The sequence below is a fragment of the Emys orbicularis genome, chromosome 1 (genome assembly GCF_028017835.1).
Source record: "Emys orbicularis isolate rEmyOrb1 chromosome 1, rEmyOrb1.hap1, whole genome shotgun sequence".
NCBI lineage: Eukaryota > Metazoa > Chordata > Testudines > Emydidae > Emys > Emys orbicularis.
Window position 1 is genome coordinate 87,344,586 of NC_088683.1, and position 288,358 is coordinate 87,632,943.

At 45.0% G+C, this 288,358-nt stretch overlaps 6 protein-coding genes and 1 non-coding gene across 8 annotated transcripts; 3 read left to right on the forward strand and 4 right to left on the reverse strand.

The window, feature by feature from the left end:
* The first annotated feature begins 64,310 nt into the window (after window positions 1-64,310).
* SNRPF (small nuclear ribonucleoprotein polypeptide F) lies at window positions 64,311-67,832 on the forward strand. 2 transcript variants are annotated; one of them, XM_065413368.1, is made up of 5 exons: window positions 64,311-64,393; window positions 64,574-64,699; window positions 65,486-65,550; window positions 66,411-66,477; window positions 67,334-67,832. In XM_065413368.1, exons 1-4 carry the CDS (start codon window positions 64,391-64,393, stop codon window positions 66,475-66,477), a joined length of 261 nt encoding a protein of 86 aa, XP_065269440.1. In that variant the 5' UTR covers window positions 64,311-64,390; the 3' UTR covers window positions 67,334-67,832. The 2 variants fall into 2 exon arrangements, with proteins under 2 accessions (XP_065269440.1, XP_065269430.1); XM_065413358.1 differs by lacking the exon at window positions 67,334-67,832 and having other exon boundaries at window positions 66,411-66,521.
* CCDC38 (coiled-coil domain containing 38) lies at window positions 67,283-122,016 on the reverse strand. The gene is made up of 14 exons (XM_065413345.1): window positions 121,950-122,016; window positions 121,552-121,646; window positions 118,719-118,893; window positions 117,724-117,791; window positions 112,139-112,302; window positions 111,962-112,042; window positions 99,527-99,795; window positions 88,723-88,834; window positions 87,369-87,432; window positions 86,839-86,990; window positions 80,724-80,859; window positions 77,471-77,676; window positions 69,849-69,942; window positions 67,283-67,393 (listed from the first exon to the last, which is right to left on the reverse strand). Exons 1-14 carry the CDS (start codon window positions 122,014-122,016, stop codon window positions 67,283-67,285), a joined length of 1,794 nt encoding a protein of 597 aa, XP_065269417.1.
* Window positions 122,017-126,980: 4,964 nt separating this feature from the next.
* Window positions 126,981-148,766, forward strand: AMDHD1 (amidohydrolase domain containing 1). The gene is made up of 9 exons (XM_065423331.1): window positions 126,981-127,117; window positions 135,481-135,587; window positions 137,374-137,438; window positions 139,891-140,168; window positions 144,208-144,433; window positions 145,421-145,545; window positions 147,226-147,319; window positions 148,075-148,235; window positions 148,661-148,766. The coding sequence occupies exons 1-9, from the start codon at window positions 126,981-126,983 to the stop codon at window positions 148,764-148,766; spliced, it is 1,299 nt and encodes a 432-aa protein (XP_065279403.1).
* A 10,875-nt stretch (window positions 148,767-159,641) lies between these two features.
* On the reverse strand, window positions 159,642-179,257 carry HAL (histidine ammonia-lyase). The gene is made up of 20 exons (XM_065414225.1): window positions 179,011-179,257; window positions 178,548-178,608; window positions 178,347-178,374; window positions 177,729-177,803; window positions 177,556-177,628; window positions 177,395-177,461; window positions 177,161-177,198; window positions 176,950-177,075; window positions 172,062-172,201; window positions 170,966-171,013; window positions 168,741-168,888; window positions 168,559-168,654; window positions 168,385-168,443; window positions 167,619-167,699; window positions 166,697-166,762; window positions 166,446-166,611; window positions 162,508-162,642; window positions 161,280-161,388; window positions 161,108-161,177; window positions 159,642-159,785 (listed from the first exon to the last, which is right to left on the reverse strand). The coding sequence occupies exons 1-20, from the start codon at window positions 179,255-179,257 to the stop codon at window positions 159,642-159,644; spliced, it is 1,977 nt and encodes a 658-aa protein (XP_065270297.1).
* A 21,094-nt stretch (window positions 179,258-200,351) lies between these two features.
* LOC135878497 (leukotriene A-4 hydrolase-like) lies at window positions 200,352-232,341 on the reverse strand. Its single transcript, XM_065404217.1, has 9 exons — window positions 232,261-232,341; window positions 226,329-226,481; window positions 213,432-213,562; window positions 209,005-209,125; window positions 207,003-207,071; window positions 204,837-204,941; window positions 201,759-201,811; window positions 201,458-201,531; window positions 200,352-200,435 (listed from the first exon to the last, which is right to left on the reverse strand). The coding sequence occupies exons 1-8, from the start codon at window positions 232,339-232,341 to the stop codon at window positions 201,522-201,524; spliced, it is 723 nt and encodes a 240-aa protein (XP_065260289.1). The 3' UTR covers window positions 200,352-200,435; window positions 201,458-201,521.
* Window positions 232,342-236,294: 3,953 nt separating this feature from the next.
* LOC135876507 (leukotriene A-4 hydrolase-like) lies at window positions 236,295-276,394 on the reverse strand. Its single transcript, XM_065401745.1, has 19 exons — window positions 276,231-276,394; window positions 271,859-271,989; window positions 267,293-267,413; window positions 265,662-265,730; window positions 262,640-262,744; window positions 250,470-250,522; window positions 249,499-249,571; window positions 249,033-249,173; window positions 248,784-248,807; window positions 246,586-246,656; window positions 246,362-246,473; window positions 243,441-243,585; window positions 243,246-243,349; window positions 242,311-242,381; window positions 240,505-240,559; window positions 239,472-239,567; window positions 238,561-238,643; window positions 237,340-237,444; window positions 236,295-236,920 (listed from the first exon to the last, which is right to left on the reverse strand). The coding sequence occupies exons 1-19, from the start codon at window positions 276,381-276,383 to the stop codon at window positions 236,788-236,790; spliced, it is 1,845 nt and encodes a 614-aa protein (XP_065257817.1). The 5' UTR covers window positions 276,384-276,394; the 3' UTR covers window positions 236,295-236,787.
* A 265-nt stretch (window positions 276,395-276,659) lies between these two features.
* TRNAD-GUC (transfer RNA aspartic acid (anticodon GUC)) lies at window positions 276,660-276,731 on the forward strand. The gene has a single exon. It is a non-coding gene; the product is annotated as a tRNA-Asp (tRNA).
* The last annotated feature ends 11,627 nt before the right edge of the window (window positions 276,732-288,358 follow it).

The following is a 288,358-nucleotide window of genomic DNA, read 5'->3' on the forward strand; positions in this document are numbered from 1 at the left end:
GCCCCCTTAACCCAGGGCCCTGCAGCCCCTAAAGCCCCTGCGTTCTGGGTGGCCCTGCCTACCGGGGGGGGGGGGGAGGGCAGCTCCCAGAATCGCGGCTCCCAGAATCGCAGCCATGGGGGCGGTGCCATGCTGCACAGAGCCACCTGCACACCCCCTGCACCAAACAGGAGCTGCCCCAGGTAAGTACTCTGCACCTCCTGCCTGCCCCAGCCCTGAGCCTCCTCCCGCATCCCCACCCTGAGTGCCCTCCCGCACCCTAACTCCCTCCCCGACCCCGCATCCCACCCTGAACACCCTCCCGCACCCTAACTCCCTCCCAGACCCTGCACCCCCAGCCCTGAGCCCCAGGGGTAAGCCAGGGGCACCTCCCCACCACAGTACAGTACATAATGCCTTTTGTCTGGCCCCAAAAAATTTCCTTGGAACCTAACCCCCCGCATTTGTATTAAATCTTATGGGAAAATTGGATTCGTTTAAGTGAAACGATGTTAAAGTTGCATTTTTCAGGAACATAACTACAATGTTAAGTGAGGAGTTACTGTATTTGAGGACAGAGGAGACCTGGCTCAGGGGAGAGCTGGGAGCAGCCTTAGAGCCAGAGTAGCAGGCCAGAAACAGGAGCTTGGGAGCTGGCTATGCAGGGAAGGCTGGATAGCAGACAGCTTGGGAGCGTGCAGGGATCCAGAGGATCTTACTTCATTCATAGCCTGCAGTCTGAGAGCTGGAACTGGAAGGCTTGAGAGCTGGATAGAGACACACTGTGTTGCTGACAGGAGGCCAGGAGTAGCCTCAGCAGGACAAAGGGCTGCAGTACGCAGGCAAGAGGACTGTGTGGAGGGGTTACTCTAGGATGTCATTCCCCTGTACTGGGCTGCCATCTGTAACTAAATAATTGCATCTTTGATCTCAGGCAGCCTTAATTAAGGAATCCCCAGTTATTTCTTGGGAATCTGGGAGCATTTATGGGAAACCACCCAAGAGCAAGACAGTCTGAAGGGCCTCGGGCTTGGAACACCTACAGTGCTTCCCTCCAATCATGTGGTATACCCAGCATGATGATGAACATGTCCATGATATACTACTGAGCTGGGAAATCTTTCTGCGGGTACTACTGCTTTATGTGAATCATGAAAAAGCCCCCCACGCCTACTCTAAACTGCAAAGTCTTTATCAAAATCCTCTGAAGTTACAGTAGAACCTCAGAGTTACAAACACCTCGGGAATGTTCGTAACTCTGAACAAAATTTTCCTGGGTCCCAGTCTTTTCTTCGTCTTCTATGTCTTTCCCCAGATCCCCCATATATTTCCCTCCCACCATGTTCTGTATATTTTTCCTCATTGTCTAGCTCCCCACCGGCTCTCTCTCCCCCTCTGTATCCCCAGGCTGGCAACAATTCTTTACCTGCCTTTGGGGGGAGGGATAGCTCAGTGGTTTGAGCATTGGTCCCCTAAACCCAGGGTTGTGAGTTCAATCCTTGAGGGGGCCACTTAGGGATCTGGAGCAAAAATCAGTACTTTGTCCTGCTAGTGAAGGCAGGGGGCTGGACTCAATGACATTTTGGGGTTCCTTCCAGTTCTATGAGATAATATAATATATGGAGATATACCTATTTCTCTCTTTCCCTTCCCAGGGTTCCCCCCTCCACATTTCTTTTGCCAAATTATGTTAGGAGATTGTGTGGGAGAAATTATTGCCAAAGAGTACAAGACAATTAAGTAATAAGGGAGACATTTTAAAGCATGACAGACTATACTTTTCTGGGCAATTATTACATATCTCGTTTTGTGGTATAAGGCACGAGTCCAAAAGTCAAATCATTTTAGGTTCACAAGAAAAGAGAACACTATTTCCTTTTTTTTTTTTAGGCTAGGGACACCCCCCCCCTTTTTTTTTTTTAAAGGAATTTAGATCTAGTGAAAAGTGCCCTGTGACAGCCCTGAAATCCTCTATCCTCACAACTGGGACAGCTGTGATAGTGGTAGCGCAAGTATCCCATACAGTGTCTCACCTTCAAGTCACTTCTGCAAGGACCACTTCCAAGGACAAGAGGGTAGTTTAGGCCCCCATCCCACAAAGAGTTACGCTCATGCTTAACTTTAGGAACTGTGAGGAGTCCCATTGAAGCCAATGGACCGATCACTGTGGGCTAAAGATAAGCACATGCATAAGTATTACTGGAGCCTAAGACTTCATGCCCAGTTTAGCGCAAACTGCTGAGCCAATTAGTGTACTGGTATGTTTTTACCTTAAAAGCTCTATCATAAAATATAACAAAAATTGACAGCATGTGTAAATAATAAGAACACAAGAATGGCCATACTGGGTCAGACCAAAGGTCCAGCTAGCCCAGTATCCTGTTGTCCAACAGTGGCCAATGCCACGTGCCCCAGAGGGAATGAACAGAACAGGTAATCATCACGTGATCTATCTCCTGTCACCCATTTCCAGCTTCTGGCAAACAGAGGCTAGGGACACCATCCCTGCCCATCCTGGCTAATAGCCATTGATGGACCTATCCTCCATGAATTTATCCAGTTCTTTTTTGAACCCTGTTATTGTCTTGGCCTTCACAGCATCCTCTGGCAAAGAGTTCCACAGGTTGACTGCGTTGCGTGAAAAAACTCTTCCTTTTGTTTTAAACCTGCTGCCTATTAATTTCTTTGGGTGACCCCTAGTTCTTGTGTTATGAGAAGGAGTAAATAACACTTCCTTATTCACTTTCTCCAAATCAGTCATGATTTTATAGACCCCTGTCATATCCCCGCCTTAGTCGTCTCTTTTCCAAGCTGAAAAGTCCCAGTCTTCTTAATCTCTCCTCCTACAAAAGCTGTTCCATACCCCTAATCATTTTTGTTGCCCTTTTTGGAACCTTTTCCAATTCTAATATATCTTTTTTGAGATGGGGCGACCATATCTGCATGCAGTATTCAAGATGTAGGCGTACCGTGGATTTATGTAGCGGCAATACGATATTTTCTGTCTTATTATCCATCCCTTTCTTAATGATTCCCCAACATTCTGTTCGCTTTTTTGACTGCTGCTGCACTTTGAGTGGATGTTTTCAAAGCACTATCCACAATGATTCCACGATCTCTTTCTTTGAGTGGTAACAGTTAATTTAGACCCCATCATTTTATATGTATAGCTGGGATTGTGTTTTACAATGGGCATTACTTTGCCTTGATCAACATTGAATTTCAGCTGCCATTTTGTTGTCCTGTCACCCAGTTTTGTGAGATCCTTTTGTAGCTTGGGACTTAACTACACCTCTACCTCGATATAATGCTGTCCTTGGGAGCCAAAAAATCTTACTGCGTTATAGGTGAAACCGTGTTATATCGAACTTGCTTTGATCCACCAGAGTGCACAGCCCCGCCCCCCCAGAGCACTGCTTTACCGCATTATATCCGAATTCGTGTTATATCGGATCGCGTTATAACGGGGTAGAGGTGTATCTTGAGTAGTTTTGTATCATCATCTGCAAATTTTGCCACGTCACTGTTTACCGCTTTTTCCAGATCATTTATGAATATGTTGAATAGCACTGGTCCCCATACAGACCCTTGGGGGGACATCACTATTTATCTCTCTCCATTCTGAAAACTGACCATTTATTCCTACCCTTTATTTCCTATCTTTTAACCAGTTACCAATCACTGAGAGGACCTTCCCTCTTATTCCATTGGTGAGGGAACTTGTCAAAGGCTTTCTGAAGTACACTATATCCACTGGATCCCCCTTGTCCACATTCTTGTTGACCCCCTCAAAGAATTCTAGTAGATTGTAAAGGGAAATCATGCCTCATCAAAAACCATGTTGACTCTTGCCCAACAAATTATTTTTATCTATGTGTCTGACAATTTTATTCTTTACTATAGTTTCAACCAATTTGTCCGGTACTGAAGTCAGGCTTACCGGCCTGCAATTGCTGGGATCATCTCTGGGGCCCTTTTTAAAAATTGGTGCCGCATTAGCTATCCTCCAGTCATTTGTTACAGAAGCAGATTTAAATGATAGGTTACAAACTATAGTAGTTAGTAGTTCTGCAATTTCACATTTGAGTTCCTTCAGAACTCTTGGGTGAATGCCATCTGATCTGGTGACTTATTACTGCTTAGTTTATCAATTTGTTCTAAAACCTCCTCTAAGGACACCTCAATTTGGGACAGTTCCTCAGATTTGTCACCTAAAAAGAATGGTTCAGGTTTGGGAATCTCCCTCACATCCTTAGCCATGAAGACTGATGCAAAGAATTCATTTAGTTTCTCTGCAATGGCCTCATCGTCCTTGAGCATCTTGATCATCCAGTGGCCCAACAGGTTGTTTAGCAGGCTTCCTGCTTCTGATGAACTTACTTTATGAGTCTTTGGCTAGCCGCTCTTCAAATTCTTTTTTGGCCTTCCTAATGATATTTTTATATTTCATTTGCCAGAGTTCATGCCCCTTTCTATTTTCTTCCCTAGGATTTAACTTCTGTTTTTTAAAGGATGACTTTGTCTCTCACTGCTTTTTTTACTTTGTTGTTTAGCCACGGTGGCACTTTTTTGGTTCTCTGTTTTTTAATTTGGGGTATACATTTAAGTTGAGACTTTATTATGGTGTCTTAAACATTTCCATGCAGCTTGCAAGGATTTCACTTTTAGCACTATACCTTTTAATTTCTATTTAACTAACTTCCACATTTTTGTGTAGTACCCCTTTCTGAAATTAAATGCTACAGGATTGGGCTGCTGTAGTGTTTTCGCTGCCACAGGGATATTAAATGTAATTATATTATGGCCGTTTTTCAAAGAGACATTATTAAGGGCACAAGAGCAAACTATCCCACTGCATAGGAAAGATAGGAAGTATGGCAAGAGACCACCCTGACTTAACCAGGAAATCTTCAATGATCTAAAAATCAGAAAAGAGTCCTACAAAAAGTGAAAACTAGGTCAAATTACAAAGGATGAATATAAACAAACACCACAAGTATGTAGGGACAAAATTAGAAAGGCCAAGGCACAAAAAAGAGATCAAACTAGCTAGAGACATAAAGGGTAACAAGAAAACATTCTACAAATACATTAGAAGCAAGAGGAAGACCAAGGACAGGGTAGGCCCGTTACTCAATGGCGGGGGGGGGGGGGAAATAATAACAGAAAATGTGGAAATGGCAGAGGTGCTTAATGATTTCTTTGTTTCGGTTTTCACCAAGAAGGTTGGTAGTGATTGGACATCTAACATAGTTAATACAGTGAAAATGAGGTAGAATCAAAAGCTAAAATAGGGAAAGAACAAGTTAAAAAATACTTAGACAAGTTAGAGGTCTTCAAGTCACCAGGGCCTGATGAAATGCATCCTAGAATACTCAAGAAGCAGACTGAGGAGATATCTGAGCCATCAATGATTATCTTTGAAGAGTCATGGAAGACAGGAGAGATTCCAGAAGACTGGAAAAGGGCAAATATAGTGCCAATCTATAAAAAGGGAAATAAGGACAACCTGGGGAATTACAGACCAGTCAGCTTAACTTCTGTACCCAGAAAGATAATGCAGCAAATAATTAAGCAATCATTTTGCAAACATCTAGAAGATATGGTGATAAGTAACAATCAGCATGGATTTGCCAAAAACAGATAATGTCAAACCAACCTGATAACTTTCTTTGACAGGGTAACAAGTCTTGTGGATAGGGGGAAAGCAGTATAGGTGGTATATTTTGATTTTACTAAAGCTTTTGATACTGTCTCGCATGACCTTCTCATAAACAAACTAGGGAAATGCAACCTAGATGGAGCTACTAAGATGGGTGCATAACTGGTTGGAAATCCGTTCACAGAGTAGTTATCAGTGGTTCACAGTCATGCTGGAAGGGCATAACAAGTGGGGTCCCGCAGGGATCAGTTTATACAGCATTATTCATGTATTTATGTTTTAATATGCACGCTCTGATTTATGTCTATGTGATATCTTTTATTATTTACCTGGGAAATGGTAATGTTATAAATTTGTTAAAATCACCATCTTGAATGGTGGCTAGTAGCTGTTTGGCAGCCATGTTGACTACCCTTCTCTTTGGAACTTGGCGCCCTATGTTTGAGTTTAGCACTCTTCTGTGGAAAGGCGGGAAAAGGACTGGTCAGGTGGTCACTAATCTGCCTAGAAACTAGAGGATATAAAAGCCCCCCCCACAAGCTCTAGGGTACTGTCCTCCCTAGCGGCAGCCTGCACTCACCTCGTCGGATCAAGAACCACCAGAAGATCTGAGAGAAACCACCAAAGCTACTTACCTGAGAAGTGATCCTGATCCTAATCCTGGTTCAGCAATCATCAAAGGTCTGAGATCCTCCTGCGCCACCTGTCATCCCCAAGCACAGTGGTAGGTTCAGATCCAACATCTCCAGGCCGAGGCAGACGATCAGATGAACTTTGATCTGTAAAGTATAAATATCTTTGTCTGTCATTTGTAGAGGGAGAGGGTTCTGGGCTTCATGCCCATGCAAGTCACTGAGATATTTTTAGTTTACCTTTTCTTGTCCCTTATCCTTATTTGCACTGAGATCAATTAGATGATAGATCCTAATTCAAGGACAGCCATACCTGTGACTTCTTAGTAGGGGTCCATAACATCCTTAATTTCTTCCCCCACATTGATACATTGTAACAAGTTCTGGGTCCGGTTCTGTTCAATATCTTCATCAATGATTTAGATAATGGCAGAGAGAGTACACTTCTAAAATTTGCGGATGATACCAAGCTGGGAGGGGTTGCAAGTACTTTGGAGGATAGGATTAAAATTCAAAATGATCTGGACAAACTGGAGAAATGGTATGAAGTAAATAGGATCAAATTCAATAAGGACAAATGCAAAGTACTCCACTTAGGAAGGAGCAATCAGTTGCACACATACAAAATGGGAAATGACTCCCTAGGAAGGAGTACTGCAGAAAGGGATCTGGGAGTCATACTGTATCACAAGCTAAATATGAGTGAACAGTGTAACACTGTTGCAAAAAAAAAAAAAAAAAAAAAAAAAAAAAGAAAAAGAAAAAGAAAAGCTGAACATCATTGTGGGATGTATTAGCAGGAGTGTTGTAAGCAAGACACGAGAAGTAATTCTTCCGCTCTATTCTGCACTGATTAGGCCTCAGCTGGAGTATTGTGTCCAGTTCTGGGCGCCATATTTCAGGAAAGATGTGGACAAATTGGAGAAAGTCCAGAGAAGAGCAACAACAAACAAAAAAATGATTAAAGGTTTAGAAAACATGACCACATGGTATATTTCAATCAAGCAGCAAGCACACCACGAACACACACGCTACAGACAACAAACTTACACCAAGGGTCACGTGATCGTTCCTCCTTCACCTGGAGAACTCCCTCGCAAAACTCCCCTATTAGCCGCTCCTGTTCGCAAGAGAATTCCACACACAATTTTCCTTCCTGGAAGAAAGAATGAACTACACCTCTACCCCGATATAACGCGACCCGATATAACACGAATTCGGATATAACGCTGTAAAGCAGCACTCCGGGGGGCCGGGGCTGCGCACTCCGGCGGATCAAAGCAAGTTCGATATAACACGGTTTCACCTATAACGCGGTACGATTTTTTGGCTCCCGAGGACAGCATTATATCGGGGTAGAGGTGTATATATGACAGATGCTAGTCTTATCAATTAATGCACTTTGAGAAGGCCCTCACATACTGTAGTGAAGGGCACAGTATGAGACCTTGAGTTAAATACAAATAGACCAGTGGTTCCCAAACTTTAACAGCCTGTGAACCCCTTTCACTAACACGTCAAGTCTCGTGAACCCCCTCTTAAAAATGAATATTTCCAAGGTTTTTCTCCTTTACTTGAGTATAAATTATAAAAGCAGTGATCTTGGAAATATAAAATTTGTTTTTATGACATGCTTATTACACACTATTAATTATTATTTATCATTACAGTATTTTTATTACATTATGAAAATGGCAACACTCTTCCAAGATCTCGCTTTCGTAGCTTATATCAGTTTGAATAAGCCTGTTATGAGACAAGGCTCCTATGTTTCATCAAGGAGTATCAGATGTGAAACAGCATGAAGATATTTAAGAAGCCAATTCAGAGAGTTCCTCCTATGCAAGCATTCAGGTCTTGAGCAGTCCAGGCAAACAGTGCACGTTACAACAAAGCTTAAACTTGTTCTTCATAATAATTTTAAAAACCAATACTAGCTGCCTATTTAATTTTAAAAACAGCAAAAAATATTCACCTCCCTTTCCGTTTCTTATAAGGAGTCTTGAAGTTTAAATCGCATCAGTGTGATAGATATGCTTGCTTTGATCTGCTTAGCTCTTGGAAGTCAAGGGGCTCCGGGCTGCTGGCCCCCTACTGCCCTAGAGAGACACCCTAGGGACAGCTCTGTCCGCCATTAGGGAATTTTTTCCCCCCGAGAACCCCCTGTAACATTTCGCGAACCCCCAGGGGTTCATGAACCCCAGTTTGGGAACCACTGGCTTAGAGTGTCTTCATTAAAGTGCGGTAACTGCACCGATGCAGCATTTTAAGTGTAGATGTGTCCTAAGGAGGGCTAAGAATTGTCATCCTTCAGCAGTTTAGGTCACGTTCACAGCAGCTGTCTCCATTTTCTGTCCAAATGGTTTAAAACACAGTACATGTGATTTGACAGTGGGACAGATTTTCAGAAGTAGTCACCTAAATTCTGCATGTTCAGTTTAGACATTCAGCTTCTGCTAAATATTTTGAGTTTGACAAATTGTCATACAAAAAATGTGGTTTCAAAATTCCAATCAGCTCTCCTGATTATTCCATAATTGTCCACTTGGGGATTTGTTACACCTTTCTCCGGTACTGGCTAGAGTCAGAGACAAGATACTGGCCTAGATGGACTGGCATTCTGATTCGGCATGACAATTCTTATGTTCTTTAATAGTTCCAAGAAGGAAGGCACCAGAAAACTGAAGAGAAAGAAGTTTAACCCAGGGTTTTAGGAAGAAATTAGGAATGAGCCAGGAATTTATTAGGTTTATAAATTTGTAATCTTAGTGATATGAATGTACTTTGGATTTTGCCTAAGGGATGAGATCACAAAACATCTGGAGAGAAGTGAGCTGATTAGAAGCTAGTCAGTGTGGTGTAAGGATGAATTTAGAAATCTAATGATATGTTTTAAGCAAAAACCACAGAAATCAGATAGGGTGAAGCAACGGATTGCTAAAAGGAGATTGACTCAGTTATAAAATAGACTAGAACACTCAAGCTGCACTCGTAGGGCATCATTTTTCAATGGATACACAGATGGATGCAGAGTCACAGTAGTTTAAGATAAGTTAGAAAGTTAACAAAAGGACCAATGCTGCACAGTGCTGAGAGCACCCAGGACTGGATTAAAACACTGCCACTATGGACCCATTTCTAGGGTACTAACTCCTGGAGTCCTGTGATAATTTACAAAAAAAAAAATCTCAGTTTTAATTAAAATTTGTTTCTAACTCTCATAGTTGCAGCACTAATCTTGAAATAATGAACAAAGGCATCTGCCAGAGTCTGCAGAGAGCCTGAAACAATAGCTCTGAGAAGTGTCAACTGCCTGCCTCATCTTACTGGGTTGTTAACTCTGAAACCCTGTGCCAAAACTACCCTAACAGAGGGCTCTATGTGTGTAGTGCCCTCACTGTAACTAGTCCCTCATGTCTCTGCAGGATATTGTCAGAAGGGGCCCCCATATTCAGAGGGGTGAATAAGGGCTGAGTTCTCCCTCCTCCAGGACGTATCCCAGGCTGCCTGAAGAGATGGACCAGAGGTCCAGGTAGTGCAGAGGCTCACCTGCTCAAACAGCTTTGGTAGGCTCCCATCAACCCAACAAGACAGCTCTTGCTTGAGGAGCCCCTACTGCTACCATCTCTGGGCGGGTTAGGGCCCTGCTGGAGGAAATCTAGTCAGGACACCAGGGCAGGGCCAAAGGGGATCCAGGTGAGGTTGTGCCTCGATTGCCTTAATCTTACCCTGACACACACGGAGGTTCTGCATCATCAAAACACAAATAGGATACTTAAGAAGTGTTGCGCCAGCCAGAGAGGCCATGGTAGATGATGTCACACCAGACAATTGTGTAGTGAAGTTCTCAGATGTGGCTCAGTCCTGTGAATCCACAAAACTCTGTGTGTGGGGGGGGGCGGGGAGAGGGTTCTCCCCGGGGCAACGCCAGATTGGGTCAGGGAGTGTGCCCGTTCACATGTCGATGGAGAGTTTGAGAGCATGGTGTGCTGGGGTGTTTTTGTCCATCCCGGTGACATGGCTGAAGAGCATGCAGTGCCAGTTTTCAGTACAATGATCAACTGAAGGAAGGCCAGATGTCTGCAAGGATTATGACTTTTACAAAGTCAAACCAGTTTTTGCTAAGGATTTGGCGCTGACAGCACATAGGAAATGTGCTTAGCTGCTCAGAGTCTGACTGTAAGAGGGCCCAGGTTTCTGACCTTAATAGCAATACAGTTAATATGCAGGTTTGTTAGATCCTGAAGTTTGTCTCAGTGTGAAGACGTTTGTGTGTCCATAAGCAAGACAGAGACTTCAAGCAGGAAGCAGTGAGACCTGTTTGTCAAAGAACGTCCTGTTTGCTGCTACCATTTGAACTCTGTTTGCAGGGCCGGCTCCAGGCACCAGCTTAACAAGCAGGTGCTTGGGGCGGCCAAGGGAGAGGGGCGGCACCTGCGGCAATTCGGGGGCAGCAGGTCCCTCACTCCCTCTAGGAGCGAAGGACCTGCCGCTGAACTGCCGCCGCCGATCGCGGCTTTTCTCCGCCCCCCCCCCCCCAATTGCCACCGCCGATCGCGGCTTTTGTTGTTGTTGTTTGGTTTTTGTTTGCTTGGGGCGGCAGAAATGCTGGAGCCGGCCCTGTCTGCTTGCAGCCTAGGTAAATGAACTCATCAATGCTCTCCATGGCATTTGATCACACCTGCACCAGCGGTTCTGGTATCCTAGCTCTGAGGTTCTGGAGTCTTCTGCCATGAGGCATTCAACCCCATAGTGTTGGCAGCATCTTTGAGATCTTTAACTGAAGTGAATTTTCTTCATTTTGGATTGACTTGAAACTACATTTTCCCATTCTGAACCAATTTCAACAGAACGTTTTGACCAAAATAATGTTTTCATTTTGTTCTCAATTTTTCAAGCAAAACATTTAGCACTTATCTAGCTGTTTGCATCTTCATATCACTTCATAGCATTAATCCTCACAACAGGGAAGGAAGCAGGTAAGTGCTGTATGTATTGTAAAAATGGGGGAATAGAGAGAAGTTCATTGAACTACCCAGGAGTACACAGCAAGTCAATGGCAGAGCCAGGATTACAGCTGCAGAACAGAAGTTGGGGGGGAGGAGGGGAATTATTGTGGTACAGTACTTTATGTGGGATTTGTTAGATTATATTGATAATAAAATGCCCCTTTCTGTGCACACTCAACTCCCATTACTCTTTATCTCAAAGCATAAAAGTCTTCATATTTCCATTGGATTTATTATTTCAGTGAATAATGCTTACACCCTGTATATACATCTTCCAAAGAAAAATGTGGGTTTGATTCTGACCTCTCATACTGAGGGGTACTGTACCTTGTAAAAGCAACATTTATTGCAAATTCACAACTGGACTGCATAAAGCAGTACCTTGTAAAATCAGCTACTGCAAGTGGCTCTGTGTGTATGAAATATGCTTTGGGATTTATGTAAGTATAATAAATTCAAGATTTCGTTAAAGAAGGAAAATAAAGCCAGTAAAGAAACAACTTAGTGTTTCCATAGAAACAACACTGATATTGTTACTGGGACGTGGGGTTTCTTTACATTATCATAGGTTCTTGGTGTAAGAATTTTAATTTATGAGTTAAAAGCTTGTGCTAGCTTGTACCCAAGACCTTGTGTAATATTAACTGAATTATGTCAAGCATTTTCTGTCAGCTATGAGATTTGTCATAAATCACAAGAAATCTTGTAATAATGTAGTTCTGGGTTTTATGTCTCCAAAAAGCCCCTTTCATAATGGGAAATACTGACTCTTATGTTCTTTAATGTCTTTCTTTCCTCCCTCCCCTTAGGCTATCCTTTTTTCTTTCTTTCTTCCCTTTCAGGGGAGTTAGAGCTTTTCCTTTTGAATGACTGGAGAAAAATCAAATATTTAGTTCAAATCCATGTTTGTGTCTTCTCTGTCACTCTGTAATGGGACAATTTCCCAACACTTGCACAAGTGTTTTAATACTTGGGGCCCCATTTCAAATTTGAACACCTCCAATCATTCCATATTTCAGCTGTCAAAGCAGCACTTACGAATCAAAGATAGGTTCACACTGAACATCTGGAATTGATTACTTCTGCACTACATTCACACCTGAATCTCAATCCAGATTTGAATCCAAACTTTGTGGCTCTACAATGACTTATACCAACATTGCAGATCCAGACATCCCCAAATGTTGTTGAAGTTGGTGTGACGTGCTACTTGCAGATTCCCCTAGCGTAAGGCTAATTCATGGGGATCATTGTCATTCCTATATTCTCTAATAAGGCCAAGAAAGAAACCACCACCTTTTTGACACAAAGGACAGAGGAAAAAAAAGTAACATCTGCACAAAACCAAGGAGAAAGAACTAGACTGTGCAACCTGCATACTGGGGAGAGCTTACTCACACAAGCAGGTCCTGGGCATGCTCGCTGTTGTAAGAGTTGCAGAGTTCAGTCTATAATGCTCAAATGCAGGCCAACCAAAATAAATGAGACTTGCAGCATGTCCAAAAGGAAGCCACTGAGAGGACTCCCTTTGGAAGGAAGTCCATACTGGAGGACCCCAGCCAGGAAAGCCCTGCTTTGAGCTGAAGCTAGGGACCAAACACAGATTTGTTTCAGATGACCATAACCGCTAGGCAATGATATAAAGCAAAAGGCAATTGCTTAAGTGTTTATGGCTGTACAGAGGCCAGCCACCTCCTGAGCAGCCCCATGTGGCCTGTCTGTGGTGCCATACTACCAATTTCTCCCTTATTCAGGGCCCCTTAACTCACACTTTACAGGTACTGTAATTTAAAACATTCCCCTCCTGGGGTCCCATTTACTTAGTTCTTAAAAACTGTCTTTCCAGGTCCCCAACCTGAGTTCATTCACTCTCTCTCTTTAGGTAAGTCAATCCCTAGCCCTTCTTCCCAGAGGTAGGCCCCACTCATAGTCTCTCTGGCTTTACCTGTGTGGAGCTCAGCCCTCTGACTTCTAGGCCTCCAAACCTTTCTACTAATCAGTATCTTTAGTAGGAGCTTGGCCTAGTACTTACTGAGCTGAAAGTCAGCTTTCCGGTTCTGGATTCCAGGCCCAAACCTTTCTCTCAGTGAGGGTCTCTAGGAGGAGTTCTTCTCTGTTACAACTTCCTTAGCTTCAGAGTCACAATTTCCTGTACTTCCTTCCTTTATTACAGCCTCCTGCTGCACTTTATATGGCAATCATTCTGATCTCTCCCAACTGTGACTTATTCTGTAATCAGGGTTGGCTAGCTCCAGCCCTTAACGGGCAAGCCACCATGTTACAAGATCCTAAATCAGAAAGGGCTTTTTATTAGGGTTGCCAGGTGTCTGATTTTTTACCAGAACGCCTGGTCGAAAAGGGATTCTGGCAGCTCCGGTCAGCACGACTGACCGGGCCGTTAAAAGTCCGGTTGGCGGTGCTAAGGCAGGCTAGTCCCTACCTGTCCCGGCTCCGCGCTGCACCCCAGAAGTGGCCAGCAGGTCCAGCTCCTAGGCGGGGGAGGCACAGGGCTCTGCATGCTGCCCCCGCCCCAAGCACCGGCTCTGCACTCCCATAGGCTGGGAACTGCAACCAATGGGAGCTGGGGGAGGGGGGACTGTGCCTGTGGGCAAGAGCAGCGCGCAGAGCCTCCTGGACCCCACACCTAGGAGCGAGACCAGCTGGCTGCTTCTGGGGCGCAGTGCAGTGCCAGGACAGGCAGGGAGCCTGCCTTAGCCCCGCTGCTGACCGGGAGCCGCATGAGGTAAGCCCGCGCCCCAACCCTGAGCTCCCCACAAACCCAGAGCCCCCTCCTGCATCCCAAACCCCTCCTCCTCGGCCCCACCCCAGAGCCTGCACCCCCTCCCAAACCCCAAATCCCTGCCTCAACCCATAGCCCCTCCACATTCCGAATCCTTCGGCCCCACCCCCTAGCCTGGAGTCCCCTCCTGCATCCCAAACTCCTCATCCCCAGCCCCGCCCCAGAGCCCACACCCCTAGCCAGAGCCCTCATCACCTCCTGCATGCCAACTCCCTGTCCAAGCCCAGAGCCCCCTCCCACACCCTAAACCCCTCATTTATGGCCCCCACCCCAGAGCCCGCACCCCCAGTTAGAGCCCTCATCCCCTCCCACACCACAACCCCCCTGCCCAAGCCCAGTGAAAGTAAATGAGGGTGGGGGAGAGTGAGCCACTGAGGGGGGGAATGTAGTGAGCGAGGGGCGGGGCCTCAGGGAAGGGGAGGGGCTAGGGTGTTCACTTTTGTGCAATTAGAAAGTTGGCAACCCTACTTTTTATAACAAAACTGAGACCCCATGTTTGATCCTGTAGCATATTGATAGCCAATGCAGGTCTGGAAAAGTAGGAATACTAGGGTTGCCAACCCTCCAGATTGTCATGGAATCTCCAGGAATTAAAGATTAATCTTTAATTAAACATTATGTCATATGATGAAACCTCCAGGAATATGTCCAACCAAAATTGGCATCCCTAGGATGGAATAACACATTTCCTTGCCTCAGTGCAAAAGAGCAACTATATTTTGCAATTGTTGCAGCCTCTGAACCAGTTTAAGTGGAAGCCTAATTAGTCTGGCTTTAACTAGCCAAAACGAACACAGGCCAACTTGATAGGGAGTTTGTCTGAGCCCCCCCTCCAACCTCCTCCTGGATCTCAGCAAGGGAGACGTACTAGAAACAGAATCAACCCAGCGGTTTTTCAACCTAAGCAAATAATTGACCATCATAAACAATCAGTTAAGCTCAGTACCTTATTATTCCCAGAGAGCGCTAAGGTACAGTACATCCCAATTTCAAAATATGAAATCAATAAATTAATGAGTCCATCAGATGTAGAAATCTCCAACATATTCTCCATAGTAGAAACAATGAGAATTCAAGTTGCATCTGGTTTGACTTGATTATAATAAATACAGCTTGCTGGTCCATATCAAATAAAAAATGTAAGCATTGCCATGAAAGTTTACCCGACATTTAGGGGTGGGGGCAGTGGAGGGAAGTCAGTCTTGAGGTCTAATATTTCTTGCTTATAAAACAACAGCTGCCATTTTTCAAGTTTATGTTGGCCTCGAAACATTGGGGAGCAAACACATTCTTCATCAGTGGGAGAATGCATTTCTGCAGTTGAGTCATATTTTAAGAACTCAATCACAGCTAAGTCTTCAGGGAAAAAATGAGCATCAGCATTCTCCTTTGGACTTGTCAGGTCCAGAGGTCTCTACAATAGCATTCACAGATGAGCAATTTTCCATTCTGTTCCTTTTCCATGCTAAACCACACATCTTATTAGCTGCACAAAAATGTGGTGGTCTCTCTCCCATCCCAACCAGAGATTTAAGAGCAAAAGTTGTAGTGAAAACCTATATTACTAAGAGTATTTTGCTCAAATATATTATACTACATTTACCAGGAGGATACCAATGTATTATCCTCAGTTAAAAGTAAACTACAACTGGAAAAATAAATGACATCTTGTGATGCATAATCATTGCTTTTTCAATGTGTTTGTCTACAATGACCCTGCTTCATCAGTCTATCCCTATTCAGCAAAGCATTTAAGCACTGTGCTGAATTGGGACCTTAGGCCTGATGTACCACTGAAGTTCCATTTAAGAACTAAAGATGGCTTTTAGGGGGGGAATTAAATGATATGCATAGGCTTTATGCTGGCCCTCTGCAGAGGAGTGAATTACACCCTCTCAGAGCTGGTCAAATACTGTATAATGGATTTCAGCCATTTTTGTTTGTGAATCATTTTGAACCAATCTTGATTTCTGTGCACTTGTTTGTTGACTAGCTGGGCAAATTATTTTCAGACTCCGGGTGGCTCACAAACTGTTCACTACAAGTACTGACTAATCATTATCTGCAATTCATGATGCGTGAATGCTGACATGGTATTGCTTTTGATCACTCTCTCAATGACTAAACTTTCTAACATGAGAATGACAGATGGTGAATAGTGACTAATAAACACCTGGTATGAATCCTTGACACTTTTGGGATACACAAATATTCTGAAGAATTCTGGCAGTTACCCAAATATTTGCAAATCCTGATCAGTTTGCCACCATAGTTAGCAGGGAATTTAATCTGAATTGTTTATTCACCTATATATTTTCCTGAAGCTGTGTTTTCTATCATACAGCTACTTGCTAATTTGAAAAATTCAGTAATTCTCAGTAGAACTCCAAGTCATAATATGAATCAGTGAGGTTCTCCTATACCTATATTAAATTTTTTAATCTGTAATCTTGAACTGGCTTCAGGGATACGTATTTTACTGACTCATTCTCCATTCCCCATTGTGTTTGGGGAAGTTCTCGCTCTCTCTTTCTTTTCCCCCCATCCCAATCCATGTGGGTGAAATGTTCCCAAGATAGAGCCCTCTCTCTCCCCTAATACATCCTTGGATGGTAGTGGTCAGTAGCTACACTAGGTGGTCCATAGGCCACTGAGCTATGGTAGCAGAAAGGCGAGGGGGAGCACTGGTTTGACCAGTACTCACAGTGGTGATCAGCAAGTTGAAACCCTATTTCTTCCTCTGCCTCCCATGTGCAGCACTCAGTCATTAGACACTAGCAACAGTAATGTCAGCTACAACAAGCAGCATAATGGAAGAAACCCGGCCAAAATGTTGTATCAGTTGAGGCCTTGTGTTTTGGTGTCTAAGTGAGGCAAGATGCATCTAAAAAGGGTATTCTGTATTTTCAGGCTTGGCAAGAAACGCTGAATATACTCTTCCTGTGACCGTGTATTTTAAGTCAGGCTCTTGTATTAACATCTGTACTAGTTAAAGCTGAAAGAATTTAGTTTACTTTTTTGTCATCTAGCAGCTGGCTGTTTGGGAGAGGAGGGATTTATCTGGAATATCATTCAGCTGGGGAAGTGACGCTAGGCTGATTTGATGCAGGGCTGCATCCTGTTCACTTCATTCGTATGAGAAGCCCCACTGATTTCTATGGATCTACTCCTGTAAGTAAAGCAAGCAGGATTTGCCCCAGGATTGGTTTTGCCTTCTAATGCTCAGGTGCTAGCAGAATTCTGCAGAGTTTGGATTGCAAATAAGGGAGGGGGATGTTAATTTTAGCTTCCCACCCCTAATCCCTCCCGCCCTCCCCCAATAAATTCTTATTCGGATAAAAAAATGTAGGTTTTGTGAATTCTTTTCTAGGCTAAGAGGGAGATTTCCAAATGTACCCAAGAGATTTAGGAGCCTAAGTACCATTTTCAACAATGAATTAGCCATTTAGGCACCTCAATCTCCATGACTTTCAATGAGATTTAAGCTCCCGAATCACCCTTGAAAATTGGGCTAAGAGCTTGTCTTTATAGGGAGTTATTATGGAATAGCAATGCCTGAGTAACTCCTGAATAACTCAATGTGCAGATGCTCTTATTCCAATTAGCTTAATCCACTTTAAATTCACACCCTACCTAATTTGTACCTTGCATGTACAAACAAGCCTTTAGATGCTTTTGAAAATATTACCTTAAGGCCTGATTCTGATCTCACTTATGCTAGATTTACACCAGTGTAACTCTATTGATTTCAGAAGAATGAGCCCAGATTTTCACCAGCATAAGTTTTAAAATCAGGACTTTCTTTCCATGTTAGCAAAGGTATTTTTCTGCACATCCAGCTTATGTTCCACACTGCCCTGTGAAAGTAGAGGAATGACATGCATTTTAACAAGGCATGTGTGTGAATTCCATGCAGGATGGGACTAGGAATGCTGCCTACAGGTTTTCTTGTGCAGATATGCATGGGAGCCTTACATCCACCTGAACTCTACTTCTGCTGGGCCATCCCATCTGTTTCTTAATTTTTGTAAATGATAAAAGGATTTAACTAGCACACTAAACCAAAAGAAGAGGAAAACGAAAGGTTGATGTTGCCAGATGGAATCTTGTGTGTTTTATTCTGCACGCAGTAGGCACAACAGCTCTAGCCTTTATATGTTGCTCCACAGGACTCAAGCTCTTGGTAGCTTGATTAGCATTACATCATGAGAAATAAATAGCCGATAATGAGAGGGGTTGAGCTGATGAGGTTCTTGGGCTCTCCTCAGAAATAGAAGTCAGGCAGGGGCAGACTTGGTAGTGGGGTTAGGGCATTTTCTCTCAAGCATGGGGGGGGGGGGGGGGGGAGAGAAGAGGAGACCATGCTTCATGAAACTCCTTCCCCAGCAGGACACATCAGCACAGTTGCTTTTCCTCTCTGTGGCTGAAGATGCCTATGCCTGCTCTGCTCCTCTCCCTAATGCCAGCTGGCTCGCTCCTTGGCTGCAGATGGGGCCAGCTCAGGCCACCAAGATATCTGGGGGAGGGAGCTGCAGGCCTATAATAGCAAAAGAATTTCCTTGGCAAGTGACATTTTAATGCTGCTGCAGGTGTTGGCCTCTTCCAGGTGCAACATTAGAAGACGTCAGTGGTGGGGACATTCACCTAACAGCATTGCCCTGCTGTGTGTGCTATTACTCACTTTGGAGGACAATAGTACGATCTATGTGCCTGATCCAAAGTTCCTTGAACCCAACGGGAGTCTTTCCATTGACTTCGGATCAGGGCCTGTATTTGGTCACATGACCCATTTTTTACCACTAGGATTTGGAAAAATAAATCCCCACAGATGATAAACCTCTCTCCCCCACAATGGAGCCTGTCATGGGGAGCATCCCTCACTACCAGACTGGTGCCTCCTCCTGGTCACTTTGGGGATTAGCTCAAGGCCAACGCCCCATCTCCAGTTTGCACACCATTGCTCTGACTCTCCGTCTGATCTGTGGCCCCTCTCTCAGCCTCAGGAACTGCCACATCTTCTTCATGACTCAGGCCTCTGGCCTTGCCACCATACATGTTCCTTCCTTCTGGGAGAGGTGAGAGGAAGGACATATCACAGTCTTATTGTCCAGCCACTTCCCCAGAGGCAAGTGGGGGGGGGGGACCCAGGCCCACAAGGGACCTCAGGGCACTCCGCTCAGCCCCACAGCCAGCCAAGAGCTCCCTCTTGCTCCCCCAGTTCCTGCCAGCATCTGCTCTGTCCAAGGTGCTTACAGGTCTCTCAGCCCTCTAGCAACATAGTCCTTACTCCATGAGCTGCCGGCAGCAATTGACCCTCTCTGGCCCTGCAACTCTTTTTATGTGAACTCACTGGGCCCTGATTGGTTGCTCCTTGTATCCTCTCCCTGATTGGCTGTGCCTTATGCAGCTGCTTGGAGCACTCGCCTCCCCTGCTCCTTCTGAGATAGGGCATAGTTAACCCTTTCTATACCTGTGTGGGGTAGGAACCTCATCACCGAGCCCCTGATGTTTTTGTCATGAACAAGCCAGAGTTGTAAGGGTTTTCCAAGAAAACCAGCAGCATTTAGCTAGAAGTGCCTGCTGGCAGCAGCTTGGCATTAGGTTTCTTTGTCAAAGGATGACAGAGCTTAAGTTTTTCAGGAGAAAGTGAAGTCCTTTTGATATAATACTATCATGCCAGGCAGACAGCCCTGCCTGTGTAATCCACTTTGTGCACAATAACACATTGTCGCTTTAGTATTGTTTCCACCTGAAAAGTGGTTATGTATTGCCTGGCCAAGGAAGTTATCCTGACTGACACATTTAGACACGGGTACTGTGTGTGCTATAGATTCAAAGGCCAATGGAATCCACCAGTTTAAAAAGGGAGGCCTCGGGGGTCTGAGCGCAGGGTCTCTAGGCCCGCAACTTCCTTGCTGGTGTAGAAAGGGTACCAGATGCTTCCCATGATATTGTACCCCCACTTCCCCTGGACACTGCTGAGAGCCCTCTGGGAGGTTGGGATCAGTGGCTTTCAGGGTGGCAGTAGGCAGGTGTGGGAGGGCAAGGTTTCAGAAAACCACACATCATTGCATTGTCTTTGCTTTTTACACGGTATTAAGTATGAGGAAACCGCACTGTCACAGCGGGGTGCCAAATAACCATGCTTACTAACTATATACACACATACATGGCCTAGTTACACATGTATACACTGCTGCTCTGTCAGAGTTCTGCTGGCACCAGGAATAGAAGACGGAGGCCCATTAGAGAGCTTCCAAACCATTTAAAGGGATGCTGTCCAATTCCTATACACTGCCAGTCCTCTCTTCACCAACCCTGCAGCCTAAGGCTGTGTTCATTTTTGCATGGCCTCTCTCCACACTATGGAAACCGCCCCTTTGAGGAGGAGGAGGAGGCGTTTCCAGTGATATCAGTGGGCAGAGGAGTCACTGGCTGCGCATCTCTATTAGCGTTACACTGCTAGGGAGTTGAAGGGATGGCAGGGTTTTCCCAGAGCTAGTGCAGAGGAACTCGGCCTCTGAGAGACTGGCCACTGCCTCTAGTACATGAGCCTCTAAGGGTACATCTATACTTACCTCCGGGTTCGGCGGTAAGCAATCGATCTTCTGGGATCGATTTATCACGTCTTGTCTAGATGCGATAAATCGATCCCAGAAGTGCTCGCCGTCGACACCGGTACTCCTGCTCCGCGAGAGGAGTACGCAGAGTCGACGGGGAAGCCTGCCTGCCACGTGTGGACCCACGGTAAGTACCTTGTAGTTCGAACTAAGATACTTCGACTTCAGCTATGTTATTCACGTAGCTGAAGTTGCGTATTTTAGTTCGAACTGGGGGGTTAGTGTGGACCAGCCCTAAGACTTGTAGGTTCAGGGAGGACAACCACTGAAGAAACTCTGTGAGGGAAACCTTGGGAAGGGTTCTTCCTTCTCAGTTCCCTCCAATGGGTTTTCAATGGGGAGCAGAGGGGGTGATCTGACCCTAACATACAAGAGGCTCTGGCTGTGTATAGGCTTTTTTTAGGCCAAGACTGAGGGTTAAGATCTCCACTCTCCCTAGAATTACAGTTACAGTTTATTAGCTAATAATCAGAGTGGGGTACAAGCTGCAAAATTTGAATCTGGCAAATCGTTTTCACCTGTTGAGGGGAGACTGAGTGCCTGCAATGGCTTGGGGAGGCCTGTTTTTATTAATCAGACACAGTTTCACTCTAGGCTCTAATAGATGTGATTGTACATTTCTTTGCATTTTATAACTCAAAGTGACAACTATAATAGAATAATTGTATTATTTAATTATAATAACAGTGTGATGTAATAATATAGGCTCCCTGCACAGGAGCACAGTTCAGCACGTATTTAAAGTTAAGCATGAACTTATGTACTTTCCTGACTAGGGTTGGCGGAAGTGTGATGAAGTGGGAATTTTCTGTAGTATTTTTATGAGTTCTATTTGTGCCTTAAGTTTCCCCCTATATGTTGCATGGCTACCTGGTGTGGGTAGTGGGAGGACTAAGTTTGCGCTCAGCACAGACTAAAAGACAAAGGTGGGTGTGTCACCTCCCTGTCTGGGTGGAATGAAGAGTCCATCAGGAACTGGTTGAAACTGACCCAGATCAACAAGGTGGCCCGAGAGACAATGCTAGCTCCAATGACTCATGGATTGCCCTGTCTCTCAGCAGGAAAGCTGAACAGAGACACCAGCTTCAGAACAAAGGACTGGAATGTGTGAGGCAGGGGAAGCTGGGAGCTCTCTCAGCTGGGAACTGACTGAGAGAGAGGGGGGGGGGGAGCCTAAAAATGGAGTTTTGTTACAGCTTGTCTGGAACTCCGAGCTGACCAAAATGGACTGTGCTTTAACCTGCATTTATCTATGCTAACCTAATGCTATGTTAACCCAATGCTGTGTTTCAGTTGATGACTAAACCCTACTGTTGGGGGGGGGGGGGGGGGGAATGCTGCCTGAGTATCTCTGTAAATACTTGGTGAGATGCATTAATCCCTGAAGAGTGTACAAATCTCTACCAAGAGTCTGGCTCAGTTGGACTCACTGACTAGACCTCACAGTGTGAAGCAGGAGTGCTGAAGCCCAGAGGTTCAGTTTCCAGCGGTGGGGAGACCACCTGGCCTACCCTGCAGGAAAAGCAAGAACTCACCTCTTGGAGTCTTGCACATGGAAGGGGCTCCTGCTAGAGCCTGTTCCAAAGCTGGAGTGTAGCACTGATCTTGTGGATCCGGGACAGTAAGCACTTAACTACGGAGCTCATCACAGTTTGCCAATCATGGTTTTGGAGGATATTGTGAAAAAACATTTCCTGCTAGTTTTTGTTTGTTTTTTCAATGAAAAACGGAAACTTAATTTTTTTTCAGTTTTTGAAAAACTTTGTCAGTAAAAAATATTTGATTGGAGGGAGGGGGAATAAGCAGTTTTCAAAAACCAAAAATATTTAGTGAAAATTGAACCAAAAACTGAAAACGTTTATCAAACAGCAACATTTTTACTGAAAATCTTGGTTTAAAAATTGGGAAACAGTGTCCAAAATGAACAATTTAAATTTTGCTCAAAAAGCCATTTTTCACTGAAAAAATGTTTTGATGAAAAAATTTCAACCAGCTCTGTTTGTTTTCCTGAATCAGGCTCATAATAATGAATAAATCAGCTCTCCAATGGGGCTTCCTTTCTTTTTAGATATTGTGATAGACCCAGACCAGTTGGGAACAGCAGAGTAGCAGAAGGGAGATATACTGGCCACTGGATAAGTAGTTTTCTGTTCCCTGAGTGACCAGAGCAGGGGCTGCTCCAGGCTAAATAGACCACCTGACTCCAATTAACCTGCTAAGAGTCAGGTGAGGCAGTTAAGCACCTGACTCTAATTAAGGGCCCTCTGATGCTATAAAAGGGCTCACTCCAGTCAAGCCAGGGGGAGTGGAAATGTGTGAGGAACTAGGAGCAAGAGGTGCGCAAGAAGCTGAGAGTGAGAGGCGTACTACTGGAGGACTGAGAAGTACAAGCGTTATCAGACATCAGGAGGAAGGTCCGGTGGTGAGGACAAAGAAGGTGTTGGGAGGAGGCCATGGGGAAGTAGCCCAGGGAGTTGTAGCTGTCATGCAGCTGTTACAGGAGGCACTCTAAACAGCTGCAGTCCACAGGGCCCTGGGCTGGAACCTGGAGTAGAGGGTGGGCCCAGGTTCTCCCCATACCTCCCAACTCCTGATCAAACACAAGAGGAATTGACCTGGACTATAGCTTCTACCAGAGGGGAAGGTCTCTGGACTGTTTCCTGACCCACAAGGTGAATCTGTGAAGTGAGCAAATCTGCCAATAAGTGCGGGACCCACCAAGGTAGAGGAGGAACTTTGTCACAATATATGAAGTCACAGCATCATGCCCCTTCCATTTCTTTTTTATATTTGTTGTACAGTAGAACAATAGTTTTGCTAGATTTGTAGTAGAACATGCCCTGGGCCACAGGGCCGGTGCAACCCATTAGGCGACCTAGGTGGTCGCCTAGGGCACTAGTATTTGGGGGGTGGCATTTTGGGTCCTTCGGTGGTGACCGCGGCGGCCGGATCTTCGGCCGCCCCGGTTGTCGTCGGCATTTAGGCAGAGGGAGCTGGGGCAGGGGGGCGTGGAGAGGGCCGCCTGCGGCAAGTAAGGGGGGGGGGAGCGCGGCACGCAGGGGAACTCCCCGCCCCAGCTCACCTCTGCTCCGCTTCCTCCCCTGAGCACGCTGCCCCGCTCTGCGTCTCTCCCTCCCAGGCTTGCGGCGCCAAACAGCTGATTGGCGCCGCAAGCCTGGGAGGCGGGAGAAGTGGAGCGGCGACGGTGTGCTCGGAGAGGAGGCGGAGCAGAAGTGAGCTTGGGTGGGGAGCTGCCGCATGGCTCCCCGGGCCGGGGGGGAGCTGCTGTGGAGGGGTGCCCCAGGGCGGAGGGGGTGGAGAGCTGCCACAGGGCTTGGGGTGGGGGTGGGGCACAAGGTGGAAGTTTCGCCTAAGGCGTGAAACATCCTTGCACCCTCCCTGCTGGGCCAAGTTCTACACAGAGTTACATTGGTGTAAAACTGGAATAACATCACCACCAATGTATATCCAGCATAAGCGCTATATTTGCCCCATTTTCAAAAGTTGCTCAGACAGTGGTAATGGTAGCAAAATACCCATGTGCAGCTGTATTAGGAGCCGCATACAGTATGCCTGCCTGGTGGTGGTTGTTGACTGCATTGGACGTGTCATAACATACTCTATCATTAAGCAACTGCTTTTGATATGACATGGCAAGAGTGAGTTTGAACAGCAAAAAAACAGAATCAAAAGCTCATGCCAAAAACAAAACAAAACAAACCCTCTTTCAAGGGTAATACTTGGAGAAATATTATCAGGAACTTGCTAATGCCTCTGTTTGGAAGGATTCAGGTAGCAAGATACATGTCCCACCCAAAAACATCCTCACTCCAAACATACTTTGGCTCAGCTGAAATCCTGGTTACCTAGTGTAATAGCAAAGCTAGTTTGTAATTATGGTGTCAAGCTCTGAGTACTACTACGATATTATCTTTTCATATTATCTGTTTCTTCTTTTTCTTTCTGTGTTTAACAATACTCCTCATTTCAGAAAGAGAAAGTTCCTTTATTCGTAGGGTTATGGTGATCGACAGAATGTATTTATTAGTGTACTTTTAAGATTGCCATGGGTGCCCAGTTTTGGGTGGGTGCTCATATATTGTAGATAAGTGGAAATAATAAATAAATATTAGAGCATTGCATATCAGGTGAACCTGTCATTACAATTTACTATCATTATGCTGGTCCACTGCCATGTTCAATCAAATATTCTAGATATTATAGTAAACAAGGGAAAACATAAGCTAAGCTCTGGTAATTATGTACATTGCTCACAAAGAAGAGAGCGCTTCTTTTAATGTTAAAATGGAAACATGATAGTTTCTGCCTATCTACTATCAGACTTGGCTGTAAGTTGCATGCTGATATTCCTAGCATTATGTAAACAGAATTAGACTTCGCTTGCAAAATCTTGATTTTTATTTTGTGGTCTTTAGCAAATAACACTAATGGCTTTTGCTGATTCCCAGCTGGTGAAGAGCCAAAAAGTTGACACAGTAAAAATGCCTGATGATTATTTCTCCTTGCAAAGAGTTAAGATAGAATTGTGCTCATTTTGGTGTGCTGGAGTTTGCATGAACACTTTTCTTTGGTTTATATCGGTCAGTTTGACCCCCTCACCTTTGCTTTGAGTTTCAGTGAACCCAAAATGGAACTTAGTTGAAATGATGAGATAGTCGAGGTTTCAACACAAAACCACCAAGTGGCCCAAGTTTGCTGGAAACTGGACTCAGATTTTCTGAAAAGGTTCATGAGCCCTAGTAAATGTTTGGCCACATCTGAGTTGAGTTTCATGTTTGTAACAAAAGCAGGTGAGTTTCATATGCTTTGGGGCTTTGTAACAAATGTTTTGCTGCATAGCTTTTAAATAAACATGTTCTAACCTCTCCTCTAGTTGCAGAGCATTAGTCTTCAATGAGAGTGCCTCTTGGGGTTGGTGTTTCTTTACAGCCCTAAGCTGTTTGCAAAACCCACAGAAGGCCAAATTCTGTTCTGTTACACTGTTGTAAATCCAGCGTAATTCCATCAGTTCCACTGAAGCCATATTTAAGTGGTAGAAAGGTCTCAGGCTGGCCTTCTACAGAAAGGTGAGTCATTCACACCACAGAAAGTGGATAATGGTAGCACAATTAAGTGAATCTAAGGATTTCATATCTGAGCAGGAGTGCAAGGGGAATTTAGGTAGGCAGAATGTCTCCATGCTGGAATTTAACCAGGGCACTGTGGTTAGCATCCCTTCTCTAGCAAAAAGGGCTATTAATGACCATAAGTGAGCTGGATCTTATTTTTCCATCTCATTCAAAAGAGGATCTCCAGCAGCACAGCATTTGCTCACACCATTATTATTATTTATTCATAGAGGGGGATACTGAAATCCACCCCGTGCAGAGAGCCAGCACAGGCCCATGCATCACTTAAATTCCTCCTAAATCCTACCTTGAGGACTTACGTGGTACTTCAATGGTGACCAGGCCTTGTACTGGCCCTCTCCATAGGGATGGATTTCACCCTCAGCACCTAGAAGTGTGCTAGGTGCCACACAGACAAATAAAAGAGGTGCTGTTCCTGCCCTTTAGAGCTGTCAAATTAGACTGGGGCATTGGTTCAATATTGATTTAGAGGGAAAGAATCACCTATTGAATTTCCCAGACCACTCCCCAGAGCACCATGGGGTTTTCCAGTACTTCCCACCCAAGCACTGACCAGGCCTGAACATGCTTTACTTGTGAGATCTGAGGAGCAAAAAGCCTGAGGTTGAATTATCACTATTGCATAGTGTGAGTCCAAATTTGGAAACAATGATACATGCATAGCCCAGAATTTAAAAGCAGTATGTAAACTGACTTAGACTTTGCTTGCAAAAACTTGATCTTTTCTTTATGATAAGGTTAGAGAAAGGGATGGGGGAACATACAGTAGATGCGAAAGCTTTTGTAAGTTAGAGAGAAACTTTAAAAAAAAATGCTTAATTACTTTCTGTAAAATATGTCAGACTACAAGCTTAGACATCAGCTCCTGATCAAACACAAACTATACACTGACGTGGGTATTAAGTTCCAAAGGTTGCAGTGTCTTTAGTCATAGCTGCATGAGAAAGCCATGGATGTCCTAAAAACCAGGATTCTGCAACTCTGTGCAACAAACACATTGCTTGAAATGTATACCAGTATGGCCCCCTATCCAATGACCATCAGTTCCAGCAATTATCACCCTTAGTGAGAACTCTGAGCTAACTAGAATTCCCTCATCTGTATTTCCTGTTTAGAAACGGGTGAATGTCTGCTCTTTCTTATTTTATCCTCCTTTCCTTTGCTAACTTATCTGAAGATGTTTGGGGGATGGGGTGGGGAATGAACCTTCCAATTGACGAACAAGAGACCAGATTTGATTTAGTTACATTCACTCCACTCAAAACTATCCAGACTTTTGTTGCTAAATTGGATCATTAAGGCTAAAATACTCACACACTGTTTTCATTATTCTAGTGAGAATTATTTGCTATGTACTTATAAAGAGCGGTCTGAAAAGTATTTTCCCCCTATATATAATGAGCAGGGATTTTTTGTGTGTGTAAAGATCTTTACAGACTACAGATGTGATTTTGCAGTTCTTGCCTCAGACAGATTAAGAGAGAAATATTTTAATCCTGAAAGGTATCTAAAATGTTATAAAAGGGGTTAGAAATGACAATGAGAATTTAGGGCTGTCCCATTTTCTTGAAACTCATTCAGACAGTTACAATGAAAGAAATGCTTTAACTTCTGTAAGGAGTGTTTAATGGTCTTGGAAGAAAGTGCACAAAAGCTAAAAACATCTCCTGGAGAGTTTAAAACCCACCCTCCTTTAAAGATTTTTTTCCCTATTGAAAAGTACTTTCAGAGGAGCACATTCAAGTGGTTGTCTGTAGAGGCTTTTCATAAGTAATTAGAAGTTTGTCTGTAGAGCCACCATATCATAAAGTGGTGGTGGTGGGGAGAAGTCCTTCCCCCAGAAATTGGTCTTTCTATGCTAAAGCACATGTACACGCAGTAACTGTAACTTGTGCATATACCAATAGACATAACATCTGCTTCTCCCTATGAATAGTTTCCCAAGCTGCTCAGGCAATTCACTATTGGTCACATTTGTCTTGTGGTTTTGTGCTGACCACAGCCTTTAGGCTTCTGACCTTATTTCCATCTCACTTGCAAATCCTTTGTCTGAAGCACAATGAGGTGGCTATTGGTGCAGATCACTTGATTTGAAATTATAAAATAATAGTGTCCCTGGTGCTTGCACCTAAGACACTAACAGTTGCTCAGACATGCAACTCTACAATCTTTGTTCTTTGGAACTTTTTCTTTGGGTTATTTTTGGCCTGGTTGAGCTTTGCATTTTCCCTCTTTCAGTCTCTTTGACTCCACTTCAGCTTTGATGCTACAACATGAACAAGACACTTTGAAATGAAGTTTGTTTTCTAGTTAGGGCTGTAGTGCTGTAAGATGCTGCACCACCAAGTAAAGCCCATCTATCTGAGAGTGCAGAAATCAATTTCAAATGATAGTTTGTATCAACAATCCAATGCCTTCGAAACCAGAGGCTGATGGCCTTCAAAACCTGACTGATAGCAATATGAGTAACTTTAGGAAAATGAGGAATCTTTAGGAAAATGAATGATTTCCTTCTTAGAGGAAGCCTCAAAAGGTCAGGAGATGATTATATCCAAACTGGTTTCTCATTCCTGGATCAGAGTAGCTCCTTGGGAACTGGATATTGGTGCCTGGGCTGAGATTTCTGGAAAAGAGGGGATTGTCTGCATGCTGTTTGTGAGTGTCTCAGTTCTGGGACTGGCGTGTTTGTGTAAATAAAGTAAATTTGACTTACAGTACACCCGGACTCCATATCATTGATTTCTTTCATGGGGAAGTCGATCTGCAAGGACCTAGAATTCTGCTACCACTTGGCAGAGGGATAATACTGGTGTCACAAGAGGGACACTGATGTCAGAAGAACAAAACAAGAAGTTCTACTGGGAAGCACCTGAAAAGAGCTGAGAACAAAAAATTAGCCCATAAGGTTTGCAAATTTCTAGGCTGGATTATAACTATGAAATGAATCCGGAACATTTCAATACAGATTGGCTGCTTCAGACAAGGAGAGCCAGAACTTCTCACTGAATTCACAATTTATGCAAGAGACTAATACTGCTGCTTTATATTTCCTTATCTAAACAAAATAAGCTCCCAAAGGCACCAAGAATGGTGGGGTCTATTGCACAGAAACCTTTGAATATTAGCTTCTGTTTCAGTTTTCATGTGATATTGTATAACGGGACACTCACCTCTTGAGCGCCTCCTGCAGCTGTGTGTGGTACTGCAGTCCTTTTCCTACTCCTGGCACCCCTGTAGGTTATCGACCTCGCTTGGTGGGTCTTCAGTGGCGTAGCCCCCTGGTTGTGTCACACCGTCAAAATGTGGGTAGCAAAGAGTCCAACAAATAGTCTATCTGCCCTCACTAGGGTCTTCAGCCCCAGCTCTGGGTCCTTTAATTTCCTTCCCAGCAAGCCTTGTTTCCTTCTTAGGATTTATACCATTTCGCTGGCGGGGGAACCTGGGCCTGCCCACTACTCTGGGTACCAACCCAGGGACCCTATAAACAGCAGCCACATACTGCTCAAGTCAATTTGTTGCTGCTACTGCCCTGGGCCTCTTCCCACCTGGCCCCTTTATCTTCCCCCTTAGCTCAGGGTTAAAGTTCTCAGGTCCTCTCTCTCCCAACTTAAGCAAATGCAGCTAGGACCAAACTCTGGCTATCCCTCAAGTGCCCTTGGCCATCTGCTCCCAGCCAGTCACTGACCTCCTGCTAAGTCCCTGCAGCTCCTTTTATCTGAGCCTGATGGGCTCTGTTTGGCTACTTCCGTGCAGTCTAGGCAGGCCTGGAGGACCCATTTTGTTGTTCCTTTCCTGGGGTGGTGTGTTGTAGGACGGCAGGGCCTCTGGCAGGTGGCCATGAAGGCTTGATACACCCTGTCACACACTGGTATTAGGAACTGCAGCAATCAGAAGTTTATCTAAGCTTTGCTATATATGCCATGGGAAGGTAGACCTCATGCTCTTCTTAAAGAGCTGGACTGCTCTGTCACGTGCCTAGACTTGGTTTTCACTACTCAGAAAAGCCTCATTGTTTGTACACTCATAAGCTAAGGATTTGGATTCTGAGCACATGAGTTTTAAGACTGTTTTGAGTTTGCTCAGGCAGGACCACCTCCATGCAAACATAATTTTATTTTGCTGCAGTCACATGCATATGTTTTCCCATGAGTATACGCGATCATGTCCACTTGTGTTTATTTCAAGCTCTTTTTATCAAATGGCTTCTGCTCTGGAGTTGAGGAGCATCTTTGGAGAGAATGATCCATCTGTTCTCACTGGGGGTGAAATTCACCACCGTGCAGACAGCCAGAACAAAATGGGGTCATAAGTGTTGCACCGGCCTGCACTGGCTGGCACTTTGCACAAGGGTGAATGCCATGGTGTTTTAACTCTGGGACGTAAGGCTGTGCTTTTTTAATGACGTTGTAATTGTGATTAGAGAGAGACAATCTCATTTCAAGTCCTAGAACAGCTTGGAGCTCAAAAGATATCGATTGCTTTTGCTGCCCTATCACAATCCAAACGTATCCATTTTGCTATCTACTCTCACCCCAGGTCGCTTTTCTCATTACTGCTTTCCAGGTTCCGCCTTCAAACTGAATGGCCAGATCCTCTGCCATGGCTGAAGAGCACATAGTGCCCGCTAGGGGATGAAGGGATGTAAAGGTGAAGTAAAACTTACCATTGCATTTCCCGGCTCCACTAGCCCCAAGAGGCTGAAACAGGGAGAGCCCAGCCATGCCTCCTTTCCGCCAGCCATGCCCTCTATGCTGGTAACAGGGGATAGGTGGCTGAAGAGCTTCTATGATATCTCTATGCTACAGATGGCTTCCCCTACATGGGGTGATCCTTTCGTGGCTAATTCCACCAGCTGTATGGCCCACCAGTAGTATGGACCAAAGCAGCTCCACTACACCCAAGAACCTCAGCCAATACGTTTTGCTTACTTTTCTCTAGATGAATTTCATTCCATTAGTTCCTGTCCATGTTGATAACCTCTGCACCTACCTCGGTATAAAGTTGGCTATCAGCACAGGTGTTTGCAACACCTCCAAATTAAGCATCATCGGTTAATTTAATTGCCATGCTGCTTACAGGTCTCCATTTCCAGCTCATTAAGGAAGATGTTACGTCCTCTCAGAAGCTTTCAGTATCATATACTCCGGGTTGTTGCTCCAGTGTCTATGGGAGATTACTGGTGTGCAAGGAATGGCTCCATTGTGGCTGGAATATCTGTGCGTCTCCATAGTTCAAATCCTGCCTATGAGATATGAACTATACACTGATTTTGAACAACTGTGCACAGACTGTAAATACCTAGAGAGCGAGGCCATTCTTCCTCTGTGCTTGCACATCTCAAGGAACACGAGTTCCTCATGAGTGCGGTGTTTTGTGGTTTAGATTACTTCAGGAAGTGTGATTCAGGAACGTTTCATTATTACCTCCAATACAGCTGATCTGTAGCAATGGCCCACTTTAGTTCACCTTCCCCCTCCCTCCCTGCATTATTAGCCTAAAGTATTTCTCCTTTAGCATCATCACTGTCAAGTTGTATCTCACTGGCATTTATGACATTTGTCATGTACAACAGAACCTCAAAGATACAAACACCGAGTTATGGACTTACCGATCAACTGGACACCCTGTGAAACTGGAAGTCATCAATCAGATAGCAGTGGAGACCCCACCAAAAAAAAAAAACCAAACAAACCAGCAAATACTGTACTGCCTCGGGGCTTTAGCTCTGGTGCTCGCGGCTTTAGCCACGGGGGGTTGGGGCTGCAGCCGAAAGGGGGCGGGGGAGGGTCTGGGGTCCAGGCAGGGCCTGGGGGCTTCTGACCCTCAGGAGCATTGGGGCTCAGGGCTTTAGACCAGAGGGAAGCACTGGGGCTCGGGGCTTCAGTCCCACAGCTCTGTTCACGGCTTCAGCCCCGCGGGAGGCGCCTGGGCTTAGGGCTTCAGCCCCGTGGCTCCGTTCCTGGCTTCAGCCCCGCAGGGGTCACTGGGGCTCGGGGATTTAGCTACGAGGGGAACGCTGGTTTCAGCCCCAGTGCTCCCCCCCCCATAGCCAAAGATCCGAGCCCTGGCGATCCCCGGCCCCGAAGGGCTGAAGCCGGGGACGGATCCACGGGGCTGAAGCCCCAAGCCCCGGCACCCCCTGCAAGGCTGAAACTGGGAGTGGAGCCATGGGACTGAAGCCCCAAGAGCTCCCCCCAGGTCTAAAGCCCTGAGCCCTCTGCTGGGAGTCCTTGCAGCCCCTAGGGTCAGAAGCCCCTCCCCCCTCCCCTCCCCTCCCCCCCGTGCCCGGAGTCAGGGTTGTCACTCCTCAAGGATTGTTCTGGAGTCTCCAAGAATTAAAGATTAATCTTTAATTAAAGATTATGTAATTTGCTGAAACCTCCAGGAATACATCCAACCAAAACTGGCAATTCTACCTGGAATCCTGACCCCTCCACCCCCCGGGTGACTGTGGCCCCAACTCCCTCGTGGCTGAAGTCCGTAACGTCATGTTCAGAGTTACGCACCATTTCAGAGTTACAGACAACCTCCATTTCCAAGGTGTCCATAACTGAGGTTCTACTGTACTGCCATCCCTCACTCTCTTCTTTCCTTCCTATCTGTCCTCTATAGATCGTACCCGTCAAGAGACAAAATAATTCTGAGAAGTTTTGCAGTAAGCCATAATTACTACTAACAATAATTCTTCTTGTTCTTACTACCCCATTCCTTTCGTATATAGATACTTCATCACAAAAATATTAACGTTCTAATACATTTTCTGTTGCAGAACACCTCTATCTGCTGTATTATTTTAGTGGTTGTAAGTTTATACTGTACAGGTGGAGTTACAGTAAGCAAAGCTGCCTCTCTCACCCTTCCTATCGTCTTTAAAGCCAGCCTAACAAGCCTGGTTTGATCCCAGGCTGTTAATTTAAATCCTATATAGATATGGGTTATTTTCCTTTGAAATGACAGAAATTCTCAATTACAGCCACTGGGCGCTTTCGAAGATGTTTTTAACAGAGTTACAGCAAACTTTGATCATTTTCCTGTGATCTAGGTTTGCGGTAACACTACTGAAAATCAACCTGAGGAAGGCTATTGTATCCAAAACCCAAAGGATTTCTTTAGTTACAAAGGAGAGTCCAATTCTCTTCTTTGATATGCATAAAAAGCTGGTTTTCTTAATGGGTTGTCAATTTTGCAATACAGCATGTAATGTAATGAAGATATGGAAATAAATGAAGATACTTCCGAGAATGGTTTGACATTTCTCTACAAGTATAGGCCAACGTTTTCAAATTTGGGAGCCTAAAGTTAAGCACTTAAATCCATTTTTATGCACCTATATGAAAAGTAGCCTACATTTCTGATGAGTGGAACAGCAGTAGATGTTCCTGCTGCTGCTAATTTCAACATGGTTGCGCTGCTGAAAAGGGCTAGTGACTTTCACTGATATATGTACACTATATTATGAATGTTCGCAGTATAAGAAAGAAAAAGGCTTTTCTTAAAAGTGAAGCCATTTCTCTGTGTGTGTGTGTGTGTGTGTGTGTGTGTGTGTGTTAGAATTGGTAGGAAACAAGATGTAGTTCATCAGACCTTAATTACTCACCAGTGATGAGTCAATAGGGAGCCAGGGGGAGTACTCAATAACCACAGAGTTTGCACTCTGCAAATTCAGATTAAATATCCATCTTCTCTGTTACCAGCCTCTAAGTCTATGACAAGTACCATATTTCAGGCCCTCAGTCTGTGCATCAAACTTGTATTGACATCAAGAGAGTCCAATATGTGACAAAGGCAGCATGTGATCCTTACTTATGTCTCAGGTAACCGCTCACAGCGGATTAGAAGCAAAAACATCTTTCTCAAATATAATGAATATTTTACTTTGCAGTATCCTTGTTAGGTTCTTAGGTGAAATTCACTCCTGTGCAAATTCCTTGCTCTCCCCTGCTTTAAAGGTTTGTGAAGTACTAGCTTAAAGTTAAAGTGCAGTTATAGTCAGAAATGACCACTTCTGGCTTACCTGCTCCTGGTGTATGCTTTTGGGTTAGGGTTACTGCCAAAAACAAGGTTTTACTCATTCACATTACAAACAGCACAGCTGGGGAAGAGCAAGTTTGGGATTCTATTCTGCCTCATGCTTCATCAGCAAAATCGTCAGCTAAGCTCTGATTGCAGAATCAGAATTCCTGGTGATTATGCAACTGACAGGGCACAACCTGACTTTCAGACTGCCATCACAGATAGCAGTGAAGTGCTATCACTTAGGTAAATCATCTTTTGACTTGTGAATCAAGCACGTTTATTATGGATGTTACAGAGGTAATAAGTATGGAGCTCCACGTGGCAAAAAATTTTTTCACACTTTAGACAACCTTTAATTTTGAACTTTGGGTGTGCCAATGTGGATGGACAAGGTCACATGCCATCAGATGTGGGGTCAGAAGGGCCCCTGGTAAACAGTGGATCATTGCTAGAGCCCCATGTTTTTTGCTAATGTGAAATAACATTAACATGCAATAAAATGAAAAACAAAATAAAACTAAAACTTTGTCCCAGCAACTTCTGTAGCTCCTGATGATGCAGAGAGTGGACAGGCCAAATTTGAGTGAGGGCTCCTGTGACCTGGTCGATGGGATTGCAGCGCCACTCGCTCATATTTGGCGAGCCACCCCCACTGGAGTGAGAGAGGCCAAAAGCCGTGTAGAGTTGGACCTTGCGAGGGGAATTAAAACCAATAGTAAGAGGTTTTATAGCCATATAAATAGGAAGAAAACAAAGAAGAAGTGGGACCGCTGAAGACTGTAGATGGAGTGGAGATTAAGGATAATCTAGGCATGGCACAATATCTAAACGAATATTTTGCATCGGTCTTTAATGAGGCTAATGAAGGGCTTAGGAATAGAGGCAGCGTGACAGAGGGGAATAAAGGAGGGGGGGTTGACATTACCGTATCCGAGGTAGAAGCCAAACTCGAACAGCTTAACGGGACTAAATCGGGCGGACCGGAATATTAAAGGAACTGGCACGAGAAATTGCAAGCCCGTTAGCGATAATTTTTAATGAATCTGTAAACTCGGGGGTGGTACCGTTGGACTGGAGAATAGCTAATGTGGTTCCTATTTTCAAGAAGGGGGAAAAAATGTGACCCGGGTAACTACAGGCCTGTTAGTTTAACATCTGTAATATGCAAGGTCTTGGAAAAATTTTTGAAGGAGAAAGTAGTTAAAGACCTTGAGGTCAATGGCAATTGGGACAAATTACAACATGGTTTTACGAAAGGCAGATTGTGCCAAACCAACCTGATCTCCTTCTTTGAGAAAGTAACAGATTTTTTAGATAAAGGAAATGCGGTGGATCTAATATACCTCGATTTCAGTAAAGCATTTGATACGGTACCGCATGAGGAATTATTGGTTAAATTGGAAAAGATGGGGATCGATATGAAAATCCAGAGGTGGATAAAGAACTGGTTAAAGGGGAGACTGCAGCGGGTCGTACTGAAAGGTGAACTGTCAGGTTGGAGGGAGGTTACCAGTGGAGTTCCTCAAGGTTCGGTTTTGGGTCCGATTTTATTTAATCTATTTATTACTGACCTCGGAACCAAATGTAGAAGTGGGCTGATAAAGTTTGCTGATGACACAAAGTTGGGAGGTATTGCCAATTCGGAGAAGGATCGGGATATCCTGCAGGGAGATTTAGATGACCTTGTAAACTGGAGTAATAGTAATAGGATGAAATTTAATAGTGAGAAGTGTAAGGTGATGCATTTAGGGATGACTAACAAGAATTTTAGTTATAAGCTGGGGACGCATCGGTTGGAAGTAACGGAGGAGGAGAAGGACCTCGGAGTCCTGGTTGATCGCAGGATGACTATGAGTCGGCAATGTGACGTGGCCGTGAAAAAAGCTAATGCGGTCTTGGGATGCATTAGGCGAGGTATTTCTAGTAGGGATAAGGAGGTACTGCTTCCGTTATACAAGGCACTGGTGAGACCTCATTTGGAGTACTGTGTGCAGTTCTGGTCTCCCATGTTTAAAAAGGATGAACTCAAACTGGAACGGGTACAGAGAAGGGCCACTAGGATGATCCGAGGAATGGAAAACCTGTCGTATGAAAGGAGACTCGAGGAACTCGGTTTGTTTACCCTAACCAAAAGAAGGCTGAGGGGGGATATGATTGCTCTCTTTAAATATATCAGAGGGATAAATACCAGGGAGGGAGAGGAATTATTTCAGCTCAGTACTAATGTGGACACGAGAACAAATGGATATAAACTGGCCGTCGGGAAGTTTAGGCTTGAAATTAGATGACGGTTTCTAACCGTCAGAGGGGTGAAGTTCTGGAACAGCCTTCCGAGGGAATCAGTGGGGGAGAAAGACCTCTCTGGCTTTAAGATTAAGCTTGATAAGTTTATGGAGGGGATGGTTTGATGGGATAACGTGATTTTAGTCAATAGGTCAATAACGTGCCATCGCTGGTAATTAGTATCAATTGTCAATGAGGGTCTGGCTGGAGAATCTTGCCCACATGCTCGGGGTTCTGCTGATCACCATATTTGGGGTCGGGAAGGAATTTTCCTCCAGGGTAGATTGGCAGAGGCCCTGGAGGTTTTTCGCCTTCCTCCGCAGCATGGGGCAGGGGTCGCTTGCTGGAGGATTCTCTGCGACTTGAAGTCTTTAAATCATGATTTGGGGACTTCAACAGCTGAGTCAAGGGAGAGAATTATTCCAGGAGTGGGTGGGTCAGCTTTTGTGGCCTGCATCATGCGGGAGGTCAGACTAGATGATCATAATGGTCCCTTCTGACCTTAAAGTCTATGAGTCTGTTATCATGATGGAGCCTCAGCTGGGCCAAATCTGAGCAGTGTTACAACCCTATGTGCCATGCCCAGAGCAGGGAGCTGGGCCCAGCCCTGCGGGACAGGAGCTACAGCAGTTGCCACTGTGGGATGAGGTTTTCGTTTTATTTTGTTTTTCATTTTATTGCATGTTAATGTTATTTCACATTAGCAAAAAAGACAGGGCTCTAGCAATGATCCACTGTTTACCACAGGCCCTTCTGACCTCACACATCGGACTTCAAGTGAATTATCCATCCACATTGTCACACTCACAGTTCAAAATTAGACTGAATCTTTAAATTAGACTGGAGCTGCTGCTATGGGGTGAAGTGCAAAGACAGACTTGCTCTGCATTCTCCCAGGACCTTCCCACCCCCCAGGCCTCCCGCACCTGTTGGGCAAAGGACCTGACCCCTGGGAGGGAGGAGAGTTGAGACAATGAAATGCCAAGAAATCCCCCCCACCACCACAAAAAAAAACCACAACCCTATAAACAATACAAAGAATTTCAGGGGCTGTAGTCATTGGCAGGATTTTTCACACCACTGACTGACGCAGCTATGTGGACCTAAATGTTAAGTGTAGACCAGGCCCGTGACTTGGACTACATGCCTGCACATGGGAGTAAGAACACTCCTTACCCATGGGCGGAGGTTAGAAGGAACATGGGGGTGGGGGAGGTTGCCTCCCAAACTGGATACGTCACACAGGTGACATGGGGGGGGTACCCAGATTTCTCCCTTTATTTGGCCCTGCTTCCTCCCCGCGGAGGAACGTCTGGGGGAGCAAGTGGTGAGGCCGGGAGCTCTGTGCATCCAAGTCAGTTTCCCCACGTGGGCTGCATAAGGGGAGGGCAGGACAGCAGCTCCTGACACCTCACAGCAGAGCTCCAGCTTGGGACCGTTTCAGTTTTACTAGCCTATAAAATAAGAGACTTGCCCCAGAATCACAGACATCGAGACACAGGGGCCACATTCTAATCAGCACCGGTAACATTGTAGCAAGTGAACATAAGCTCTGAGCTGCTTCCCACGCGCCTGTGTAGTTACAGCATTGACTGTGTCAAGCCCAGTGAGTGACAGTAACCAGGGAAGGTTAAATGTGAGTGGAATATGCTTAGGCAGATGGGCAAAGGGGCAGGCTTTAGCGATGGATTTGTTTGATATGTGCATTGCATGTTTAAAACTAGGGAGACATGATTCAGAGCTACATGAAAGTGCTCGGTTCTGGTTATACTAGAATTTGTTTTTATGCTCATGTTGATTTTTAAGTGGTAGCCGGTAAACATGGCAAATACTTAAGTTAAAACAAAAATTAAGGGTGATTAAATGAAGGTAAATTGTATTTGTGATTTCAAGTGCACTGTAATTGAAATACCACTAATAACTGGTAAAACCAGAAGTTAGACCTATTATTAATAGTATTAAGCCCCTTGCTCCCCCTCCCCAAATATAGAAGTCCAGCTTATGCCTGTACACATTTGTGTGAGCTGCCTGAACCTTCTGTCTGCATGCATAGAGTGAGCACACGCTGTGTTCTTAGTTAATCACACAGAGCAGGTGGGTGGAGAGTGCATGAGGAGGGCAAATGACTGAAGCCTTGACTCCACCTTCTCTATTTGCTTGCCAGTGCAGCTGAACCAGCCTCATAGTGCCATAATTTTCCACTGCTATAGACCAGTTGGAAACGTCTACCCCAACCCCCGGAGCAAGGAGGGAAGCAGGGGGGAATTGGGACTCAGAGGAGGTGAGTCTTTCTCCCAGCACCACTCCTGAGGGGGTGTGACTTAAAAGCCACCTCACCTATTGCTCTGGGCTGGCCTAAAATCACAATCTAGCCCAAAACAATTTTTATTTTAAAAGACAAAACACGGCCTCTAAGAGTAGGCTAATGCCATCTCCTCCCTGGGATATCAGCTGTTTTTTATTTCTTTTGTAAACTAACATTCTGACCTTGTTTTCTTGATCAAACAACAAAAAGAAGGAAAGAGACCGAGAGAGAGAGAAAACACACAATAAAAGTAGACCCAGAACATTAAAAAGTGTGTGTAAGTAAAAGCACACACTGTCCTTACAGCCTATTGAATAACTGGTTTTATTATAATCTCATACAACCCCCTACTGGCCTCAATTTTTTTTCCTGTGCATTTCTTAGAATCAATCTCTCTCTTATATTTTTATTGAGGCCAGTAGGGGGTTGTATGAGATTATATATAATCTCAATATTCTTCACTGAGTCACTGTGTTCAATATCTCTTCTCTAAGGGAAAAGGATAGTTTTATCAAGCAGCACTGGTTCTCTGTACTGTTCTGCCATTTATCCCTCTGCAGCATCAAACCCTGTTGTCTTATATTATTTTAAGTCACATTAAAATCACAATGGCGACATTTGGCAGGAATTGACTATATCCCAGTCTAATGAGTTGTCAGAATTTCTGCAATGTCACTCGTCTTCCAGGCAGGTTATTATTATGAAGGCTGTCAGAGGCGGGTGAGGATGGGGTAAGCAGTACATTCTCCAGTCAGCGGGGAGCTGAGACTCTGTTCACATGGGATCAGCAGGGAGCTGTGGGAACATGCCTACCATGCAAGCATCCACCAGGACTACCATTTAAGAGAGCTCTATGGGTTCATGGAAAACTCAGTGAGGTTTCCTCTAATGTATGCCCTAATGAGCCTTAGGAGGGTGTTCTGCCTGCCTGTATGCCTTTAGTGTGGTAAAGCAGAGTGGACATTCTCATACAATAGTAGGCTTAAATTCAGCTTCTCACCAAGGCCTAATTCATGGGTGGAACAGCTTTTCTAATACCTATAGAACAGAAGTACAGTAGGTCATTTCAATAACTAATTGGAGTTGACAGTTGCATATCTATCCATCTCTCAGACGTACTGACACATTTTGAATCACGGGGGTGCTGTATTCCATTGACACTCAGCCACTTACGGAAGAAGAAGATTTTGTATTTACATGAGCCTAGATCCTCAAAGGATCAATGGGAGTGTGGTGCCTAAATTCCTTTGAAGATCTGGACCATGGTGCTTCACATGTTCAAAGAGTTTTACAGACATAAGCAAATTAATCCTCACCACACTCCCGTGCAGCAGGTAGATCAGTTAGTGTTGTTATCCCTCTGTGCCACCAATCCCCATCTGTAAAATGGGGATAATAATGCTCCCTTTCTCCCTCCTTTTATCTTATAATCTCTTCAGGGCAGACACTGTCTCTTGCAATGTATTTGTACAGGGCCTAGCACAATGAAGCCCTGAACTGGTTTGGGGGCCTCTAGACACTACCATAATGCCAGTAAAATAACAACAACAATGCTGCTTTACAGATAGAGATGCTAAAACCAGAGATTACCAGATTTATTCGAAGCAATCTGCCAAGCCTGGGACTAGAAACCAGGTCGCTCAACTCCCAATCCCATGCTTAATATGCTAAGTTGTAGTGTAAACAGTTATGGCTTTTTATTCTGCATTGGTTGATTTTATGTTGGGGGACAGTTCAGCCATCCTTTATCATAAAACATCATGTCCACCTGCTAGTTCACACACAGATATTGCTACTGGAGCATGCATAAAGTCAGTACGGTTGACTCTTCCATTAGAAAGCAAGCATGTATCACCCAGATAAAATAGTTAACATCCACTTCACTGAATTCCTCAGTGAAGAACCTTGTAACTACTTTGGAACACAATTCTAATTACACATCGAGCTGTCAGTCTTCCTTGTCAATATAACAACATCAAGAATGTCAACAACAAAATCAAGCACAGTCACTTTACATGTGGAAAGAAGCAATCTTCCCTCCGGGCAGGGCCGGCTCCAGCATTTCTGCCGCCCCAAGCAAACAAAAAAACAAACAAACAAAAAAAAGCCGCGATCGCGATCGGTGGCGGCAATTGGAAAAAAAAAAAAAAAGCCGCGATCGGCGGCGGCAGTTCAGCGGCAGGTCCTTCGCTCCTAGAGGGAGTGAGGGACCTGCCGCCCCCGAATTGCCGCAGGTGCCGTCCCTCTCCCTTGGCCGCCCCAAGCACCTGCTTGTTAAGCTGGTGCCTGGAGCCGGCCCTGCTTCCAGGAGTGGTTTGTGCTAGCTTGGGGAATTTTCACTTTGTGTTTACTTAAGTCTACTTTTTATGCTGCTGCCCTTGAAGCTCTCTCAATAAATCGCTCATCTCAAACAGCTGATATTATAAAATCATTTAGCTACATTTTATGCTTCTTCAAAGCCTTCTTCATCACTCATTAATAGTTCATTCCACACCAGATAAGAAATGTAGAGTATGCCAAATTGGTTAGCACTTTGTTCTGGGACCAAAGGAGACTGTATGGAATATAATGCTGCTTGCATTCACACAACAAACCAGTAACATGTCCTTTCCTTATCCACAAAGTTTTAATTGCTATTGATTTTACAATCTGCGATTTTTATTGCGCTCAGATATTACAGTGATGGGCAGCAGTATAAAAGCCTAAAATGGATAAAACAGGGGCCAGGTAAATGATCTATGATTTGCCCAAAATATTTTCACATAAGGATCATTTGGAATACAAAAATATATCAGAATTATTCTTTTAAAAAAAACAAACACTGGTAATGTGGGAAATACGTTTTTAAAAACCAAGTAAATGCAATACACACTGGTAAAGAGAGCTCAATTTTGTTATGGTGGTGTGATCACAGAAGCTTTTGCTACCATACAATTTTTAATTAGTCCCTCGAAAAATTATTCTGCTTCACTTATACGGAGTACAGTAAACAGCTGTATAAAATGCATGAGGAATTAAGTAAATAGGCTTTGTTCATATGTGTTGACCTTTAGAAGACAAAGATGATAAGAATGACATTTCTGTTTCCCCTTGTATTTATCGTGTAGCAGGTCAATGTTCCCTCATGAAATATACAGTGATTATGATAAAAAAATAAACTCAAGTGAAATTCTTCGCTTCACACTTCAACAATCTTCCAGCCGTACAAATGCATTCATGCATGGATAGCTGTCATTTCCAATCCAGACAATTTTTTAATAGCTTTAGTTATTCTGAGGTGCTGCCAGTTTGAGTGACAACCCTGATACCTGTAACTAAATGATTAATCTGTTCACCATTGTGAATGTAATCAGTGGTCTGAGACAATAGAATTCCAGATTTTTTTGGTGTCTGAAATAAAATGGTTTAGTAACATACATACATTATATATGTATATTATAACAGAGAAAGAGAAAATATATTTTAAAGATGATCAAAAAATTGATTTTCTTTTTGCCAAAATGATATATTACATGTAAGATTTAAGGCCTTGGTCTGATGTCACTGATCCATTATGGATTTTTTAGTATAATTGAATGTCACATTGCAGTTCCCTTATTCCAATCTCCATGAATGAATTTAGTGATATTCTTGCCTTGAAAATGCTGTGACCATTACAGGAATCTTACCAACTGTACCAAGACACAGTGCGCAGTCCCAAAAGTGAGAGAAGAAAAAACAGCAACAGTAGAGGGTATGTAGCTAGTTTTCCTCTCTGTACATTTGGTGCATATGCGACAGCTCTGCTCAGGCAGCTGTAATTTGCTGAGCTGGCAGCTCTGAAGCACATTACCTGAGGTCTTATTCAACTTGGCCCATTACAAAGGTTACATTTTTCACTTGGATGAGCTATTTTATACCAGTACATTTTTCTTCCACATCAGACATTCAGGTCTTCGCTATTTTCCACTCAACCTGTCAAACATACTAATTTTGACCATTGCAAGACACACACACCCCATCTCACTCAATAACTGAACTTTCCATTTTTCTGACAGTATTTCATGGCCATAAGAATGGCAATACTGGGTCAGACTAATGGTCCATCTAGCCCAATATCCTGTCTTCTGACAGTTGCTGGTGCCAGATGCTTCAGAGTGAATGAACAGAACAGGGCAATTTATCAAGTGATCCATCCCCTGTCATCCAGTCCCAGCTTCTGGCAGTCAGAGGTTTAGGGACACCCAGCGCGTGGGGTTGTGTCCTTGACCATCTTAGCTAATAGCCGTTGATGAACCTATCCTCCAAGAACTTACCTGATTCGTTTTTTTCAGCCCGGTTATACTTTTGGCCTTTACAACATCCATGGGCAACAAGTTCCACAGGTTGACTGTGCGTTGTATGAAAAAAGTACTTCCTTATGTTCATTTTAAACTTGCTGCATATTGATTTCATCGGGTGACCTCTGGTTCTTCTGTTATGTGAAAGCCTTTTTGACTGCCACTACACATTGAGCTGATGTTTTCAGAGAACTATCCACAATGACTCCAAAATCTCATTCTTGAGTGGTAACAGCTAATTTAGACCCCTTCATTTCGTAGGTATTGCTGGGATTATGTTTTTGAATGTGCATTACTGCACTTGTCATCATTCAATTTCATCTGCCATTTTGTTGCCCAGTCACCCAGTTTTGTGAGATCCCTTTGCAACTCTTTGCAGTCAGTTTTGGGCAATTTATCTTGAGTAATTTTGTATCATCTGCAAATTTTGCCACCTCACTATTCACCCCGTTTTCCAGATCATTTATGGATATGTTGAACAGCAGAGGTCCCAGTACTGATCCTTGGAAGACCCCGCTATTTACCTCTCTCCATTGTGAAAACTGACAATTTATTCCTACACTTTTTCCTATCTTTTAACCCATTACTGATCCGTGCAAGGACCTTCCCTCTTATCCCATGATTACTTACTTTGCTTAAGAGCCTTTGGTGTTGGGCCTTGTCAAAGGCTTTCTGAAAGTCTAGTACCAGGGCTGGCCTTAGAGAAAATGGCCCCCTAGGCAAACTTGTGTTTTGGTGCCCCCCCCCCATCACCCCTGGGCCTCACGGGCTTCCTGGGCTCCTCACCTCCCCCCCCCCCCCCCATCACCTCCTGGCCTCACTGCCTCCCCTCCAGGGTTTAATTTGTATTGAAAGAGGTGCCAGAACTCAGACCCGGTACAAATTAAGTACTGGAAGGGCAGCCTAATAGCAGTGGCTGCTGGCTGGGCACCCAGCTTTGAAGGCAATGCCACTGCCAGCAGCAGTGAGGAAGTAAGGGTAGCATGGTATATGGTGTATTGCCACCCTTACTTCTGCACTACTGCTGTGGCTTGTGGTGCCTGGTGCTGCATCTTGCCAGAGCCCGCAGCCCTCTGGCCACTCCTGGCTCAACAGGGGTGCCATTTCAGATTTTTGAGGGATGGGGGGCAACTTTAACTGTGATTCCAGGGGCAATTTAGACAATCCCAAATAATCCCAAACATACTGTATAAGTAGCAGATTGGAAGAACTGAGTGTGACAGATGATAATTTAGGAATTAGCTGACAGGAGCACTGTATCTAATTCCTATATAATGAAAGAAAAAATATATACAAAAAAGCCATCTAAAGCCACATTTTAAGTTTATATGTAAATTTAGAACAATCAGGAGACAATACAGCAAAATATTCCCAATTCCAAAGCTTGAGGTATCAGTTCTGGAGCTTTAACACAGATATCCGAAACATACGTTTGATACTTAGTACACTATCTTTAGTAGAGGTAAATACAAATAAATAAAATCTGTTTAAAATCTGCTTACTTGGTCTAACAGATAAATGCTATGCTACTGCCATTATCTACTTTATTTTAATCAATTGTCTTTCACACCACTAAAAACATGTTTATTTAATTTTAACATATGTCATTGAGGTTTTTTTCTCTTTCATGAAGATAGGGAATTAATTTTTATAATTATTTTGGCATTTATGTTTACTGATCAGTCATGTACATGACTCACTAACATTTGATTCCATCATTGCTATTAGTATCATACTTGCAACTGCATTTATTTCCATACAAATTTTAAGTTATTTTATAGCTATAACTAAAAATACTATTTGAAAATAAGCGACCTTCATCTGCACAGTGTCTAAAGTTGTGTTTAGTTAATTTTTTTTAAATTGGCACTGCTAAGGTGAGTACAATCTAAATTTACATTCTAGAAGGATACTAGTATTTGATTGTTCCATTTTAAATAATGAATGACAAAGCACAATATGGTAGTAAAAGTAATAATGATAATTACGCCAGCCAAGACAGGTTAGGCATTTTAGAACTCACGAATCAAAGAATTAAATGTAAACATAAGAGGGAAATAAAATTATGAAAGGCACAGACCAAACTCTTAGGTAAATACATCTGGCAGTGGTGACTTATTACTGTTTAATTTCTCAATTTGTTCCAAAACCTCCTCTATTAACACCTCAGTCTGGGACAATTTCTCAGATTTGTGACCTAAAAGGAATGACTCAGGTATGGGAATCTCCCTCACATCCTGTGCAGTGAAGACCAGGGCCGGCTCGAAGCACCAGCGCTCCAAGCATGTGCTTGGGGCGGCACTTTCCAAGGGGCGGCACTCGGCTCCTTTTTTTTTTTTTTTTTTTTTTTTTTGCTTGGGGCGCAAAAAGCCGGGAGCCGGCCCTGAGCGGAGGTGAGCTGCGGCAGTGGGGGGGCCGCAGGAAGTAACCCTGGGGGGAGGGGGGCAGAGGAACCGCTCCCCCCCAGCTCACCTCCGCTCCACTGCCGCCCGCTCCCCCGAGCGCGCCGTCACTCCGCTTCTCCCCCCTCCCTCCCAGGCTTGCTGCGTGAATCAGCTGTTTTGCGGCAAGCCTGGGAGGGAGGGGGGGAGAAGTGGAGCGGCGGCGGCGCGCTCAGGGGAGCAGGCGGAGCGGAGGTGAGCTGCGGTGGTGGGGGGCGTGGGGAGTGCTGCAGGAAGTAACTTGGGGGAGGGGCAGAGGAACCTCCCCCTCCCCCCCCCCTTATGGAAAGGCTGTATATACACTGGTCAAACTAGGTTTTCGAAAGACCAACAGACAAAGAAAGGGCTTTTGACATAAAAAGACTGGACTTAAACTGACTCAAGACCTTCTTTCTGATCCAGCAAATGGACAGTACCTTCTGTCCAAGAGGGCCCCAACCATTGTGGAAGGATTGAAAAAACTTTGGCCTATTAGGGACCCCCAAGCCTGATGGGTGACCCCTGGTAAGCTTTTAGTATGCGCATAGGAACTTTTATTTTTGTATATGTTTTTTCTATAATTCTTTTACATTAAGCATAAAGGTCCTTGCTTAGAAAGAGCTGTGTAGTAATCTATGGGCAATACACTTGTCATAGTGCCTGGAGAGAATGCAAAGTGCAGGCACTGGCCTTTAGGCAGACTGGTTTGCTGAGGATATCAGTGTAAGACAGGGAGTTGTGCAGCTTTAAAACCCTTGGTCAGAAGGGAGTGGGACACGGGTTCCTCCCCAGAGACAGGTGATGGCTGGTCTTGACTGGGACACCAGAGACTTGACTGGGCACTCTTGGAGTGGACCACGGAGGGGGGAATACAGGAGCAGTTACCCTGATACTGTGACACTGAGGTCCATCAAGATCTACCATGGAGACTTACCATGTGGGATAAAGCTATGTGAGCCTGATGAATGATTCTTACTCACAGCTCCCAAAAAAAGCAGGGAGGAAAAAAAAAACAGAGCTAGATTCTGAGCTGTGCCTCCTGAAAGGTAAATTAAAGAAGGTGCAGCCTTAGACAGCACTGGGGAGTCTGCTATAACTGAAAGAAACTCCTGGATTTACTGTAACTTATATAGGAGGCTATTCTGGCCTCAGCGCAGACTAGAATGTGGAGGTTGCCAATGTGGCTTAAAGCTGACTTTCTTTCCCTTTTCCCCAGGCTGAACCTCTGTTAGTTTACCTCTCAGCCTACTTCCCATACCTTTCCAGTTGGTGCTGCAAAAATATCAGTGACATATAAAAACCGCGGCACTGTGAGAACAGGATATAGCAAAATAAACAACACAGGGGCTAAAGGACCAGTAGTATTACTTTCATATTTAATTCATTACATGAGGCTGTCACAGAATTCCCAGTCTGCAGTGCCAGATAGGCACAGACTCTGGGGACCTTGCCCCAGGAGATACAGCCAGCTTGCTGCAGAGTGTCTTGGGCTAAAGGACCTACATATGTGGGTTCATGCTCCAGAAATATGGTCTCTCAGAACAAATGCACAGTGAACATTGATAGACTGTAAAAACACTAGGGTATTTTTTCAACTAGGAAAAACCCCTCTACGTATGCTAAAACCCAAACACATTCTGCCTCAGCTTAATCTCTAGCTGCTCCTACATCCTGGCTTCCTCCTTTTATTTCCCCTGGTACCATATTTTCCCGGGATGCCTGGTACTCAAAAGATGAAATAGCTTAAACGGTCACTAGAGGGAGCAATACTAAAAGCAAACATATAGGAATAATAAAGGCATAAAGAGGTTACCTTTGATTTAGAGAGTAGGCCCTACGTTTGAATAGTGATTTTGGGAAGCTACTTGAGAAACTTGATAGACCTTTAATAGGGCTTAATTAAACATCAGCCCCTTTAGGGTGTCTAAAGTTGATTTTATAAAAGGAGAAAGACACTTTCCATATCTTGGGTTATCACCTTGTCCTGGTGGGAAGCACCCCAAGTCACTGCTGTTCCTTGTAAATAGGGCTTACCTTTCCCTCTTCATTTTTGCATCAGGTGTAATGAAAGATTAGGGTGGCTGAAATATAACAGAAACTGTTGATGTTCCCAATGTGAGCTGATAAAAGCAATATTTGTCTTAGGTATATCTGTAGGGCCCATCACTATAGTAACGCTGTTCTTTCACCAAACCTGAGAGAGGTGCTCTGGGTTGTTTTGGTAGCTGCAGTTGTAGTAATTATAATCTTCTCTCATTGGCTATTTGCAAAGGGAGAAGCATTCCCTGACAATGGGTAGGCTGGGATTCATTCTCCTCTGTCCCTCTCCAGCTTTCTAAAGTTCCCCTTTGGGCACTGTCACCTACTTTGTTTCTAGAGTTGCCAACCCTCCCGGTTTTGCAGGGAGCTTCCCGGAATCAGGCTCTCTCTCCCAGAGGCTACTGAAACCAAACTAGGTGACTTTAGGCGCTAAAAATCTGGCAGCGCAGCAGGGCTAAGGCAGACTCCCTGCCTGCCCCGGCTACGCACCACTCCTGGAAGCGAACAGCACATCCCTGCAGCTCCTGGGGGAGTGCAGGGGGTCTCTGTGTGCTGCCCCTGCCCCGAGCACTGACTCCACGGCTCCCATTGGCCGGGTATTGCAGCCAATGGGAGCTGAGGGGGTGGTGCCTGCAGGCAGGGGCAGCGCGCAGAGACCACCTGGTCCCCCTCCCGCCTAGGAGCCCCTGACAGAGGGATGTGCCGGTCGCTTCTGGGAGCCACCCGAGGTAAGCGCTGCCCGGCCAGAGCCCGCACCCCTCACCCCCTCCCACACCCCAGCCCTCTGCCCCAGCCCAGAGCCCGCACTCCTCACCCCCTCCTACACCCCAACCTCCTGTCCCAGCCTGATGAAAGTGAGTGAGGGTGGGGAAGAGCGAGCAACAGAGGGAAGGGGGATGTAATGAGTGGGGCCGGGGGCATGGGGAGGGGGCAGGGCAGGGGCATGGCCTCGGGGGAAGGGGCAGGGCAAGGATGTTTGGGTTTGTGGGATTAGACAGTTGGCAACCTATTTGTTTCTGAGGGTCATGAATGGAGAACAGCACCAGTGTAACTGAAGTCAACTGACCGAGGGCCTTAAAGACTAGAGGGTCACACACTTTGTTGCTTCCTTGCATCCACCAGGGGCTCCTTATATTGCTCCACTCCCCCCCACAAGCTCCCTCTGTGCCACCCTCCTGTAACGATCTTGGGGTTCATTAAACAACAAACCAAATGAATGAGAAAGGAATAAAAACTTTTAATAAAACAAACTGGAGAGTTTCTGGGGTGAACTGCTGCACACAGCCACACAGTGTTCCCCACCCCTGCCAGGGCACAGCTCTAAATTCCTATGTTCACAATACTGTCCCTTATGATTGAGTATCTCTAAATTATAATCTTCTATCAACATATCTCTACACCTCCCCTCTCCCTCTATTTAAGGGATTCCCTGCATCTCTTCACCCCTTCTCTCATGCCAGAGGCTCTGCGTGCCCCCATATATTCTTCCCTCCATACAATTGCCCCCCGTTCTACCCCAACATGAGGGGCACCGTATGCCCCCATGTCTCCTATTCTCCCCCCCACCTCCTTCCCCCTACCAGGGTCCCATTCTTCTCCACTGCCAGACGTTCTGTGTGCCCCCCATTGTCCCTTCTCCCCATACTGGGGTCCCTCATCCTCACCTCCACTATGCCAGAGGCTGTGTGTATCCCCATTCTCCTCTCTGCTACATGCCAGGGTCTCTGTGTGTGTCCCATGACTTCCTCCCCACATATGGGGGAATATTGGACCCTGGTATGCAGAACAGGGGGGCATGGGGGAACACAGAGATCCTGGCATGTCCTCCATTTTCCCCTCCCCCATGCCAGAGGGTCTGTGTGCCCTCCATGCCCACCTATTACCCCCATGTCCTCCCCCCCACCCAATCAGGGGTTCCTTATGTTCACCCATTCCTACTCCCCGTCCTCATATGTTGTGCAAATAGAAAAAGACACAACCACCCCATATGGGGGTGCACAGGGGGATACAAAGCCACATCACCTTAGATGTTACTTTGAGAGGCACAATCTCTTCCCCACTTTCCTGGGGTGCAGGTGAGGAAGCACCCTGCACTGTCCTTTGGGCTAGTACACCCTGCTTCTTTAAGCATTTCAGACTAGCTCTGTGGGCCAGTTCAGGGAAGACAGAGCCAATGACTCAGTGACATTATTTGCATGGGTCACTGCTATTCAGCTGAAGTAAAGGGTGCAGACTCAGACCTTAAGTGGCTAGATAAGTGACATACAGTAAGACATGGCAGACCTATATAAATTAGCAATGACTCGTGAGTATTTCTGGAGCAGGAGTAACTTGACAGAGGAGGATGAGGATTACTCAGTATTGATGGATAAGAGAAGAGCTCTGCTTTTTAAATGCATGTTAGCTAGTTAAGATTTCAGTGTCATGTACAGATAAAGTGCAGTATTATTCCTTTGACACATCATTTCCCCCCCAGTGTTAACTACCATGCTGCTGACTTTATAATGAATTGTCTGACAGGTTACTTAAAGTGAGATTATTCAGCCATTAAAATTCTTTGGGTCTCCACACAATAATACAGTTGATTAAAACAGGATTGTTTATCCTTGGATTTGACATCTACTATTACCTCCATCTTTAATTGTGTCATTTAACCCTCTAAATCTCCTTCCCCAGAAGAAAGACTGAATAGGAGCTCTTCTTTGTACATTTACGGCAAGAATCCTTTCCCCACAAAACCACAATATGAGCTGAGGTGTTTTAAACCCCATCCACCTATGCATGTAAATCCATAGAGCGTCACAGGTATGAACTAGCTTTCCCCCCTCCTAATTACGCACCTGAAGCATTCTGTCAAAGCAAGTAGTCACTTGCCTTCTGCAAAGTGATATCAAAGTAATATCGCATCATTTAGTTATTTTTATTTTCATTGCAATCCACGTTGATCAAAAACAACAGAAATGCTGATTCCTAAAATGTAAAATCTTTGCCTAGTAGTGCTCAGAATTGTGTACAGATATTCTAGGTGGCTATTGGTCATTTAGCAAATGCAATACAGCAGCTTCAGATCCAAGCTGAGATATAGAGATATTAGATATAGACAGAGAGATAAAGATACAAGTTGGCTGGCAGGATTACCTGTTATTAAGGTTTCCTGACACTTCCCATATGTCACAGCCTTAGTTGAGCTCTCTCTGCTGAACACTCACCTGGCTGCTGTGTTTGGGTCCCAACATGTTGGGCCCGTGTACTTTTAAGATTCCCCGCATCTGGGTAGGCTGCAGCACGGTCTCTGTCCTTGCTCCCACTGGCACACTTCCCGGGTGCAGATGCTCTGTCTGTCATCCCTTCATGGAAGTGGGACCTCCCAGGCCATCTGACTTAGACCCCCCGGGATTAGTGCCAATTGCCCAGACTCCCAAGTTGCATAAGCACGGCCGTTCCCAGAGCTCCGACCTTGTGGGCACTTGGGATTATAGTTGACCTCTCCACATGGTAGTGGAAGGGCACAGAATTCCTCTTGCAAAGTCTGCGTGCTAACACAATTGCTCTTTACTTTTGACAGCACAAGAGACATGCAGATGCAGGCAAAACCATAAAACACCTGCCCACCTTTCCTTATTTCAGTTTTCTCACCATGCTGGAGAGTTCTTTGGCTTAGGTCAGAGTCCTCTGGGATGTCCAGCACCCTCCTGCTGCACACATAGGCGGAGGGTGTCATAGGCTGGGGAGAGGCTGTGCCTCCCCCAACAGCTAGACGTGGCCCCACCCATTCTCTGCCCTAGACTCCCCCTTCCTGCTTCTCACTCCGCATGCCTGGAGTCCAGTCTCCCTGTGGGGTGGCCCCAGCTCAGGCTGCACCACCTGTCCTTCCGGTGCTCTGGGGCTCGAGAGAGCTAGCTTGGGGCGGGGGCCAGCAGCTGCAGTGGGGAGGAAGGGGGATCTGTGGTCAGGCGCAGAAAGGGCAGGGCCTTGGGCGGAAGGAGTGGGGTTGGGGGCTAGCCTCCCCCAGCCAGCAGTTCACATGCCATTCACAGCCTTACTTTCTGCTTCTGGTCTCTTCTCTCTGAACTGGTTGGTGAAAGAGTCCTTATTTTATATGGTTGCAGACTACTGTTATGTGACCCCCTCAGGTGTTCAAACTACATGACTAGATGATCCATTGCCTAGTTACTAGCCCACCTGGGGGAAACCAGCTGTCTTGGTGTGTCCACCGTATTTGTCCAAAGGTGAATTTGAATAGAAAACGATCAAGGTTTAACATCCCTCTATTGTTAGCGCTGTGTCACCACCCTTTGGAATTTCCTTGCCAGATGGAGATAAAAGAGGTCGCAGAGAAGGCAGACTAGCCTTACAGTCAAAATGGAGTTTATAGTTTGTTAAAGATCTATACAGAGAGTTCATAATCTCACACAGAATTCATTAATTGCACATAGTCAGATTCCCCAAATCATCACACCATTCTAAAACCTGTTTTCAGTTGCTTATAACTTTTGCCAAACTGTAAGTTTGGGCTGAAATTTTCCATAGCAGGTGTCAGTGTCAGGCTGACTTCTTTTGGAAAATTTCAAGAAAGAAAAAAAGCTTAGACATTTCCGAGAACAAGGCTAGAGAAAAATGCATTGTTTTGCCCATGTGAAACAATTCAGGTGGCCTTTTCTTTTAAAATCGCTAAAGCCCCAATTATTTGGAGCAGGGATTGAGATGTGGCGAAGACATGACTTTTACCATCACTGGGAAAATCCACCCAAATTTGGCCAAGCTATAAGCCTCTGAAAAACCATAGTTTGCACGTGCTCAGTGGATACTCTCATATTTTAGTTAAATTCGTGGAAGTATGGCTCGGTATGCAAGGTCCTTTCTTGCAACTGATGCTCTGGGCTGTGCTGGGTCTGGATCCAGGCACCTGAACTGAGAGTAGGGAGCCTGTCTCCTTTGTTTTCAATGCCCCCCTGGCTGGGCCAAGGCAGTATGGAGGAGGAAGCTGTCTGATTCAAATGGAGAGGGGACAAGAGCTGCACCTGCAGGGCATACAGGGCAGGTGGAGTAGATTGAGACAAGGAGCCTGGTATGTCAGGAGACTGTGACTAGGGGCTGGTCAGGGGGGAGAGGGAAACTGGGACTGGGAGCCCGGGGTGAAATTGGTCAAGAAGCCTTTGAAAGCAGATTGGGAGTAGGAGCCTGTGGGGATAGGGAACATGGGGAGGCAGCGGAACAAGGGAACTGGAGGCCCAGGCAACCTTAATTCTGGCATTTCTTAACTGTTGAGTGCTTGACTTTGTAATATCAAAGTTCTTTTTAACATAGTGTGTGTGTGTTGTGCAAGATCCTCAGCTAATGTAAATGGGCATAACTCCATTGGCTCCAATAGAGCTACACTGATTTACAGCAGCAGAGGACCTGGCCCTTTAATTACTATCAGACCCTCAAATTCTTAATTTTTTTCATACAAATTAACAAAAATCCTCAATTCAAATTGTGCTTATATTTTTAAAAGTTCTGCAATTTTGTTCAGCTACACTAATGTTTGTGACATATTGCCACCCCACCCTTATAGTTTTGAAAATCTGTTCAGCAGCACTGTTAAAAGAAAGTGTAAACTTAAAAAAAAGTCTTAGATAGATGGAGCCCTGAAAGTGACTGATGAAATGACAGATTTGTAATAAATATAGTTAACATTTAAATATATTATAAGATGTGACCCAAATGTAATCCTGGCTGTACTGCAAGTCAAAACACTAATATACAGCCCCGTTCTGAATTTCTAGTGCAGCTCATTTACAACAGGGAGGCCTCAGGCTTTGTGAGGAAAGTCTACCAGCAAATCCAGCTCTCTTGAAGAATGGCACTTCTGGACTGATGTGATGCTTGAAATGACCCATATTCAGACTGCTCAAGGGGCAATACATCAATTACACCTCCAAAAGAATCCCTTGTTAAGGAGAAGCAGCCAGATCCTATTCTTAGTGATTTTAGCAAGAGAAAATGTCTGCTTTATCAATTGTTTAACATTGGAGATTGCCCTTTGAAACTGAAATAAAAAGTTACCTACCATATAGGTTAAAAATATCAATGGAAGTTAAAAAAAATAATCAAGAACAATTTAAATATTACTTCAGCTAGAAATGAGTAACCAACAACAGTATGTAAAACCCACTTGTATGTTACAGTGATTGTCAGTCTGACTGACAATTGTCTCTGATACTTTTAATGGATACTTCGCCAACCTCATTTTCAGTAGTTCTGAAAGAGCAGTGACTTTTAAAACTATTTACTCTGCCTTTTAGAAAAAGATAATTATAATCCAACATATCCCACCAAGCAATGCCTGTAAGATTTGGAATTATCCTAGCCTAGATTCCCTATGCTAATAAAATCCTGTTTGGTGCTCTCTTGGCACAAAGCCAGCTATGAGTTTCTGTTGAGAAAACATTTGTGTGAAAGTGCAACTTCCAAATTCCTTCTGTACAATGCTTGATTTCTTCCTCTTCTTTGACCGGCACAAGAATTCCATTTTACTTTTCATACCAATGATTTTGTTTTCCCCACTACATAATATCAGTTCCAAATCTTTAATGTCAAAACTTAAAAGAAACAGCAGCCCGTAATACAACAAAACTTTTCCAGAGGCAAAAGACAACAGCTGATAATTAAGGAAGTCCTATTATTACTTGGCACAGTATCCAGTGTTTTCAGAGACTTTTTAAAGGGCCTTCCTTTAATGCAGCTGCATAATTTGTGTGCACACCATTTGCATATGCAAATGAAGGTTTTAAATATGAAATCAATATTTATGCATATATGGTGTATAATACTCACCAGTTGTAAGAGTTTTGTTCCTTTCCTACCACTATACACACACTTACACTCACATATCCTTGTGTAGAAACATGCCCGTGAAGGCTTCTGAGGTTCAGCTTGCCTACTCTGTTTTGAGTATTGTTGTAGCCTGTTGGTCCCAGGATATTAGAGAGACAAGGTGGGTGAGGTACTATCTTTTATTGGACCAACTTCTGTTGGTGAGCAAGAGAAGTTTTGAGCCACACTGTTAGCACATATTGTAAGGGACCATTCAAGGTAGGGTGTGCTAACTACTTATGCTAAACAATCTGTTCTGCCTGGCATTTTGCTGTGACGCTGGGAGTTCCTTTCCTAGGCCTGAAGAAGAGCTCTGTGTAAGCTCAACAGCTTGTCTCTCTCACCAACAGGAGTCTCTGTGATACAAAATTGAGCCAAATGGTCTGACTGCATTTGAAAGGCATGGGGGCTCCTGGCTCCCACTCCTCAAGTCCTTTCAGTCCCAGGTTCCTTAACCCCACAAGAGGCAGAAGATAACAGTCCCGACTGCCTAACGTCTCACCTTGGGGCTTGCCGAACCTACCCTGACTGGCTGGTATACCAGAGTCTAGTGTCTCCTTGTAGGCATGGGGGAGATCAGTGGGTGACCTTCTTGAGGACAGTTACCCTGAAGCTTTCCAGAGTCCCTCTTGGGAGCTGTAGAGCTACTGTGCTCTCCCCCAGAGCTGCCCAGCAACTGTCTGGAACTTCCTGCTTTTAAATCCTTAGTCCACCCTTGACATGATTGACAGGCTCAGAGGGCAGGGTCAGCCTTGTCCATGGCAGTTCTTTAACCCCTTTGTCACCAGTGCGGGGTTTATACACTTCGTCACACCTCCACAGCTGAAAACAGCAGTGAAGCCACAGCAGCACGGACCCTGCATGGTGTGTACAAGCCTGCCTGGAACCCTGGATCTGTACTCATGTTGCTAGCCCACGATAGGGGCCATGCCACCATGTCCTCACTGTACCTTTAGCCAGGCCAGGTAGATTAAAGCTCACACAGGTATGCATACATAAGTGAAGCCCTAACCTAGGCCTAAAATTTGCTGATACAGCGATACCCACAAAACTCGCCTAGTGGAGACACAGCTTATAGCAACAAAACGGTGGTTTTGCCAGTTTAGCTTATAATGGCAAAAAACACTTTTATGGGGGTATAACTTCACCTACACCACAGCTTTTGCTGGTATAGAAATGTTGCAAAAAAATAGCACTCCTAACCGACACTGCTTGGGTTCCTGCAGAGAATGCCCCTTGCCCAGTATTTTCAAGACCCAGGTGTTGAGACCTGGCAGAGGCAGTATTCCCAATTTGTGGCCCATTCCTAAATTTGATGGGAGACTAGAGAGCCTACCACTCTCTGATCATATTGATAGGCGCTGCACTTGGTGTGCACTGAGAGGCTGATGGAAGAGGAAAATTCTTTCCCACAATTCTCCCCCATCCACACAAGAATGCCTTTGCTGTCCCTCCCTCACACAAATTCATAAAGGTGGTTGGTTGTTTCTATCTCCCTTAGTCTCTGATACGCCTCTAACCTTCTTCCATGATCCTTTGCAAACTAATGCTCCTCCACTTCATCTTTCAGTCTCTTATTTTTGCCCAGCCACTCAATATTCTCCTTTGTCTTCATATTGTCCATTGGTCTTTGCAGCATTTTTCTTCCTTCTCCTCCATGTCACTCTCTCTGGCTGTTTGTAGCACTGTCTGTTAGCTGGGCAACAAATCCCGTAATAACTTTGGTCTTATTCTCTGAAGGGGAAATGTTCAGATGAAGCTGAAACACTAAATGGAATTAATGCTCCTTCCTAGAATGAGATCAGCTAACTAAACTTACACAGTTCATAGCCCACATTTGTGACAGGCTGTTACTTTTCTTTGATTGCCACAGGTGCTTATCTACTGTGGGTTTTCTGTACCAGTGTAGCTAAACCAAAGTAGTTGCACCACTGGTGCAACCTCCTAGGGTAGATGCATTGTACAGGTGTAAAAAGTGACTTGCTTGAAATGAGAGTAAGGTGCAGCATTCAAAATTACTATTTACACCAATGCCCCATTTGGGGAAGGTGGAGGGTGATTTGAACAATAAAGTTTCAGATCAAGAGTTGAAAAAGGAACTTGGGTGGCTCTGAAGTGAGTCTAGGGCTGGCAGAATGGGATTATTGCTGGAAGTTCTTTCTCAGCAAATTCAGCTTCAACCAGGAAATAATACTGGACAGCTCAACTTTCTCACAGCAGTGAGAGCTGAACAGGAACCAGCCCTCTCTGGCTGATATTACAGGGTGATGGTGTGTGAGTGATGTCAGTCAGGGTTTGCACTTGCATAGATAACATAGTATAACGTATTTCTACATTGAAGTGTCACGGCCATCGGATATCCTGCTGCTTAATGTGTTTCCTTAGGAACAAAATGTAGGCAGTTGGGTTAGTTTCCCATCCCTGTGCATAGAAATAAAATATCATCCATACACAAGGTTCAAGGGTTGTATTAATCTAAAACAAAAGCTCTTTCCTGATCATTTCCTGTTGAGTATTGGTCTAAATATCCTGGTCTAATGTCAGAGAAGAATGCAAGTTGTTACCAAACCAGGGAAATTACAGAGGACAAAGGGTGAAATTCACCCCTGTGCAGAAGGACAGAGCAAGGCCCATGTAAGAAAACTCTCCAACTCAGAATGATTTTATCCACACAGTAAACAGCAAATTGCTCACTGAGAAAAATGAGTCCATTTCCAGATCAACCAAGCTATGGAGTACTCAGAAGAGTACAATGTAGGACATCATATACAATGATGCATTCTATACTTTCGGACAAACATCTCTTTCCATCAGTGTTTCCATCAACAGCACCACACAAAATGGCAATAGACTCAGTTAGTGAGACTACTGAAGTGTGGTTTAGTGCTCTGATGATGAGACTGGGAGCCTACCGACACTTCTTCTATGACCATGGACAACTCACCTAATTTTTTTCTGGTTTGGCTTCATCCTTGGTAAAATGGAGCTAATAATAATTATCTACCTCTCAGAGGTGTTGTGAGGATTAAATGGGAATGCACCTGATCCTGCACCTAACTCCCAAAACTCTTTTAACAAAGTCAATGGGAGACATGAGTGCTCAGAGTTACGAGCGCTCTCCTGCCAACAAAGCTAACGCCGCTCGCGGGGCTGGAAGTATTTTGTTGGCAAAAGTGCCGACAAAGAGCGTTTACACACGCTGACTTTTAGCAACAAGGCTGTGTCGACACAGCCTTGTCACTAAAAGCTGCATGGTGTAGACAAGCCCTGAGCGTAGCTGCCTGAGGGAGTAGAACTCAAGTACTCACACACCCAATCCCACCCACCCAACTTTGCAGTGGAAAAGGATCTGTCCCACTGTATGTAGAGAACGAAGCTTTGATCCCTAAGCCCTTTAGCACCCATCAACCCTCAACCAGGGAGTGGGGCTACTCAGGAAGACAAGGGCTTTAAAAAGCCCGCTCCTAAGAGACCAGAGGAGCTAGCGAACAGGAGTGGCTAACAGGAGTTTTGCGAGGGACGTTTCTAGAGAGTGTGTGTGGGGAGGCTACATAAACTTAACATTCCTTAAACTTCTTTAAACTTAAAGCCAAAAACACCCCCTGATAAAAACAACAAAAATAACAAAGGAAAAAGCTTCAGGAGTAAAAAGAGAATGCAGACAGAAGTCCAGCAACCGAGTGGGGGCTACCCAGTTTATTGCACCCAATGCAGCATGTATGATTATCTGCCCAATGGGCAGGTGGAGTATGTGTGCATTTGGTGCAAGGAGCTCCTGGCCCTCAGAGACTGTGTACGGTAGGGTTACCATATTTTGAGTGTCCAAATACAGGACACTCCACGGGGCCCCGGCCCCGCCCCCAGCCCCGCCCATGCCCCCGCCCCAACTCCACCCCTTCCCCAAAGTCCCCGCCCCAACTCCGCCCCCTCCCCTGCTTCCCGTGAACATTTGATTCGCGGGAAGCCTGAAGCAGGCAGCAGGTAAGCTTGGGGGGGGGGGAGGAGGCGCGCCCCCCCCAACCAAGCGGCTCCCTCCAACGGCCGGCCCCAGCGTCTCCAGCCTGGCTCGGCTCGGGCCCTGGGGTGCCGGCCCCGGGCCAGCCCCCGGCTGAGCACCCCCAGCCCGGCCCAGCACTGCCGGCCCCCGGCCCGGGCCCCGGCCCAGCACCCAGCAGCGCCGGATTTTCCCGGACACGTTCGGCTTTTTGGGATTTCCCCCCGGACGGGGATTTGAGGCCCAAAAAGCCGGACATGTCTGGGAAAATCCGGACGTATGGTAACCCTAGTGTACGGGCTTTGGAGACCAGGGTGGCTGAGCTGGAGTAGCTAAGGGAGACAGAGAAGTACAAAGATGAGACTTTCCTGGACACAGTAGAACAGTCCCACCCCCGGTCTGACAGCCTCTGTGCTGTTGAGGAGGATGAAAGCCTCAGGGAAGGAGAACATCCAACTGGAGCAGAAGGAAACGATTCCATAGTTGGGACCCTCTGTGACGTTTTTGACATGAACTGTGACCGTATAGATCATTGTTGCAACCAAGGTCCTATAGTTGCATCAAATCTTGTACAAAGGAGGTCAAGTAAGGTGTCTATGGAAAGGTTGTAATTTGCTGGTTATGATTATGCTGTCTGCATGTGTGTATCATTTTTGTATTTGAAGTTATGAATATTGGCTATGTACTTGTATCTCAATGTGTTTGATCCTTAGTAGCAACAATGAAGCTTTTGGTCAGCTTCTTGAGAAAGGACTATTCTGAGTAAGTACCCAATCAAGAAACACTTAACTGACAATGGACTTTGGGAGACACCAATCCACATCTGAGCTTTCCTGGGAACATTCAAACTAACATGTAAACAATGGCATCGGCCTACAAAAAAGCTGAATCATTCATGGACATGTGACTTGCCCAGGTGGCCACAAACCTCATCTTGTTGCTGTGATTTTGCACAGAAGAACAAAGGGGTTTCTGCCCGCAAGAGAGAATATAAAAGGCCCTGGAAGCCCCTCCATTTTGTCTTCAGCTGGTTTAAGAGATGGCCTTTCCACCCAAAAGAGATGCCTGAAAGAAACTGGAACAAAGGTCTGTAACTACGGGGGTGTGAGTGATTGCTGGATCCAGGCCATTAGCCACAATGGAACCAGATTGCTGGCACTTAAAATTAAAAAGGTCGTAGAGCAGTTTTTAAACTAAGGGCTGGGGAAAAGCCGACAGGTGCGAAGGAGCACGTGGTTTGGACAGAGACATCCCTTAGGGGAGGATCTATAAATGGAGATTCCCTATGTCCTAATAAGGAGAAGAGGATGGGGGATGATAAAATACAGGTAAGATCTGATGAGAAACAATCAAAAGAGAAAAAAAGTCCCATTCAATTAAATCATGTAATGGCAGACAGCTAATTGATTATATATTCTATTGATATAATAGGCATCGAAACTTGGTGGAATGGGGATAATCAATGGGACACAGGAATACCAGGGTACAAAATATATTGGAAGGACAGTACAGGTTGTGCTGGTGGGGGAATGACACTACAGTATATGTGAAAAAGTGTAGAATCAAATGAAGTAAAAATCTTAAATGAACCAAACTGTACCATAGAATCTCTATGGATAGTAAGTCCATGCTTGAATAATAAGAATATAGCAGTAGGGATATATTACCAACCACCTGACCAGGATGGTGATAGTGACTGAAATACTCAGGGAGATTAGAGAGGCTATTAAAATAAAAAACTCAATAGTAATGGGGATTTCAACTATCCCCATATTGACTGAGTACATATCACCTCAGGACGGGATGCAGAGATAAAGTTTCTTAACACCTTAAATGACTGTTTCTTGGAGCAGCTAGTCCTGGAACCCACAAGAGAAGAAGCAATTATTGATTTAGTCCTACGTGGAGCACAGGATCAGGTCCAAGAGGTGAATATAGCTGGACCGCTTGGTAATAGTGACCATAATATAATTAAATTTAACATCCCTGTGGTGGGGAAAACACCACAGGAGCCCAACACTATAGCATTTAATTTCAGAAAGGGGAACTACACAAAAATGAGGAGGTTAGTTAAACAGACATTAAAAGGTACAGCATCAAAAGTAAAATCCCTGCAAGCCCCATGGAAACTTTTTAAAGACACCATAATAGAGGCTCAATTTAAATGTATACCCCAAATTAAAAAACATAGTAAGAGAACCAACCATGTTGTTTAACCACCATGGCTAAACAACAAAGTAAAAGAAGCAGTGAGAGGCAAAAAGGCCTCCTTTAAAAAGTAGAAGTTAAATCCTAAGGAGGAAAATAGAAAGGAGCATAAACACTGGCAAATGAAGAGTAAACATATAAATAGGAAGGCCAAAAAAGTTTTGAAAAACACTAGCCAAAGACTCAAAGTAATAGCAAAAAAATTTTTTTTAAGTACATCAGAAGCAGGAAGCCTGCTAAACAACCAGTGGGGCCACTGGACAATCGAGATGCTAACGGAGCACTCAAGGATGATAAGGCCATTGAGAAGAAACTAAATAAATTCTTTGCATCGGTCTTCACGGTTGAGGATGTGAGGGAGATTCCCAAATCTGAGCCATTCTTTTTAGGTGACAAATCTGAGGAACTGTCCCAGATTGAGGTGTCATTAGAGGTGGTTTTGGAACAAATTGATACACTAAACAGTAATAAGTCACCAGGACCAGATAGTATTCACTCAAGAGTTCTGAAGGAACTCAGATGTGAAATTGCATGACTACTAACTGTCATCTGTAACCTATCATTTAAATCAGCTTCTGTACCAAATGACTGGAGGATAGCTAATGTGACGCCAATAATTAAAAAGGGCTCCAGAGGTGACCCCGACAATTACAGGCCGGTAAGCCTGATTTCAGTACAGGGCAAACTGGTTGACAATTTTATTTTTTACTATAGTTTCAGACACATAGATTAACATAATTTGTTGGGGAATAGTCAACATGATTTTTGTAAAGGGAAATCATGCCTCACTAATCTAATAGAATTCTTTGAGGGGGTCAACAAGCATGTGGACAAGGGGGATCCAGTGGATATAGTATACTTAGATTTTCAGAAAGCCTTTGACAAAGTCCCTCACCAAAGGCTCTTAAGCAGTCATGAGATAGGAGGGAAGGTTCTCTCGTGGATTGGTAACTGGTTAAGAGGTAGGAAATAAAGGGTAGGAATAAATGGTCAGTTTTCAGAATGGAGAGAGGTAAATAGTGGTGTCCCCAAGAGGTCTGTATGGGGACCAGTCCTATTCAACATATTCATAATGATATGGAAAATGGGGTAAACAGTGAGGTGGCAAAATTTGCAGATGATACAAAACTACTCATGATAGTTAAGTCCCAGGCAGACTGCGAAGAGCTACAAAGGGATCTCACAAAACTGGATGACTGTGCAACAAAATGGCAGATGAAATTCAATGTTGATAAATGCAAAGTAATGCACATTGGAAAACATAATCCCAACTACACATATAAAATGATGAGGTCGAAATTAACTCATCACTCAAGAAAGAGATCTTGGAGTCATTGTGGATAGTTCTCTGAAAACATCCACTCAATGTGCAGCGGCAGTCAAAAAAGCGAACAGAATATTGGGAATTATTAAAAAAGGGATATATAATAAGACAGAAAATATCATATTGCCTCTATATAAATCCATGGTACGCCCACATCTTGAATACTGCGTGTAGATGTGGTCGCCCAGTCTCAAAAAAGATATATTGGACTTGGAAAAGGTTCAGAAAAGGGCAACAAAAATGATTAGGGGTATGGAATGGCTGCCCTATGAGGAGAGATTAGTAAGACTGGGACTTCTTAGCTTGGAAAAGAGATGACTAAGGGGGGATATGATAGAGGTCTATAAAATCATGACTGGTGTGAAGAAAGTAAATAATGAAGTGTTATTTACTCCTTCTCGTAACACCAGAACTAGGGGCTACCAAATGAAATTAATAGGCAGCAGGTTGAAAACAAACAAAAGGAAGTATTTTTTCACATTACGCACAGTCAACCTGTGGAACTCCTTGCCAGAGGATGTTGTGAAGGCCAAGACTATAACAGGGTTCAAAAAAGAACTAGATAAATTCATGAAGGATAGGTCCATCAATGGCTATTAGCCTGGATGTGCAGGGATGGTGTCCCTAGCCTCTGTTAGCTGGGAGTGGGTGACAGGGGATAGATCACTTGATGATTGCCTGTTCTGTTTGTTCTCTCTAGGGCACCTGGCATTGACCACTGTCGCAGGACAGAATGCTGGGTTTGATGGACCTTTGGTCTGACACAGTATGGTCGTTCTTATGTTCTTATTGCTGTGGCCTCAGAGAAGGGCACATGATTTGGCCCATTAATAATTTAATCAGGGGAAGTACTATTTCTTTGAACAGTATGGAGACAGAAGGAATTTGCCAATTATTTGGGGGGATATAAATACATAGGAGTGGACACTGCTTGGAAGTATAGTTGTTTACTGAATATACACATTTTACACACAGAGTTGAATATATTGAGCATTAAGCAGGAAAAAAAATCATACATACTGTGTACAGTAGCCTCAGTTTCAAAAGGACCGGAAATTCTTGTCTGGTCAACTCCTGCTATGAGACTGCAATGCTAACACATGGATTACTAAATGTTAGAAAGACAATATTTATTAGGGCTTAAGGGAGTTAGGAGTTATAACTACAGCAACCCAGCTAAAGTTCATTAAGTGTAAGCAAGTCAGGAAGGGCATTCTGGGCATTCTATTGCCAAGAGAAGTAGTAATCGTTCTATTGCTTGAGGTTTAAAACTATACTGCAGCTTCCAATCCTGCACTGGCGGGGACATAGACTAGATGAGCTAAGTGGTTTTTTCCAGTTTTAGTTTTGATAATTCCATGTCCATATTAATTAAAATATCCTACCCTATACACTACTCTTTTAAAAAGAAATCCAGTTCACTATGCTTTGCTCCACTTCAACATATTGCAAGAGACACGGAACTGGAAAAAGCTGGCTTTATGTGAAAAGAGAGTATAACAGAGTTTCTTACCAGAAGGCTCCACCATATACCTCTAGACAGGCCTAATGCAGGCTAAGCACTGCCACCTTGTGGATAAATATATACACTCACACTACATTCATTTCTGGGAGGAGACTGAATCTGGTTTGCAGATTTGTAACCCTGTTGTTCCCAGTAAAAAGAACAGGAGTACTTGTGGCTCCTTAGAGACTAACAAATTTATTTGAGCATAAGCTTTCATGGGCTACAGCCCACTTCATCGGATGCATAGAATGGAACATATGGTATGGAGATATATATACACATACAGAGAACATGAAAAGGTGGGAGTTGCCCTACCAACTCTAAGAGGCTAATTAATTAAGATGAGCAATGATTCCCAGGTTATTACAGAGACAATGGGGGTGAGGGAGTATCTTTTACTGCCAGGATCAACTTCAGTTGGTGAATCGGATGTCTTCCAGGAAAATAAAAAATTAAGTTCTAAGAAGGTGGCAATGACCCCTTTAGCCCCAATCCTGCAATGAGCTTTCGTTTTTTAAAAACATTTTTTTACTCAAATTTAACAGGTTCATTCTCAGCTCAGGAATGAATTGATCATTTATTTGGAAATATTTGTAGGCAAAACGGTTGAGTAGTTTTCAAAAACGAAGAGAGCAAAATAAATTCCTTAAAGTTTGTGAGGCACTTGGCTGCTCTGGCCATGGGGGAACTGGAGAAATAATGTTGCATGGGGAAGTCTATGAATTAAATAATCAAATTCACAGCATTGCACGGCGCAGTTCTGCGCACTGGGTCAGGCCAGGGCAAGTAGTTTGCAGGGAAAGGCCCTAACCCTGCAATGGGCTCCACGTGCTTTGGCTCCTCCCTGGGCCTTGGGGACAGTCTGTCTCCTCCCACCACCGTCATAAAACCGCTAAGAAAGCGCAGGTTCAAATTCCAGCCTCCCCATACACACACACAGGATTACGGTACGGAACCAGCTGCTACAGGTCGCCCTAACGCAGGGGACGGGGCGTGGCCTCCGACGCTTCCGTCTCCACGAGGGCCGCGTCACCGCCTCCGGTCCCGCCACTCAGCGCCCGGCTTTTCCGTTCGCGCGCTAGCCCCCGTGCCCAATGGGACTCAGGCTTTCGTGGGCAGGGAAAAGGCGAAAGGTCAGGGCGCCCTCCCGGAAGTGGAGGCACGGACGTCACTTCCTGCTTTTCTTTTAGACTCCAGCGGGCACACGTGCGGCCCTGCGAGTAATTTTTGGTTTTACCGCTGCCTTGTGCCAGGCCGCGTTACCATGGTGAGGGGGGCGCTGCCGCGAGGGGGAGGGTTGGGGGCGTCAACGGGGGCGCCCTGGGGCGGGTGAAGTGAGGGGGGGAATGGCCGGAGAGAGGGGGCGGGGCGGTGCCGGGTTGGGGGCTGTTCGGGAGTCGGGCCCCTCGCCCTGACCCCGCTGTTGTGGTGACGTTGCGCCCCGCAGAGCTTGCCCCTGAACCCCAAGCCCTTCCTGAACGGACTGACGGGGAAGCCGGTGATGGTGAAGCTGAAGTGGGGGATGGAGTACAAGGGCTACCTGGTGTCTGTCGACGGCTACATGAACATGCAGGTCAGTGGGAGCCGGGACGCGGCCGCCCCGGGGAGGCCCCAAGGGCTGCGGGGTGGGGTGGGGGCTGTTCAGGAGGGACGGGGGGCCCCAGAGCGGGTGGGGGGAGGGTCAAAGCTGGGTGTGTATCAGGGTTCAGAGAGGACCCAGAGGTGTGGGTGGGGGGGGGAGTCTGTGTGTCATGGTTGTTCAGAGGGGATGGGGGTCCCACAGGTGGTGGGCGGGACAGGGTTATTCAGGGGAGCTCATAACGGGGGATTGACTTTCCTGGTATCAAATAAGTCATCTGACAGGTAGGCAGGGAGCCCACTGCTCCTGCTCTTGCTTAGCCCTGTGCGGAGTTACCCACTCCTGCAGTGCAACGGAGCAGCAGCCTTGTCCAAGATGAAGGTAAGATTGGATTGAGAACTGATTAAAAAGGCTATACAAGAACTGATTATTATTATTAGTAGGAGTAATTACTGCTTTGATGCCTGATGGCAAACATAATTTCCTCAAAAGAACACTTATAGGAAGTTTAAAAGCAATAGTTCTAAAGCAGTAGACAATATTTGGCTATATATTACACACTTCTGGTCAAATTCTTAAATGAAAAGTGAAACATAATAAGCTACATGCATAATAAAATGAAGCGCTCTAATGAGGTACAAGTTACTATTGAACAGACCCAGTCTCCAAAAGGGCCCATTAACCCTTGTAGAGTGACTTTAGCCTTACAATAGTTTACTGATTGCTGGCTGAGAATTTTCTTCAAACAGTTGTGCTAATATTTTCTTCCTTTTCTAAAAGCTTGCAAACACAGAAGAATACATAGATGGTGCATTGTCAGGACACCTTGGTGAAGTTTTGATAAGGTAATTATGAAATTAGAGTATTTCATAAGCTACAAATGTATTATTTACATAGTAGACATGGACATAACTGTTCAACTCCTAATACTCAGCCTATAACAATCTGAAAACTTGCAATGTTAAGGACATTAATTGTAGTATCCATTTCTATGCTAAACGGTCCCAGACAACACTTTGTTAATATAGATTTTAGTGTAATCCTTTATTGGGGGAGGGGGAAAGTAACACTAAAATACACAAATGTTTCATAATTTCTCCTTTTGTAATGATGTCTTTCATTAGTTCTCTGGATTCTTATTGGATATGTATATGAATCTCTTGTCAATAGCTGAGGAAAATCTCACGCCTATTCAGGAAGTTAAATAGGCACTGAACAATTTCACAGAAATGAAGGGTCCCTAAATAGGGAGAGGTATCAGCAGGTGGCAGAGACCTCAATGAGTGTATGTGTGTGTGAGGGGGAGGAATTTCAACAGAGTACTAATAAACTATTACATATATATTAAGGCCCGGCTCCTGCAAACACTAATGTGCTTGAAGTTAAGCATGGGCATAAGTTCATAGGATATGGGCCTAAAAATAAATTAGTCGAGTGTACAATGAATGTCATTCTTTTAATAACTTATTTTCTCTGTTATAATGGACAGCTACAAAATGAACCATCTGAAAAGCCCTTGGACTGTGGGATCACCATCCACATATGTTAATTGGTTGGCCTGATAAACTTGATGTTTGGAGGCTTTTTTAAGTAGTTGGTCCAAGTTGAATTTGGAAAACGCGTAACTTAGTTAAAAGCTAGTGTTCATCTGGGGAAAGTCAACAAAAACGTTTAAAATTAAGAGAACTTCTGGTTCTATTTACAGATGTAACAACGTCCTGTACATCAGAGGAGTAGAAGAAGAAGAAGAAGATGGAGAAATGAGAGAATAAGTTTGTATATTTCTGGAAAATAAAGATCAGTTTTTCACAACTTTTGTTAAGGAGTCAAGTTTTACTGTACACATTTCTATAAAATTCATAACTTGTTCGTTTGTTTAGTGTATTATCGTACAGAGGGAAACTTTGAACTATATAAACCCATTTAATTTAAAGTCAAACTTTTTTAAAGGTTGTTGCAAGATTAATGCTAGAGAGGAAATCTTTCGGTCTGAAACTGAAATAAGATTACATAGTTGATGGGATGAAATGACATTTTAAAATACTAATATGTATTACTATTATTATTTATTCTATTCTTAAAGGTGAACTCTTGCATCTAAGTGGCTTCCAATGGTAAACTTTATCTTTAAAGTTGTGCATATCAACAGGATTGTGGCATATCATTTTATGTAACAAAGGGTGTCCTATCTCTTTCATTGCACTGCAGTCATATTATAGAGCAGCTCAAAAGTCCATGAGGATTTTTTTTACTGTTGCAAACAGCTGTCTTTCTAAGCTGACTACACTGGAGTGTACTGAAGGAATTGTGGGAATGGCATTTTTCTCTGCTGATAGGGGTAATAGGTGTAACAGAATGATCAGTAAAGACATTCTGGGCTTTTTCACATCTGATGTACAAAGTAGGTTTACTACTTACACTAAGGATCCCGGCATGTTAGTGATAACTCCTCTTTGTTTGTAAGTTCTGTTAAACTACAGTACAGAATATTAATCTTTTGCTCTAGATGAACTAAGTAGGAAGATACACCTACAACACTGTAACACTGCCTTTAAGGAGGTACAACTACTTTTAAACTCAAGTGAGAAATAACATGTCGTCTTGCATTTTTGTGCTGATCTCTTTCAGGCACACCTCCTCCCGTCTAATCTCTGGAGGCTGTGAGCGAAATACCAGTTTTCTTCCCATCTGAAATGTTGGAAAAGGAAAATGTTGAACACAAACGTATACATCTATGGAGACTCATATTTTTATCATAAATTCTATTAATAGACTATATAGGGCTGCATTGTGAAATACTTCCACAGCTCCGTGTTGGGTGTGGAGTTGCATTATGCCCCAATGATTCCAAGAGTCATTTTGCCCTGAAGTAGTCAAAGCCTCCTGAAGTTTGGCTGCTGTATTACCTATAGAGAAAATATGGCCTCAGTGGCTGGATGGTGACATAATGGTGATAATCCTCAGCTGTTGTACATTTGCATAGTTCCATTGAAGTCAATGGAGCTATGACAATTTACAGCAGGTGAGGTTCTCTCCCCAGGTCTCCTGGCTATGCGTAGGTCTGGCACAGCATAGCCTTAGTCTGACTTATAACATGCAGATTCTTGCTTAAGAATATAACTAGACTTAAAAATTTTAAAAGAATAAAACTGTTAGTTGATGGTTGGGGTTTTGTTTATTTAAAAAAAAAAAAAAGTCCTCAGCCCAGATGTGCATCTGGGCTGAAGTTCACAGCTGCTTTGTTGTTATCACAGCTAAAGACCATGACCCTTCTGAGGCTGTGATGGCACATTACATCTAAGAGTGTAAACCCCTATGGATTTAGTTCAGAATGGTAAAGTACAAACCAGAACTAAACTGCTGGGGGTGTTAGTGGAGTATGACAAGCATTAGTAGAGGAGAGAAGGGTGTGTGAATGCACAGACTGTCCGAAACTGGAGCACATAACAAGCTATAAGCACCAGCTAGTTGCACAGGAATGAGAATTTTGAGTGGCTTAGTGCTGGGATGGCTCCTTCCCATGGCAGTACCATCAATATGTGGCACTTACTACCTTCTCTTTGATATGGCAGTATGCGGTCTTTTATTCTACCATTTACATATGCGTTAATGATCATTTCCTAGCATGGGTCCCAGCCTGAGGCTATGGAAAGGCTTCCTTTCCCCACTCTGGAAGAATCATCTCCCAATTCTAGTTTGTCAGCAGGCCTGACAGTACTGCTGTTAACAAGATTAGAGGTAGAGAACAGAGAGAAATTGGAATCTACCACCGTCACTTTTCAAAACTTGTATTAATCTACACTCTGTAAAAGACTAAAAACACCCAGCTTTAACTATCATATGTCTGAAAGTTTTACCTACTTTTATTATATGCCACCTAAAACAACTCACTGAAACATTAGAAATTACCTGTTCTTCAGTTTACTCTAATAACTTGCACTGCTTCTGTCATAATCAATTAAGGCTGGATCTTACCAACACACATATGCATAATTTTACCTGTAGGTGTTACCCCTGTACACAAGCATTTGCAGTACCTTAGCTTGCCCGTGAAACTCATTTTTCAAAATAGAAAAACATGCCTGCAATACCCCAGCATAAGTAGAGCACTCACAGCTATTACATCTGCCTAATTTAAAAAACAAGACTATGCTTCAAATTGTGTCTCTCTGAGGTTGAGATAAAATCAGACAATCTGGAAACTGCCCAGGTTTTTACATATTAATAGAGGGTCACATTAAATTCTCACACAACCCTGACAATGTGACACTGTATAACAAAGTGAAAATTAATTACACTTATATAATCTTAGATGTGTAATTAGTGTTACTGCATTTGCTTCATTATATAATTAAGATGCATCTTAATATATACAGTCAGAGGGAAGAAATAAGGTTGGGGTGATAATGTTCACTCAGTTTTCTGATTTTACACTGTTTTTTGACTAATTGAACAGATACACAACTCATTCTACATTTACAGGCCTACTCAGTTTGAGTAATGATGCTAGCAGAATGCAGAGTAGTACTAGCATCCAGAAACTATTAACCAGCTAGTATTGTACATTTTATATATTGCAGTTGAGGCCATGGAAACAGTTCAAGTATCACCCTCTTGAAATGTGAATTCTCTGCTGATTTCTAACTGCTAATGATGTGACCTCTTAATTAAATAAAAGGACCTTGAACTGGATTATACCTTAAATTTCCCTCAACCACTTTCAAGTACTATTTTACTGAAATATTCAATTAGTTACTATTCAAAATAAGGGCTAGATATTTTCACTTAATCCACTAATTGGCTGCTTGCATATTTTAGTGCTTTATAATTGAGTTTTCACCAAATACTAGTTAGCTCTTATTCAAAAAGGCCTGTCTGATGTCAAATAAAAAATGACAGTGGATTAACTATTTTTAGTGATCTACTACTACTGCAAATTTTGTAAATTTATTTAAAAGAATAGGCTAATGATCAGTGGTGTTTTATGTTTTAGTCATAACTACATGCAAATTTCTCTCCTGCATAGGAAAAGTAAAGCTAATCCTAATATTTAACTTTAAAAGTGCTATAAAGGGACAGGATTTTTATTAAGAAAAATACACATGGTCTCAGACTTTTCAGAAAAAATAAACTAAATGCAAACCTTCTTCTTTGGTGCTGCAGTTGCTCTTTTCAGAGAACACTGCAGTCGTTCTTCCTGAAATTTTGTTTCTTGTTTCTTTTTTTCTTCACGTAACCTGCAATGGCGAAAAATGAAATTTGCTAGTGACTCATAAGGTATTAATAGGAACAAAAAGGTCTGAAACTGTAACACAAACTCTTTTTGCTTCTTTAAATTTAATTTTGGAGGCAACAAACAGTAGTTTTGAAACAGTAGTTAATTATCTTGGTTCAAGGAAGGTGTTTTCCTGAACTACCAGCAAAATGACTAAGGAGAATGAAGTGGGGCAGGCTTGCAGATTAGAATTTTTTTAAAATAATCTGGGATCCTATATAGCTTCTTGTTTTTTTACTAGAGTAATATTACTGTTTCAGATATCACATGGGATGAGTTGTCCTGGAATTTGATGGAAGCAAAGCTTATTTCTTATAAAAGGGCATCATGTCTAACTTGCAGAGCAGCGGAGAAAAGGGTACCATGATGTTATTTCCACATAAGGCAGTCGTTGCCTTTAAAAAAAAATTTCTCTTTAAGCCTTTTTTTTTTTTTTTAAACCATACCTTCTTGTGCTGTGATTACATCATCTCTCACAAGCTATGTGATGTTGGTCCTAATCAGCACTCAGATGGGACACTTCTAAACAACTGCATGACATAGAAAGTGTTTTGACAGGATGAGACTCCTCTCTCTCCATCTAAATTGAACTAACGTCACAGACTGGTGAGAAGGGGTATTGTGCTGCTGGAATTGCTGCTTTTGGAGACATAATGCATGACCACAATCCGTGAGGACCTTAACATTCTCATGGGACTTTTTTGCAAAACAGAAATTAGCCAAACACTGACCTATCCAAATCCGAGCATGGGTAATCACACTGACATTTCAAAAGGAACTTAAGTAGTGCACTGTTAGATAGCTGCCATATTCTACCCCAGAAATGACTATACATGTGTATAACTAATAGGTTCCAAATACTTTAGGAACTATTGCTGAAATCATTTTATCCGCTTCTAGGATGGAACATGGTAGCAGTTTCACAGGGCAGTGACATTATTTAGGTTAGAACAGGAAGCAAATACTAACATATCCTCTTGAAACTGCAAGGTATGTCGGAAGGGGATGGGAAGGCAGGAGGCAGATACAATATAGTTACCCAAATTGGATTTTGGTCAGAACTAGCTAAGTTTCTTTTATCTCTTCAAAAAGGGCTACAAAATCTTTACTGCGTGTGCTCAGGTGTGGGGTTTTATGTTTTCTCTGAAAGATGGCACATCCATCCAAAAGTACAATCTGTCCCTTCACATCATGCTGGGGTATTAGTTTAGTAATGACTCAGAATAAAGAATGGCCTTCCAGCTACATTACTCTCCTTTTTTTTCCAGGCATACTCTTTTGATGCTGTGTGCTTTATTTATTTTCTGTGGTGGGTGTACAGTAGACTGCAAACGGTAACTTACCAAATGTACGATATTAGGAGAAAACAAAGAGGCTTTACAAAATTCTGGTCACTAATGTAGCTAATGAACAAAAAGTTTTGTATACAGTACTATTTAAGTATCTCATATACTGATAAATCCCATAAGGGGGCAGTACAGTACAACTATTCACTATATTAGACATCACACCATAGTGTTAATGCAAAAGTGTCACTTAAAAACAAAATGGTGACTTTGCAACAATGTAGTGGAATCCTTAATTATTGCTAAAACAAACCAACACATGAACTCAAGTTTACTCACTTCACAACAGGCTGCCATGTAGAGAATCAAAGCTCTAGCCCCACATTTAAGCTCTGATCCTGCAAACCCCTATGAAGAAGTTCTTAAATTACCAGGGATGATCATGCAACCTCTCTCCTCAAAAGAGCAAACCAACTTTTGAAAGAATTGAAACCATTCGAAAAAATTACCACAGTAACAAAATGAGCTACTGGAGGTAAACTACCTGCATTACATCAGATACGTTTGTTCTGAACTTTCATACAAAACTCCTTAAATTTGTAATAATTTTTTGGTGACCAGACGTGATTTTCAAGGCAGGAACATAATATGCCTGCCAGGTCTTTTATCTGTTTTTGCTGGGTAATTTAACACAAGGACAAAGCTCGCTGTAACTGCCTTGACATTTATTTAACTTTGGAATTCAGCTAAAACAGATGCCAGTTTCTTTTCCCAGATAGCTACTGCCTTATGGCATCTTGTGGTGTCACACAATAGCAGTAACTTTATTAATTGTCATTATCTATGCTCCCACACCCCAAGTCAATGCAATTAGCACTGCTGTGATTGCTACACAAATACTATGTCTTGTTCTGGTGTCCACATTTCAAGAAGGATGTTGAAAAATTGGAGAAGGCTCAGAGAAGAGCCCTGAGAATGCTTAAAGGATTAAAAATCATGCCTTACATTACAGCAATAGACTCAAGGAGCTCAATCTATTTAGCTTAACAAAGAGAAGGTTAAGGGGTGATTTGATTACAATCTATATGTACCTGAATGGAAAGCAAATAGTTAATAATGGGCTCTTCAGTCTAGCAGAGAAAGGTATAACATGATCCAAGGGCTGGAAGTTGAAGCTAGACAAATGCAGACTAGAAATAAGATGTGCATTTTTAACAATGAGATTTACCATTGGAACAACTTACCAAGGGGTCATGGTGGAGTCTCTCACTGACAATTTTAAAATCAAGATTGGATGTTTTTCTAAAAGATCTGCTCTAGGAATTATTTGGGGAAGTTCTATGGCCTGTGTTATAGGAGGTCAGACTAGATTATCACAATGGTCCCTTCCGGACTTGGAATCTATGTAGCTAGTTTCTCAACAAAATGGGACTCCTCGTGTGTGTGTTGGCAGAATCAGCAGGGCCTTAGTCCCTTGCTTCTGTGAAAGTAATACAGCAAAGGTAACATGCTCAGCCCCTCTCATCAGGAAAAGAATCTCTGCCTTTCAAAGTCAGTTCTCCTGCTGATTCATGGCAAGGAGCATATCTCCTCTGAATCCCTTCCTCTTGGGCTGAGACGTCTGATACATGCTAAAGGTAGAAATAGCATTTGTCTTCTGCTAGAAGAAAATTTAGTGCACCAGGGACTCTATGGCAGTGTAGAACAAGTGGGAGCGTTGGGACTTGAAGGACACTTCCAGCTGCAAAGAAAAATCTGCTGTTATTTGGAAAAGCCAAACTGTGTTTTTATGTGTGATGTTTTGAACATGGTTGACACTCCCTAATTTTAAATGGGCTGTTGGTGTTCCAGAATAGACATCCGGTGCCATGCAGCTGGGGAGTAGCCGTATCTCCGCTTTATTGTTTTTGTAATAGATCATCTAAAAGCAACTCATAGTCCTGAAACATTTAAATGTGACCTTGTTTCAACAGATACATCTGGTGTATTGACAGAAAATAAAAACCTTTTAGCTACTTGTATTTTTATGGTAATATTCATACAAAAATGTCAACTATGATATTCCAATATACCACAGTATAAATATTTAACTCATGATTTCACTTCCCTAACATAAAACAAAAGCATTTTTATCATATAACAAAACAAGTGTAGACCTGTTACTGCACCAAAAGTAGAAAAAATAATTCCAGAAATGCTTAGAACATAAAAATATAATTGGGGCCTTTTATGAGATCAGTGTTGTATTAAAATAAATATTTCTGAGGGGCTTTGTACATTAAACGGTTTATGTTATGATTTTTAAAAAACACATGTGTGATATCACATTAAATGAACTGTTTTTCTGACCTGTGGTAAACCCAGCTTTGAAATATAGAAGGCAGCATTTGGCAAGATGTTTGCTCCCCTGAGAACTCCAACTCGATACTATCTCATTGGCACTATTAGCATATCACACGCTGTCCCCCTAACTCTATTCGTTTAAAAAACAAGTAACAGGAAAAACAGGAAGAAAAAATTGCCCAATCCATTTGTTTCCATTGGTGCATAGCTGTACAAATATAATACCTCCAGATAACAAATAGTAGGCTATTGAGGACCAACCAGGCACTCCCACGTACAATAGGGCAAAAAGTTGAACTATAGTGCATTGTTAACGACTATAACCTGATGGTGTTCCTCTGTCACATGATCACTATAACACATGGGTTAGGGTCTGCTCCCTACTCCGATTGACTTCAATGGAGCAGGATCAAAACCTTAGTGACTTCCCTGGTTGTTTCTATTGTTCTAGGACTAGATTGCCCATCAAGTCATACATTTTTGTCCATTTAATAAAAGTAAAAACATCTCAGTTTGCTAAACCCAATAGATTACACATCCACTGGTTGACATTAGACACCATACAAGTCCTTCATATCCCATGATCAGAGGTGGATTAAGGTTTCCGGGGGCCCTGGGCCAGAGCAAGTGTGGGGCCCCTCCCCACCTCTTCTGTCTGTGGTCCTGCCCCTGTTCTGCCCCTTCTGCCTGTGGCCCACCCACAGCCCCACCCCTTTCTGACTCCTCCCCGGGACCCAGCCCCTGTTTCACCCAGGGCCTCTCTCCCATTCCACCCATCCCACAACCCGTTTGCTCCTTTCTGCCCTCCCCCCACTGCACCCCAAGACCGGAGAAGCTCTGTCCCCATGCCATGGCCCCAGGGCCATAGCAGGGAGTGAGAGCCCCTCCAGTCCCAGGACCGCAGCAGGGGTCCAGGTGCTGGGGCTTCCCCTGCCACCCTCCACACTTCTGCAGGGGACCAGGATTGGGGCACTGGGGCTTCTCCTGCCCCGTCCGCCTGGCGCTTCTGCCAGAGAGTGGGTTCGGGCACGGGGGCTTCGCTTGCTGCCCTGCGGCTTCTGCCGGGGAGGAGGTCAGGGGGGCTTCCCCTGCCCCATCCGCAGGCAGCAGAAGCAGGGGGGGCCCTAGTTGGCTGGGGCCCCTGGGCCCAGGCCCTGTGGCTAATCTGCCACTGCCCATGCTGTGCTTCTCAGAATGTTGGCTTTATTTATGTCTGAAGGTGCTGTCATCTGCCTTCCCACATAGCTGAAGATCCGCTGATATATGCCTCTCCTCTAAAAGAAAAGGTGAATCTCCAGCTCCCCCATACCATCTGCATTTGTACTGGAGGAGCATCTATTAGAGCAAAAGTGGTAGAATCAGCACAAAACACTAGTATGCTGTCATATGTAATCAAAAAGGGTGGTTCTGAAGGGAAAAATTAAAGCAGAATTGAATGCTGACTTGAGATGGAATAATGTGCATGTCAGCATCTCTGCAGCTGTGTTGTCACTAGGCAGTTGTCTAAGACGGATTGTTTGATTTTGTTTTGTTTTTGTCTGTTAGCTAAATAGGAGATGCAAATGAAAAATCTAGGATTTTGGATTATTATTATTATTATTTGTATTGCAATAGTGCCTAGAGGACCAGGACCCCACTGTGGTAGGCACTGTACAAAACACAAAAAGAGACAGTCTCTGCCCTGGGAAAGCTGATGATACATGTACTTATGGCAATAAAAAAGTTCATGAATTATAGAGAGACATAAATATAGCATTTCCATCGGTGACATATAACAGAGTATATTAGGGTGTGGGATCTAGACAACTTATGCCATACCCACACTTCACAATGCTGCCAGTTGGAAGGGGGGGAAAGTGTGTGTGTCCAGGGGGAGGCATGCCATCAATTTTTATTGGGGAATCATCACTTATTTGTGCATATATGATAATCTTTCTACAATATGGTTATTAAAAATCACGTAGAGTAGTACATTTTCACAGCAGGACATTGCCTGATCCACAGGGCTTCCAGGCTTAGACCAACAAGACACAGAAGCAAGTCAAGGGATGCAGTTCAAGAAGGAGCAAAGGAAGCGTGTTGGAGATAACAAGGAAATTCTTGGAAGAAATGGACTGGAAGGGATAGAGGGGGAGTCTCATAGTAGAGGAACTTGAATATTGTTCCAAGCTAAGGGGCAGGCAGCATAGTAAACAATGCAAAGCTTAAAAGTGGGGAAGAAACAAAAGGACTCGTAAGCAGAAAGGACTGAAGGGAGCAGCCGGAGAGAGCTGGAGGAGGAAATCGGAACATTTATTCCTATTATGTAAAGAAGAACTAAGGATGAATCAACCGAGAACTTACAATTTGGCATAATATGATGCTCCTAATAGGATGAAGTTCCTGTTTAAAAGGGGGGGGGGAGACTGGAAAACAGATTGTGACTCTCAGAATCACAATCTGCTTCCCAGGCTGCTTCATGGGCAGCAAAACAATAGCCTATACCTAGCATCTTTCCTCCAGCATGCCAGTGTAGCTATCCTAGCCAGTGCCTTGAGAGATGACGGGTGGGACTGAGCCCACTCCTCACCCACCTGCACGGGGATGGGATATAGCAGCTCTGCAGAGACTGTCCTCTTCTCCATGCTGCAATCTGTGATGTGGGAGCAAGCACCAGAGACAGAGGCCTGGTCTATACTAGAAAATTAGGTGGGTTTAACTACATCAGTCAGGGGTGTGAAAATTCCACACCCCCTGAGCGGCGTAGTTAAGCCGACCTAATTCTCCGTGTAGACAGCACTAGGTAGACAAAAGAATTCTTCCACAAGCTAGCTACCCCCTCTTGGGGGTAGCTTTGGGAGGGAGGGGAAGGAGCGAGGATGCGGCATGCAGGGGGGAGGGAGAGGAAAGAGTTCAGACAGGGGTGGGGCCTTGGAGGAAGGGGTGGAGTGGGGGCAGGGCTTGGGGCAGAGCTGGGGGTGAAGCACCCCCGGATACATTAGAAAGTTGGCGCCTGTGAGAGAAGCAGATTCATTATGAATTTGGAAATAAAATCATAATATATGGATTAATAACAAAAGAAAGAGTGTACTGGTTACCTACAGATAGATCAGCTTTTAAACCTTTCAAAGTTTTGGGGAAGATTTTCAAAATCACTCAGCATTGGCCTAGTGGAAATTTTAGCACTGATTTCTATGGGAGTTAGGGCAACACTGAGTGTTTTTGAAAATCCCACCCCCAGTTATGAATGCCGTTTTTTTCCTTATAGTTGTTTTTCTGAGTGCAGTGAGAAATCGACCATTGCTAAAATTTATTGATTATAACCAAGCCTAGGGACAATATATTGTATTACTGAGAGAAACATAATTCAGTGCTTGGAAGCATCTCACAGGCCTTGTTTTCACTACAAAATAAATGCATGTTCTTAACTCAAGGTAAAATGCTAGTGAATACAAAACAACTTATAGAATGGGGAGCCTAGTCTTTAAATCAACTTGCTAATGCATGTGAAAACTACCAACTGTCTTGTTTTCACTACAGTTTTACCTCAAATTAAGAACCTGCCTTTTTGGGTGGGAGTAGTGAAAACTAGGCTCTAGATGTCTGATGCTGAACACACCAAAGGTGCACTAGGAAGGCATGTGCAGTTATTTTACTATCTTAAGTGCAAAACATTATGCTGCCCCTAATGTGATGCTATGTAGGTAAACATCTAATTTATGCACATCCAAAATATACAGACACATTTGTTGTCAGAACTTCCACATTTTGCAAGATTAAGACCAATATTGTTAGTTAAATGCTCTAAGCCCACAAAGATTGTTCAGAATACAAATCAGGAAAGAGCTTGCTCATTTTATACATATTGAACATTCACTTTACCTTTGCCTTCTTTCTTTCATCTTAATTTTCTCAATTGCTTCAATATTTTCTTTTGGAACTGACTCCAACAATTCACACAGTTCTTCAATTCGATTCTCTATTCTCCTCAACATCTGAATGGAGTTAATACTTGATGTGTCTACTTCACCAACACTAACTCTGTACACTTCTGCAACCTTTTTAGTAAGTGAATGTAGCATTTTGTCCTTAGATTAAACACAAACAAATCTGTAAGAGCCTATAAAATATTGCACGAGTGATATTTGAATACAATAGCATTTCTGCAAATGCCTTGAAAGCAGCAGACAATATACACGTGTATTTACTATCAATCTGACAGCCACATGTGATCACATCAATAAGAGGATGACTTTTGCGTTATGTGAATGGTGAAAAAACAGAAGCATTTTAACCTTATGAAAAACAACAAATACGCAGCATTGGAATTCAAGGAGATTCCACCTTAGGGTTTTGGTGATAAATACCTCACCCTTTCCTGAGCTACGGCCCTAATTCAGCAAAGTACTTATGTACATGCATACGTGTGTGTCAATGGGACTTCTCACATGCTTACAGCTGGGCACATGTTTAAGTCCCTGGCTGAACTGTGGCCCCAAAGGGGCAGCCCAGGGATCACCTGCAGTAGCTATACTGAGGTAAACTACAATTTATCCTGTTTACACTAGGATTTTATAACGTGTTATCTATCAGGTGAAATCTACCTCATTACAAACAGCTGTCTTTTTTTCTGGTGTAGACCTGGCCTTGGAACCAAGAAGCAGGTTTCTTTCTCAGGAGATAAGCTATGACAGTGTCATAGCGGAATACTAGCTCTGCTACAGTTAAGGGTCAGACCAGTTTTCTGTTCAAAGGCGGACTCTTCTAAGTCCTCTAAAATCCACAGTTACTCAGATTTCCTTGAAATATGGTGTGCCTTATGGGGGCATGGGTTAGTGATCCAAATTTAGGGTCATTGGACCAAGGGATTCCTGAGACACAGCACCCTCCTTCCCCCCCCCCCCCCCGCAAAAAAAAAACCAACAGCTTTTCTTAAGGTTGACATATTTTACCAATTTTTTTTCCCCCCAGTTGGAGAGATTAAACCATGGCTCTGAGCCTGGTCAAAATGATCTTAATCACTGGACATTTATGTCAGCTGGTGCATTGCATCCATTAACCTTTGTTAGCAAAATTGAAAACGGTAGTGTCAAGATAGTTAAGCTTTCAAGTTAGGCGCATGCCTAATGCGTGGGCACTAAATGGATTATTTGGAGCATGTGTGAACATAATAACCAACAGGGTTTCTAGCTTGTGTGTTTTCACTGCAGGTGGATAGCTCAATGGGATATACAGCAGCCATTAAACCTGACTTCTAGCCAGCGTCAGTTTGAGCCCAACTTTGGGTAGAAATCTAAGAAAGAATTTAGCACCATGCCTTCAGACCTAGCTTTGTCAGGGATGTGTGTTATTTTGGGGCAATGTAATGAAACATGAGAATGCTTGCTAGGGGCGGGGGAAGAGTGGCAGGGAGAGGTTCTGGAGTTGCACCAAGAGAAAGGGGAGGATTTTGGGGATAGAGGGGCCTCGGGTGAGGGAAGGTGGTGGGGTTAGGGACAGCTAAAATCCTCCAGCTGGGTGACCTTGGGCCAGTCACTTCACCTCTCTGTTCCTCAGTTTCCTAGCTGTAAAATGGGGAGAATGATGGAAAGTACTTTGAGATCTACTGATTAAAAAATACTGTAATGGCTAGTTCTTTTTGTTATTACCTAACCGCAACAGCATATCACCTGCAAACCTAAGCAAGATCTACAACTGCCTAAATCCCCACTAACTCCTACAACAAGTCTTTCTTTCTTTCTTTCTTTCTTTCTGTTAATAAAAAAACCTAGGAAATTCACTGACAAAACTTTGTGAACACACAGAGTTAAGATTTCCTGGTGGTATCTCATGCTCTTTGTCAGAGTCGCTGGGTGGCCGGCTGAGGCAGGAGCAGAGGTTGGCCAGGGGCTGGCTCGTGTGGAAACCCTTATACACATGATGCCCTCTAACACTGTACTTTCACTTACCCATCATCAAACCACCCTAACTACTGACAAGCCCCATGGCATGAAGATCCCTGTGTCCCACTAGTGACACAACCTACACAACACTGTGCTGAAATGAGGCATATTGGATCTCTCAATGTACAGATGCACCTCTTTCCTTTGATCACACACATGGGGGCCAGGTAGAAGGGATCACCCTCACAGCAGCATACCCTCTAGATTGCAGTTTATCACAATCACAGCTCTTCCACGCTGCTCCAGATAATCTCTCCACCATTCAATACAGCTAACACAGTGAATGCAGTGGGAGTGCAGGCAGTTAATTCCTAGTGTCTATTACCAACTTCCGGGGGGCAGAGTTAAGGTTACATGGGCCTGTAATTTAACACTTCATTTACTGGTTTTCAGAAGTTTGAATTTTGCTTGTTGAATTAAACTTTCTGGAAGAGTACGATATATCACCAGACATCTTTAACTCGGTGTTAACAAAGTTTTTTGTCAGTGAATCAGCATTATTATTATCCAAACATGCATTTATTTACATATGTTCAATTCCTGAAAATAGACTGTGAACAGAATGGATTTTGGAAGCGAGGTATCACAATTCAGGTTTGCACTGAGAATAAAGCAAAGATTTATGTTACTGGATCTTCTTGATCTCTGTGTATCTTCCTCTAGCACAACCTATATGATATTTTTATTGCAGACTCAGACCCCCGTCCCAACCCCAGGGACTATGACTCATATTTATATGAAGTAATTGCACAATTGCATAAAATGTATGTTACATTCATCTATCTTTGTGCTCAAATACTTGAAGTATGTAGTCTAAGGGAAAAAAATATAGTCTCAGATTATCCCTTTCCCCCCACAATGTTACCTAGTCAGATTTACTGTACCATATCTAGAAAGAAAAAATTGCTGACTTCTACATCAGCAACTTGAATAGCTGCAGATAGTAAATGAAGTAATAATAATAATGAAGTATTAGACACTGCACAACTGATGCTGTTATCTAAACAGGAACAGATTAGGAGAGAGGGGAGGAACCACATGGAATACTTTATGCTACTATTTATTTCAAGGCATAAGAAAATCCCCATTTCAGCACTTCTTCTTTTTCCTCTGTGATAAGAATAAGATTTTTTTAAAGATGTAATTGCAAAATTTGTTCTCTTGATATAAAACGTGTTTTGCAAAAGAATTACCTGGATTTCTGGATTAAACTCTCCAAAAGAAAACATTTTAGCTCTTAGTGCCAAATCTGTGCGTTTTTCCTCTTCATTGATGCAGGCAGCTTTAAGAATTTCTTTATGTCCTACAACAACACTTACTTTTTCATCTCTGTGGGGAAAAAGAGATCTAGATTTTAGTCATATATTCTGTGGATTCATTTTGTTGTGAAGTAACTACCACTCAGCAGTTTAAAATGTTCTTTTTAGACAACTGCTAACATTGCCGGCCCACAACATTTTGGCACCTGAGGCGGGGAGCTCAAATGACATCCCCATGCCCCCTTGCTTGGGCCAAAACTTTGAAAGGTCTCAATTCTGCCTTTTTCCTGTTCTACTCTTCTCATGGTACTGCTCTGATACCTACCCCAATAAAGGAGAACTAACAACTTAAAATGCCTTGTTCAAAAATTTTAAGTAACACTTAACTTTCAAACGCCTGAACAGCAAATGTAACTTTTCTTGTCTGCATAGTAAACATTGGCATTTTTATCTGTTTGAATAATCAAAGTAGTGCTTTCCCATGCCTTCTTGTTTGCAAAGATTTGAACTGCTTCCTGCTGAAGGTCCACAGTCTGGGCCAGCTCATGGTCTATTGAGATGGTCGCAAGGCCGACCAGCCTCTCCTGTGTCATTGTGGAGCGTAGATGTGTTTTTATTAACTTCAGCTTGGAGAAGCTGCTTTCTCCACTGGCAACTGTTACAGGAAGTGTTAAACATATGCGCAGAGCAACAAAAGCATTTGGAAAGAGGGTGGTCATCATATTTGTGCACATATATTCCAGAACAGCCTTTGGAGTTGATCCTGCTAAAATGTATCTTGAAAGGGCTTTCAGTTCATCACCTAAATCACTCGCATCAATATCGCTCATGTTATCATGTGTCAACACTGTCTCTAGTGCCCTGCATTGCTGGTGTAGGTCTTCTTCAGGTAGAGTGAGGAGTTTTGGAGTATCATACAACCTCCCAAATATACTGCTGTGTTCCTTGAGCTGCATGAAACGTTCTTCAACTGACTGTATTGCACAATCTAGCACCGGGTTAAAGAATTCAACTTTGAATTGTTGTTTGGGGTCTCTGATGGGATTATCCCATGCCTCATAATCAAAATGTCTTCTTCTTCAGTGACTCTTGTATTCTTGAATGGGTGGGAAAATAGCTTCAGTGTGAGGTTCCTCTGTCAACTTTTGTGCACTCTTCAGAACATTTTGAAATCCCTCATCTGACCGGTAAGACTGTAGGTATGACTTTGCTTTGTCCGGTTGTTCGATTGCTCCAGATATATCAAGGTGAACACTTTGGAGTCTCTTGCTTACAACATTTATTTCAAACAGTATGTCATGCCAGAACACTAAGCCACACAGAAATTTGAAGTTACGTATGTTTCTGGTGATTCCATTTCCCTCTGCCAATGTTCTCCCATGAACAGTTCCTGTCATAGCATTATCCTCCATAATGGCAACTATGGCATCATCTATCTTTCCAATTTGGTGTTTGATAGGCTTTATCGCCTCCACTCGACTTTCCCATCGTGTGGCACTCAGTGGTTTCAGTGTCAGAGAGGATATTCCCAGATGTTGCTTCAAAATTTGCCATTGATGCAGAGAAAAATACATAGATGCTTCGAATTACATTAAAAAACTCAGCAGCCTCACTAGAAACTGAGGCTGCATCACTGACCACCAAGTTCAATTAATGAGATCTGCACGGGACAAAAAATGCTCGAGGGTTTAACTCTTGGATCCGTGTCTGCACTCCTCTGTTCTTTCCTCTCATGTTGGCACCATTATCGTAGCCCTGACCTCTCATGTCAGCTATCGCAATTCCCGTATCTTCCAGCTTTTTAAGAAGCACATTTGTCATACCAGCTCCTGTAGTATCACCAATGTCAATAAATTCTAGAAAATGTCCTCTGACAGTTACCATTGCAGGGACATTTTCACTAGGTTCTGTTGTTGTTACAAAACGCACCATTAAAGTAATTTGTTCCGCATGGCTGATGTCAGGTGTGCAGTCCAGAATAACAGAGTAATATCTTGCTGACTTCAGATCTGCCACAATCTTCTGTTTGACTTTTGTTGCCAGTAACTGTATGATCTCATTTTGAATTGTTTTTCCAAGGTAGTGGTGTGTGTACATTTCTTAGGTGGTGACTCTTCTTAGATGCTCCTGGAGTACAGCATCAAACTCAGCCATCAGCTCCACAATTTTAAGGAAGTTTCCATTGTTTGGCACATACAGCTGATCTGAAGTGCCACACAGTGCTAGGTTTTGGGTAGCAAGCATTCTCACAATGGCAATGAGCCTTTTCAGAACATTTTGCCAGTAAAGAGACTCTGATGCAATCTTCTCTTGATGCTGATCATCTATGGTGGCCTTTAACCTTAGTCTCATCTCAAGCTCTTTCCACCTATGGAAGCTCTCTGGTGATTTGCTGCCTTCTCATGGCATGCCAGATTTCTAGCCAGATTTTTCCAGTCCTTTGTTCCTGTAGAACCCAATGTGGCTGGAACATTAGACTGGAAGAGTTTGCAACAAAAACAGTATGCAGCATTCTGGGTTTTTGAGTACATAAGCCATGGACTCTCCACTTTGTCACCATTGGGGATTTCATGCCAGTAATGTGTTAGATGGTAACTTCTATTTTCATTATCTTTGGGGAACATGAAGTTTTTCACTTGCTGTGGCCCATGGAGTACAAGGAAGTCCCTCAGGCTACTGCTCAAGTGGGTCCACAGTCCTGGATCATCTAGATTTAAGGAACTAAACTCAGCAGCAGCTGTTTCTTGCGCCTCCAACACACTCTTCTCTGATCTATACTTTTCTTCAGGAATGTACATGGTTACATCCATTTGAGATGGAGATGTGGATGCTGCAGTAGCTGCCAGGTCATCTGCACTCTGACTAACTGGTAGATCAGGCATCTCCTCACCACTCACATCCTCATTGGGGCCGGAAGGTTCACCGCGAACATTTGTGTCTATGTATCTCAGGAGAGCTCCTTCCTGCTTAGATAGAAAAGCTTCCTTTGCTTTCTTTCTGTTTCTGAATGCTGCCCCAAAGGGGCGTTTTCTTCTTTCACTCACGACTGCTGTTCTGTGCCAGCTATAGTGGCTCTCAACACTCAATTGAAGGGGACAAATAAGCAGGCTGGTAGCAGGGCCTGAGTGAGGGAAGATATCAGCGTCTTACGGGCCTAACTGGCTCCTACTACTTCAGTTGACTGCCTGTTCTCCTCAAGTGGGTTCAGGGAAGCTGCAGGAAACAGGAAGCTCCCTGAGCAGGGCCGGCTCCAGGCACCAGCCCACCAAGCATGTGCTTGGGGCGGCGCCTGGAGGGGGGCGGCGCGGCGGGGCGCTCCGGCCCGAGAGCGGGGCCGCGACTGGGCTCGCCGCCCTCCCTGCGGCGCTCCGGCCGCCGGGGAGAGCGGAGCCGCAGCGGGCTCGCCGCCCTCCCCCGGCACTCCGGCCGGTCGGGGAGAGCGGGGCCCCGGCCAGGCTCGCCGCCCTCCTCCCGGCGCTGTGGCCGCCGGGGACAGCGGAGAGCCCCGGCCGGGCTTGCCGCCCTCCTCCCAGCGCTCTGGCCACCGGGGGCTCTCCGCCCTCCCCCTGGCGCTCTGGCCGCCGGGGAGAGCGGAGAGCCCCAGCCGGGCTCTCCGCCCTGCTCCCGGCGCTCTGGCCACCGGGGGCTCTCCGCCCTCCCCCCGGCGCTCTGGCCGCCGGGGAGAGCGGAGAGCCCCAGCCGGGCTCGCCGCCCTCCTCCCGGCGCTCTGGCCACCGGGGGCTCCCCGCCCTCCCCCCGGCGCTCTGGCCGCCGGGGAGAGCGGAGAGCCCCGGCCGGGCTCTCCGCCCTGCTCCCGGCGCTCTGGCCGCCGGGGAGAGCGGAGCCGCGGCGGGCTTGCTGCCCTCCCCCCGGCGCTCCGGCCGGTCGGGGATTGCGGGCCCGCGGCCGGGCTCGGCGCCCTCCCCTGCCGCAATGGGGGGTGGGGTGGGGTGGGGGCGGCCGGTGGCTTTTTTGCCTAGGGCGGCAAAAAAGCCAGAGCCGGCCCTGAGAAGCTGGTGTTAATCAGTCCAGGTTCCTGGGGGTGCTAGAGGGGTACATAAGAGGCTCCTCCTCTCTCTCCCTGCAGCTCCTGCTGCTTTCTGTTATTCCCTCTCATCTTTTGTCCTGCCTGCCTGTTATGTCTCTTGTGCCCTCCTTCCTCCAGCACAGCACTCCACCATCTCTGTGCATCTTGAGCAGAGAGAATACATATGCACCAGCAGCAGACACAATTTTCTACACTCTGGGTCCTAGTGGCGCCCCCCCCTCACAGTCTGGCACCTGAGGTGGCTGCCTCAGTTCGCCTCATGGTAAGGCCAGCCCTGACTGCTAATATCTTAGAAACTGGCTATTCTAAGAAAAGGAAGACTTCAAAGCTCCAAGTCTAAACAATAAATCAGTTTACCTCTTGTATGGGGAAAGAAAATGACAGGAATTCTTTTTTCATATAAGTTAACATTTGAAAGCATTCTAGGCAGCTAGAACAAATCTTGGCATTATTTAAACTTCACTACAGTGACTGTCATCAGTCATTATCAATTGATACTATAACAAATAAGCATTATGCACTGTAGAAATTAGGCAATTAAATAGAGAAAATGAACAAAAATGGATTTTAAAAACTTTGACATTAATTAAAAAATAAAACACAAATAAGCTGTGCATTTGTGAAAGGATATTAACACAGCTCACGTGCACCATTAGACAGAAGGCCATAAGGCATCTGTGAAGTAATATCTGCAGCTCACAAAGTAGCTTTCCTCCTAAAGTGCATACAAAATAATATATAGGTGTCACTTCACCTTGCTGTGGGTTGGAACACAAAAGCTATTTAACAGCACTCAGACACATTACACAACCCAGTGGGGCAGGAAGTGAAGAAGAATCTCTTATCCAGCTCAAAATGGGAATGTAAGTAAAGTAATTTTAATTACCCATGTTGAAATTTAGCAAAAGTGCCATAACCACCACACTGTCTAAAGTGGATCCTGATTGCAAAAGGGATGGGGGCATGGCCCTGACTCCTCCTGCTCCCCCTGTAGGTTGAGGTGTATTCCCACAGTCTGTTGAATGGGCCGGGAGGAGGAGGAGGAAAAGAGCCTCCTTGTGCCCTTCTGTAGGAATATAGGCCCTCATTAGATTTGAGTGAATTATGGTTTTAAATTGAGTTGGGATATTAGCATGCACGAAAGGCAGAAAGCCTGTGACCAAAAAGAATGAGATCATGAAAAAAGAAGAGGAGTTGTGTTAAACTTGTAGTGAAACTTCAAAATACCTGTGTTATCTTATTTAAGGTTTGGGCTGAAGTAATAGAAATAAAACATGGTTAATTGGGTACCAGGTGCATTACATAATTGGCAACATAAGAAACTGCTTCACCTGGCCTTAGCTAAAGTCTGAGACTTGGCAATGACATCACTTGTTTGTTAAGTGGGGTATACAAAAAATAAACTCTGAAAGGGTTCATTGCTAATCCCTGCCTGACCATGTTGGAGCTGACCAATATGTGTCAAAGCACCCCTTGGTTTAGCCCATTTGTAAGTGTTCTGTTAGAGCTTGGATGTAGTAAACTGCTTACTAGTTAGGCTTTTTAGGCATGTTTAGAGCAATTGTATAAATACCATTCAGCCTTTGTATTTCATAAAGGAATTTATGGTTAAATGAGTGTCGTGGTAATATCCTGCATAAATAATAATCCCAGCATCTTCTCCTCCACTCCGTCACACTAGGCCAGGGATTATATGGACCTTACTAATTACAAATGGGACATACACAACATGGAGCATATTTGTCTCCCCAGTCTATCTCTTTGCCACCCAAAAATGCCAAGCTTGTGTAGTGAAACTGCTATTTTCTGTTATGTATCTACCTTATTCAGAAATTGTGCTCCTTCAAAATACCTTATGAGCCATACTTAAAGCATGACTATGTTGAAAATGTCTCTGCTTTGCTGTTCAGGGAATAGGTCAGGTAATCAAAATATCCAGCGGTGAAGAGGTACCAACTAGCTTCTGAACTACATATTGCTCTCTCTAGTTCAATAACTTACAGTTTTGCCTTTATAATTTTTGCCATCTGCTCAAGTTCATCCATAGTTTCATCTAAGTCTTGGTTATTTTGGATCAATGCAAGATTTTGTTCCTCTAGCTCTGTGAAGATCTGAAGTAACTGTTTTGGATCTGTGAAATATATTTCTGGCACCTAAGATAGAGGAAAGAAAGATACATAGCATCTACTTGAAGAGGAGCTACACATATGTTAGGTAACTTCAGTTTTGCTGCAAATAATTCTTTCTAAAATTTAAAACAACAGAAAAATGTTAATGACATGTACAGGGGGAATCTTAAGGGGCTGATTAAGAATGGTCTGTGGCTGATTTGAGCTGTTGTTGTGATGCAAAGCTGCTGGAGCAGAGCTGAGAACCTGGCCAATGGCTTGAACATGTGCAACCAAGTACACAATCTAGCCCAGAATTTCTGCAGTTTTTGCATAAGAAAAATCAAGTCATTAAAAGTAAAAAATAAATAAATCTCATTTTCCAGAGGACACATGTTCAATCGAGAAGTATAGTTTCATTACCATATCTGTGTCCAAGTCTTTCAAGGAATCTTCATGAATTGCACAATCACTTTCGCTTTCCCATCTGATATAAAAGGGAAGGAGAAAAGGAGTCAGTTCCTGGTTTCTAAGCCTAAAATCCCAATCCTACAAGAGCTTTCTGATTTCAGTGTGTGGAAAGGGAACTCCCATCATTGCAAAAGATGTTTTCAGCTCTTTGAAGACTTAGGCCTTAGTCTTCTCCACATATGCACAATAGTCTTGTTTTCTCAACAACAAGAAAGCATGCAGTGGAGAGAAGGTAGGAACTGAAGCTTTAACCAACAGGATTAAATTTGATTTTATAAAGCAACTCTCACACCCATTCCTGCAAGGAAACTATTTCAATGCACTGTCCTGTACTTACAGATTCTTCAGGACTCTATTGTACCTACAAGAATAGTTTCTGCCCTTTTCAATAATAGCTGCTTTATAAGTGTTTCACAAAGTTGCGTGTTATACACAGGTATTAATGGACTGTGTAGGCAAACCGAGCAATCATTGTGAGCTCAATAGCTCACATGCTGCCTTGGATATATCTATTTTTTTAAATTGGGACAGCCCTTCAGCAGGTTCCAGCACATAATCAAGGGCAGAAACATGGCAAAACGGATGGGCAAAACAGACGTCTATCTGCAAAGAAAAACAACATTAACTAAAAGAGGATGAAAAGGACAGTTAACTATACGATGCTAAATTACAGTTCTCAATTCCCTCCAACTCTGCTCCCCTTTGTTTCTCCCAGTCCTCTTGTCTTTCTACTCCACTGCTCTGTAACCAGTGCTGCACCTCCTGTGGGAGCCCCTCAGCCAAGCCTAACTGTGAGCTTTCAGCCACAAGACAGTTAATTTAGCTGTCCCATCACAGGCACCTTCACCTGATACTGGTCTGGCTCCAGATGTTCACTGACAAAATTTTCATTCAGTCATCATACTTCTCCTGGTGTGAATAATCACAACAAACTCTTGGGCCTTCATCCACAAGTCACCTTAATACTAAGTTGTTGATTTAAAGTTGCTAGCATCGATGATTGTTAAATCCTTCTATCTACCAGATGTCAATGCTCAGAACAGAGGCTGACCTGGGGGCAGAGGATCACATAAATGTGGATCCTTCTAGTTGGCTTTGGCCATTGGTACCACTACCAAATCACTAACACTATGGAGGTGGGAGAATTATTGATAAACTTCCTTACTATGGTATGTAGGTATCTGTTATAATTGCATTTCTTATTTTCATTTGCTCTCTTACTTGATATATTTTCTTCTTATTGTACACAGGAAGATGGAGAAAGCAAACTGAGAATGGAGAAAGCAAATTTTGTCTGATACTATACCTTGATGTTGTCTTTTTTTTATCAGTCAAGATGGATTTGCACTCACTTAACATTTTCACTTCTTCACCCAAGTCTGCTTCTGTGAGCTTTCTAGAAGACCTGCGTTCATTTTCTTCAAAATGTGAAGAGATAAAAGGATAAAATTGAAAGTAAATATGTATCCAAATTATAATATTATTCATCTATATGAACATGAACTTACACACTAAGGGGTATATTCTTATCTTGATCCTTGGAATGTTACCAGCAATGGTCTCCAGACGTTAAGAAGGTGTATTTTACCAGTTTGTCTATAACTATCATATAGTTTCTTTCTAAATATATATTAGATAAATACAAAGAAATCCTGTTTTCATAACTTGTAAATGAAACCAATGTTATTTTAAGGCTTTTGAATAATAACAACTTCTTACCCACTTTATAAAAGTCATTTGTGATGTGTTTTCCTTGCTTTGGACTTGAGGCACCAAGAAATTTTTCCTCTGTGCTATGATTCAGTTTCTTTTTTCAGTGCCTAGCAGTGAAGCAGCTAAACTTCACCTCCATCTATATGTAGCTCTCTAATCAATACATGTTGATATTCATCTCATTATACTTATTTTACAGATGTCTTCAGTGAGGAACAGAGTATTTAAGTGCTTTGCCCATGGCCACATAGTGAGTCAGTAGCAGAGCTATGTAATCTAGAGTTCATAGCTTTTAAGGCCAGAAAGGACCATTAGATTATCTAGCCTGACCTCCTATATGTCACAGGCCATTGAATTTCACCCACTTACCCCTGCATTGAGCTCAATAGCTTGTGAGGGACTAAAGCATATCTTACAAAAAGATGGTTCTATTCACCAGTGGATTGCTTTAGCCGCTAGAGAACATTATCAAGTAACTCTTCAGTTACAATACTTTTAACTAACTATTCAGTCATATTTCAGAGTAGCAGCCGTGTTAGTCTGTATCCGCAAAAAGAACAGGTACTCCTGTTCTTTATTCAGTCACAAGTTTTCTTCATATTAACTTTCTATTATAATTTTTATAAAATATCAGAACCCTGAAAAATACAGTAGAAAAGATATCTCATCCAAGTTCCATTTCATCATAAAACTTAAGTCTTGTCTGCACTGCATTTGCATAAGCAAATTATTTTGTATTATTATTTTCCATGGTGTTTTACCCTCTTTCGTTTTCCTTCTCTAGATATGGAAAGATGCAAAACTAAGTCCTAAAATGTTCACTTAGGTCTGATCTGGAAAATGGGTATACACATGCTTAATTTACCCAGGAGTAATCCCATTTACGTCAATGGGACTACCTGCAGGTGTAAAGTTAAGTGCATATTTAAGTCTTTACAGGTTTGGGGCGATACGCTGCAAAACAAGGAGCAGAGCATGGTCCAAAATAGGGATGTAGAGGTTCTAATTTTCCATTGTTTATTTGTATAATCACCATCTCTCATACATATGTTTTGTCAATGTAACCTAGGCCTATATTTTGTAAAAGTTTGCTCAGAAAGGGAAAATTCCATTGACATCTCATGTAACTCTTTGAAAAACTTAAAAAACTATCCTGGCCACACCTCCTACTTTTTCCTTCCTAGTTTTGGCTAAAGTTTTGAGTAAACATATTTGCATGTATTTGGAGAGGGTTCAGAAAAGAGCCACAAGAATGATTAAAGAATTGGAAAACATGCCTTATAGTGACAAACTCAAGGAGCTCAATCTGTTTAGCGTATCAAAAAGAAGGTTATGTGGTGACTTGATTCCAGTCTGTAAGTGTGATAGATTGACAAGATCCTGAACAAACCTTGCAGAATTAAGATAAACTTTACTGAATTAAGTTAAACCTTATTGAATTAGGGTTAACACTTTTGGAGTTCACGGCATAACAAGTGCAAATGTTTATGTACTATTGTGAAATTGTATGGAACTTCTTTAACAGAAAGACAAGATTAATGCAGTCCCTGGAAGGTATGAGGAAGTTCAAAGGTTTTTTTGGAACAATACTTCTGAAGTGGATTTCCTTAAGAAATATATTGAGGTGAAGGGAATGCAAATTCTCCCCCTACAAAGCCAACCTTTTGAAGATATGCCCTGGGGAGAGATTCTTTGTATACTAACTACCTGGTTCCGGAGACTCCAGTTCAAAGACCCGAACCATATAATAAGGGAACTGAACATGTTACGAGGGTGCTTGTTCTGTACTGAAGCTCTGAACTTATAACCACAAGGATGTCCCTAGGATGGGTATTAAAAGACTGCACTTGTCAGAACCCATGTGAGAGTTGGGACGAACTCTGGTAAGCTTATTACCATGCATGTATGTTCTCTTACTGTTTTTAATGTTTTGCCTGTAATGTTTCTTACCTTGAGAAAAATGGGTTTGCTTAGAAAATACTATGTGGTAACTTATATGTGTAGCAATTGCACTGTTCTCTGTCTTTGAAGAGAAAGCAAGCAAGCAATACTTTGCCTCAGTCTTTAATGAGGCTAATGAGGAGCTTACAGATAATGGTAGGATGACAAATGGGAATGAGGATATGGAGGTAGAAGCCAAACTCAAACAGCTTAATGGGACTAAATCGGGGGGGCCAGATAATCTTCATCCAAGAATATTAAAGGAACTGGCACATGAAATTGCAAGCCCATTAGCAAGAATTTTTAATGAATCAGTAAACTCAGGGGTTGTACCGTATGACTGGAGAATTGCTAACATAGTTCCTATTTTTAAGAAAGGGAAAAAAAGTGATCCGAGTAACTATAGGCCTGTTAGTTTGACATCTGTAGTATGCAAGGTCTTGGAAAAAAATTTGAAGGAGAAAGTAGTTAAGGACATTGAGGTCAATGGTAATTGGGACAAAATACAACATGGTTTTACAAAAGGTAGATAGTGCCAAACCAACCTGATCTCCTTCTTTGGGAAGGTAACAGATTTTTTAGACAAAGGAAACGCAGTGGATCTAATTTACCTTGATTTCAGTAAGGCATTTGATATGGTTCCACATGGGGAATTATTAGCTAAATTGGAAAAGATGGGGATCAATATGAAAATTGAAAGGTGGATAAGGAACTGGTTAAAGGGGAGACTACAACGGGTCATACTGAAAGGTGAACTGTCAGGCTGGAAGGAGGTTACTAGTGGAGTTCCTCAGGGATCGGTTTTGGGACCAATCTTATTTAATCTTTTTATTACTGACCTTGGCACAAAAAGTGGGAATGTGCTAATAAAGTTTGCGGATGACACAAAGCTGGGAGGTATTGCTAATACAGAGAAGGACCGGGATATCATACAGGAAGATCTGGATGACCATGTAAACTGGAGTAATAGTAATAGGATGAAATTTAATAGTGAAAAGTGCAAGGTCATGCATTTAGGGATTAATAACAAGAATTTTGGTTATAAATTGGGGACACATCAGTTGGAAGTAACAGAGGAGGAGAAGGACCTCGGAGTATTGGTTGATCACAGGATGACGATGAGCCACCAATGTGATATGGCCGTTAAAAAAGCTAATATGGTCTTGGGATGCATCAGGCGAGGTTTCCAGTAGAGATAAGGAGGTGTTAGTACCGTTATACAAGGCACTGGTGAGACCTCATCTGGAATATTGTGTGCAGTTCTGGTCTCCCATGTTTAAGAAGGATGAATTCAAACTGGAACAGGTACAGAGAAGGGCTACTAGGATGATTAGAGGAATGGAAAACCTGTCCTATGAAAGGAGACTCAAAGAGCTTGGCTTATTTAGCCTAACCAAAAGAAGGCTGAGGGGAGATATGATTGCTCTTTATAAATATATCAGAGGGATAAATATCAGGGAGGGAGAGGAATTATTTAAGTTTAGTACCAATGTGGACACAAGAACAAATGGATATAAACTGGACATTAGGAAGTTTAGACTTGAAATTAGACGAAGGTTTCTAACCATCAGAGGAGTGAAGTTCTGGAACAGCCTTCCAAGGGGAGTAGTGGGGGCAAAAGACATATCTGGCTTCAAGACTAAGCTTGCTAAGTTTATGGAGGGGATGGTATGATGGGATAGCATAATTTTGGCAATTAATTGATCTTTGATTATTAGCAGGTAAATATGCCCAATGGTCTGTGATGGGATGTTAGATGGGGTGGGATCTGAGTTACTACAGAGAATTCTTTCCTGGGTGCTGGCTGGTGAGTCTTGCCCAAATGCTCAGGGTTTAACTGATTGCCATATTTGGGGTCGGGAAGGAATTTTCCTCCAGGGCAGATTAGCAGAGGCCCTGGAGGTTTTTCGCCTTCCTCTGCAGCATGGGGCACGGGTTACTTGCTGGAGGATTCTCTGCACCTTGAGGTCTTTAAACCATGATTTGAGGACTTCAATAACTCAGGCATAGGTTAGGGGTTTGTTACAGGAGTGGGTGGGTGAGATTCTGTGGCCTGCGTTGTGCAGGAGGTCAGACTAGATCAGGGGTCGGCAACCCACGGCACGCGAGCCGATTCTGAGTGGCACGCAGCTCCTGCCGCGGTCCCGGCCCCCAGCCCCACTCAGCCCCCCCCGCCCACCCCTGCGGGGGCAGGAGGCAGAAGCTTGGTTCTGCGGCAGCCAAGCTTCCCCCCTCCCCCGCTTCTTCCCCCAGCATGGTGCTTTCCTGCCCCTCCTCCTCTCCGTCCCTGCGCCAATCAGCTTTCTGCCGCTCTTCCCCCTCCCCCAGCCTTCTGCCCTAGCGAGGGGGAAGGGGAAGAGCGGCAGCGTGCACACAGCTCCGTAGAGGACGTAGAGAGAGGTAGGGACGGAGCCTGGGGAAGGAGGTGGAACAGGGCATATGCCTTCCAGCCCCCTGCCATGAGCCGCTCATGGCAGGGGGCTGGGAGCACCCCCACGAGCTGAGCACCCCAGCCTTCTGCCCTGCACCCCCCACCTCTCTGCCCTGAACCCCCCCAACACACACCCAGCCTTCTGCCCTGCACCCCCACAGCCCCATCCCTCTGCCCTGAACCCCCCCACACACTCAGCCTTCTGCCCTGCACCCCCACACCTCCCAGCCCTCTGCCATGAACCCCCCACACCCCAACATACACCCAGCCTTCTGCCCTGCACCCCCACACACCCCCAGCCCTCTGCCCTGAACCCCCCACACCCCAACACACACCCAGCCTTCTGCCCTGAACCCCCCCACCCCAACACACACCCAGCCTTCTGCCCTGCACCCCCCACACCCTCCAGCCCTCTGCCCTGAACCCCCCACACCCCAACACACACCCAGCCTTCTGCCCTGCACCCCCCCACACACCCCAGCCTTCTGCCCTGAACCCCCTCCCCCAGCTCTCTGCCTTGACCCCTGAAACACCCCCCCCCAGGTCTGGGGTCCTGGCCGCAGGCCCTGATCAGCCCGCTGCTGGCCTAGGTGAACAGAACCCCAGGCTGGCAGTGAGCTGAGCAGGATGGTGGCGTAAGATCAGCATTTTAATTTAATTTTAAATGACGCTTCTTAAACATTTTGAAAACCTTGTTTACTTTACATACAATAGTTTAGTTATATAATATAGACTTATAGAAAGAGACCTTCTAAAAACGTTAAAATGTATTACTGGCACGCGAAACCTTAAATTAGAGTGAATAAATGAAGACTCGGCACATCACTTCTGAAAGGTTGCCGACCCCTGGACTAGATGATCATAATGGTCCCTTCTGACCTTAAAGTCTATGAATCTATAAGTATCCTAGGGCATCTATCTGTGCTGGGAATGACACAATGGAGACAGGGAACTGTCCAGCCTGGGAATGCCCTGGGCAGAAGGAAGAGAGACTGGTGTCTCCACCCAAGAGAGGCAACATCTGGGGTGCTGAAAGCCAAGAGTAGATTCCCTTGCTGAACTACTGAAATACAGGTGCAGTTGGCCTTAACTGTGACAGTAAGAACCTACATGGGGAACAGAAATTTGATAACAGAGGGCTCTTAAATCTAAGGGACAAAGTATAACAAGATCCAATGACTGGAAGCTGAAACTAAACACAAACTCAGAATGAAGCACAAATTTTTAACTGTGAGGGTAATTCACCATCAAAACAACTTACCAAGACTTGCGATGGATTCTCCAACACGGAACATTTTAAAATCAAGATTGGATGTTTTTCCAGAAGATATGCTCTCATTCAAACAGGAATTAATTCAGGGAAGTCCTATGTTATACAGGCAGCCAAGTTAAAGGACCACAAATGTCCCTTCTGGCTTTATAATCTACGATTTTGTGAAAATAGTATCTTAATTCCTTAGGGGTTCATTTGAGGAATAAGAATCGGGAATACAATCATAATCCTCTGTTTCCTATACCATAAATGCAAAGAGGAGATAGCAATCCTCTATTTTGGGGTACATCAGAGGCAACTTGAGTTCTAGTTTCCCCAGTCTGATCAATTTGAGGTAAACTTGCCCCTCTCTTCCTTCCACCCCCACCACAAAAAGAGATTCCTTCCACTATAGGACATTTCCTCAAGTTTCTTCCCTACTTGCAGGAATAACAGTACCTAGACTTATAGATGTGGCCATTTAAAACATCAATTCTAGTTTCTGCTGCCCTCATTTTCAAGTCAGAGGTCTTAAGGGCTGCCATAACTCAGTGCTTAGCCAGGTCCATGCATGCTCTAAAGTACTGGCATCTTAAACTACTTCGGTTTTCTTGGTAAAATCATGAGTTTACATGCCCCGTTCAACTTCTCAGATTGGAACTTGACCATGCCAGCAGAGAGCTAATGATGGAAACAAGAAGCACAAATAACTATTAATCATCCTTTCATGCAAGTAAAACGTTACTCAATTTTACCTGATTCTTGACAATGCAGCTTCAACTAGCCAACTCCTGAAGTACTGTAGTAGGTGGTATCCGTGTTCCAAGGGAATCAGCACACAACAAAAAACACCAATAACACTTTCTGGGACCGACACAGAAGAGGTCGGATATGTCATATAACTTGGCACTGTAAGTGCAACAGGTTGAACAGACAAAGACATTACAGCCAGAACGGCGAAAGCCAGACATGCCTTCATAATGATAAAACCAATCTGGAGGGCAGAAATCTTGACCTCCAAACAAAACTTCAAATTAACACCACTACTTAGTCGGTCTTACTATCTGGCACCGAAACTTGCGAAACTTGTGAAGACCTTATCATCTAAACTCCCATGTTTTCATAAACAAGTGCATTAGACAAATCCACAAACAAAGAGCTCTGGAGGAGGACAAAACAGAAACTGATAGGACAGGAAATTACAGAACGAAAGTGGAGATGGCTAGGACATAAATGGAGGAATGACCTGAACAACATATCCAAGATAGGTGTTGGACAAGAAACCCCCCACCCACCCCTAGGGCAAGAGGTGATGAAATAGACCAGGATAACATGGAAATGCACAACAGAAGCAGAATTGAAAGCTATCAGATTGACATGGGAAGAAGCTAAGATTGCAGCAAGAGTATATCAAGGATGGAAGGCTGTGGTGCAGTTGTATGTTCTGGATGGCATAGACATAAGTAAGTCAGAGTAGCCCAGGAGGGAATGCATACTTCCTTCACTCAGGTAGATGACTAAACGAGTGAACTTAAACTACAGCATTGATCAATATTTTCTCTGCAGCTCTTTCATGGTGAAATTCATCCTGCCTGCTCCTCCCAAACTCTAAGCCAGGGGTTCTCACAACTAATTTTTTGGTGGCCTCATACCAGAGCCACCAACTCTGGCTGTACTGACAATTTTTCCTAAAATACTTAATTAACTTTAGGAAAAACAATTAAAAATGCATAAATTCACATCCAAGTCATTGTAATTTATATTCGTAGGTTTTTTTGGCAGACTCAATAATAAAAATAATGCTGTCCCGCCCCGCCCCGCCATCCAGGGCTTAATGGGTCCTGGGGCTTGCTGTGAAAAGTGGTATTTGTATATTTGTTAATATCACATCACACTTAAGCTACCTGGGAGGCTATGAAAAGTGATAAGTGATATTAACAAACATACAAGTATCACTTTTCACAGATAGCTAGTAAGTCTGCTGTGAAAAGTGATACTTGCATGTTTGTTAATATCACCTTTCTCAGCAAGCCCTAGGACCCATTAAGCTCTGGATGAGGGGGGGAGGGGGCGAAGGGGAGGCAGCAGGGGCCAGAGGCGATGGTGGGATGGATGTGGAGCCAGGAGAGGCAGTGGGGGCCTGGGGCAATGGAGGGGATGGATGCGAAGCCAGGAAGGCAGCAGGGTGCTGGGGTGGATACAGGGCCATGGGAGGCAGTGGGGGCCAGGGGCAATGGGGATTGGTGATGAGCCCCACTATCACGTGGCTAGAGTCTGATGTCTGCTGCCCTGCGGCCAGGGCCGGGGCTCAGTACCCGCGGCCAGAACCTGGAGCCAGGGACTGGAACTGCATGGCTGGAGCCAGGGATCAGAGCCCACTGCTGCGCAGCTGGAACCAGGCGCCGGAGGCTGAAGCCCCGCAGCTGGAGGCCAGAGCCGGGGTGTGTCAGTAACTGCTGCCCCGCGGTCGGAGGCTGGGGCCGCATAGCCAGGTTCCTGATGTCCTGGCGCTGGAGCCTGCCACCCAAACCCCCTCCCCACAATGTGGGTCAAGAACTCACCTTGTTCCTGCAGCATTGTGCTCCACCTCTCTCCAGAGGCGGTGCAGGGCGGTGCAATGAGGAGCAACAAGGAGTGAGTGGGAGGGGCCAATGTTTTCCTCCTCCCCCCCACTGCCCAGGAGGCTGTTGTGGCCGCATGAAAAGCACCTGGTGGCCGCATTTGGTCTAAACAGTCAGGCTTTGTGTTGGGAATTCCGCAACAGCAGCAGGAAGGGAAAGAATGGAATCCATACCCAAACCTGCAGCCAGGCAACAGAGGTACAGTGCGTAATTTCTATGGCCACTCTTCCAGCCTGTGGCCCTGAACAGTGACTACAGCCCCTTCTAACTCCTATGAAAGGGTGCAATGAGACTGGATCAGCATAAGCACCGATCTAGTGGTCCTTTACCTGTCTTGCCCTAATAGGCTCTTTTGTGTCAGGCTATTTGAAACTGAGGCCTGGTCTACACTACAGAGTTAGGTCGACATAAAGCAGTCGTCAGACGTAAGGTAGACGTTGCTCCCACCAATGTAAATCGCCCGCTACACTGACCTCATAACTCCACCTTTGCAAGCAATGTAGCCCTTAGGTGGAGGTAGTCAGGGTGACAGTGTGTCTGTGTAGACAATGTGTTACTTTGCCTGTTTTTGGCTGTCAACCCCATGCAGGGCTCAAAGCTGGAGACATCCCCACCCTCCCTGGGGCTGACAGTCTGAGCTGTCAGCCCCACATGAGGCTCACAGCTGGAGCCCCCCCACCCCAGGACAGGGGTGGGGACTCCAGCTGTCAGTGCCCCACACCGTTAAGTTGGTGGAAGTATTTCTGGTGAAGACACACACCACTGACAGAGGGGGCATAGTGTGGACAGGAAGCACCACAGTAAGTACTGCGATCGCTGTACGTCAATTTAACTTAGGTTGACTTAATTTTGTAGTGTGCACTCCCATCTCTGGCTGCTTCATCTATGCACCCTCTGCCCCTGCTCCTCACAGACACAACCCTAAGGAGAGGACCTTGTATGAACCCTCCATGACTGTGTGAATTTTACCATCAGTGAACAGGAATACCTTCCCCACCCTACTGCATAGACCTCGTACCTTTGTTATCATGCACCGCTGTTCTCAGGTGACAACTCTCACTTAGAGTTGATGCTTTCCTATTGTGTCCAGCACTTTTCTCAAAGGAACTGAAGCGCCTGTCTGTACTTGCTGTATAGATTCTATCTAAAGATATAAACAGAACTATAACTGAAGAGCTTTACTAAAAGAAATGTGGCTTGACTGACAGTAACAACAAAGTTACTGCTCTGATTTACTGTGAAAGCAAGTGGAGAATATAATGGGATCTAAATAAAGAATAACGTAAAGGAACTTTTTATCTGAGGTACAGCTTAAGCAAGAAAGTTCTTCCAACTGCTACAGGAAAAAACAAATAGTAATACGGGAAATGGCCTTTAACAGTAAGGTCTTGTCTGCACAAGAAACTTGCGCTAGTTAAGCTAAAATCAGTTTTTAATTTGATTTAGCTTAACTGGTGCAAACCCCTGTGTAGACACTTCTTATACTGATTTAAACCTGATTTAGAAGATTCCTTAACAGATTAAGCTACATCAATGCAAGACAGGTTTAAATTAATTTGAGTATTCACACAGAAGTTTGCACTGCTTTAACTAAATCAATTTAAAAATACACCTTTAATTAAACTTTTAATGTAAACAAGGCCTAAGTGAGGCATCTAGAAAAAAATAAACATTCACTTTAGAAAGCTAGCCTAAACATCAGGCTTCAAAAGACACAACTCACTAATGGGGGCTTATGTCAGCCACATTATTTACCCCGAATTGTCAACCCTACATGTTCAAAAAATCATGAGTCAAGACCCCAAAATCATGAGACTGGCTTAAAAATCATTACTTTTTTTAAAAAGAGGTAATAAATTTGGGGGTTTTGTTATTTGTCTTCTGGTTTCTGAGTCTTTAAGGTGCACTTGCTTCATTTTTTTTCAAGCTTTTCTCTGTAACCATGAGGGCTAGAAACTTACTTTTTTAAAAACTGAAAGCCGAGCTCTCATACAATCTGTGGAAACTTGTGGTAAAATTACGAGAGTTGGCAACGCTGAAATGGAATCAGCATCTGATCACTTCATTTTTGAAAGTCCTGACTTGTGTGTGTTTAAATTTTCAGCCTTAACCACATTTATATAGATTGTGCTTTATATTTTCAGACACATACTTTGCTTTAAAAAAATAGAACCATGGCGTGGTTGGCGTGGAATTGAAGAACTTATCTTCTCTTTGCGTGCACTTTCTTTTTCTTGGTGTGGAGTGAAAGCACATGTAATCATTTCTCTCTGCATGATCTCTCTTTCTCTCTGTTTGTCTATTCTTGCTTTCAACTTTTTTGTTCTCTGTTCTTCTTGCCATTCTTTAGGAGAAAGTTTCATCAAAAAATCTTCATAATATAAACTCTCCATGAGAAGGAATTCGGCATTTGCAATTTCACTACAAAAATACATTAGAGTATACAGTTAGTATACAAGCAGATATACAAAAAAAAATGTAAAGTTTAAATTATATCAACTTAAAATGACATTATCTTAGTCACATATTACACTGGCATTTTTCAAAATGTCGGTTACTGAGAAACTCTCTCACATCTGGGTCAGGAGGTGACTTCAAAGTTCCTCCTCAGCATATGGGCTCATACTTATTATAGATACTATGGTGCAGAACTAAAAAGGTGTGTTGAACTGTTGACAGCCTTTCAATGAAACACTAAACACAAGTTCTTTCTGCTGATCTCTCAGGAAAGTGAATGAGAAATTTCTTACCTGATCATTTTCTTTCTGCTAGCCATCTCTCTCCCCATTTATCCCTAATGGGTGAATGTCCCCCCACTCCAAGGAATTTGGAGTGGTCCAGTGTTGTTGCTGGATACCGCAGGACTAAGCGCCACCCTTCAGGTCAGGCCACCAAGCCATTAGAAGAGTTCTTCCAGAGCAAAAGAAACACTCCAGCAACTGATCTATTAGTATTTAGAGAACTTCCTGATTACTGATTAACCCCAATAAAATTTAAAAAGGGGTAAAAAACAAAGGTGATGTCATGGTAGGGATCTACTACAGACCACCTAACCAGGAAGAAGAGGTGGATGAGGCTTTTTTTTTAAACAACTAACAAAATCATCCAACGCACAGGACTTGGTGGTGATGGGGGACTTCAACTACCAAGACATCTGTTGGGAAAATAACAGAGTGTTGGGGTCCACTAGGCATAGCTACCACGTAACTCGGAAGAGCGGAAGGCCAAAAGTGCCGATGAAACTCTTTTGCTCTGGGCCTACCTGAACCCCCAAACTCCATCTTGTGAACTCTCACCTACTTCTATGCTAACTGCTTACATGCTCTGAAGCAGGCTGAAGCAGAAATGTAAGGGTCAGCTTTTCTAGCAGGCAACTGCTGTAAACAGGCCTTGCAAGGCCAAAAGATAAGCAGACGAATGGGAATTTTTCTAATTGTAACTGCTAGAGAAGGGAGGGGTGGGAGGGGTAAGAGGGAGTAACAGAACAAAGGCTTACACAGAAACAGCTTGGAGTATAAAAGGTAAAAGTTGTTTGTATTTGTTGCACTGGATTTGAGACATGCTGGTCTCCTAGTGCCATTTCAGAGCTCTGAAATAAACTTGGCTTGCTTTCTCCCCTCGGTGTCTTTATTGGTGCCAAGCACACCGGGCCACGGACCATTGTTGTCCCCTCGAGCCCCTTTGGGCGGACAACAGTTTTGGCGTCCCTGGGTGGGCTCAAGGCTGAAATTTAGCCTTGCCCGGATCCCTCCTGGTGGCCGACGGATTATGACGACGCCCGATGCCCAGAGCGCTCACCGGTGACTTCATCGGGGGCCTCGGCAGAGACGTGGTTTGCTCAACCCCGGAGGGCACAACGGTGCAACGCACACAGACAGTGGAGAAGCAGCTGCGGGCGACGGTGGGGAACCGGTCCCGTGGATAGGGCGACGGTGCAGAACCGGACCCTTGGATAAGGTAGGAACAGTCCAGTGGGGACTTTATCTGTCTTGACCTGGGGACGCCCAGTGTCTGCCTGTTTTGACCTGGGGACGCCCAGAGTCTCCCGAGAATATGGGGCAGGGACAGAGTACAGCCGGCAGGGTACAGTGTACACCCTTAGAATGCATTCTGGTGAACTGGAAAGTGTTTGGATCTGATCAGTTGATTAAAAGTAAATTGAAAAGGTTCTGTACAGTTGACTGGCCTCAGTATCAGCTGGAGTGCCAAGAAAGGTGGCCACCGGAAGGATCACTTAATTACAACACGATCCTTCAGTTGCTTTTGTTTTGTCAGAGAACAGGTAAATGGAATGAACATCTCTATGCGTATACGTTTATGGTGTTAAGAAATAGGACTGATATTTTGCTCAAGTGCCATTTGACTCCGACAGACTCGGTAGTATGTGCTGCTAAACCCCAGAACCCTCCCACTGTTGTAATGCCAGAATCGGTGTCCCCTTCGGCTCCTCCACCCCCACAGGCTTCAGAGAGTACCCTCCCCCCCGGTGGGATTGTATCCGTTGATTACTGAGAGTGTGGTAGCCCGTCCAGGAACACAAGAAATCTTTGAAGGTTGTCTAGCTAGCCATAAGCCTGACTGGGATGATTGTAATATACTTACGAGAACCCTGTTGTCGGAAGTGGAGCGGATTCAGGTCATAGCCAAAGCCAGGGAGGAAGGAAGACAGAGAAGGCATTTAAGGTTTAAAGGGAAAGCTATTGGATACCAGAGGTTGTACAGAGTGGAATCCTCAGAAGTGAGTGTGCTCATCCTGGTTTGTTGCTTCAAAGCTCTGCACAGAAGTTATGTTACTGGAAAGGTGTATAATGGCAATGAGTATGTGTTAATGGTTGGAGAAAAGGTGTATGAGTGAAGAGTGGAAGGTTCCTTTGGAAGTTAGAAGAAGCTGAGAAAGGGAGAAGAGGAAAAAGCACAGAATGAGTTAACTGAGAGGAAAATACAGCTAGCAGGCTCATCCAAGGACAGTGTACACAGCTAAGACTTGGCTGACAACCAAGAGAAAGGGGGGCCTGAATGTGCCCAAGCAACTGTGAGATCTGCAAAATACTGCAAGGCATAATGAAGACAAAGAAGGGTTAAAAAGCAGCTTTGCTGAACAGTATTGGCTCAAGGATTTAAAAATTCCCCCACTCTGTTCGGCCAGGCTTTGGCCAGAGACTTGGAGGAGTGGGATAATTCAGACAGAGCCCTCCTGCTGCAATGTGTAGATGACTTGTTAATTGCTGCTGTGGGTCTAATCCCTTGTCTCAGAGCTACTGTGAGTCTCCTAAACTTTATTGGACTGCGAGGATACAGGGTATCTCAAAGCAAAGCCCAAATTGCTCTTTCAGAGGTTCAATATCTGGGATTTCACATCAGGCAGGGAGAGAGACAGCTCTCAAACGAAAGGAAGGAGGCTATCTGCCAAGTTCCCATCCCCAGCAACCGTAAATGGCTTAGGGCCATTCCTGGGCATGGCAGGTTTTTGCAGTATATGGATTCCAGAGTTTGGACTGTGGGCTAAACCTGTATGAATGTGTTAAGGGAGCGGATCATGACCCCTTTCACTGGTCCCCAGAAGCGGACAGAGCATTTCAGTTATTAGGTGCCTGGAAACGTCCTGTGGCATACTTTTCTAAACAACTGGATCAAGTTTCAAAGGGATGGCCAGCCTGTTTGAGGGCGGTCGCAGCTACTGCTCTAGTGCTTGGGAAAGCTGAAAAACTGACACTGGGAGGAACTGTGCAAGTGTATGTTCCCCATATGGTCCGAGCCTTGCTGGACACTAAGGGTGGTCTTTGGCTCACACAGGCTCGGGTTGCTCGGTACCAGGTGAAGCTGTTAGAGAATCCTGAAGTCACCCTGCAGATCTGTCCCTCCCTTAATCCAGCTACACTGCTACCAGAGACAGAAAAGCAGGAACATGACTGTTTAGAAATCATAGATGTTCAGTATTCTAGCCGCCCAGATCTAAAAGATCAGCCACTCCCAAATGCTGACTTGGAATGGTATACAGATGGAAGTAGTACTGTTGTGGATGGGCAAAGGAGGGCTGGTTATGCTATTGTGTCTCTTCATGATACCGTGGAAGCTGAGAGTTTACCGGCAGGAACATCTGCCCAGCTTGCTGAACTAGTGGCCCTGACTCGGGCACTCGAGCTGGCAAAGGACAAACGGGTTAATATTTTTACTGATTCAAAGTATGCTTTTGGGGTATTGCATGCTCACGCTGGATTGTGGAAGCAAAGGGGAATGCTAACAGCCCAAGGCTCTCCGGTCAAGCATGGGTCTCAAATTCTCCGGCTTTTAGACGCAGTACAACTCCCCTCAGCAGTAGCAGTGGTGCATTGCAAAGCCCATCAAAGGGAAGATCAAGATGTAACCAAGGGCAATGCCAGAGAAGACAGGGAAGCTAAGCGAGCTGCTACCCTGAAATCACCAACAGAGGAAAATGCCCAAATGCATGCCCTCATCCCATCAGTGGGTGAGCTTGCAGCCCCTCAGTACTCCCAAGAGGACAGAAACCTGGCTGACAGTCTCAGTCTCCAGGGAAAAGGAGGGATGGCTTTATTCCACAGAGGGAAAAATCCTCCTGCCCAAGGGCTTGATTCGACCTGTGTTGCAGAAACTGCATCAAACCACACACGCAGGCAGAGAGGCTCTTACCCAGCTCATGAATAAATATTTTCTAACCTCTGGACTTAAACCCCTAGCATCACAGGTACAAGCTGAATGTTTAATCTGCCAAAAGAATAACCCTCGACCAGGAGTAGCAGTGCCACCAGCCACCCTGGAACCTACCCCAGGCCCAGGATTGGTGTGGCAAATAGACTTTACTGAGTTTCCCAGGACCCAAGGGTACAGGTACCTCCTCGTCTTAGTGGATCGATTCAGTGGATGGCCTGAAGCCTTCCCATGTCGCAACAACACTGCCAAAACAGTGGCTCTTAAGTTTGTCAAGGAAATCATTCCTCGCTTCGGCCTTCCTCAGTGGATGGAATCTGATAATGGAACACACTTCACATCTCAAATTGTTCAAAAGATATCAAGTGCTCTGCAAATCCCCTGGAAACTCCACACACCCTGGTGACCCCAAGCCAGTGGAGTAGTGGAACGCACAAATCAGACACTCAAGCGACACCTCTCAAAGGTCTGTCAGGAGGCCTCTCTTAAGTGGCCTGATGCCTTGCCCCTTGTGTTACTTCGCATTCGTGCTCTCCCTAAGGGTAGGATAGGGCTTAGTCCCTTCGAGATTATGTTTGGAAAGCATGGCCTATGAATGGTACCCCAGTTCTGGCAGGGGAATGGGAAGTGGGGTGTGGTTTCTTGTCTCAGTACATGTGCTCTCTGTCTGCTGTTCTTTCTTTTCTTCACAGGTACACCAAAGATTCACAGCCTCTTCTGCTGGACACTCCGGTCCACTCCTTGCAGCCTGGTGACTCCGTTCTCGTGCGGACCTGGAAGGACGAGCCTCTCCAAGAGAAGTGGAAGGGACCCCACATCGTCCTGCTTGTCACCCACACAGCGGCAAAGGTCGAAGGACACAAGAACTGGATTCATCACTCTCGACTGAAAGCAGTACCCGCTCCTGAACAGTGGACTGTCCAGCCTGCTGAGAAGACGGCTAATGACGATTTGGGACTTAAGCTGTTATTTAAAAGACAGTAAGGGTCACTGGGAATGCGTTGTGATCTTTCTGAACAGTCACAGCATACTCCCCGCGAAAACCCTGAGCATTGGTTTTATTTTCTCACAGAAGGCCGACCTGGCCTATGTATTTGGTCAGACTATTGTCAAAGGTGGATGGTTACCAACAGTAGCACCTCTGACAATTTGAGTTTGCGATCTAACTGTACTGCGGAAGCTCCTTATGGCCTACACAATGGCTCTTGGATTTCCCATTATAAGGGCACTCGTAAGCCCCAGCCTATTCATTTACGTTCTCCACCCACTGGTCTCATATGTTATTAGCAAGCCAGTACAAGTAATCATACCTGGTTTGCAGGCATCAGTAAGTGTAGATTTTATATTGGTCCTGGTATAAGTCTCACTGTTCCTTTACTGAATGCCACCGGTTGGCAAACCGGCGCTGCATTCTTTGCCCTTTCCCACAAGCCACCCTACAGGACTCACAAGGTAACAATGGAAAGGCTAGTTATGATGAAGCCTTTTGGGTTTGTGGTACTAGTGCCTACAAATGGCTTCCTAATGGTTGGCATGGTAGCTGTTACAAAGGCTATCTTGCTCCTCCCCTCCGTGTTCTACCCAAGGTTCCCTCAGGTCGCCCTAGGTACTATCGGTCCCTGAGAGCTACCATTGAACCGATCAGTGAAGAAGACAGGTTTGGGATGATATCCCTCCCTTCCTATGGGGTGGGACGGCTAACTCAACTTTACAGAAGACTGTCTAAATTTCTCACCCAGTTTGCCAATGATACCCTAGCCATAGAGAAAAGCATAAATTCTGAGCTGTACCAGCTTCGACTGCTGGCTTTGCAGAACCGCCAGGCTCTAGATTATGTGTTAGCTTCACGGGGCGGTGTATGTGCCCTTATTGGAGAAGAGTGTTGTACCTATGTCCCAGAGTTTTCACAGGACATTAACAAGCATATCTTGTCAGCCGAACAGGCCTTGAACCAGTGGAAGGCCCAGGAAGGGGAACCCACTATTTTGGATTCCCTTTGGGGTTGGATACCTGGTTTAGGGGAACTAGGGGATATAGGGGGAAGCATTGTTTGCATCTTGCTCACAGGTGTGGTGATATGTTTTGTCCTTTTCCTTTTGCTCATTTGCTGTAAAGTGCTCAAATGTAAGATTTGTGCCTCCCATTCCCCAGAAGTTCCCTTATACCCTCTCATTGATAATCCTGATTGCATGGAGCTTAATCGCATTTTGTCTTTAGAGTATGAGAAAACTCTGACAAAGGTTTGTTGAGTGTTCTCAAAGGAGGGATTGTTGGGGTCCACTAGGCATAGCTACCAGGTAACTCGGAAGAGCGGAAGGCCAAAAGTGCCGATGAAACTCTTTTGCTCTGGGCCTACCTGAACCCCCAAACTCCATCTTGTGAACTCTCACCTCCTTCTATGCTAACTGCTTACATGCTCTGAAGCAGGCTGAAGCAGAAATGTAAGGGTCAGCTTTTCTAGCAGGCAGCTGCTGTAAACAGGCCTTGCAAGGCCAAAAGATAAGCAGACGAATGGGAATTTTTCTAATTGTAACTGCTAGAGAAGGGAGGGGTGGGAGGGGTAAGAGGGAGTAACAGAACAAAGGCTTACACAGAAACAGCTTGGAGTATAAAAGGTAAAAGTTGTTTGTATTTGTTGCACTGGATTTGAGACATGCTGGTCTCCTAGTGCCATTTCAGAGCTCTGAAATAAACTTGGCATGCTTTCTCCCCTCGGTGTCTTTATTGGTGCCAAGCACACCGGGCCACGGACCATTGTTGTCCCCTCGAGCCCCTTTGGGCGGGCAACAAGAGCAGGGCACAGATTATCCAATAAGTTTTTGGAATGTATTGGAGACAATTTTTTATTTCAGAAGGTGGAGAGAGCTATTAGGGGAGAGGCTGTTCTAGATTTGATATTGACAAATCGGGAGGAACTGGCTGAGAATTTGAAAGTGGAAGGCAGCTTGGGTGAAAGTGATCATAAAATGATAGAGTTCATGATTCTAAGGAATGGTCAGAGGGAGAACAGCAAAATAAAGACAATGGATTTCAAGAAGGCAGACTTTAGCACACTCAGGGAGTTGATAGGTAAGATCCCATGGGAAGCAAGTCAAAGGGGAAAAACAATAGAAGACAGTTGGCAGCTTTTTAAAGAGACATTATTAAGGGCACAAGAGCAAACTATCCCACTGTATAGAAAAGATAGGAAGTATGGCAAGAGGTCGCCCTGGCGTACCCAGATCTTCAATGATCTAAAAATCAAAAAAGAGTCCTACAAAAAGTGGAAACTAGGTCAAATTACAAAGGATGAATATAAACAAATTACACAAGTATGTAGGGACAAAATTAGAAAGGCCCAGGCACAAAACGAGATCAAACTAGCTAGAGACATAAAGGGTAACAAGAAAACATTCTACAAATACATTAGAAGCAAGAGGAAGACCAAGGACAGGATAGGCCTGTTACTCAATGAGGGCGGGGAAATAATATCAGAAAATGTGGAAATGGCAGAGGTGCTTAATGACTTATTTGTTTCGGTTTTCATCAAGAAAGTTGGTGGTGATTGGACATCTAACGTAGTGAATGCCAATGAAAACGAGGTAGGATCAGAAGAGGCTAAAATAGGGAATGAACAAGTTAAAAATTACTTGGACAAATTAGATGTCTTCAAATCACCAGGGCCTGATAAAATGCATCCTAGAATACTCAAGGAACTGACTGAGGAGATATCTGAGCCATTAAGCAATTATATTTGAAAAGTCATGGAAGACAGGAGAGATTCCAGAAGACTGGAAAAGGGCAAATATAGTGCCCATCTATAAAAAGGGAAATAAAGACAACTCGGGGAATTACAGACCAATCAGTTTAACTTCTGTACCTGGAAAGATAATGGAGTAAATAATTAAGCAATCAATTTGCAAACATCTAGAAGATAATAAGATGATAAGTAACAGTCAGCATGGATTCGTCAAAAACAAATCGTGTCAAACCAACCTGATAGCTTTCTTTGACAGGATAACAAACTTTGTGGATGGGGGAAAGCAGTAGATGTGGTATATCTTGACTTTAGTAAAGCTTTTGATACTGTCTTGCCTGACCTTATCATAAACAAACCAGGGAAATGCAACCTAGATGGAGCTACTATAAGGTGGGTGCAAAACTGGTTGGAAAACCGTTCCTAGAGAGTAGTTATCAGTGGTTCAGTCATGCTGGAAGGGCATAACAAGTGGGGTACCACAGGGATCAGCTCTGGGTCCGGTTCTATTCAATATCTTCATCAATGATTTAGATAATGGCATACAGAGTACACTTCTAAAGTTTGCGGACGATACCAAGCTGGGAGGGGTTGCAAGTGCTTTGGAGGATAGGATTGTGACGGGTTGGATCACAGAAACCCCCTTGGGGCTGCCAACTGATGTGCCAAGACTACTTCTGCCCCTGCTTTCCCTGCCAGCTTGGGACTAGGGAAATGACTGCCTAGGAAGGAGTACTGCGGAAAGCGATCTGGGGGTCATAGTGCACCACAAGCTAAATATGAGTCAACAGTGTAACACTGTTGCAAAAAAAGCAAACATCCTTCTTGGATGTATTAGCAGGAGTGTTGTAAGCAAGACATGAGAAGTAATTCTTCCGCTCTACTCTGCGCTGATTAGGCCTCAACTGGAGTATTGTGTCCAATTCTAAGCGCCACATTTCAGGAATGATGTCGACAAATTGGAGAGAGTCCAGAGAAGAGCAACAAAAATGATTAAAGGTCTAGAAAACATGACCTATGAGGGAAGATTGAAAAAACAGGAGCGAAGGCACTACAAGACTGAGCGTGCTGTACCATAAACAAAAGATGGCAGCCTTCCGGCTATTACCAGGCAAGGGAGACGCTATATATGATGTCACTGCTAGGATGAGTCCCATATGAGTATGAGCTTGGCAGGATTGCTCTTCATGACACTGCCATCTCTGACCTCACATTTTTCCTGATTTTATCAGCAGTTAGATTATTTATTTATTTTAAAAAGTTATGAAGGCACGGTCAGAATTTTACCAGTAGGAGCTGACCAAGAAAACCCTGCCTTAGGAGGCTGATAGCAGACTTACTTGTAGAAATACTAATTTTACAAGTGCAATTATCATTTTTTCTCAGCCCTGGCCTCCTGCCTGTCAAATGAACAATTAGTGAAGGGTAAGGGTAGGATAGGGTAAGGGTATTTGTGTAGTCAGATGTGTATATTTTGTCATATTTGAATGAAAATGTCTATATTTAGAGAGAATCTTCTTTTCCCATATCTCCTTTATTTATCAACCAATTTTGATAAAACTTGAAATGGAATCAGTTTTTTCTTTTTTAGAGGCCCCTCACATTGCAAGGCCCTAAACTGTAGCTTAGTTAGTTTATGCCTTAATCTGGCGCTGTCTGAAGGCCTTGGCATTTTGGATAGAATGAGATGAACAGGGTACAAGTGGCATGTGTACTCTATATATACTTGAGATATATCTTTAGAGCACTACAAGGGGGGAGGGATAGCTCAGTGGTTTGAGCATTGGCCTACTAAACCCACTTAGGGATCTGGGGCAAAATCAGTACTTGGTCCTGCTAGTGAAGGCAGGGGGCTGGACTTGATGACCTTTTGGGGTCCCTTCCAGTTCTATGAGATAGGTATATCTCCATATATTATATGGCACAACTTTCCAAAGGAGTGCTAAATGTTAGAGCAAAACGATAGAAGAACTATGACCAAGGAATTGTGGAAAGAGAAATTTATCTTGACCAGAAAGATTTCTGGAGCTATAAGAACAGTAGTGGGCAACCTGTCGGCCGCACCAGACCGTCAGGGTAATCTGATGGTGGGCTGCAAGACTGTTTGTTTATGCTGACCGTACACAGGCATGGCCGCCTGCAGCTCCCAGTGGCCATGGTTGACCGTTCCCGGCCAATGGGAGCTGCGGGAAGCGATGGCCAGCACATCCCTGCAGCCCATGCCACTTCCCCCAACTCTCATTTGCCAGAAACGGCAAACCACAGCCACTGGGAGCTGCGGGCGGCCATGCCTGCGTACGGTCAGCGTAAACAAACAGTCTTGCGGCCCGCCAGTGGATTACCCTGATGGACCGCCGGTCACCCAGCACTGTATAAGAATATTCTTTTCCTCAACAACAGCAGTGTGGTTTTCATACAGAGGAACCAATTCAAAAATCTGCTTTTCTGTGGTAATGGTGACTAGAAAGGCCAGCCCTTGGCTTGTCTAACCTGTCATTCTGATTAATCTTGGCATCTGATAATACCTAAATGGAGAAGCCAATGTGCCTCCCTACAGAATGCCACCATGGCCAGTACTCATGTTTCTATGGTGCTTAGTTGTACGACTCCAACCAACCATCCTGGAGAAACTCTAGTATAGCTGAGATTACCAGAACTTTGTGATTGTCGTTATATTTGTATTACAGTAGCATCTACAGTTCAGGGACCCACAGTACTGGGTACAATACAAACATTTTCCCTCTTTCCCCTCACATCAGAAACGTAAATTTGTCCACATCAATGAATGAGATTTCCTGGTTGTATTTTTAAATTTTTGTTATGCATGCATGGTGTTACCGCTGGCTGTTTACAGGGAGGAAGTAATATGCTATTCATCCTGGCATGGGGACCACACAACCAAAGAGAGGTCTGACTAAAAATACCTCACTGTGGAAGTAGCTTGACTGAGATCCCTGGGAGTCTGCACCCAAGTGAGTAGTGTAAGGACAAACTAGGACCACTTGGGCCTTTACTCGGTAAACAGGAGCCATTTTTAACATGAGAATGGATTTCTCACTTTCCCCTTTATCATCCCATGAAGGTTCAGCTTCCTGGGGAGTGGAATCCTCAGATGCCTCTCTTCTTGTAAAGTTCTCTCAAAAAGCTTTACAATGTGAAATGAAGAACTATATAAAACTAAATTATACTGAAGTATTTTGACACGTGGTTTTATCTTCCAGCTTTTATCAGTCAGCTATACAAAATGACTAATATTTTGACTGATTTAAAATGAAGCACTGAGGGACAAATTCATCCCTACTGTAACTCCACAAAAGTGAATGGTATTATGTTAATAATGGGTTATTTAACTGTAACTAAATCCCCATACATTATTCTGTGTACAGATCTCAACTCTGGTGAGCTACCTGGATGCCAGCCATTATTAAAAAGAACTATGAACCCATTTTCAGTTTTTGCTTCAGACAATTTTCACACTAAAACCTAAAGTTTACATAGTAAGCGGAAAACATTCACAAACTAGATCCAGGGCAGACTGTCCTTTTTACCAGCTTAACAGCTTTGCTAGCAACACTATGTCCCCACCCTCAAACTTGTGCATGTCCCAAGCTGAGAGAATCTCTAATATTATCCTTATACATATGCGCGCACGCACACACACACACTCTTTACTAAATACACAGTTCACACAAATAAAATACTAAAAAAAACCACCACACACACACACACACACACACAGAGAAATCCAATCTAGCAAAACAGCACCTGATATTGGCGTGGCACGGAACACCATCACTCCTCACAAACCTGACCAGGTCAAATCCTGACACTGCCTACTGCCTCTTTGCAAGCCTACGGTGCAGTTGCCCTGCTCCCCACTTGTCTCCACTACTATCTTTGGTTATCGGTTTAAAGGAGTTTGGTCTGTCAAAATGAAGATACAGTATCATATTCTGTACTGCTGTAAAACAGTTAGGTCTGTGAAACTGTCTGCTGCACTTAACTCACTTCATGGGGATCAATGGGTGTGGGGGACAGGCCCAAACTGTGCACCTACAGAACAGCTCAATGTGGCAGTGGGTGAACCTCAAAGATTAATTCCCCCCAGAGTATTCTTCAGAAGAGGAGAATCTGCGCCACTGTTACCATAAAAAGAGGAGTACATTTGTAACATAAATGTCTCACCTTTTAATAGCGAAAAGTTCATTAATAGCAGACTTTACATCTGCTGCCATATCCATTTTAGATTTTGTTTCTTGGGCTGCACTAAAAAGTAACATGGAAATATTACAGAGATGTAGGTGTATGGTTTTTGGTAGATCAAAAATTAAAACAAACATTAACTGTAATAGCGATTCTAACATTTTAAGTGCATCTGCAGAACTTCGGTCGTTTTCTTTCAGAAATTCCTCAAATGCAATTGTATCGTCTTCTAGCTTTGCTTCGGCAGAGCTGGCCTCTTTCTCAGCTTGCATTGCTAATTTCTCCAGCTTCTTTATAGTTTGTTTTTTTACTTTTACTGTGTACTAGGAAAACAGAGTGGGGAAATGTCATGTACAAAATAATGTCCAAATGTATTTTGCATTTGTATTTCATCATTTCAGGGAGCAAAGTAAACTCAGCAAGATGTGCTCAGAGAGATAGGAATAGCTGCCCTAATTCAGACAAGGATCTACAGCATGAATTAATGTCCAAAATATATTATTTCAATGCTAAGTTTACAGATTTAAACACAGTGTCAAGAAATACAAAATCAAGAATCCGATAGTTGTATTTTTCACTCACACTACATATACCAAGCCTGATTCTCTGTTGTCCTAAGGCCCCTTTATGCTGTTTTGGCAACAGAACGAAACCTTAGAGGTAACAGAGCTTTCCCCGGGGACTATCCTCAGTGTAAGGGAGTTCCTCGGGCAGTACAGAGCTGGCAAAGTGACTCAGTACTGGTCCCCAGCCCAGGGGGCAGAGCTGCAGTCCTGCTGGAGTTCAGGGCCGCCCAGAGGATTCAGGGGGCCTAGGGCAAAGCAATTTCGGGGGCCCCTTCCATAAAAAAAAGTTGCAATACTATAGAATACTATATTCTCGTGGGGGCCTCTGCGGGGCCCAGGGCCTGGGGCAAATTGCCCCACTTGCCCCTCCCTCTGGGCGGCCCTGCTGGAGTTAAAGAGTTAAAAGTTAATAGTATGGAAAACCCTGCACTGGCGTCTGTGATGTATATTCTTCAGATATACTGAGAATTTCTGTCTCCAGTGATATCAAAACTTCCAAGTAAGGTCTGACTTGTCACTGAATTGGTAATTGTAGAAAAAAAGCAACCCATCCAAACACTTTTATTATGATGAATGTGAGCCTTACTCAACTTTTTTACCAAATTCAGGGCCAAGTCCTTTAAATACTTAAATATGTGAGTTAGTTTTACTCACACAAGTAGTTCCAGTGACTTAGATGACATTGAGTAATCTCAGCCCTGGTCTACACTACGAGTTTAGGTCAAATTTAGCAGCGTTGGGTCGATTTAACCCTGCACCCGTCCACACGACCAAGCCTGTTTTGTCGACTTAAAGGGCTCTTAAAATCTATTTCTGTACTCCTCCCCGGTGAGGGGTTTAACGCTAAAATCGACCTTGCTGGGTCGAATTTGGGGTAGTGTGGATGCAATTCGACGGTACTGGCCTCCGGGAGCTATCCTAGAATGCTCCATTGTGACCGCTCTGGACAGCACTCTCAACTCAGATGCACTGGCCAGGTAGACAGGAAAAGCCCCGGGAACTTTTGAATTTCATTTCCTGTTTGGCCAGCGTGGTAAGCTGATCAGCACAGGTGACCATGCAGAGCTCATCAGCACAGGTGTCCATGGAGTCCCAGAATCGCAAAAGAGCTCCAGCATGGACCGAACAGGAGGTACTGGATCTGATCACTGTATGGGGAGAAGAATCTGTGCAGGCAGAACTCCGATCCAAAAGACAAAAAGCCAATATATTTGCCAAAATCTCCAAGGGCATATAGGACAGAGGCTACAACAGGGACACACAGCAGTGCCGCGTGAAAGTTAAGGAGCTGAGGCAAGCCTACCAAAAAACAAAGGATGCAAACGGTCGCGCCGGGTCAGAGCCCCATACATGCCGGTTCTATGATGAGCTGCATGCAATTCTAGGGGTGGCCCCTACCACTACCCCACCACTGTCCGTGGACACCTGCAAGAGGGGAGTCTCACGCAACAGGGATAAGGAGTTTGAAGATGAGGAGGTGGAGGAGATTAAGGATAGTGCACAGCAGGCAAGTGGAGAATCCCTTCTCCCCGGCAGCCAGGAGCTGTTCATCACCCTGGAGCCAATACTCTCCCAACCCTCCCAAGGCGGGCTCCCGGACCATGAAGCCGGAAAAGGAACCTCTGGTGAGTGTAACTTTGTAAATATAATACAGGGCTTAAAAGCAAGCATGTTTAATGATTAATTTACCACGCCGAGCCAGTAGCAAGTAGTCTGGAAGCATTGCAGAACAAAACCTTGCAGCGAATGGGCCCGGGCTTTGGCTGTTTGCCTTTGGCTGAAAATAAATCATCCCACTGTTAGCCATGTGGTGGGGGGAGGCCCGTTCATGGCTGACCGGGATCTTCCCTGATACTGTGTGTGTGTGTGTGTGTGTGTGTGTGTGTGTGTGTGTGTGTGTGTGTGTGTGTGTGTGTGTAGCGATCATCCCAGAGAATTGGGGGGGGGGGTTGGATTGTGCTGCATATTCACCCTACAACCACAGCCCCTCCTTTTAAATGGCCAACCCAACGGGCTTTGCTTGGTATGGAAAAGGAGAGCGCTGCTGTTTGAAACTGTTCCCACATGTTATGAAGGTTGAAGAAGCCGAAACCCTTTGCCTTACCATGGCTGCCTGCAAGCCGAATTCTGTTGCCCAGCTGAGCGTGTGTGATGTCTCACACCAAACCGGCAGGCACTCAATATAAGAGGCAAAATGCGACCTTGTAGCAAAAGCACATGTGCTATGTAATGTGAATCGCTTGATTCAGTGTGAAATAGTCTTCCCTTTGTTCTCTAAAATGTATCTTTTTAAATACTACTCTCCCTTTTTTTCCTCCCGCAGCTGCAAATGTTTCTACGCTCCCCCTATCTTCTCCGTCCCAGAGGCTAGCGCAGATAAGAAGGCAAAAAAACCGCACTCGCGACGAGATGTTCTCAGAGCTCACGCAGTCCTTCCGCACTGAAAGAGCTCAGCAGAATGTGTGGAGGCAAACAATGGCAGAGTCCAGGAAAGCGTTAAATGAACGCAATGAGAGGAGGGAGGAGCACGCTGAGAGGAGGCAGGATGCAATGCTGAGGCTAATGGGGGAGCAAACTGACATGCTCAGGCATCTGGTGGAGCTGCAGGAAAGGCAGCAGGAGCACAGACCGCCGCTTCAGCCCCTGTATAACTGCCTGCCCTCCTCCCCAAGTTCCATAGCCTCCTCACCCAGATGCCCAAGAATGCGGGGGGGAGGGAGAGGAGGCTATAGGCACACAGCCACTCCACCCCAGAGGATTGCCCAAGCAACAAAAGGCTGGAATTCAATAAGTTTTGAAGTGCAGTGTGGCCTTGTCCTTCCCTCCTCCCCTCATTCACCATCCAACCTGGTGCTTCCCTCCTCACCCACCCCTCCTGGGCTACCTTGCGAGTTTTCCCCCTATTTGTGTGATGAATTAATAAAGAATGCATGATTTGGAAACAATAATGCCTTTATTGCCTCTGAAACTGGTGATCAAAGGGGAGAGGTTGGCTGGCTTACAGGGAAGTATAGTCAACCAAGGGGGTGGGTTTTCATCAAGGAGAAACAAACAGAACTGTCACACCGTAGCCTGGCCAGTCATGAAACTGGTTTTCAAAGCTTCTCTGATGCGCAGGGTGCCCAACTGTGCTCTTCTAATCACCCTGGTGTCTGGCTGTGCGTAATCGGCCGCCAAGCGATTTGCCTCAACCTCCCACCCCGCCATAAACATCTCCCCCTTACTCTCACAGATATTGTGGAGCACACAGCAAGCAGCAATAACAATGGGAATATTGGTTTTGCTGAGGTCTAACCTAGTCAGTAAACTGCGCCAGTGAGCTTTTAAACGTCCAAATGCACATTCTACCACCATTCTGCACTTGCTCTGCCTATAGTTGAACTGCTCCTTACTACTGTCCAGGCTGCCTGTGTATGGCTTCATGAGCCATGGCATTAAGGGGTAGGCTGGGTCCCCAAGGATAACTATAGGCATTTAAACGTCCCCAATGGTAATTTTCTGGTCTGGGAAGTAAGTTCCTTCCTGCAGCTGTTCAAACAGACCAGAGTTCCTGAAGATGCGAGCGTCATGCACCTTTCCCAGCCATCCCACGTTGATGTCGGTGAAACGTCCCTTGTGATCCACCAGTGCTTGCAGCACCATTGAAAAGTACCCCGTCCGGTTCACGTACTGGCTGCCAAGGTGGTCTGGTCCCAAGATAGGGATATGCGTTCCGTCTATCGCCCCACCACAGTTAGGAAATCCCATTGCAGCAAAGCCATCCACTATGACCTGCACATTTCCCAGAGTCACTACCCTTGATAGCAGCAGCTCAGTGATTGCGTTGGCTACTTGGATCACAGCAGCCCCCACAGTAGATTTACCCACTCCTAATTGATTCCCGACTGACCGGTAGCTGTCTGGCATTGCAAGCTTCCAGAGGGCTATCGCCACTCGCTTCTCAACTGTGTGGGCTGCTCTCATCTTGGTATTCTTGCGCTTCAGGGCAGGGAAAAGCAAGTCACAAAGTTCCATGAAAGTGCCCTTACGCATGCAAAATTTTCGCAGCCACTAGGAATCATCCCAGACCTGCAACACTATGCAGTCCCACCAGTCTGTGCTTGTTTCCCGGGCCCAGAATCGGCGTTCCACGGCATGAACCTGCCCCATTACTACCATGATGTCCAAATTGCCAGGGCCCGTGCTTTGAGAGAAGTCTGTGTCCATGTCCTCAGCACTATCGTGATCGCGCTGTTGTCGCCTCCTCGCCTGCTTTTGCAGGTTCTGCACATACTGCAGGATAATGCGTGAGGTGTTTACAATGCTCACAGCAGCAGCGGTGAGCTGAGCGGGCTCCATGCTTGCCGTGGTATGGCGTCTGCAGGAGAGCAGAGTTGGAGCGGAAGCGGTGGAGGACGACGGTTAGCACCATGCACATTTCCCGAGGAAGAACACACGTACCCGGGAGCCCATGACAGACAACATGGAGAAATTCACTATTGAGGCAATAGCAGCAGAGCAGAGTTGCAGTGGCAGCGGTGGATGACGATGGTTTGCAGACCTACTGCACTGTCTGCTGCCAGCAGCTCCCAGGACACAACAGCAGCGGTGTCGGTGAGCTGAGCTGAGTGGGCTGCACGCTTGCCATGGTATGGCATCTGCGTGGAAAAAAAGCGCGAAATGATTGTCTGCCGTTGCTTTCACGGAAGGAGGGGAGACTGACGACATGTACCCAAAACCACCCATGACAATGTTTTTGCCCCATCAGGCATTGGGAGCTTAACCCAGAATTCCAATGGGCGGCAGAGACTGCGGGAACTGTGGGATAGCTACCCACAGTGCACCGCTCCGTAAGTCAATGCTAGCCATGGTAGTGTGGACGCACTCCGCCGACTTAATGCGCTTAGTGTGGACATACACAATCGACTGTATAAAATTGATTTCTAAAAATCGACTTTATAAAATCAACCTAATTTCGTAGTGTAGACATACCCTTACTGTGTTTGCAGGGTTAGACATGCAGACTAGTGTGGAACCTCAAGTCAAGGTGCCTCTTACCATCACAAAAATTCAGACTTAGAGATAAACAGAAATATTTCTAATCTAGTTACTTGCACTATTTTTATTTCACTTAGTGAGCTTTTATAACTACATTTTTCAGAAAACACCAGCCTTAAGAACAACAACATTTTAGGGTACCTGCAGCAGAAACAACTCCTTCTGTTCCTTGATATAATCTGTTAAAGATTGTTTGTCACTTTGGCAACCTTTTAAGAAAATTTAAATGTTGTTAAAATTAATCTGATGATGTTACTATTATTCGTTCAAATTCCATGGTACAAGATCCCATAAATTACATTTGCATTCAAAGATTTACAGTACATGTTTATATCTTATTTAGTTTGATAAGCAAAAAATGACATCAAAAGAAGTCTTACTGGGATTAGTTTCAAAGAATTGACTAGACTTCCCAACGCTCTAATTTTGAAAACAGCACATTACATAAAGGAACAGCTTTTTGCAGCAGACTAATTCTTAGTACAGTGGTCCCCAAACTGTGGGGCATGCCCACCCAAGGGGCACAGAGGAACATTGGAGGGGGGGATGTGGCGGGGCCCAGGTCAGCTCCCAAAGGGGATGGGGAGGGAGTGCCACCCAGCCCTGCTCTGCCCCCAGCCCAGCTCCACTCTGCCCCCTGCTCCGCCCCCAGCCCAGCTCTGCCCTCATTCCCTCTCTGCCCCCAGGCCAGCTCCGCCTCTAGCCCCAGCTCCTCCCCCATCCCCAGTTCAGCCCCCAGATCTGCCTTCAGTCCAAGCTCCTCTGCTGAGGAAGCCAGGGCTGTGCAGAAATGGAAGGGGGGTGGGGACACAAACAGATTCCATTACTGGTAAGGGGGAGGAAGTTTGGGCACCACTGTATTAGTAACAGACTGTGGTGGTGGTGAGATGGGGATGCAAACATTTGCACTCTCTTCAAATAAACAGTCAGATCCTGCAACCAAATCCCTTTACCTATATGGAGCTCCACTGAAATCAATGGTGTTCTATGCAGGTGCAGGGGTCCAGTTACAGGGATCCAGTTACAGAATCTGGTCCTAAATGACAGATTTAGTTGTATGATAGATGAAAATCAATGTCAAGGTAAGCAACTCTGACATGTGTATAACAAAATATAAGCTAAAAGAGCATACTCACATTTTGCAAAAGTAAGAGCCCAGTTGGGACCAGAAGTAATATACCCTTTATCTATTGTAGCCCGGGTCTCTCTTTCAATGACTGAGTCCATCTTTTTCACAGAGTCTCGAGACTTTGCTCGTGATGAAAATGTGCTCTTTTCATGGACCTTCAAATTCTGTTGAGCTATTCTATCCTGCATTTACAGATTTTCAGATAAGTGTGTTTATTAATGACACTATGACCTCTTCGGGTAGGGACTTACCTTTCTGTAAAATACCATACATCTACAGCACTGTATAAATAATAACTCAGGGCCCTATTCTGCCACCCATATTCCATTTATTACCAAGTCCTGTAAAGATTTATGCATGTGTTTAACTTTACTACTATGAGTTGCTCCATTGATTTCAATGGAACCACTCATGGTGGTAAAGTCTAGCACATGTGTAAGTCTGCAGGCCTGTGGCCTTAGTCTGCAAGTAGTCCCATTGGTCTTAATGGGACTACAATACAGGTAGAGTAAGATACTCAGTGTGAGTAAGGGTGGTAGAATCTGGCCCTTAGCTTGTACACAGTAATGGCCCTGAATATATAAGCACTCTTTCCATTTGCTGAAACAGTTCAGAAGAACGGAGTGTCTATGACTATTCATACACATATAGTTGTATTAGATATATAAATTAAGATGCTATGTGAATTCATCTTTAAAGTACATTGCACAAAAGTCACTAAAAGAATAAGCTTTCATAAATTTCTTTACGTTATTTAATTTATTTATTATTAGAACCATAGAAATTAGAGATGAAGAACTGGTCATTTCACCAGTGCAAGATTACGCACTACAGTACATATATTATGTAGTATGTACTCCTAACAAGTTGTGTGTGTGTGTGTGTGTGTGTGTGTGTGTGTGTGTGTGTGTGTGTGTGTGTGTGTGTGCGCGCGCGCGTTTCTTTGTTTTCTGTGGTAGCTACTTAGGGTCGGCTTTTGGGTTTGGATTTTTTTAATCTTTTGAAGCCCTCATATTCTGAAGAACAACAGCCGGAGAAGGTTATAAAGTCTAGCTGAGAAGCAACTAAAGCACCAGCTGTTGCTGGGAGTTAAACAGCTTGAACTATAATTCTATGCTGGGCAGACCGCTTGCAGCCAGGACACCACAAAAGCCCTGATTCAACAAGATACTTAAGCACACAAGTACTCCCATTGACTTCACTGAGGGCATGTCTACACTGCCGCACAGGTCTAACTAAAGGTGTGTGAATAGCAGTGTGCAACAAAGTGCTGCACTGTAACGCCCCTCTGTGGACTCTGCAAATACAAACTTATACGTCCCGAGTTCACACTAATGCGGGAAGTTTGCACCTGCAGTGTCCACACAGGGGAGTTACATAGCGCAGCACTTTGGTGCGCACTGCTATTTGCACCCCATTAGTCCAAACTGTGGGGCAGTATAGACATGCCTTGAGACATGCAAAAACATGATCTAAACTAAAGCGTCCCTAGCCTCTATTTTCCAGAAGCTGGGAATGGGTGACAGGGATGGATCACTTGATGATTACCTGTTCTGTTCATTCCCTCTGAAGCACCTGGCCTTGGCCACTGTCAGAAGACAGGATCCTGGGCTAGATGGACCTTTGGTCTGACCCCGTATGGTTGTTCTTATGACTACTCACATGTTTAAAGTTAGGCACATGCTTAAGTTCCTTGCTGAATTGGGATCTAAATCAGTAGGGAGCTGGGGGACCTACAAAAAAATGGAACGAGACAACTTGGTGATGAGGGGTGGCTTTGGAATGCTGGCCTGAGGGAGAATGTTTCATTTTCTATTCTGCTGGGTCTGAAGCCTGCAAAGTTTCTGGGCATAATGGAAAGGGGGTACGGAGTTCCATCATTTTTACTTTTGTGAAGTTATGACAAAAATATTTTACACTGAGAAAGTAAGTTTTACACAAAACCTAACTGGTCTGAAATAATGTGAAGTCCAAGAGTGTATAACAAATTTGCATTTGTTCTCTGGATTGATTCCAGAAATTTAGAAACAAGTTCAGTTAAATCAATGCAATTTCTGAATTCAGACGAGCCCAAAGGCTGTGGTCAGCCCTGATGGGTCAGTGACCTACAATACATTTGCAGTTAGGACACAAGCTTAAAAGTACCATTCAACAAAACTCACTAACAAAAAACAATTCTCAGGACTCCCATAGTCTCCTCCTGTATGAGTGAACTTCAGATCATTTTGCAAATATTAATAAATTTAGCCATACAATAAAACAGTATGGGAAGAAGGTATTATGAATCCCATTTTACAGATGAGGAAACTGAGGCACAGAGCTATTATGTGACTTACTCAAAGTCACACAGAAAGTCTATGGCAAAGTCAGAACTACAACTCAGAATACTTTACCCCGAGTTTTGTGCCTTACCCACTAAACCATACTTCAGCTCTTAGGCTGAACGTTCTAGAAATATGCTACTGGATGACTATATCTGGGGCAGCCTGATTTTTCCACTCTTTTGAAAGCATGTACTTCCTTTGAGAAACTATTGCAGGAATACTACATATACACATCCAGCATCAGCTAAAAGAAATTTAAAATGCAGTATTTACCACCATAAAAGTTTTTAACAGATTGTACTAAACTGATTTTCCCTCACATTATTCCTAATTTGGAGGGTGGGGGGGAAGTATTTATCTGCAGACTTTTCACCACTTTAATTGTTTTGTTTGGTGAAATGAGTTCCTTTCCCCCTAAACAGGGGAACTTGACAGTTATAGGTTAAGTACCTTAAATTAATAACATACGTAGACTTAGCATGGGCTCTGACAATTAAAACCGACACAAACGCATACCTCTTCTTTGGCCCTACACTCAATGTCTCTGTAAAGAAATGGCTTGCAGTCCACAATTGTAAAAGGAGTCTTCTTTTGATTATCAGTGTCATAGTCTATAAAATATGAAAGGAAAAAAAATAATATTCTGATACCTTTTAAAACACCACCATGTAAAACTCAGTCCAAAAAGCTGTTTTAGTGGAATATTAAGCTTGTGATTCAAACTCAGGAAATTAGAGTGTGCGTTCCTTTGGCACCCTTCACTCTATCCTCTCCCACATACATAATTCATAAGTGCTGTACTGCAAATGTCACCCTTTGAGCACAACAAGCCCCTTCTCGCAGTTGTTAAGCATTACACAAAATTCACATATGGTGTTTATTTATTTATTTTTTTAATCAAAACATTTTTTTACCAAATCTAACGCTCTGAAGTCTAGGCGTCTGGGACTGGGACGGTGGAAATAAGGCTTCTGATGCCATCCCTACTTTCTGAAATTCCTTCGGGAACTGCTGAAATAGACAAAATGGAAAAAAAGCATTAGCGTTAGAATATTAAATCTGGTAAAGACTTGAGGCGAGCTTGTCTTTTGGTCTATGCATAGAGACAAATTGAGTAGTAAGGCACATAATTAAATACAAACATGCACAAACACAGGTTTGGGTTTTATGCACATACATGGGTGTACTTGCAAGTTTTCTGTGAGCACAATATGGAGACCTGTTGAACACTGAACCCAAAATATCTGTGGAATAACTGAAGCAGTTTTAGCAGTACATACCACTGTGGGGTCTCTCATCAATTTCTATTGTAATGCATAAAATAGTGTTACCCGAGACTGCCAGAATATCCAGCAAGAACTCCTGGAACAGCTCAGGGACACAGGATGGGATTCACAAAGTTACTCAGCTGCCTAAACACCACACTTAGTTGCCTAAACCGTAGGCACCTAAGTCCCAGGTTAGGCTCCACTGAGATTCACAAAACTCCCACCCCTACTCTGTAGGGGCCTAACCTCGTCTGGCACCTATGTTTCTGCCTCTGAGCATGAGCACTGCTGTCTGACTCTAAGTGTCCAGGTGCCTATCTCCCGCCTAAGCCTCAGCGTGATGCACTAACCACATTCGCCCATCTATCTCGTGTGAGGTGCCCAAGCTGGTAGGCGTGCTCAGATGCTGCCTACCGGCTCAGGTCACATTCCAAATCCAGCCAGAGGAGAAGGTGATGGTGCTGCCACCACCCACTTTCTAACTTTTGGCTCAGTGGCTAGAGAACTCACCCAGGGTGGGGGAGACCCATATTCAACTCTCCCCTCTGCCTGAGGGAAAGAAAGGATTTAAATGGGGGAGGGGGGGATCTCCCATCTCTCAGGAGAGTGTTCTAATCACTGAACTATGGGATAGTCTGAAGTGGAACTCCCTCAATCTCTCCTGCCGAAGCAATTTCCCTGGGGATAAACAGAGTCACTGGAGCAGCAGGACAGAACCCTGGGTCTCCCATGTAGGTGCCCTAACCACTAGGCTACAGAGTTAGTCTGTCCCTCTCTGGTTCAATGACTCTTTAATTATTTCATCTACAGTGGAACAGCTTCTACAGGAGAGATTTAGGGAGCCCCCATCAGAATATCCCAGAGCTCAATGGTTTGACCACTCTCCTGAGAAGTGGGAGACCCCTTTTCCAATCCTTTCTCCTCATCAGACAGACAAGGAAATTGAAGCTGGGTCACCCACATCCCAGGTGAGTGCTCTAACCACTGGACTAAGTTATAAAGCAGGCAGCAGCAGCAGCACCTCCTCCTCTAGCCATTTGTGTGTAGTTAGGCACCTGCCTAACTCATTCTCACAAGAAAATGCCTTAAAAAGCCGCCTGACTCCAGGAGAGGGGTTCCCAGTTTATGAATTGCTAACAAAGATAGGTGCCCAAGTCCTAGCTACAGGGAGGCGCCTACCTCTGAGAGAGAGGGACAGGGCTTTGCACACACTCCTGTTGTTAGCATCTCCCATTGGCTAGCTTAGACAGCTTCCTACTAAGTATGCTGGCTTTTCTGGATCACAGTCTAAGGCACCTATCTCAGTCCATTTATTGTATAGGGAGCCTAGGTGCCTAACTCAGGCTTTGTGAACCACAATGTTGTTCCTGTGATTTTCTAGGCACCTAAAAGTTAGGCCTTATGACCCTGAGCATCATAATGCCCAAACCCCTTTGTGAATCTAGCCCACACTCCTTTAATCCTCAACCAACCCAGCAGCTAAACCACTGTCTGCTTCAAGGAGGAAAATGTTTACAAAGAAGCCCTGCCTCTCCATCATTGCCCAGGCTCACCACTGGGGAGCATGATGCCACATCATTAAAGATTTCCAAACACCGTCAATTACTAAAGAATTTAAACTACCTTCAAAATATTTGTCCCTACCTCACAGTTTGTCTCATCTGAAGAAGAGGTTAGCTCAATAAGGCACATCCAAGAAGCCTAGCACACCTGCCCTTTTTTGTTTATATACACAAAAATGTGTTGATATTATATTTTAATCTACATGTTGCTGTATGCTCTTGCCTGTATGCTCGGGGTTCTGCTGATCGCCATATTTGGGGTCGGGAAGGAATTTTCCTCCAGGGTAGATTGGCAGAGGCCCTGGAGGTTTTTCGCCTTCCTCCGCAGCATAGGGCAGGGGTCGCAGGCTGGAAGATTCTGTTGTGGGTGGGTCAGCTTTTGTGGCCTGCATCATGCGGGAGGTCAGACTAGATGACCATATTGGTCCCTTCTGACCTTAAAGTCTATGAGTCTATGAGTCTATGTTACAAGAAAAATATTGACAAACTGGAGGGAGTCTAGAGAAGAGCAACAAAAATACTCATGGTAATAGAGAGACCATTGTATGAAAAAAATTAAAAGAACGAAGCAATGACTAAACAGGAGAATGCAACTGTAATCTACAAATATTTTATGGGCATACACATTAAGGAAGAAACGATTTACTGTGATATATAGGAGTCTGCCTAAAAGTGAAAGGTTGAAACAAAGAAATGGAAAATTTAGGACGAATACCAAGAAAATCTTCCTGCCGGTGAGATGTGTTAGGCTGTGAAACAAACAATAAAGAGTCCTGTGGCACCTTATAGACTAATAGATGTATTGGAGCATAAGCTTTCGTGGGTGAATACCCACTTCGTCAGACGCATGTAATGGAAATTTCCAGAAGCAGGTATAAATATGCAGGCAAGAATCAGTCTGGAGATAACGAGGTTAGTTCAATCAGAGAGGGTGAGGCCCTCTTCTAGCAGTTGAGGTGTGAACACCAAGGGAGGAGAAACTGCTTTTGTAGTTGGCTAGCCATTCACAGTCTTTGTTTAATCCTGAGCTGATGGTGTCAAATTTGCAAATGAACTGAAGCTCAGCAGTTTCTCTTTGAAGTCTGGTCCTGAAGTTTTTTTGCTGTAGGAAGGCTACAGTATACCGGGGAAAGCTGTGAAAGTCCAATTATTCTGGTCTTCTAAAAGTAGAGTGGACAAAGCACTAGTGTACTGGTGGTATAGAACAATCCTGCATTAACAGGGAGATGGGATGGATGATCTAATAAGCCTCATCCACCTCTAAGGTTTGAGAATGTTGTAGAATCCTGGAAGATGATTGGCTGGCAAGAAGGTACATTTATATTGACCTACCAATAGCACAAGGAGAACCTGGGGAAAGATTTCAAACTTAAGTACTTAAAGTTAGATTTTGGCACTTAAATAAAAATTGTCCGATTTCCAGAGGTGTTGAGCACCCACAGAGCTCCAACTGACCTTAGTGGAATTTGTAAGTGCTCAATTCTTCTGGAAAGAAGGCCACTTGCATTTAGGTCTAAATATGGAATTAGAAACCTAACTTTAGACACCTAGGTTAGAAGATTTTGTCTCTTTTCTTTGAAGAGAGAAAACCTAAAATGTTCATTTTGTGAGTAAAAATTCCTACTAAAACTCTCCTGTCTCCAGCTCTATAGGGGCAGTAAAATCTAACATTTCTTTTTAATCTTGGTGGAAATCAGATAAATGATAATTCCCTAACCAAGTTTGGCAAGGCCATCAGGCACACATGGGACTGGATTCCTGTGACTCTGGGCAGGCCAGGAACTTTAAGGGTGAACATTCCAAATTAAGAACCAAAACATTCCAGGCGCCTCAGTCTAACTGTAACATGAAAATAAGCAGATGATATCTGTATTTCCATTCCCACCACAAAGCAGGATTAACCTGCCACTTGGGGGATTTGCCTAGCAAGGGGAAATCTCCAGCTGGCACAGAGCCAGGATAGGACATGTGGCCAGAACCGCACTTCCACTCTAGCAAACCCCAACCAGCAGATCGGCCCCACTGGGGATATTACAAGCCAGTACCATTTGCAGGAGTCCTTCTGGTGGAGCTCTAAATTGCAGTAGAGGAACCCCTACCCAAACCCAGGCTCGAGAGAGCACAGAGACACACAAGCACTCAAGTACATCCCGGGCAGTACCATTAACAATCGTCAAACAACCTAAGCCATCCCCCCCCCCCCTCTTCAGCTGGGCCCAGCAGAGCCCAGCCACTCCTGAGGACTCAACCCAGGCTTGCTGACGACAATGGGGGTGAATTTAGTCTCGCCTCTCTGCAGTTACGCGCTTCAGAGAGAACAGGGACGTGTAGCTAACGATGGGCTGGGAGCCTGGGAGAGGAGAGGGGGAGGCCGGGCGGGAGCAGGGCACAGGGCACCCGCTCTGCTGTTAGGCAGGGCAGACCGGGCAGCGGGGAAGCAGCAAGATTTCCCCATGCTTCTGCATCAGCCGGGTTGGCCCCCCTGCCCCTCCAAGGGGAAGGGGGAAGCTCCCGCCGCAAACCTCAGCTCCCCCCCAGCCTAGACACACACACGCACCCCACCCCCCAGGCGCTGCTCCCTCACCGGGCGAGGGGGCCAGGAGGGGCGCAGCCGAGCACAGGGGCAGCCGCACGGACTGGGTCGGGGCCCTGCCTGGAGACTGTTGAGCCAGCGCCGCGCGGGCCCGCTCCAGGCTGGGCGCAGAACGAGAAGCGCCCCCCCCCCGTGCCTCAGCTTCCCTCCCCCTCCGCGCTCGTCCCACGCCCCGGGGGGCAGGAGGAGCCCGCGCGCCCTCTAGCCAGCGGCAGCCCTTGCAAAAGCAACCACAGCCCAGGGGCTTTGCAGACCCAGGGGCTGGATCCTTCTCTGGCCCCGCGCAGTCAAGGAGCTTCCAGCACCGGCCCCTCCGCCCGCAGGGTGGCAGCGCTCCGGGTGGCAAGAATCCAGCCAAGAAACTCCATTGCCAGCGCTGCCCCGCGCTCGGCCGCTGCCCAGGAGACTTTGAGCTGAGCGCGGGGTTCACTCCCCTCCAGTTCGCTGGGCTGCTCCTGGCCTCTGGCTGCGGCTGCTGTGCAGATCCAGGGCCTGGGGGGCTGTCGCTGTCGCTGCCCCGACATGGCTGGCGAGCACAGGCTCTTGCTGGACAACGCCCAACAGCTGGTACTCATCTGCACCAAAGGCGAGAAGTACCTGCTGCAGGCGGGCATGCAAAACCTGGCCGTGCTGGACAACGCCAGCGTGGTGATCGGCAAGTAAGTCTGCTCTGTGCGCGTGTCCCCTGAGCCCCCGGCAAGGCTCGGTCCTGAACAGGCACCTGGCGTGATTCAGCCATTTCTGCTCTCCGCATTCCTGGGAGCCCTCAGGTTCAGAAAATAAAGTTATTCCGTACGTCTTTTTAAAAGGCAAATTCTTCCGTTCTGCAGGCTCGCCTTCAGTTCAGACAGCGACCTGGCATTTTGGTGTGATCAGATGCCACAAGTGCCGTTAGAATTACTATGATTCCATTGAAAAGGTGTCTTTTTATCCACAATAAAATATTCCCAAATGCTTACTCATTGCTTGTTGCTGAAAATAAGGAAAAATATGTTATTCTTCGTGTTGTGGATTAACTCTGCTGAGAAGAAAAACTGCAGACTGGAATCCAGAATCTTAGCTTTTTAATCAAGGGGATTCCAGTTAAGAAACAAAAGTTACTTTGTTGTTTTTAAAAGACAAGCGTTGGCTTACGTGTGCCAACACACTTGTGACTTAAATTGCTATGCCTAAGTGTCGGAGTGCTGAAGGTGAGACAGGACCCACAAACTCTTTTTAAACGAGTATGCTGAAAAGTAATGTAAATTCTGGAATAATTATATTCTTGATACTTAGAAAATGATTTAGCCTCTGTCCTACAAAAACCTAAGCATGTAGTTAACTTTATGCAGGAGTAGACCCACTGAAGTCTTTACTCAGTGTGTAAAATTAAGTATGCAAGTAAGACTTTACAGGATCAGGACCTTAAAGCCAGCATAAAAGGTAGTGTTATAAGAGGAACAATCATCTACACGTCAGTATGGACTAAACCAAAATTTGTAACTAGATCCAAGATGACATTTAAAAAAATTCTGAAAGATCTGTGAAATTTTGTAAAGAGAAAATTTAAAAAGCATAGCTTGTAAGATAATTTAAAAGTCTGGACTCAAAAAAGACTTGATAGTAGTGAAAGAAATAGAAAGTATATTTTAACTTTGTAAGTCAGTTGTGTTGCTAACTTTTCTTTGACAAACCAGGTCACACTGATAGTCTGACAAGATGAAAACCTGCCTTTGAAAATCTCAAAATGTAATTAAACATCTTTATAAATGTTGTTGCAAATCAAATTGCTGCAACCTCGCTGTCTAGGTTCTAACGTGTCCCCCATCCCCATAGTAGCTGAGCAACAATACAAAGTTGCATAAAAGCGGAACAATATTTTAAAGTGGCCTAAAATATTTGCTGTATAGTTCATAAAAAGTCTATCTCCAGTCTGTCTAGACTCTGAATGTATACTTTTTACATAAAAATAATTGGCTGTGTGTGCTGTAAAACTTATGATGTTGTCTTCTGTTTGGGATGTTTTGTTGTGACTAGGGTACAAAAAATGTTTGAAGAGATTACTGGATTCTGTTATTATTTATTCAGGGCTTGGACTATTTAATATCAAGGATCTGGCTCTTAAGACTATTAAAAGAAAACATGTCAGCTTGTTTGTTGACAATGTTGAAATCAATTATATTTTTTCTTCTAATTTTTTAACTGTCAGTATTGATTTTCTTTTCCCCTCGGTGTTGATTTATTTTTGTCTCAGACTATACAACAGGGTGAAAAGGAGATTATGATTAGTTTTAAATTAATCTTTCATAATTTTGACTACCTCAGTCAACATCTCTCTAACTATTCTCTTTTTCAGACTAGTCTTTCTAGGCAAGTCCTGTCATGTCACTAACCACACTTTCTGCCCTCTCTGGACGTTTTCATTCTCTGCTTTAACTTTAAGTGAAGTAACCTGAACTCAATAAAGTAATTTAAATCAGGATGTACCATTGTTTTCAATATTACATTATTTTCTTTCCCTTTTTAAAATGCTCCCAATCGTCCTATTTGCCTTTTTAAACTGCTACTGTGTATTACACAGATGTCTTCAATGAGCTGTCTGTGATGAGTCTCAAGTCTTTTACTCCAGTGGCTCTAAAATTGTTGGAGGGAGAGGAGACAGTGTAGAATTAGGGTTGCCAGGTGTTCCGTTTTCGACCGGAACCCCGGTCAAAAAGGGACCCTGGTGGCTTCAGTCAGCACTGCTGACTGGGCCGTTAAAAGTCCGGTCGGCGGCACAGCGGGGCTAAGGCAGGCTCCCTGCCTGCCATCATTCCGCATGCTGCGTGGCTCCCAGAAGCAGCAGCCTATCCCCCCTCCAGCTCCTACATGTAGGGGCAGCCATGGGGCTCTGCGTGCTGCCCCTGCCCCAAGTGCTGGCTCTGCAGCTCCCATTGGTCAGGAACCGCAGCCAATGGGAGCTGCAGGGGCAGCGCCTGCGGACGGGGCAGCCCGCAGAGCCACCTGACCACAGCTCCGCATAGGAGCTGGGGGGGGGGGGGAATGCCGCTGCTTCCGGGAGCTGCTTGAGGTAAGCATTGCCGGGAGCTTGCACCCCGATCCCCCTCCCACACCCCAATCCCCTGTCCCAGCCCTGATCCCCCTCCCACCCTCTGAACCCCTCGGTTCCACCCCGGAGCACCCTCCTGCACCCTAAACCCCTCATCTCAAGCCCCACCCCAGAGCCCACACCCCCAGCCAGAGCCCTCAGATCCTCCCACACCCCAACCTCCTGTCCCAGCCCAGAACCCCCTCCTGCACTTCAAACCCCTGAGCCCCAGACCGGAGCCCCCTCCTGTACCCCAAACCCCTCATCCCTGGCCCCACCCCAGAGCCCGCACCCCCAGCCGGAACCCTCACCCCCTCCTACACCCCAACCCCCTGCCCCAGCCTGGTGAAAATGAGTGAGGGAGGGAGGGGAGAGTGAGCGACAGAGGGAGGGGGGATGGAGGGAGCGGGGCCTCAGAGAAAGGGCAGGGCCTCAAAGGAGGGGCGGGGCAGAGGATGGGGCAGGGGTGTTTGGTTTTGTGTGAGTTGAATTGCCTATGTAGAATTGCCCCATCACCTCCAAAGCCCATGGAAGCCCCTTCTCTAAAATACCACATGATTATGGGGGAGTGGAGTTCAATGGCCAGTGTTTGGCCAAGGAAAGTCTATTCTTCCTGGTATCATCCCTAAGCAAACCTACAGGAAAATCCGTGTGGATGTGAAAGCTAACCTTAAATACACCAACTCTTGCAGATTCCACTCCATGCTATATACATCCTCCAAGGGGGCAAGTGTACCCTTCAGGTGTAGGCAGGGAGGCAATGGCAGCATGGTTCTTCGGGAGGACAAGAATGCTCTGCAGTTACTGACTGAAGGGATGCTTTACGTTTGCTAACCCACAACAGTGCAGTAGTTTTAGTTAGCTGAAAGAAAATAAAAACTACTGTTAATCATTAAGCATAATGAATATGATTATTCTCTGGAGGGAAATGATCCCGTAGTTGAACCCTCCTTCCAAATGATGTTATGGTATCCTCTCACACTGAGGATACCCCTCCGAGGGACGGAAACCCTTGTATTAGGAAGAGACAGGTAAGAATATTGGGGGATTTGATTATTAGAAATATAGGTAGTTGGGTTTCTGAGACTGGCAAAACTTCATGGTAAATTGCCACCTAGGTGCAAACCTCTCGAGACAAGTAGATAGACTTATGGGCAGTACTGGGGAGAAGCTGGTGGTCACAGTACATGTAGGCACCAGTGACATAGGGAAAGGTAGGAGAAAGGTTGGAGAAAGGTCCTGAAGGCCAAATTTAGGATGCTAGGAAACAGATTAAAGTTCTGGACCACAATTTCTCTGAAATGCTCTCAGTTCCTCATGCAGGGGTAGTTAGACAGGCAGAACTCAGGGTTTCGATGTATGGATGAGACAATGGTGTTCAGAGGAGGGATTTATGTTTATTAGGAACTGGGGAATGTTTTGGAAAAGGAGGAGTGAATACAGGCAGGATGGGATCCACATAAACCAAACAAAATCAGATTGCTGGCATGTAAAACTAAAAAGGTTGTAGAGGAGTTTTTAAACTGAAGGTTAGGGGAAAGCTGACAGGTGTGGAGGAGCACACTGTTGGGACGGACACATCCCTTAAGGTAGGATTAATTGAAGGGGATATTCTATGTCCTAGTAAAGAGGAGACGTTAGAAGTTGATAAAGTACAGCTAGGAACTGAAAAGAAACAGTCAAAGGAAAGAGAGTCCCATTCAATTACATCACATGAAGGCAGACAACCAAATATTGACAAATTTTATAATGCTTGTATACAAATATGAGAAGTCTAAATACTAATATGGGTGAACTTGAATACCAGGGTATTAAATGAGGATAGTGACAGATTAGGCGTCACAGAAACTTGGTGGAAAGACGATAGTCAATAGGACATAGTAATACCAGAGTACAAAATATATATGAATGACACAGTAGGTTGCACTGGTGGGGGAGTGGCACTATATGTGAAAGAAAGCATAGAGTCATATATACTAAAAATCTTAAATGAATCAAACAGTACCATAGAATCTCTCTGGATGGAAATTCCATGCTTCAATAATAAGAGTATAGTGGTAGGAATGTACCTCAGGTAATGACCACCTGACGAGGATGGTGATGGTGCTTGTGAAATGCTTAGGTAAATTAGAGAGGCTATAAAAACAGAAAACCCAAAAATAATGGGGGATTTCAACTACTCATAACAACTGGGAACACGTCACCTCAGGAAGGGGTTCAAAGATAAAATTTCTGGACACTATTTATTACTGCTTCTTGGAGCAGCTAGTCCTGGAACCCACAAGGGGAGACACAATTCTTGATTTAGTCCTAAGTGGCCCACATCTTAGGTCCAAGAGGTGAATATAGCTGAACCACTCGATAATAGCGACCAAAATATAATTAAATTTGACATCCGGGGGGAGGGGAGAGGAGAGAATACCAAAGAAGCCCACCACAGTAGCATTCAACTTCAAAATTGGGAACTACACAAAAATGAGGAAGCTAGTTAAAAAGAAATTAAAAGGAACAGTCACAAGAGTTAAATGCCCGCAAACTGCATGGCATTTTTTTCAAAACACCGTAATAAAGGCTCAAACTAGATGTATACTCCAAATTAAAGAAAATAGTAAAAGAATAATAAAAAACACTCCTCCACCATGGCCAAACGGAGTAAAAGAGGCAATCATAGACAAAAAGACATCCTTTAAAAATTGAAAGTCAAATTCTACTGAGGAAAATAGAAAGGAGCATAAACTCCGGCAAGTTAAGTGTGAAAGTATTATCAGCCAGGCCAAAAAAGAATTTGAGGAGCAACTAGCAAAAGACACAAACACTAACAGTAAAATGTTTTTAAGTACATCAAAAGCAGGAGCCTGCCAAACAGTGAGTGGAGGCACTGGATGATCAAGGTGCTAAAGGAGCACTCAAGGAAGACAAGGCTGTTGTAGAGAAGCTAAATTCATTCTTTGCATCAGTCTTCATCCTGCATCAGTCTTCACATCAGTATCTTCATATCAGTATCTTCGCATCAGTCTTCACATCCTGCAGAGGATGTGAGGGAAATTCCCACAACTGAGCCATTCTTTTTAATGAGAGATCTGAGGAATTGTCCCAGATTGAGGTGTCAGTAGAGGAGACTTTGGAACAAATTGATAAATTAAACAGTAATAAGTGACAAGATCCAGATGGGATTCACCCAAGAGTTCTGAAGGAACTCAAATATGAAATTGCAGAACTATTAACTGTGGTATGTAACCTATTGCTTAAATTAGCTTCTGCACCAGATGACTAGCAGATAGCTAATGTCATGCTGATTTTTTAAAAAGGCTCCAGAGGCAATCCTGTCAATTACAGGCTGGTAAGCCTAACTTCAGTTCTAGGCAAATTGGTTGAAACTATAGTAAAGAACAGAATTATCAGACACATAGATGAACACAGTATGTTGGGGAAGAGTCAAGGGAAATCATGCCTCACAAATCTATTAGAACTATCTGAGGAGGGACAACAAGCACGTGAACATGACTAATGGAGTTATTATAGTCTATTGGGACTTTCAGAAAGCCTTTGACAATGTCCCTCACCAAAGGCTCTTAAGGAAAGTAAGCAGTCATGGGATAAGAGGGACAGTCCTCTCATGTATCAATAACTGGTTAATAGAGTGGAAACAAAGGATAGGAATAAATGGTCAGTTTTCACAATGGAGAGAGGTAAATAGCAGGGTTCCCCAAGGGTCTGCACGGGAACCGTACTGTTCAACATATTCATACATGATCTGGAAGAAGGAGTAAACAGTGAGGTGGCAAAGTCTGCAGACAATACAAAATAACTCAAGATAGTTAAGTCCAAAGCTGATGGCAAAGAGTTTCACAGCTCACAAAACTGGGTGACTGGGCAACAAAATAGCAGATGAAATTCAGTGTTGATAAAGGGACATTGGAAACCATAATCCCAACTATACATACAAAATGATGGGGGTCTAAATAAGCTGTTACCACTCAAAAAAGAAATATTGGAGTCATCTTGGATATTTCTCTGAAAACATCCACTCAATGTGTAGCGGAAGTCAAAAAAGTGAACAGAATGTTGGGAATCATTAAGAAAGGGATAGAAAATAAGACAAAAAAGTATCATAATGCCACTATATAAATCCATGGTATGCTCAAACCTTCAATACTTGGTGCAGTTCTGGTCTTCCCATCTCAAAAAAGATATATTAGAAATGGAAAAGGTACAGAGAAGGGCAACAAAAATCACTAGAGGTATGGAACAGCTTCCATATGAGGAGAAATAAAAATGACTCGGATTTTTCGGCTAAGAAAAGAGACAACTAAGGGGGGATATGATAGAGGTCTATAAAATCATGAATGGTATGGAGAAAGTGAATAGGGAAGTGTTATTTACCCCTCCACATAACACAAGAACCAGGAGTCACACAATGAAATTAATAGGGAGCAGGTTTAAAACAAACATAAGGAAGTATTTCTTCATACAATGCACAGTCAACCTGTGGAACTCATTGCCCGTGTATATTGTGAAGGTCAAAATTATAACTGGGCTTAGAAAATAATTAAATAAATTCATGGAGGATAGGTCTGTCCATGGCTATTAGCCAAGGTGGTCAGAGATGCAACCCCATGCTCTGGGTGTCCCTAAACTTCTGACTGCCAGAAGCTGGGACTGGACAACAGGGGATGGATCAGTTGATAAATTGCCCTGTTCTGTTCATTCACTCTGAAGCATCTGGCACCAGCAACTGTCAGAAGACAGGAAATTAGGCTAGAGGGACCATTAGTCTGACCCAGTATTGCTATTCTTGTGGCCATGAAATTCTGTCAAAAAAATGGAAAGTTCAGTTATTGAGTGAGATTTGGTGGGGGGAAGAGGGGTGTCTTGCAATGGTCAAAATTAGTATGTTTGACAGGTTGAGTGAAAAATAGCAAAGACCTGAATGTCTGATGAGGAAGAAAAATGTATTGATATAAAATAGCTCAGCTGAGTGAAAAATGTAACCTTTGTAATGGGCCAAATTGCATAAGACCTCAGATAATGTGCTTCAGAGCTGCCAGCTCAGCAAATTAAAGCTGCCTGAGCAGAGCTGTCACATGCACCAAATGTAGAGAGGGGAAACTAGCTACATACCCTCTACTGTTGCTGTTTTTTCTTCTCTCACTTTTGGGACTGCGCACTGTGTCTTGGTACAGTTGGTAAGATTCCTGTAATGGTCACAGCATTTTCAAGGCAAGAATACCACTAAATTCATTCATGGAGATTGGAATAAGGGAACTGCAATGTGACATTCAATTATACTAAAAAATCCATAATGGAAAATGACATTAGACCAAGGCCTTAAATCTTACATGTAATATACAATTTTGTTGCCAAACTAAAAGCGTCAGTTAATGATTTCTCTTGTGGTAAAAAGAAAATCAATTTTTTGGTCATATTTAAAATATATTTTCTCTCTCTCTGTTATAATATACATATATATGGAAGACAGGATACTGGGCTAGATGGTCCATTGGTCTGACCTGGTATGGCCATTTTTTTCTTCTTACATTCTTATTTCAGTAACATAAGAACAACTTGAGGATGCTGTTGCTTTGGTAATAAGAGTACACTGAGCTAATGAATACATTGACATTTGCCTTTGAGTTACAGGATACATACAGATATTACTTCATAAACAGAAAGGGCCCACAACTTATCATCCTAAGGGAACAATGCTGGCAGGGCATGGGGATGGCCCAGGCTGCACAGACACCTTGAGGTCCACCGGATTTCCTCATTGATCTCAAGGCATCCACATGATTAGCAAACAAACAATCTTCCCTGTCCATTTTCAGAGTCCTGCAAACAATGACCCCATCACATCTCTGAAAGGGTGATGCTTCAGGAGCTCCTAAATACAACTTGCTGAGTTTGCTTTTTAAACAAACTCACTCAGGCTTGTTTGTGCACTGTTTGTTTTTGCAGAGATGGCTGTGTAAAAGCTGTAGGCCATGCAGATGCTATTCGCCGGCAATTTTCAGAAGCATCATTTGAAAAAATTATTGACTGTTCTGGGAAATGCATATTGCCAGGTTGGTGTATTTTCTTCATGTTAATGGTGCAAATCAGAATGGCTAAACATGTGTTTAGACAAAGTACAGGTTCCTCAGTTACTCAAACACTCCCCAAGCTTCTTTTCTTTGTATAGTGCAAGCCATACGTAAGTTATGCCCTTGGTATTTGAGCAACTAACCCCTTCCTTCACATCAACCCCAGGCAGTTGAGACCATTTACAGTGCCTTTGCTCTCCCTCCGGAGGTTCAGCTTGAATCAGATGAAGGGCTGGGCCCTCTTGGTTCAGAGACCAATTCTATGCAACTCTGAGAAGGCCCCTTAGACTACTTCTCTGGCCATCTACAATGCTTGTTGAAAAGTCTATTCACTTGGGCCTGTTTACTTGTCATTTTCAGCTGTTCTTTCTCCTTGGGTTATTTATTCTTCTGTTGGCCAATTTTTTGTTTGGCAGAGTGACTGGCTCTCTCTCAGCCACCTATTTGTTTTCACTGTTATTTTAACTTTTGTAAAGTGCCCAGATATAAAATACTATGAACGTCTCTTTTATGTAATACTTTAGGGCCTAGATTGGCACTTCACCTGGTGCCCTGAGTAAGTAGCTATTTCCATCCCTCACCCTGTCCTGGAACAGTCCAAGCAGGTAATTGTGACTATAAAGGGTGACACAGGGCTATTCCTGGCTTCCCTCTTGCTCTGGGGGAAAGGAATCTGATGAGGATCCATAGATTATAAGGGCAAAAGGGACCATCATGATCATCCAGTCTGACCTCTTGTGTAACACAGGCCATAGAATTTCCCTGAATTAATTCCTGTTTGAACTAGAACATACCTTTTAGAAAAACACCCAGTCTGGATTTTAAAATTGCCAGTGATGGAGAGTCCACCACAACTCTTGGTAAATTATTCCAATGGTTAATTATCCACTACTCTCCTATTCCAATAACAAGTTACTTCCCACTCCACACTAGCTCAGGTGAGCTGGTTGGCATGTTGAAGTGGCAGAGTCAAAGCTCCACAAATTCCCCACCCTTTTTGTTCCCCTCCCTGTCTACTCATGGAGCCTACTCTCCCCACCCTGCACACAGACTGGTGATTTGGGTCAAAGTCAATGGGACTTAGGTGCTTCTGAAAATTGTACACAGTGTAAAGTAAATCAAGTGTCTTGTATTTATGAACTGGCATTTAAGCTGCTGGACATGTGTTCTCTGACACGGACTCTGGCACTCATCTAGACTACTTTCACAATCTTTACACAGGGAAAGCTCCCACTCAAGTCAGTGGTCTATTGCTAGGATAAGTGCCACAGGATCAAGCCCAATATATGCAGCCTGCACTTTTAAAGGGACATCAGCATGAAATCTAGTCGGTGGTTTTGAAGTGAGTTGAAATTATTTCAGGTATACACCTCCTTGTAAGTCCTCCTACCAATTTTCCTGTTTTTAAGAAATGTTTCTCTCTCTCCTGTTACTGTGAGAAAGACCCAGACAAACAAAATGGGAGAGTGACTGACAGACTTACTATACAGGAGGAACAGTTTAACACTACACCGAGCGCTACCAGATAGACTAAAACACCCTGAAAAAATATTTTTTTTCTTGAATATCTTCATTATAGTAATCAGAGGTGTTTTTTCCAATAATATAAGGTAAAAACATTTTTCAAACAGTAGTATGGCGTGGTATGGGTTTTTTCTTCAGTTGATACTGTCCCTTTAATATGCTTGCACTTTCTCAAGTTTTTCCTTTTCCCAAACAATGAAATCTTGCAATATGTATTTATTTTATTATTGTTGGGTTTTTTTAGGTTTGGTAGACGCACATACCCATCCAGTGTGGGCTGGTGACAGGGTTCATGAGTTTGCAATGAAGGTAATTTCACATAATTACAGAGTTGTTGTTTTTTTCTCATCATATTTGCTTTCATACAGAACCATCTCTGCTTTCTCTACACTTCTATTTCTCATCTCTGGAACGTAAGATCAGTTACATCGTATGTAATTTAGGATGGGAGAGGAAGCAACGGCTTATGGAGACCAAGAACAGAGAAAGAGAGAGGGTTGAAGCCAAAGGAAAAGAGATGGGGAAACAAGGAGCAAGAGGAAGAAGGAAAGAGAGAGCAATCCAGTGGCGGAGGGGAAATGAAATAGGGGAGACAGAAGTAAGAGAACAAAACTTATAAAAGGGAGATAAAATGATAGTGAGGGAAATGAGAATGAAATTGGGAAATGGAAAAAGAAAATGAAGGGATTAAAGAAATGAAAACATAATATAAAAGCTGAAAATTATTTTATTTACTCATACACCTAAAATTTGTTTCTGATGTAACCCAAATGGAGGTATGGGGTAGAGATGAGGGCCTAGAGTGGATTGCCAGAAGTTTGCATTATGGATGGGGAGGTTGGAAATCCCAAGTGGACTTGGTCGAGTCTATATAGGATGAAGGAAATGTGAGCACCTGAATGGCTTTGGAATAAAATGTTTCCAGCTCTGCAGTGCTTGTTGTTTCTGTGGCATGTTTTGTTTTTGGAATATCAGTGTATGATTTCAAATTGCGGGTGAAGGGGGGGATTAATTTATGGCTGTTTATCTATATGTTACTGAGATTGTAAGATCTTCGGGTTAGGAACTGTCCCTTACTCTGTTTGTAAAGGGTCTAGCACAGTGCAGCTCCATTCTCTGTTGGCCTACAGGAAACAGTGTAATAAACATGATTAATATTTAATAATAGGGGAGTCGCACGGTGGCACGCACGTGTCATCCCAGCTACTTGGGAAGCTGAGGCTGGCGGATCGCTCGGGGGCTCTGGGCTGTGGTGCGCTATGCCAATCGGGCGTCTGGTGCCACTGACAGCCTGGCCAGCGGGTGGCTGAGGGACTGGCTAGAACACAAATGACACGTTGTGATTGGGCACTCTCTCTCTGTGAGGGCTGATGGCCCAATCGATCAAGGTGAATAGGGGTGTCATGTGATGCTGTTTAAAGAGAGATGAGAGCTGCTATGTAATTGATCCCATGAGAGGGAAAGACAGGGAGGGATAACTTAATCATGATACAGCCTGGCATCACAACATGTTGAAAGGGCCTCCTATGACTTTATCCTAACTTGAGTCCCCTCCAAAATCCGAAAGCTGGTCCTGCTAAAAATGATAATGTTCAGGTAATGCAACTGCTGGGTAAAACCATGTCTATGGTAAAATAGACAACAAAACCAATAGTAATAACTACTTTGGGTAGGCCAAAGTCCAGTTCATTGTGTCTTGTTTCTTCCTTCCTCCCTTCCCCATGTCCCCTTTTTAAAAACCACACAAGTTACAAGCAGATATGCATTCTAGGTTTTGCCTTTAAATCTGCTTTAAGAAAGGGGATTTGATGTTCTAAAGCAGTGTTTCTCAACCTGTTAGGTACCAGGGACCAGCTTGCTCACTTCCTAAACTGTATCAGGGAGATCTCAAGGACCGGCACCAGTCTACAGACCGGTTGTTGAGAAACACTGTTCTAAATTACATCACTCCTTTCTGCAACTCTTCTATCTCTGGAGATGGTTCTGTGCAACCTAAGCATCAGACACAGTCCTGCCCTCCTACAATGGACACGCTTGTCCCAGTTTTCTGGCTGGTGGCTTTTACCGGAACAGGCTGTGTTAAATCCAACTGAATGCACAACTGGGAGGAAATACTTATTTCAGCACTGAAATAGGGTTTTTTTTGTTTGTTTTTTTGTTTTTTTTTTGCAGCATGACATCACTGCCAGAGTCTTTTGGGGGCCAGATTCAGCACTGATGCAGGGAACTTGTCTCCCTATTTAGTCCCCTATATGATCTAAGGCAACCCCGAGTGCTGCCCTTGCTTGTGCCTTGTGCAATGGCAGTGAGGCAGGATTTCTATGTCACTAGCCCACCCCAAAACACCAGCTGCTCCAGTTGGTGCAGTTGTCCATAGAGCTGTTTCTGAAGCTCCGGTAGACAGTCTCCTGCCATGGGGGTATTCCTTTGAATTGCTTTGGCTGGCACAAAGGGACCACGGCCCAGGGGTGAATTTCCCTGTTACCTTTTCTCATCAACTTAATCTCCACTTCAGTTCATTTTTTCCCATGAAAATGAATTTGTGATGGCAGGCCAGACTAGGGCTGGCAACCTCTTCCAGACTCAGGGGAAGGAAATCTTCAGGAAGATCCTTTTATGAAGTTTCCCCCTCATAGTTCCATCACTGGGATGGTTTTTTTTCTGTCCCCTCTCCACTGTGGATTAGGCCAGATGCACCTCACAGAATCCCTTGAAGACGGTGAATAGAATACTCATATTTAAAAGAGAATTTTGTTTTTAGCTGGCAGGTGCTTCCTACATGGATATTCACCAAGCTGGAGGGGGAATACATTTTACTGTGGAACACACCCAGAAAGCCTCAGAAGAGGAGCTGTTCAATACTTTCAGACACCGACTGCTGCGTATGCTCAGAGCAGGAACCACTTTGGTCGAATGCAAGAGTGGATATGGTTTAAACCTAGAAACCGAGCTTAAAATGCTCAGGGTGATTGAACAGGCTAGACAGTTACTGGATAGCAACATTTCCTCTACGTACTGTGGAGCTCATTCTGTGCCTAAGTAATGTGATTTATTTTTTTCTTGTTCTTTTAAACAATATTACTCGCATATTATTTCATAAAACATGAGTGCAGCTCCTGAGTGAATAAACTACAGATTGGTGGCAGATTATACAGAAATAAATGAGGAGCAACAGTGCCAGGTGGGGGGTGAAGGAGACTGCAGCAGAATTTGGCTTCCTCACACAGTTTGTTTGATGGTTTTGAGGATTCGTTTTTTGTTCTCCCCAAAATGGCAACAAAGTATACAGTATTAGAAATAACGGCATTCAACAAAGTAATGCTTTCCTAAACTGAACGTAGAAGTAAGTGATGGAGCGTCCTGGTGTGGTGGTGGTCAGTTATGAAAAAAGCCAGACTAATAGGTTTTAAAACAGAAATCGACTGGATTCAGCCAATGGGCATGTAGCCATCCTTTGTGGTTACCCACTCCAAGCTGTATGGAAGTTTTCAGGAACTCCTTTTCAGAAAGTCTTTCTGCTTGAATTTGCTACTGCCATCAGGCCTTAAGCTGTCTGTTTTTCATTTTAACCAGCCAAGAGAAAACAATATTATAATACTTAATCATCAGAAATTTGAGTATAACAACAACTTGATGTGCTTCCATTCAACCAGTTAAGCATTGTATCCTATGAGTGAGTGTGAGCCCAGCATTTAGGTATTACTGCCAACAGGAAACACACTCTGGTTATCTAAATAATCGGATTATTAGCACGCATTCTGGTAGGTCAAGAGAGGTCCAACTGTAGTATATTAACAAAACAACCCACTCTTTCTCCTTTAGTAGTTTTTTTCAAAATTTATTTTTATTTCCAGTGAAAAAGATAGCTACTTGGGTTTATGAGACTTCACTATATTACAGAGTTAATGTCATAAAGAATGACAGCAGATGTCCTGGACAAATGGTCTTGAACAAATAAAAGTAGCACATTTTGACAAACTGAGAAGTGGGCCTGGTGAAAAACAGACATATAACAGAAGAATGCATAAAACTGTAGAAATCATGTACAACAGTGTCCTAAAATGATGCACCTCCAAGAGCTCACTGCACAACAGCACCTACCCATCTCCCATTAAATTAATGTCAGTTTCTCCTGCTTTAATCAATGATTAACCTATTTCTCCTAGGTTTAGTATGTTCTTAAATTTCTCATAAGAAGTTTTTACGGGTGAGTTTTTTTGTGGTAATTTTATTTTTTTTAATCAGAAATTTTAAACCAATTTTTTTCAGTTTCTCTTCAATGGGTTTTTTGGTGTTTGTTTTTAAACCTGGAGAATTTTGACCAAAATGGTCAAAGCGCCATTTTTTGTCAAAAACATTTTTTTTAAACAAAATCATTTCAAGCAGCTCTAAAAATTAATCAGCAATAGTTTACCTCAGAATACACCAGGTGTTATGCAGATATGAACTCTCATTGTCAACATGTGCATAGTTTCAGCCTCAGGGCCTGATTCTGTTCTCTGATGATGTAAATCAGGTCTAACTTCAACGAAGTCAGTGAAGATACACTGCTGTAAAGCAGAAGAGAATCAATCAAGCCCTGGGTTTCAGAAATGAAAAAATCATCAACTTTTAATTGCCTGAAGCCAAATCAGTACATGGCACAGTCTATGGTGACCCAGTTTTGTAGGGTGACCAGATAGCAACTGTGAAAAAAATGGACAGGGGGTGAGGGGTAATAGGCGCCTATATAAGAAAAAGTCCCAACAAACGGGACTGTCCCTTTAAAAATGGGACATCTGGTCACCCTACAGTTTTGGCTTCTTAAGAGTTTCCTCAGTTCTGTTTACAATTCAGTGCCTCTAGAAGTTTCCAGTTCCTGAATTCTGCAGGTCTTCTCAGGTCCAGACCTCAAATGCTTTACACCCTCTGTATACACATAAAAGGATACTCTGTAAGTGATTTTTAGTGGCTGTTAAAACTGTTGTCTTCCAAGACGTCTATCTCAGTTCATGCCATGTTTCTTTTACCCTTATAGTCCACAAAAAAAGGTGAAGTTATGTATAAATTAGACACTTTTAAACAGAGATAAAGAACTAACCTCAAAACCATTGTCTTTATTTAAATCATTGCACTTTTATACACTTCTGTTATAAAACAGAACTTATCCTTTGTAGGCACTCCTTGATCATTCTTAATTATACAGATGTAAAATAGACCACTCCTATAACACTCCTTAGGTTAATATAACCAAATCAAAATCTTATCACAAATCTTATGACCTTAAACCATTTCAAAATCATTTTCCTTAATCCAGAGCAAAACTATGGCATAATACCACCTAGTGACAGTGAGAAATGCTCATTAAAACCTTCTAGAGCGGTCACAGTAGCTGTTACAATGCAATTGTGTAACATCCTGTTAAAAGTCATGTTCATGCCAGTTTCTACATTTGTGTTAATGTAGTATCACATCACAAATTATGAACACTAATGGCAGAATCATCATCAGAGGTTCTTTGCACCAACAGTGTAGCCAACTGTTGTGTTTTTATAGCAAGTCTTGCAATATTTGGTATTTTCCAGGTCCCGGAATCATGAGATTCCCAGCTTTTTTTCTTTTTATTAAGTTTCCAGCCTTCATGGTTACAGAAAAAAGTTGGAAAACTGTAAAGGCTCAAAACCCAGAAGGCAAATAAAAATCCACCATCTTATTTTAATCACGATTTTTAAGTCAATCTCATGATTTTGGGGATGCCTGGCTCATGATTTTTGAACATTTAGAGTCAGCAATATTTTCCACACTGGGCAGACACTTTGAAAGTGAATTCCAATGCTGTTTACTAGAACGATGGCAGTCTTTCAGTGTATGTGTTTCGGGGCATTACAGCAAGTAGAACAAAAAGAGTGGAATCATACTTGTCTTTCTTCCCTTTTCTAAAGGCTGTAGGGTTAATCTTTAATCTGCCTTCCTCCACAAACTGCTGAGCCAAAGGAGAAAAAGAGAGAAGGCTGGACAAGGCAAAAGCCAAATCAACCCCAACAACTGTTTCAACAAGTGAACAAAAGAAAGGCAATAGGCTAGATTCTGTTCTGGTTCACAGCCATGCAACCTCATTTGTAAATGTGAGCAGAATTTGACCCCTTGACATTACTGCCATTGTAAAACTCCGACAGACAACTCCAAACATCAAACATATATAGCATATGTACAGGACTGGTGCACTGTTGTTTTTGTTTGTTTTACAGTGGCTGAATTAAGGGACGAGATGCCATTGTAGGTCTTTAGCCTCAGTAGCTATCATTATTATTTTTCTCTCTCAAAGGTACAAATAAATAAAAAGCCCTATATAGCTTTTTTAAAAAAGGCCATTACTGACCTCCTATAGGCAATCTTCACACTCCAATGGCATTCCAAAGTGGTTGTGACAGTCACAGCAGCACAGTCCCTTGCTGAAATGCCTCGAGAAGACAAAACCAGCTCTCTGTGACTGTGAAGGACCTAAAGAGAGAGAGAGAGAGAGAGAGAGGTAAATTTAAATTCAGTTTTTTGCTGAATGCCCCTGTTAGCTTTGATATTTCAGGTCTCTACCACTCGAGTTAATGATTTTTTTTAAAAAGTGTCTGCAAGTTGCTTTTAAGGATAAAATTTTAGCAGTTCAAAATGTATAAATAGAAAAGTAGAAGAATGTTTTTTTAAAGGGCAAAAAAAATTGGTTGGCATCTAAAGAAATCTGTCTTACAAATAAGAGGATATAGCATAATCCTTTAAAAAGGATATTAGAATTAAGTCATGTTTGTGTTATATGAATTACAATATTTTTCCTCTTGCATTGTTGTTTTTTAAATTTAAATAATAGATTAGGCTTAAAAACAAGGCAGCAATTGAAGTAAAATTCAGAGGTGTAGAAATGTTCAGAAACATTATCAACAAAGCTAAAAAATATATGGTCAACTGTATTTTTGTCATATGCTAAATGTCTGAGGGTTTTTTTGTATATACACCTTTTAAAACTAATATAGTTATTACATACATTAATTACATACAAGGGTCAAAGACTAAATCATTCCGTGTCTTTGTAACATTTTCTTTTCATTAGAGGGAAAAATGCTACTGAAGTCACAGATGACATTATCAATAACCATCTCCCTAAACTGAAGGAGCTGAACCTAAACGGTGAAATACATGTTAATAACATAGATGTGTTTTGTGAGAAAGGTGTCTTTGATCTCAATTGTACCAGAAGAATTCTTCAGGCTGGAAAAGAGATAGGGTTACAGATTAACTTCCATGGTGATGAACTCCATCCAATGAAATCTGCAGAGGTACTTCTTCATTCTGTATGCATTTAAGCCGTTTTTGCTTTTGACTTGCCTTTGGGAGAACTGATGCCTTGAGAGATTTACAATATTCCAAATCAATATGTTGTTCCAGAAAAGTATGATAAGTAGTTTGTGAAATAAATCGCAAGTACCACCAATGTGCAAAGTTAATGAGTTAAAGATGTGGAATCCTTGACCTTTATTGGTAACTTGTCTACTGGCTTTTCAAATATTGACTTAGCTTATCCCTCTGGTAGTGAGGTCAATAGGAAAGATGGATATCTGTGACCCTGTTCATTACTGGTACAAAGTATAGGTTTTGATACACTATTTTAAAAAATATTTATTTTTTCCTCAGTCATGCAGTTTATATCTTCCCAGCAGTACAGACATTCCCACTGGCAGCAGCAAATAACAGCAATTCTGTAAAGGGGTGTCAGAGTCCATACTTCGTCATCATTTGAGCAGTGCCTCCTTTTAATCCCCCTCATTAGTCTGCCAAAGCTTAATTTTGTTGTATTTGAAGAAGATCAGTCTCTGGACCAATATAGAATTCTTTACAGTGGGTAGCTCTAGAATTGCATAGGTCAGTTTATCCATTTCCATAAGACTATCAGTTTCCATCAACTCTCTTCTGCACAAAACCTGTTTATAATTTTATCCATAATTGTACAATTGTTATATTCATTGAGTCAGTTAAAAACTCTGTTCAGGGCATCAGCCTGACCAGATTCTTTTGATTACATTTAAAAGAGGGTTAATAACTTTAATAACTTCATGAAAACTTTACTGCAGTAAAATTTGTCTTAAAATTACTTATTCTTTAGAGATCACTCTGAATTTTTTTAACTAGTGTTTTGTAAATATGCCTTAGGTAGTATCCTAATGAATTGTCTGTCCAAGCAGATTGATAGTAAGAACATAGCTTCAGTGATTCATTGGTATCTGTTAGTAATTTTTCTGTTAAATCTTTCGTGATAATCTATTTAGCTCGGAGCTGAACTAGGAGCCCAGGCTATAAGTCACCTGGAAGAAATTAGCGATGAAGGCATCGCTGCAATGGCAAATGCAAAGTGCGCGGCTGTCCTTTTACCAACCACTGCCTACATGCTGAGGTAATGCCATTTTGACAGGTTGGAAACGACAGCCAAAACTAACAGCAGGAGCATTCTTTTGGCTCAAAATTCTCATATTTCAGAAGGTTCTTATCTTCCTTAACTCAGTCAGGGACCACGGAAAATGGCCACACCCATAAAGGAGGCTAGATGGGCCTCCACACATCTTACTTACTATGAGGTCCCATAAAATCTAGTCAATGCCCTATTTCTGAGATGCACTGAGATGGGTCCCCAGCAACCTATCAACAATAGGTCTTAACCTATCTGATGCATTAACTAAAGCAGGTAGGCATTAACTGAAGATGTCACCTTGTGAACTGGATTTTTCGGTAATCCAAATTTTATTTGCAGTATGTACATTTGCTCATTTGCGAAAGTTTCTTCTATATATGACTTGAGGAAATGGACCACTTATTGCCTAACAAGCTGAAAAGGGTGCATATAAAATTTTAGCAATTTTGTTTAATTTTTACTCAGGCAACATCAGGTATTTTCTCAAAAGCTCTAGTTGCTTTAGACAGATATTTAACATACAGATCCATAAACACCAATTAAATGGGCAACCTCTTTGTGTCCACAGGTGTATGTCTACACTGCAATTGGGAGGTGTGACTGCACTGAGGAGGTGTGACTGCAGCGTGGTAGGCGAGCCCAAGCTAGCTTTTGATTAGCTAACACACTAAAAATAGCAGTGATGGGTGGTGGCATGGGTGGTGGCATGGGATAGTCACTTGAGACCCTGACTATGTACTTGAGCAACAAGCCCCGGCTGCCACAGCTTCCCTGCTATTGTTATTTGAGCTGGCTAAATCAAAGGTAGCTCATCTTTGCCTAAACGTGCTGCAGCTGACCCTCCAAATTGCAATGTGGACGTATCCTAAATTAACCAACAAGGAACTGAACATCAAAACCAAACAATAGCTCCTTTGTTGTGTCAGAGAACCATTTGAATTGGATTGTTGTTTGTGTATCACCTTTCCATTCTCATACAAAAACTCTCTGTGATTCTGCCAAGAAGCCAAATTCAGGATTGCGGAAGTCATTTGACTAGCTAATATAGGGCCAGACCCTGAGAGGCACTTTGCACCAGAATAAGGATCTGATATACTGAGAAGTGGGGAATACCTCCAATAACGTGCTGAACATCTTCACCTCCTTTTGACTTCATTGGTAGGGTAGCCGGGAGTACTTAGCACCTCACAGGATCAGGCCCCTATAGCTCTCACTGGCTGCACTGAGAATTGTAGTTGTTCGGTACTTCACAGGGTTTGGTCCAAAGATTCCAAGCTGTGCAGCTAAATTATAGGACAACAAGCTCAGAGTTTGACCTTTGTTAGCAGCTCATTACTCCCTCAGATCTGTGCATCCAAGAAATATGGAAGGAGAAGTGAAAAATGTGAGCACCAGCACCTAAACAAAGAGGCAGGTCTTTTATATCACTGCACTAATTTGAGAGTGGCTGCCACCAAAATTACAGCAGCTTCAAAAGCACAAGGTACCAGATTCCAGTTATAAAATCAATGGGGTGGGTAGCTGAGAGCAGAATTTGGCTTCTGGTTTCCAAAGTGATTAGCGAATCTGGTTACACCCTGTATACAAACCCATGGAATTTTTCCTGGTGTAATTCAAAGCGTAATAGCTAAATGTACTGTACTGACAAATCTATTTTTTTTCTAGACTGAAGCAACCTCAAGCTAGGAAAATGCTAAAAGAAGGGGTTATAGTTGCTCTTGGCAGTGATTTTAACCCTAATGCATACTGTTATTCAATGGTAAGCCATTCTTAATGCATATTACTGCACACAAAATGGTTAACAGTCTTCTACTGTCACAACACACGGGTAGTCAGGGCCGTCCAGATGATTCAGGGGGCCTGGGGTCTTCGGCGGCAGGCCCCGGGGCGGAAGGACCCCCCGCCGCGGGTCTTCAGCGCACTTCGGCGGCAGGTGCCGGAGCAGAAGGACCCCCCGCCGCCGAACTGCCGCCGAAGACCCGGAGCGGAAGATGCTCCGGGGGCCCGGGCCCAGCGAGAGTTTTCCGGGGTCCCCGGAGCGAGTGAAGGACCCCACTCCAGGGGCCCAAAAAAACTCTCATGGGGGCCCCTGCGGGGCCCGGGGCCTGGGGCAAATTGCTCCACTTGCCCCCTCCCCCCCTGGGCGGCCCTGTGGGTAGTCCTTGCTCACTTAAAGAGAGTCTTCTTAATATCGAGACAGAGCGTCAGATCCTCAGCTTAGATGAATTACACCAGCGGAGGATCTGACTCAGAGTATTTTCTCCAGAAGTGCCTCTCAGGTCAAGAGGCTCACGTTTTTCACATCTGCTTTGGGAGGCTTGGCCAGTTACAGAGGAGGAAGGAGCATCCTGTGTAATTGTTCCCAGTTCTTGTTTTGGAATGGACAAGATGCAGGAGACCAGTTACCTGGGTCAGCCTGTGTGGGGGCTTTGGGCCTCCCCAGGATTACACAATAGGCAGATGACCTGTTTGCATTATTGGTAACTCCTGTTTTCCCCTTTATTTTTGTATTAGCCCATCGTAATGCACTTGGCCTGTGTAAACATGAAAATGTCAATGAAAGAGGCTTTAGCAGCTGCCACCATTAATGCAGCTTATGCTCTTGGAAGATCCCATATGCATGGCTCCATAGAGAATGGCAAACAGGGAGATCTCATTATCATTAATTCATCAAGGTATGTACTTAAATTGTTGTTTAAAACCTAATTTAACATAAGGGGCCTGATTCGCCACTGCATTGCACCTTGTGGAGTCACTTACACCTGTACTTTAGTAGCATTTTACAGTGACTTTGCACTCATTTTCAGTAGGTATAAACTCCAGTGGAGAATATGGACTAAGATTTTTAAGATTATATACTCATAAATCCTAATACCACAACTATTTTGAAAGCACTTATTACATGGAAACAGTACAAGGAATTCTATATGGATTTGTGCATCTGTACCTTACTGTCTTACTATAATACTGAGACAAAGGATCAAAACATAATACTTGCTTCTTGTGATTCAGGCTGGCCAATTTGTTCAATGTATGCTCTGTATGTGATCTGCTTTTGTGAAAATATTGATATTACATAAATGTTTTACTGTCTTTTTAGATGGGAGCACTTGATTTACCAGTTTGGGGGACATCAAGAATTGATTGAGTATGTTATTGTTAAAGGAAAAGTTATCTACAAAAATGAAAGAGTTATGGGCTACTAAGTACTTACTGAAAGATGGTGATAATTTAGAAGGATATTAACATGAAAATGATACTGAAGGGTTTCAGTTAACCAAGAGCAACAGACAACTTGGATTTGTATTTTACTGGTAGATTATTTGTATGCTCAGCTTACTTGCTCTATATTGAAATAAACTTTACTAAGCATTTCCACTCAACCCTTGTTCATAGCAAATGCAAGCCTATTATTTATACCTTTAACATAAGGCATTCTTGAAACAGAGACGTGAAACAAAGAGAACAAAAAACCCTACAAAGGCAATGAGCTGGTGTTCAGATTCAGGTCAGATTTATAGACTAGAGTGGAGCTCAAAGGGTTAATCCAGGATAAGGTTTGGAATCAATGCTGCCAAAATCTTGCAAGCAGTTTTCATAGGCAGTAAGCTCCAAATGCAGGAGTCTTGTGAGCTCAGCTGATGTCTGAATATTTGTCATGTTGAAAGTCAGAAAAAGATTTCCACAATCTTGGGACAGACTTTTGCAAAACAGCTGTTCTGATGTATTTTAGGCTGGATCTGAACTGAAATACACACGTTTGTGAATGCTGACCTGAGTTTATAAGCCTTTTGTGATAGTGGGTTGATCATGAATATGATGATCCTCCAACTCAGACTAATTTTAAGTGGTTTGAAGGTTTGGGTTTCCTTAGTGGAGGCATCTTTCCCTTCCTCTTTGTATTTTTCGGTAGCTTGCATACTCATTTGCAGACATTTACAAAATATTATATCCTATCATACCTCCATCCGCAACTTCAAGACCTTTGTGTGGCTTCTCCATATAAAAAATACACACATACACGCTCTATGTTCTCCCCTCACATAGACTACAGTATGTAAAGGAGAGGGCAATACAGCCAGCAATCTAAGCCATCATATGCATAGCATGTGGTTTTCTTCCCTCCAATACTTGCTATCACTAGGGCTCTACCGCTAATTTGACTGATCAAATATTCAGTATCTGCAGAGTGAAAAGGTCTCAACTTTGTTAATAAGATAATGTATGCAAGTAAGTGCATAGTTTACAAAGTCTACATAGCTGTAATGTTATTTATAAAAGGCAATTACAGCTGGGTCAAGGACAGCCTTTCAGAGAACTAGCTCTTTATCATTAATGAGGCCAGTCACATTTGGAGCAGCCTGTAAATATTTGAAAGCCACCACAAACATGAATAGTTAACCCTTATTATGAACCTCTGATCTGTCAGAGCCTTGTGTTTTCTATTTACTTCAAAAAATACATGAGCCCCAGCGAAGTGTCATATGTCTTTGGCTAATTTTATTCAAGCCAGAAAAGCCAACTAAATAAATTTGTGTAATAATTTAATGACATGCCTGTCACTAGACATTCTTCACTGCAAGCAGATGTTATACCAGTTGTGGGTGTGGACCTCAGTGTAACACCTGTGCTCTCCCACAGTCAGGTTTTCCTTAAACATCACTCTGACAGCTTTGGTAAATAACAGTTATACAGGCAATTGGTGAATGTCTCAAATACTAGTTCAGATATTTTTAAAATGCAGTTCTGCTCTGAACGGTGATGCTACAAAAGTGGCACAGTGACGTTCTGTGCTTATTGGCTCTGAATGATTTTCAGCTCAAGTATGCTCTGTTTACAAGTAAAAATGTTTTTCTAGCTGCCAGCCCTACAAATCAAATTAGGATCGATGAGTCAAGCTGGTCTCTTTCCTTCTCACCTGTCATCACCTCCAATAAAGGTCCTAGAAGCCAAGCTATGCCCTCAGTGACATTTGTGTAACACTGTTACCTTCACTGGGGCTGCAAAGATGTAACTGATTAGAACTTAGTAAAAAGATTCTTCTGAAAATGCATAAGGAAGAACAAAATCCAGCTGTCATCGCCACAGAAGAGAAGCCCAGTTTAAAAGAATCCCTATACCTGTAAGCAGGTATCACTGAATACAAACTGGGAGCAGATCTGGTGAGCAGAAGAGTGACAATTTTACACAGTCCCTTGGCAGAATTAGTATTGTGTTGAAGTCAACACAGTCAGCTTGCCAAATATATTTGAATCAGGCTCAGGGTATGCTGTGGAGCTGGCTCTCTGTGTGTTAGGAGTGGAGATGAGTGAACAGGGATGTCTGCTCTGCAGAAGCATTAGCCCCTCACTCGGGGGTGGCGTAAGAGGAATATTACAGCATAAGCTAATGCTCACCCTGTCATATTTATGCTGCTTCCCACATAGGAGGGTTGTCTTGGCCACAGGCAGCAGTGAGGACTGAATTGTGTAGCGGCACTGAGGCCTGGGTCAACAAAAGGACTTCGGCGTTGCAAGGCTGAGCATCGCATATGAGCCTAGAATATCACAAGACCCCCACTTGCAATGCACAAAGCTTGAATTAGGCACTGTCATAACTATAAAGGGAAGGGTAACAGCTCTCCTGTGTACAGTACTATAAAATCCCTCCTGGCCAGAGACTCCAAAATCCTTTTACCTGTAAAGGGTTAAGAAGCTCGGGTAACCTGGCTGACACCTGACCCAAAGGACCAATAAGGGGACAAGATACTTTCAAATCTTTGGGGGGGGGGGAAGGCTTTGGTGTGCTCTTTGTTTAAGGGGTTGTTCGCTCTTGGGACTGAGAGGGACCAGACATCAATCCAGGTTCTCCCCATCTTTCTAAACAAGTCTCTCATATTTCAAACTTGTAAGTAAAAAGCCAGGCAAGGCGTCTTAGTTTTACTTTGTTTTCTCAACTTGTAAATGTACCTTTTACTAGAGTGTTTATCTTTGTTTGCTGTACTTTGAACCTAAGACAGAGGGGGGTCCTCTGAGCTCTTTAAGTTTGATTACCCTGTAAAGTTATTTTCCATACTGATTTTACAGAGATGATTTTTACCTTTTTCTTTAATTAAAAGCCTTCTTTTTAAGAACCTGATTGATTTTTCCTTGTTTTTAGATCCAAGGAGTTTGGATCTGAATTCACCAAGAGTTGGTGAAAGGAAGGAGGGGGGAAGGGTCAATTTCTCCTTGTTTTAAGATCCAAGGAGTTTGGATCTGTATTCACCAGGGAATTGGTGAAAAGTTTCTCAAAGCTTCCCAGGGAAGGGAATGGTGGCAGCGGACCAGAACTAAGCTGGTAATTAAGCTTAGAAGTCCTCATGCAGGCCCCCACACTTGTACCCTAAAGTTCAAAGTGGGGATACAGCCTTGACATGGTGGCAGAGTGGTGGAGATAGTTTTAAACCCAAAAGGCAGTAAGATTTTTTTTTTCCTTCTAGCTGCTTGGAAAGCAGAGCTGAAGGTAGATGCATATCTTATCTCTCCTTGCCTGAAGGCAGAGGTGTTAAGTTTTTTTAACAAGAGCCTTTGTTAAGAGAAGGGTTCAATTAATGAGCAAACTTTGACTGGTAAAAGGAATTTACAAGTTGAATTGTTTTTTTTTCTTTTTACATCCTCAGAAGTAGCTAGTTAGAAAGTCTCTGTTAACTCAGCAGCACTCAGCAGCAGCCTGAGCTAAGTGCATCCCAGTTTCAGTCAACTGCAGAGGGGTGTGACCCAGCACAAGAAAACAGGAAAATGACTACCAAAGAAGTAGCTAACAAAATAGAACTGGCCAAACTAGAAGCAGAAGAAAATGAAAGAAAACATCAGAGACTGCTTCAAATTAAAAAACTTGAGACAGAGCAGAAAGAAAGAGAAGAGAAAGCCAAAGAGGAGGCCCATGAAAGAGAAGAGAAAGCCAAAGAGGAGGCCCACAAGAGAGAGATGGAGCTGGAAAAAGCCAAAGAGGAGGCGAGAGAAAAAGAAAGGAAGCATGAACTGGAAGTAGCAAGGGCTAGGCAGGATGCATCAGACCATCCTAGCAACTCCTCTCCAGGTACCACTTCCCATCCCAGGAAATTCCCCACCTACAAGGCAGGTGATGATACTGAGGCCTTCTTAGAAAATTTTGAAAGGGCCTGCCTTGGATACAGCATCCCTCCAACCCAGTACATGGTAGAGCTGAGGCCGCAGCTCAGTGGACCCTTAGCAGAGGTGGCGGCTGAAATGCCTAAGGAACACATGAACAGTTATGAACTTTTTAAAAACAAGGCCAGACTCAGAATGGGGCTAACACCCGAGCATGCCCGTCGGCGGTTCAGAGCCCTAAGGTGGAAACCAGATGTGTCATTTACCCGGCATGCCTACCACATTGACAAAAATTGTGATGCCTGGGTATCAGGAGCAAATGTTAAATCTCTGGAAGATCTGCTTTCCCTAGTAAAAATGGAGCAGTTTTTAGAGGGTGTTCCTGAGGAAATAGAAAGGTACATCCTAGATAGGAAGCCCAAAACTGTAACCGAGGCGGGGGAGATTGGAGCCAAATGGGTGGAGGTGGCAGAAAAGAAAAAAACCAGTAGCAGTTGGAGCGAATACCAGAAGGGGCAAGCCGAAACAAAACCTTACCACCGGGGACAACCCAAGGCCCCACCCACATCCCAAGGGAAACCCCAGATGCCTTCTTACCCCACCCCACCAGTCTCCACCAACCAACATCGCCCCGGTGATACCTTAGCAGGGCGATGTTTTAAATGTAATGAACTGGGACATATAAAGGCTCACTGCCCCCAAAACCCCAACCGATTACAGTTCATTACACCCCAATCACACCAAAGATCCCCAGACCCAGATGCCTCTCTCATACCCTCGGAGCGAAGGGAAACCTTGAGAGTGGGCGGAAAGAAGGTTATCGCTTGGAGGGACACTGGGGCACAAGTGTCAACTATCCACCAATCCCTAGTGGACCCCAAACTCATCAACCCGGAGGCTACAGTGACAATTCAACCCTTCGTGTCACAGTCTGTAACCTTGCCTACAGCCAAGTTGCATGTCCAGTACAAGGGCTGGTCAGGAATGTGGACTTTTGCAGTCTATGACAATTATCCCATCCCCATGCTGCTGGGGGAAGACTTGGCCAACCATGTGAAGCTAGCCAAAAGGGTGGGAATAGTCACCCGCAGCCAGGCTAAGCAAGCTTTCACCCCCATCCCTGTTCCTGAGCCGTCCACCAGGGCCCCGTCTGTGTTACCAGAGACCCAAACAAAGGTGGTGGAACCGGATCCCCTGCCAAAGACTGCAACAGCCGTAGTGGATCCAATCCCAGAGGCCCAGCCAAAGCCAGTCCCAGAACCGGAACTGGCAACGCAGCAAGCACCAGAACCATTGCCAGCACTGAATCCAGCGCTTGCAAACCCGTCTACAACTCCAACGCCAGAGGGCACCAGCGAGCCTGAACTGGCGGAAGCAGCAGATAACCCTACCCAAGAGGCTCAGCCAGAGCCTGAAATACCACATAGTGCACCAGCGGACAGCGGTTCACAGTCAATGGAAACAGCCCCAGCACCTGCATCGCTTCCAGAGGGACCAAGCCCCAGTCCACCGTCCAAGGAGGAACTGATGTCTCCAGCATCAAGGGAATAGTTCCAGGCCGAGCAGGAAGCAGATGACAGCCTTCAGAAAGCTTGGGCGGCGGCACGGAGCACCCCACCGCCTCTCAGCTCTTCTAACCGATCCCGGTTTGTTGTAGAAAAAGGACTTTTATACAAGGAGACTCTTTCTGGTGGGCACCAGGAAGACTGGCATCCTCAAAGACAGTTGGTAGTTCCCACTAAGTATCGGGTAAAGCTCTTGAGCTTAGCCCATGATCATCCCAGTGGCCATTCTGGGGTGAACAGAACCAAAGACCGGTTGGGGAAGTCCTTCCACTGGGAGAGAATGGGCAAGGACGTTGCTAATTATGTCCGGTCTTGTGAGGTGTGCCAACGAGTGGGAAAGCCCCAAGACCAGGTTAAAGCCCCTCTCCAGCCACTACCCATAATTGAGGTCCCATTTCAGCGAGTAGCTGTGGATATTCTGGGTCCTTTCCCAAAGAAGACACCCAGAGGAAAGCAGTACGTACTGACTTTCATGGATTTTGCTACCCGATGGCCGGAAGCTGTACCCTTAAGCAACACCAGGGCTAAAAGTGTGTGCCAGGCATTAGCAGACATTTTTGCCAGGGTAGGTTGGCCCTCCGACATCCTTACAGATTCGGGAACTAATTTCCTGGCAGGGACCATGAAAAACCTGTGGGAAGCTCATGGGGTGAATCACTTGGTTGCCACCCCTCATCACCATCAAACCAATGGTCTAGTGGAGAGGTTTAATGGAACTTTGGGGGCCATGATACGTAAATTCGTAAATGAACACTCCAATGATTGGGACCTAGTGTTGCAGCAGTTGCTTTTTGCCTACAGGGCTGTACCACATCCCAGTTTAGGGTTTTCACCATTTGAACTTGTGTATGGCCGCGAGGTTAAGGGGCCATTACAGCTGGTGAAGCAGCAATGGGAGGGGTTTACGCCTTCTCCAGGAACTAACATTCTAGACTTTGTAAGCAACCTACAAAGCACCCTCCGACACTCTTTAGCCCTTGCTAAAGAAAACCTAAAGGATGCTCAGGAAGAGCAAAAGGCCTGGTATGATAAACATTCCAGAGAACGGTCCTTCAAAGTAGGAGACCAAGTCATGGTCTTAAAGGCGCTCCAGGCCCATAAAATGGAAGCGTCATGGGAAGGACCATTCATAGTCCAGGAGCGCCTAGGAGCTGTTAACTATCTCATAGCCTCCCCCACCTCCAACATAAAGCCTAAGGTATACCATGTTAATTCTCTTAAGCCCTTTTATTCCAGAGAATTAAACGTTTGCCAGTTTACAGCCCAGGAAACAGATGACGCGGAGTGGCCTGAAGGTGTCTACTACGAAGGAAAAAGGAATGGTGGCGTGGAAGAGGTGAACCTCTCCACGACCCTGGGACGTCTGCAGCGACAGCAGATCAAGGAGCTGTGCACAAGCTTTGCACCGATTTTCTCAGCCACTCCAGGACGGACCGAACGGGCATACCACTCCATTGACACAGGTAATGCTCACCCAATTAGAACCCCACCCTACCGGGAGTCACCTCATGCCCAAACTGCTATACAAAGGGAGATCCAGGACATGCTACAGATGGGTATAATCCGCCCCTCTAATAGTGCATGGGCATCTCCAGTGGTTCTAGTTCCCAAACCAGATGGGGAAATACGCTTTTGCGTGGACTACCGTAAGCTAAATGCTGTAACTCGTCCTGACAACTATCCAATGCCACGCACAGATGAGCTATTGGAGAAATTGGGACATGCCCAATTCATCTCTACTTTAGACTTAACCAAGGGGTACTGGCAAGTACCACTAGATGAACCCGCTAAGGAAAGGTCAGCCTTCGTCACCCAGGCAGGGGTGTATGAATTCAATGTACTCCCTTTCGGGTTGCGAAATGCACCCGGCCACCTTCCAAAGACTTGTAGATGGTCTCCTAGCGGGATTGGGAGAATCTGCAGTTGCCTACCTCGATGATGTGGCCATTTTTTCTGATTCATGGACAGAACACCTGGAAAAAGTCTTCGAGCGCATCCGACAGGCAGGACTAACTGTTAAGGCTAAAAAGTGTCAAATAGGCCAAAACAGAGTGACGTACCTGGGGCACCAGGTGGGTCAAGGAACTATAAATCCCCTACAGGCCAAAGTGGATGCTATCCAAAAGTGGCCGGTTCCAAAGTCAAAGAAACAGGTCCAATCCTTCTTAGGCTTGGCCGGATATTATAGGCGATTTGTACCACACTACAGCCAAATCGCCGCCCCGCTAACAGACTTAACCAGAAAGAAACAGCCAAATGCAGTTCAGTGGACTGATGAGTGTCAAAAGGCCTTTAACCAGCTTAAGGCAACACTCATGTCTGACCCTGTGCTAAGGGCCCCAGACTTTGACAAACCGTTCCTAGTAACCACAGATGCGTCCGAGCGAGGCGTGGGAGCAGTTTTAATGCAGGAAGGACCAGATCAAGAATTCCATCCTGTCGTGTTTCTCAGCAAGAAACTGTCTGAGAGGGAAAGCCACTGGTCAATCAGCGAAAAGGAATGCTACACTATTGTGTACGCGCTGGAAAAGCTACGCCCATATGTTTGGGGACGGCGTTTCCAACTACAAACAGACCATGCTGCGCTACAGTGGCTTCATACTGCCAAGGGAAATAACAAAAAACTTCTTCGGTGGAGTTTAGCTCTCCAAGATTTTGATTTTGAAATACAACACATTTCGGGAGCTTCTAACAAAGTGGCTGATGCACTCTCCCGGGAAAGTTTCCCAGAGTTAACTGGTTAACAATTGTTCTTGGAATGAAACATATTGTTAGTTTTGATATAATCAGTAGTATGTCTAAAGGTACATGTGTCTTATTAACTCTGTTTTCTCCTAGAGCTCCAGGAAAAAATCACAGCCAGTGTGGAACCGGACGTCCAACACTATCTGTGATTTGGGGGGCGTGTCATAACTATAAAGGGAAGGGTGACAGCCATACTGTGTACAGTACTAAAGTCCCTCCTGGTCAGAGACTCTAAAATCCTTTTACCTGTAAAGGGTTAAGAAGCTCGGGTAACCTGGCTGACACCTGACCCAGAGGACCAATAAGGGGACAAGATACTTTCAAATCTTGGGGGGGGAAAGGCTTTTGTGTGTGTCCTTTGTTTAAGGGGTTGTTCGCTCTTGGGACTGAGAGGGACCAGACATCAATCCAGGTTCTCCCCATCTTTCTAAACAAGTTTCTCTTATTTCAAAATTGTAAGTAAAAGCCAGGCAAGGCGTCTTAGATTTACTTTGTTTTCTCAACTTGTAAATGTACCTTTTACTAGAGTGCTTTTCTTGTTTGCTATACTTTGAACCTAAGACAGAGGGGATTCCTCTGAGCTCTTTAAGTTTGATTACCCTGTAAAGTTATTTTCCATACTGATTTTGCAGAGATGATTTTTACCTTTTGCTTTAATTAAAAGCCTTCTTTTTAAGAACCTGATTAATTTCTCCTTGTTTTAAGATCCAAAGGGGGTTTGGATCTGTATTCACCAGGAGTTGGTGAAAGGAAGGAGGGGGGAAGGGTCAATTTCTCCTTGTTTAAGATCCAAAAAGTTTGGATCTGTATTCACCAGGGAATTGGTGAAAGGTTTCTCAAGGCTTCCCAGGGAGGGAATTCTTAAGATGGTGGCAGCGGACCAGAGCTAAGCTGGTAGATAAGCTTAGAAGTTTTCATGCAGGCCCCTACATTTGTACCCTAAAGTTCAAAGTGGGGATACAGCCTTGACAAGTGTGCTATGACACTTTTGTATTTTTATGTCTGATTTTGTAAGCAAGTCGTTTTTAAGTGAGATGAAACTTGGGGGAGTACTCAAGACAAATCAGACTCCTGAAAGTGGTACAGTTGTCTGGAAAGGTTGAGAGCCACTGGCCTAAGTACTTTTTGGATCAGGGCCTAAGTCTCCATGCAGATGTCTGATGAACCATAGAATTTCAGATCATGGCCTTCTAAATCCATTGATGGCCCAAGTCCCTTACCCATGCCACTTCCCGTTGTGATGGGCAATTTGCGACGTTTCTTGGCCCTTGCATTCTCTCTCTCTCACCCCCCTCCTTCTTCCCCCCCGAGCTAATCTTTTGCTTCAAATTTTCATTGTAACATATGAAATAAAACCCCACAGATACAGATGTGCATGGAAGTTGGCTCTGGGCTTGGCTATATTTATTTTAGGTGTGACTCCATATTCTCTGGAAAACTAACTGAGTTAGGTATATTCCATTGGTAACAACACAGCAGGTGTGCTCTGGAGCAACGATCCATGTGCTGTTTTGCAGGGGTGTCGGATCAATTTTTATGGGGGGGTGGTGCTGAAAGCAGAAACCATGTATTTGGTGGTTGTTACTGCTTTAAGCCAGGGGGTGCTACTGCACCCCTAGTTCCAGCACCCCTGGTATATTAGTGTCCATACAGCTTTTCTGATTTGTGAAGAAGCTGCTATAAAATGCTCTCTCATTACACAGGACTGTTTAACTCACACTTGATCTGCACAGTGTTTGAGGTGCACGTAAAACAGATAGGGATAAAAGTATCAAACAATTTTGCTCATGTTGGAATGCAGCATGTCAAAAAGGTCTAACTCAAGAGAGACAGGAGCATGAAATCTAGCTTGATGTGCTCCAGTCCTCAGTTATACTAACACTGACAAAGCTAGAGATAAATAAAAAGCCATATCCGTACCCAAAGGATGGCACAACAAAACAATGTTTAAATAGAAACAGAATCAAAAATACAATCCAATTAATAGCTTTAAGTGCCCTCTTTAATTTTCAAAGGGGTGGAATTTAGCAACACAGCCCCCTCCAACTGACATTAATGCAAAATTATCTCACCAGCTGCAGAGTGGGTGGATTACATATTCATAAATAGACAGGATTATTCACATGAAGAATTTACTTTTTATAGGAATATCATAGTTTGTTTGCTTTTTAAATCAGTAAGGAAAAGGTAACCCCAGTAATATTCTGCCATTGCAGTTAGCCAACTCTGTACTATGTAAAATGTCCATTCCACATATTTTTTTGTAAATAAGGATATTAGGCCAAATCAAGCAGTTCTTAGGCTAAACTTCCATTGGCTTCAGTGGCAGTTTTGCCTGATTAAGGACTGTATGATTTGATGCATTTCTAATTAAACTGATTATTTCATGTTTGATCTCATTTGGCCAAATTCAGGGCCAGCATTAGCAGGTGCAAGTCCAGTGAAGTCAATGGAGTTGTACCAATGGTGTATTTAGACCATTGTTTAAATTAGACCATCAGTAAATTCAACCTAATCCACTCTACAATCCGACACCATCTTTTTACAGGTGAGACAACTACCTACACATGCTTCATTATATCCCAGGAAGAAACCATGTTGTATCATAATAAAACAAATCTCCATCAAAGAAAGCACTGGAAAGGATTTTCTATGTACCAGACTTCATAGCACATTAAAGTTAATCCTGATCACTGTGATCAGTCCCAACACATTTATTCATTCTCAATGAATCCAGAGAAAAGGCTGTGGGTGAAACAGGTCTTGATTCAGGAATATGCTCCCGTCTGTATTTTTCAATGTAAGGTACAGCTACTTCCCAAACCTACAGGACAGAAAGAGCAATAGCAGAGTCAGATGTGAAGGCTGAAAGATTTTATGTTCAAACTGAGTCACGTGTCAATTCCCAAGATCAGAGAACCCTGTGCAGACATGAGCAGGGCATAACTAACTGACTGTAATAGATATACAGAAATAAATTGCATGTGGCAATCTGAAATAGACATAGGGTCAGAGATGGTGGCTGAAGAGCGAGACGGCTACTGAGCGCAGGAATCTGTAGGGACATTACAGTTTTGCTGGGTAAAGGGGGATCTAGGTGCAGTTGCAAGGGAATGGTATATAGCTACGGTCCTGACTGGTGCAAGGTGAGTTTTCTCAGGTGGGAGGAGGCATTGCATCTCCTAGTACCCAGATGATGTCCTAGGAAGGGATAGGAGCTGGTAGGGATGTGTCCCTGGTGTCTTACAGAAAGCACCTTGTCATGCAGGAGCCAAGGTAGCATGGAATGGAAGACTGGCATGGCCAAGAAAGGTCAGTGATGGGCAGCACTGGCAAGGAATGGCAGATCTGACCAGACTTTGGGGCTCGGATTTACTAAGGAACCTAAAGGTTGGAAAGTTTTCCTTTTTCTCCTTTATCATTCCCCCTAGCAGGGCTGTAAGACAGGTGGGCTATTAGGGTCCATATGGCTGCAAATAGTTTGATAGGTCAGTAGGGACCTCATCTCTCTCTCTCTCTAGCTCATTCTTCTGTTAGTTATATTTTACAACTGTAAAAAACCAAAGTGGGTTCCGAACCCTCTAGCCGAGCACACAGTAGGGCTGTGTTAATGCACATCCTCATTGCTGTTCTCTCATCCTTGCACTCCTATAGTTTGCCAGGCCCTCTCTTGTATCTGGTCTTGAATTGGGTAACAAGCTCTTTGGGATATGGACTATCCTCCTACTCCCTGGCCCCTGTCCTGCAATGAGCTCCCCATGGATAGTACTCAGCAAGTGTCCATAGTCCCACTGACTTGAATGGGGCTCCGTGTGGATGCAGAAGACTGCCTTCATGGGGCTCATTGCAGGACTGGGCTGATATTTGTAAAGACCTGTCAGTTTCAATAATCTGTCATTTATCAATAACACAACGGAGGGGACTCATTTTAAAATATATTATTTTTAAACTAAAAGCGTCCCTTTAAAAGACTATGACAAACTAAAATCTCCACACATATTCCTTCAGAGACGATGGTAATTAAATCATGCATGTGAGGAGAAGAGCTGTTTTTCCCCTGATGCATCAAGGGCCATTTTAAAAAAAGAACTACAGATCTCTTTGTAAGGAATGAGCTGCCGCACAAATGCCAGTATCAACACCTGCCTTCTGCTCCACAAGCAGCCTGTGAGCTGCCTCAATGTCTGGGGCCATGAAGCGATCCTTTAGCCAAGGCCTGAAAGGAGACAAATTGAGAACATTAGCCAAACATTAACCAACACTGTAGTTAGCAGGTCTTCAAAGCTGTAACCTTTGGGAAAACGTTATTTGATTTTACCTTACAACAGAGCGCACAAGGTCATAGACTTTCTCCAATGGGGTGGTTGTTCTCAGGGGGCGTAGGAACTCAATGCCCTGGCAGGCTGCAAGAAGTTCAATGGCCAACACTAGGAAACCAAACAGTGAAAGGCGGGATAGTGGGTTTTAAGATGTACAACTCATTGTACGTTTACATTTGGAGAACCTCTCAAAGGAGTTTGTTACTGTTACTTAGTACCTCACAACTTCAAAGTGCTATGCAAAGTTTAATTGAGGCAGATAAACAGAAGACCCATTTAACAGATGGGGAAACAGATGGCGGTTCCGGCCGATACTTAAAAACAGTCTCTGATTTTGGATGTCCAAACGTGCTGAGCCTGACTTTTCAAGGTTCTAAGTGCTCAGAGCGCCCGGTGTCTTCAACTGGCATGCTGGCTGCTCAGCACTCATGGTGTACTCCAAGGTACACCCCAAAACAGAGACATTCTAAATCAGAGCCCTTCCCCAGAACTAAATTAGATGTAGCGATGGGCCTGAGCTGTAGAATTCAGATCCAGTTTTGAAACTCCCAGGTGCGCTGGGGTGTCGAGAGATGGAGTTTGGTTCAGGCCCACTTCTCATTAGTCTGAGAACTCTGGTAGAACTAAAAGATCTTGACACATATGTACTGGAAAAGCTTGCACAGTGTCTGCCTGTCTAGACAGTGGCATTTGTCCCTCACTTACACAACAGCCAAATTTTCCTAAGGAAAATGTTACCTAAGACACATTGTTTTCTCTAGTTACATGTTCACTTTGCTGAATGTACAAAATGATAATACTTAGTATTTTTAGAGATCTCTACAGCTTCAAAGCACTCCACTGTATAAACCTATGTACGAGCAAATTGTACATATTGGTTTTTGTGGTATGTATTGTTGTGTTCTTCCAGCAACAGCTGAAATTTGTATTTTAAAAAAGTTACAACTTTAATCTTTCGAGACAAAGATGAATGGAAGAATTTTGGCTTAGTGTCTCTTTGATAAGCCGTTTTGTTTCAATGAAATACACTAATTACATTCATCTCAATAATATTTCTGCTAGAAAGAAATTAAAGTAATAACTTAAGACAATATCTTAAAAGACTTCTTTAAAATGACTGGAGGGTCCATTTTAAAAAAAACACGATGCCATGTAGAAGAAAGGCATTTAGTTTTAACCTAGTTACAATACAGTAGATCTGTCTAAAAATCAGTGTCTTAATTTTACCTTGTTCAACATGTTCAATAACTTTCAATGCTTTTCGTGCAGCCCATCCGCCCATGGACACATGGTCCTCTGTAGCAGCACTGGTTGAGAGAGAATCCACAGAAGAGGGGTGGCACAAGGCTTTATTCTCAGAAACTGCAAAAGTCCAGTGTGAATAAATGGTGTACTGTATGGACAAACAGGAGCTAGAAACAATGGCTGAGTCTAAAACGCTGCAATGAAGGATCCAGATCCATCCATGGTAAGTGTGTGCCCATGGTATGGCTTGACTGAGCCATCTGCAATATCTAACATTCAAGCCATTTTGCCCCTGAAGACAGTAATGTTGTACATTGATCATCCGATGCTGATATTAACCCAAATATATAAAGGTAAATATTACATCCAGAGAAAAGATCTTGTTTAAAATAGACCAAGGGTCAGCTCTTCAGCCCAGCTCTGGTAGTGCAAACTAGCTGCAAAACCTCCCCACTATTTCCTCCTTCGCTCTTGGCATCCTCAGTGTAGAACATTCCCAAGAGAAAGAAGATATGGCTGGGAAATTCCAACACCCCTGAAATCCAGAGCTGTTTGAATGGAGTCTTAAAGCAGCCCCCTAGGATGCCTTAACTTATGTCAGACCAGCCCCCAGCTGGCCCCAGGATCTGGGGAGCGTAAAAATTGCTTTCCCCTTCCCCAGCATCGAGCCCGGCAGGGCCAGACTTACTTTAGCTGGGGGGTAATGAAGCACTTATTCACAGTATTCTAGCTTCATCTGGACTTAGATCTTTCACTGTGAATCTGACTAAATAAAATTCACTTGTAGCCCCCTTGCCACAGAGAAGCAGCTCCCATATAAAACAACCCAGAATCAGACTGAAAAAGCAGTTGTCTCTCTTGCCTATGCTTGAGGGATGCACACAGCTCATGGAGAATTGGCTGTATACTGTTTGGCATGCATGGGATGGGACACCAATGGCAGACTCCAGAGAGGCTTCACATGGCTGGGGCATGTGAGCTGAGCCTGGGAATCAGGATGGAGGACTTGGAAGAGAAGCAGTCTCAGAGTTACTCTGTGCAGTAGAAGGGGCAACAATCATTTTGCCTCTCCCAGTCAGAAGGTCTGAGACGGACCCAGTATCCCTAGCTCCAAATCAGAAAGTCTGAGGTCCAAGATGAGACTGCACCAATGAGGACTGAAAGCCAGCTGAGTCCGTTAAGGTCTCCTCTCCCACACTGTTAGGCATGCTAGAGTCTCACCAGAAACAGAGCTGGAATCAGCAGTCTCTCGTCTGATACAGGCCTCCAGCTGTAACACTGGATACTCATTTTACTTTCTCATGTCTGGTCGAGAAGTTTGCCTGCCTGCGGAACTTTGTTTCAGCATTTCTGCAGATAGAATCCTACCTGAAACGTACCTTCAATATACTACCCATCTGAGAAAACAATTCTAAACTGCCCAGCACCAGCCCACTACTGCTACACAGAACAATCAGAGTAACAAAGCATGCTATGACCAAATGGTCAGAGACCAGGAATTGTACATATAAGTCAGAGTTCTTATCAGGACCCTGGGCATTCTTGGGACACACAATATTGAAGATGAGTGGAAGGCTGAGCCCTACACAGAGTGCCAGGCCTGCCAGTCTATTGACTCAAGCTAGTGAAAGGAGTGGGCCCCTCCACGGCCCTGCAGAGGAATCACATTCTTCCACCAGGACAAGTGGTGAGGAGGCCTGTTAGAACCACCTCACCATCAGCATACACTATTTGACAGACAAGCGGTCAGCAATGGCCTCATAGTATCACTCCTTTACAAGCCTTCAGATACTCCCGAGAGGTCAGAAGACTACAATTACCTTACACGGTAGCTCTTTCTGACGTCAAGGGAGAGGACAACATTGAGTATCAACACCAGCAATTTACTTTTCAAGTGCCTGAGCCCAAGCTCTCTCAACAGATTGGTTCACACTGGAGTGCAAACAATCAGGTTAATATCCCAGAACCATGGTATGCTTCACCAGTTCATGATGTCATGTCTTATCTACCCATCAGGTCACCCTACAGTGGAGAAGAGAATGTCCAGGCCATTCATGGTCAAGAAGAAATCAATGACTCTGGCTTTGAAGGTGGAGAACATGACATGATGGTCACACCCTACCTGAGCCTAGACAGGTTAAGCCCACCATAAAGTTATCCTGTGAATCACTGAGAGTCCCTACAGATGTGGTACATAAATGGATAGCACCCCAAGAAGGCTTTGTTGTTATGACCTCTGGGACAGGGCATACGGCGTGTAACATTTGGTATGTCCCAGAAGCACAGTCTCATGTATGCACCTCTGTATGAATCAGGGGTTATGTAGGTCTGAGATTACATAGCCCAGAAGAGTATTTTCTGTATTTTGTATGTTTGCACATGGTTTGTTTTAAACTTGATGAGGCCATCAAAGTCTGTAGACAGGGAAGAGTGTAGCCACCTTGCTAGGCTGGGGACTTCAGAGAAACAGCTCCCAGCAGCTCCCACATACCACAGCACAGACTGGAACTCCAATGGAGACTGCCTGTCCTGGGTGGGAGAAGGGGAGAGACAGCCTGTGGAGGATGGGCCAGAGTCTGACTGACATGCCCGAGATACCAAGAGCAGACCCTGGGAAAGCTTGCACATGGGCTGAGTCATGTGAGCGGAGCTTGGCAGGGACCTGTGACCAGGGGGAGAGCTGGCTGCAGGGAGTCAGGCTGGTAGAGAAACAGCCTCAGATTTGCTCTGTGCAGTAAAAGGGGAGACAGGCAGCCATTTTGATTCTCCCCATGAGAAGGACTGAGCCTGCTCCGGAGCCCCCAGCTCCACAACAAAGATGAGTCCTGAGATTCTGCTGCACCCCTGAGAAATGAAAGCCAGCTGAGCCCATAGGCCTCCCCTGCACCAGGATCATTGTTGTGGGATTGGTTGAGGCCTCATTTATTTAACGTCATTGATTCCTTTGCCTGTTCTCTTCCCCTCTTTTAATTTACCCCCATCCCTTCTGTGAATAAAATGGCTGTGTGTTGGGTTTGATTTACTGTACCTGTGAATTGTAATAGCCTGGGGCTCATAGGGCTTGTTACTGGTTTATGCACCCAACCACTAGCTGGAGACACCATGCGCTAAGCACCCAGGGCCTATTGCTGTGTCCCTGAGAAGGAAAGATTAAGGGGCTCCACACCACCCTTGGCGATTGGGGTGTCCCAGAAGGGGAGGGCTACAGATAGAAATTATACGTTTTGTGTAGAATCAAAAATAGAATTGTTTGTACATAGATAATTTGCTTTTTAGCTTTGTTGTGCTTTTAGGGCCTGATTTTCAGAGGTGCTGGGTACTTCTAGCTCCTACTGATTTCAAGTGGGACTGTGGCGCTTAACCATTCCGAAACTCAGACTCCAATCCTACAAAGATTTAAGCACTTGAGTAATCCTACTGTTGCCAACATTGTATTTCAAAAATAAGGAATTGTTTTCTTAGCACCCCCAACTCACCCCGTTCCCCAATATTATCATCATTATTATCGTTAATAAATAAATAAAATAAATGAACATTACTCACCTAAATTCACATGGGGCATTTCTTGCTGCTTTTTGCAGCACTCAGCAATGCCTGATCTTGTTGTACAGAGATGAAAAAATAAGGGACGTCCCTTATAATAAGGGACTGTTGGCAACCCTAGCTGCTCACCGGTTTAGAGCTAAACACATACATAAATCTTTGCAGGTTCAGGGCCTCTGAAGGGGAGACAGGGCTGCAAACTATATCAGATAGCTCAGCTGGACATGGGGAGAAAAGAAGAATTTACAGCTGGAGCTGAGAGCTGTTTTTTCTGGAGGTTCCTTTATCAGTACTATCAAACTATCACAGTGCTAACATAGGTTGATCTTTCTAATTTTGTGCTCTTTCCAGTCTTGCTTAGGTCTTTGTGTACTCACCTAGGGCCGCTGCTGTGCAGTGAGCAATCATGAAACCAGAATTCAGACCCCCTTCGGTGACTAGAAATGCAGGCAGCTCACTGAGAGATGGGTTGCATAGTCTTTCAATCCTTCTTTCACTAATTGCAGCAAGTTCATGGACACCAATTGCCAGGTAGTCCAGAGCCTGCAAGAGAAGCTCTTGATGGAATCAGCTGATTTTTTTAAAAATTTCAGAAAATAAACTAATATTTCTCCAAATGCTTAATTACCTTTGCAGGATATTCACCATGAAAATTTCCTCCAGAAATGGTCTCTCCCCTTTCAGCAAAAACCATCTTTAAAGACAAGTTAAGGTGTGAACATGAATGAAGAACGGCTGACGTACCACACATCTCTGGATAACCAGAATATCCTATCTGAAAGGAGGAAGAATTGATGTGCAAATGCATATGCATATATAGTGTAGCTCGCACTTCTGCATGTTCAGTTGTCAGAAAAATGTAAAACAGTGCCCAGTTCTCCCACCATACAGATACAGATGAATAGTGTATTTTATTAAATAGGCTGGATGGTCAGCAGGTGAAGGCTATAAGGAATGCAAAGCCGTACTTGAGCACAGTTTCTAGTGTAATTTTCAATTGCCAATGGTGCTCTCGCCAATGGAGGTGAAATTTTATATATAGTGAGCAAGATGGGCACTCATCACTACTATCAGCTAACACAAAGGAGCATCTTTTGTACATTCCTTTATTCTTAAAGAGTGGAATTCACCCTTGTTCAGAGCACCAATACAAGGCGTATGCACAGAGCTTCCCAAAATGAGCTCACACAGCTCTTAAAAGTGGTGCATAGCTCTTGTAGTTACCCTTTGTAGAACTCAAAGTGCATTCTAGAATGCAAGTTTTGCCAACCTTGAGCCAACCTTGTGTCAACTGACAAGTCACTGTTGACCTTCAAGTCCAATTGGCTGCCAAAGTTCCCAGCTGCCCTTATAACCATGTAGGCCTTGATCCAGCAAAGCACTTAAATGTGTGCTTAACTTTAAGCAAGAGCAGTCCACTGACTAAGCACATATGTAAGTGATTTGATGGATCAGGGCCATAATTTCTGCTTCATTAGCTAATAATTATTTAGAAGGGAAAAAGTAACCAAACAAAATTTTACTGAGAAACTGAATCATCAAAAAGATACAGGATTGTCTGTTGCACTGTTAATTTCAGTCGTGATTATGTCCTTTACAAAAGCTATCGTGTCATTCGCCACACCGTGGACCTAAAAGAAACAATAGCAATTAGCCACAGGTCATGTCTATTTGTAGTTCAAGACACAGATCCATCCAATTCTACTTTCTGAGAGCACACTTCTGCCTTGACCCCACTCCCAGACTTGGCACTCACACAGGGATACAGACTTTGATTTGATGTGATAACCAGGGAAATTGCTATTGTGGAATGCTAGATATACTGTACTCATTAAAGATTTGACTTACTATTATTATGACATTATAATATGATGATGACAACATAAATGTATAATTCTTTGTGTGTTTGGGTTGGCGTCCCCTTGTCCCTCAGCCACAGGTACAACCTCTATCCGATCAAGAAAGTACTCAAAGCTTAGCTAATTGGTCAATGTATATTAGGTATTATTAAGGAATTATAACTAAACTTAGGAAACCCCAGTTCTTTAGTTTTTACACATGCAAAGCTCCCACCAATTTCAATAGTTTTGCTTGTGTTAATATGGATTGAGTTCATTGAAAGTTAAAAATCACTCCTGTGTACAAGATCCAGGAATTACTTATGTCTCACTTAAGCCCTATTTTGAGCTGAGTGGGAAATAATGTAATTGCATTATTTTAAAGGAGACAACCAACACTTAACTGACATTACACAGGGATTGGGATTTCACTGCCACTAGCCTATCCCTGTATGAGGGAGTGGGAAACTCATTTTACCTGAGGGCAACAGCGCAGCGTATATGCATCCTGAACTCGGTCACAAAATCTGTGACTCTCTGCAAAACAAAAGGAAGGTTCTTATAGAAAAGGTCACACATCACTGTTTTAATTCCCTGTCTGTCCTGGAAATCAAATAGGTGACTTGCATGGCAGGAAGCAAAGATGTTTCACCTGCTATTTCTGATGGATGATGGTCAGAGTCTAAAAGTGACCTAAATCGGAATGCCACTTCAATCTGCCCCCGATGGGCACGCACTGCATGAATATCTGTTAAGAAATAAAAGAGCATTACACTTTTGCTTTTCCCTCTCCAAAAGCTAAGACAAAGTGAACACAGAAAATTCAATACCAACCAGTGTCAAAGGCTCTAGTTGTACCCTTCAGGACTTCAAGTGTTAGTGCCGCAACTATGTCCGCTTGCCTAGCAATAGCGCTGGCTCGTTCCACGGCTTCACATCCCAGAGAGGAGATCATTTGGGTTCCATTGATAAGAGCCAGACCCTTCGGAGAGATAGCAGGTGTTTATTTTAAGTGAATCTGTTGCAGCCTTACACATGCCACAGCCATTGTAATTTTCATAATTACACGTGTCAGTTAAAGAAAGGCTTTTCTAAGATTCCTGGATCGTCATTAAATGAATCATAAAAAGGGCTAGAGATGCTATGGTCTCAGCTGTTTGGTTATTTTTTGATACAGACAAGCCACCAGTTACTTTGAAGCTGTTACATCCCCATGTCTCCTAACTGGGAGTTGTTTTCCAATAGTTAGTTTCACTAGCAAGCCAGTTATAGCCATCTGGCCACGACTGCTGATCAGCTCAGGGGGTTCCTGGTATAGGTTTGGTGAAACCTAGCAAGCCAGATATACAGCTAAGGCCCTAAAGACGCTTCCTGTCATCCCAACATGCAGATGATTGTCTAAAGTCAATGGGAGTAGTGTGTGTACTAGGACTACAGGAGAAATCACTGGCAACAATCCACTTCAAGATCTCAAAGGGCACGACAAACATTTCCATTTGTCCCCTCTATGGGTCCTAGGACAACTATATTATGCAGTGGCGAATACTAAACATTTACATTACTGCAGTAAAAGTGGAGGTACTTTTCCTACAATAAAATAGTATGGTGATGTGACATCATTGCTCTAAAGCAAACATTTACTTTTAACTGTTAGTCTCTATATGTTCCTTAGAAATTCTGCCATGTTACATGAGGTTTATTTCATGTTACTTCAAACTTTATTTAAGGGCACAGGACAGCTTTCTTTTTCTTTTTCTTTGTAAGAGTAACCCTGCTACTGATTTTTGACAAAATTATTAAATTCAGCTCTAGACATGAAGAAGATGAGGTATGAAAACCCCCACACCAAAGCAAGGAAACTTAGGGCAGATTTATACTACCACTTAAGCTCATCTAATGTATGTTGCTCAGAAGTGTGAAAAAGACCCATCAACCCCCTCCCCCTCTGCCCCACCGCCCAAACAGTGCAAGTTTCCCACTGTCCACACCGGTGCTATGTCCGTGGGAGACTTGCCGTTAGACTTAAAGTGGAGATTCTGTTTTAACTCACCTTGGGCCTGTTCTAAAGCTCACTGAAGCCAGGGAAGTCTTCCCATTGGCTTCAGTAGGCTTTGGCTCAGGTATCTTGCCGCATGTACTGTAGTTATGACAATTACTATGGTCCACCATCAAGAGCACTGGAATATCTTACATACTAAGAACCTACATGTCAGTTTATGTGGGTAAGATTTCATCAGCCTGGGTTTTTGTTTAATAAATAGATGAATATACTTACATAAATAAACATTTATACCACGCTAATGCTAGTTACTGCTTATTAAATATCACAAAATGTGTTTAAGTTATAAAATGTGTTTCTTTCTCTAAACTACCAACACAAAAAGCCTTCTGGTCCCCACAATGCAGGATAAAAGCCATCTGAATTACTAAAGGTTTTACATTCTTAAACAAAACCCATCTCATAAAATAAGGGCTTGTCTGAACACAATACTCCTGGTGACAGCCAGCTGAGATGAGCCCCAAGCGCTGAAATGTAGAACAGAGAGCAGATAGGTCAGTTCTGCAGTAATTAGTGCAGCGTGCAACAGCAGGAAGAAGATTATTTGCGCTGGTTTAGTTGCCATGGAAGTGGGATGCATCTACACTGGCACTACACCAATTTAATTTCCACTGATGCAGACTTACTTTAGATAGGAATTGGGGTAATTTCCATTGATGGATGTCCAGGAAATCACTGATGGTAAAAAGTGTGTGTGTGGATGAATGGCAGTTCCCAGTGGAACTTTTATAGAAAGGACCTAAGTTTTACCCTGGACTGAAGCGTTGTACACAGAGCTTCTATAAATGATTGCGGTTGAACTAAATCGCATGTAAATGGGAGGTGAAATGGAAATGCTGACATACCCTTTACTGTAGAGTCTCTAATGGGTTCCCTGTAACAGATGTCTAATAACCTTCTGGAACTGGATTTAAAATAATAATTAATTCATCTCACTTTTAAAATAGGGGCAACATATGCATAAAGCAACTACCAATTGGCTAGGCTTGGTTTTCATTACCTCCTTTGGTTTCAAGGTTATCGGTTTCAGGCCATGGGCTTGCAGCACCTGTAAAGCAGTTTATTGAACAGGGCGTTAGTGAAAAATGCCTTTCAATACATTGATTGGACGACTGCTGATTGCATACAACCCTCTTTTTTATCTTATGCTATCTCACAGGGATGCTGAGAGGCTACATACTGGGGAGGTGCTCAGATACTATGTTGATGGGAGCCATGTCAGTACCTAGGCAGATAAAGAATGGAATAAGCTACGGAGGGGGGTTATGGAATCTCCATCATTCGAGAGATCCATGGCTGGATCAAACACTGAACTATTAGGGATGGAATAAATTTTAAAAAATAAATCAATTCTGCCATGGTGTAACTGGGTAGACTAAATGATGCCACAAAGATCCCTTTCAACCCAAATTAATCTATTGAAAATGTTATATGTTTAAGTCATGTGTTTTCCGCTTTACTGAAGTTTATACATCTGCTTCTTGCCGTTATAATACGTAACAGAAATCTTAGTAACTCCTCTCTCCTCAGGAGAGAAAAAACCCTAAAAGTCTCCATTTACTTTTAGCATTTGAAACCACATCATTAATCCTCAGTTTTGTGGGATCATCTCAGGTTTGGTGGGCCAGTTATGATGTTTGCAGGACAGAAGGTGCACTAACAAATCTTTGGAGCTGGTACAACATGACATCTTGTCCATCCATCCAGATTCGGGCACTCATCAGTGTTGGATCTTGCATCATGTTGCTTCACTGCAAGGTGACCATGTCTGTCTAGGCATTATTGATATGCCAGACATGGTGGAATCTAAACCCCAATATCATGATGCCTGGTGTTTGCTTGTTTTGTTCTATCCTTATGCCTCATTTTTCACCATGGTACCTGTCCTACAGGACAAAGTGTTGAAGTAGTGCAAAAACAAATACTTCAATCACAAGAAAGTGACACACAAAATCCAAACGATATAAAATATTATGAATCCATCGCATAGTTCTGATGAAAAAATTTCCCTTTGTTCTCATAATACACATAGTCTACTCAGAGCCAATTGAAGGAGACAGACAAAGAAGTCTAGTAGTTAGACACATTGATCTTACATATTTAGCATCAGCCCAGCCACTCTTTGGGGACCACATCTTTCCTTCTCCTATGAACCCCAAAGCAAGATGAGAAAGAGGGGCTAAGTCCCCACTGGCTCCAACGGTCCCTTTCTCGGGGATATAGGGCAGGCAGGATGCTAGGAAGAAAGCAGAAATCAGACTTTGGTTAGAGCCTCCATCCATTCTCTCCTTGAAACAGAGACACAGGCACATGAATCTGCCCTGGTTGTCTTGAAGTGACATACTGGAATAGCAACCAGTGAAATGGAGAAGCATCACCCCCCTCGCAAACTGCCATTTGTTAATTTTTCCTAAATTAGCTCCTGTAGTTTAAAAATAAACCAATTGTTTTTGGCTGACAAATCAAAACAAAACCTGATACGGGATTACATTTTTAGTGTAGCTTAGTCCCACAAAGGCCAAGAAACTCAAAGTTAAGGTTGAAATTCCAGCTCCAATATAGGAATGGGAGAATCTCAGCTGTGTCACTACATCTGACAACCATTGGTGGGGTCACAAGAAAGGCTCCCACTCAGCTCAGCATAGCATAGAATAGAATCATAGAAATATAGGGCTGGAAGGGACCTCGAGAAGTCACCAAGTCCTGCACTGAGGCAAGACCAAGAAAATCTAAAGGGCTCAGTCCTAAGAGGACCCTCTAAAAGTAAGGAACCCACTGAACTGTTGGCTGCCTTTGAGCAGCTGACTGGAAATCTAGGTCCAACTACAGGTCATCACTTTGGCATCATACATTTGCAGAAATTGCAGTGCCTCAGCAAAACTGGGCTGAGTTTCAGCCTTTGAGGGACACCAAGCTTATGGAAGAGGACGCAGCAGACAGCATCTTTGCTCATCCCCAAGTAGAGTAAGATTTAGCCAGGGCTGGCCTTAGGGGTGGGTGACGTGGCTGACGACCCAGGGCGTCATAGTCAGGGTGACGCTGTGGTGAAGAGGCAAGGGGCTCAGGCTCCCCCTCGGTGCCTGCAGGGTGCAGCAGGAGCACCTGCCTCACTGCTCCTGAGTGGAGGGCCCCTGCTCGCCACCCCACCTGGTTTCCCAGCCCAGCTCCTAATCCTGCCTCCATACTCTGCGAGCTGGCAGGCTCCTCCCGCCCTCCTCCCCCCACACCCTCTGAGACTGTCCCAGCCCAGCCATTACTCCTTCTTCCATGGGCAGCGTGAATGAGAGCGATGCTGCCCAATGGAAATGGGAGCTGGAAGATGCCAGCCTCTTCAGGGTTGGGAGGGGAAGGGAGCTGAAACTGCAGAGAAAGAGACAAGTAAGTCTGGGGGGTCCTGACCCCATGTCCCAGCTCCCAGGGGGCCCCTCCTGTGCCCCCATTTTCCAACACCCCCCCAGGCCCACCCAGCTCCCCGGGGGTCCCTCACTGTGCCTCCACATCCCAGCCTCCCAGCTCTCAGGGGCTCCCCCTTTTTCTAGCTCATCCCAAAGGGAGGTGTCAGTGCAGGGCATTTGGGATATTTCAGGAGTGAACTTTCCACCATCACCATCCACCCTAGCTACCCCCAGTGTGCGGGAGCATTTGCATTTTAACCTCCCCCACCCATAACCCACCTTCCCTGGGACTGGGAAGGGGCACTTGAATATTGGGGACGCTCAGTAATGGGGTGTGGGGAGAGATCTGCCCTTCTGAAGCCCCCATGTCACTGTCCCCCTGCAGCCCCACACAAATGAGACTCTGTACTACTCTGGTTCCCTCCCCCCCCCCTTCTGGGTCTCTCAGGTCACCATGCTCCCCTGCCACCACAGCCCTTTGGTGCCCTCCTGTCACTGCTCTTCCCCTTCGGCTGCTGACCCGTTGTGGGGAGCCCAGAGAGGCAGCAGGGGCCAGGGCAATGAGGGGGTGGATGGGGAGCCTGGGGAGGCAACAGGCCAGAGCTGCCAAAATACAAGTTCAGCCAGGGAGCTATTTTCCCTAAGGCCAGCCCTGGATTTAGCCCCTAAGCTACTGCAGTTGTTGATGTTACTGAATATTTAGAGACTCAAGTTTCTCAGATCAAATTAAAGCACCATTTCCCAGACCTTTGAACACTGAACCCCATTCAGGAAAATGAAAGCAATCACACACACCCCACTGTCAACACTTCCACATTTTGTAAAAAGTCCTACCCATACTCATGTATAGATCATCTGTGCCCTCCATCTCCCCACTAGTCCTGGAAGGTGCACCTCACACTTCAGGAAATGCTTATTTAGTGGCTACTTATGCACCAAGGCTGAAATGTTGGCTCCTTCAGCCCATATATACATATATGCTAGGAATGATTGGGCATTTTCATTTAAAAAAAGAAAATCAATGGCACTGTGTGTTCTAGAAAGTACAGTAGAACCTCAGAGTTACAAACATCTTGGGAATGGAGGTTGTTCGTAACTCTGAAATGTTCATAATGGAACAAAATATTATGGGTGTTCTTTCCAAAGTTTACAACTGAACATTGACTTAATACACTTTTGAAACTTTACTATGCAGAAGAAAAATGCTGCTTTCCCCTGCTATTTTTTAGTAGTTTACATTTAACACTGGAATGGGTTACCTAGGAAGGTGGTGGAATCTCCATCCTTAGAGGTTTTTAAGGCCCGGCTTCACAAAGCCCTGGCTGGGATGATTTAGTTGGGGTTGGTCCTGCTTTGAGCAGGGGATTGGACTAAATGACCTCCTGAGGTCCCTTCCAACCCTGATATTCTATGATTCTATGAACACAGCACTGTACTATATTTGCTGCTTCTTTTTTTTTTCTTTTCTTTGTCTCTGCTGCTGCCTGACTGTGGTCTTCCTGTTCCAAATGAGGTGTGTGGTGTTCGTAACTCTGAGGTTCTACTGTACATTTCTCAGTTAAGTCACTTCAGTCTGGGATAGAAGTTTCAATTAAAAATCATCCTGAAATCCAACAATTACATTTTTTTTTAAATGGCTAATAAAAACTTGACAGAACTTTGTATGTCAAATTTTAGCCCTAAGCTGTTGTCTCCAGTAGGGTTTCATAATTCCTCGGCATAGGGGTTTATAATGCAAAGGTACACAGGCCTGTTAATACAAACTGAAAAAGCAGCTATTTGTTCACCTCTGACTGAATGCCCCATCTCCTCTAAAGTCAAAGCCACCCTGTGACTTTTAGCAGCATTAAACGCCTTTGAGAATTTCCTAGCTCCTGGTGCTTCTGGGATCTACCTCAAGCCCAATCAATCCCTGAACGTGTGGAAGAGGCAAGGAGGAGTCTGTGGGACTGAGGAAAGATGGAGAGAAGGGCATAAGGTGACCAGATAGTAAGTGTGAAAAATTAGGACATTTTTTGGGGGGAGGGCATAGTTGCGTATAAGATAAAGTCTCTAATATGAGGACAATGCCAATAATATCGGGACATCTGGTCACCCTATGAGGGCAACAGGCAGTGTAGATTCTCTTCCTTTCCCTCTGTGGACTTAGAAAACTCTGTGACTAAATTCATGTTCCTTTACTTCCCATGTCACATAATGGAAGGCAGCACAGGGTTCACCTTCCTGAGTTCGCCCTGATGTGTATAACCGTAGCGCCTCTATTAGCTTTATGTCCCCAGAGCAATGCAAAAACCTTACATTCATATAAACAGATTTTAAAAAACTAGTGAATCTTGTGCTCAGGAAAGATGATGGATTGAAAGAAAACCATCTAAACTGAAGTTTATTCACAGAATGAGTATAATAGCAGACAGACAGACAGTGGGAGGAAGTTTGCAGTGGCTCTCTCATTGGCGGGACCATTTCTAGGAATGAAAGGTAGCTAGTTTCCAAGGCCACCCTGAACTTCCCTGCTGAGCCTGCCAGCAATGATATAAGTGGCATTAACTGTTTCGATGGTTTTGTTAACATGATTAACTGCCTACTAGCAACCAGCCTCAGGCCAGCTACTCAGTTAGGGCCCACTTCTGCCACTGTCTTACTCACAGTGAATTATTCCTATGAGCCCTCCTACTGATTTCAATGGAACTACTCACATGAGTAAACATGTCTCAGTGGGACTAGTCCTGCAAACACCTATGTGATAATTTTTTTCCCAGGAAGTAGTGCCACTGAACTCAAAGACACTCACATGAGTGTTAGCCAGATCAATGAGCAACTGTTGCTGAACTGAACCCCTACCAGAAAGCCTCACAGTTCGAGACTCAAGCCCTTAGCAGACAGGCAGTCACTATGGTGATAGATGAGGTATAAATACCTAGAAAGAGTAATATTTCACGTAGGCTGCTTTTCAAATAACTGATAAAGTCACAGCTTGCACTGACTATTAGCCTTCCGCTGCTTTTGAACTGGCAACCTAGTGTCTTCTCAGGTAATCAGCCCTGAGCAAACATTCTTAATTCTGCTTTCACTGTGTGTTAAATGCACACAATGGAGTTTATTTTCATGCCAAAGTGTTACCATAATATAATGACCCAAAAGGACAAAAAGTAATACAACTGCAAAAGGTAATCTGAAGTGCTGCCTTTTTCTCCCCTCCCAAACGATACCACTGTTCTTCCACCACAAATTCTGGCTCGAAATTAATAAAACTATGAACACTTAAGAAAAACAAATCAATAAAGAAGGTAGGGGTTGTGGTTACGACACAGGACTGGGATTTGGGAGATCTGGGTTCAATTTCTGGTTCTGTCACAACCCCCCTGGGTAATGTTGGCAAGTCAACTAAACTCTCTGCGCCTCAGTTCCCAATCTTCTGCGTGCTGTATACCTTTGTCCCATCTTGTCTACTTAGACTCCTTGGGACAGGGACTCTATCTACTTGTGCAGTGCCTAGCACAATGGGCCTGTGATCTAGGCTGCGGTCTCTAGGCACCATTGTAATATAAAGGATAAAACAGCTGTATTCATTTCTAAATATCTTTCTTACCATTAAATGCTTCAATAACTTGCTGGAGAGTTTCCAGTGAAATTCCACTGTATCCTTTTGCTAAAACATTGATCCTGAGAGCTAAAAGCATGCGAGATCTCGCTGGGATCAAAGGCTTCCCGACACCTGCAATGACAACAATCTCAAGGTTACAACCCCCAATTCTAACAGTTGTGGAAGAGAAACAAATTTGAAATCAATTTCCCACTACCTGCGGAATGTGACCGAACTAAATTCACTTGAAGTTCCCTACAAAGAAAGAAAAGTCATTTAAAAACCAACTTCCAGTGTTCAAACATAGAAAAAGTTTTTCACAAAACTGAGCAAAAAATATCCCTCTCCTTTTCGGAAGAAAAATGGACTAAAAATGTACACTGTAGAAATAATATGGATCTACTTTCTATATCCATTTTCTAAATTAAAGAAGGAAATAGATACAACATACTTGAGTTTACTAGTTGGAATAACCGTTCGAGCAAACTTCCCAAAGCCAGTGGTGATTCCATAAACAACTGAAAGAAACAGATATTTCAGATAAAGAAGAGAATCTAACTAAAGTCATCTAAAACTGACAACAAAATTAAGTTGGAAAAGAAAAAAAAATACCAGTCTGTTCTTTTACAATTCTTTCAATCACTTCTCTTGATTGTCTGACTTTAGCTTCAGCTTCAGGTGTGAGCTAGAAAAACAATAGCGTCAATATCCATTCCTCTATTACTACTTAAAAAACTAACTAAATAAAAAGTATTTGGAGAGTTAGATTCTTTCAAAATCTTTACCTTGATCTTATAGAGCCCCTTTCCTAAATTGACCAGGTCCTCTGGTGTTAAACTGTTCCCATCTAAATAAATATACTGCGCAAAAGAACTGCATTTTAGTGAGTGTCATGTATATGTAAGCAATTTCTAAACAATAACTAAATAAATACAGTGAAAGCTTAATAGTGAACTGGGTTACACCAGCATTCAGCCCCGTTCTCATTCATACAGTAAGACTCTCTCAGAGAAGCATTAGCAAAGAACAGCTTATTTTACGAGAGGTAACAAGTTAAGCAGTCATCATGGATGATCCTGCAAACACTGCAGAGCAAAGTGCTTCTGCGGTAGCTTCGGTGAAGTTACCCACAGTAATAGAAAGCTCTACACTTGGTAGTAAATGTTTGCAGGAACTTACTGAGTCCTACTGAAAACAAATAGTATATGTCACAAACAGCAATTCCATTTGAAATGTTCTGTGGGGTCCCGCTCTGTGTCATGGGCAAATAAAGAAAATAGGTTTTCTTTGAATACTGCCATTTCCCCCACCGTGATAAGAGGATTTCACCCTACTTCACCTTCTAACACAAAAAAACTATTGGAATTGGGGCACATCTTATTAAGATCATTATTGAGCCATACCTTTTCTGGTTCTTGATATTTGCTATATCTGAAGCCATGTAAAGGAAAATAAAGGACATTCAAAACCCACACAAATAGCTGCCATTTAATTAGAGTTTTTGAAGGAAGCCCTTTGAAGGGGGAAAAAGTGCTAAGCATTTTCAACTTTTGCAAATCTAAGAATTGTAAAAATTAACCAAAACAATGCTCAATAAAGGATACAAATCAACTCCTTCTAGCTTAGATGCAATGAAATCCGAAGACATTACATCTCCTTCTATAGCTACAATGAAGAATGGGAAAAACAAACAGAATGAAAACTTATTCCCCATAGTTTGTTGCTACAGAGAATTCTTCATTAGCTAGAAAAAAATCAGTGACAAGAATTCTAATTTGCAGCCAAATGTATTTAAATGTCTTAACAAACATACAGTAAAAATGTAGTTACCACACACAAAAATCCAAAACCTACAGCCAAACACTTCATATCCCACCCAACTGTATGACACAACAGACGACCTAAAAAGCCTTCTCAAAACTGAGTTTGCAATTTAGTATTTTTTCTTAAATTTTAGATTTGCTATATCACAGAAATATAACATTGCAAGATAAACAGAAAATACACACTCTGGGTCTCCTAAGCAAGTGCAGTCACCATATAATTTGTCATTGCAGGTTTGCTTACCAACTTCAACAAACTCATTGTCCTCTAGTGTGTCCTCCAAAGTATCATCATGATCCAGCAAGCCAAGGCCTTTGCACCTCCGAACACAGAATTTCACTTCTTCCACTGAGGCAAAGCCCCCATTATCAGGCTTGTTTTTCATGTAACGTCTCACAGCTTCCTTCCCCAGCCATCTCACTGTGTTCGTGCCAGTTTGGCAAGGCACTGCCAGCCATTCCCCTCGGACATGTACTGTGTACCTTGGCATACTTCTCCTCTGTCTATGGTTGTCCCTCCACTAAAGGCGGCTGTGGTGTGAATCAGCCTTGTGTTTACCACACTATAGCCTAAAGAACAGCACCTGACTGGATTCCAATGTCCCAATCAGGAAAGGGCAAAAATCCTCTCTCCACCCCCAGATCCCCGCCTTCACAAATAAGTTAGTGTATTTAACAAACTTTATCTACTAAAAAGCCAACCCTAGCAGCAAACCTTTTCCTAGACAGGGGATGTGAAACTGCTGACACAGGAGTTATCTTTTGAGATTGTGCCAAGGATGTAGCACCAGTTCCTTAAAGGTATTTAGGCGCCTCTATACCTTCGAGGGTCTGGACTGTAGAGTCTAAATCTAGCTCTAGTTTGTAGAAAAGACGGTTACTCACCTTTGTAACTGTTGTTCTTCAAGATGTGTTGCTCATATCCATTCCAATTAGGTGTGCGCGCACCGTGTGCACAATCGTCGGAAGATTTTTACCCTAGCAACACTTGGTGGGTCGGCTGTGGCGCCCACTGGAGTGGCACCCTTATGGCGCCGGATATATGCCCCTGCCGACCCAGCGCCCCCTCAGTTCCTTCTTGCCGGCTACTCCGACAGTGGGGAAGGAGGGCGGGTTTGGAATGGAAATGAGCAACACATCTTGAAGAACAACAGTTACAAAGGTGAGTAACCGTCTTTTCTTCTTCGAGTGCTTGCTCATATCGATTCCAATTAGGTGACTCCCAAGCCTTACCTAGGCGGTGGGGTCAGAGTGAGATGTCGCGGAGTGAAGGACCGCTGAACCAAATGCCGCATCATCCCTGGACTGCTGCACTATGGCATAGTGGGAAGCGAAGGTGTGTACGGATGACCAAGTCGCTGCCCTACAGATCTCCTGTATGGGCACATGAGCCAGAAAGGTGGAGGACGAAGCTTGAGCCCGAGTAGAATGGGCAGTGAGGCGGGTAGTTGGGACACCAGCCAAGTCATAGCACGCACAGATGCATGATGTAATCCAGGACGAGATTCGCTGCGAGGAGACCAGGAGGCCTTGCATCCGGTCTGCAACAGCTACGAACAGCTGGGACGTCTTTCTGAATGGTTTCGTTCGCTCGATGTAAAAGGCGAGAGCCCTGCGAACGTCTAGGGAATGTAGCTGTTGTTCCCTACGCAAAGCGTGCGGCTTCAGGAAGAAGACTGGGAGAAAGATGTCTTGGTTGACATGGAAGGCAGACACCACCTTAGGGAGGAAGGCGGGGTGTGGTCGTAGCTGTCCCTTGTCCTTATGGAACACCGTATACGGTGGGTCCAATGTGAGGGCCCGAAGTTCTGAGACTCGTCTCGCCGATGTGATAGCGATGAGGAAAGCTGTTTTCCAGGAAAGGTACAGAAGCGAGCAGGTGGCCATCGGTTTGAAGGGGGCACCCATGAGTCTAGATAGGACAAGATTGAGGTCCCACGTAAGGGCCGGATGACGAATTTGCGGGTACAGACGTTCCAAACCCTTGAGGAACATGCTGACCATGGGATTGGAGAAAACCGAGCGCCTGTTTTCGCCTGGGTGGAAGGCTGAAATCGCTGCTAGGTGTACTCTGATAGATGAGACAGCTAGGCCTTGATGTTTCAGGGACCAGAGATACTCTAGGATGGTAGGTACTGGCACCTCCAGAGGGACAGTATTGCTCAGGGCACACCAGCAGGAGAAGCGCTTCCATTTGGCCAGGTATGTGGACCTAGTGGAGGGCTTTCTGCTACCCAAGAGTACTTGCTGCACCGAACTGGAGCAACGCAGCTCAGATTGAGTCAGCCATGCAGCATCCAAGCTGTCAGGTGGAGGGACTGCAGGTCTGGATGACATAACCTGCCATGTTCCTGAGTGATCAGGTCCAGCCACAATGGTAGAGGAATTGGTTTGGTCACCGACAGATCGAGGAGTGTGGCATACCAGTGTTGTCTGGGCCACGCTGGAGCAATCAAGATTAAGCGGGCCTTGTCTCTGCGTAACTTCAGAAGGACCTTGTGGACCAACGGAAACGGAGGGAAGGCATAGAGCAGGTGGTCTTTCCACGGTATCAGGAGGGCGTCTGACAGGGAGCCCGGGGAGCGTCCGTGGAGAGAGCAGAACTCCTGGCACTTCCGATTCTCGCGAGAGGCAAAAAGGTCTATGTGGGGAAATCCACACTTCCGGAAAAGAGAATGGATAACATCCGGATGTATCGACCACTTGTGAGCCAGGAAGGACCTGCTGAGGCGATCTACCAAGGTGTTCTGGACTCCTGGGAGAAATGACGCCACCAGGTCGATTGAGTGGGCTATGCAAAATTCCCAGAGACGTATGGCTTCCTGACAGAGGAGGGATGACCGCGTTCCGCCTTGCTTGTTGATGTAAAACATGGCCGTTGTGTTGTCTGTGAAGACCGTGACACAACGGCCCTGCAGGTGTTCGTGGAATACCTGACATGCCAGGCATACTGCTCTCAGTTCCCTGATGTTGATGTGCAGGGTTATTTCTTGTGCGGACCAAAGACCTTGTGTGCAAATGTCCACGAGGTGAGCGCCCCAGCCCAGAGATGACGCTTCCGTGGTGAGGACTAGAGAGGGCTGGGGGGCATGGAATGGCATCCCCCCGCAAACAAGGCTGAGGTTTAGCCACCAACCCAGAGAGGATAAGACCTCCGTCGGCACCGTGAGTACTGTGTCCAAACTGTCCCAGCCTGGACGGTACACTGACGAGAGCCAGGTCTGAAGGGGCGGAGGCGTAGTCTGGCATGTCTGGTCACGAAGGTGCATGAGGCCATGTGGCCCAGAAGACCGAGGCACGTGCGTGCTGCCGAGGTCAGGAAGCTTTGTAGGCCATGAATAATGGTCATCGTGGACTGGAAGCAGGATTGTGGCAGGCATGCCTTGGCGAGATTCGAGTCCAGGACTGCCCCAATGAACTCTATTCTTTGGGTTGGCTCCAAAGTGGACTTTTCGGCGTTGAGGAGCAGGCCCAGTTGCCTGAACAAGCTCATGACGAACCGAACATGAGACCACACCTGTAGCGACCCCAAATGAGCCAGTCGTCGAGGTACGGAAACACTTGGATCCGATGTCTGCGGAGCAAGGCCGCTACAACAGCCATACATTTTGTGAAGACCCTTGGCCCTGTGGACAGGCTGAAGGGAAGGACGGTAAATTAGAAATGCTGCTGGTTGACCACAAAGCGAAGGAACCGCCTGTGCGGCGGGTAAATTGCTATGTGGAAGTAAGCGTCCTTCATGTTGAGGGCGGCGTACCAGTCTCCAGGATCCAGGGAAGGGATAATGGTCCCCAGGGAAACTTTACCATGAATTTATTGAGTCCGCGCAGGTCCAGGATGGGCTGAAGTCCCCCCTTTGCCTTGGGGATTAAGAAATAACGGGAGTAAAAACCCCTGCCCCTCAGGTCCTTTGGTACCTCTTCCACCGCTCCAATAGACAGGAGCGCTTGTACCTCCTGTAAGAGGAGTTGCTCGTGAGAAGGGTCCCTGAAGAGGGACGGGGAGCGAGGGTGGGAAGGGGGGGGGGAAACAAACTGAAGATGGTATCCAGTTTCCACCGTGCGTAGGACCCAGCGATCTGATGTTATGCGGGACCACGCAGGGAGGAAATAGGAGAGGTGGCTGGAGAAAGGCGGGAAAGAATCCTGCAAGGAGACTGGTGCTCCGTCCTCAGACGCACCTTCAAAAGTTTTGCTTGGGCCCCGCTGATGGTTTTGGGGGGCCCTGATTCTGGCCTGATTGAGGACCAGATTGTCGTCTCCTATTACCACGACCACGCCTTCTAGTGAAGTCTTGCCGCGGTTGAGGATTAGGGTAGGTGCGCTGTGGTTGGGGCCGGAAGGGCCTACGTTGCGTCACCGGGGTATGCATGCCCAATGAATGCATGATGGCCCAGTTATCCTTCAGACTCTGCAGTCTGGGATCAGTTTTGTCTGAAAATAGACCTTGGCCATCAAAGGGCAGGTCTTGTATAGTTTGCTGCAGCTCCGGTGGAAGACCGGATACTTGCAGCCATGAAATATGGCGCATAGCCACGCCCGAGGCTAGAGTCCTAGCCGCCGAGTCCGCTGCATCTAAGGATGCCTGCAGGGATGTCCTCGCCACTTTCTTGCCCTCTTCTAGCAAGGCCCCAAACTCCTCCCTGGACTCCTGGGGAACCAACTCCTTGAACTTCCCCATCGAGTTCCAGGTGTTATAGTTGTAACGGCTCAGAAGGGCCTGCTGGTTAGCTACCCTGAGCTGCAGACCACCTGTAGAATAAATCTTGCGCCCGAACAAATCCAGGCGCCTAGCGTCCTTGGACTTAGGGGCGGGCGCTTGTTGGCCATGTCTCTCCCTCTCATTTACAGACTGTACAACAAGGGAGCAAGTTTGGGGGTGGACATACAAATATTCATAATCCTTAGAGGGCACCATGTATTTCCTCTCCACCCCTCTGGCAGTGGCAGGGATAGATGCCGGGGACTGCCAGATCGTATTGGCATTAGCCTGAATGGTCCGAATGAATGGTAAGGCTACACATGTGGGGGCATCGGCCGATAAAATGTCCACCACAGGATCCTCAACTTCCACCACCTCCTCCACCTGTAGGTTCATGTTCTGTGCAACCCTACGCAGCAGGTCCTGGTGTGCACGAAGATCTATAGGCGGTGGGCCAGTGGAGGACGTGCCTGCCACGGCCTCATCAGGCAAGGATGAGGAGGACAATCCCTGGACTAGTGGGTCCTGGGGAAGGTCTGGTTGAGGAGGGTCCAGTTGCCCTAGGTCCACCCCACTAGGGGCATGAGCCTGTTCAGGTGGCAGGGCGGTCGCCTCCGAGGCTATTGGGGGAGGACGGCTCACAGTGGCTTCAGGCACCCTATGCTCCGAATGAGCCGAGCGAGAAGCGCCTGAGGGGACACCTTGGGCTTGGTGGTATGCCCAAGGAGTCCAGAAGGACCATTGTCGGGGTCCCTGGTCAGGATCCTGTCCTTCATCTGGCCCCTGGCTAGCGCCATCCGCGTCTTGGCCCTGGACATGGTAGCCACTTGCCGCTTGGGACAACGTCGAATTTGGACGTGAAGGCCAAGGCGGTGCCGAACGCGCCTGCTGCGTTGAAACGTCACAATCTGTCGGTCCGCGACTGAGAGCTGGGGACCGGTGCCAGGGTCCCAAGCGGTACCGTGATCGGGTCCGGGACCGACGGTCATAACGGTGCCGGGAGGCCGATCTAGATCTCGACGAGGACCGACTGTACGGGCGGTGCCGGGATCGGCTGCGAGATGATCGGTGCTGGGAGCTGGATCGGTACCGATCATACCGGGAGGGAGACCTTCGGGAGGCGGAGCGGCGCTGCGAGTATGACCAGCGCCGAGATGGGGATCGGTGCCAGGACTGCAAGCGGTGCCGAGACCGGGACCATCTGCGGGACCGGGACCGGGAGCGGTGCCGAGCTGTCTTGCTCTGCGATGGAGGCCGCATGAAGGTGGGCTTCCCTTTGGATGGAACAGTCCGCACCGGCGGTGCTGGAAGGTGAGACGGTCCAGACTCAGTTAGTGTGATCAGGTCGCGAGCGGTGGAGAAGGTCTCCAGAGTGGATGGCAGGCCCAGCTCAACCACGGTGTGCACTGGGGAGCTTATATGCACCGGACTCAATGGCACTTGCGGCGCCAGAATCGACGGTGCTGGAGTTGGCACCTTTGTAGTGCAGTCCGGCACGGCGCGCTGCTCCACTGGGGCCCCAGGCGATGCTTGCAACTGCAGAGGAGCAGCAGGTGGTTTGTGCTGCTTCTTGGGCCGTGAAGATAGTGAACGGTGCCGCATCTGTACCAGTGCCAAGAGACTTTGCTGGTGCCGAGTCGTTCCAGTGCCAGAGGCGTGCTTCGGACCGACGGTGCCTGGTTCGCGCGCAGTGCCGAGGGCACCGGGCTAAGTGCCGCTTCCATTAGGAGCTGTTTTAAACGAAAGCCCGCTCCTTTTTTGTCCGAGGCTTGAAAGCCTTGCAAATGCAGCACTTATCGGGTTGATGAGCTTCCCCCAGGCACTTCAAGCAGGAGTCGTGGGGGTCTCCTGTGGGCATCGGCTTGAGACAGGCCGAGCAAGGCTTGAAACCCGGAGACCCTGGCCATGAGCCCTGGTACCGGGGAGGAGGGAAGGGGATAAACCCCGTTTCCTCCACGTATATACAGTATGTACAAAAACTTACTAACAACTACACTATAACTGTTAAAACTACACTAAAGAACTATCTACAGTACAACGAGTAAAGCTAGGGATGTGGAGGTCAGCTATGCCGCTCTCCACAGTTCCAACGACCGTCACGGGTGGTAAGAAGGAACTGAGGGGGCGCTGGGTCGGCAGGGGCATATATCCGGCACCATAAGGGCGCCACTCCAGGGGGCGCCTCAGCCGACCCACTGAGTGTTGCTAGGGTAAAAATCTTCCAACGATCGTGCACGCGGCACGCACACACCTAATTGGAATCAATATGAGCAAGCACTCAAAGAAGAACAAGAATTTCCGAACAGATATTTCAAAAGGATTCTGGAGGATGTTTTTATGGGGCTTTGGTGGTGCATTTTAAAAACTTTCAGTGTTTTAAACAAATTCTTGCTAAATGGCAACAGATTCCACCCTCTTATGGAAAAACCAACGCAGGACAAAGTGGAGTGATGCCCACATCATAACACACACCACTATGGACTGACACTAAATGGCCCTCTTGGTAGGACTGAATGGACACTGAACTATGAACTCACCTCTAAAGATGCAGTCTCTCCCGAGTAGGATAAGGCCGATTGGCAGGGCAGCAAGAGGAAGCTGGCATTGCTGATCTTCATGCTAGCACAGTTTTGAGAATATGTAACATTGCATCCTACAAAAGAACTTTGGTTCTCAGTGTTGGCTGTCGGGCACCTTTTACAAGCACTACAACCACTTTTTAAAAAGTAATATTTACTGTAGACTCGCAGCACACAAACTACACAAACTAACACTGGCACATCCCATAAGAATACGTTACATTTTAATGTAAAAATGGTGAAACCAGCTTCTCTGCTACCTCTTTAGACACCAAATTTGCTTGCAGCCCAAATCTTCAAGTTTTAAAGCTAAACAGCACTGAGCACTTGGGGGTTGGATCCCAGCCAGGGCAGCCCTTGGCTCTGGAATTGTATAAGTGACCCTTCTTACACAGGGTCCAAACATCAACAGGATTTTGCCTGAATAAAGAGCAAAACCTTAGGATTTGATGATCATTGCCCATGCATGGCTGGTACTTGTTCCCAGCTCCCCTGTACACATGCGTACACTCCAAGTCAGCACAAATTATGTTGGGGAATGAAGATTTCACCATCCATCAGATGGGAGAGAGACTTTCTCCCTTGATCATGTCCATATCAATCGCTGGAGGGCTCCCCTACAACAGCAGTGACTGTGAACAGCAGGACATACTAGGAATATCCATAGACCACTGAGAGCACTGCTGTACTGAGCTTTCTTTGTAGACCTGGTAAGCAGGAAGGGATTAAAATATGGTGTAGAAAAATGCCAGCTTGAAGAGCACCAAGTAAAACATACTAGTTTGTCCATTTCACCACAGGAATTGTGGATCGCTTCACCTTTAAAAAGAAAGACATGCAATGGACCATTTAAGAAGAAGTGGGTAACATGTTTACCATTTATGCTCAACAATCTGTTTCACCCTGTATTTAGCCATGACACTGATTACTTTTCCAGACCGGAAGAACTCTGTGAAGCTCAAACGATTGTCTCTTTCACCAACAGAAGTTGATCCAATAAAATATTACCTCACCTACCTTGTGTAAGATATACCAACACATTTACTCTATTGAATCAGTGCTAGTCTGTAGAAAGGCAGATATTTTCAAGCCACCAGGAGGCTATTACAGATCATATTAAATTAGTATGGTCTTGTTACAGGAATTCCCTTTTATTTTGATACCATTTTTAACCTGCTGGAGTCTCCATGCAGAAAAGATTTTCCAAAGCAGCTGATATAAGGCATGGTCATCATCAGTGCTCACATTCTCTCTGGCCCAGACTGTGATATACCAAAAGCTGTTCATTCACTCTTGGCCTCTAACAGATTCTAGCTCCCAATCAAACTTCAGAGTAGAGCAGGGCACGTGTGAACATATAGGAAATGATGCCTCTGGCTGTAGTAGTTTTGTTTGAAATTATTTAATAGCTAGACAATTGCACAATAGCAACCCAAATCCAAACATTTTAGGACAAGATAGTGTATTCCGCTGAACCTATCAAAACCCTGTTTAAAACTTTGGATGCATGTACTGGAGAAAGATCTTTTCAGCTGTCAGTTTTAAGTTGTTCTCAACTGTATTTAATCTAGAATTATTTGCAGAGCAGTAGCCATTCTCACTCCTTTCCAAACACTCTATTAGGTATTCAGTTTTCTCCTCCTACAAAAGAGTTACTTGTCTTTTCTGCTCCTCATACAGGTGTTAATTTCTACTGGTCCTGTCAGCATCTGCATTTCAGCTGATTTCAATCCATACTATTTGGCCATTTTCATAAACTGTAAACAAGCAGAACATATCTTTCATGGCCTATTGGTGTGCCAGTCTTTGCAAATCCACTTTGAAGTAAACAACCTACAGATAGCAGGATTCATGAGAAGTTTACAAAATACATTATCTTTTTTGGGGGGGGAGGAAGGGAGGAAAAGCAGGGTGTTTGGTAATTTGTTCAGCATTCAACTCAGAAAAATGGAATTTGGTATTTTGTGCTCTAACTTCCATTTTAGAAGCATGTATCAGTATAAATGGTCATTGCTAGAGTTGATTAAAAACATTTTTAAAATTGTCTAATAAAAAAACCTCATAATTCTAATTCTTTTTTCAACATTTTGAAGCTTTTTTTAAAAAAAAAATTAACGTCAGCTGCAAAGGTGGCTGAAAAACCAGAGAGTTTAGTGCTGAATTTTCAGATTGTCAAAATTCAGTTTTTGAACAAGAAAGCTAGTCAGAATATTTCAATCAGCTCCACCCATTACCATATGTAATTGCTGCACTGTGTGTCTTGTATCTCACGTCACAAGTTGATTAATGTGTCACATGTTGACTCACACACTAATAAAATCATCACAAATCACGGAGGGAAGGAGAAACCAATTGTTCAGATACTAAAGCAGTATAGGTCACACAAGTATGAACACAAAAATGTACACACCATGGTTTCAAGCTCCAAGTGCATTCAACTTTTCTTTCAGTGATTACTTTAGAAATCAGAATATTTGAAGTCAGCAAGAAAACGCTATTTATTGTGACATTGTTATATGTACTGTCTATAACTGTTAATGATACAAGCCTAGTTACAATTAGAACATAGACAAGTTTGCTGTTTTATACAAAGATTTAATTTCCCCCCCCAATATTTAAAGACTTGGGACTTCTTGTGTGTTAAAGTGTGAAAACTGGTGCCAAAAAAAGTTGACTTGATTCCATCCACAATTTGTAAACAAACCCACACAATTGACAAACGCAAACGCATCTCAGAAAAGCCATCTTTTCCTTTAAGTACAGTAGAACCTCAGAGATATGAGCACCAGAGTTATGAACTAACCAGTCAACCAAACACTTCATTTGGAACTGGAAATACACAATCAGGCAGCAGCAAACACCATAAATAAATAAATAAATCAAATACAGTACAGTACTGTGTTAAACAAACTACTAAAAAAATTAATGGAAAGTAGCGTTTTTCTTCTGCATAGTAAAGTTTCAAAGCTGTACTAAGTAGGACAGTTAACTCATGCGATTAACTCAAAAAATTGTGATTAATCAGTTTTAATGACACTGTTAAACAATAGAATATACTGATTTCAATTACAACACAGAATACAAAGTGTATTGTGCTCATTTTATATTATTTTTTATTACAAATATTTGCACTGGTAAAATGATGAACAGAAATAGTATTTTTCAATTCACCTCATACAAGTACTGTAGTGCAATCTCTTTATCGTGAAAGAAAAAAATGCAGATTTTTTTTTTGTTACATACCCACACTCAAAAACAAAACTATGTAAAACTTAAAAGCCTACAAGTCCAATCAGTCCTACTTCTTGTTCAGACAATTGCTAAGACAAACAAGTTTGTTTACATTTATGGGAGATAATGGTGCCCGCTTCTTATTTACAATGTCACCTGAAAGTGAGAACAGATGTTCGTGCAGCACTTTTGTAGCCGGCATTGCAAGGTATTTACGTGCCAGATATGCTAAATGTATGTTTGCCCCTTCATACTTCGGTCACCATTCCAGAGGACATGTTTACTTGCTGATCACATGCGCTAAAAAAATAATACGTTAATTAAATTTGTGACTGAACGCCTTGCGTGAGAACTGTACGTGTCTCCTGCTCTGTTTTACCCACATTCTGCCATATATTTCATGCTCTAGCAGTCTTGGGTGATGACCCAGCACATGTTGTTCATTTTAAGAACACTGTCACTGCAGATCTGACAAAACTCAAAGAAGGTACGATTCTTGAAGATCTGTTTAAGCCAAATTATTGCCACAGTAGCAGAACACAAACTCAGGTAAATAATCAAGCATGCATGTTAACACGATTTGCAGAGTTACAGTTCCGTTTTAGTAGTTTGCCATAGCTTTTTAAAGAAACTAAGCAGTCTGTCCTTGATCCACTTTCAAAACTTTGGCCACCAGCATTGCAGCCACTGGGTGCATGCGCGCTCTGTGCTGCATGAACGAGCTGACAGCTTGATCACGAGACTTCTCAAAGTTGTAGAGGTCCCTGCAATATAAGTATGAATAAGAAACTAGTTTAAATATGGATTTTCACCTGGAAGTTTTATTCTTACATTGAAGATTATTGAAGATTATTCTTTATATTTGAGGGATAAGTTGAAGTTCCTATATTGTATCAATTTTTTTTTTTAACATAACAGCCATAGAGATATTCATGTTCAGAATGCTCTGGAAGCTCTATAGTAAGTCACTTTAGAAGGATGCAGATTAGATGTTTTTTTCCTAAGAGATCTGCTCTAGTTCAAACAGGAACTAATTCAAAGGAGTGTCCACAATAAAAAAGTGCCTTTGTAATTCTGCAGGTGATTCTTACCTAAACAAGGGACAAGTAAACTTCAGCCGGCCTTGTTCTGTAACCATTTTTAGAGCCAGAGGAATGGCTTCTTCCCACTTGGCTTGGATGCAGAGGCGTAACCATCTGAAAAATGTAGTTAAACATGAATGTCACCTCCAAGTTGGCTGCCCATTTTTGTTTGTAGCAGTTTTCAAATTCATGATCTCCCGCTACTAATATCCAATATAGTGTTCCCTAACTGCATCCTAAGAATGAAGAGGTCATGATACCATACATGCAACATGACATTCAGATACTAAGTACTTTAAGTTCATAATGAAGTTAAACTGGGTCCCTGGGTTTCCCCACACTGGCTTGTGCAATTATTTCTCATATAATGATGTATTTATTTATATTATGGTAATACCCAGAGGCACTGATCAGGGCCCCATTATGCAGGATGCACAATATATTTGGGGGTCATCACTACATATGACTAAGTGGCTATTTGAATAAGCTCATCTTTCTTTATAAACATAAAAATAAAGCAAAAGTAACAGAACTCAATATAATTATATGTGTTGGGAACTACATTCTAAACTTAAACAATATAGGTTTTGTCAATGGTAAGTAGCAAAAGATTACAGTACACTGAGACAAGACATGAGAAACTTAACCATTAAAAAACTTTGTGGCAAGCTTGTTATAATGACAAAATAGGCAATTTCACCAATTTTTAAAAATTAAATTATAATACCCTCTCAATAATAAATATGTGTCTGAGTTCCAACAACGTTATTAGGGGGTACAGACATATTTAAAGGATGTATAAATACAAGATACAGAGGAATTAAGGGTGAGAGTTATAAACTAGAATTAATGGGATGAAAGGAAGTTTTTTCTCTGATACTTTTCCTAAATTTCAATTTTTATTTAATTTACTTTAAAAGGAGAGTGTGACCCTTGTGGGGGAAGCCACATTTATAATTAAAGTGAATAAAGCATTAGGACTGTACTGCAGGGAACAGTCACATTGGCAGGGGAATAGACTAGATGACCTCAGTATTAACAAGGTGTTTCTGATTCTCAGACAGGATTACATTTTCCCATTTCCCATTTCATCATTAATTAGTATGTAGGAATATTGTACGTGTAAAAATTACATTTACCAGAAGTCATTACTATTTTGTGTGTGGCCTTTTACATTTTAGTAGAATGGAACGTCTCAGATTGTGTATAAGGTAGTATTTTCCCTTATCAAACACTTTTCATGAAGCAATTTCCATACTATTACTAACCTGAATCTTATTTCAGAATTGTTTACAGCATTGAAGTTATAAACTCCCTGCATTCGATTTACATGTGACACTGGAAGTGGTGCCTAAAAAGAGTTGCAAAGTTAGAAGGATGAGGAAGCGGTATACTTCAATACCATGTTCTCTGAGAGGAGGCAAGACCTAGAAAGAAGACTTTCACTACAAGGGAGAGAATATTTAACAAAAAACTGATGGCTACTGATAAGTACTTGCACATTCACTCCCTTTGCTCCACTCCACCTAATTAAGGAAGGAGCAAGGGATAATATGGTAGTTACTAAGGCCTGGTCCACACTACAAACTTAGGTCAATGGAAGCCACCTTACGTAGACCTAATAACGTATGCGTGTATGTAGGAGCAGGATTTTATAACTGTACTATGAAAATTAAGGTATGATTTGATTTCATCCTGTCAGCCACCCTTTTTGAATAGCAGAAAGGAATGACAGACCAGAACAATCCTTGTGACTGATTATGGTCACCCTTTTGTTTTAGGATAAGTTATAATGTCTACTATGGTTTCCTATATGTATTACAAATTAGGCACTCTAGTTAAATATACATTTCTTTGTTTTAAGGTTTAGAAAGTAAGATACAGGATCTTGTATTGTGTCTAAGTTAAGGAGATTAGAGGAATGTTGAGGGTCTGAAGCCCCAATGTGAATTGTTTTAGTTATAAAATTTAGCAAGGCTTGATTTACAATGTATTCTGCTGAATATACAATACTGCTGTCTGTATACCTTTGAAGGTTTCTGTAAAAGATTGTTTGTGTGAATGAGGAATGCATGCATCAGGAAAAGATAAGGTGCGAAAGCCATCACAAATGTCCAGATGGTCAAGAAAAAGTGAGAGACTTGAAAAAACCAGGAGACAATCAAAAAACCTCCATTGTATCCGATGCTAAACATGTTAGCAGCATTGACGACCTCAAAGGTAAGGCAGGCACCCCCAAAGGCGAGACAACAAATAGGAGATAACGATGGGAACCCCGACAATAACCATCAAATGATAACACCACTTAAGGACTAATGATTACAGGATGACATTGCAAAATACATGGACTCAAATGGGAATTTACAACTATAAAGCTGGGGTGTTTTGCCATGGAACTCTGGGTTCAGTCCTGCAAAGCCTCGGAGCATCAGATCGCGACTGACAAGAGCCCAGCTCCTCACTTGTGCTCAATCTAACTTGCCACTAGATTACCTGGGAGATGCGTCAGAAACAAGAAGGAGCGTGGGCTATAATGGTGGAGAGAAAGGAGGGTCAGGGCAAAACTGGGAGGCAAGATCAAATCAGGATCTTAGATGCCTATATACAAATGCGAGAAGTATGGGTAATAAGCAGGAAGAACTGGAAGAGCTAATAAATAAGTACAACTATGACATTGCTGGCATCACCAAAACTTGGTGGGATAATACACATGATTGGAATGTTGGTGTGGATGGGTACAGCTTGCTCAGGAAGGATAGACAGGGGGAAAGGGTGGAGGTGTTGCCTTATATATTAAAAATGTACACACTTGGACTGAGGTGGAGATGGACATAGGAGATGGAAGTGTTGAGAGTCTCTGGGTTAGGCTAAAAGGGGTAAAAAACAAGGGTGATGTCATGCTAGGAGTCTACTACAGGCCACCTAACCAGGTGGAAGAGGTGGATGAGGCTTTTTTTAAACAACTAACAAAATCATCCAAAGCCCATGATTTGGTGATGATGGGGGACTTCAACTATCCAGATATATGTTGGGAAAATAACACAGCGGGACACAGACTATCCAATAAGTTCTTGGACTGCATTGCAGACAACTTTTTATTTCAGAAGGTTGAAAAAGCTACCAGGGGGGAAGCTGTTCTAGACTTGATTTTAACAAATAGGGAGGAACTCATTGAGAATTTGAAAGTAGAAGGCAGCTTGGGTGAAAGTGATCATGAAATCATAGAGTTTGCAATTCTAAGGAAGGGTAGAAGGGAGTACAGCAAAATAGAGACAATGGATTTCAGGAAGGCGGATTTTGGTAAGCTCAGAGAGCTGATAGGTAAGGTCCCACGGGAATCAAGACTGAGGGGAAAAACAACTGAGGAGAGTTGGCAGTTTTTTAAAGGGACACTATTAAGGGCCCAAAAGCAAGCTATTCTGCTGGGTAGGAAAGATAGAAAACGTGGCAAAAGACCACCTTGGCTTAACCACGAGATCTTGCATGATCTAAAAAATAAAAAGGAGTCATATAAAAAATGGAAACTAGGACAGATTACAAAGGATGAATATAGGCAAACAACACAGGAATGCAGGGGCAAGATTAGAAAGGCAAAGGCACAAAATGAGCTCAAACTAGCTACAGGAATAAAAGGAAACAAGAAGACTTTTTATCAATACATTAGAAGCAAGAGGAAGACCAAGGACAGGGTAGGCCCACTGCTCAGTGAGGAGGGAGAAACAGTAACAGGAAACTTGGAAATGGCAGAGATGCTTAATGACTTTTTTGTTTCGGCCTTCACCGAGAAGTCTGAAGGAATGCCTAACATAGTGAATGCTAATGGGAAGGGGGTAGGTTTAGAAGATAAAATAAAAAAAGAACAAGTTAAAAATCACTTAGAAAAGTTAGATGCCTGCAAGTCACCAGGACCTGATGAAATGCATCTTAGAATACTCAAGGAGCTAATAGAGGAAGTATCTGAGCCTCTAGCTATTATCTCTGGAAAATCACGGGAGACGGGAGAGATTCCAGAAGACTGGAAAAGGGCAAATATAGTGCCCATCTATAAAAAGGGAAATAAAAACAACCCAAGAAACTACAGACCAGTTAGTTTAACTTCTGTTCCAGGGAAGATAATGGAGCAAGTAATTAAGGAAATCATCTGCAAACACTTGGAAGGTGGTAAGGTGATAGGGAATAGCAAGCATGGATTTGTAAAGAACAAATCATGTCAAACCAATCTGATAGCTTTCTTTGATAGGATAACGAGTCTTGTGGATAAGGGAGGAGCGGTGGATGTGGTATACCTAGACTTTATGAAGGCATTTGATATGGTCTCGCATGATATTCTTATCGATAAACTAGGCAAATACAATTTAGATGGGGCTACTATAAGGTGGGTGCATAACTGGCTGGATAATCGTACTCAGAGAGTAGTTAATAATGGTTCCCAATCCTGCTGGAAAGGTATAACAAGTGGGGTTTTGCAGGGGTCTGATTTGGGACCGGCTCTGTTCAATATCTTCATTAACGACTTAGATATTGGCATAGGTACGCTTATTAAGTTTGCAGATGATACCAAACTGGGAGGGATTGCAACTGCTTTGGAGGACAGGGTCATAATTCAAAATGATCTGGACAAATTGGAGAAATGGTCTGAGGTAAACAGGATGAAGTTTAACAAAGACAAATGCAAAGTGCTCCACTTAGGAAGGAAAAATCAGTTTCACACATACAGAATGGGAAGAGACTGTCTAGGAAGGAGTACGGCAGAAAGGGATCTAGAGGTTATAGTGGACCACAAGCTAAATATGAGTCAACAGTGTGATGCTGTTGCAAAAAAAGCAAACATGATTCTGGGTTGCATTAACAGGTGTATTGTGAGCAAGACATGAGAAGTCATTCTTCTGCTCTACTCTGCACTGGTTAGGCCTCAGCTGGAGTACTGTGTCCAGTTCTGGGCACAGCATTTCAAGAAAGATGTGGAGAAATTGGAGAGGGTCCAGAGAAGAGCAACAAGAATGAATAAAGGTCTTGAGAACATGACCTATGAAGGAAGGCTGAAAGAATTGGGTTTGTTTAGTTTGGAAAAGAGAAGACTGAGAGGGGACATGATAGCAGTTTTCAGGTATCTAAAAGGGTGTCATAAGGAGGAGGGAGAAAACTTGTTCACCTTAGCCTCTACGGATAGAACAAGAAGCAATGGGCTTAAACTGCAGCAAGGGAGGTTTAGGTTGGACATTAGGAAAAAGTTCCTAACTGTCAGGGTGGTTAAACACTGGAACAAATTGCCTAGGGAGGTTGTGGAATCTCCATCTCTGGAGATATTTAAGAGTAAGTTAGATAAATGTCTATCAGGGATGGTCTAGACAGTATTTGGTCCTGCCATGAGGGCAGGGGACTGGACTCGATGACCTCTCGAGATCCCTTCCAGTCCTAGAATCTATGAATCTATGGATTATTTTCGTTTGGTTGGTTGGTTGTTTTTTGTAACAAAATAGCAGATGAGAACTGTAGTAAAAGAATAAGAAATTTTAAAAAAACAGTGCCCCTCTGAAGCAATAGCAGGGGTGAGGTGCACAAAACAAAAAGAAGCAATGTTAGAAACATTGAGCCTTAAGATGGCTCTGTGTAATCAGACTGTCACTTTGATATGGGTACATGAAAACTCTGTAAGAACAAAAGAAACAGTTACACCTTATGTAAAAATTGATATGGCTAATGAAATTGATATGGCTAATGTTATAGAAGTTAAACTATAGAAGGAATGTGCATTTTCCCCAGGACATGTGCAGTGTATATTATAGAAGGGGTAAAAGAAATGCAAACAAAACATGCTACTTAATTAAAATCCTATTAGGGCTCCAAAGAAGCCACAATAGGTTGTGTTTTCTTTTTCAGATATCTGTGTGTTTTGGAAGCAAGAGTTCAAAGTAATCAAAACTCTGGTAAAAGTGTCTGCTGATGGCTTTGAATCCAAAAGCCAAGTCTGTGTTTATGTAAATTACCTAACTGATTGAGGAAGGTAATAAAAGTCATGGTATATCAAGATACCTGGTAATCGTCCATGGAGATCTCCAGGAAACTTTCCCAGAGGTACTCTGCAATCCTTTGCAGGTGGTTTCTGGGGAGGGCTGTCTTATTTCTTTCACCACGGTAGGACACTTTCCCACACCACTCCAGTATGAATTCTGCTGGCATCATTGCGGTATAAAGCATATAGCAGCATAAGGACCAGGTCTGTACCCAGTCGCTTGCAGCATCCGCTCCCTTGCCGCCTCTGTTACCGTCAGGAGACTGATATCACATACGGGCACCTAGGGCAGGGGTTCTCAACCTTTTTCTTTCTGAGGCCCCTACAATGTGCTATAAAAACTTCACGGCCCACTTGTGCCACAACAACTGTTTTTCTGCATATAAAAACCAGGGCCAGCACTAGAGGGTAGCAAGCAAGGCAATTGCCTGGGGCCCATGCCACAAGGCCCCCCACAAAGCTACGCTGCTCAAGCTTCGGCTTCAGCCCCAGATGGTGGGGCTCAGGGCCCCAGGCTTCAGCCCCATGCGGTGGGGCTTGGGGTTTCTGCCCTGGGCCCCAGCAAATCTAATGCTGTCCCTGCTTGGCAGACCCCCTGAAACCTGCTCGCAGCCCCCTGGGGGCCCCGGACCCCTGGTTGAGAACCACTGACTTAGGGGAGACTGTGGAAGTTTTCATTACAAGTGCTCGCACCGCAAACAATAGTGCATGTGATTCCCCACCCCTGGTGATTTATAGGTCCCTCAACCACGGTTTCCCTAACATGTCAGTTGTTTGGGTGGAAGGGATAAGCATTGACCTAAGAATCTTCACGCCCAGTGCGACTGCTACCAGCAACATTGAGGGAAGGGGTTTCTGTGTTCTCTCGTGGCTGCAACACCTTCCCTCCACTCCTCGGAGCCCCCTCAGACAAAAAGACTGCACTCTGGGAGGCTCAACGCTGGTCCCCGGTCTCCATGCACTACCCATGTTGTTAAGGGAAGGGGCCATTATCCACCTGCTCACCTATGCTCCTGACATGGGTTGCCCACAAGCTGCAGCACAAGGCCCGTCGCCCATGCCCCGGGCCATACTCACCATGGCTGGAACAGCAAAACGGTTCATTGAATAGCTAGGGATACTGATTATGTTCTGGCTTGCAGCCGAGTGGAATAAGGAGAGTGATTTTTAAATAGCAACTTTGTACCAGACCCAGGGTATGCGCTGACAATGGTTACCTTGTGCTTTGCATGCCTTACAGTGGAAAGCTTGGCCTTTGGCTCATCCTCGACACTGGTGGAGAGGCTTTTCCAGATTAGACGATGGAAAAAAGAGAATGCATGATGACATGTTCAACAAGATAATGAACGCCTCTGGGACAGCTGATACAGAACTCAGAGCTTGGAGGATTTCACTGTCCGAAAAACCGGACATGGAGAGCAGCCCAGGAGCATGAGCGTGCCACGAAGGATGAGATGAGAGACTAATCAGACATGTTGCGGCATCTGGTTGAGCTTCAAGAGAAACAGTTTGAGGCTAGATTCCCTTTGTAGCCTCTGCAGAATGGCCTGCAAGCATCGCCCTGTTCTCAATCCCCCTCCCCGAAACGTTCCAGGAGGTTGGGGGGGGGAGGGGGAAGGGAGTGCAGTATTCCTTCCACTCAACACCAGGGAGAGTACAAAGAACAAAAGGCGGCCATCCAATGACCTTTGATGGACAAGACTACTGTGCTTTCACAGACAAGCTGACTTGGTTTTTCCCTCTCTCAATTTTATCACACCATTTGTCCAAGATTAATTCTTTTCCTGGTGTTTCAGTTTCTTTATGTTTGTGCAATAAAAGTCATTGTTTCGAGAATGAAATACTCTTTATTCTAAGCACTGAGGTTGGAGGGGAAGGGGAGGTACAAGGAAAGTGATGCAACAGAGGGGATGCTATGGGAAGGCACAATGTAGATAAGCGGCACACACTACTGTGGCTCATTACTGAAACTGGGTTTTCAAAACCTTCCAGAAACGCAGTGTTCCTCTCTATTGCCCTGGTATCTGGGTGCTCAAAATTAGCAGACAGCCTATCCACCTCCATGCCCCACCCCTGCAGAAACTTCTCTCCCTTTGCCTCAGATATTATGGAGCACACAGCAGGCAGTGATAACAATGGGGATATTGCTTTCACTGAGGTCTAACCTAGTAAGCAAACTGTGCCAGCGACCCTTTAAACATCCAAAGGCACGTTCCACCGCCATTCTGCACTTGCTCAGCCTATTGTTGAACCAATCCTTACTGCTTTCCAGGTGGCCGATATACGGCTTCATGAGCCATGGGAGCAAGGGATAGGCTGGGTCTCCCAGGATCACTATTGACATTTCAACGTCATCAGTAGTTATTTTGCAATCCGGAAAGAAAGTCCCTGTTTGCACCTTTCTGAACAGACCTGTCTTCTTACAGATGCGCGTGTCATGCACCTTTCCTGACCATCCCACATTGAAGTCTGTGAAATGCCCCCCGTGATCCACCAGCATTTGCAACACCATTGAAAAATATCCCTTTCAGTTTATGTACTCTTTGGCAAGTTGGTCTGGTGCCAAGATAGATGGCACACACATCCCTATCACTCCACCACAGTTAGGGAATCCCATCGCAGAAAAACCATCCACTATGTCCTGAACATTGCCCAGAATCACTACTCTTCTTAGCAGAAGTTAATTAATGGCCCTATACACTTGGATCACAACAGCTCCCACGGTGGATTTACCAACTCCAAACTGATTCCCCACAGACTGGTAGAAATCTGGCATTGCAAGCTTTCACACAGCGATCACCATTCACTTCTCCACTCTCAGAGTAGATCTCATTTTAGTGTTGCTGCGCTTCAGGGCTGGGGAAAACTCTGCACAAGATTCCTGGAAAGTGGCCTTCCACATTCAAAAGTTCTGAAGCCACTGCTCGTCATCCCATAACTGCATAATGATGTGATCCCACCAGTCAGTGTTTTTTTCCTGGGACCAGAAACGGCGCTCTGTGTTCAGCTGCTGCACGACTACCAGCAACCACTGGGAATTGTTTCGTTCTATGGCTTGCAGCAGGGCTGCTTGAAGGACGTTACAATGTTCCACGTGACGGCTCCTGTCTCAGCTCTGGAAATATTGCAGGATAAGGTGCGAGGTATTGTAATACTCATAACAAGAGCGCCCAGCTGAGCGGGCTCCATGCTTCTCGGACTATGGTGTACACGTGGCTAAGCCAGCCTTTTGAAAAAAGGCATGAAAAAGTATGGGTTGTTTGCCATTGATATTAGGGAAGGGAGGAAGGAAACTGCATCACGGGAGGTCAAACTCATGTTCCCATTCCCCCCGTGACAATATTTTGGTCCCATGAGGCATTGCAAGCCCTTCCCAAAACCCCCTGTGGCTAGTTGCACTGTGGGATAGCTACCCATGGTGCACTGCTCTCTGCATCGATGCAAGCACTGCCAGTGAGGACACACTTCACTGACATAATGAGCATGGTGTGGACACGCCCAACCGACTTAATTACTACAGTGGCTGGATGTCACCTTAAATTAAGTTGGCTTAACTTTATAGTGTAGACATGCCCAAAGTCTGTGACACTTTAGTACACCGCTAGTATCACTGAAGCACTCTAAACTAGGAACCCCCTTTTGGTTACAATTTTATTCAAAGCTTAGTCACACAATACATAAAAGCTAAATTCAAACAAATCTAATCACTTGTCAATTTTTGTTTATGCCTCCCTGATTGAAAATCTCCTGATGATGCTCATCAGGTGAAGAATCAAGACAGACTGGGTGTTGGAGGTCTCTTAGCCCCTTTCCCAAAGAACAGCAAATGTTTTTAAGTAGGATGAATAAGGATGTTCAAAAGTGTTGGGCAACATACATGCGCCCTGGTTTTACAAAATACATTTGTGCCTTTGGTTGCATTATTAGGACGTCAAACTACTCATAGCCTACATTTGCCTGTATTTACCTCCAGTAGCAACAGTGTCAGGAACTCAATCAACTGATGAGATGACAAATCCTTTAGATCTGCTGAGCTGAATGAGCACAAATCACTTTCTTTGCCCTAAACAAGAAAGAAAAACAACTGTTTATAATTGGCTTTTTCAGCAAAGACATCATCTGTCTGCTTTTGTTTTTGGACACCTGCATTTAATTTCAAGCAACTTTAGTTAAAAATACATAGGGTCCAAGATATGAGATTACAAAAAACAAAGAACCCAGAAAGGGGAAAGCCGTAGGGCTTCTTGAGTGGTTTTTTGTTTTCACCCTTCCATTTCCTATTAAAGATAATGAGATAAAGTTCAAGGTAAGTTTAAGAGATTCTCATTAAAAAAAAAAAAAAATCAAAAGTTGAGTACAATTGTAATGTGTACTTTTTCATAAAAAGAATCTTTGGCAAGAGGAGAATTAGGTTGAAGCAAATGCGCAATAGGGCCAAAACAGAAAATTGGCAAAAATAAGAATGCGTACAGGGCTCATTACTAATTTTGTGCACTTTTTAGCAAAACTAAAAGCACGTTACTATGAATGATCAATGATTTGTTGTAATTTTCTTTGCTTAGTTTTACCAAGGAGTACATACTGCCTGCTTTATAAAGTAGGGGCAGTGTTAGTATGATGGTATAATCAGTAATGGAGACTTACTTCCACATCAATGCCTCTCAAAAAAATGTATCAGAATTCATATTTTTCCCCACACAGACACACACGACTTCTACAAATGAGAAATGATATTTTTTTTTTGCATTACCTAGTCAGAGCTAAATGTAAGTTCATGCTTTTTAAAATAGTGTAGAGTGTTAATACAGCAACAACATTCTGGGCGAGACGGAAATGTCCATTTGTGCAAATGAGTGATGGGGTTGAAGCTAGTATTTTATGCATTATGAAGGGAAAAAAGGCTAATCTGGTAGTGAGTGAATAGTTTCTAGATTATTCTCTGGACCAAAAGATTGGGAAGAGAGGAACAAAGATTCAGTGGCTGAATTTCATTCCATTTCTTTCCGTTACAATGTTCCACGTGACGGCTCCTGTCTCAGCTCTGGAAATATTGCAGGATAAGGTGCGAGGTATTGTAATACTCACAACAAGAGTATTCCTTTCCTTTACAGTGAGAGGGTGGGCTCAGCAATGTTCTCTCGTGTTGTGGCTAGATACTCCTTGACATGAGAAAGATAAAAGAAGATTTAAAGAACAGCGAACACACTCAGCAATGTTCCAGGTTGGGGGAGTACATACTTGAATGTTATATGAAGGAGCATCTTAACACTTCCACCGACCAAGAGGTTTTATTTAAAATTAGAATCAGGAGTCTAAACAATGTCAAGACTATCTCAAACTTTCTGTGATTGCTAAAATTTAACCAATGTGTACCATACACACTCACCTGCTTTCTAAAGCCCCAACCACTAACGCAATCAAGTCGGAAGATATTGGAACCTAAAGGAAGATATTAAAATAATCTATTTAAAATCCTAGTTGTAATATCAGAACTATCACCTAATCAAAGGAAAAAATTATATAAGTATAGTTTACATTCATTTTCTTCTCAACCTTCTGCCTTGCATGAGCCCCCAGGAACTTGTTTTTCTTCTGCCTGATGTGGGGTAACAGATTTATCAGCCAATGGTAGTAAGAAGCAGTTCTCACATGTGAGAGCTACCAGCTCAAGCCTCAGTGCATATCTTCACACATATCTTCAGTGACTTGCTCTCCAAGGCCCCAAGACTGCAGACTCCATTTTTAGTTTATACTGCAAAATATTTCTATTCATCGTACACAAAGCCATCCTGGGCACCTTTGACATATGTTAAAAAAACTCTCATCTTCCCTCCTGGCCTTCTAGACACAATCTGGTTTCATTAGTTTTTGTGGGCCATCAAGAGATCCTGTTGCAACAAGAGACAATTGTGCCCCAAACTCAAAAAATAATGATTGGTTTGTGACAGACCTACTTGTAGACTACTTAATCTTCAACCCCAGCCCAAAAAAGCAGATCAAGAGTGCAGTTTGATAAGACTATTGTGAGACCCAGACTGGAGCCTCTTAGCCCTACCAGAATAAAAACAGTAACATTGATCAACTATGCAAGCTGAGCCAGTAACTATCTGCGTGAGTCCCCTGGTCTTGGTGGCTATCCTGTGCCAATTCCAAGGATTAGCGATCCATGAAGATGTTAGCCACCATGCACGATCAGTCTTCCAATGCTACTGAGGCGAAGAATTTCCTCAGCTCATGCAGGGACTTTCTGGTCAGCAGGGTGATTGATCCACTTAGCTCAAACATAAGCCTATCTTCAGAGTTACACAAGACATGCACACCATACACAATATTTTTTTATTACGTGCAAGCTTAGAGGCTCAACACTAAAGCATAGGCAGCTGAAGCTTTGTTACAACTTTGCATTTAACAGTATGAGCCTCAGACTAGAATCTGTATGTAAAACCCCAGTCTCCAAAGAGTTAACTAAAGTTGAAAGTCATGCTATTGCAATTAAACATCTCAATCTCATTTTACACCTAACACCGTTTCTTCCTGTCTTGACTCCCCTCCTTTGGTCACTACCACAGACAACTGAGGAATCCAAACCCTCACAACCAGTCTCTTGCACATGTAAAAGCTCAGGCTTTCACAGTTCAGGGTATGGGAGTGTTGTCACTTTGAAAACTACACTGCAGTAGCTGAGAAGATGGGACTGTTGCTGAAACAGAGTACCAAAAAAAAAAAAAAAAAAAAGGACTGCAAAAGACACCGGCACAAATCCCCAGCCATACCATGGGGCTCTTATCCTCATAGGAAGGGTCAACAGTCTCCTTCCAGTTTCCAAAATGAAACAATCCTTCCAGCCTCCCCTCTCTTCCTGTAGGTCTTCCCCAGAACGCTCCTCCTTCCCAAACTAACCACTCCAAAAAGATGCAAACACCTTCCCTCAGTTTTTCAAGCCTAAATCCCCCATGTCTTTCACATTCATACCCAAGAGCACTGTCTCTGAAACTGAATACACACTATTCAATATTGACAGATACCAAATCTACTATAATTTCATGCATCCACGTCCCATTCAGGGCCATCCCTAGAGGGGTTGGGGCTGGGACAAATCAGCCTTAACATTTTTTATACAGGTGAAATCTGGTGTGGAGAGGGGACACCAATGCTGGGGGGTGAGGGATGATGGAGAGTCACAGGGTGGCACCTGTGCTGGTGGGTCCCAGAAAAGGGAGAGTCTGGGGCGGAAGGGCAATGGATGGGGTCAGCCTGGCGCTGCCAAGTTCCAGCGGCACTATGATGCTGGCAGCTGGTGAGGCTGCAGGCAAACAAAAAAAAGAAATACAATGCATGCTTTGCGCTGGCAAGTGCGGGCCCGACCCCTGCTGCTGGCACCAGGCCCCCGCTAACCTCCAGAGCCAGCCTGGCCCCCCAGGCACCCCTAACCCCTCCCCCCCCAGGGCCGGCCTAGCGCCCCCTTCAGACACACACTGAAGCGCGGGGCCCAGGTACAAGGACGGTGGACAGCTCCGTTATCCAAGAGCGGAGGAGCCCAACTATCTAGAACTATTAAAACTATTTACTCTAAAAACTGACAGAAAATCCACTAAGAGAAGGATTGCCTAGGCCATGAAGGTTCCAGCAACCGTCAGAGGCAGTAAGAAGTAATTGAAGGGGAGTGAGGTTGGCAGGACCCTTTACACTGACTCTATGAACCTGTGACAACAGAGGGCACTAGAGCTGACCCAATGGATACCACGAAGTGAAAAAATTCCTGCAACTGTGTTCAGGGCATGCACACACCTACATTGGAATGGACATGTGCAAGCACTCAAAGAAGAAGTTCCGTAGTGTAGTGTGTGTCTTACATTTATTATCAAACTAATTATAATAATCATTAAATAAAAAAGATTTATGGGTCTATGGCTATCTATTGAAAGCATCACACCACCACATGATTTGAGAGGCTGTGTTTTACATGTTCACTGCAAAAGACTCAAGAACAGATGCTCAAATCCATTTACTTGTGTTCTAACAGGTCTTTAAACAACAGGTTGGTAAGTCACCAATGGTTTAAGGTTTCAGATCTCAGTGGATAACAGAAAATGAACTTTTTTTTTTTTTTTTAAGAGAGGCTGTTCCTCATTGCACCTATTACCCTCCTGGCCAAGGAGAAGCAAATGCTATGGTAAAAATGTAGACAAATTTGGCAAACCTACTGGTTAGGGCCAATGAACAAACACACCAGACTACAATTTGTTTTATGGAATTTGTTGCTTTTTAAAAAAATAAAACAAATCTCATCTTGTTCACATGTGCAGTAAAGTTTCCATGAGCCTAAATATTATAAATTATGACACACACACACACACATCTGTGCTTGTGTGGGTTTCAGGCACACAATACTTAAAATTAGTACAAATCTGTGCCTGGCTTCATAGAGTTTCCTAGTTTTGATTTACAAGACCGAGGGTCTTACCTTTTGACTGAAACGATATATCTTCTTATAGCAGTCTTCTGGGTCAGGCATCTCTCCATCATGATTGGCACTCATGAGAGCCACCAGTTCTATAGGAACAGATACCTAAATAATGAGAGAGGAAATATTCAATTATGAGGGAGTCTAAGTCAGCACAATTGAGATTGTATCAGTCATCTTTGGAAAGCATTAGCCACCCTCAAACATTATACCATGTGCTGGAAGTTGCTACAGTAAGTAGCCCCCACTACATTTAGGTTGTTTAGGACCGTCAAGCGATGAAAAAAAATTAATCGTGATTAATCGTGCTGTTAGACAATAATAGAATACCATTTATTTAAATATTTTTGGATGTTTTCTACATTTTCAAATGTATTGATTTCAGTTACAACACAGAATACGAAGTGCACAGTGTTCACTTTATATTTATTTTTTATTACAAATATTTGCAGTGTAAAAAACAAAAAATTGTATTTTTCAATTCACCTAACACAAGTACTGTAGTGCAATCTCGGTCATGAATGTTGAACTTACAAATGGAGAATTTTGTACAAAAAATAACTGCATTCACAAACAAGTCCACTTAGTCCTACTTCTTGTTCAGCCAGTCGCTAAGACAAACAAGTTTGTCTACATTTGCAGGAGATAATGCTGCCCGCTTCTTGTTTACAATGCTACCTGAAAGTGAGAACAGGTGTTCGCATGGCACTTTTGTAGCCAGCATTGCAAAGTATTTACATGCCAGATATGCTCAACATTCATATGCCCCTTCATGCTTCGGCCACCAGTCCAGAGGACATGCTTCCGTGCTGATGACACTTAACAAATTTGTGACAGACTCCTTGGGGGAGAATTGTACGTCTCCTGCTCTGTTTTAGCTCCATTCTGTCAAATATTTCATGTTATAGCAGTCTCGGATGATGACTCAGCATGTTGTTCGTTTTAAGAACACTTTCACTGCAGATTTGACAAAACGCAAAGAGGGTACCAATGTGAAATTTCTAAAAATAGCTACAACACTCAACCCAAGGTTTAAGAATCTGAAATGCCTTCCTAAATCCAAGCGGAATGAGGTGTGGAGCATGCTTTCAGAAATCTTAAAAAAACAACACTCAGATGCGGAAACTACAGAATCCGAACCACCAAAAAAGAAAATCAACTGTCCACTGGTGGCATTTGACTCAGATGATGAAAATGAACATGTGCTGGTCCGTACGGCTTTGAATCATTATCAAGCAGAACCAGTCATCAGAATGGACGTATGTCCTCAGGAATGGAAGGACATGAAGCATGAAGGGACATATGAATCTTTAGTACATGTGGCATGTAAATATCTTGCGACGCCAGCTACAACAGTGCCTGTACTCACTGTTCCATCTTTATCAGAAAGCCGCCTCTATTAAGGAGTCAATCTGTCTATCTCCCAGGGAGTAAGCAGGCTTATGACAGTTTCTGTGTATGAACAAAATATATAGGTTCGTCTCCATATTCAGAGTTCCTCAGATGGCCTGAGAGCAAAGAGCCTATTTTCAACGTCTCACATAAAATGAAATCTCTGCTGAAGTAGCATCCTCCCCTTCCCCGCCAACCCAACTTCAGGTAAAAAGACTGCTGGTCTGTGGTCTTTGAAAGTCTGTCCTCCCATTGCAGGCTCAACAGATCACTCTGCACACTAACAAGGGCCCCCACTGATCTGAACAACATGATCTACTTTTCATATGAGGGGGGTTCAGGACAGTGCTGCTTGTGCCTCAGGAGGGACATCCTTTCCCCTTACAAGTCAGAGAAATGCCGCAAGGCAGACAGGCAGTTCTGAGTTATAGTAAGGTAAATCCCCCTTTGGTTTCATAATGGGTCATTTTCTGCAGTCTCTGTATATGAAATCCCCCAACTAAGTAAAAGAAATCTGTATCTGCCCAATATACTTACAGATGGAATTCTCATACTATTTCCACATCTCTTATTAGACGCTGACCATCAGGTGATTAAAGTGTAAAGCTTTTAATTGACTATTTAAATTCAGGGTGGAGTGAAGATTTGCATTAGCAAGTAGCGACTATCAGGTGGTGAAATCTAAATGCTCCAATAAATTCCTTGCAAGCAATCTTGTTCACAGAAAAGCAGTTGTGATTTTAATTCAGATATGCGTGATTTGTGTTCATCTACCTCTGCATAGTAGGTGAATTTCACAGAAGGTGTGTCCTGGCAAGGAAGGATGGCTCTGCAGTGGATAACCTGGAAAAAGACAAATTACGGATTTTCCTTGTATGCAGCTTTTGTAATACATCACACAAACATATGGTGTATTGTGACAGAAGAGCACGAGCCAAACAGAAGGGCAATGTAATGTAACCAGCCAAATTGTAATGTTGTATATCAGACATACCCAGATAGTCCTGACAGCCCAGTTCCCTTCTCAAGGGTCAGTTCTTCTCCTCTCTCATACAGAAAAGGAAACCTGTCTAGCAAATGTTCCTAGGTATAGGGCAACTTTCACTGCAACTAAAGAAGCATCAAGTCATGTGGGAAGAAATAACGGGAAATGAGCATGTTTTTAACTACACAGCTATTATTGCATCCTCAGCATTACAGAAAAACTCACAATAAGAAAAGTGTGAAGTAGTGCGTCACTGCAACAGTCCCGCCACGGCCAAGCATGGCGCAGCCCCTGGGCTCACATAGCCTAGCTGGGCCATCAGTCTATTTCTGGTGCCCAGGAGTCTGAAAACCCTTTCTTCACTCCCAAGTTCTTCATGAGGCTAGTGGGGGCACCCAGGCTCGCCCACTCCACTGGGTTCCAGCCCAGGGCCCTCGAGCTAGATAAGCAGGATCAGTGTTCTTTGACTCGGACAGTGCCATGAGCTCCCTTGGATCTCTGCAGACTCTCGAGCTTGTTGGTCAGTTCATCCTCTTTTAGGCTGTTGTCCCCTTGGCGACTCTTTAGCAGCTGGCTAGCTCGCTGCTTTCTCTAGCCTGCTCACTCCTCTGGTAGCTGTCCCACCCGTCTGCTTCCCAGTACTTTTATCCTCCCAGCTGCTGTGAGACTGCCAATCAGCAGTGGCCAGCAGTGCCTATATTAACCCACGACAAAAGGGAAGCACAATTTCTCAGAGTCATAAAACTTAAGGCTAGAAGGGCCAACCATATAATCTAATCTGACCTCCAGCACTACCACGACCCGCACACTAAACCCAACAACCGAAATTAGACCAAATTTTACAGCCCACAAAAGACTAAACTATTTCGTGCCACAGGCAGAGTATACAAGTAACCGAGGTGCACCAGTGTCCAAGGCCCCCATCGTGGCAAGGGAAATGATTAAGTGAGACATACCCAGATAATCCTGGTAAATGACCCGCACCCACATGCTGCCGAGGAAGGTGAAAAAGTCCAAAATCACTGCCAATGTGATCCAGGGGAAAACTCATTCCCAACCCCACATATGACAACCAGTTAGACCCTGAGCATGTGAACCATCAACCCAAGCACCCGAGAGAGAGAGAGAGAGAGAGAGAGAGAATACTCAGTGCCACCTCAGAGCTAGTTTGAGATTCTTTTTTAAATTAAAACATGGATCTTGCAGACTTTTGGTTGTTAAAGACATATGAGCAAGGTTCAAAGCCAAAATACAAAATTTTTAAACAGTTTTGGGGTAAATCTGTTGCTCTGGACTACAACTTCCACTGTTTACACTCTTCAGGGGTGGCTTGTTTATCTGTAATAGGAGCCCATACATCCTACTTTTTGGTGGCTGATGCTAGTTTTCATTACTGAAGACTTGCTAAAAGAAATATCGCTACGGAAAAAAAGTTAACTGACATATGTACCAATTGCAAGAACTGAATTATGAAAGCAGTTTGGAGATATTACAGTAGTTTTGAAATTAAATTGTATAGCCCCAGCACGAATAATGCCTTCATTTGTTTAGTGTATTACCCTTGGCCTTTGGCAATAACTAAAAATTGTGGACTGCTGTACTTTCATTTACTACCCTTTAGATAACAAATGTCATCTAGGAACAAACGTGACAAGAGCTATATAAGCACTTAAATATTAGGTTTATTCAGTATAGGATCTATTTGTGCTTTCCCCTCTGTTGCCCTTTTTTAAACTATGACAGATTATTAAGGTATATGGACAACATCTAATTTTAGAAAGTCCTCCTAACCTTACATTGGCTGAAGAGAAATGGATGTTTCTTCCCAGAAGTTTGTTCTGGAGTAAGCCACTGGAGAACTGAAGATTTTTGAGAGGTTTCAAAAGAAATTTCCACAATCCCATCTTGTCCCCTGCAAAAAGTCAGAGGGTCAAAAGAAGGGAACCTGACGGGGACACCGAGCAGAGAACCCCGGACAGCGCCCACTGCTCCTCAAAGGCGTCAAGGGAGCCAGTGGACACCGCCCAGAGGAACTCTGCCCGGATACGTGAACGGACAGAGGATCGGAAACAGGCCCCACAGTCACAGGAGTCTCCATCGGCCAACCTCCTCTCCCTGGTTTTATAGATGGCCGTTTTAGCCAGGGCCAGGAGGAGGTTGACCAGGAGGTCCCGTGACTTTGTGGGGCCACGGATAGGGAGTGCATAGAGAAGGAGGTGAGGGGAAAAGTGCAGCCAGAAACGTAACAGAATATTCGTGAGGAGCCGGTATAGGGGCTGCAACCTGGCGCACTCCAAGTAAACGTGCGCCAGGGTCTCCCTCACGCTGTAGAAGGGGCAGGTGTCTGGGACAGGGGTAAATCACGCCAAATACACGCCCGCGCTCACGGCCCTGTGAAGGAGCCGCCAGCTGATATCCCCGGCGGGCCTCGGGACCGGGGTGGAGTATCGGCTGGCCCACCGGGGCTTCTCACCCTCATCTGTTCCACTGTAGCAGGGTGGTTACCCCGCTCCTGCCCTGAAGGGCTTAAAACAGCCCTGGGAGAGGGCTGTGGCAGGGGAAAAGCTGGGCTGATTGGGGAAGCGGCCGCAGCTGGGCCACGTCCCAATCAGGCCACAGCTGGCCTGTATAAAAAGGCTGGGAGCCAGAGGCACCAGAGAAGTCTCTCTCTCTCCAGGCTGGGAAAGAGCAGGGCCTGGCTGCCTGCAGAAAGGGTATTGAGAGTGAAGAAGGGCTGGAAGAGCCAGGGGAGCTCCAGGCTGGCAACTCCCCAGGCTGCAGGGCCTGGTCCAAGGCCCACAGAGGTACTGAGAGGCAGAGGAAGGCAGCAGGTCCGAACCCTCTTGCCTATGATAAGTGGCTTTTACACTGCAGTCTGCCCCAGGGAGCGGGGGCTTGGTGATGACTGGCAATAGCTCAGACGGAGGCAAGGTGGGGATTAGAGGGTTGGGGGTTTCCCAGAGAGTGGAGACCCATAGAGACTGGTGGGGGTATTGCCAGGGGGCAGCCCCCGGGTAAAGGGGCACCGGGGTCCAGGAGGGACACAGGGGCAAGTGGAACACCGGCCTACAGAGGGCGCTCCGACGGCTGGAGAAGAGCTAATTCCCGATGACCAGCAGGAGGCGCCGCAGAGGTGAGTCCCACACCTCTACATCCACCCATTTATATATCTTTTGCATAAGGTGGGAATCCTTTATCCCTCTCTGGATTCCCACCCCCTCGTTCTCAATGGAAAGACACCAGGTTAAAGATGGATTCCAGTTCAGGTGACATGATCACATGACACTGTAAGACTTCATTACCCACTTGCCAGCAAACGCGTATACAGGAAGACTTACAAGTAAAACGGAGCCATCTGCAGTCAATTGTCCTGGTTAATGGGAGTCATCAAGATTCCAAACAACCATTAATGGCCCACACTTTGCATAATTACAATAGGCCTTCAGAGTTATATTTCATATTTCTAGTTTCAGATACAAGAGTGGTACATTTATGCAAATAGGATGATCACACTCAGTAAATTATAAGCTTTGTAATGATACCTTACAAGAGACCTTTTGCATGAAGCATATTCCAGTTACATTAGCATATTTTCATAAAATCATATAGAGTGTAACGTCACACTCCTGTATAACGTTGTTTGGCAGCCGCCTGCTGTGTCCACTGCTTGCAGAAAGAGCAGCCCATTGGAGCAAGCTGGTGGGGGCTTGGAACCAGGGTGGCCCAGCAGCCCCCCCCCCCCCCATCAGCTCCCCACTCCCCTAAGTTCCCTGTGAGGCAGCCACCCAGCAGGCTATCAATTGCCAGCAGTTCAGCTGTCCCTCCCCCCGCTGCCGTGTGCTGCTCCTGCCCTCTGCCTTGGAGCTGCTCCCGGGAGCCTCCTGTTTGCTGGGGAGATGGGGGGGAGAGCAGGAAGAAGGGTTCTAATGTCAGGATGTCACCCTCCCCCCCCCCCCACTTACCCCATCTCCATAGAGCAAGGGGGGGGACATGACAGGACTCAGGATGGAGGGAGCTTGTGGCAGCAACAGCAGCTGTCAACTTGCTGATCTAATTAAGAGGTCAGTATATTTAGAGTGGGGTCAGCGTACTCAAGGGGCAATGCACGTCTCTCTCTCACACACAGGGTGTATGTCTCTGTCTCTCTCTGCCATGCTGTCTCCCCTCCCTCCATTCGTGCTGCCTTGTATGTAGAGTGTGAGGCTACATTAACAACAATGTGTTAACCCTTGAGGCTCAACTGAGTGCTAGTTCATCCTTTAGCAGTAAGGCATTCTCTGGGAAATATTCCACGCTCTGACTCCACCACCTCAACCAAGCTTCACAATCATCATTGATGTGTACAGTATTAAATTGTTTGTTTAAACTTATACTGTGTCTTTTGTCTGGTGAAAAAAAATTTCCCTGGAACCTAGTCTCCCCCCCCCCCCCAATTTACATTAATTCTTTTGGGGAAATTGGATTCGTTTAAAGTAACATTTTTCAGGAACATAACTACAGTGTTAAGCGAGGAGTTACTGGGGTATCTAACTTAATAAAATGGATTTTGTGTATTTTGAAATGAAAAATATTGTATGTCCCCACTGGAATTAGATTGAGTATCCTATTTATTGAATATAAGCAAAAGAATGGTTGAGAAAGAAAAAGACTGGCACGTGAACAATCCCATTTGATTTATCCCATTAAAGAGAAAATACGACACGCCTCAATTTTATTCAGAACTCATGATTCAACAGTTCATAATCAATGAAAAGCAAAGAGCAGTAGATAAGACAAATGCTGATCTACTAACGAGATCTAAGATACAAAGGACAATTTGTACACTCCAGTTTAAAAAAAATAATCACTGCAGTCAGCAGTATATTGAAGTACTTGATCATTACCCCATTCTCTGAAAATTCCTAGATTCACAACTGTAAACCTCTCTTTGGAATCAATACTAATCAGAAATTAACATGAATGGTAGTTAAACTCAGAAGCTGAAGCAACTAGTCAAACATTTTAGATAGATCAGCCAAGTAGTTTACAGCAGTATTCAAGCATGCAGACTACAACATCAAAATTCATTTGAATCACTATATCGTATACATGCTCACAACTATGTGCTTGTGCTTATAGCTGCGTAGCTCATTCCTCTTCCTTTCCCTCCCGCTCCCACCTTTGTTGGGTTGCATCTAAAACCAATTTCTCTCTACGGGTGCTGTAAAGTGCACAACTCGGGTGGGACAGTCGCTTGTTTCTCTTATAAAAGTCTGGCCCGAAACCACAGCTACCAGCTTTCCAACAAGTAAGAGCCAGAGGAGACTTTCTCCAAAGCCAACTGGTAATGTTTATGTTTAGACAAAGGAGTCACTGCTGTGCAACTCTCCTTTCTCTCCCATTTTACCCACACAAAAAATGAGCCCATTAATTCCACAATCTGCCCAGTACCCACAGGCTCAGGGAGTGAGAGGTGATTACCATAAACCAAACTTGCGAAATAGTGACCAGTTTTGACAATATAAGACAGACAACTTCAGTCACCAGTCTAATTTAAACAAGGCAAGTTCAATATACAATAAACAGCTTTCAGCTTGGGTACATCACACAGCAAATATTGTAGGGTCTCAATTGTTAAAAACATTGCGACAGTTGTTTGGCAGTGGCTTTTTGACTTAACATTTTTAAGAAGCTTGCTGAAAATTAATTCATTCTCAACTGAACTGCCAAAACCCGAGTTCAAATTCTTAGGGTTTTGCATTTGCACAGCTGTAACTGGTGAGCTGAACTTGCATTCTTTGTACACTCATATTCCCAACTGACTACAATGGCAATTTGGGGTTTGCCAGGAATGCAGGAAGAGGCCCCTATAAAGAGCAAAGAATACAAAGACTGCAACACTATACACCACTTTAGGCATTAGTGATGGCGGCAGAAGATCTTGGGCAATCCCCCTTCTTATCAAGCCTGCAGCAGAAACACACAGAATTCAGGGCTTGATAGGTTAAAACACTTTTCTTTCCAATTAACTATAAAAGAAACCCATCAGCACACTTTTGAGCAAAAGCAAACTTGCACAAACCTGCAGGACTACAAATGTGATCACTTATAGGAAGTGCTAGACTGTTTGTGAAATGCTTGGCACTTTTTCAGTAAATACTTTAACATGCCACTTTTTTGGCTATCCCTAGCAGGTCTGTACAATACAAAGAGAGGAGGATGCAAACAGGTACACATACCTTCTCAGTTCAAAAGGAAGAGTGATTTCCAATGGTGTCCCTTTGAAACTATGTCTTTGTTCAAGTGCAAATTTTGCCTCCTGTCCATTAAGTGTCACTTTATATATTTGACGGTCCTTTGTATCCAAAACCTGTAACCAAACAAAGGTTAGGTGCTGACTGCAAAATACCTAAGTAACATTTTAAACTCATATATGAAATGTATCTTTCCAGAACTGAGAGCTGCCCCGGAAAATGTCTTTGCCTAGTGAATTAGGTCAAACATCTAGTAACTATGTTAAATCTAGAGTAGGAAAGGATTTGCTGAAGTCAACAGCATTGTTTCTTAGCTATACATTTAACACTGTTCCTGTTTATTTAATTTTAATTTTAATTTATTAATTTAATTTTTTTAATGTATTAATTTCACCCCATTCCATATTCATGGCCAGACTGAGAAAGTATGGGTATGTTTACAATGCAATAAAACACCCTCCACACATCGGAGGGGCTTACAGCCCAGGCTCCAGCCCCATCCTGAATGTCTACACTGCAATTTTACAGCTCCACACACCAAGCCTCATGAGCCTGAGCCAGCTGATTTGGGCCAGCCAGGGGTGTTTTATTGCAATGTAGACATACCCTAAGATGCCACAGAAATACTGGCCTGGCCACATTTTCGGCACTTGCAGCAGCATTGGGAGCGGTGCATTATGGGCAGCTATCCCACAGAGCACTTCTTCCCATTCTGGTGCTGTGGCTTGTGGGAAGGGGGCGGGTGGGTGTGGGGCATTCTGGGTCCTGTCCCAATGCCCCGTGATGCATCGCTTCGCATCCCAGCAATCCCTGTGCTTCTGTCCACATTTGGCACCACCTTTCAACGTTTTTTGTACTGCACGGTCTGTCTTCCCTTTCGGTCTGCGGGAATGGATCCTGAACTGCTGAGGAATATGCTGATGGGTCTTGCCAACACGTCATGAATTGCAGTTGAGTTACTCCTTAAGCTACAAACTGACAGTGAGGAGTCCGACAATGATGTTGACTCACATAACGCATACGACACGAGATTGCTTGTGGCATTCACGGACATGCTCACCACCGTGGAACGCTGCTTTTGGGCTCAGGAGCAAGCACTGAGTGGTGGGATCATATCATCATGCAAGTCTGGGATGAGGAGCAGTGGCTGCAGAACTTTTGGATGAGAAAAGCCACTTTCATGGGACTATGTGCTGAACTCGCCTACCCCCTTCCCCTCCCCGCAGCGCAAGGACACAAGATTGAGAGCTGCCCTGCTGGTGGAGAAGCGGGTGGCTATTGCAATCTGGAAGCTGGCAACTCCAGACAGGTACCGATCGGTCGCTAACCAGTTTGGAGTCGGAAAATCGACCGTTGGAATCGTATTGATGCAAGTTTGCAGGGCCATTAATCGCATCCTGCTCAGAAAAACCATGACTCTGGGTAACATGCATGACATTGTGGCTGGCTTTGCACAAATGGGTTTCCTTAACTGCGGAGGGGCAATAGATGGGATTCATATTCCAATTCTGGCACCAGCCCACCTAGCCTCTGAGTACATAAATCAGAAGGGGTATTTCTCTATGGTTCTCCAGGTGCTTGTGGATCACTGTGGGCGTTTCATTGACATTAACGCAGGCTGGTCCAGAAAGGTGCATGACGCACGCATCTTTCAGAACACAGGCCTGTTCAGGAAGCTGCAAGCCGGGACTTTCTTCCCAGACCTGAAGATCACTGTAGGGGAAGTCAAAATGCCCATTGTGATCCTTGGAGACCCCGCTTACCCTTTAATGCCATGTAGGGTGACCAGATTAGTAGTATAAAATATTGGGACAGGGGCGGAGGGAAAAAAAGGGGGGGGGGCAGAGCAAAAAAAAAGGGGGGGAGGCGGAGCAAAAAAAAAAAAAAGAGTTTTCAAGGGGCCTGGGGCATTAGCAGGCCCCGGCCCGCGCACTGCCCTCCCAGCAGAGCCTCCCGCCCCCCGGCCCGCCACGGGCATATGCGGGGCGTGGTGCGTCCAGGCGGGGGCAGCGCGGAGTGGGCAGGAGCCGGGTGGGCGGCAGAGGCTGAATCCCCGCTGCTGCCAGGGAGCCCCGCGCCTCTCCCTCCCGCTCACGGCTGTGGCTCCTTCCCGGCGGGACGCGCCTCCCGCTGCCCCGGCCACATGCGGCGCGCATCCCCCGTGCCTAGTCTCCCTCCCGCCGGGAAGGAGCAGCTGGACGCGCGCCGCATGTGCACGGGGCAGGCTGGGGGGCGCGTCCCGCGGGGAAGGAGCTGCAGCCGCGAGCGGGAGGGAGAGGCGCGGGGCTCCCTGGCAGCAGCAGGGATTCGGCCCCCGCCCCCGCGCCGCCCACCTGGCCCCTGCCCGCTCCGCGCTGCCCCCGACCGGACCCACCGCGCTGCCCCGCAGGCTGCAGGGCTGGAGCAGCCTCCAGGCTGCGCTCCCGGCCCCGGGTGCAGCAGCCCGGGCAGAAGCCCTCTGGCGCGGCGGGGGGGTTCACAGCTGAGCCCCCCGTCTCCCTCCCTTGCCAGCCCCCCCTTTGCCCGCCCGGTGCCCGGGTGCAGGAGCTGACGCACCAGCTCCAGGATCCAGGCACCGCTGCCACCCCCTCCCTCCAGACTTGCGCCGCCATGCTGCAAGCCTGGGAGGGAGGAGGAATGCTGCGTGGTTGGGGAGGAGGCGGGGCCAGGGCGGGGATTTGGGGAGGGAGCCAATGGGGGAAGGAGGGGGCAGAGCCGGGGCGGGGGGGGGGGGGCGCGAGCGCCAGAGCGGAGGGCAAAAATTCTTTTTTGTCCAGTGTCCCGACCAAACATTGGTCGGGACGCGGGACAAAGAAACAAATATCGGGACAGTCCCGATAAAATCGGGATGTCTGGTCACCCTAATGCCATGGCTCATGAAACCACACACAGCGAGCCTTGACAGCAGCAAGGAGTGGTTCAACAACAGGCTGAGTCGGTGCAGAATGACTGTGGAGTGCTTTTGACCGTTTAAAGGGCCGCTGGCACTGTCTGTATGGGAAGCTGGACCTGGCCGATGACAACATCCCCCCAGTTATATCTGTGTGCTGTATCCTCCATAACATTTGTGAAGGGAAGGGTGAAAGATTCACTCAGGCATGGACCTCAGAGGTTCAACACCTGGAGGCTGAATTTGAACAGACAGAGAGCAGGGCTATTAGAGGGGCCCAACGCAGGGCTGCAAGGATTAGGGATGCCTTGAGGGAGCAATTTGAGGCTGAAAGCCACCAGCAATGTTTGGTGCCCTGCAGAGGAGTGAAGTGCAGTGGTTCCAGTGTTAGTAGGAATCTGTTTTTGCTATGTATGATGCACTGACTTGCAGTGCCTGTTGCTTTCCTGGGCTACGCTATCTTTTACTTAATGCAATAATAAAGAATGTTTTCAAAGTCAAAAAATTCATTTATTGAAAAGAAACAACTGCTTGGGAAACAGAAAGGGCATGACACATCTGTGCTGTGTGGGACAAGGGAAGGGGGTAGGGTGGGGAACGGAACAATCACAGATTTGCATATGTCCTGTTATCATACTCAGCCTTCCTGTCTGGAGTGCCATGCAATGAGTGCTGCACTTCAGGCTGGCTAAAATGCATGGTGATGGGGGTTGAGTGCAGTAGGTAAGGGTCATAGTTTTCAGGCTGGGTGGTGAAGCTACAGGTGTTGGAGGCAGCTGGCGGCGATGAGAACCCAGATGTTGGGGAAAGTGGATTGGCGGTGACATTGGGGCACGAGGGAAAGAGTTTGGGGACAAGAGCTGCAGGAGGGGTGGGCGCAGAAGTGCTCCGCCTGCATTGCTACAAGCACCTGTATCGAGTCCGCTTGGCACTCCATGATGCTTAGCAGCCGCTCCGTGCTTTGGTGCCAGCAATCTGCATTCTGCTGGTGGACCCTCCTTTCACTCTCCCGCCCCTCCTGCACTTTTTGATTTTCATTAAGGGATTGCTGCATGACTTCATGCAGCATGTCCTCTTTGCTTCTTCGTGGATGCTTCCTGATTCTTTGGAGTCTTTCAGCCGTTGATAACAAGAACGGCGGGGATCTCAAGGTTGAATCTGTAAAGCCAAAATGCAACACTTAACAGAGGCAGCATTGTTCACACCAGACAGAGCAATGATTCAGTCGAACTTAAAGACAAGTACAGTGTACACAATAGTAGAAATTTCCCATCCCAAAGTGAGCACACAACCCACAGGAGCCCCAAAATGATGAGAAAGCACAGGGGCAAGGGGGACAGATTGTTTCATGGCCACACTGTCCTCTGGGGTTCTGTGCCTTGGGGAGAGCCAACAGCTGCAGGGGCCCCCTATACTGAACACTGTCCCAACATTTTCCACAGGATGAGTTCATCCTGGAAGATATCTCGCTGCTGAGGGTGACCTGGGAAGCAAGGGAGGGTCTTCTACTACAATGCGGCTTCCACCCGGGCCCATATGCAGCTTGCCTGTGTGCAGCAATGGTCCCCCCGCCCTTCACAGCACAGTGGCATGGACATGTTAGCCTTACTGGGACAAGGAGCACAGTAGCTCTGCCAAGGAACCCGCGTAAGTGGATTGCCCAGCTTCTGCATGAGACATAAGAATAGCCATATTGGGTCAGACCAATGGTCCATCTAGCCCAGATGCTTTAGACGGACCAGCTGTTGTGGGACCAGCTGTTGTGGGACCATGCATGTTATGGGACCAGCTGTTGTCCCTTCTGTACACTGTGGTGGCCCGTGAGCAGGCACCAGATATGATTTTTCCCCAAAGTGAACCACAATGATTTGGGAATGTGTAAAGGGGTGGACTTAATGATCAGAGCAAAGAGGGACTTGGGGCAGATCCTGGAACTTTTCCAGGAGTAAAAATTATTTGGTCAGACATATTGCAATACAGGGTATGGCGGGAAACTGTGAAGCCCCCTTGGGTTGACAAGGCTAGGAGCTATGTGAACAGGGAGGGGGCCAAATTCACAGATGGTATGGGGGATTGGTAATTTCTCATCCAGACATAGTATAAGGGGCACCAGAATTATTCAGGGAGACTAGGGTCCACTTGTCAGCCTTAGGGTATATGTAATTGATTATGGAATTACCTGCACTGTACATTTTTATCTGTCAGGTACTACCTGACATTTAGGAATAAAGTTGTGGCCTAGTCAAACCCCATCCAGTTTCATCATAGCCAGACAATGGCAAAGTCCCTGGGAGAAATGTTGAAATGTAGCATTTTGGGGAAAATGGCAAACATCACAGCTGCAGAATTGCAGAGTTAATGGAGCATCACTCAAATGAGTGGGGCAGTTCACACCTCTTTGAGCTACTGTTTCAGGCTGTCTGGAACTCCAGAAGGAACACACTGCACTGGTTTATCTTTTTTGTTTTCCAGATTCTCTGTAACCCTTACAATTCCAGAAGCTTTTTTTTTTTTTTTTTTTAAATGAGAGCTGAGATTCTGGAGTACAATTCTGTAGGAGAGGGTGAATTCTGTGGCGAATTCTATGATTACAGAATACACCAAACCCTGAATATATTAATACACATTTATGGCTCCAGTTTAGAGTTTAAAAATTGGTCCCTCTGGATAATTCATGTTCAATATTTTAAATTAAAACAGAATTTAAGGTAGTGTATTAAAAGCTGTGTAAGCAGCCTAAAATAAAACATGCACTGATTTGTATAGGTTGGAACTAGAATGGAATATAGTAACGAGTATGTCATACATATACTTCTCTCTGGTGGCAAAAGCAGTTTCTGCAGGATTTAAAGATTGGCAAATGCTTTATAAAAATCTATTGTGCCTTTTATTCTCCTTTATGACAAAAGGATCCATAAGAGTTTTTCCCAAAGAAAGTTTTCTGGTTTTCACTTCGATACCAACATAAAATCTTTTCTTCCTTAGTTTACTGAAGGACCTCCTGAATATCTGAAAATATTCTCACACTTCAACTGAGCAGGAATTGTACTTCTAGACTTCTGATTTTCCTGAATGCCACCAAATTCACCTGAGGTCTCCTGCGCTTTTCATACAGCTGTTGAATACTTAATTCAGTTCCCAACTCCCCTGCATACAGCTGTGTTCTGCAGAACTAATATTGAAGAGATCACTGAGGCTGATTACTGCAGTGTGAGAGAGCACATCAATGCCCTATTCTGCATCTAGGCATGCATGCAGCCCTAACCCTCCTCGCCCCAAGAGCCCACACTGAACAACTTCCTTCCCAAAATAAAAGCCTCTTACCGGGCACCTCCTCTGCTGTTTGTTCTTCCCCACGCACCATCCGCTGCGACTGGCTACCTTCCTCCTGGCTTGAAAACAGCTCCTGGCTGCATGCATCTAGGGATGCCAGGCTGTCCCCCTCCTCCTCAGCACCCTCGCTCCTGCTTTCCTCCTCCTCCTGCCTTGTTGAACTGGGCTCTGAAGTGTCCATGGTGGTCTTCAGAGTGGAGGTGGGGTCACTTCCAAGTATTGCGTTCAGCTCTTTGTAGAAACGGCAGGTGATGGGGGCAGCACCGGAGCGGCGGTTTGCCTCACGCGCTTTGCGGTAGGCATTCCGCAGCTCCTTCACTTTAACCCTGCACTGCAGTGCATCCCGGTCATGGCCCCTTTCCATCATGTCCCCTGATATCTGCCCGAAGGTATCGTAATTCCTATGGCTGGAGCGCAGCTGGGACTGGACAGCTTCCTCCCCCCAAACACTGATGAGGTACAGAACCTCGCCACTGCTCCATATTGGAGATTGCCTGGCGCATGGAGGCATGGTCACCCGGAAAGATTCGCTGAGAGCACTCCACACCTTGCTGAGCAAACAGGGAGGGGATTTTCGAAATTCCCAGAGAATTTAAAGGGTGGGTTTGACGGTTGGTCACCTGAGGGCAGGGAGTTCAAAGTGATGACCAGAGTGGCTAGAACAGGCATTGTGGGACACTTCTGGAGGCAGATCAGAACGCATTAATAGACCAAGGCGTTCACAGTGGCACTGCGATGCTCCAGCTGGGGCGCAGCAAGCGTTATGCTTCTCGTGGAGGTGAATTACCAGGAGCGCTCCAGCCGCGGAGTCCGGGCGCTCTACGTGCCTTGCCAGTGTGGACGCGTCATGAGTTAGGGCACCTGGGGCTGCTTTAATGCGCTCTAACTCGCAAGGGTAGCCAAGCCCTGAATATATTTAGAACATTTCACACTTCCATACCATATGTCTAAAACACCGAAAGAACCTCACAATCATCAACTAAGGGTGTGTCTACACAAGGAAATTCACACGCAACCCTGATAGGAATTAGAGTGGAACAGCATTTCCTAATTAACTCCCTGTGTGGACACTTATTCCAGAATAAGAATGCCTTATTCCAAATTAGACTCATCCCCTTTTGAATTAAGCTAATTTGGAACAAAGAATAGTGGATCCACAATAAGGACACTTGTGATTGAGACCTGCATTATTGAATAGTCTGTTACAAATCAGCACTTTTGTATAACATGCCTTACATTTTGCCTTTTATTAGCAATAGGACTTTTCAAAAACTGAATTCTAATCACTAAAGGGGTTATTTTAAAAGATTTTTTGATGCCGATAGGCAAAACCTGAATAGATGTTTGCTTTTTATTTATATTAGTACAGCAAAGCAGAACATTCATTTGTACAATTAAAAGGTTCCTTATATGGGAAGTTGTGCTTTTTTTTTTTTTTTAGGCTATGGTTACTGGTATTAATTTATTTGAACCAGGATCATCATTTTAAGGAGAAACTAGAAATGTATGTTTTTCTTTTTTTGCTACCAGGGCTTGGGGGGCGGGGGGGAATTAATTTAGCCTGTTACCAGTATAAGTGGGAAACTTCCTTGGCAATTTGTGGTAGGGAGATCTAAGTCATCAACTTTTGATCTGTTAAGCTTTCATTTAAAAGCTGTTTTCCTAGGCTTTTTCATTGCAAAGAGCCTTCCAAATGTGAATTTATACATCGCTGAATCTGCAGGCAAGCCACTCTAGTGTCTTTACTGCTGTTCATAGATTTCCCAACGGCAGCAAAGTAAAGTTTACATTTACCAGTATGGTCAGTTTCACTCTGTTGCTGTTTGGGAAGGCTCTAAATAGCAGAAGAGGCAAGCATTCAGACTATTTGCAGGGGAAGCAAACTTGAAGAGTAGAGACTAGGTAGGAAGTATATTGAAGATACCAGCTTCAATTGAGGATGCCACCTAGAAGAGCAATCCAGAGACTAAACAGAGTAACAAAACACACACCACAATAAGGAGGCTCAGGATGTGGGGGAGAGAAATGAGCTCATTCTCTTTAAAGCAGCCAGTGGGGACTTCTTATTTTTGAGACATCCAGAGGCTGATACAGACAACCAGAGCAGAGACTAAGGGTATGTCTACACTACCCGCTGGATCGGCGGGCAGCGATCGATCCAGAGGGGATCGATTTATCGCGTCTAGACGCGATAAATCGACCCCCCAGCCCTATCCCGTCGACACCTGTACTCCAGCACCGCGAGAGGCATGGGCAGAGTCGACGGGGGAGCGGCAGCAGTCGACTCACTGCAGTGAAGACACCATGATAAGTCGATCTAAGTACGTTGACTTCAGCTACATTATTCATGTAGCTGAAGTTGCTTAACTTAGATCGATCCCCCCCCCAGTGTACACCAGGGCTCAGGATGCCCTGGTACGAACCCTTTTTCCAGCAGAGGGTGGAGAGAAGAGGGGTCTGGGCTCCTCCGCAGCAGCACATTGGCACTGGCCCTAACTGATATCCCCACCTAACAATTGCTACAACTCCATGAAACTGTACAATATAAAAAATAAAAATAAAAAAAACAAAGCAAAACAATCATAGAAATATAGGCAACAACTGACCTGGAGAGATCATCAAGACCAGCCCCATGCACTATGACAGGACCAAGTAAGCCCCTAGACCATCCCTGACAAGTGTTTGTCCAACCTTTTCTTACAAGCCTCCAATAGACCACATTTCCCTAGTTTGCTTATGATAATATCATGTGGGACTGTGTCAAAAGCCTTATTAAAATCAAGATGAATCTCATCTATTACACCCACTAGGCTAGTAACCCTGTCCGAAAAGAAAATTCTGTTGGTTTGACATAATTTGGTTTTGACAAATCCATGCTGTCTATTCCTTATATCCCTATTATCCTCTACAAGCTTACAAACTGATGATTTATAATTTGTTCCAGTATCTTTCCAGGTATCGAAGTTAGGCTGACTGGTCTATAATTCCCTGGGTCCTCTTTGTTCCCCTTTTTAAAGATACGTTCCATGTTTCCCCTTTTCCAGTCCTCTGGGATCTCATCAGTCCTCAGTGAGCTCTCAAAGATCAATGCTAACCATTGTGAGATTGCTTCAGCTAGTTCTGTATATAGCCTAGGATGAACTTCATCTGGACTTGCCAATTTGAATACATCTAGCTTATCTAAATATTCTTTAACCTGGTCTTCCTCTAATTTGGCTTATGTTCCTTCCCCCTTGTTGTTAATATCAAATGTGTTGAGTATCTGGCCACCGTTAACCTTTTTAGTGCCTGTTTTTGTTTGTCTTCCCTAAACACCTCAACCATTTTGATGTTTTCAGCTCTCCTTCCCTGCTAAGAGGACCTACATTTTCCTTTGTTTCTAAGTAAATTAAGAGCAAGATAACGTCTGAAATAAGTGTATGCCATAGTTGCTAACTTACGAGTGTATTGCTTATACCAATGGCTCTCAACCTTTCCAGATAACTAGAGTCTGATTTTTCTTGCATACCCCCAAGTTTCACCTCACTTAATAACTACTTGCTTACAAAGGCTTCGTCTACACTGGAACCTGAACGATTGTTGTTCGGAGGTGTGGAAAAAAAAAAAACCCACACACCCCCGAATGAGAAAAGTTCTGCCTATGAAAACCGCCGGTGTGAAAGCGCCAGTATGAACAGCGCTTTGTGACAAAGCTACCGCTGCTTGATGGGGGTGGAAGTTTTTTGTTAGTGGGAGAGCTCTCTCTTGCTGACAAACAGCAGCTACACTACGCACCTTTTAGCGGCACGGCTGTAGCAGCACAGCTGTGACACTAAAAGGTGCATAGTGAAGACATAGCCAAAATCTGAAATAAAAATACAGAAGTACCACAGCACACTATTACTGAAAAATTGCTTACTTTCTCATTTTTACCATATAATTATAAAATAAATCACTTGGAATATAACTATTGTACTTACTTACATGTCAGTGTATAGCATATAGAGCAGTATATAAAGTCATTGTCTGTAGAAATTTTAGTTTGTATTGACTTCACTAATGCTTTTTATGTAGCCTGTTGTAAAACTAGGCAAATATCTAGGTGAGTGACATACCCCCAGGAAGGTCTCTGTGTACCCCTAGGGGTACAGGTACCACTGGTTGAGAACCACTGGCTTATATCATGTAAAATGTGCACCGGGAGTGTTTCTCGCTGCACAGTCTCATATCCAGAACCCTGCCCCCTAGTGGTGATGTCTCAGCCCGAGAGGCGTTACCAGCCCCAAGGGCCCAAAGTACATCGGCCCCTGAGGCACCAGGCGCGGCGCTTACAAGGCAAGAGCGAGCACACCAGGACCTGGGCGCGCCCAGGGAACGGACCCGCCCCGCACGGCACCTCGGGGCCAGGGCCGGCTCTGGCTTTTTTGCCGCCCCAGGCAAAAAAGCCTCCGGCCGCCCCCCCGCGGGGGGAGGGCAGCCGGAGCCCCGGGGTGAGGGTGGCGAGCCCCGGCGGGGGCTCCGCTCTCCCCCCGGCGGCCGGGGGCAGGGCGCCGGGGGCAGGGCGCCGGGGGGGAAGGCGGCGGTCTCCCCCCGGCGGCCGGGGGGAGGGCGCCGGAGGGGAGGGCGGCCGGAGCCCTGGGAGGAGGGCGGCCGGAGCCCTGGGAGGAGGGCGGCCGGAGCCCCGGCGGGGGCTCGGCTCTTCCCCCCCCCCCCCCCCCCCCCCGCGGCCAGAGCGCCGGGGGCAGGGCGGCGAGCCGCGGCGGGGGCAGGGCGGCGAGCTCTCCCCCCGGCGGCCGGGGGCAGGGCGCCGGGGGGGAGGGCGGCGAGCCCCGGCGGGGGCTCCGTTCTCCCCCCGGCGGCCGGGGGGAGGGCGCCGGAGGGGAGGGCGGCCGGAGCCCTGGGAGGAGGGCGGCGAGCCCCGGTGGGGGCTCGGCTCTCCCCCCCCCCGCCCCGCGGCCAGAGCGCCGGGGGCAGGGCGGCGAGCCGCGGCGGGGGCAGGGCGGCGAGCCCCGGCGGGGGCTCGGCTCTCCCCCCGGCGGCCAGAGCGCCGGGGGCAGGGCGGCGAGAGGGCGGCGAGCCGCGGCTGGGGCTCGGCTCTCCCCCCGGCTGGGGCTCGGCTCTCCCCCCGGCAGCCGGGGGGAGGGCGGCGAGCCCGGCTGTGGCCCCGCTCTCCCCGGCGGCCCGAGCGCCGCGCCGCCCCCCTCCAGGGGCCGCCCCAAGCACCAGCTTGGTTGCCTGGTGCCTGGAGCCGGCCCTGCTCGGGGCAGCCCAGCACGGACAGAGACCGGGGCACTGGGGCAAAGTGCCGCCTGCAGAGGGCCCCGCCGTGGGGGTGGGAGGAAGGGGCACAGACAGACCCCTTCACATCCAGCGCGCCCACAGCCCAGCCCCACAGGGCCGGGGGGCACTGACCTGCCCCCCCACCTCCCTGCCTCCAGCCAATGCTGTGTTGACGCCTCCCGCTGCAGGATGCCCCTGAGTCAGTGGCCGTGTGAGGAGCGAGGCCCCGCGCCCTGCCCCGGCAAACCCCATTCCCGGGCAGACCGCCCAGCGCCAGGCTGGGGTAAGGTGACCAGACGTCCCGATTTTATCGGGACTGGCCCGATATTTGTTTCTTTGTCCCGCGTCCCGACCAATGTTTGGTCGGGACACTGGACAAAAAAGAAATTTTGCCCTCCGCTCTGGCGCTCGCGCGCGCGCGCCCCCCCCCCCCGGCTCCGCCCCCTCCTTCCCCCATTGGCTCTCTCCCCAAATCCCCGCCCTGGCCCCGCCTCTTCCCCAACCACGCAGCATTCCTCCTCCTCCCTCCCAGGCTTGCAGCATGGCGGCGCAAGCCTGGGAGGGGGTGGCGGCGATGCCTGGATCCTGGAGCTGGTGCGTCAGCTCCGGCACCCGAGCACCGGGCGGGCAAAGGGGGGCTGGCAAGGGAGGGAGACGGGGGGCTCAGCTGTGAACCCCCCCGCCGCGCCAGAGGGCTTCTGCCCGGGCTGCTGCACCCGGGGCCGGGAGCGCAGCCTGGAGGCTGCTCCAGCCCTGCAGCCTGCGGGGCAGCGCGGTGGGTCCGGTCGGAGGCAGCGTGGAGCGGGCAGGGGCCAGGTGGGCGGCGCGGGGGCGTGGGCCCAATCCCCGCTGCTGCCAGGGAGCCCCGCGACTCTCCCTCCCGCTCGCGGCTGTAGCTCCTTCCCGGCGGGACGCGCCCCCCGGCCTGCCCCGCGCACATGCGGCGCGCGTCCAGCTGCTCCTTCCCGGCGGGAGGGAGACTAGGCGCGGGGGATGCGCGCCGCATGTGGCCGGGGCAGCGGGAGACGCGTCCCGCCGGGAAGGAGCCACAGCCGTGAGCGGGAGGGAGAGGCGCGGGGCTCCCTGGCAGCAGCGGGGATTCGGCCCACGCCCCCGCGCCACACACCCGGCTCCTGCCCGCTCCGCGCTGCCCCCGCCCGGACCCACCACGCCCCGCATATGCCCGTGGCGGGCCGGGGGGCGGGAGGCTCCGCTGGGAGGGCAGCGCGCGGGCCGGGGCCTGCTAATGCCCCAGGCCCCTTTAAAACTTTTTTTTTTTTTTTTGCTCCTCCCCCCCCTTTTTTTTTCCCCTCCGCCCCTGTCCTGATATTTTATACTACTAATCTGGTCACCCTAGGCCGGGGGCGGCCCCGCAGCAGGACCCCAGGCCGGGCCGTTACCAGGCAACGCAGCCCATCCCGCTCGGCCCGCAAGGTGAGGGCCGCAGTGCCCTGCAGCGCCCAGCTGCCGAAGTCCACGCGGCAGTGCAGGTAGAGGTGCTGCGGAAGGTGGGAGGTGAAGGAGTTCGGGTCCGGCTCAGGCTCGAACTCGCTCTAGCGCCGGGGCAGTGCCGGCTATAGAGTCTGGGGCGGGGCGGGGCCGCGCGGCAGCCTCTGGGAAGGGTAGTTCCGCACTGGTGGACAAGGGGCTGAGGAAGGGCCCACGGGGACAACAGTGCCCGTGGTGCATTGCGAGGAGCCGCCAAGAACTAGAAGCCCGGAGCCGGCTGCCCATTAGCTGGTAAAGCCCCGATCCCCAGCGCACAGGCCATGTCCTGCAAAGCTGCCACCCCTGCTGGCAGGGCGGGACGTTCTTGCCGCGCTCTGGCAGCGCCCTCGCCCATGAAACCAGAGGCAGCGTGAAGCGAAACAAGCTGGATCGGATGCAGGGACTTGGCTGAGGCTGATGATCGCTCCTGCGAAGCGCGGCGGGATACGCACCGTGGAGCGCAGTGCTCAGCCCGCTAACCTGGTTGGGCGCGGCTCGGATGCTTGGCGCTGTACCTGTTCAGTTTCAAGCCCAAGTCCCTGCTTCACATGCAGCTTCACGTGCCCCTTAAGGCTGAAATTCCGCGTTCTGTACTGTCTGCTTAAAGGGGGATTGTTAGACTTTTTTGAGAGCTCAGTTTTTTCCTCTTCAAACCATTCTTGCCTCCTTCCTCCAGGGGGATACCTCAGAAAGGCTGAACTTAAAAACCTCTAATGCAGAGGTAGGCAAACTACAGCCCAGGGGCCATATCCGGCCCACCAGCCATTTTAATCTGGCCCTCAAGCTCCTGCCAGGGAGCAGGGTCATGGACTTGCCCCTCTTCACATGTACTGTGGCTCTGCCTGTCTCACAGAAACAGCGTCATGTCCTCCCTCCGGCTCCTACGTGTAGGGGCAGCCAGGGGGTTCCGCACGCTGCCCCCGCCCCAAGCGCGGCCCCCGCAGTTCCCGTTGGCTGGGAACCGTGGCCAATTGGAGCTGCAGGGGCAGCACGCAGAGCCGTCTGGCCACACCTCTACGTAGGAGCCAGAGGGAGGACATGCCGCTGCTTCCGGGAGCTGCTTGAGGTAAGCGCTGCCCGGAGCCTGCACCTCTGACTGCCTCCCCTACCCCAGCCCTGATCCCTCTCCCACCCTCCAAACCCCTTGGTCCCAGCTCAGAGCACCCTCCTGCACCCCCAACATCTCATCCCCAGCCCCACCCCAGAGCCTGCACCCCTTCCCGCACCCAAACCCCCAGCCTGGAGACCCCTCGCGCACCATGAACTCCTCATTTCTGGCCCCATCCCAGAGCCCGCACCCCCAGCCAGAGCCCGCCTCCCCGCCCCCCAATTTTGTGAGCATTCATGGCCCGTCATACAATTTCCATACCCAGATGTGGCCCTCGGGCCAAAAAGTTTGCCCACCCCTGCTCTAATGTGATAGATCACTAGCAGGAAAGGTCTGAGTACAGATTTTTTAAAAATATACATATAACAAAGGTTTGAAAATGCAGGGTTAAGTGTGCACAGAAGAAAAGGTTAAAACTTAGCTGCCTTCTTGAAGATTGAGAGAGTAGGGAGGTGGGCATAGGTAGTTCATTTTGCAGCTGCAGGAATTTACCAAGCTCAGCTGCTGAACTGGAGGAACATAGAGGGAAAGTATTTTCATATTTGAATAACAAACAGATTAATAGGTTTTAAACTTTCCAGAAACATTCGCTTTTTGCTTGAAACTACACTTGGAAAATTTCAGTACAAAAAGGAATTTTTGAGGCAGTTACAAGCAGCTGAGAAAAGGAGCATTAACTTGGAACCCAACCATAATTATTTAAGATAGAATTTAAATTATAAAGACTGTTACCCAAAGTCATAGTAATACAAGCATATTGACTGGATTATGGAAGAACTTGTGAGACAACTAATCTGGATTCTAACCTCCCAACCTAGGAGGTCCTTACTACGTATTTACAATTAGCAGGGCACTTTCTGTTTATAACATAGAACTGCACCTGAACTAGACTCCTAGGGAGGATGTATCTGAGAGGCATTCATTGGTAGAAGGAGGTGTAAATTAGTATAAACCTAGAGGAAGTCATATGTGTCATGCTAAATTTGCATTCACTACCCTAACAGATTTCTCCAGGGACAAGTCCTTAGTATATAAAACCTTTGAAAGTTGACGTCAAGACAAATCAGACGTCAAGAATTATAACATTCAAAAACCAGTTGGAGAACACTTCAGTCTCCCTGGCCACTCAACTACAGACCTAAATGTTGCAATATTACAACAAAAAAACTTCAAAAACAGACTCCAAGGAGAGACTGCTGAATTGGAATTAATTTGCAAATTGGACACCATTAAATTAGGCTTGAACAAAGACTGGGAGTGAATGGGCCATTACACAAAGTAAAACTATTTCCTCATGCTTATCCCCCCCCCCCCCCCCTTCCTCATATCTCCTTGTCAATTGCTGGAAATGGGCCATTTTCATTACCACTATAAACAGTTTTTTTCCCTCTCCTGCTGATAAAAGCTCAACTTAACTGATCACTCTCCTTATGTGTATAGTAACACCCTTTGTTTCATGTTCTCTGTGTGTATATATATCTTCCTACTGTATTTTCCACTACATGCATCCGATGAAGTAGGCTGTAGCCCACAAAAGCTTATGCTCAAATAAATTTGTTAGTCTCTAAGGTGCCACAAGTACTCCTGTTCTTTTTGCGGATACAGACTAACACGGCTGCTACTCTGAAACCTTTGAAAGTTGAGTTCATCGGGATTTTTTTTATAAGTAATTTTTCATTGAGAAATGCTGAATAGTCAAAAATCAAAACTATTCATAAAATTGGGTCAGTCAGACAAATTTCCCAAATAAAAAAAGTGTTGAGAAAAAAGTTAAAATTGTTGAACTTGTTATTTTTAAAAACAAAAAAATTCATTTATCGGGATCAAAATGACTTTGTTTAGAAATTTAAGCTAAATAGCCTGAAAAAAGTTGAGATCAAAATTGAAACAAAAGGTTTCAGTTGATCCAAAACAGATTTTCAGTTTTTTAGTTCATGAATATTTTCAAGATTGATTTTTTTTGTCCCATTCGAATTAGGGTGGGGGGGGGATTCCAACTCTCACATATTAGTGGTATGGGAAGACAGTTTCTCAATCATCTCTTGTGACCAAAGATGTACATGAGATAGTAGTTGGATGGACTTTGAGGGAGCTTATAAATCACAGTCATGTGGACTAGGAGGGGGCTGGTCCGTGTTCTAGATAAGAGTGCACTGCATATCAGTTTTCATTCTAGCCTCACTTATTTTCTGAAACTTTTTGGGGGATGAATTTTTCCACACTTTGTTTCTATCTGAAGATCTTTTTTTATGACTTTGAGCAAATATGGTAAATAAGAAGAATGGGAATAAAGAGTAAAAACTTATTGCCCATACTTAGTTGCTAGCTCAGAGACTTCAATAGCTATAAAAATCAATCAGCAACAAGAATTTGCAGCCAAATATATTTAAATACCTTAAGAAACATACACTAAAAATGTATTTACCACACAAAAATCCTAAAGCATTCCCCTCCCCCCAAAAAATCCAAGACTCCTAGTCAAAACTTTGTATCCCACCCAACTGTATGGCACACAACAGAAAACCTTAAAGCCTTGTTCTCAAAACTGACTTTGCAATTTAGTATTTTTCCTTAAGTCTTAGATTTTATATATCACAAAAATATAAAATTTCAGATAAACAAAAAATAGACACTTTGGGTCTCCTATGCAAGTGCAGTCACCATACATTTTTTCACTGCAGATTTGCTTACCAACTTCAACAAATTCATTATCCTCTAGTGCAGTGGTTCTCAAACTATTTATCATTGGGGGTTGCATATGCAGCTCTCTCTGTGTTATGTGGGCCACACAATATATATACTACCTGTACAGCTACAAAAAAATAAGGTTTAATATTTGTTATATGACAGCAATATGATTCAAATCGGTATACTGTAGTACCTTTCATTTCAACACAGGCAAATGTCTGCCAAGAGCATTTTGAATTAGCAAAATAAGTCAAAACATAAGCTGTTAAAATTAATTTACTATAAGGGTGGCATGACATGGTGTATTGCCACCCTCACTTCTGCACTGCTGCTAGCAAAGATGGGGAGCCCTGCCTGCCCAGTGCAGGGCACCCCCCAGCCAGGGACTGTCCCCCATGGACCCAGCCCCCCCCCAGGCACTACCCCCAAACTTCTCCCCAGTTAGGGAATGCCACCCATCTCCCAACCTCCCTGGGACTGGCCCCCCCAGCATCCAGACCCCCACAACACTGGGCTGGCATCTGTACCTACCCATGCACCCAGTCCCCCATCTAGGAACTGCCCCCCAGCACTCCCCAGCAACTACCCCCAGCACCCCCGAGGACTTCCCCCAGCACTCAACCATCCATCCAGGGACCATGCCCCAATATCTAGCCCCCCCACCCAGGGACTGTGCCCCATGCACCGGCTGCAGGGGTGAAAGTAACATAAAAGACTTACCAGTACGGGGCCCGGCTCCAGGCTCCCAGAAGGGGCGGGGCCTCGGGTGGAAGGGGCGGGGCTGGAGGGGGGTCAGCCTCCCGGGGTCAGCCCATCCCCTCTGCCTGGCCCGCGCCGCCTGAGGTTCCAGTGGTGATTTAAAGAGGGCTCCGGGCTCCAGCTGGGAGCCCCCAGCCCTTTTAAATCGCCGGACTCCAGGGCAGCTGCCCCTTTTACCCTCCCCCCACCCCTCCTTGGCAGCCCTGCTGGTAGGGTCCCTACTGGCAGGGCCACCAACAGGGGGCAGAGGAGAAAAGGGGCAGCGACGTTAAAGCGCTTAACATCAGCTGTGCCACCCCATTTTTGTACCCCCTGCTGGCTCTGTGTCCCCTGGGCAGGTGCCCCTTCCGCCCACCCCTAGTAACAGCCCTGAGGATATTACATGGGCTGAATGTGTGTGCTGATTGGGCCGTAAACGGCCCGTGGGTTGAGAACCACTGCTGCAACGTGTCCTCCAAAGTATCATCGTGACCCAGCAAGCCTCCGAACACCGAATTTCACTTCTTCCACTGAGGCAAAGCCCGCATTATCAGGCTTGTTTTTCATGTAACGTCTCACAGCTTCCTTCCCCCCCAGCCATCTCACTGTGTTAGTGCCAGTTTGGCAAGGCACTGCTAGCCATTCCCCTCGGACATGCACTGTGTACCTTGGCATACTTCTCTGCCTACTGTTGTCCCTCCACTGAAGAAGGCTGTGGTGTGAATCAGCGTTGTGTTTACCACACTATAACCTGAAGAATAGCACCTGACTGGATTCCAATGTCCCAATCAGAAAAGGGCAAAAATCCTCCCCCGACCCCCAGATCCCTACATTCACAAATAAGTTTAGTGTATTTAACAAACTTTATCTACTAAAAAGCCAACCCTAGCAGCAAACCTTTTCCTAGACAGGGGATGTGAAACTGCTGACACAGGATTGTCACAATCTTTTGAGATTGTGCCAAGGATGTAGCACCAGCTCCTTAAAGGTGTTTAGGTGCCTCTATTACCTTTGAGGGTCTGGGCTGTAGAGTCTAAATCCAAGGCTAGCTCTGTTTGTAGATCAAGAATTTCCAAAAGAAATTTCCAAAGGATTCTGGAGTATGTTTTTATGGGGCTTTGGCTGTGCATTTTAAAAGCTTTCAGTGTTTTAAACAAGTTCTTGCTAAATGGCAACAGATCCCACCCTCTTATGCAAAAACTCACAGGGGGTGAAGTTGGAAGATATCCACATCATAACACACACCACTATGGATTGAGACTAAATGGCTCTCTTGGTAGGACTGAATGGACACTGAACTATGAACTCACCTCTAAAGATGCAGTCTCTCCCGAGTAGGATAAGGCCAATTGGCAGGGCAGCAAGAGGAAGCTGGCATTGCTGAGCTCCATGCTGGAGCTGTTTTGAGAATATGTAACATTGCATCCTACAAAAGAATTTTGGTTCTCAGTGTTGGCTGTCGGGCACCTTTTACAAGCACTACAACCACTTTTTAAAAAGTAATATTTACTGCAGACTCACAGCACACAAACTAACACTGGCACATCCCATAAGGATACGTTACATTTTAATGTAAAAATGGTGAAACCAGCTTCTCTGCCACCTCTTTAGACACCAAATTTGCTTGCAGGCCCAACTCTGCAAGTTGTAAAGCTGAACAGGACTGAGCACTTGGAGGTTGGATCCCAGCCAGGGCAGCCCTTGGCTCTGGAATTGTATAAGTGACCCTTCTTACACAGGGTCCAAACATCAATGAGATTTTGCCTAAATAAGGAGCTAAACCTTAGGATTTGACGACCATTGCCCATGCATGGCTGGTACTTGTTCCCAGCTCCTCTGTACACATGCGTACACTCCAAGTCAGCACAAATTGTTTAGGGGAATGAAGATATCACCATCCTATCAGCTGGGAGAGAGACTTTCCTCCCTTCATCGTGTCCATATTAATCACTGGAGGGCTCCCCTGCAATCAGGGTGACTATGAACAGGACATACTAGGAATACCCATAAATCACTGAGAGCACTGCTGTACTGAGTAGGGTGACCAGATCACCACACTATCAGGACACATTGGGGTGCCATCAGCCCTGCCCAGAGTCCACCTCTGCTCCTCCCAGGCTCTGCCCCCACTCTGCTCCAGGTCCCGCCCCCTCCTCGCTCGCCCCCCCGCCCATGCCCTTCCTCATCCCCCAGCCTGCTGCTGGCTTGCTGCGTCCCTCCTCAGTCCCCTACCCACCGCTCACCTCTTCACCCCCCCAACCCCCACTCACCCCTACGGCGCCGACTTCCCCTTTGCCAGGTGGGTGCTCGTCCACCCCCGCCTCTTCCCCCTCTTCCTCCAAGTCCCCGCCCCTGCCCTGCCTCTTCTCCACCTCCTCCCCTGAGTGCGCCGCATCCCCGCTCCTCCCCCTCCCTCCTGGAAAGCCCTAAGCGCCGCCAAACAGCTGTTAGGCAGGGGGAAGTGCTGGAGGGGGAGAGGAGCGGGGACGTGGCACGCTGGGGGGAGGGGTGAGAAGGAGGGAGCTTGGCTGCAATTTTTCCCCATGGGTGCTCCAGCCCCAGAGCACCCACGGGGTCAGTGCCTCCCTCCCACTGGCCTCCTTACCCGAATATTGGGACAAATGGCGTCCCGATCGTACATTGATCGGGACACGGGACAAAGGGTTACATATCGGCACAGTCCCAATTTTATCGGGACATCTGGTCACTAGTACTGAGCTTTCTTTGTAGACTCAGGAAGCAGGAAGGGATTAAAATATGGTGTAGAAAAAATGCCAGCTTGAAGAGCACCAAGTAAAACATATACTAGGTATAATGTCTATTTCATCTTGGATAACATCACCTTTAAAGAGGAAGACATACCCTCTTCATCTTAAATGGTCTTTTACAACATTTACCACTTATGCTAAACAATCTGTTTCACCTTGTATGTAACCATGACACTGATTACTTTTCCAGACCTGAAGAACTCTATGTAGCTCAAATGCTTCTCTCTTTCACCAACACAAGCTTCTCCAATAAAAATTACCTCACCTGCCTTGTGTAAGATATACCAACACATTTACTTTACACATTACCTATTGTATCAGTGCTAGCATGAGGAAAGGCAGATATTTTCAAGCTATTAGGAAACTATTACAAATCACATTCAATTAGTATAGACTTGTAGGAATTTGTGGAAGAGAAAAATTTGAAGTCAATTTCCCATTATCTGTGGAATATGACTAAATTAAATTCACTTGAAGTTTCCTACAAGGAAAGTCATTTACAAGCCAAACAATTTAGTGTTCAGAAATTGAAAATGTTTTTCACAAATCTGAGAAAATATCCCTCGCGTTTTAGGAAGAAAAATGGACTAAAAATGTACACTGTAGAAATCATATGGATCTACTTTCTATACCCATTTTCTAAGTTAAAGAAGGATGCAGATACAACATACTTGAGTGTACTAGTTGGAACAACAGTTTGGGCAAACTTCCCAAAGCCAGTGGTGATTCCCTAAACTGAGATCACTCGAGAGAGGCTTTTCCATTTTAGACAGCAATGCAAACAGCAGGTATCTGCAGTGAGGTAAGGCAGACTTCTCAAACCAAGATACCATTTATTAGTCATCTGGAATATAAAATCTGCAAGTCTTAAGCTTACCTTTCCAATGTTACCCTAAAGACAGACTCCACATTGGTGGAAGCAATGGCTTTGCCATGCCCTGATTCTCTGAGATCCATTTTGACACTCTCTCCCCATCTGTCCTCCGTTCACAGCAACAGCCCTAAGAGCAGTCGGTTCACACCTGTCCTTCGTTTCTCAGCTGCACCCATGTGGTGTTCACATGTCCAGCGTGTCTCTGCTTCCCAGTTCTTGGGGCTTCCATTGTCTCTTCCTGATCATCCATTAACAAATGGAACAGGACATACACATATATGTGAATGTGTCTAGTATCCAACCAGACAGCTACATGTTTCAAACACTTAGTGCCTTCCCTTTTACACTCAATGCACAGCAGTACCAAGTGCATAGGGAAACCAAGGCAGACATAGGGCTCAAAAAAATAGTAGCAAAATCCTCCTCTTCATCATAGAATACCCATATTTTGTGTGTGTGTGTGTGTGTGTGTGTGAGAGAGAGAGAGAGACACAGATAGGGGAAATGTCCCCCCCCCCCCTCCCCAATAGGTTAGAGTATACAATGGAAAAGGAAGAATCCTTTTCCAAATGCCATGGTCTCAATCAGACTTTAATACTCTATGCTAAGTAGTAAGATGGGAAAGAGTGGCTCAGTAAGGCTTTATCCACAGAAAACTATAATGATTTAGTGCAGCTCCCTCCCAAGGAAGCGCTTTCAGTTTGAGTGCCTTCTATCAAATTAATTCAAAAGTTTCTAACTAGGACTTGAATCGATGATCAGGAACAGTCAACATGTATTCACCAAGGGCAAGTCATGCCTGACCAACCAGATTGCCTTCTATGATGAGATAACTGGCTCTGTGGACATGGGAAAGTGGTGGATGTGATATACCTTGACTTTAGCAAAGTTTTTGATACAGTCTCCCACAGTATTCTTGGCAGCAAGTTAAAGAAGTATGGATTGGATGAATGGACTATAAGGTGGATAGAAATCTGGCTAGATGATCGGGCTCATCGGGTAGTGATCAATGGCTCGATGGCTAGTTGGAAGCCGGTATCAAGCAGAGTGCCCTAGACTTCATCCACTGCAACTTGAGACCATTACTCCTTGTTCTGTCATCTGCCACCACTGAGAACAGCCGAGCTCCATCTTCTTTGGAACCCCTCTTCAGGTAGTTGAAGGCTGCTATCAGACACCCCCTGAGCCAGCCAGGTAAAGTCAATGGGGCTACTCATGTGCTTAAATCCCTAACTGATTAAGTGCCCACATCAGGACTGTTTACATAAAATACAGTGAGCCAACAGAACACAGGACAATTTTTTTTTTTATTTAAATTGTTCTTTCAGCATTTTGAAATGTTTCAAAAATATTTTTTTTAAACCAGCTATGAAGCTGGCCACAAAGCCTGAAAGTTTAGTGCTGAAATTTCAGCTTGAAATATTGTGACTAACTTTTTTGTCAAAAAACTGAATTTTGACAATCAGCTCCAGCTGTTACTATATGTAACTGTTGTAATGTATGTACTGTAACTCATGTCATACTTTAACTCATGTTAACAAAACCATCAAAAAATCAGGGGTGGAAAGAGAAACAAAATTGTTTGGATACTAAAGTAATGTAGGCCACACAAGTAAAAACAGGTTTATACAACATGATTTTTAAGTTCCAAGTGCATTCAACTTTTCTTCCAGGTTTATTCTAGAAATCAGAATATTTGGAGTCAGCAAGGAAAAGCTATTTATTATGACATTTTTATTGTTACTTTCTATATTTGTTGATTGTACAAGACCAGACAAGTAGGCTGTTTTATTAAAAAGATTTTTTTCCCAAATATTTAAAGACTCAGGACTTCAGCTGTGTGTTGCTGTGTGAAAGCGTGTACAAAAAAACCCATTTGATTTCGTCCAAAATTTGTTAAAAAGCCCACACGACTGACAAACACAAATGTAGCTCAGAAAAGTCATCTTTTCCTTTAAGTATAATTTGTTTGTACTAGAGCTATTCCTTCATCTCCCAAAGATTTATCAGTTTTCTAAAATTTCATTCGATGTACAAGACTGAAGTTTTTAAACTTCATCTTGAAGATCCATTTAAGCCAGATTATTGCCACAGTAGCAGAAAACAAAGTCAGATAGATAATCAAGCATGCATGTTAGCATAATGTGCAGAGTTACAGTTCCGTTTTAGTAGTTTGCCATAGCTTTTTAAAGAAATTAAGCAGTCTGTCCTTGACCCACTTTCAAGTCTTTGGCCACCAGCATTGCAGCCACTGGGTGCATGTGCGCTCTGTGCTGCATGAACGAGCTGACAGCTTGATCACAAGATTTCTCAAAGTTGTAGAGGTCCCTGCAAAATATTCCACAAGATAAGTACAAATAAGAAACTAGTCTAAATATGGATTTTCACCTGAAAGTTTTATTCTTAATATAAAATCTTCAATGTAAGATTATCCTTTATATAATGGCTTTCCACTCTGCACTCAATGTTTGCTAGGTTTTTACGTTAAAAAATTTGATACAATATAAGAACTTCAATTTATCCTGCAAATATAGAAATATTCATGTTCAAAGTGCTCTAGAAGTTCTATAGTTAGTCACTTCCTTTAGAAGGATGCAGATTTGATTATTTTTCTAAGAAGTCTGCTCTAGTTCAAAGAGGAATTAATTCAAAGGAGTCCTATGGCCTGTGTTGTATAGGAGTGTCCACAATTAAAAAAACAAACAAACAAAAAATGTTCATTTGTAAGTTCTGCAGGTGAGTCTTACCTAAACAAGGGACGAGTAAACTTCATCCTGCCTTGTTCTGTAGCCATTTTTAGAGCCAGAGGAATGGCTTCTTCCCACTTGGCTTGGATGCAGAGGCGTAACCATCTGAAAAATGTAGTTAAAGATGAATTTCTCCTCCAAGTTGGCTGCCAATTTTTGTTTGTAGCAGTTTTCAAAATTTGTGATCTTCCACTACTAATATCCAATATGGTGTTCCCTAACTCCATCTTAAGAATGAAGGGGTCATGCTACCATACATGCAACAGGACATTCAGATACTAAGTACTTTAAGTTCATAATGAAGCTCAACTGGGTCTCTGGGTTTCCCCACACTGACTTTTGCAATTATTTCTCTTATAATGATGCATTTATTTGTATTACGATAATGCCCAAAGGCACCGATCAGGGCCCTGTTGATTAGGGTGCTGTATATTTGGGGGAAGTCATTACATAGCAGTAAGTGTCTATTTGCACAAGCTCATCTATTTTGTTATAAATATAAAAATAAAGCAAAAGTAATAGAACTCAATATCATTATGTGAACTGGGAACTACATTCGCAACTTAAACAATATAGGTTTTGTCAATGGTAAATAGCAAAGGATTACTGTACACTGAGACAAGACACAAAATCCCTAACCATTAAAACACTTTGTGGCAAGTTTATTACAATGGCAAACTGGGCAATCCCAATAATAAATATGCTTTTAGAGTTCCAACAACATAATTTGGAGTACAGACATGTTTTAAGGGTGTATAAATACAAGATACAAAGGAATTTACGGTGATAGGCATAAACTAGAATTAATGGGAGGAAAGAAATATTTTCCTCTGACAATTTTTCTAAATTTCCATTTAAGTTTTAATAATTGTTTACTTTAAAGAGAGCATGAACCCTGTGGGGAAAGGCACATCTAAAGTTAAGTGGACAAAGCATTAGGAATTTTACTACAGGGAATAATCACACTGCCAGGGGAATAGACTAGATGACCTAGGTGTTATCGCTAATTTCGGATGCTCAGACTGGAATACATTTTCCCATTTCATCATTAATTAGTACGTAGGAACACTGCACATGTAAAAATTACATTTACTAGAAGTCATTATTATTCATGTGTGTCCTATTACGTTTTTGTAGAATGGAACTTCTCAGATTGTGTATAAGGTAGTATTTTCCCTTATCAAACACTTTTCATGAAGCAATTTCCATACTATTACTAACCTGAATCTTATTTCAGAATTGTTTACAGCATTGAAGTTATAAACTTCCTGCATTCGCTTTACATGTGACACTGGAAGTGGTGCCTAAAAAAAGTTGCAAAATTAGAAGAATGAGTAAGAGGTATATTTCAACTGATGTTCTCTGAGAGGAGGCAAGACCTAGAAAGAAGACTTTCACTACAAGGGAGAGAATATTTAACAAAAAATGATGGCTACTGGTAAATGCTTGCATATTCCTTCCCTTTGCTCCACTCCACCTAACTAAGGAAGGGGCAAGGGATAATATGGTAGTTACTAAGGCTTTGTCTACACTAGCACTTTTAGTTGCCTAAACTTTTGTCAATCGGGGGTGTGTGTGTGTGTGTGTGTGTGTGTGTGTGTGTGTGTGAAAAATAACCACACCCCTGACCAACATAAGTTTTACTGACAAAAAGCGCTGGTGTGGACAGTGCTATGTCGGTGGGAGATGCTCTCCCCGCTCGCTCGGGGGTGGTTTAAAATATAGAGCGGCTACACAGGAGACCAAGGTCCGTAGTATAGACATAGCCTAAGTCTGTGAAACTTTAGTACAGACCCAGTATCACTGAAGCCCTCCAAACTGGTTACAATTGTATTCAAAGCTGTGTCACACAATACATAAATGCTAAATTCAAATAAACACAATCACGTCTCAAATTTTGTTTATGCCTCCTTGACTGAAAGTCTCCTGATGTTACTCATCAAGTGAATAATCAAGGAAGAATGGGTTTTGGAGACCTCTTACTGGCTGTCCCAAAGAACAGCAAATGATTTAAGTAGGATGAATAAGGATCTTCAGAATTGTTGGGCAATGTATGAACTCCCTGGTTTTACAAAATAGATTTGTGCCTTTGCTTGTATTCTTAGGTCAAACTACTCCTAGCCTGCACTTACCTCCAGTAGCAACAGTGCCAGGAACTCAATCAACTGATGGGATGACAAATCCTTTAGATCTGCTGAGCTGAATGAGGACAAATCACTTTCTTTGGCCTAAATAAGCAAATAAACACAACAAACAGTTTGTAATTGGCTTTTTCAGCAAAGACATCATCTGTCTGCTTTTGTTTATGGACACCTGCATTTAATTTCAAACTACTTCATGTAAAAATACTGCTTTTAGGGTTTAAGTTATGAGGTTACAGAAAACAAAAAAGAATCCAAAAATGAGAAAGCTGTGGGGGTTGTGGAGTGGTTTTTTTGTTTACACCATTTAACTGCCTATTAAAGATAATGAAATAAAGTGAAAAGTAAGTTTAAGAGATTCTTATTAAAAAATATCAAAAGTTGAGTACAACAATTGCAATGTGTACTTTTTCATAAAAAGAATCTTGGCAAGAGGAGAATTAGGTTGAAGCAAATGCGCAGTAGGGCCAAAACACACAAAGTTGGCAAAAATAAGGATGCTACACTCCCTGGCAAAGCTAAAAGCAAGTTACTACGAATGATCAATGATTTGTTGTAATTGGCGTTGCTTAATTTTATCGAGGAGTACATACTGCCTGCTTTATAAAGGAGGGGCAGTGTTAGTATGAACATATAATCAGTAATGGAAACTTACTTCCACATCTGTGCCTTTCAAAACAAGTTTTGAAATTGCAGTCCTAAGGCATAGGATAAAATATGCACAATGGGATTCTCAATTTGCACATTATCTGCATGCACTAGACAGTTAGCTGTGTAAGTACTTAGTTTACATGTACAATGCATTTTCTCATTTCAAGAAGTTGCAGCACCTCTACAGACTCTTTTTGAAAGTTTAGCCTATGAAATAATGCAAAAATTCGTGGCAGCATTTCCCTCACCAGACACTACTTTCTTTGGCCAGTGAGGATGATGTGAGCCCTTCCCTTATTATATAGAACTAACAACTAGTTTGTCATAGTTAAAAAAATCATTAAGATGTCTGCAGAATTCTTTAACAACTCACTTTGGTCCATCTTTGGCTCAAGGCAACACAAGCATTTGATAGTGTCATGTCATATCTAATAAAGATGAAAAACAAAGGATTACATTTTTGAAATGTGAATAACTCCAAGTGCATTTATAGACTCATAGACTCATAGACTTTAAGGTCAGAAGGGACCATTATGGTCATCTAGTCTGACCTCCCGCATGATGCAGGCCACAAAAGCTGACCCACCCACTTTCCCTTAACTCAGCTGTTGAAGTCTCCAGATCGTGATTTAAAGACTTCAAGTCGCAGAGAATCCTCCAGCCTGCGACCCCTGCCTCATGCTGCGGAGGAAGGCGAAAAACCTCCAGGGCCTCTGCCAATCTACCCTGGAGGAAAATTCCTTCCCGACCCCAAATATGGCGATCAGTAGAACCCCGAGCATACAGGCAAGATTCTCCAGCCGGACCCTCATTTTACCAGCGATGGCACATTATTGCCTAATTGACTAACATCACGTTATCCCATCAAACCATTCCCTCCATAAACTTATCTAGCCTAATCTTGAAGCCAGAGAGGTCTTTAGCCCCCACCGTTTCCCTCCGAAGGCTGTTCCAAAATTTCACCTCTCTGACTGTTAGAAACCTTCGTCTAATTTCAAGCCTAAACTTCCCCATGGCCAGTTTATTTGACGGGCATTGTAGCACAGGCAGTGTAAAAGTGGCAAGTTAACCTATAATTGGGCTTGGAAGGATTAGATTTTTATCGGTAAGTGTTGGTAAACAGATTTCACCATACACAAACAAACCAATGGAAATAATTTCCATCAATAACAACTGAAACTTACAAATAGGCAAAGTAAGCAAAATGGTGTTTGAGAACTTATTAGAGTTAAAACTGGGTGATTCAGATTTTTGAATGAGGCTTGTTACAAATGGACTAGCAAATGAATAGTATGGTATGATTTGTTGATTTAAGAATATTTTATTTTGACATGTGATGTTGACAATTTGCATTTAACAGTTTATAAGGCTTTAACTTTTTGAATCTCAAAGTGTCACTAAATAATTGTCTGATTCCTCCCATAATTTCCCACAACTGTGAAAATATAAACCAATAAAAATTGAAAAAAAAAATGCTTAAAACTCAATTTTCCACAACTGTGAAAAATTTAAAAATCAATAAAAATCTAAAAACAAAATCAATATCTGTTGAAGTTATAAAAAATAAAATTAAAATTCTGTGAAGTCTATTTATAACGTAGGTGTGCACCTCATATTGCAATGCAATATGTGGAAAATCTACTACAATGAGTCAACACAGAAATGCATTTCCATGCTCTCCTTTTTCACAGTAACTCCACTCTTCATGGTATTTGTGACTTCTGTTGTGAATATTGCTATTGCTCATTGATAGTGCCATACACTACTAACCGCAGATGGAGCAATATCTTGTAGTCAACCTCAGAATGTAAACATATTCAGAAGTCGTACACTCTCCAGCTGGTTGGACAGCGCGAAGGAGGGGGAAGGGATGTTTCTTGCAGAGATTTCCACTGGGAAAATTTCACTTATTACACTTTGAAATTTTTCCATTTTCTGTGGCAATTTTCCAAACAAAAAACAAACAAAAAAGACATGCCTTCCCCCAACATTTCTCTCTTTGGAAAATTATCAGAATTCATATTCCTGCCCCCCCCAGACTTCCAAAAATTTTCAGAAAATAAGGTTTTGTAGAAGTTTTCTGACCAGCTCTAGTAAAAGTTTTTCAAATAGTTAATTGATGTTTGGGAATAACACAAAACTTTTAGGTGAGAAAGACAAGAGAAGAAAGCTCAATTACGTTGGTTTTACTGGTGGCATGCCAGGGGTGTGCATCCATGCATTCCAGTCAACTTTGTTGAGAACATCCACCTACAAACAACACAGATCTTTGTTCAGTTTACCATCTACATGTTTTTTTCTAAAGCAGTGGTCCCCAACCTTTTTGTGGCCAGTAGCACATTCATGTTTTCAGAAGAGTGTGGCGGGCGCCAACAATTTTTCAAGGCTTATTTTGCATTTGTACAGTAAATAATACAAAAAACATCATATTTAATATGATATAATATATGAATCCAGAGAGACGAGAGAAGCCGGAGAGAAGCCGCGAAGACAGAGAACACCGGCGCCCGCAGCCCCGGAGTTCTCTGTCCCCGTCAGGTGCGGGGCCGCAGCTTCTCTCCCCTGCTGGGCACTAGGCGGGCCCCGCGCCTGCCGGGGACAGAGAACACCGCACCCACAGCCTGAGTTCTCTGTCCCCGTCAGGCACGGGGCCCCGGCTTCTCTCTCCTGCTGGGCACTAGGCGGGTGCACATAAATGCCCCGGCGGGCGCCATGGCGCCCGCGGGCACTGCGTTGGGGACCACTGCTCTAAAGAGTTTGCAATTTCAAAGTTAGTTTAAATATTTTGTTTTGGTTTGTAAGAACAGCTTGATCTAAAGTGCTGATTCCTATGTAGTTTACTTTTGAATAACTGTATTTTGAACAAATGCACTGTAACCCAAACCCATGTTTGTAAGATTTTATGCTACATCTTTACATATTTTCTATATAGGAATGAGGGTGAAGAGGCATATAAGCCATCTCTTTTAAAAAGGCAGTAATACTTTATTTATCAGCCTATTTTACTCGACCATATGGAGTATCTTCAGCTTCCTGAGCTATGCCACAAGTAGAATACATGCTGCCAGTTTCACACAATTGTAGGATCTCAATTAGCCTGAAGCACCATCTAACCTTATCCTTGAAGTAGGAATACAAGAACTTCTTCCAATCTTCAGTCACAGCACCCTTATAGGCAAACTGCTGAATATAAGCCTTCAAGAAGCCAATGAAGACATCTAAGTTAAAAAAAAAGTGTATCAATTAAGGAAAGCCAGTGTTTGAAAGCAAAATAAAAATCCTATTTAAAATAGAACTATTAATACTCACCTGGTCCTCCAAGAAGCTGTTCAAGGTAGAAAAGCAAAGCAAAGCCTTTCTCATATGGAACAGGAGAATATGCAACATCAGGGTCCACTTCATTCAGCTTAGGGATCAGGTTAGTGAAAGGGCTTGTGTCTCCAAGCGTATTTATCTGTAACAATATTATACACAAATACTCACCCAGAAAGGCTCCACAATTTGCACTGATTTGCAGCCATCTTATACAGTTATCTTCCATCCAAGACCAAAATTACCGTGCTTTGGTGCACATGGCTCTAGCTCAGGGGTGGGCAAACTTTTTGGGCCGAGGGCCACATCTGGGTGGGAAAATTGTATGCAGGGCCAGGACAGGGGGTTGGGGTGCGGGCGGGAGTACGGGGTGTGCGGTGTGCAGGAAGGGACTCAGGGCAAGGGACTGGGGCAGAGGAGGGGTGCAGGGTGTATGAGGGGGCTCAGGGAAGAGGTTTGGGGTGCAGGGTGCACGAGGGGGCTCAGGGCAGGGAGTTGGGGTGCAGAGTGCAGCAGGGAGCTCAGGGCAGGGGGTTGGGGTGCAGGAGGGGTGCACGGTGAAGGCAGGGGGCTTAGGGAAGGGAGTTGGGGGGCAGGGGGCAGGCTCCCTGCATGCCTGCCCTGTCCCCGACCCTGCGCCGCTCCAGGAAGCGCTGAGGCCCCTTGGGGGGGGGGGGGGGGGGGTTGGAGGGCTCCGCATGCGCTGCCCTTGCCGCGCCTCCAAGGTACCTCCCCCGAAGCTCCCATTGGCCGTGGTTGCCCGTTCCTGGCCAATGGGAGCTGCGGGGGGCAGTGTCTGAAGGCAAGGGCCCGGGGGCCGCAGGGACGTTGGGCCGGCCGCTGCTGAAAGCGGCGCAGGGCCCGTGGCGCCACGGGGGGCAAACCCGCGGGCCAGATCCAAAGCCCCGAGGGGCCAGATCCAGCCCGTGGGACGTAGTTTGCCCACCCCTGCTCTAGCTCATCCCCCTTGCTGAAGTTCCCAAATTAGAACAGACTACCAGCCATCCGTTTCATCTTAGGGCTGGTCTATACTACAAAGGCTTTGTCGGTATCGCTATACTGGCAAAGTCCCCTAGTGAAAACTCAGCTTATACCAGTTAAAAAAGAGTCCTTTTGCCAGTACAGCTAAACCACCTCCCCAAACATGATATGCTAAACTGTCTGCATCCACATGAAAGATTTTGCCTGCATAGCTGTGTTAGTTGGGGGTGCGATAGTAACATAGCTATGCTGGCCTTTTGATCATGCTCCCATGTTTTGTTTGTTCCCATGGCAACAGCCTCTTTCCCCATACTGAAATCATAGATAGTTTATTTAGTCCTTCAAAAAAACAGAAGTTGCTACTGACAGGATAAACAACAAAACTATTAATCCTAAAGGGGTGAGACATTTCTTTTGGGAGGCTCTGGAGGAAGGGGGAAAATAGACAATTTTTAAGAAGTTAAGCCAGAGACAAAGTCTTTGAAAAAAGCAACTACCACGACCATTTAAATTCTCCTCCTAGAGACAGAAACCGAGTATCAGGATTCCTGATGTTCAACACTCACTTTGGTACAGTGTGGAACACCTGGGCTTTGTTGTGTATTTCAGTTCTCTCTCAGACATTTCAATTGCTTGTATCACACACTGGAACATCTGAAGTTTGAGAAGGGTGGCCTTGGCTATGGCTATCACAAAAAGGCAACTTTTAGCTGCTCACTGGTACGCTAATTGCTTTAAAGGGTTTTAAAAGTATACACTCTTGCAGTATGTCCTGTACATTAAGAGTTCACTGTTATTCACTAGCTGTTGCAATATTCAGTAGTAGTTCAGGATGAAATTCAGCCTTTCAGAAGATCCTACGATCTTTAAAAGATCCCTGAGACTTAAGGTCTTTTTGAAAATGTTCCCATCATCTGTAATCTAGCAGTGTCATGTTTATATTGAACAATATAACTTGTTGGTTCATAAACAAACCTGAGAGAACACTGGTACTCAACTACCAACGCAAAGATTTTCAGGAGCATTACTATTATCGTTTTCTGTTGCGTATTTCAGGGAAACGTTACAACAACTTAATTTTTATGAGTTATGTTTTGTGGGGAAATAGAGCAGGGGGGCCTTCTTTTTGATAGCCAGAGCTTTGAACCTGTGGGCCCCGAAATAAACCCTCCAACAGAGATCTGTTATGCTGATGGCCTTTACACACAGTAGGGCAGGCCTAAGGCCTGAACTAGACTTCACAATTCCCTGCCAAACCCGGTCAAGGGTCATGTCCAGAGGAGGGGGGAGGGGCAAGGGGGGAAAGAATAAAAAGCCCAGCAGCAGCACTAATGAAATATGTTCATGGCTAATGAACTAGAATAACCGCTTGTGCGAAGCAATAGGTAACTTTAGCTAAATGCAAACTGACTCATGCAGCTTCTCCTTTGCATGATCGGTGACCCACTCCGTGATTCCAGCTATCTGCAAAAATAGCCAATCATAGATCCTCATTAGGCGTCCCATAGGAACCCCCCCTTAATCTTTAACCAAAAGACCCTGGAAAATAACATGTGTCTTGAGAAATGTACCCAAACTGGTGCCAAGTACCACCCCTGGGGAAAACCACCAAGCGCCCCCTACCCAAATAAACACCCACTTCTCGGAAAATTAATGAGGAAGGTACGGGGGGGGGGGGGGGGGGGCGACTAACCCCAACCCTAATTTCTTAACTCATGACTATTGTTTGTACTTTGCTTGCGGTTTGACGAAATAAAGCAGCCTGCGAGCTGCTGCTCGGGGTGTCAGTCTTCGGACTGCACCCCAGTGCACTGGTATGTATGTCAATAAACTGGCCTCAGGCTTGAGTCTTTGAACTAAAATCACTGCGTGGGGGTCTTTGACCACAACATGTTTAAACATAAACATACAATAAACTTCTACCAAAACTAGTTTACCGTATTTTGCAATTCTCTCCAACCTCCCAAAGCTTGGAAGTGCCTGAACTGTTCACCAAACAGCCGTCCACCAATTCTACGTTCCAAGTAAACTGTGTGTCCCTCATTTAGCCTAGAGAATTATCAAGAACATTAATTCATGTGAGATGGCAAAACATTTCCTCAGAGCTTGTATATGGTAGATAAGAGCCAATTTTTTGTAATGCACTCAGTATTACACCTACCAAAAATGCTCCCATGTTTTGTTTGTCACCAAGTTTCCTGTCCAGCTATGAGAGATTTCATGAGCAATAACCTAAAACAAACAAAAAAAAAATAACCCATCCCATGTCAGAAGTAGATTTCATTAGATTACCCCAGAGAATATACTGTCAAATCCCAAGAGGTGGAGAGGGGGCGGAAGGGAAGAGGGGCAGCAGCAGGAATCACAATGGGTTAACTATTATATATTCAAAGCTGATTGCCATATATTGTAAGTCAGTCTCTGGATATCAGATTCACTCTGGTGCTACAATATCCCACACCACACACCCTGTGAAAAAGTAATTTTCAAATTGTGATCTATGGACAACAGAGCCTTCACTGGTTAGCTGCGCTGATCTGGTTGGTCACATAGTGCCAGTTCTTCTGGTTTCCAACTGCTAAATCACATTAAAAGAAAGATTATTTAAGGTGTTTAGTACTTTCCTGATATTACTTTTCTAGGTAAGCAAATGCTGTAGTTCAGGGATGTTATTTCATTACAAATGGGAGGAGATACGATTCATGAGATCATGAATAGAATGGGGAAGCATACGAGATACTAAAAATGTGGTCCACATTGAACATTTTAGAACTGCTGTTGGAAGGCATTACAATATTATGTTCATTTAAGGGACTATATTCCTCTACTGGAAAGATTTAATAATTAGATGAAATGCTAATCAGACTCCTCTCTCCAGACAAACATTAAAATATAACTAGGACAAGCACTGAAGTACAATTTCCAATTAAAAAATTATGCACAACTTATTGCAACCAGTTTTAGTGGCTAGATACCAGAGAAACAGGTGACCAATAAATACCATTAGCATAGGACCCTGAAGAATCCCACCTTTTTCTCCAGAATCAATTTAGTTACACTTTTTAACATGGCTTTACCAGCGGCTTGGCTATTCCTAACTCAAATATGTGGGATTTATTTAGAACTAAAAACTGCTTCCCTTTAACATTCTTGTGATTAATTATCTGTAGCCCTCAGTTCTTAAATTGGGTCAGAGACAGAAGCTTTCAACTTTGCTGCCTCATATCTAATTAAACTGAATCAATAGAAGCATACATGCTAGTATGGCCCAGAAGGAAGACCAACTGAGAACAGTGGCTGTGAGTTCAGTATAATAGTAATGTAGGTTTCTGATAAGATGTAGTGTTATTATGGCTGTGAACTTTCAAAGGCTTTAAATGGCTGAGCTGTAGATTTTATGCAGGGGTTCTCAGGACATATTTTTTGGTGGCTTCAGAGTGCAGCCACCAACTCTTGCTGGTGGCCGCTCTCACACTTTTTCTGAAAATACTTAATTAGTTTTAGGAAAAACAAATAAATATGCACATCCAAATCATTGTAATTGATTTATTCCTAGCTATTAAGTCTGTTGTGAAACGTGATATTAACAAACATACAAGTATCACATTTCACAGCAGACTTGCTCAGCTCTGCCAAGCCTGGGGACAAATTAAGCCCTGGATGGGAGGCTGGGGGAGACAATGCGAGGGCGGTCGGGGGTGAGGGGCTAGAGCCTGAAGCTCCATGACCAGAGCACAAAGCCCCATGGCCAGAGCCTGCCGCCTCCACTACTCCAGGTCTGAAGGCCAAAGCCTGAGCCCCACCATCCCTGGGAAAGTGGGAAACTCACCAGCTGCCTGCTCCTCCAGCATTGTGCCCCAGGTGTCTCCAGAAGGGAGCAGGGCCCAATCTCTGCTGGCGGCCCCAGCAACCAACAAGGCAGTGCATCCAGGAGCAACAGGAAAGGGGTGGGGCCGCTATTTTGGACACACACACACAGCCTCCAGGAGGCTATCGGCACAAGAAAAGCCCCTGGTGGCCGCATTTGAGAAACACTGTTTTAGAGGGTCATTTCATTTGTCAATATAGTTAAATGGGAAGCAGGAGATTCCTCCTATAAAGATGATATTGTTCTGCAAACATGATAGGGACAAGAAGATTTCCCTGCATCTGAAATTTTTGCAATACAGCTTGGTATTAAACTGACCTGCTATGTATTTTTCCATTTTGTAACTATTTAACAGAAAATATATAGGATGTTTAAATGAAGACTTAAGATTTAGAAATATATCTCATATCTTCTCTGCCAGGAACGATTTAAGATTTAACTTAAAGTTACACAGTATTTAGTTTGAAGACCTGAATAAAGTTTATACTTACATTTGACAGTGATCTGTCACCTGCCTAGAATAGACAAACAAATCAAATTACCTTGTTGGTTCAAGTTAAACTCAAAATTCATGCACTACACACATCTATTTCATGTAAGTTCTATGGCTCTGGTAGTCTAAGGATCATTTTATCGTTCTTTAAGGAATATAAATCCAGAGTTCTATGCACACCTGAATAGATTTTGGAATAGGTTCTGATGAAAAGCTGAAGAATAAAGTGCATAAATTTCACACTTACCAATAAAGTAGGCGTCACAAAAGTAAGGCAGGGGTTCTCCATACCACCATAAGGAAAAGAGGGAGGCAAGACTAGCAAGTCATACTGTCCCCACACATAAGGCCCTGCCAGATCTTCTGCTGTTTTCAACATGGCTTCAGTCTGAAACAAAAGTTCACATGGATTTTTAATGAGATTTGTAATTACAATTAGTAAATACAGGCTATAAGTATGATCCTAATGCTCCACACACAAATTTCTCGACAGCTTGAGAAGTTCCACATGCAGACCAATGGCAAGATTGTGCCTTGTCACTTGTATAGCAAGATCAGCAGTTATTTGATGTTCCTTTAGAAAAACAGAACACGTTCTTTGGTGGAAGTGAGGAGAGGGGAAAAAATTAAAATAAGAACAATTGTAGTATTGACTGTTTATTCTTAATACTATGTAAAGTGAGTGAATAGTGAGCAAACTCTTTGTAACTAACCTCCGCAAATTCATATGCAGATTTATCCACCAGCTCCTTCTCAGCCCACACCAGCGTCCTGGGGCCAATCTGTCTGTAGAAGTACAGATTTCAGTTAGACACTGAACTTGAATTGATGTTATATGGGAAGCCAGTGCATAGTGGAGGATGAGTTTAATATACTCACAGTAGCCCATATTACTGAGGAGAGGTTCTGGAGAAACCCCCACCACCCTCATTTCACTGCTATTGTATATGTTTGAATGGGGATTGGAGAGAGGAGAGAAGGAATGACTAATTTAATTTAATTTTAGACACACTTCTTTGCTTATAGACTTAATGTTCTAGTCCTCCACAGAAGGACAGGTAGGAAAGAGATGCAAGTGCAGTTAAAAAAAAAAAAATCAAATAAAATCAAATCACAGGAAATTATGTTTTTTGCATTGACTATCTAGATGGGGGATAAACTGAAGTTCATGCTTTTTAAAATATTGTACGGTGTTAATACAGCACCACCACCACCAACATTCTGGGCCAGATTAAAACATACCGTTGTGCAAATGAGTGATCGGATTGAAGCTAGTATATTATGACTTATGGAGGAGACAAAGGCTCATCTAGTGAGTGAATAGTTTCTAGATTATTCTTAGGACTAAAAGGCTGGGAAGAGAGGAACAAAGACTCAGTGGCTGGATTCTATTCCATTTCTTTCCCTTACAGTGAGAGAGTGGGCTCAGTAGCATTCTCGCTTGTGTTGTGGCTAGATACTCCTAGAGGTGAGAATAATAAATGAAGACTTAAAGAACAGCTAATACGCTCAGCAGTGTTCCGGGGGGGAGTACATACTTCAATGTTATATGAAGGAGCATCCTAACACCCTTCCATTGACCAAGAGGTTTTTTCAAATTAGGATCAGGAGTCCAAGTAATGTCAAGACTCTCAAACTTTCTGTAATTGATAAAGTTTAGCCAATGTGTACCATACACACTTACCTGCTTTCCAAAGCCCCAACCACGAACGCAATCAAGTAGCAGGGTATTGGAACCTAATGGAAGATATTAAAATCATCTATTTAAAATCCTTGTTGTAATATCAGAACTATCACCCACCAAGTTAATCAAAGGGAAAAAAGTTATATAAGCATAGTTGTACTGTATATTCATTTTCTTCACAACCTTCTGCCTTGCATTAGCCCCCGACCTTGTTTTTCTTCTGCCTGACGTGGGGTAACAGATTTATCAGCCAGTGGTAGTAAGAAGCAGTCCTCATTAAGTGAGAGCTATCAGTTCAAGCCTCAGAGCTATCACTTTCACACATATCTTCAGTGACTCATTCTCAAAGGCTCCAGGACTGTAGACCCCACTTCTAGTTTATACTGCAAAATATTTCTATTCATAGTATACAAAAGCCACCCTGGGCACCTTTGATGTATGTTACAAAAATGTCACATCTTTCCTCCTGGCCTTCTGTGGGCCATCAAGGGATCCTGTTGGAACAAGAGACAATTGTGCCCCAAACTCAAAAGAGAATGATTGGTTCGTTATAGACCGACTTGTAGACTACTTAATGTTCAATCACAGACCAAAGAAGTAGATCAAGAGTGCGTTGTCAGTTGCATGTGTGTGTTGTGACAGACCCAGACTAGTGGGGTACAGGAGTCTGGTAGAGGGCAAATATACTGGTCACTGGATGAGTAGTTTTCTGTTCCCTGAGTGACCAGACCTATTGGGATCCAGGAAGTGGGCGGACGAAGCCCGCCCACTGCTAAAGGATCCCCCCCAGCCTAAGGGGGGGTCCACAGGACCTGGAGACCAAAAAATTACAGGGGACAACTAATAAAAGAACAGGGACAGGAGTGAGGTCAAAGGGTCAAACGAAGCGAACCAGACGGGGACACCGAGCAGAGAACCCCGGACAGCGCCCACTGCTCCTCGAAGGCGTCCAGGGAGCCAGTGGACGCCGCCCAGAGTAACTCTGCCCGGATACGTGAAAGAACGGAGGACCTGAAATACGTCCCACAGTCACAGGAAACTCCATCGGCCAACCTCCTCACTCTGGTTTTATAGATGGCCAGTTTCGCTAGGGCCAGAAGGAGGTTGACCAGGAGGTCCCGCGACTTTGTGGGGTGACGGATAGGGAGTGCATAAATAAAAAGGTGAGGAGAAAAGTGCAACCAAAATCTTAACAAAATATCCGTGAGGAGCCGGAATAGGGGCTGCAGCCTGACGCACTCCAGGTAAACATGCGCCAGGGTCTCCCTCACGCCACAAAAGGGGCAGGTGTCTGGGATAGGGGTAAACCGCGCCAAGTACACGCCCGTGCTCACGGCTCCGTGAAGGAGCCGCCAACTGATGTCCCCGGTGGGCTTCGGGATCAGAGCAGAATAAAGGCTGGCCCACCGGGGCTCCTCACCCTCCAGAGGTGGCAGAAGGTCCCGCCACTTTGTATCGGGGCGGGACGCGAGTGGGAGGACATGAAGAACATGGAGCACGAGCGTGTATAGATGTTTCCTTGGCGCGGTCCGGAACAGAACCGGCTGCAGACGGTGCAGCCGGCTCATGGCGAATGGACGGGGAGGGGGCTGGTTGGGTCCACGGGGCAGGGGCCCGATGAAAAAGTCTGGAGGGCTCGGAGTGGAGGGTGGGCGGGGCGTGCCCTCTCGCAGGACCCGGTCGAGATAGTCCCGAGCAGCGGGCGGGAAAGCAGCCCTCACCTCCTGAAGTACGCGCCGGGGAGTACGAGGTCTGGAGAGCCCCATGCGCTGAGCGAGCGTCAGGGGATCCAGCCAGTCTCCCCGGTCGTAGTCCAGGAGGTCTCCGACTTTGGTGACTTCTGCCAGGACCAACCTCTGGCGCACCATGGGGGACTCCGCCACCTGCACACGAAGCTGGGGGTTGTGTAGCAGGGGCTCCGCGAGGAGATCTGCCCCCACGGTGGCTGCCACGGACCTGGTCACTGAAAACAGTTTCCAGTTCCGGAGGAGGTCCTGGTAGAAGACCGGCAGCTCGGAGAGGCCTCGCGGAAGACCTCTCGGATGGAGACAAAGGAGCTGCCGGTCATATCGGAGCCCTCGGAAGCGGCGCAGGAAGGCGTGCGCCAATACGCTCCATGCCGGACTACCTGCACCATAAAGGAGCCTCTGCAGGGCCTGGAGGCGGAAGACGTGGACCTGAGCGTGCAGACACTTCAGGCCCTGCCCTCCCTCCTCCAGGGGTAGATGGAGAACCCCCGCAGAGACCCAGTGCAGTCCTGACCAAAAACTCCAGAATCAACGTCCGGAGGGTGGTCAGGAAGCCCGGGGCCGGGACCAGGGTGTTGAGCCGGTACCAGAGCATGGACAGGACTAGTTGATTGAGCACCAGTGCTCTCCCTCGAAGGGAGAGACACCGGAGCAGTCCTGTCCATTTCCGGAGCCGCTCCGACACCCTGCCCTCTAAATCTAGCCAGTTCTCCGGCGGAGACGGATGCGTGGCAGAAAGGTAAACGCCGAGATAGAGCAGCGGACCCGCGCTCCACCGGATGGCCTGAAGCGCGGGTGGGAGGGAGCTCGCCTGCCACCCGTCCCCTACCACCAGGCCAGAGCTCTTGACCCAGTTGACCCGGGCGGAGGAGGCCGCCGAATAGATGGTCTGGCAAGCCTCCACCCGCACCAAGTCGCCAGGGTCCTGGACCACAAGGAGCACGTCGTCGGCGTATGCCGACAGGACCAGCCGCAGCTCCGGCTCCCGCAGCACCAACCCTGCCAACCTCCTACGGAGGAGACAGAGGAAGGGCTCGATCGCCAGAGCATACAGCTGGCCCGAGAGGGGGCAGCCTTGACGTACTCCTCGCCCGAAGCTGACCGGTTCGGTCAGGGTCCAGTTGAGCCTGACCAAACACTCTGCGGAGGCGTACAGCACCTGGAGAAAACCCACAAACTGGGGCCCGAAGCCAAACGCTCGCAGAGTGCCCAGGAGATACCCGTGGTCCACCCTGTCGAACGCCTTCTCCTGATCCAGGGACAGGAGGGCGAACGACAGACCATCCCTACACCCGAGTTCCAAGAGATCCCGGACCAGATACAAGTTGTCGAAGATGGTGCGGCCCGGGACGGTGTAGGTCTGGTCTGGGTGGATCACGTCCGCCAGCATGGACCCTAGCCGCAGCGAGATGGCCTTCGCTACGATTTTATAGTCCGTGCTGAGGAGCGAGATGGGACGCCAATTCCGTAAATCGCGGAGGTCCCCCTTCTTCGGCAATAAGGTGAGCACGGCTCGCCTGCACGAAAGAGGGAGGACCCCGCCCTGCAAGGACTCGGCCCAGACGGTGACAAGGTCTGGGCCGAGGACATCCCAAAACACGCGGTAGAACTCCACGGTCAGCCCGTCCATGCCTGGAGATTTATTGGTGGGCATGCGACGGAGGGCTTCCGAGAACTCGGCCAGAGTGAGAGGTAGCTCCAGCCGGTCTCGGTCGCCCACGCTGACCGTCGGGAGTTCATCCCAGAGCATTTTGCAAGCGTTAGGATCGGTCGGATCCGGGGAGAAAAGGCCTGCGTAGAAGGCCCTGGCCCTCCCGCACATTTCCGCCGGATCCGTGAGGGGGGTGCCGTCCTCTGCTAAAAGGCAGGTGACGTGCTTCTTGGCCCCCCTCTTTTTCTCCAGGGCGTAGAAGAAGCGGGAGCCGCGATCCATCTCCCAAAGGAGGCGGATGCGGGATCAAACAAAGGCACCTCGGGCCCGATGGTCCTCGAGGGTCCGGAGCTCTTCCCGCTTCTCCCGGCACGCTCCGCAGAGGGATGGATCACCGGGGCTGGCGGCCAGACGCCTCTCCAGTTCTAAGACCTCCCGTTCCAACTGCCCTATCGTCGCATCCCTCCGTCAGCTGGCGCCCCGGGTGTAGTCACGGCAGAAGAGCCGGGCGCGCACCTTCCCCAGGTCCCACCACCGCCGCGCCGAGGGAAAGGCACGCCGCTGCCCTCGCCAGGCCAGCCAGAACTCCCGGAAGGACGCCACAAAGCCCACATCCTCCAACAAGCTATTATTAAAGTGCCAATAGGCCGGCCCCGGCCTCTCCGCGCAAAGAGAGGCTGTCACGGTGGCTAGATGATGATCTGAAAAAGGGGCCGGCCGGACGCTGGAGGAGTGGGCCCGGGAAAGATGGAAGCGTGACATATAGATGCGGTCCAACCGGGAGTGGTACGACCGATGGACCTCCACCCTGACAAAAGTGAATGTAGAAACGTCATCCGGGTGGTGGTCACGCCAGACGTCCACCAGGGAGTGATGTTCGACGATCTCCCGGAGGACATCCGCGGCGGCCTGGTGCTGCTCGGTCCCCGAGCGGTCCCGTTCCTCAAGGGTGGCGTTAAAGTCCCCGCCCAGGACCAGGCACTCGCGAGGATCCAAGGTGCCGAGGAAGGCGGACGCCTGCTGATAAAAACACAACCTCTCCGGGCCCAATGTCGGGGCGTAAACGTTGACGAGATTAACCACTAGCCCCTCCATGCGGACCCGGAGGTGTAGCAGGCGGCCTGGCACAGCCTCGGCGACCCCCAGCACCTCGGGCCGTAGGTCGGGGGAGAACAGGGTCGCCACTCCAGCCGTACGAACTGTGAGGTGGCTAAAATAGACCCTGTCCCCCCACTCCAGCCGCCAGCTAGCTTCAGCGGCCGGATCCGTATGGGTCTCCTGCAGGAAAATCACAGAGTACCCCCCTCCCTAAGAAAGGAGAGCACCTGGCTCCTGTGGAGACCCATCCTACAGCCCCGAGTGTTTAATGTTGCAAAGATGATCGGTGCCATGAGGAGGGCTGGGGGGGATCCTCGCCGGCAGAGACGCTCACGGCCTCCGTCGGGCCGCGCAACAATCCGTGACCTACCCCGTGGGCGATTAAGGAGTCACGGAAGAGGCGGACCCGTTGGTAGGCCGCAGCGGCCTGCCTCCCGGTCCTCTTACCCTCTCCCATGAGGGCCCTCGCGGCCCAGAGGATCTGATGAAAAACCCCCCATCGCTGGAGTGCAAGCTGTACCTTGTTGCGGGAGCCACGGACGTCCTCAAGGAACTCCCGTAGCTCCTCTCTCAGCGTATGGGGGGGTGGGGTCACTGATCTATGGCTTTCCCCCAGTGGGGCCCCTGTCACAGCCCCGTGGCCCACCGAGACGGGCAAGCAGGGGGCAGACCCTCGACGTGGCGTCCGATGGGCCGACGCCACGTGGCCCGCCTCAGATCCTGGCTCAATGGGGGGCGGCGGAGGGAAAATAGCAGCCCCTGGTGGGTCGGGACAGGGAAAAACAAAGGCCACTCCTTGGGGGTCATCCTCTGGGATATAGAAGGAGACAGCCCCAGGGGCGGCAAAAGCATCACGGGAAGTGGAGGGGACAGGGACGGGGTCAGTGTCAGGGGTAGGGCTGGAATCAGGAATAGGGACAGGGGAAGGGGCGATATTGGGATCGGGGGTCCCAGCAGCCAGGCCACTGGGTGGGGGGGGTAACACCCCACAAATGGGCTCAGGGATTTGCGGGGAGGGAGGTGGGCCCTCGGCGATGCCGGGCTCGTGCTCCAAGGCAGATGGTAAGGCCACGGCATCTGTAGGTGGAAAATCAACGATGGGGCCCCCACCCGGGAAGGAGGTTGGCTGCCCCTCAGCCACGAGGGAGTCCCCTGGCGACTTGGGTCCCGGCTGCGTGGCACTGGCCGTCGCCTCAAGAGGCTCGGCGGCTGCTAGCGGGGTGCCATCTGCGGCCTGGTTGGTGGAAGAGTCCAGGGGCTCCTCGGAGGCGGGAACGGAGGCAGTGGATAAGGGGACGGAACACGGGGAAAGGGGGGCCGAGGCGAGGTCGTTCAAATCGAGGCCCACTGGTAGAGGGTTGTCCTCCCCCTGGGTAACCGGGGTCAGACCCAGGGCCTCGATCTCCTCATAAATGGAGGGGAGATCACCTTCCACCACCCCAGGGTTCTCCCCGCCAGCACCCAAAGCGACGCTCGCCTTGGTGCTTGCAGGGGCTTCAGATTGTAAGGGGGCGAGAGGGGCCTCAGCAGGGGCTTCCATAGGAAGGGACTCCGGAGGAGGGGCGATATTACCTTCCAGTGCTGCCACGGCATCCCCAGCCGGCACCATTGAATTGGAATCGGCAGGGGGCAAAGTGGAAGGCTCGGCATCGGTGCCCCCCTTCCTGGTCTTCCGGGGGGCTACCGCATCAGGTGGGAGGAGCGGAGCTCGAGCCTTCCGCTTGCCCTGCTTCCCCTGTACTAAGGACCAGCCCTCCATGGCATCATTCGGGGGTTGGCTAACAGGGGTCGGGTCAGGGAGCAAGGACAAAGGCTCAGGGACTCGGGGAGGCAATGGTGGGGCAGCATGTAGGAAGGAGGAGCCACCCTGGGGCATGCCCTTTTCTATGCCCGGCGGTATCCCTACCTCACCCTCCTCCACAGGCCCCGCCAGATCGCAGGCGGCAGAGGCGGGGCCCTCCCGCTCGTCTGGGCACACTAGGGGAGATACCCCTTGGGCCCGAGCGGGAGCGTTGTTGGGCCGGAAAGGAGGAGGGGCGGCTTCGGGCGCCGGGCAGCCAGGGGCGCCGGCGATGACGGGGCCGGCGCCCTGCCGGGGCTCGGGGGTCCCGGATGCCCCTCCGTGCCGGGCCAAGGGGCAGTCCCTCCGGACGTGCCCCATCGCCCGGCAGAGGTAGCACCGGGCCTCCCCCGTTGAATAATGCACCCAGTAGCGGGCCCCCTGGTAGGGGACCAAGAAGGACCCCTCAAGCGCCTCACCGTCACGTGCCGCCGGCGGCAGTTGTAACTGTACCTGCCGGCGGAACGAGAGGACATGACGGAGGGCGGGGTCTTTGCAGCCCAATGGGAGAGGGCTGACCACGGAGATCGGCCTCCCCAGGGTAGAGAGGGCAGGTAACAGGGCGGCATTAGGAAGGAAGGGAGGGACAGAAGTCAGGACCAGTCGGGCGCCCAGGTCTTCTAGCGGCTCCAGGGGGACGAACACGCCCCCCACCGCCAGGCCCTTCTCCACCGCCTCCTGGGCGGCGGCCTCCGATGCTAGGAAGAAGATGACCTTTCCGTACATCTTGGAGGCCACCACAATGGCCGTGGGCCCCACCACCCTCGCCAACGCCCGCACGTAGGTTTCCACGTGGGGCGAGGCGGGTACCAGGAGGCAACGGACGCCGTGCTTCCTAGTCAAGGTGGGGAAGGGGCCCCGGCCACTATAGATGGTAGCAGAGGCAGTGGTTGATTGAGATGATGATGCAGCGGCAGGCGGGGGGGCCGCCGCTACCTGGGCATATGCCCTGGGGGCCGGGGGAGGGACACCTACAGAGCTGTTGGAGGGAACAGCGGGGAGAGATGCCGGGGCCGTGGCAGTGGGGGCAGCCCCCGCCATGGAGGGCCTGGCCTTCTTGGTGGGGCCTTTACCTTTCTTTGTGCCCTGGCCCTTCCTGCCGGCTGGGGGGGCTCCCCCAGAGTTGGAGGGAGCGAGGGACGTGGCAGCAGCGGAGGTCACCTCGGTATCTGCCGCTGCCGGCGCTCCAGCAGGGGCGTTAGCAGGTGGCACGGCAGCGGCGGTTGAGGTAGAGGCTAGGGGGGACGATGGTGGGGCGGGTGGAGGAGGGGCAGCAGGGTCTGCCCGAGAGGTCCCACTCGCCTCGTCCCCTGCCATAATGAGGACGGGGGCAGAACAAACACCGGAGGGGGCAGGGAGAGGGGAAGCAGGTCGACCACTCCTCCCCGCTAGGCTGCAGGCAGGGGAGGAGGGCGCCAAAAAGGGGTGGGCTGGATGGGAGCGGGACTATCAAGGGCTAGGGGTCAGTCACTGACTCGGGGAGGGTTTCCGGCTCCTCTAGTCGCACCAAGGAAGGGGGAATATAACAGCATTGGGGGGTGCAGTGAGACAAGGTCAAACTAAAACGGGAAGGGGCACAAGCGCAAGGGAGGGGACATGGGCGCACGAGGGGAGGGGCTAATCAATGCAAGGTGACCGCAGGGGAAGGGGAACAATCAGGCTGGGAGTGGGGCAGAGGAACCACGGGGCTAGCTTCAGAGGCTGGGGCGGGTCAAACAAACAAAGGCTGCAGAGGGAAAGGGCGGGGCAGGCAAACAAGCTGGAGCTAGCGAGGGGTTGGGGCAAAGGGGAGGGGTAAAAGGCAGCAAGGGGCAAATGCGTAGGCAGCAGGGGCAAAGCTGGGGGCTTGCTGCAGGGGGGAGGGGGTCAGTCTAAAGGGGGGGGGGGAAACATGCACCCACGTGCGCTTGTAACAAAAGGAAAGTCTTTGGAAGCTGGCTGCTGTATCAGGCCCAATGGTGGCAACAGGGCGTAGCAAGCCTAGGTGAGCAGCTGAAATCCCAGAGGCAGGAGCTCAAGGTAGATGGTAAGTAGCCAGTGGGGGTGGTGGAGGGGGCAACGATGATGGTGGTGGTGGGGATTGGGGGGGGGGGGGAAGACACAGATGGACCAGGGGGCAGGCTCCACGCCACACCCTCTGTGTCCCCACAAACACAGTCTAGATTCCCACCACAAGAGCACAGTTCAAAAGTTACTCAGTCCGGGAGGGCCCCCTCCACGGTGGTCTGTAGAATTCCTACGCGCTCCCCCACTGGCAGATGGTCCTCTTCTTCTCCTCAGGGCTCCAGCAGCTCCCCAGCAGCAAACGCAGCAGCTCCAGGCGGCAGTCTGGTGGCCAGCAGGAAGGACCCTTCTCAGGTGGAGGTGGTGGTGGCATCCCCAGCAGCAGGAGCAATGGCTGGGGTCTTTCCCTCCCCTCCTCTGGGGAGTGGGCCAGCAGGCCCCCCCCAAGGGGCTGTAGCTGGAGCTGCAGCAACCAAGGGTGTGGGTGGGTCTAGCAGCCAGCCAGCAAGCAGGTAGCAGAGAAAGAGGAGGAGGAGGAGGAGCAGCCCCCTACTTCCCTCCCTCCCTCCAGGCCAGAGGGCTACAGGAGAGTGATCTATTATCCCAGGTCAAGCAGGGTTTCTGTTCCCTGAGTGACCAGAGCAGGGGCTGCACTAGAGTAATCAGGAACCTGCTAGAACCAGTTAAGGCAGGCAGGCTAATTAGAACACCTGGAGCCAATTAAGAAGAAGCTGCTAGAATCAATTAAGGCAGGCTAATCAGGGCACCTAGGTTTTAAAAGGAGCTCACTTCAGTTTGTGGTGCGAGGGTGAGGAGCTGGGAGCAAGAGGCGCAAGGAGCTGAGAGTGAGAGGGTGTGCTGCTGGAGGACTGAGGAGCACAAACATTATCAGACACCAGGAGGAAGGTCCTGTGGTGAGAATAAGGAAGGTGTTTGGAGGAAGCCATGGGGAAGTAGCCCAGGGAGTTGTAGCTGTCATGTAGCTGTTACAGGAGGCACTATAGACAGCTGCAGTCTACAGGGCCCTGGGCTGGAACCCGGAGTAGAGGGCGGGCCCGGGTTCCCCCCAAACCTCCCAATTGACCTGGACTGTGGGTTCTTCCAGAGGGGCAGGTCTCTGGGCTGTTCCCCAACCCACATGGTGAATCTCTGAGGCAAGAAAATCTGCCAATAAGCGCAGGACCCACCAAGATGGAGGAGGAACGTTGTCACAGTGTATTCTTTCTGTGTGCTGTGCCAGCTCTGTGCAGATAGCTGGCCCAGCAGACCTTGATCGAACTGCCAAAAAAGACCACAGACTCGGTTCCACAGCAAAGGCACTCAGCCAAGTTTACTGTCAACAAACCACAGTCCTAGATCCCCAGATCAACGTCTACAGTTACACTAGCAGTGGACTCAGTGCAATGAATGGTGGGACTTTCCATTCCCTCTCTGGCTGGACGAAGACACCCTCTCTTTTATAAACTGATACAAACAAGTTACGTATTGCCCCTCTGATGTGGTTAGTTACTACCCTTTACCTTGTACAGGTTGGTTTGATCAAAACATTTCTATCCATCACCCTGTCATCCTGACCTTATCTTTAGGAGGGGTCAGTGTGTCCTATATTATCTTCAGGGAGTGTGCTTGTATCATAGTTGGTATTGGGGTGCTGAAACCAATAGTATTGCAATTAAGCATCTCAATCCCAGTTTACACCAAACACCGTTTCTTCCTGCATTGACTCCCCTCCTTTGGTCACTACCACAGGCAACTAAGGAATCCAAACCCTCATGACCAATCTCTTGCACATTACTCCCAAGGAAATTCTGCACCACCGTGCATACATGTCATCTGTAGATTTTTTTTTCCTCCTCAGAAAATAAATTCTGCCAGAGAAGCACTGCAATTACACCCTTCACCCACCAGGGGCTGCTGTGGTGCTAGGAGAGTGGGCAGCTGGCTCAGGGCGGGAGCAGCCAGGTGCAGAGAGGGAGAGGCTGCTTTCTCACAGCACCCTGTCCGGGAGTGAGACAGACACAGGATCTGGGGAGAACAGACTGGGGCAGGGGCACAGGAGCTAGTGGGGTGACAGCATTGAGCCAGTGCCACATGGGGGTGCAGGGACACATAGGGATGGTGTGAGGGATGGCTGAGGGAAGGTGCAGGGATGCATGGGGGACGGAGGGTGAAGGGACACACGGGGACAGGGACAGATGTGCCTGACTGAATGGGAGAGGCTAGGGGTCAGCATTTCCTGAATCTATTTTGTTGTCTGTATTGTTACAGACAAATTTGCTGACAAGTATTTTGAAATAAATAACCAAAATTGAAACTGGAATGATTATATTGCGCCAATTTGACAAAATATACAGAATTTTGCAGAATTTTAAAATATTATGTGCAGAATTTTTAATTTTTTTGGCACAGAATTCCCCCAGGAGTATATAAAAGCTCAGGCTTTCACAGTTCAGGGTATGGCAGTGTTGTCACTTTGAAAACTACACTGCAGTAGCTGAGAAGATGGGACTGTTGCTGAAACAGAGTACCAAAAAAAAAAAAAAAAAAAAAGGACTGCAAAAGACACCGGCACAAATCCCCAACCATACTATGGGGGCTCTTATCCTCATAGGAAGGGTCAACAGTCTCCTTTCAGTTTCCAAAATGAAACAATCCTTCCAGCCTCCCCTCTCTTCCTGTAGGTCTTCCCCAGGACGCTCCTCCTTCCCAAACTAACCACTCCGAAAAGATGCAAACACCTTCCCTCAGTTTTTCAAGCCTAAACCCCCTGCCTCTTCCACATTCATACCTAAGAGCACTGTCTCTGAAACTGAATACACGCTATTCAATATTGACAAATACAAAATCTATAATTTCGTGCAAAGTCTGATTGCACATTTGCATTAATTCATGTTAGTGACATGCTAGGATACTTCACTGCTGTAACAATTCATTTTTAAGTGCCACTGTTTCATGGCAACATAGCAGTTTAAAGTTATATACCAGATACACCAGGGAGCCTCAGAGATGTGTTTTGTTCCGTGTATGGTATCTTGTACATTGAGCAACACTAGAGAGATTAGTCTACTCGCTGGCTTTATAAAACAACACATAGGCAGGAAGGGGATTTAAGAATATAAAAGACAAACACAGAAACAAATTTAATTTCTGTATTTGGGATCAAAATGAAATGCTGTAATTCTTGTTCCTCTTCTTGTGGAAAAACTCCCATGGTGTTGTGATTATGTCCTTCATTTATTATCAAACTAATTATAATTGTCATTAAATAAAAACAATTTGTGATCACATGGTTACCTATTGAAAGGATCATATCACCACATGATTTTGGGGGATGTATTTTATATGTTCACTGCAAAAGACTCAAGAACAGATACTCAAATCCATTTATTTGTGTTCTAACAGGTCTTCAAACCACAAGTTGGTAAGTCACCAATGGTTTAAAGTTTCAGATCTCAGTGGATAACAGAACATGAACTTTTTTTAGAAAGGCTGTTCCTCATTGCACCTATTACCCTCCTGGCCAAGGACAAGTAAGTGCTATGGAAAAATTTTTGGTAAGTTTGGCAAGCCTACTGGTTAGGGCCAATGACCAAAACACACCAGACTACAATTTGTTTTATGGAATTTGTTGCTTTTTAAAAAAATAAAACAAATCTCATCTTGTTCACATGTGCAGTAAAGTTTCCATGAGCCTAAAATATTACAAATTACAGTACATACACAAATCTGTGCTTGCGTAGGTTTCATGCACACAATACTTTAAATTAATACAAATCTGTGCCTGGTTTCATAGTTTCCTAGTTTTTGTTTAAAAGACCATGGGTCTTACCTTTTGACTAAAACGATATATCTTCCTATTGCTGTCTTCTGGGTCAGGCATCTCTCCATCACGATTGGCACTCATGAGAGCCACCAGTTCTTTAGGAACAGATACCTAAATAATGAGAGAGGAAATATCCAATTATGAGGGAGTCTAAGTCAGCACAATTGAGGTCGTATCAGTCATCTTTGGAAAGCATTAGCTGCCCTCAAACATTATACCACATGCTGGGAGCTGCTACAGCAAGTAGCCCCCACTACATTTAGGTTATGCTAATATTTTACATTTAACTTCTCTCTCCCTCTCATCTCTGCCACAACTAGAATCTCACGTCAAGTAGAAATAGACAGTTTGCCCTCCCTCTAAAACAGGCAATGCTTTATCAGCCAGAAGGGTTGCTTTAGATGATGCATGTTTCTTTCCCCTTTTTAGATTCCCAACTCATTGTCTCAATGCACTCCCAGCTTTTACTACCTCAAAAAGGAGAAAATGGGGGGGGCGGGGGGGGGGGGAAGACAACACTACCAGCACACCAAGATCATTTGTTCTGATGTTGGCTATTTAAAAAAAAAAAAAAAAAAGGATTAATGAATTATGTAAGGGATAGTTAACTGAAAATTTAACCCCTCCATAAGATGAGTTAAGAGTAGTTTCAAATATCTCCTCCATGCCAATTTTTGTGGTATTACAATCAGATTTTCCTGATTTGAATAATCTCCCTCCTGTTCCTGTGTGAAAATAAAAATATACATGAATAAAGGGAAATGACTGAATATACAGGGGAAGATTGCAAAATTGTACACAGAGTGCTGTCAAATGCACAAATAAACAAGTTGAAATCAACAGACGAAAATATTATTATTTCAACATTTCAGGTATGGTAATCTTAGGCATTACTTGTAAATAGATTTTTCACAATGAGACTTTAAGTTGACTCTCTAGCTTTAAACATTCCCATATTTTGAAACATTTCCATTTTTAATTTAGAATTATTACTCAACAATCAGTCTGTACCATAGGCCAAACCAACAAACCTTCCTTATTGCACAGGATTTGTAAGGCTATGAAGACTTCATAATTGTGTTTATTTTAAAAAGCCCTTACTACCTCTTCATTTCTTTTTGAGAGTTTGACAAGTCATGGAGGCAGTTTATACTGATTAAATACTTCCCATATTGTTCAGCTGTCTACCTAAATCAAGAGACTCTTATAGAAAACCAAAGGGAAGTTTATCTAGAAAGTAAACTAATATTCAAAATGGAATGCTTTGTGTACAAGTGCCAGACTAAGCAGGTAAAACTACTGCTTAGAAAAAGATCATCAGGAAGCCTGCATGGCCACCTTTATTCAGTAACCTTTCAGAATCTCCCCCAATGTCTCGCCCAGAGTACAATTCTGCTCCATCTTTATCAGTAGGCCAGCTCTATTAATTTTGCAGTCTCCTATGGCAGTGGTTTTCAAATCATGGGTCACGACCCAGAACTGGGTCACGGAATGGAAGCCACTGGGTTGTGGCAGCTCTGGTCAGCACCACCGACTGGGCCGTTAAAAGTCCAGTCGGCGGTGCTGCCCAGCTAAGGCAGGCTAGTCCTTACCTGTTATGACACCGCGCTGTGCTCCGGAAGCGGCCAGCAGCAGGTCCGGCTTCTAGGCAGGGGGGCCACAGGACTCCACGCCCTGCCCCCACCCTAAGCACCGGCTTCGCATTCCCATTGGCTGGTTCCCGGCCAATGGGAGCTGGGGGGGGGGAGCAGTGCCTGCAGGCGAGAGCCATGCGAAGCCGCTTGCGCACCTCCGCGCAGGAGCCGGACCTGCTGCTGGCCGCTTCCGTGGTGCAGCACGGTCTGAGGACAGGCAGGAAGCCTGCCTCTGCACCCGGGCTGCACTGCTGACTGGGAGCTGCCGGAGATAAGCCTATGCCCCAATCCCCTGCTCCAGCCCTGATCCCCCACCCAAACCCAGAGCCCTTTCCTGCACCCCAAACTCCTCATCCCCAGCCCCAGCCCCATCCCAGAGCCTGCACCCCCAGCCCAGAGCCCTGACCCCCTCCCACACCCCAACCCCCTGCCCCAGCCCAGAACCCCTCCCACACCCTGAACCCCTCATTCCCGGCCCCACCCTGCAGTCCTCACCCCAACCCTCTGCGCCAGCCCTGAGCCCCTCCTACACTCCAAACCCCTCATCCCCAGCTCCGTTGAGTGGCGGACATCAACAATTTTCTTCAACTGGGTCGCCAGAAATAAAGTTTGAAAACCTCTGTCCTAGGGAGTAAGCAGGCTTATGACAGGTTTCTGTGTATGAACAAAATATGTAGCTTGATCTCCATATTCAGAGTTCCCCAGATGGTCTGAGAGCAAAGAGCCTATTTTCAACATCTCACATAAAATGAAATCTCTGTGGCTGCAGCATCCTCCTCTTCCCCCCCCCCAACCCAACTTCAGGTAAAATGACTGCTGATCTGTGGTCTTTGAAAACCTGTTCTCCAACTGCAGCCTCAACAGATCACTCTGCACATTAACCAGGGACCCCACTGATCTGAACAACATGGTCTATTTTTCATATGGGGGGGGGTTCAGCACAGTGCTGCTTGTGCCTCAGGAGGGACATCCTTTCCCCTTACAAGTTAGAGAAATGCAACCAGGGAGACAAGCAGCTCTGAGTTATAGTAAGGTAAATCCCCATTCAGTGGTTTCATAATGGACCATATTCTGCAGTTTGTATATGAAATCCCTCAAAGAAATCTCTGCCTGCCAATATACCTACAGATTGAATTCTCACACTATTTCCACATCCCTTACTAGAGGCTGCCCATCAGGTGATAAAAGTGTAAAGCTTTTAATTGACTGGCTATTTTAATTGCAGGGTAGAGTGAAAATTTACATTAGCAAGTTGCTATGTGGCACTGAAATCTGAATGCTCCAATAAATTCCTTGCAAGCAGTCTTGTTCACAGAAAAGCCTGCCAACTAGAAGAGGCTTCCCCATTCTAGTTGTGCTCTTCATTCAGATATGCATGATTTGTGTTCATCTACCTCTGCATAGTAGGTTAGTTTCACAGAAGGTGTGTCCTGGCAAGGAAGGATGGCTCTGCAGTGGATAGCCTGGAAAAAGACAAATTACGGATATTTCTTATATGCAGCTTTTGCAATACATTACACAAACATATGGTGTACAGGGTCAGAAGAGTAGGAGCCAAACAGAAGGGCAATGTAATATCACTAGCAAAATTGTAACGTTGTATTTCAGCCTGCTGTCAAAGTCCTGACAGCCCAGTTTCTTCCTCAAGGGCCAGTTCTGCTGCTTTCCCATACAGAAAAGGAAATCTGTCTAGCAAGTGTTTCTAGGTATAGGACAACTTTCACTGCAACTGCAGAAGCATCAAGTAATATGGGAATATATACTGGGAAATTAGTATGTTTTGAACTACACGTGTGCTATTAATGCATCTTCAGCATTACAGAAAAACTCTCAGTGAGAAAGAAGGGAAGCACAATTTCTCAGTCTTATAATTTAAGGCCAGAAGGGACCACCAGATCATCTAATCTGACCTGCAGCACTACCATGCCTCGCACAGTGAACCCAACAACCGAAATTAGACCAAAGTATTACAGCACACAGGAGACTAGATGATTTAATGCAACAGGCAGAGTATATAAGTAATCGGGGTGCACCAATGCCCAATGCCCCCACAATGGCAAGGGAAATGATTAAGTGAGATCTATCCAGATAATCCTGGTAAGTGACCATACCCACATGCTGCAGAGGAAGGTGAAAAAATTCCAAGGTCATTGCCAATCTGACCCAGGGGAAAACTCCTTCCCAACAACACATATGACAATCAGTTAGACCCTGACCATGTGAATAAGAACCATTCACCCAAGCACCTGAGACAGAGAGAGAGAATGCTCAGTGCCACCTAAGAGCTAGTTTGAGATGTTTAAAAAAATTAAAACATGGTTCAAAGCCAAAATAATACAAGTGTTGTAAACTGTTTTGGGGTGAACGGTTTTGTGCTATTTTAGTTTTATTATCCAATGGCCAAATTCTGCCACAAGTTCTGCAGGATGGTTCTCAGATGTGTATCTTGATATCATCATCCTGCTGTAAATGTGTGTGGTTCTACCATTCTAGCTTTCAGTTAAATCTGTTCCTCTGGACTAAAGCTCCTTGTATAAGAGGGTTTGACTCCTCCCCACCCCAATATTTTAAAGCACACTTCTTCCACTGTTTACACTCTTCAGGGGTAGCTTGTTTAACTGTAATAGGAATCCATACTTCCTACTTTTTGATGGTCTATGCTAGTTTTCCTAGAAGACATAACGCTATAGAAAAAAAGTTAACTGCCATGATGTACCGATTGCAAGAATTGAATTATGAAAGCAGTTTGGAGATATTACAGTAAGTTTGCCATTAAGTTTTATAGCCTCAGCACTAATAGTGTTTTACCCTTGGCCTTTGGCAATAATTAAAAATTGTGGACTGCTGTACTTTCACTTACTACCCTTTAGATAACAAATGTCATCTAGGAACAAACGTGACAGAGCAATACAGTTACTTAGAGCCTATACTAAATAAACCCTACAATTTGTGCTTTCCCCTCTGTTGCCCTTTTTTAAAGTATGAAGGACATAGACAACATCTAATTTCAGAAAGTCCTTCTAACCTGACATTGGCTGAAGAGAAATGGATGTTTCTTCCCCGAAGTCTGTTCTGGAGTAAGCCACTGGAGAGCTGAAGATTTTGGAGAGGTTTCAAAAGAAGTTTCCACAATCACATCTTGTCCCCTGCACAAATTAAACAGGTAAGCATTTTCTGACATGCCCTGCGTGTCAGAGAGGTGAATTGTAAGGCAAAGACTTTCAGGAGATAGTATAATACTGACAGTTTCTCAGCACTGTCTCAGCTGAAGTGAAGATACCAACAAGTTGTGTACCGAAGCCACTTTTTGCTTGTGACTAGGGTACAAATGTACCAACAACTACCCATTACGTTTCAAATGTTAATACCCTCCCAGGAGAAGCTCTCTTTCATCCTCTAATGAGAAATTTCTCCTCTCCCCAACCGAAAAGGAGCTAGAAATTGGATTTTCCTTCAAGAAGCCTCACAAAGGTTTCCACAACTGTTCAATGGCCTACCATCAAAAGCTACTTCCCACTTCAATATGGAAACACAATAGTGAGCCAGGCAGAAGTTAATAAAGCCTTTTATGCATAGACACACATTCAAGAAGTACCTATCTTAAAAAAGTGGGCTTTGTGTACTTTGGAATGAAAAATATCGTCTGCCCCACTGGAATTAGATTGTCTATCCTATTTACTGAATATAAGCAAAAGAACGGTTGAGAAAGCAAGACTGGCACATGAACAATCCTATTTGATTAATGCCATTAAAGAGAATATATGACACGCCCCAATTTTGTTCAGAACTCATGATTCAACAGTTCATAATCAATGAAGGCAAAGAGCAGTGGATAAGGCAAATGCTGATATACTAACAAGAGATCTAAGATACAATGGACAATTTCTACATGCCAGTTTAAAAAAAAAAAAACACTGCTGTTAGTGGTTATATTGAAGTATTTGATCATTACCCCCTTTTATGAAAAAGTTCCTAGATTCAAAAATGTGAATCAATTTGGAATCAATCCTAATCATAAGTTAAAATGAATGGTAGTTAAACTCAGAGAAGTTGAAGCAACTAGTCAAACATTTTAGATAGATCAGCCAAGCAGTTTGCAGTATTATTAAAACACAGACTACTATTATTTAGTAACCTAAAAATTCATTTGAATCATTATATTGTACACATGCTTACGACTAAGTGCTTGTGCTTATAGCTATAGCTCATTCCTCCATATCACTGTTTTGTTACACCTAATCTCCCACACATGCACCCTGAGTTGCATCTAAAACCAATTTCTCTCTATAGGTGCTGTAAAGTGCACAGCTGGAGTGGGACAGTCGCTTGTTTCTCTTATAAAAGTCTAGCCCGAAGTCACAGCTACCAGCTTTCCAACAAGCAAGAGCCAGAGGAGACTTTCTTCAAAGCCCACCGGTAATGTTTATGTTTAGCCAGAGGAGTCACTGCTGTGCAACTCTCCTTTCTCTCCCATTTTACCCACACAAATAGAAATGAGACCATTACTTCCACAATCTGCCCAGTACCCACTGGCTCAGGGAGTGAGGGGTGATTACTAAGGCTGTCAAAAAAATTAATCACGCAATTAAAAAAATTAATTACACGATTAATCACACTGTTAAACAATAGAATATCATTTATTTAAATGTTTTGGATGTTTTCTACATTTTCAAATATATTGATTTAAATTACAACACAGAATACAAAGTGTACAGTGTTCACTTTCTATTTATTTGGATTACATATATTTGCACTGTAAAAAAACAAAAGAAATAACAAAAATAACAAAAGAAATAGTATTTTTTAATTCACCTACTACAAATACTATAAGGACTTTAGAGCCTACAAGTCCTTGTTCAGCCAATCACTCAAACAAGTTTGTTTACATTTGCAGAAAATAATGCTGCCTACTTCTTGTTTACAATGTCACTTGAAAGTGAGAACAGGCGTTTGCATGGCACTGTTGTAGCCGGCATCGCAAGACATTTACATGCCAGATGCGCTAAAGATTCATATGTCCCTTCATGCTTCAACCACTATTCCAGAGGATATGCGTCCATGCTGATGACGGGTTCGGCTCGGTAACGATCCAAAGCAGTGCAGACCGACACATGTTCATTTTCATCATCTGAGTCAGATGCCACCAGCAGAAGGTTGATTTTCTTTTTTGGTGATTTGGATTCTGTAGTTTCGCATCAGAGTGTTGCTCTTTTAAGACTTCTGAAAGTATGCTCCATGCCTCATCCCTCTCAGATTTTGGAAGAGGCTCCAGATTCTAAGATTTTGGGTCAAGTGCTGTAGCTACCTTTAGAAATTTCACATTGGTATCTTCTTTGCATTTTGTCAAATTTGCAGTGAAAGTGTTCTTAAAATGAACAACATGTGCTGGGTCATCATTCGAGACTGCTATAAGGTGAAATATATGGCAGAATGAGGGTAAAACAGAGCAGGAGATATACAATTCTCCCCCAAGGAGTTCAGTCACTAATTTAATTAACACACTATTTTTTTTAACGAGCGCCATCAGCATGGAAGCATGCTCTCTGGAACGATGGCCAAAGCATGAAGAAGCATATGAATCTTTAGTGCATCTGGCACGTAAATATCTTGCAACGCTACCTAAAACAGTGTTATGCAAATGCCTGTTCTCACTTTCAGGTGACATTGTAAATAAGAAGTGGGCAGCATTATCTCTCGTAAATGTAAAAAAAACCTTGTTTCTCGTAGTGACTGGCTGAACAAGAAGTAGGACTGAGTGGACTTGTAGGCTCTAAGATTTTACATTGTTTTGTTTGAGTGCAGTTATGTAACAAAAAAACCCCTACATTTGTAAGTTGCACTTTCATGAAAAAGAAATTGCACTACAGTACTTGCATGAGGTGAATTGAAATATACTATTTCTTTTATCATTTTTACAAAGCAAATATTTGTAATCAAAAATAATATAAAGTGAGCACTGTACATTTCGTATTCTGTGTTCTAACTGAAATCAATATATTTGAAAAAGACGAAAAACATCCAAAAATATTTAATAAATTTAAAGTGGTATTCTATTGCTTAACAGTGCGATTAATTTTTTTAATCATGATTAATTTTTTTGAGTTAATCACGTGAGTTAACTTCGATTAATCAACAGCCCTAGTGATGACCATGACCCAAACTTGCGTTTCCAGAAATAGTGGCCAGTTTTGATGACGTATTGCAGACAACTTCAGTCACAAGTCTAATTCAAACAAGGCAAGTCCAATATACAATAAACAGCTTTCAGCTTGGGTACGTCACACAGCAAATATGGTAGGGTATCAATTGTTAAAGACATTGCAACAGTTGTTTGGCAGTGGCTTTTTGACTTAACATTTTAAAGAAGCTTCCTGAAAATTCATTCATTCTCAAGTGAGCTGCCATTTGCACAGCTGTAACTGGTGAGCTGAACTTGCATTCTTTGTACACTCACAGTCCCAACTGACTGAAATGGCAATTTGGGGTTTGCCAGGAATACAGGAAGAGGCCCGTATAAAGAGCAAAGAATACAAAGACTGCAACTCTATACACTACTTTAGGCATTAGCGATGTTGGCAGATCTTGAGCAGTCCCCTTGCTTATCAAGCTTGCAGCAGAAATGCACAGAACTCAGGGCTAGAATTCAGGCCTTGACAAGTGAAAACACTTAGGGCGTGGCTACACTGGCACTTTATATCGCAATAAAGCCTCCCAGAGCGCTCTACCTTAATCCCAGTCCACACCGGCAAGGCACGTAGAGCACTCTGACTCCCTGGCTAGAGCGCTCCTGGTACTCCACCTCCACGAGAGGGATAACGGCTGTTGCGTATCGGCTGAGACGCCCCAGGGCCAGTGTGAATGAGGAGTTACGTTACAGCGTTCTGACTGACCTCCGGAAACATCCCATAATCCCCTTAAGTCAAGTGGCCTCTCTTCTCTTTGTTGTGAAATCGGCTGAGGAACGCGGAAGTGCCTTTTCAGAGCTCCCAGACAGCGTGCAACAGGGCAAAGCAAATGTTTACTGAGTGAGTGAGAGAGAGGCAGAGGGGCTAGGGGGATCTGAACTTACAAGATAGTATGCTGACACACTCTCAGCACTCCAAAAACCCACTCTCTCTCTCTCTCCCCCCACATACAAAGACACACTCCACCCCACCCCCCCTCATTTGAAAAGCATGTTGCAACCACTTGAACCCTGGGATAGCTGCCCATAATCCACCGCTCCCAATGCCGCTGCAAATGCCGCAAATGTGGCCACGCCAGTGCGCTTGCAGCTGTCAGTGTGGACAGAGTGGAGCGCTTTCCCTAGTGTGCTCTCTGAAGGCTGGTTTAACCCAAAGTGCTCTACAGCTGCAAGTGTAGCCAAACCCTGAGGGCAGGGTTAACTATAGAAGAAACCCATCAGCACAATTCTGAGCAAAAGCAAACTTGCACAAGCCAGCAGGAGTATGAATGTGATCACTTATGGGAAGTGCTAGAATGTTTGTGAAATACTTGGCACTTTTTCAGTAAATACTTTAGCATACCACTTTTGTAGACTATCCCTAGCAGGTCTGTACAAAGAGAGGAGAATGAAAACAGGTACACATACCTTCTCAGTTCAAAAGGAAAAGTGATTTCCAATGGTGTCCCTTTGAAACGATGTCTTTGTCCAAGAGCAAATTTTGCCTCCTGTCCATTAACAGCCACTTTATGTATTTGAAGGTCCTTTGTATCCAAAACCTGTAAACAAACAAATGTTAGGTGCTGACTGCAAAATACCTAAGTAACACTTTAAACACATATATGAAATGTATCTTTCAAGAACTCAGAGCTGCCCTGGAAAATGTCTTTGCCTAGTGAATTTGGTCAAACATCTAGTAACTATGTTAAATCTAGAGTAGAAAAGGATTTGTTGAAGTCAACAGCATTGTTTCTTAGCTCTACATTTAACACTGTTCCTTTTTTTTTTTTCTTCAATTCATTAATTTAATTTCACCCCATCTGTGACTGAGAGACTATGTGTATGGCTAGACATTGCAGTGTAGACATACCCAGCAGACGACCCATCAGTGAAGAGCAGAGCAGAGCAGAATTAACTCCCATATCTTACATACAACCCTCCTCTTAATACACCCCAGAATATTAGGCTTTTCCTCAACTGCATCACATTGTTGACTCCTATTCAATGTGTGATCCACTATAACCCCCCAGATCCTTTCCAGCAGTACTACCACCTAGCCAGTTATTCCCCATTTTGTAGTTGTGCATTTAATTTTTTCACCTTAAGAGCAGTACTTTGCCCTTATCTTTACTGAATTTCATCTGGCTGATATCAGACCAGTTTTCTAATTGTTCAAGATCATTTTGAATTCTAATCCTGTCATTCAAAGTGCTTGCAACCCTTCCCACCTTGGTGTCATCTGCAAATCTTATAAGCATACTATCCACTCCTTTATCCAAATCAGTAATGAAAATATTGACTAGCATGAGACTCAGGACTGACTCCTATGGAACCCCACTGGATACACCCTCCCACTTTGACAGTAAGCCATTGTTAACTACTCTTTAACTATGGTCTTTCAACCAGTTGTGCACCCACCTGATAGTAGTTTTATCTACGCCACATTTCTCTAGTTTGCTTATGAGAATATCATGTGGGACTGTGTCAAAAGCCTTACTAAAATCAAGATATAGCTCATCTTTTGCTTTCCCCATCCACTAGGCCAGTAACTCTATCAAGAAAGAAAATTAGGTTGGTTTGACATGACATGTTTTTGACAAATCTATGCTGGCTATTTCTTATATCCCTATTATCCTCTAGGTACTTACAAATTGATGATTTAATAGCTTGTTCCAGTATCTTTCCAGGTATCAAAGTTAGGTGACTGACCTATAATTCCCTGGGTCCTCTTTGTTCCCCTTTTTAAAGATAGGTTCTATATTTGCCCTTCTTCAGGCCTCTGGAACTTCACCAGCCCTCTAGGAGTTCTCAAATATCATTGCTAATGGTTCTTAGATGGCTTCAGCTAGTCTGTAAGTAGCGTAGGATTAATTTCATCATGCCCTTTTGACTTGAATACATCTAGCCAGGGCCGGCCCTAGGAGGGTGTGGGGCCTGGGGCATAGGCACTGAGTTTCTATCTGTCGGGGGGGGGATGCTCCCCCTGGCTCTGCTCAAGCCCTGCCCCCACTCCACCCCTTACCCCAAGGCCCCCACCCCGCCTCTTCCCTGCCCAGTTTTGCCCCTCCCCTGAGCGCACTGCACCCTCACTCCTCCCCCTCCTTCCCAGCACCTCCAGATACAGTGAAGCGGTAAGCACTGAGAGGAAAGGGGAGGCGCTGATCGGCAGGGCCTGCCAGCGGGAAGGAGGCGCTGTGGGGGGGGGGGAGATTGCTGGGGGGCCCCGATTCTCCGTACCCTAGGGACAGCTCTAAATCTAACTTATCCAAATAGTCTATAACCTGTTCTTTATTTTGGCTTGCATTTCTTCCCCTCCCACCTTGTTAATATTAATTGTGTTGAATATCTGGTCACTATTAACCTCTTTAGGGAAGACTGAAAGAAAATAGGCATTAAACACCTCCCATGTATTGAGGTCATCAGCTCACCTTCCATGCTAGGACCTACATTTTCCTTTATCTTGATCTTAATGAACTCAAAGACAATGTCTGAAATAATGGTTGCCATCATACGCTAGATAAGGGATGCTAACCTACGAGTGTATGGCTTATACTGCGTAAAATGTGCACCAACAATCAGGGTGGATTTGATTTAAATCAAATTGATTTAAACCACTAATCAGGAAGACTCGATTTAATCAGGGTGGATAAAAATCAATGACTTTAAAAAAAAAAAAAAACGATTTTATTTAAAATCAGATTTTTTTTTGATAAAATGCTTTTTGAGGAAAAAGCCTATCTAAAGATAGTTTTAATTAAGATACATGATAGCTCAAAGATATCTCATCATGGAATAGGGATTATAAATTCTAATTCTATACTATGAGACAATATATTAATGTAATGTTTAAGAAAAGTTTTATAAATGAGTTCCAAAAGTTCATGGATTAGGGACCCAATTTTATGGGGTTCCAGGCGCTTCTGTATAGATTATTTAGGTTAATCTTTCTATCTACCCAATGGGACTCAGTGCTCAGTCTAGAAGATACCATCAGAGATGCTTAGTTTTGCAGTTCTCAAACTGTGGATTTGTGTCTCCAGAGATAACATGCCGGTTAACAGCAAAAATGTTTTTAAATAAATCAATAAATAATATATAGAGGTGAGAAATAACAGACCTCAACCCTATTGTCCCTCTGCAAATTTGTGTACACAGAGTCAATCCTTTACCTCTCTCTAAAAGTGCAAAGTTTCAAAAAGTTCAATGAATAGAAGATTGTTGGGGGCAGAATAGATCTGGACAAGGAGGAGAAGGGGGAGGGATAGCCCAGTGGTTTGAGCACTGGCCTGCTAAACCCAGGGTTGAGGGGGCCACTTAGGGATCTGGGCCAAAATCAGTACTTGGTCCTGCTAGTGAAGGCAGGGGGCTGGACTTGATGACCTTTCGGGGTCCCTTCCAGTTCTATGAGATAGGTATATCTCCATATATTATATTATTAAGTCTGGAGAAAAATGTGAGAAGGGAGGGACAGGCAGTAGAAACAAAAGTGAAACTGTTTGAGCAGCATATTCCAGAAGTCTTGAGGTCTTTCTGAGTGTAGCCTTCATTGATTTGAGATGTACCATACCATTCACCCACTAGAAGGGAAAACCTATAATGGTAGCAGGCCATAAAAGAGATCCAGTTTTGGAATATTTTAATGAAGTTCCTCTACTACCTGGGGTAAGACAGGCATGCGTGCAAAATGCAAACAGTGCAACGAAGAAATGCAAGGCCTGGTTGCCACAATGCAACAACATCACGAGAAGTGTTCCTTCTCAGGCGGAAGCTGCGTTGAAAATGATGAAAGGAACATGTCTGAACATGCAGGATCTTCAGGTTGGTAAACTTTATTTCATACTTCTTTCTTAAGGACTACCGTCTTCCTTCTGGACTATTCTTGAATTCTCATGTTTGAGCAAAAAATAAAGCCGTTACTCTATGGTACTATTCCCAAACTGGGTCTCTTTTATGGAACTCATTTACAAAACTTTTCTTAAACATTACATGACTATATGGTCTCATACTATAGAATCAATAATCCCTATTCCATGATGAGATATCTTGGCGCTATAATGTATCTTAATTAAAACTATCTTTAGATAAAATGCTTTTTGAGGAAAAAGCCTATCAAAAAATCTAATTTAAATAAAAAATTTTTTTTTTTAAATCATTGATTTTTATCCATCCTGCTAACAATGGTTCTCGCTGCACATTCTCTCACTGTCACCTCGGTAACCAGAACCCTGCCCCCCTAGCGGTGATGTCTCAGCCCGAGAGGCGTTACCAGCCCCAAGGGCCCAAAGTACATCGGCCCCTGAGGCACCAGGCGCGGCGCTTACAAGGCAAGAGCGGGCGCGCCCAGGGAACAGACCCGCCCCGCACGGCACCTCGGGGTAGCCCAGCGCGGACAGAGACCGGGGCACTGGGGCAAAGCGCCGCCTGCAGAGGACCCCGCCGAGGGGGTGGGGGAGAGGGATGGATACACAGACCCCCTCGCACCCAGCGCGCCCGCTGCCCCGACTCCCAACCCTCCGCTCAAAGCCCAGCGAGGGGGGGGCAGGGTCGGGGGCTGAGCCCCCCCGGCTCCCAGCCCCGGGGTGTCAATGATGGGGGGGTTGGATGACCCGCCCCCCCCCTCCGGCTCCCAGGACCGCTGGGGGGAGGCGGACCTGGCCGTCCCAGCCAACGCTGTGTTGACGCCTCCCGCTGCAGGATGCCCCTGAGTCAGTGGCCGTGTGAGGAGCGAGGCCCCGCGCCCTGCCCCGGCAAACCCCATTCCCGGGCGGCCCCGCAGCAGGACCCCAGCCCGGGCCGTTACCAGGCAACGCAGCCCGTCCCGCTCGGCCCGCAAGGTGAGGGCTGCGGTACCCCGCAGCGCCCGGCTGTCGAAGTCCACGCGGCAGCGCAGGTAGAGGTGCTGAGTGAGGTGGTCGGCGGGGGAGGCGAAGGAGCTCGGGTCCAACTCCGCCATGGCTCAGGCTCGAACTCGCTCTAGCGACTGGGCAGCGCCGGCTGATAGAGTCTGGGGCGGGGCCGCGCCCGGGGAGGGGGCCCCGTGGCGCCCTCTGGGAAGGGTAGTTCCGCACTGGTGGACAAGGGGCTGAGGAAGGTCCCAGGAGGGCAACAATGCCCGTGGTGCATTGCGAGGAGCCGCGCCCAACGGTCTTCGGGGAAGGTTGAGACGCTGTCCACCAGGGGAGAGTAGAAAAGCACTTAGGGGTTGGATACCCAAAAGGCGTCATGTAGATCCTCGTTAGTATAGTGGTAAGTATCCCCGCCTGTCACGCGGGAGACCGGGGTTCGATTCCCCGACGGGGAGGCAACAGTTTTTTCCCCCCCACCCCTTGTTCTGGAAACCCGGAGCCCATTTGCTAGTAAGGCCCCGATCCCCAGCGCACAGGCCATGTCCTGCAAAGCTGCCACCCCTGCTGGCGGGGCGGGACGTTCTTGCCGCGCTCTGGCTCTGGCAGCGCCCTCGCCCATGAAACCAGAGGCAGCGTGAAGCGAAACAAGCGGGATCGGATGCAGGGGCTTGGCTGAGGCTGATGATCGCTCCTGCCAAGCGCAGCGGGCGGTGGGATACGGACCGTGGAGCGCAGCGCTCAGCCCGCTAACCTGGCCTCTAGTTACTGGTTGGGCGCGGCTCGGGTGCTTGGCGCTGTACCTGTTCAGTTTCAAGCCCAAGCCCCTGCTTCACATGCAGCTTCACGTGCCCCTTAAGGCTGAAATTCCGCGTTCTTTGCTGTCTGCTCAAAGGGGCATTTTTAGACATTTTTGAGAGTTCACAGTTTTTTCCTCTTCAAACCATTCTTGTCTCCTTCCTCCAGGGGGATACCTCAGAAAGGCTGAACTTAGAAACCTGTAACGTGATAGATCACTAGCAGGAAATGTCTGAATACAGATTTTTTTAAAAATATACATATAAGATATAACAAAGGTTTGAAAATGCAGGGTTAAGTGTGCACAGAAGAAAAGGTTAAAACTTAGCTGCCTACTTGAAGACTGAGAGAGTGGGGAGGTGTGCACAGGTAGTTCATTTTGCAGCTGCAGGAATTTACCTGCTGAACTGGACGAATATAGAGGGAAAGTATTTTCATATCTGAATAACAGACAGCTGAATAAGTGTTAGTTAAAATTTCAGCCCAAAAGGAATCTTTGAGGCAGGTATAAGTGACTGAGAAAAGGAGCCTTAACGTGGAACTCAACCTTAATTATTTAAGATAGAACTTAAATTATAAAGACTGTTCCGCAAAGTCATAGTAATACAAGCATATTGACTGAATTCCAAAGGAACTTGTCGACAACTAATCAGGATTCTAACTGCCTTCTAGGCCAGGATGTCCACACTACCTATTTATGGTTAACAGGCCACTTTCTGTTTCTAATATAAAACTGCACCTGAATTAGACCCTTGGGAGGATGTATCTAAAGAAGGAGGTATAAGTTAGGCTCTGAATAGACTTGGAGTGAGTCTTGATGTGCCATGCTAAATTTGCATTCAGCACCCTCACAACAGACTCTAGGGACAAGTCCGTGACACCTTTGAAAGGCAGGTGACCAGTAGAGTTGGTCCAGATTTTTTAAACAAGTAATTTTTCATTGAAAAATACTGATTTAGTTACAAATCAAAACTGTTCATAAAACTGGGTCAGTTAGACAAATTTCCCAAATAAAAAAGTGTTGAGAAAAAAGTCTGAATTTTTGAAATGTTTTGGTATTTTCAAAATAAAAAAAATCAGTTCTCTGGATCAAAATGATTGTTTGTTTAGAAATGTTCAGCTAAATAGACTGAAAAAAGTTGAAATCAAAATTGAAACAAAATGTTTCCATTGACCCAAAACAAAATTTCGTTTTGTTTAGTTCATGAATATTTTCAAGATTTATTTTTTTGTCCCATTCAAATGGGAGGTGTGTGTGTGTGTGGGGGGGGAGAATCAAACTCTCACATATTAGTGGGATGGGAAGACGGTTTCCCAATCATCTCTTGTGATCAAAGACATACATGAGACCAGGAGTTGGGTGGATTTGGGGGGAAGCTCATAAGTGACAAGCCCAATTTTCATTCACTTGTTTTCTGAAACTCCTTTTGAGCTAAAATTTTCCATGATTTGTTTCTATCTGAAGATGAATTATTTGTATGAATTTGAGCAAAAATGGTTCAGCAATTTTGAGCATGAGAATGTTAAAAAAATACCCCCATAAGTTGTAAGTAACCTTTCTAGAAGGAGATCGGTGAAGTAGGCTAATATATTGCCTTAACTTTATAGACCCAGCCTACAGATCATCACTGAAAATGTAATTTGGCCCTCCCCACAGAATAAGTTTGCCCTCCTTATGAGTTCTAAACAAATTATTCTATACCAAAAGTGACATTAAGATGCTACCATGGTTGCACAGTTCAGCATTCAAGTTAGGACATACCACACTAAAGATTGCATGTATCTCCATTCCCTAGCTGCGAAATGCCTTAAGGATGAAATTTATTCCTGTGCAGTGCCCTAGTATAAGATATACACACAATGCTTCAGTTCTCAAAGTGGAACTTCAGTGGTGCCTATATCTTGTGCTGGCCCTCTGCCCAGGAGTAAATTCCATCCAAGGCACACAGGAAAGGTAGTCCCTGCAGCAAGCCTCTGATTGTGTCTACAGTAGTAGGAACACTTTTATGAGTTTCACTGCTCATGCGGTTTGGGTGAATGAACAATGTGATTGGAGCTGGCTGAAAAATGGAAGTCCCCTCCTGAGAAAAAATTTGCATTTTTTAAAAAGCTTTCATCCTGAAGTGGGACAGAGGGGCAGAAAATGAAACAAACAGGAGTCTTCCAGGCAGGCAGCTAGGAATCTGACAAATTCCATTTTGGTTCTCCTGAAACCATTTTTCCTGAAATCCGTTCACATGAAAAGTTTAAGGTGAGGATAACTATGAGCGCTCTGCATTCCTTATACTCCACTTGTACCTTCACTTTCTGGCAACTTGGGTCATTTTTCTCTCAACGTAAGTTTGTAGCTCTTTTGAATGGCTTCTCATCCCTTATCCTCACAAGTTTCTGGGGCTGATAACTGTAGGCAGTCATTCTAAGATTGATTATTAAATTGATTATTGTCCATACAACTAATTTTTGTTTGATAGTATTGAATAATCAAGTGAATGTATGGGTAACAAACTAGTTGTAAAGATTATTGTAGTAATACCAAAGATATGACAGGCCTTATATTCTGCCTCAGGTTCTTTAACACTGGTATTTGTCAGGGTATGTCTACACTACGAAATTAGGTCGAATTTATAGAAGCCGGTTTTATAGAAATCGGTTGTATACAGCCGATTGTGTGTGTCCCCACATAAAATGCTCTAAGTGCTCTAGTCGGCGGACCGCGTCCACAGTACCGAGGCTAGCGTCGACTTCCGGAGCATTGCACTATGGGTAGCTATCCCACGGTTCCCGCAGTCTCCGCCGCCCATTGGAATTCTGGATTGAGATCCCAATGCCTGAATGATGCAAAACAGTGTCGCGGGGGGTTCTGGGTACATGTCGTCAGGCCCCTCCCCCTCCGTCAGAGCAACGGCAGACAATAGATTCGCGCCTTTTTACCTGGGTTACCTGTGCAGACAACATATCACGGCAAGCATGGAGCCCGCTCAGCTCAGCTCATCGTCACCATATGTCATCAGGGTGCCGGCAGACGTGGTACTGCATTGCTACACAGCAGCAGCAGCTAACTGCCTTTTGGCGGTAGACGGTGCAGCATGACTGGTAGCCGTGGGGCTGGCAGCCGTAGGGCTGCATTGCACCAGCCCCTTGCCTTTTGCCTTTTGGCAGTAGATGGTATATTACGACTGGTATCCATCGTCGTCATATTGCGGGTCGATCAGAGGCACCTGGGCAGACATGCTCAGTCCTATTGAACTGTCTTGACGATGATGGCTATCAGTCGTAGTATGCTATTTTCTGCCAACCGCCCAGTATTTTCTGCTAAGCACCCAGAAGAGGCCGAGGGCGATCTGGGTGCAGGCAGACGTGGGGCTGGCAGACGTGGGGCTGCATTGCTACACAGCAGCAGCCCCTTGCCTTTTGGTAGAAGATGGTATATTACGATTGGTATCCATCGTCATCGTACTGCAGTGGCTATCAGTCATGCTGCACCGTCGGCTGCCAGCTTAAGATGTAAAAAATAGATTTGTTCTGTATTCATTAGCTTCCCCCTCCCTCCGTGAAATCAATGGCCTGCTAAACCCAGGGTTTTGAGTTCAATCTTTGGGGGGGGGCATTCTGTGTGACAGTTGTTTGTGTTTCTCCCTGATGCACAGCCACCTTTGTTGATTTTAATTCCCTGTACCTGTACGCCATGTCGTCACTCGCCCCTCCCTCCCTCCCTCCCTCCTTCCCCTGGTCCGTCAGATACTAGTTTCGCGCCTTTTATCAGACCAGGCGCCATAGCTAGCACTGGGATCATGGAGCCCGCTCAGATCACCACGGCAATTATGAGCACTATGAACACCACGCGCATTGTCCTGGAGTATATGCAGAGCCAGGACATGCCAAAGCAAAACGAGGACCAGCTGAGGAGGCGATTGCAGCGCGGCGACGAGAGTGATGAGGAAATTGACATGGACATAGACCTCTCACAAGGCACAGGCCCCAGCAATGTGGAAATCATGGTGTTACTGGGGCAGGTTCATGCCGTGGAACTCCGATTCTGGGCCCGGGAAACAAGCACAGACTGGTGGGACAGCATCGTGCTGCAGTTGTGGGACGATTCCCAGTGGCTGCGAAACTTTCGCATGCGTAAGGGCACTTTCATGGAACTTTGTGACTTGCTTTCCCCTGCCCTGAAGCGCCAGAATACCAGGATGAGAGCAGCCCTCACAGTTGAGAAGCGAGTGGCGATAGCCCTGTGGAAGCTTGCAATGCCAGACAGCTACCGGTCAGTCGGGAATCAATTTGGAGTGGGCAAATCTACTGTGGGGGCTGCTGTGATCCAAGTTGCCAGGGCAATGAAAGACCTGGTGATATCAAGAGTAGTGACTCTGGGAAATGTGCAGGCCATAGTGGATGGCTTTGCTGCAATGGGATTCCCAAACTGTGGTGGGGCCATAGATGGAACCCATATCCCTATCTTGGCACCGGAGCACCAAGCCACCGAGTACATAAACCGCAAGGGGTACTTTTCAATGCTGCTGCAAGCCCTGGTGAATCACAAGGGACGTTTCACCAACATCAACGTGGGATGGCCGGGAAAGGTACATGATGCTCGCGTCTTCAGGAACTCTGCTCTGTTTCGAAAGCTGGAGGAAGGGACTTTCTTCCTGGACCAGAAAGTAACCGTTGGGGATGTTGAAATGCCTATTGTGATCCTTGGGGACCCAGCCTACCCCTTAATGCCATGGCTCATGAAGCCGTGCACAGGCAGCCTGGACAGGAGTCAGGACCTGTTCAACTACAGGCTGAGCAAGTGCCAAATGGTGGTGGAATGTGCATTTGGATGTTTAAAAGCGCGCTGGCGCAGCTTACTGACTCGCTCAGACCTCAGCGAAAAGAATATCCCCATTGTTATTGCTGCTTGCTGTGCGCTCCACAATATCTGTGAGAGTAAGGGGGAGACATTTATGGCGGGGTGGGAGGTTGAGGCAAATCGCCTGGCCGCTGATTACGCGCAGCCAGACACCAGGGCGGTTAGAGGAGCACCGCAGGGTGCGGTGCGCATCAGAGAAGCTTTGAAAACGAGTTTTGTGACTGGCCAGGCTACGGTGTGAAACTTCTGTTTGTTTCTCCTTGATGAACCCTCCGCCCCCCCCCCCCGGTTCACTCTACTTCCCTGTAAACCAACCACCCCACCCTCCCCTCCCCCCTTCGAGCATCGGTTGCAGAGGCAATAAAGTCATTGTTACTTCACATTCATGCATTCTTTATTAATTCATCACACAACTAGGGGGATAATTGCCAAGGTAGCCCGGGATGGGTGGGGGAGGAGGGAAGGAAAAGGACACACTGCAGTTTAAAACTTTAACTCTTATTGAAGGCCAGCCTTCTGATGCTCGGGCAATCATCTGGGGTGGACTGACTGGGTGGCGGGAGGCCCCCCCACCGTGTTCTTGGGCGTCTGGGTGAGGAGGCTATGGAACTTGGGGAGGAGGGCTGTTGGTTACACAGGGGCTGTAGCGGCGGTCTCTGCTCCTGCTGCCTTTCCTGCAGCTCAACCATACGCTGGAGCATATCAGTTTGATGCTCCAGCAGCCGGAGCATCGACTCTTGCCTTCTGTCTGCAAGCTGACGCCACCTATCATCTTCAGCCCGCAACTTGCTCTGTTCATCCCACGATTCAGCCTGCCACCTCTCCTCTCGTTCATATTGTGCTTTTCCGTAGTCTGACATTGACTGCCTCCACGCATTCTGCTGTGCTCTGTCAGCGTGGGAGGACATCTGGAGCTCTGTGAACATATCGTCCCACGTCCTCCGTTTTCTCTTTCTAATCTTCACTAGCCTCTGTGAAGGAGAAACATTTGCAGCTGGTGGAGGAGAAGGGAGAGGTGGTTAAAAAAGACACATTTTAGAGAACAATGGGTACACTCTTTCACGTTAAATTTTGCTGTTCACATTACACAGCACATGTGCTTTCGTTACAAGGTCGCATTTTTCCTCTTATATTGAGGGCCTGCCGGTTTGGTGTGAGAGATCACTCACGCAGTGCCAGGCAACAGATTTCGGCTTGCAGGCAGCCATGGTAAGCCACAGTCTTTTGGCTTTTTTAACCTTCTTAACATGTGGGAATGGTTTCAAACAGCAGCGCCCTCATTTCCCTTATCAAGAACCCATTGGATTGGCCATTTAAAATGGGTTTGCAATGTAAAAGGAGGGGCTGCGGTTTCCGGGTTAACATGCAGCACAAACCCAACTAACCCCCCTCCCCCCCTCACCCAATTCTCTGGGATGATCACTTCACCCCTCCCCCCACCGCGTGGCTAACAGCGGGGAACATTTCTGTTCAGCAGAGCAGGAACGGGCACCTCTGAATGTCCCCTTAATAAAATCGCCCCATTTCAACCAGGTGACCGTGAATGATATCACTCTCCTGAGGATAACAAAGAGCGATAAGGAATGGATGTTGTCTGCATGCCAGCAAACACCGGGACCATACGCTACAATGCTTTGTTATGCAATGATTCCAGACTACGTGCTACTGGCCTGGTGTGGTAAAGTGTCCTACCATGGCGGACGGGATAAGGCAGCCCTCCCCAGAAACCTTTTGCAAAGGCTTTGGGAGTACATGAAGGAGAGCTTTCTGGAGATGTCCCTGGAGGATTTCCGCTCCATCCCCATACACGTTAACAGACTTTTCCAGTAGCTGTACTGGCCGCGATTGCCAGGGCAAATTAATCATTAATCATTAAACACGCTTGCTTTTAAACAATGTGTAATATTTACAAAGGTACACTCACCAGAGGTCCCCTGTGTGCCCTCAGGGTTTGGGAGCACGCCTTGGGTGAGTTCGGGGGTTACTGGTTCCAGGTCCAGGGTGATAAACATATCCTGGCTGTTGGGGAAACCGGTTTCTCCGCTTCCTTGCTGCTGTGAGCTATCTACATTATCTCCATCCTCACCTTCCTCGTACCCCGAACCCGCTTCCCTGTGTGTTTCTCCAGTGAGGGACTCATAGCACACGGTTGGGGTAGTTGTGGCTGCACCCCCTAGAATGGCATGCAGCTCCGCGTAGAAGCGGCATGTTTGCAGCTCAGCCCCGGACCTTCCGTTTGCTTCTCTGGCTTTGTGGTAGGCTTGCCTTAGCTCCTTAATTTTCACGCGGCACTGCTGTGCGTCCCTGTTATGGCCTCTGTCCTTCATGGCCTAGGAGACCTTTTCTAATATTTTGCCATTTCGTTTACTGCTTCGGAGTTCAGCTAGCACTGATTCATCTCCCCATATGGCGAGCAGATCCCGTACCTCCCGTTCTGTCCATGCTGGAGCTCTTTTGCGATCCTGGGACTCCATCACGGTTACCTGTGCTGATGAGCTCTGCGTGGTCACCTGTGCTCTCCACGCTGAGCAAACAGGAAATGAAATTCAAACGTTCGCGGGCCTTTTCCTGTCTACCTGGTCAGTGCATCTGAGTTGAGAGTGCTGTCCAGAGCGGTCACAATGAAGCACTGTGGGATAGCTCCCGGAGGCCAATAACGTCGAATTCCGTCCACACTACCCCAATTCCGACCCGCTAAGGCCGATTTTATCGCTAATCCCCTCGTCGGAGGTGGAGTAAAGAAACCGGTTTAAAGGGCCCTTTAAGTCGAAAGAAAGGGCTTCGTCGTGTGAACGTGTCCAGGCTTAATTCGATTTAACGCTGCTAAAGTCGACCTAAACTCGTAGTGTAGACCAGGCCTCAGAATGACACTAGCAAGGCATTCACTAGCTTTCTTAACACCCCCAGAAAAGTGAAGCATCAGAATGGTGAACTGGCAGCTAGGAAACAAGCTATCTAATCCACTGTTGTCTATTGATTTTGCTACATGGAGTCATGATGATTTCTTGTATGTTTGGTGGACATCAAGACCCGTAGTTGAGATGCAGGTAGGAACTCTGTCTGCCTTCCCAACATGTATTTTGAGAAAAATGAAGGTTGGTTGCTGCCATAGACTGATTAATCCTTACCCACTGCAGTCTAGATTCTGGTTTTCCCTAAGGTGAGAAGGAAGAAAGCATTGAAGAATTTCATCTCGATATGAAAAAATGTCAACCTATCATAATTAACATCTGACCACTGCTTCCTTCCTTTGGCAGCTAATACTTTCACAACACCACTGCACTGAAGATAGTTGTCAGCAGAAAAAAGCCACACAGTGCCTCTGCGTTTTAAATTTGGTATGAGATACATTTCAAATGTTCCGTTAACTTTAAGAAATGTCACATACTTATCTGAGAGCAGAATCTGATCCCAAGCATTTAAAATTTATTTCCAACACATTTATACACTAGGACTAGATCTTGAGCTGGTGTAAGTTGTAACTCCACTGCAGTCTCTGGAACTATACCACTTTATGTCAGCCAGAGATCTGTCCCACATTGTAATGAAACAACCACACATGTGAAAGTGAGCATTAAACATTCCAGCAACAGCTTACATTAGCGTTTTATAGGGGCCATCACCTCTCCAAACCATACTGCTGTGTCTCCGTAATAGCTCATGATTAGAGTAGATCTGATGTTCACTCTTTCCTTGATGGCCCTGATATATCCACTACTTGGAATGTTTAAATACAATCTTTTGCAGCCAAAGACCAGTTTAGCCTCTGTATGTGAACTGTCTAGTCATTGATTTTTCTAGATAGATAGGGTTGAAATGTATGATTTTTATTAATATCATATCAATAATGTATTCTTGGGCAACTCTAGAATATTTGTTCATAGTATCCTTTTTCTCTGAGCTGCTCCAGCACAGCTTGTCTTTCAGAATTACCCTCGGCATTTGTTCTGGAGACAAATCTATTGTTTCAGTATTTGGGGATATTTTACAAATGTAACAGCTTATTAAAAGTGTCACCTTTCATTCTCCACCTTAGTTTTAGGGTGAGTTTTACTCCTTTAGTTCTATTTTGAAGCTTTTCCAGTCCCTTCTTATAGTTGATCCTTTATTTTTTTCCATATGTAATCAAACTTTTGGCTCCATAGTTTCCTAGTGGTACACATGACCTGAATTTTCAAGAGTGACCAGTGATTTTACATGCCTCTGTTTTTAGGTGCCCCAACTTCAGACAACTTATAGAGGCCTACTTTTCAGAGAGCAGGTGCTCAGCATTTTAAGTTGTCTCAAGCTGGTCACCTACAAATTAAAGTTCCCAAATCACTAGCCACTTCTGAAAAAGCAGTAACCTATGGGTACACTGTTATACTAACTTACTACTCTTAAAGCCTCTAGCTTCAAGTCACAATAATTCCACCTCCATTCCATTAAATTATTCAGCTTTCCCATCAGTTTTTTTTTTTTTTTTTGGTAACACATTTGATTATTATTACAACAGTGCCTGTTGATAAGGGCCAGAGCCTCATTAAGCAAGGTGCTGTGCAGACAGACAACTCAGCATTATGCTTGCCTCAATTTTTTTCAGTTAAACCCATGATGGCGTAATCTTTCCGATGAGCACATATCTAGTTCCTCTTTTCTCAGTCATACTATTTACATCTGTGGAAAGTGTATGGCAGAAACGCACCTAGTGAGCTATTTTCTTCAGCATGGAGCTTGTAGAAAAGTAAAGAGATTGACAGGCATCTTAAAATTAACCCCAGCTGATTGAACCTTCATTTGGAAGAAATGAACTGTGGTAAAAAATGTTCTCTTTGTCTACACAGGATTTATTGGCTTCATAGTCTTCAATCCAACTAAAATATGTTTTAAGAACACATTTCTAGAAGGCTAACACTGAAGTGTTCTTCAGTGCCTCTCTCCTGCAAAGAAGGGTACTTGGGAGATCTCTGAACATGTAGGTCTCTTGGTTCTCAGTATGGGACTGGATCCTGCAAGGTACTGAGCACTCAACCACATGCTTAGCTATAAACATATGAGAAGCCCCACTGAAGTGAGTGGGACTACTTAGGTGCTTAAAGTTAAGCAGGTGCTTAAGTGCTGTGCTGGACTGAGGCCAAATTGCTCATCACTTTGCAGAATTAAGCCCTTTAATCACCATTGTACCCATCACATTTCCTAGTATGTGCACTACATCCTAGAAGCTGTATAAGTACTTCCTGCTGTTCAGAAGGAATACTGTGTGGAGCCCTTTTGGTCCTACAGGACTTGTACAGTAGTGGATATGTAGAAATACATCCATCTCCATAGAGGCTTCACATCTGAGGAGGCTGCTTCTCATTAGTTATAACACCTAAAGGGTGGAATAACAGCTTATGTTTTAGCTAAGCTCAAGGCAGTAGTCCAAATCTGTGGTTCCCTAGGCCTAAAACTTTTTTTTAAGCTGAATTCACCCCTTTTTGAGAGCTACTTGGTTCATCTTAGAGGTGGTGCAGAGCTGGCACAGCACTAACTGGGCTTTCCCCCTGCCTGTCCACACATACTAGAATGTAAATGAAAGTGGAAACTAGACATGGTTCCAGGAGAGGTCAAACACTCGACATAGTCCTCTGCACTAAGCAGTAGTCAGATGCCTCTTACACATATGCTCTTCTGCAAGAGTGAGGGCACAGAAGGAGTGTATGAGGAAACACTGACTTAAGTGTGATCCTTATTAGGTTTGGCAGAATTTGATTTTTATTATTTTTTAAATAATTTTGATGGGTATCACTATTGAAAGCATTTTTTTCTGATTTTATCTGTTGTAAGTAAAATCCAGGAGAGTCAGCCTCAGATGTTAGAGGAATATTGATATCTGACTGAAATCTTTTTTAATGAAACAGTTTTGTTGGTAGTCATTCTTTGTTAGTTGTCATGCTTTAGCATGGGCAAGCTTTTGCCATACAGAAACACTTCACTTTAAGCCAACTGGTTGCATAGACTTAACAAGTGTTGGATTTCTGATATGTAGTGTTCTAGCCCTGGAGAACTGGATGCTATTGAGAATCCTATGGAAAAATAACAGATTTCACAACCATATGTACTTTTTTTTTTTAGTGGCAATCTAACAATCTGTGATCTGGCAACTGCAATAGTTTACAAAGTAAACATTCTTATATCTGGAAATAAAGCTTTGAGCCTGTCCTACACCACTTAGTTTATGAGGGAAGGTGGTATGTGTGTTGCCCTAGGAGCCTCACAAAAAGTAATCCTCCAGTGTTTCTCCTAGGCCTGGTCTACACTATGAGTTTAATTCGAATTTAGCAGCATTAAATCGAATTAACCCTGCACCCGTCCACACAACGAAGCCATTTATTTCGAAATAAAGGGCTCTTAAAATCGATTTCTGTACTCCTCCCCGACGAGCGGAGTAGCGCCAAAATCGATATTGTCATTTCG

Excerpts from the sequence above, each read along its gene's own strand:
- SNRPF (XM_065413368.1), top strand. Across the intron at positions 64,700-65,485 it reads ACGGCTACATGAACATGCAG|CTTGCAAACACAGAAGAATA; the intron begins GTCAGTGGGAGC and ends CTTTTCTAAAAG. Across the intron at positions 65,551-66,410 it reads CTTGGTGAAGTTTTGATAAG|ATGTAACAACGTCCTGTACA; the intron begins GTAATTATGAAA and ends TTCTATTTACAG.
- CCDC38 (XM_065413345.1), bottom strand. The coding sequence starts at position 122,016 with ATGGCATCAGAAGCCTTATTTCCACCGTCCCAGTCCCAGACGCCTAGA. Across the intron at positions 121,647-121,949 it reads ACTTCAGAGCGTTAGATTTG|ACTATGACACTGATAATCAA; the intron begins GTAAAAAAATGT and ends CATATTTTATAG. Across the intron at positions 77,677-80,723 it reads AGTTTAATCCAGAAATCCAG|GACAAAATGCTACATTCACT; the intron begins GTAATTCTTTTG and ends GTTTAATCTAAG.
- AMDHD1 (XM_065423331.1), top strand. The coding sequence starts at position 126,981 with ATGGCTGGCGAGCACAGGCTCTTGCTGGACAACGCCCAACAGCTGGTA. Across the intron at positions 140,169-144,207 it reads GGAGCTCATTCTGTGCCTAA|AGGGAAAAATGCTACTGAAG; the intron begins GTAATGTGATTT and ends TCTTTTCATTAG. Across the intron at positions 148,236-148,660 it reads ATTATCATTAATTCATCAAG|ATGGGAGCACTTGATTTACC; the intron begins GTATGTACTTAA and ends CTGTCTTTTTAG.
- HAL (XM_065414225.1), bottom strand. The coding sequence starts at position 179,257 with ATGCCAAGGTACACAGTACATGTCCGAGGGGAATGGCTGGCAGTGCCT. Across the intron at positions 177,804-178,346 it reads AATATCAAGAACCAGAAAAG|TATATTTATTTAGATGGGAA; the intron begins GTATGGCTCAAT and ends TCTTTTGCGCAG. Across the intron at positions 166,612-166,696 it reads ATGGTGAATATCCTGCAAAG|GCTCTGGACTACCTGGCAAT; the intron begins GTAATTAAGCAT and ends CTTCTCTTGCAG.
- LOC135878497 (XM_065404217.1), bottom strand. The coding sequence starts at position 232,341 with ATGGAGCTCAGCAATGCCAGCTTCCTCTTGCTGCCCTGCCAATTGGCC. Across the intron at positions 213,563-226,328 it reads GGGATGGGCTGCGTTGCCTG|GTTTTGGATACAAAGGACCG; the intron begins GTAACGGCCCGG and ends GTTTGGTTACAG. Across the intron at positions 207,072-209,004 it reads TTCTCTTCAGCCAATGTAAG|GTTATCCACTGCAGAGCCAT; the intron begins GTTAGGAGGACT and ends GTCTTTTTCCAG.
- LOC135876507 (XM_065401745.1), bottom strand. The coding sequence starts at position 276,383 with ATGGCGGAGTTGGACCCGAGCTCCTTCGCCTCCCCCGCCGACCACCTC. Across the intron at positions 243,350-243,440 it reads ACAGCTTCTTGGAGGACCAG|ATGTCTTCATTGGCTTCTTG; the intron begins GTGAGTATTAAT and ends TTTTTAACTTAG. Across the intron at positions 238,644-239,471 it reads TGGCACTGTTGCTACTGGAG|GCACCACTTCCAGTGTCACA; the intron begins GTAAGTGCAGGC and ends AACTTTTTTTAG.